At 49.6% G+C, this 206940-nt stretch overlaps 1 protein-coding gene and 2 long non-coding RNA genes across 6 annotated transcripts; 1 reads left to right on the top strand and 2 right to left on the bottom strand.

Moving 5' to 3' along the window:
• ZNF831 (zinc finger protein 831) lies at positions 31870–141111 on the bottom strand. 4 transcript variants are annotated; one of them, XM_005673065.3, is made up of 6 exons: positions 140708–141111; positions 102775–106464; positions 101542–101684; positions 85914–86065; positions 40478–40638; positions 31870–39541 (listed from the first exon to the last, which is right to left on the bottom strand). In XM_005673065.3, the coding sequence occupies exons 2-6, from the start codon at positions 106426–106428 to the stop codon at positions 38702–38704; spliced, it is 4950 nt and encodes a 1649-aa protein (XP_005673122.2). In that variant the 5' UTR covers positions 106429–106464; positions 140708–141111; the 3' UTR covers positions 31870–38701.
• On the bottom strand, positions 166139–185043 carry LOC102161214. The gene is made up of 3 exons (XR_002340032.1): positions 184497–185043; positions 169975–171082; positions 166139–167647 (listed from the first exon to the last, which is right to left on the bottom strand). It is a non-coding gene; the product is annotated as an uncharacterized LOC102161214 (long non-coding RNA).
• Positions 185070–204251, top strand: LOC102161087. The gene is made up of 3 exons (XR_002340033.1): positions 185070–185390; positions 201970–202224; positions 203853–204251. It is a non-coding gene; the product is annotated as an uncharacterized LOC102161087 (long non-coding RNA).

Genomic DNA, 206940 nt, shown 5'->3' with positions numbered 1-206940 from the left:
TCTTCACCTTTGAAATGGGGATAAGAGGAATAGCTACCTTGTAGGATTGCTCTGTGGATTTGATGAGGGAATATAGGTAAAGCTTTGGACCTAGGGCCTGGCACAAAATAAATAAGTATTTAATAGTCGTTATCCAAACATGGTAGTAGTTGTAATAATTACAGCTGTGTGCAGACTCTTCTTTCCTGACCAGTTGGAAGGGCGGTGTTTTCGTTGTCTAGTGACACTATAGTATGCATGACAAACATCCCCCAAGCTGTAAGAATGGTCGACAAAGCACTCAGCAGGGCAGCTCTGCAACCTTGCTGGGCGCACTCATCTATTCAGTGGGCAGCCAGGCTGACCTTGGCTAAGACAACAAAAATGACGCATCTCTGCTCCCATAAGTCTCATCCCCTAGCGGCCCAGCCCAGACAGGTCCTTCCTGTGGCGGTAGAAGGGGCTCCGAGAGAGAAAACCCAAAGCACAGACCCCTCTCAAGCCTCTGCTGATGCCACATCTGTGGGCATCTCATTGGCCAAAGCCACTCCCTTTGCCAAGCCCCAAGCTTGGAGTTGGGGAAGACATATCAAGGTTACAGGGTCAAGGGCGTGGTAAGGAAGGCATGAAGAAATGGGCCCATTTGCAACCTACCACAGGCAGGAACTTTTTTTAAATTTTTTGAAATTCGAACATTTTTTTTTACAGAATGATTTTTATTTTTTTCCATTATAGCTGGTTTACAGTGTTCTGTCAATTTTCCACTGTACAGCATGGTGACCCAACTACACATACATATAAACAGTCTTTTTTCTCACATGATCATGCTCCATCACAAGGGACCAGACTCAGTTCCCAGTGCTACAAAGCAAGATCTCATTGCTAATCCATTCCACAGGCAGGAACTTAAATCCTACAACACACCCAAGATGGTACGTAAAATTGACCCTGAGAAATGTGCAAATGTCGCCGGAGTTGACCATGAATTTGGGCTCCAACCTAAGCGGGCAACATTGCCAAACCTTAACCCCAGTGACTGAAAATAGAGGCATTTCCAGAACACAGGTGATTCATCGTTATTGAGGTTTGGATTCCCCCAAACAGCTAGCGTTATTTCCTTACATGGAAATCTTTCAACGTTTGCTCCCAGGGCCAGAGAAAAAAGATATATTACCCTGAGGTCTCCCTTGCACCCCTGGGAACCACGCAGACCTCGGAGAGAAGTAAGGAAGTGAAGGGTGAGGGGAATGGGAGAACAAACGGGAGGAAGAAAAAGAGATTGGGGGGAGGGAGGCAGGACAGAATTCTAAGGGGCTGCCTGATTCTGGAGCTTTCAAAAGTTAGCATGAGGAAAGGACTCCACAGAACTTCTCTGGTTACGGCGCGGGAGGCATTTTCTTCTGAAAGAAGTTTCACAATCGTGTTTTTAACGAGCTCCACATTTTCTCATATAAAAACGATTTCCTTCTAAAAGGCAAGAGACGTCGCCTCAGCAGGGTACCAGTTAAACAAAAGAGTAACACAGTCGAGTCTGGAAGTCGTAACTCACATTCAAAAATCCAGAGAGGCCAGGCTTTGACCTGCTACCTTCTCTGAGATTCGGCAAACGTTTCTCCTGGAACGTGGTGATGGATCAGGGGAGGAAATGGAAATAGTTTGACTTTTTTTAAACCTTAGGATTAAACTCTTAAAGTTTCCAGAGGAGTTCCCGTCGTGGCGCAGTGGAAACGAATCCGACTAGGAACCACGAGGTTGAAGTTCGATCCCTGGCCTTGCTCAGCGGGTTAAGGATCCGGCATTGCCGTGAGCTGTGGTGTAGGTCACAGATGTGGCTCGGATCCTGCATTGCTGTGGCTGTGGTGTAGGCCAGTGGCTACAGCTCCAATTAGATCCCTAGCCTGGGACCCTCCATAAGCCGTGGGTGTGGCCCTGAAAAGACAAAAAAGATAAAAAAAAAAAAAGTTTCCAGCGACATCCATGGGTGTCACCATGAAAACGCACTTAAAAGGGTTCTACGTGTGTTCCTTTATTCACTCAACAACCCTTTGTGAAGCGCAGGTCAGGAACCAGACTCTGATTTAGGTACTGACGTCAGGCTGGTGAAGAGACGGCTGTGTGCTGTGGGTGAGAAAGACAAAAACCGCTGAACATGCAGATGACTCATTTATACGATTCGGGGTTGGGAGAAGAGCTATGAAGAAACACAGAGACAGGGAAGTGAGCAAAGTGACTGAGGAGCAGGGGACACGGCAGCGTTTTGGGCGCAGTGGGGCAGGAAGGGGCTCTGAGGACGCGCCCTCTGAGCAGAGCCTCTGAGCGGGACAAAGACGTGGGAGAGCATCCAGACGCAGCCGCGCGGCCGGAATGCACTTGGCGAGACCCAACTGTCAGTTACTCTGCACGGAATCACCTGATCCGCCTCCAGATCCCAGTTGGAGGGCAGGTCACTCCGCCACCCTCAGGCTGGGTGCGGGCTCCCCGTACTGATGCTCCCGGGAAGACCCCAGATTTATCCTTCACAGTATCCTTCAGAGCTGTGACAAAACGCCCATTTCTGTGATGATCTGGTGGGCATCTGGGGCTCCCGGAGACACTGCCTGAAGGCACGGACCTCGTCTCCCTGTGGTCAGCTGGTGCCTGGATCCCGACACCAGGGCCTGACCCTCTGGATGGGCCCTGCGAACCTGCCTGAACCTTCTGTCCATTCTCTCCTGTCCCCTGATGATGACTGTCCCAAGCAGGCACCACTGTTGTCCCCATTTCACGGACACTCGAGGCAACACTTGCTGGGGTTTCTGGGAAAGGGGAGGCACCGCCACAGAAGTTAAGATGGGCAGCTGAGAGGCGCAGGTCCACGGTGACATCGTCTGAGGCCCCGGGTTAGCCTCACCTGAATCAGACCTGGACCTGGGCGGCCAAGGCTTCCTGTGCTAAGGCAGGTGTCTGTCTTTGCCTGCAACATCAATAAGTTCTTTTTTTTTCTTTTCTTTTCTTTTCTTTTTAGGGCCACACTTGTGGCTTATGGAAGTTCTCAGGCTAGGGGTGGAATCCGAGCTGCAGCTGCTGGCCTACACCATAGCCACAGCAACGATGGCTCTGAGCTGCATCTATGACCTACCCCACGGCTCATGGCAATGCCAGATCCTTAACCCAGGATCAAACACGCATCCTCACGGACACTATGTCAGGTTCTTAACCCGCCGAGCCACAGTGGGAACTCCAAGCTCAATACTTCCTAATCAGTGCAACATGCTGGCAGTGGTCATGGCCATCCCTAGTGGGCTGACTCTTCCAGAGAAGAACTCCAGATATAAACATGTACGTGTTTTACCAGAGCTGGTCACACATTGAGTTTTCTAGATAGTTGGCATTGCCTCCTGTGTTCTCTAACTTCTCAGCAGCTCAAATTTCCCCCTGGTAGGCCAGCCATCCCCACTCCCTGCTGTGGCCACCCCGGCCCCAGAAAGGATGAGATGCCTGGAGAGGCTGATGGTTAGAAAATTCTGAGCCCTGTCTGCCTTTTCCTCAACACCAACAATAAATGCTTCATCCGTGGCAAATGCCGAAGTCAGGTACCATCAAGTGGGAGCAGTTAAGCCCACAGGAGATGAACCCATCAATCACCCGTTGCTGAGGAGCATTGTGCTCGGGACCCAGGGGCAGGCAGAAGTGTGACACCGTCTGTGCACTTTAAAAGCCTGTGATTTGCCAGGGAGACAAGGAAAAGATGGGGCATTGTTCGAGCACAATGCAAGACAGATGCAATCAGGCTAAGTGGTGTCCCGTGGTCTGTGGGGTGACGGGCGTTCAGAGGGGGTGAGGCCAGTTCTCACCCTGCAGCAGGGCTGTCACATACACTCCATCGCCACGATTCTTGCCACAGCTGGGTGCTCCTACCATGATTCACTCAGTGTCTACCTTTCTCCCCGGAACTTCTTTCCCTCCACATTTTTGTTTTTCAGAGACATGGCAGCACTTATAAAGACACCAGTCCCATGGGCCATGGACAGAAAGGAGCTATAAAATTAAATCTAATGAAAGCACAAAACAGTATCATCAAATGTATAACCAGACAAGATCGTTTGCCAAAGATGTGTAGCTCTTGGCTGGCCGTCTATGCGAGAAGGGGAGGTGGGCATATTAGGGAGGCTAAGCAACCTGCAGAAAGATGCTGATTGTCCCAGAGGCAATCAGGACGGAACTAGAACCTGGGAGTGGCCTTATCATGCTGTGCTTAGTGTCAATGCCATGTTCTCGCCCTATCTCGTTGCTGCACTTGGGCACACCTGCAAGGCAGCTGCAGGCAGGGGCGTCAGCATCCCACTGGATGCCTGAGCGCTAGACCCGCGTCTTCCTGGGGAAAAATGGAGACAAGAACAACCCTAACTGGCTCTCGGGAGGGCAGGAGGACCTTCAGTGAGACACCCTGTGTGCAATGCTCTGCACATCACAACGCAGCACCTCCAAGCTGCTGTCATTCTGCGGCGATGACGACGATGACAGTGGCCATGCTGACACCTGCAGCCCACCTGCAGTGCTTCAGTCCAGGGTTATTTATCTGGCACTCACTTCGAGTGCCCCCTTGTCTCAGACACTGCCCCTTCCCTCCGGGAGCTGGGACTTCCGCAGGGCAGGAAGTGTGAGTGTGACAAAAGGAAGATGACACCTTTAGCGATGGCCACCAGGATGCGCCTCGGGTGCCAGAACAGGACAAGCCAACCTGGGCCGGGGAAGCAGAGAGGGCCTCCTGAGAAGGGGCCCCATGCTGGTGAGGGGAGAACAGGTGAGCGGCAACATCCCTGCCATGCAAGTGAGCAGGTCTGGGCAGCCAATGGGAGAGCAGCTCCAAGCACCTGGCGGAGAGAGGTCAGGGCTGGGGATTTCCAGCCGGCAGCGTCCCTCCGGGTGAAGGCCAGGGGGGCCCCATCGGGAGCTGATTGATCGTGGGTGAGGGTGTGGCCAGGGAGGCACTTGCTGTGTTCATTCCAAAGGGCTGCCTGGGTGCCTGGGTGTTGCCTGGCTATTGCTGGGGTGAAGTGCTGCCCCCACCCTCCTCCGTTCCCATTGCCCAGCGAACCTTGCTTCCCGGCCTGCTCCCCGCTGCCGCCGACCACAGAGCCACCCAGCCTGAGCCAGGCACACCCGGACACTGGCAAAGGAGCACCCCCAGAGTCCCTCCTTGCCAAGTGTAGAAACTAGTAATGAAGTGGCAAATTTTGAGGTATCATTCCTGCTTCTGCAGTCAGTTCCAGACGGTCCATCTCAAAACCAAATTCTTTGCTTTGCAAATGCATCTCTCCAGAGATACTGAGTGTGACACAGACAGGGGAGGGGATACGGTCCCTCCCTTGTGTGGCCAGGAGTAAAACCCACGAGGCGAGCTTCTGCGAGGTTGCACACAAATCTACAAATCGTAACTTCTCATTAGGGTGGAAGCCATCGCTCTGAGTCTCCGCTATGTGAGCTGAGCTCTTCCCACAGCCTGTCTCAACGTTCATGTCAGCCCTGGGGCAGGTGTCCTTATGGTCCCTTTTTCACCATCTGAGAACCTGAGGCACTGAGAAATGGAGTAGATGGCCCTAGGTTAGCGAGCTAAAAAAAGCGGTGGCAGCGGGGCCGGAATTCGGGTCTGTCTGACATGAAATCCAGGCTTTTCATCACATTCTCAGGCCCCCTCCCCCTGCGGTCCGGCCCTTGCCCCGGCACATCCCCTGAACCATATCATCGTTACCTTCGTAGCCTCAGCATCTCACAGAACCTGGCAGGTGTTGGCGCTCCACTGAAACTCATCAGGCAAGTTTGCAGAGTGCAGCTGACACCACAGACATGCCAGCGAGGAAGGGCGGGTGTGAGGGTGCGCTCTCACATCTGGGGTTTGTGTTGTGATGAGTGAACCCAGCCCCTCCCCTGGAGGAGAAGGCAGGAGTCCCCTGGCTTTGGGGACCTGTGTGCACGTCTCCACCATGGACGCCATCTGGGGATCAGAGGCTGGGAACAGGCGAGGTGGGGCCAATAGGACCCCACCGCAATGTCACCAGACCTGATGAAGGTACCACCTGTCCCTCAGTGTCCCGGGTCCATTTGCTCAGAAGCAAAGTAGATAGATACACAAAGGCCGGCAAGGGTGGAGTCAAGCCTGGCATGCGAACAACAGTGGGAAGGGCAGAAAGGCCAAGGGCAGTGCATTTGTGCTCTGTAGCTGCTGTAACCAACTGCCATAAAGTCGGTGGCGGAAAACAGCAGGAATGAGCCTCTCACAGCTACAAGTCGGAAATCAAGGTGTGAGCAGGGCCACCGGGAAGGCTCTGGGTCCTTCCTGCCTCTTCCAGCTCTTGGTGGTTCCAGGTTTGGGGCAGCATAACTCCAATCTCAGGGCAGCCCTCTCCTCCCTGTCCTCTCATAAGGACACTTGTCATTGGGCTTAGGGCCCACCCCCTCCAGAAGAGGCCCATCTCTCTCTTTTTCCTTTGGCCACGCCCACGGCCTGTGGACGTTCCCAGGCCAGGGATCTAACCCACACCACAGCAGCGACTCGAGCCACAGCAGTGACAACACCAGATTCTTAATGCTGCCCTACCAGGGAACTCCCGGAATAAGCTCATCTCTTAATTTGATTATATCTACAAAGCACCTTCCAAAATAGGGCCACACCCACGGGTTCCATGGGGACACGCCTTTCGGGAAGGGTCACCATTCAACACTCTACCTTCTGGTCTCTGCCTTCTCAAAGTCACATCTAGCCGACATGCAAAACGCATTCACCCCAACCCCAGGTGCCCCCAGCTCTCAACCCACTGCGGCAACAACTCTCTGTCCCAAATCTCATCGTCTACATCCACTATGGATGAGACACTGGTTATGACCCATCCTGGGATAAAATTATTTTCCACCTTTGCCCTGGGAAACACGTTATCTGCTTCCAGAATACAGTGAAGATAGACAGGTATAGGATAGACACTGCCATTGCAAAAGGAAGGAACTGAAAAACAGAAGAGGAATCCAACGCAGCAAATTTCACTAGGTTTTGAGGCTGAGAATAATCCTCCGTGGCTCTTCGCTCCACCCTCTTGGCCCAGGCTCTGCCCTCTGTGGCTCTTGGCCCCGGCTCTGCCCTCTGTGGCTCTTGGCCCCGCCCCCTGTACAGTGGGCCCGCCCCTGTACCTGCGGACCTGTCCACTAAGGAACCCTCTATGGTTCTTGGCCCCACCCCTGTACCCGTGGCCCCGCCCCTATAGCTCTTGGCCCTGCCTCTGCACTTGTTTCCCGCCCCCAGCCCCACAACCGCTATCCACTCACCCACTGCGGCTGGGGGCTCTGCCCCCGGGGCCTCTAACAGCAAGTAATGAATGGACTGTTGATTTCCAGCACAGAAGCAGCTTGTAGAGCCCAAACAGGAGATGCTGGTGGCTTAATCTGGGATCATGGTGATGGAAATAAGGAACCGTGGTCAGATCAGATTCAGAAAGCGTTCCGGGGGCAGAGCCAACTGGATATTGTGATATTGAATTCGGGAGGCAGGAGAAGAGTGATGGCAAGAACTCAAAATGCCTTCCAGGATTTTGGCCTGAAACTTGGTAAGAGGGAATGGAAGTGGAAATGTTTTGGAAGGTGGAGAATTCTGAGGGGAGAGAATATTTGGCAGCCTTCCCGAAGCTGAGACTAGGAGGTGGACAGCCCCCAGTCCCCCCAGATCAGAGGGTCACACCCCAAAGGGCTTTTCCTTGGGGCTTGACTAGTTTCTTTCTTTTATTCCAACCCTCATCTCTACGTCAAACTCAAAGCATATTTCCCAGGAAGAGCTTGAGGGGAGAGAGAGAAAAGGAGGCTATACTGGAGGCCGACCCCTAAGCCAGAGGCTGCAAGGGCCTCCTTCCAGCTCTGGGCCCCTACCCACCCTTCCTCACACCCACTGCTGGGGACACTGCTCTTGGCTGGCCACCTGGCCCGCCTCTGTCAGTCCACCCGACAAACCCCACTCACTCTCACCAAACCACCCCTCTCTCAATGCCAGGGTCACCTGCAGCTCAAAATCGTCTTGGTATCCATCTCTCACCAACCCTGCTCTGAACTGACTGAAGACAAAAGGAAGTGACAAATGAAAACATTCTGGAAAAACAGATTAATACAAAAAAGAACAAAGAGGACACACGCATCACACGTTGAAGCAGTCAGGCTAGCTGTGAGCTGCCCGCCCTGCGCGCAGATTTTAAGAACAGCTGGGGGATGCTAGGATCTGCGGTATTTTAATTCTTGCTTTCATTTCTCCCCAGATAGTCTGTATTGAGGAGTGTCTGATGCTATAAGTGATCTTGGGGTTTCCTACAGCTGGACTTATTAAGAGAAACCAAGATAATGCCAACTACTTGCTGGGCATCTGCTGGGTGCCGAATATTGACACAAAATTTGTGTCATACTCAGCAGAAAGGAAGGTCATTTTCGCCCTGTTTTACAGATGAGGAAATTGAGGCCCAGAAAGGCTCAGAGAGTCAACCACAGTCTTACAACGAAGAGGTGGGTTCTGGAGATGTGGACATGGGAGTTGTCAGCAGGTGGAGGCACTGAAAGTTTTCGGGATGAACTCACCTTGGAAATAAATGTGGATCAAGAAGACATCTCAAGGAGTTCCCGTCGTGGCTCAGCGGTAACGAACCCAGCTAGTATCCATGAGGATGCAGGTTCAATCCCTGGCCTCGCTTAGTGGGTTAAGGATCTGGCATTGCTTTGAGCTGTGATGTGGGTTGCAGATGCAGCTTGAATCCCACTTTGCTGTGGCTGTGGTGTAAGCCAGAGGCTACAGCTCTGATCAACCCCTAGTCCGGGAACCTCCATGTGCCTCAGGTATCGCCTAAAAAGATAAAAAAGAAGAAGAAGAAGAAGAAGAAGAAGAAGAAGACAAAGAAGAAGGCATCTAGAGGTTGAGACCTGGAGAAATCCAATGTTTAGAGCTGGAATTTTGGGACAGAAAAAGAATTCAACTGTGATTCAACCCAACTGGGCCACTGCTTCCTACTGATGATAGGGAGAGGGTACAGAGCCAGACACCGCTGGTCACTCCCATGGTGCCAATGCCATTTATCCACTGGCTCGTCTGCTTGTTCAAGAAAACTTCTTGAGACATGAACAATGGGCAGGGTGCTGCCAAGGTGCTTCCTGGCTGGAGGAAGAGGCTGGCATTACAGAATCATCAGGAATAAGTTCCGTACAAAATGCCGGGGGGCACATTTCAAACCAGCCAAGTAGACCCACCCACAAGGTCACTTAGGTCAAGACATGCATCGGACTCCATTGATCAGATGAATCCCACAAATAAAAAAGAAAGCCATTAGGTGACACCAAGATACAAAGTAATGAGAGAATCTAGGCATCATTCTTAAAAAGTTCGTAATCCAGTGGAAAAACTGCATAGAAACCAGGATCACATAGATGCTGTGAGAACATGACAAATTCAAATAATGAGTCCGGGGAGTTCCCGTCGTGGCGCAGTGGTTGACGAATCCGACAAGGAGCCATGAGGTTGCAACTTCGATCCCTGGCCTCACTCGGTGGGTTAAGGATCCAGCATTGCCATGAGCTGTGGTGTAGGTCACAGACTCAGCTCGGATCCTGCGTTGCTGTGGCTCTGGCGTAGGCTGGCAGCTGCAGCTCTGATTCAACCCCTAGCCTGGGAAACTCCTTGTGCTGCGGGTGCGCCCCAAAAAGAAAAGAATGTATATATGTGTATGACTAAATCACTTTGCTGTACGCAGAAATTCACACAACACTGTAAATCAACTACACTTCAATTTAAAAAATAAAAAACTGGAGTTCCCATCATGGCGCAGAGGAAACAAATCCGATTAGGAACTATGAGGTTCTGGGTTCAATCCCTGGACTTGCTCAGTGGGTTAAGGATCCAGTGTTACCATGAGCTATGGTGGTAGACCGCAGACGCAGCTCGGATCTGGTGTTGCTGTGGCTGTGGCTGTGGTGTAGGCTGTAGCTCTGATTCGACCCCTAGCTTGGGAACCCCCATATGCCGTGGGTGTGGCTCTAGAAAAAGCCAAAAAAAACAAAACAAATAATGAGTCAGGACAGTAAACCTTACAAATGCAAGCACAGAAGAAAACCCTTGGCGTACACATGCAAATGACCTTCACCAAGGGTGCCAAGGCCATTCAATGGGGAAGAGGGGGTCTCTTCAACCAAAGGTAGGAAAACTGGAATTCCACACACAAAAAATAAGGTTGGATCCTTATGTAACAGCATATAAAAAATTTAACTCAAAATGGTCAAAGGCCCAAACCTAAGAACTAAAACTATGCAACTCTTAGAAGGAAACTAGCAGAACAGTTTTAGGCAACAAAAGGAAAAAGAAAAAGGAAAAATTGTGTTTTCCATCGCAGCTACAATGATTTACATTCCCACCAATAGTGCAGGAGGGTTTACTTTTCTCCACATTGTCATCAACACTTGTTTCCTGTCTTTTTCGATAATTGCCATCCTGACAGGTGTGAGGTGCTGTCCAATTGTGGTTTGGATTTGCATTTCAAAGCCAAAAAACAGAACTACCATATGATCCAGCAATTCTACTTCTGGGTATTTATTTGAAGAAAACAAAAACACTATTTTTTTTTTTTTTTTTTTTGTCTTTTTGCCATTTCTTGGGCCGCTCCCGTGGCATATGGAGGTTCCCAGGCTAGGGGTCGAATCGGAGCTGTAGCTGCCACCCCACGCCAGAGCCACAGCAACGCGGGATCTGAGCCTCGTCTGCGACCTACACCACAGCTCATGGCAACACCGAATCCTCAATCCACTGAGAAAGGCCAGGGATCAAACCTGCAATCTCATGGTTCCTAGTCAGATTCGTTAACCACTGAGCCATGATGGGAACTCCAAAAAACACTAATTTAAAAATATAGTGTTAATTTAAAAATCCATTGCAGCACTATTTACAAGAGCCCAGCTATGGAAGCAACCTAAGTGTCCATCCACAGACAAATGGATAAATATGTACAATGGAATATTACTCAGCCATAAAAAGTGAAATCTTGCCATTTGTGACAACATGAATGGATCTGGAGGGAGTTAGCTAAAAGGAGTAGGTCAGACAGAGAAAAAACAAATACTGTGTGATTGCATGTGAAATCTAAAAAACAAAAGAAATGAACAAATAAAACAGAAAGAGATTCATAATACAGAGAGCAAACTGGTGGTTGCCAGAGGGGAAGGGGGTGTGGAACGGGGAAAACAGGTAAGTGGGGTTAAGAGGTACAAACTTCCCTCTATAAAATAAATGAGTGTGTAATGTGAAAAAAAATACGGGGGTGTAATGTACACATAGGAAATACAGTCAATAATAGTCTAACAGCTTTGCATGGTGATAGAGGGTAACTGGTCTTACTGCAGTGATCATTTCATGATGTATAAAACTATCGAATCACCATGCTGTATACCTGAAACATAATGTAATATTGCATGTTAAAAAAAACAAACAATTTGGGTTTCATCAAAATTAAAAGGGCACCATCAAAAGAGTAAAAAGGCAACACACAGAATGGGAGAATATATTGGCAAAGCATGTATCTGGATGTAATGGATTAATATCCAAAATATGTAGAAAATCCTAAAACTCAACAACCAACAAGCCAATTCAAAAATGGCAAAGGACTTGAACAGACATTTCTCCAAAGAAAATGTACACGTGATCAATAAGCACAGGACAAGATGCTCAGCATTACTAAGCGTTAGAGAAATGCACATCAAAACCACAATGAGATATCAACTCCCACCTAATGAGAAGGCGCCTATTAAAAACAGAAACTAAAAATTGAAAGCAGGGACACAGATATTCATACACCCATGCTTTTAGCAGCATTATTCACAACAGCCAAAATGTGGAAGCAACTCAAATGTCCATTGATGGTGGAATGGATAAACAAAAATGGGTGAACAAAATTCATACCCCATTCAATGTAATATTATTCAGCCTGTAAAAGGGGGGAAATGCTGACACAGGCTACAACAGGAATGAAGCTTGAAAACATTATGCGAAGGGAAATAAGCCAGTCACAAAAAGGGAATCCTGCATGGTTCTATTTATATGAAGAGCTTATAGGAGTCAAATTCCTAGAGACAGGAAGTAAAGTGGTGGTGCCAGGGGCTGCGGGGGAGAGGAAAGGGGAATTAGTGTGTAATAGGCACAGAATTTCAGTGTTGCAAGAGGAAAAACGTTCCAACAGTGTATGACCCGGCAATCCCATTCCTGGGCATATACCCTGAGAAAACCATAACTCGAAAGATACATGCACCCCAGTGTTCACTGCAGCACTGTTTACAATTGCCAAGACATGGAATCAAGCTAAATAAATGTCCATAGACAGATGAATAGATAAAGAAGACCTCATACATATACACAATGGAATATTACTCAGCCATGAAAAAGAATGAAATGATACCATTGTGGCAACAGAGATGGACCTAGAGATAATCATACTAAGTGAAGTAAATCAGAGAAAGACAAATATCGTAGGCGATCACGTGTATGTGGAATCTAAAATACGATACAAATGAACTTATTTACAAACAGGAACAGACTCATAGACCTAGAAAACGAACTTATGGTTAGCGAAGGGGAAAGAGGGGAGGAGGGATAAATTAGGAATCTGAGATTGACAGAGATACACTACTGTATCTAAAATAGATAAACAACACACATCTACTGTATAGCCTGGGGCACAATATTATATTGTAATAACCTACATATAAAAGAATCTAAAAAAGAAGAGATACATATTATATATACACACACACACGGATATGTCTGAGTCACTTTGCTGTGCACCAGAAACAAACACAACATTGTAAACCAACTATACTTCAATTAAAAAAAATTCCCATCGTCGCTCAGTGGTTGGCAAATTCGACTGGGAACCACGAGGTTGCGGGTTTGATCCCTGGCTTTGCTCAGTGGGTTGAGGATCCGGCGTTGCCGTGAGCTGTGGTGTGGGTCACAGACGCAGCTCGGATCTGGCATTGCTGTGGCTCTGGCTCAGGCTGGCAGCTACAGCTCCGATTCGACCCCTAGCCTGGGAACCTCCATATGCCACGGGAGTGGCCCTAGAAAAGGCAGAAAGACAAAAAAAAAAAAAATTCCATTGGTGGATGGTAGAGATAGTTGAACAACAATATGAGGGGTACTTAAAGACACGGAACTAACTGTACACTAAAAATGATTAAATAGAAAATTTTATGTTATATGTATTTTATCACCATTACAAATTTTTGAAAAAGGGGGGAAACGTCTCTCCCACTCACAAAAAATGTTACTGATGGCAAACTGCCCAAATAAATTGTTTTTGTTGTTGTCGTTGTTGTTCAGAGCCCTTTAGTCCAAGGACGGGGAGTGTGGAGAGAAACCTTATGAGTCTTTGAAAGAGAAATTAAGGCAGATCTTTGCTACCTTACAAAGCATAACTGGGCTGCAGTGACCCACTCAGAGTCTCTGTCCCACCACCTCCTGAAAGAGGAGGTGAAGTCAGCCAGGTGACCCGGGATGGGGGCTGAAATCTGATCCCCGTCCTGCGGCCCCACAATGCCAGGCACTAGGAATGGGATGGGTCCCCTCCGAGGTGCAGACTCAGGCAGCTTCTCCAATGGCAGTTTCAGGAAGGGCGGAGGCAGGGCGGTTTAGAGGTAATCCGAGTTTCAAGGCAAAGCCGTGTTCCGAATCTCGTGTCAGAAGGAACGTCAGGAGCTGGGCAGGGGAGGAACGGTGAGACGGTAACGAAGGAGAAGGGCACGGGTCTCGGGGCGGCTTTCGCTTTTTGTTTAAATCCAGGGTGCCTCGCTGGCTTCGGCTCGCCAGGAATGAAAAGCAGAGAGCTGCCCAGATGTGGCTGCGGTCCTGGCCCTCGGACCACAAGACACTGCTACTGAACACACTTCTCTATAGAAATGTATAGACCAGGTTTCAACAGGTGCACGAAGGCTGGTTTCCCAGGAGGCAGGGTCTCTGTCTGGAGGCTGGAGAACTGTGCCATTTGCGTCCCCTGCCCTTAGAAGCAGAAAAAGCCTCTCTGCCAATTTGCGACCCCGATTCCCCGGGTAGGCGTCATTGCCTTGGCCTTGGGAGTCACCTGAATCATAATTTTTGAACTTGCCTGGCCTTTGGACACAAACAAGCTCTCTTTGAGCAGTTTCTCTCTCTGGAGGAGAATTTTAATTTTAAATACCACTCGGTATATAAACGAAGGCTCTTCCGTGCCAGCCTGGGCTTTGTTTGTCAGAGAAACGCTATTTCATGACATTTCGGAAAATATTTCAAATTAATGGATTCCTTTGATGTTCAGACAAATTAAAGGGTAAATCACTCCATGGAGCTCTCAGTGACAGGAAACAAGAGTATTTGCTACGTGCATGGCTTTTGTGTTTGCCTTAAATATTTATTCTGTATCACTCTCTTAGATTTCCTTGAAAAATCCGTTTTTAAATGGATGTTTACATGGGTTCATCCAGGCAGGACCTCTGGATCATCGATTTGATCAAATCCGTTTAAAAACCTAGCGTCCTGGTCAATTGGTCTCGCTGGGGTTCTCCTGTTTTTGTTTCCCTGCATGGGCTAACTAAATTAATTTAAATTCACCCTTTTCATGTGTCACTGAAGAATATCCGCTGTCTCCTCTGATTGCCTGCCTGACCTATGCTCTGCTCCGCCCTCCCCAGAGCGGGGTGTGGGTTTGAGAGGGGACAAGGTGAGCATGTCACTGAAAAGTTGTGTCCGGGGATTTAGGGGAAAAAAAAAAAAAAATTCCAGGCAAAGCAGGAGAAATGAAATTAGACGCTAACAGATGAAAGAGTGCAGTCGGCACTAAGATTTTTCGATTTGGTTTTTGCCGTGGGTGCCTTTCCGCAACAGAGTCAGAAACGCTGGACTTTTCCTGGGAAACAGAGGAGACTTTCAGGGAAAGGCGGGGTCAGGGTAGTGCTGTTTGGACTTCGGCGGAGGTTCTGTGGCCGGTGACTTTATCCGAGGTCACAGTGGTGTTCTGAATAGGATTTCATGGTTAGAAGCAGCCTTAGGCACCAGGGCAGCCAGGCAGGGGCCGCCTGAGAAAACCCGGACATAAACCACAAGGGAGGCCAGAGGTTGTCTAAATAAGCTTCGAGAAATAACAATTCTGAAATAAGCAGAGCCCGGTTCTGGGGCGTAATGCATGCTCAGCGCGCTGCAGGTGCCGCAGAGGAGAGGGCTGTGTGCAAAGGGAAGCCCACCCGACGTCCAGAGCCAATTAGACGATGAAGGGGCTGCAGGACTGGCCTCCGAGGTCTGGTCCTCGCAGGCTAGACTGAGTGGATGCCTCATCGGGCGAGGCCTGTCCTGGGACTTTTCACACCTGCAAGCCCAAGAGAAGCAAAGCCTGCCTGCTGGTGACAGGGTCCAATTAATTACAGGATCCGTTATAAACATGTAGCTGCAGCACTTTGGCGGCAGGCAGACGTGTCATCTCGGGAGGGATTCGACATTCTAAATAAATAAGTGCCACTAGGATGATAAGCAAACTTCTACCTACTTGAAACCCTTCGTGATTAAGGGAGGGAAAGACAGGGACAGACAGGGTGCAAATTCGAGCAAGACAGGAAGTGATCAGCAAGAAACGAAATGGCTCGACCGGCAGGTGAACGGTGATGGGCAGCATCAGAGGACGCAACCAGGCATCTCCCAGAAGGCCCTGGAACGTGAATGACCTAGGTCAGCCTCCACGGGGGCCTCCGAAGCTGGCAAACCTCTTCTCAACTCCAAGTAACTCAAGAAATGAGGTCTTGATCTTTAAGTTTTCTTTTACCTTCTCTTGTTTTAGTTTATTCTTTGATGCTCTCATCCAGTCTTGGTGGCACTTTTCACAGGAGATGTTCAAACGTTCCTTGCAGGTTTGTTTGTGTCGGTGGTTCTCGATGGGGGTGACTGGCCCCTCCCCCACCCCCACAGGTGACACTAGGTAATGTCTGGAGACATTTCTGATGGTCACAACTTACGGAGGGAGGTGGGCTGCTGGCATCTAGTAGGCAAAGGCTGGGGGGGGGGGCTGCTAAACATCCTACCGGTGCCCATGACACCCCTGCAAGGAAGCATCTGGCCCCAGATGTCCATGAGCCAAGTCTGGGCACCCTGGTGCACAGGTCTGTGCATTTTAAAGCTTTCAGTCATTCAGACAAGGACACTTATTCAGCATCACTCTATAGAGGGGGCTTTGTGTTGAGAAACCACAGAGGACTCTTTTAATAAGACACAAGACCCAACTCCAATAAGCTCAGGCAGAACAGGGAACCCAGCGGCTCTAGTAACTAAAATCTATGACTGGAACCTTTGATGGGTTGAGTAGCCCTGGCACCCTGACGGCAACTCTATATACACAACCAGCATGTCTGCAAACAGAATTCAGGTATGCATTCATTTCCTGGGCTTTGTCGTACTGAGGCCCACTGGCCCCTGGGGAAGAACTTTGTTTCTCGTCAATGGAGCATGGGAGGGAAAAAGGAGGCAGGAGCCCTTTGATTTTCTATTGTCTTCTGGACTGACTCTAGGACTGGTTGCTAGTCCTCTGGGGTTTGAATTTTTCCTGGAAAATAGTGGTGAAAATGAATGCAATTAACACACAGCATAAATTTAAAACTCCAGGAACTTATGCATGTATGTTGTGCAATATTCTGCCGCCTGGAAATGTTTCCTGCAGCCTAGCCCATCGGCACTGGGCTAAGAGGGTATTTGATGAGCCTTGAAGCATTGCTTTTTTTTTTTTTTTACTTTTTTCTTTTTAGGGCTGCACCTGCAGCATATGGAGGTTCCTGGGCTAGGGGTCAAATCAGAGCTACCACGGCCACAGAAATGAGGGGTCTGAGCCACATCTTTGACCTACACCACAGCTCATGGCAACGCTGGATCTTATCCCACTGAGCAGGGCCAGGGATCAAACCCATGTCCTCAGGGATACTAGTCAGGTTCATTACCACTGAGCCATGACAGTACCTCCTGGAGCATTTCTAAGTCCTAAGAGATTGGGCTGAGCATAGTGCTAAGCAAGCATCTTTCCCTGGCCCTCAAAAATAAAAAATCATTGGTTTCCTCTAGTATCCATTTTTCACCCGTGATCCCACATGGGCTGTGAGCTCTTTACTGATTGGGAAGATAGGATTAAATGTTCCAGTCACTGCAAAGAACAGATGGATTCCACACCCACCCACCCCTGCTGCTTCCCCAGCCCCCAAATTAAAAACTCATTTGGATTCAGTGAAACATTCATTGCAGCTAAAGGATCCTCCCCAAACCAGTGCTGGGAACCTTCTAGAGGTTCTTCTTAAAACCATAGTTTGCTGAATTAAAGCAAGTTGCCAATTTGTTTCCTCCAAGATTTTCAGCAGGAACAAGATGATGGACTTGAGCGTCAGGAACCGTGCTGTGTCTTGGTTGAAAGCTGGTGGTTTAAAAATTGCCTATTTCTTGTAAGAGCTGGAGATGTTCCCCTCATTCTGGCCGCTCAGAGGCAGCAGCACTTCCACGGCAGCGTGTCCTATGTTCCAAGAGGATGCAGGGGGTGGTGTCACCAGGCTGGTGAGAAAAAGTGACTGGAAAGACAGCCTAAGCCATTTCACCCCTTTATTCAGAAATCTCATGTTTCTATCACACGTTTTCTCTTAAAGCCCTTTTTGCACGTGTTGTACCTTCTGAGTCTCACCGTATTCTAAAACCGAGCTTTCGGGGGACTGCGGCTTTTTTGTCTCTGCATCTACATCCACACCCGAGAGCTCATCAACTTAAATTGGAGAGGACCTGGGGAGAAAAGCCACGCAACTCTGACGGCCTCTGCTTTGCATCCTGTGAAAGCAGCAATGCCCGTTTGGAGGCACGCTTCCAAGGTTACGTGGAAAACCAATGCGAGAGCCCCTGCAGGTGTTCCTTCTGGTCCAGAAGCTCTGTCCCTTTGTCTGCTGGGCTGTTCGTCCCTGGCCAGAAATTGGTGTGTTGATCTATGTCCTGGTTTCCCAGCCGGCCCAGTGGCCAGCAGCTAGAGCCCTATCTCAGAGGCAAGTGAACACAGCATCATGAACGAAGTGGCACAGTTAGAGGTGGAGGTGTCTGTCTATACCCTGTCCTGAAGGGTCTTAGAGTGTAGGAATGGGGGCTGAGCTGTCTTTGTCTGAAACACACAAACTGTCCAAGTGAAAATCCTCAGTAACCACTTGCTCAATTATTAATCCATTTGTCCAGTCATCAAGGGGCCAGGAGCCCTGCCCAGCATCTTACAAGCATGATGTCGCTGAATCCTCAAAATGATATCACACACCACGCCTGGCACGATGGGATGAGAAAGGCATTTCACCTATTCTAGGCATTTCACCTATTTCAACATCCAACAAACCCAAACGCAGGCACATTTTGCAAATCACCCAGCCAGGCCCCCTTGGAACTGTCTAGGTCATCAAAACCAAGGAGAGTCCGAGAAACTGTCCCAGCCCAGAGAGTAGCCCAGGGAGACGCAATAACCAAATGCAATGTGGTGTCTTAGACCTGCAAAGGGACATTAGGAGAAAACTAGCGAAGTCTGAATAAACTGCAGACTTGAGCTCATCATAATGTGCCCATGTCGGCTTTGCCCTCACAACATACCATGGAAATGCAAGATGTCAGAAATAGGGGGCCCTGGTTTATGAGGACTCTCTGTGCTGTCTTTGCAACTTCTCTGTAAATCTCAAACTATTTTAAAATAAAAGATTTAGAAACTTTGGTGATGGAGTTCCAGTTGTGGCTCAGTGGGTTAAGGACCGGACGCTGTCTCCAGGAGGATGCAGTTTCAGTCCCTGGGCTCGTTCAGTGGGTTAAGGATACAGTGTTGCTGCAAGCTGCGGCACAGGTCACAGATGTGGCCCGGATCTGGCATTGCTGTGGCTGTGGCATAGGTACCAGCTACAGCTCCAATTCGACCCCTAGCCTGGGAACTTCCATACGCTGCGGGTGTGGCCATTAAAAAAAAGAAGGAAGGAAAGAAAGAAGGAAGGAAGGAAGGAAGGAAGGAAGGAAAGATGGTAAAACAAAACAAAAAAAAAAAGACACTACTAAAGAATAAAATCCTTCAAGCTAGGCACTATTAATTGCCCCAATCTGAAGGTGAGGCGACCACCCAGAGGAGTTAAAACTTGTTGTCTCCTAACCTGCTTATCATTTTAGCAACTTCTCAGACCCTGCTCTGAGGCTTACACCGCAGAAACCCTTCCGGGGCTCCTAAGAATTAGATCGTGAGAGGAGATCTCAAAAGGACAACTTCTCTGCTTGGCAGCTCGTGGGACCCAAGTTGCTCCGAGGGGCAGATGGTAATTGAGTCGACAGGGACGAGGAGCTCGGGGCTCCCGCGGTGATGGAACTGCCGGAGGCCTTCCAGGGAAAACATCTCCGGCTTGATTTAGAGAGACGATCGGAGACCACCCCGGCGACCCCGCGCGCCTGGGCTGTCTGCGGAGGTGGAAGAAAGGCTCCAATTCCGTGGGGCCTGGGTGGCAGGAAATCTCCCGGAGCAACCTCCCACACCATCCAGACGCCGAACTTTCTGCTTCTCTGCGAGTCCGAGACCCACAGCTGCTTCCGGTCAGGGGCAGCCAGCTTCCCTTTGGGAGCTCCTCGCTCCCACTGAGCCCGGCGCTGGCTCTTCAGAGCTTAGCCCCCTCGCCCCGGGGCAAGGAAGACAAACACCTCCTTTCCAGATCTTCGACCTGGGACCCACTGGGGCCCGTGTTCCCTTCCTCCTCTCTCCTCACCGCTCGCTTTTCTGAGTGCTCAGCAGCCTCCAGCCTCACCTGTGGGGATTTCTCGGATGGTGCCCTTGCTTCTGGTATGTGCACCCTCCCTCCAAATTTCCCCCCAGCAACGTTCAGGGTGATAAACTCCCAGTGCTGCTGAACTATGCCCTGGACCATAGTGGAGCCTGTGGCTTTTGCCTCCCCACATCTAAATTCTCTTCTCCCACAGCAGCTCGGGCCAAGCTCTGCCCCTGCCAGCCAGCTGTCAACCCTGAGAGTCTGGTGGAAGAGGCCCCACCTCCCTGGTCCAGGCCTGGCTTCATCACAGTCCCAGAGCATGAGCAGCAGGGGGAAGGGGCATGTGGACCAAGCGGATTTGCCTGGGATTCTGTCACCAGCAAGTGAGAGACCCGAGTGCTCTTGGATGCCAAGGAAAGTCCCCTCTGATGTGCCCCAGGTGGCTTCGGTGGCTTCAGACCAGCACCTGTTATGCAGGTTTAGAAAAGTGTCCTGTCCCACCTCTTTGATTCTCGAAAGTGCCCCCATTGGCCAGTGAATTATAAGACCAGCCACTCACCATACCACCTTCCCCCAGGAAAGTCAACCTCAATTGTTGTGTGATATATACATCTCTGTTTTCCACTCTTTTCTTCTAGGCTCTAGACCAACACATTATTGCTTCTTGCTTATCTTACTTAAGAAGAAAAAAAAAAAGTGGCCCTTCTTTTTCCTGAAACTAACACAACGTTGTAAATCAACTATAGTCCACTAGCATTTTTTTCATTTTTATTATTATTTTTTTAGTGGCTGCATCTACGGCACATGGAAGTTCCCAGGCTAGGGGCCGAATCGGAGCTGCAGCTGAAGCCTACACCACAGCCACAGCAACACCACATCTGAGCTGCATCTGTGACCTATGCCACAGCTTGTGGCAAAGCCAGATCTTTAACCCACCAAGCAAAGCTAGGGAATCAAACCCACATCTTCACAGAGACAACATCGGGTTCTTAAGCTACTGAGCCACAACAGGAACTCCTAATTTTTTTTTTTTAAGTAGGCATCCTTATTCCTGAAACTAACAGAACATTGTAAAGCAACTATACTCCAATAAATTTTTTAAAAGTGGGTGTCCTACAAAAACTCTTACAGAAAGCTCAGTCATCCTTCCCTGTGATAATTTTCAATCTACTCATTCTTTTGAATGCTGCAGCATACGTCATGAATGGATGTACAGTGGTTTACCGCACTTTTATTTGTTGGTGGGCATTTATGCTGCTTGCTCCTTCAAAAAAAGTCTTGTTGCATGTGTCCACATGTTTTTGTAGGACAAAGCTATAGAAGTGGATGTGTTACTTGGAAGGGAAAACGGACAATGACCCCAACGTGGATGAACCGCAGGGATTACTACGGCTCCGCCTGGCTCTCTGTGGCCACCACCTGACGGGACCTGTGAAAACTGAGCTGAGAGCTCATTGTGTCAGGTTCTAATATGCCTCTCAGCGTTTTAGAACTCTCAGCATTCAACCCTGTGAAGCAGGAAAAATGACTACACCCATTTTACAGAGGAGAAAGCCGAAGCTCAGGAGAAATCTGTAATTTGCCCCAAATCACAGATCCGACACATGGAAAAAAAAAAAGGAATTTGGCTCCAGTCTTGCCTGACTGTGGGGTGTATGCTCGGCACCCCAATCTTCCCTCCCCCTCTTGGTGGCTGCTGATGAATGGAGAGATGGGTAGATGGGTGGGCGATGGATGGATTACTCCCACAGTAATCAATCAGAAATCAGAGCAGCCGGTGGGGGTTTGGATATGAAGGTCTCTTCATCTGGTTTGAATTATTATGAAGTCAGAATTATGTTGATATTTTTCATGCTACTTCCTGGAGGACAGTGATTATTTTCTTTCATTCATTTATTTTCTTTTTCTATCAGCTTTAGCTACTAAATCCTCCTCAGTATAACCTTCCAGATTTTCCCAAAATTGCACAGGAAGAGAAGGCTTTACTGTCTTCCAAGCTGTCGGCTTCATAGGGTGAGTCAAACGGCCTCCCAGGCAGACCTGCACTCCAAGGTCTTTGCCTTCGGGGCTATTTTGTCCACTAACTTGTGTGGCTTCTCAGGGAAGACATGTTTCTAGATGTGGCTAAGAGGGAATCTTCGTACACTGTTGGTGGGAATATAAATTGGTGCAGCCACTATGGAGAACAGTATGAAGGTTTCTCAAAAAACTAAAAATGGTACTATCCTATGACCCAGCAATTCCACTCCTGGGTATATACCAGAAAAACACAAAAACACTAATTCGAAAGACACACGCACCCCAATGTTCATAGCAGCACTGTTTACAATAGCCAAGATATGGAAGCAACCTAAGTGTCCATCAGCAGATGAAAGGATAAAGAAAAAAATATATACGATGGAATATTACTTGGCTATAAAAAAAAGAACAAAATTATGCCATTTGCAGCAACGTAGCTGGACTTGGAGGATATTATGCTTAGTGAAATAAGTTGGACAGAGAAAGAGAAATACTATATGCTATCACCTATATGTAGAATCTAAAAATTACAACAGACCAGTGACTATAACAAAAAAGAAGATGACTCACAGATACAGATATAGAAAACAAATTAGTTGTTACTAGTGGGGAGAGAGAAGGAGCAGGGGTAAGATGGGGGATGGGAGTGGGAGGTACAAACTACTGGGTATAAAATAAGCTACAAGGATAAATATTCCAACATGGACACTATAGCCAATATTTTATAGTAACTATAAATGAAATATAACCTTAAAAAATTGCAAATCACTAGATTGTCCATCTGTAAGTTATATAAGTTGTGCAGCAATTATCTTTCCATCAAAAAATTAAACATAAAAAAATAAATGCTTGCAATGGCCGCCATGTCCCTTGGCTGCTGGTCGCATGCTAACACACAGTGGGAAACATTGAAAGGCAATATGGACGAACCTGGCTTTACTATCCTCTCACTCTTGCTTGCCTCCCCATGACTTCCTCCTGGGACTTCTCTTAGGATTTCTGGGCTGCTGCATGGCCAGGTGGGTGGGCCTCCCAGATGTGGCTGAGCTCACTGCAATCACTAGTGTCATCCTAGCCCAGTTAACAGGAGGAGGTGAGTCAAATCAGGGGGGTGAGGAGGGGAGAGTTCTACATCTGAGAAGAGTGGCCACTTCTTCAACTTGTCTGATGAATTTAACAAAAGCATCAAGGACATGACATGTATAAAAAGTTCACCTGATAACCATCCATTCTCCACCCCCTGGGTTTAAAGTTTGACCTGTCAGATAATCCAGAAGATTCCCAATGCACAAACACACTGGAGATGTTCATAATGTCACCACCAAGAGTTGAGACAACCAGGAAACCAGTCAGGCATAAGCAGGTATTAACTATTAGACACGAGTTAGAAGTAATAAGGGCTACGAACACTTAGCAACGTGGATGGGTCCTAGCAACATATGGGACCTGGTGAAAAAATGAAGAAACAGAATAAGATATATAGTAAGGCCCTTATGTAAACTGAAAATAGAGGGACAACATTTATCTATGGTGATGGAAGAGTGGTTACCTTGGGGTAAGTAACTGACTTATGTGAGGCAGTAATTGGCTGAAAGGGGCATGAGAGAGGCTTCTGCGTGCAGATCTTCTGTATCTTGATCTCAGTGATGGCTCTGAGTATAGACAAATGTGAGTTCCATCAAGCTATACCCTTAAGATTTGTATGTATCTGTGGATGTGCATAGAAAGCAATAATACATATTTTGCAAAAATACAAACAAAATGATTAGTACATTGGTATGGTGGTCAGTGGGACCAAGGGAAAAAGGAGTGGAGTAGGGGGTAAAAAAGCATGGATAACTGGCTGACTGGCTAGATGGCTGAATGGATGGATGGATGGATGGATGGATGAGTGGACGGAAGGATGAAAAGATAAATGGATGGAAGGATTGATGGGCAGATGGATGAATGATGGATGGATGGATAATGGATGGACGGAAGGGCAGATTGAGAGATAAAGGAATGAATGGATGGATGGACAGATGAATGAATGAATAGATTGATAGACAAAGCTAGTTGATAGGGAGGGATAATATTCTTGACCCATCATAGTAAGCATGTTCCAATTTGCAGACATCAAAAACTGATGCCAGCCAGCTTAAGCATTGTAGAAATTGATCAAAGGACACTGTTAGCTCACAGCACTGGCAGCAGTGTTGGTGAATCGGGCTTAAAAAGCAGGCCAGTCCACAGGGAGCTGAGAAGCCGCTGAGGTCTTGTCCACAGAGACTATGATCCAGATGCTGCCACTGGCCTTGCCCCCTGTATACAACTCTAGTGGGTGTTGAGCCATCTCTCACAGTCCGAAGTCTTTGTGCATCTCCCTGAAGAGTCTGTCCTGGGAGAGGGCATATGACTGGCCACGTGTGGGCACATGCCTGAGCCAGGGTCACAGGGGATGGGAAAAGGAGGAGCATCTCCACTGGCCTGGGCTCCTGGGTGATGGAAGGACCTCTCAGAGGATCCCCTCTGCCAGAGACCGGCCGTTCCCACACTGGGCACCCACTGCTGCCCCACGGCTCCGACAGAGCGATGGAGGGGAGAGAGGAGAGGGGCAGGTCTGTGATTAGCCTGCGAGGCCAGTCCTGCCAGCCAGGCCAAGGGCGCTTATGAGACATGAAGTTCCAAGCCAGTGGCAGCCAGAAGGGAAACTGCAGGAGTGCAGGAAACAGGAGAGTGGGGCTCAAAGTGTGGGGTGTTCTCAGAGGGTTTGCCTAACTGATGGTTGGTAGGGGTACCAACCACCCCAGTTTGCCCAGGACAGAGGACTCCCGGGAGGCTGGGCTTTCAGTCCTACAACTGGGAAAAGCCCAGGCAAACTGGGACAAGCTGGTCACTGTTGCAAACATCTCTGTCCTGGAAGACGGAGAAGAACGGAGCTCGCGGGGACGCAGACGGGATGGACCCCCCCCAAAGGCTGGCCCGTGTCCCTTGATTCTCAAAGGCACATTCTGAAAAAGTGTGATTGAGTTTGGGAAGGCAATATAAATGCTAAATATTAATGTCTTCTCCCCCCAGGCGCTTCTGATTGAATCTAGATTATTTATCCCTGATTTGGGGCTTGATGGTAATGAAGTCGAATCCCCACGCCGTCCTGCCAGTTCCAGCCAGGGCAAAACCCCACTCGACACAGCTATCAGAGCTCAACCCACGGAGATGTGGCAGGGCCTTGGAAACTGCAAGGCATTATGCAAATATAAGTAAAGATGTTATTATCATCCCAGTTTGTAAAGGTCCCTTGTGATATTGATGATTTTTTATAGGACAAAGATCGATGCTTTTTCTGGGCTGAATTAATAATTCACTTATGCTAATAAAACAAAGAAATCCAATTGCCAGTGTCTCAGAAACAATCTCATTTCTGCCCCATGAATTCTAATGCAGCTGGGTTTTTTTCCTCTTCCGTTTTCCTTTTGAACTGGCAAATGGGAACAGGTGACTTGCAAAGTCTTGGCATATTTTGAGCCCCAAAGAGTAAGCAGCCCCTGGATTTTTTTTAATGTGTTAGAATATTCCTCTGCTTCCGCTTGGCCTCAGAATGTACCCCCAGCTGCAAGTCATTTGAATCAACTACCCACATTTTTGGTCAAAGCGTGAGAAACCTGTGCCGAAGTGACGTTTTCACCCCTTGGCCTTAAATGTGTGTGTCTTGTTTGTTCTCCACAAATGTGCATGGTGCGTTGGCCCCATCACAACATAAGCCAAGGTTTGGGGGTGGGGGGGAGCTGCTCTGGTGGCTGGGAGATTTCTAAAGCTTTCCAGGTGATCCGAGAGACAGAGCCCTCTTTGTGAGTGACTTCTAGTCCCTGGAGATGCTTGAGCATGAGGATTCAGTCATTAAAGAATGTTCAGCTTCGTAACAACTGATTTCCAAAGCTTTGAATCCTGATTCCAATGGATTCTCTTGGTCCATCCGTCCCTCCTTCCACTTCTCTGAGCGCAAAGATGGACTGGCCCTTGGGGGAGGGGGCGGGGTCAGCTCCATAACAGAAGGATGCCACGTGACGTCACGGCACGCCCACCTGCTCTCATCTACCAAGGGCTTCCTCTTCTGCCCCTGTTCAGGGTTCTCTGTGTGAGAGGTAGACGTGGGAACACAGAACCTAGGGGCCGAAGGCAGCTGGCTCTGTTGTTCTTGTGGCCGCAGGCAAGCTTCTCCACCTCGCTGTGCCTCAGCTTCCTCCTCTGCAAAATGGGAATGAAAATAGTACTTACCTGGAGGGTTGCAGTGAAGCCCAAATGACTTGTCGCAGGGGAGCTCATGGTGGGAGCTCTCCAGGGTCCCCAGATCCTTTCAAGGGGTTTGACACCATTTTCACAGAAATACTAAGATGTGATTGGCCTCTTAGACTCAGATTCTCTGAGCACCCAGTGGAATGTTCCAGAGACTGCATGGAACGTGATATTGCAACATTCAAAAAGATGTGCAAAAAGGGCAAACCATGCCTCTCTTTTCACTAAATGCTCAGTTTGGAAGGCATTGCTCTTTTTCTATAGCAAGGTATGTAGTGGGTTTATTACTGCTATTTTTAAATGAATAAATAGTTTTAAGTATTTTCCGTGTTAATTTATGATAAATCTTGATCACCATTTTATAATTGGGAATTTTGTAACAGAAGCTCTTTAGGGTTGTCATCTTTAAGGGTGTCGAGAAGTTCTGAGGCCAGAGCTGCTGCATAATAGATGAAAGGCCCTCATTTAATGCAAGAAAACCGAGAGCTGCTTCTCGCTGTCCCATTTTGCAGAAGCAGAAACTGAAATTGACAAGCCAGACAGACTCAGAGCAGCAGCAGACTCAAGCCCAGGCTTGTCTGGGTCCAGCGCCTGTACATGCAGCATTGAACTTATTCTCCTGTAATCATCTGTTTCATCCAGGGACTAGTCACCTATGACAGTGCATATACGAGGCGCTCTGGAAAGGCTTGATGAAGGAATAACTCATTGAATATTCCAGCACACACGATTTACTTGAACGCATCTTATTTCGAGCCTATCACGTGGCAGGAACAGGTCTCTTTGGTCTCGGAATCTCCTGGATGTGGAGTCTCCCAGGTGTCCAGCAGCGGCTGGACCCGCAGTCACTGCTTATGTGCAAACCAACAATCCGCAGTGAGCTTAGCAGGGGGTAGTCTCCTCCCCATTAAAGCCAAAGACTTTCTTGTCCAAGGACACCATCAACCATGCCTATAATCAACCCCATCAGTGTTTGGATATCAGAGCAAAGCTCTGGAAGCTTACCAGAGGAGGGGCTTTCAAACTTGGATGCCAAAGAATTCCTGTTAATTCGGAAGAGCCTAGCCGCGCTGTTCTTCGTCTTATCTTGACATCCAGTGACCCCCTGAAAGATTATTTCAATACAGACACAATCTGCCTTTTGTCTCCCTGACTTTCAGGGTCGAAAATGGCTGAATGCATCCAGAGGTATTTCATAGTCAAGGCAGATGTGAAGTCTATTCAGGCCAGGGCTCCTACAAGGGCTTTGCAGGAAGGAGCACAGCACCCATTTCGAGAGCTGACAAGGGGGGCCCTTACAGACTGGGAGCTTTCCACGCCACTGTGCCCACCGCCCACACCCTCTGACCGCACCATTTTATCGGGGTGATGAGGTTCTGCTCAAGGGCACCCAGAGGTGGGTTGCAACTCCTCACCCACAGGACTCCTTTCCTCTGGTCAGCAGGTGTCATTTGAAATTCATGTGTATGTAATTGAAAGCTGCGTCGCCCGCCCTGCAGGAACCACCGAGCGGTGACCTCAGGGGTGATTAACAATGCAGCTCCTCGGCCCCCAGCTCTTAGGTTTAGGGTAGAAGTCAATTAGATTTTCACCGCTAAGCTCCCTGCTGCTCCGAAGCATAGTATTTTATTCACTCTGTCAGGCATTTCCCACAATCTGGTTATAAAATCAAAGCACAATCTGTAGGGTTCTTGGTTTTTTCCCTCCATCCTTTCTCCTACAGGCTCTTTCTCCCTCCGATGAAACTGTGATGAAATCTGCATGGTGAGTTTCCGACGGGAGCTTCCTCCGCCGTCGCGCCGGGTGGCCCCGCGTCTCCCGGCCTCTCCTGGTGCAGAGCTCTGACTTCCCCGGCTGCGTTGATGTTTTGCGGCCGTGTCCCGCAGGAGGGGACGGCGGTGGCTTAGCTTGCTTTGCCACTTGTGAAAATTGAGTTGTCACAGCATGAGGAGTTGACAGTCATTTCTAATCACCTCCCCCGACCCCACCCTACGGGAAGCATTTAGCTTTGGGTCAGCTGCACAGGTACCAGGACAGCTGGGGCCACAACCCATCCTTGCCACCCAGCCGCGTCACCTCACCGTGAAGCCACCAGTGGTTTAAGACGTTAAATGCTCCTCACTGGCAACCGTTTCCTTAATTAAAGACCACAAGCACCTCCTGCTCCCAGGCCCCCAGCCCTGAAGGGTTCCCTTCTGACACTTTGAAGGCAGCACATTTTGAAGTGCCTTTTCCTGATGCCTTCCTCCTCGGATGTGGCCCACTTTTCTAAGCATCAAATCAAAGACAACGCATCTACACTGACCCAGGAATTGGTTTTTTAATTGGCTGATCTCTTGGGGGGTGAGCTCAGCTACTAATTGAAAAGGTTAAGCTTTTCAAACTTTGAAATCTATGTGAAATAAGAACCGAGACAGCCGAACGAAATAAACCAGCCCTGGCGGGTGCGGTGTCCTAAACAAAGCCTGAGTGAGACCACACATCAGTGCAGCCTGTTCCTTTTCAAGACAAAAATAGGCTTGTTTTTCAAATGCCCCCCCCCCCCCGCCCTGCCCCACACCCATTCTCTCTCAATGAAGAGAATGAGAGAGAGAGATGGAGAGAGAAAGGAAAGGAAGATTCGAAACGTGGATCGCAGCGTCTGGCACTTGATCAGATGCCAACTCGCCTCCATTCTATTCCTACGTAAGTCAGAAGAGCAACGCCTCACTCCATGAATCTTAAAAGATGCAACACTGGACCGCAGACATCTGGAATCTTCTGGATGTTACAGTGACTTTCTGCTTTGGTCTTTTCATCTAGGTGATGGGAAAACCTGCAAGCCATCTACACCTTCATTAGAGGGTTTATGGAATGCAGTTCTTACATCGTGTGGTCAATTGACCCTTTAAGTATTTCATTTTAGGCTTAGGTTATCTCACTGAGATGAGTGTTGTGAAAATGACAACAGTCAGGTTAAACTGGATGCTGAGACAAAACCCAAAATGGGTCTGTATGGAATTTTGGGCAACTCTGCACAGCTCCGCCTTGAGCCCTTGAAAGATGCTATTAGGTACCCTCCATTCACAAGAACAGTATGAACTTTGCAGACAGGGCTGTGCATGGACATTTGAAGCCAATTTCCAGCTTTCCAGACCCAGAAGAACCACCTGACTAAATCCCCAAGCATGGTGTGGGTTTCTCGGTCATAGCATCTGCGTGAACCATACTCCTTAATTCCGTCCTTAAAATCCCTCAGATTTGGCCCTTGCCTTCTGCAGTCTCACTTCCTCCTCCCCAGCCCGCACGTCTGTCCCACACTGTACCCGGGTCTACCTGCTGTCCTTTCAGTTCCTGCAGCTCAAAGTTCCCTCCACCTGCAATATCCATCTTCCTCTCATTCTAATTCATCCTTCAGCATTCAGGCTAGAGGTACCCCGATTCTGTTGGATCCCTCCATTCTGTGTGGTCCCTTCTTAGCATTTGAGAAATTCTAAGTAAATAACATGTACCATTTTTTGAATAACATCTTCTCTACCAGGCTGTTCCTGGCAGCTGGCAGGTGCTGGATATGTATTTGTTGGGTCCATGGAAGTAAGAGTGGATGGAAGAGAGGGAGGGTGGATGGAAGGGAGGAAGGACAAGAGTGAGGGGCAGGGGGGAGAGAGGAAGGGGGGAGGGAAGGATGGAAGATGGATGTGCCCGCAGCGGAACCTCGCTGTAGTGGATACTGTGAGTGCCATCAGATCCTCTCCAGTGAAGGACTGTCACCCCAGCTGTGAGAAGTGCTATTGGCACTGATGGTACTTTTGGTGACTGTCTCAGCTGCAAAGAGCTGCCTCCCCAAGGTCACACCCCTTCTCCAAAGCATCCGATGGGTTGGCCAAGGCTGTCATTGTCTATATAAGAGTTCAGCCTCTCCCTCTGCCCGAGCTGCCCCCCTCTTCTTCTTTGCACAGATGTGGACCTCGAAGGCACTCCTTGACAGACCTCGAGCACACACCAAACTCTGGTCCAGAGTCTGCTCCCAGGAAAAGCCAGCCTGAGACTCCTATCAACCTCTCCTTGCAAATGGATGCCCCCTACAGCCTAGGATGCACCAACCCCTAAGACTCAGGTTCCTGGGGGTGGGACACCAGGTGATGGTCCCAGATGCATCTCTAAAGTTGAACCATTGCTGTTCCGAAAGAAAAAAAGAAAAAAGAAAAAATAGAAGAATGGCCTTTCTGGAACCTCTGTTGGAATCAGCATGAGGCATCTAGAAGTTCTTGATTGAAAGTAATTTCGAAAGTAGAAAAAGTCACAGAAAGTGTAGCCTGGTGCCTGGCAACATACTAACTATCCAATAAATGTTTGCTGAAACAATGAAAGCTGCTTTTTTCTCTTGTTCTCTGTTTCTCCCCTAAGTATTTAAAACCAGAAAAAGATAATAAGACTAACACATTCAGCCCCATGCAGTTATTTTCTCCAAATCACTTGTTTTTAGCACAAAAGGGGTAACTACTTGTGATGTATTTTTCCATTATTTTCTTTGTGCAGAAGGTTTTTAAATTAATTTATGCTCTCTCTGCATCAGGTTGTCTTATAATTGAAGATGTGAAGTGTTTGTCTCCCGAAAGCTTTTTGGTGATGTCTTTTTTGCTGTTAACATCTTCTTTGTCTATGCTGTGATCCCTGCCAAATCGCCCAAAGAACAGTAACTCAGGTACTTAAATTATGGAACCACATAGGCACCACTCACATCTATTTAAGTCCAAGTGTCTTAGGAGAGAAGTTTTCTTTTTGCAAAACCAACACAATCCAACCTTGATTAACGAGAAAACTTGGGGAATGGGTTAGTCTGGATAATTAAATTTTTCCGGGTGATTCCCAGTTAACCAGAACCCGTTGGTATTTTCCAACCTTGATGCAGAAAATGTTTATGAAACGTATTGTTCTTCTCGACACTCTTAGCAGGCTCAGCAGGACATAATGGAAGATTTCAGAGGTGAGATCCGGCCATGCCATGGCAATCATGTTGGATTTTGGTGTCATTTACAGCCTGGCCTCTGACTCAAGCCAGGACAAAATCCTCTGGTTCTCAGGTTCACTACAAAGAAGGAGGTACACCCAGTGAACTGGATCATCCCAACCGAATCTGAAGACGCCCCAGTTTCCAGCAGCAATTTTCATCCTTTTCCGTCCCATTTGGCTATAGAGGTCAGTGAAGACTGCACGGAAGTTTGGGTTGCACTCGCAATAAAATCTGCCCTCTTTGCTCAACATCACCAGTTATCAGAGAAATGCAAATCAAACAGTGAGGCAGCACCTCACACCAGTCAGAATGGCAATCGCTAAAAATCTACCAATATCAAATGCTGGAGAGGATGTGGAGAAAAGGGGACCCTCCAGCCCTGTTGTTGGGAATGTAGGTTGGTGCGGCCATGATGGAAAACACTAAGAAGCTTCCTCAAAGAACTAAAGTTAGAGTTGTCATGTGATCCAGCAGTCCCACTCCTGGGCATACATCCAGACAAAACTAATTCAAAATGATACATGCACCCCTATGGTCATAGAAGCACTATTCACAATAGCCAAGACATGGAAGCAAACTAAATGTCCATTGAGAGATGAATGGATAAAGACGTGGTATTACTCAGCCATAAACCAGAATGAAAGATGCCATTTGCAGCAACATGGACGGACCTAGAGACGATCATACTAAGTGAAGTGCGTTGGAAAGAGAAAGACAAACACCGTATGATATCACCTACATGCAGAATCTAAAATATGACACAAGTGGAATTTATCTACAAAACAGAGAGACTCGCAGATATAGAGAACAAATTTGTGGTTGCCAGGGGTGGGGGGTGTAGGGGAGGGAGGGATTGAGAGTTCAGGATTAGCAGACGTAAATGATTATACATAGGATGGGTAAACAACAAGGGCCTCCTGTGTAGCAGAGGGAACTATAGTCCATATTCTGTGATAAACCATAATGGAAAAGAATATGAAAAAGAATGTATATATGTATGTTTAACTGAATCACTTTTCTATACCCCAGAATCTAACACAACCTTATAAATCAATTATACTTTGATAAAAGAGATCTTTAAAATCTTATCTTTTGATCTACTTTACTGAATGTCTAGTCAATACCCAAACATCTGTTCACATGGACTTCACTTCCGATGTCCTGTTCTTTCTTCTCAAGGTGGAATGAAGAGTGAAAAAAAAAACCGAAGTTAATTGGACCATAGCCCCTCAATAGCCTACAGTGTGTAGACTCAAGAAGCATGTCCTAACACAGATGGGAAGGTTCCAGATGTGATGCTGTGGAAAGCATTCCGGACCAGGATACGGAGCCCAGGCTTGCTTCTGGTCCTGCCAAGGCTAGTCTTTCTCCCCACTCCAGTCTCATCATCAGCCTGAGGCCTGAGCTATTCTAGGGTCTCTAATAGACTCTAACCTCATCTTCTCAGACCAGGGTTTCTCAGCTTTAGCGCTGTTGGCCCTGCCTCTAAGGAAATCTCTTTGGGGCCATTTGTGTGGCTGTTGTACTTCCTTCCACGTTGGCCCCACTCTACCCAGCTCTTTATTTTAACAGGAAGAGGACTTTACGAGGAGGACCTCTTGTGAGGCTTGTGTGTGTCTGCTGGGGGCGGGGGGGAGCTTAGGGCAAACATGTCTGATGGGAACACCAACAGGGAAAAAACAAGCCTGCATATCTGGCCTTTCATTTACGACGGAGTCAGGTCTCTCTCTCTGAATTTCTGCTAAACTGCTACGGAATCCTGCTGAGTTCTACCGCATTGCACACAATGTACAGATAGGAGACAACCAGATCACCTCCGTGGCCAGAGACAGGGCTGGATCCTGTCCCAGGTGCTGCGCACACAAAACTGCCAGCTCCCTATAGGGATCACGCTTACATTTATGCAGAAAACAATTCACCGCCTACTGGGCGAAAATCGCACGGACCAGTGCCGGGATGCTCTACTGTAAAGGGTGTTGAATTTGCCTCTAGCCAAAGCTGAGGGAGACTGAAAGCAGACGTCTGTCACAGCTGGAGACAAATGTCCTAGATGCCACCAAGCACATCCCCTGCGTCTGCGGCCCAGAGATCAACAGGCTGTCATCAAGCAGGAGATCAGAGAGCTATTCTCTGGGGCTGTTAGTCCAGCCAAATCCATTTGCTTCAAGTTCAAAAGTATGGACACAGATCTTTGGGCAGAACTGAGGGTAGTGCTGGTGGTTCAGCATGAGTCCTTAATTGTGCTTTCCTGACATCAATCTGTACGCATTAACCAACCAACCAACCAACCAATCAAACACCAAAACAGAAAATATGTACATTTATGCAACCAGACACTACATGATTGTTCCTTTGAGGCTAAAAGATGTGAGAATCCTTTGACTTGGAAGGTTAACTACTCAACAGTAAAGTTTGACTAAAGACAATTATCCGACAAGCCCACAATTCAACTTGCCATGGATAGTTCTCTTGCCTTGGAGAGAGAGCTGAGCTTAACAAAAACTGGAAAAACTCAAGAAACTAACAGCACATGTACTTTTCGGATTAGCTCCATGTTCCCTGGAGTGCGGGGGGTGTACCAGGGAGTAGAAATGATACTGAACTGGTACATGGATGACAAATTTTAGCAAGTTTACTTTAATGCATATCAGAAAATACATGTAATTACCAAATTAAGGCTGAGAGCTCACAGATTCTATTACTTAGGAAAATAATAGCTTAAGACAGAGAGGATTTAAATAAAAGTATTAAGTAAATAATGTACCTATGTGTGGACACGTGTGGCGAGAAGCAGTAAGATGGCTCTCAAATGACGGAAGTTTGGAAACAATGGATTATCACTATTCGAGTCTGATGAGTTAGCAAAAATGCTGTGGAGATCCATCAGCTAGTATATCAGTTCCTCTGTGTACCCATTCCCGCTTTTTCTCCCAACGCATCGCATCTCCGTTGACTTCAAGTGGCTTCAGAACGTATAGACATAGCAAGATATGGTGTTGGTCTGTGAAACAAGTCTATGTATTCTTGCCAAGAGTATATGACTTATCCTTATAAGGAGGTATGTTTTGAATTAAGGATGTTTTCTCTGTTAATGAATAATGTCAAATATCCAAGCAACGTCAATTCTAAGCGGAAAAGTTGGGGATTATTGCACTGTGGATAGTGCCCTCGTGTGGCTTCAGCGTTTAGCTACATTGAAGGATTTAAAAACACATTTCTAAGTTATGGACCATAAACATGGCAGACGATGACAGAAGAGACACACGGGGAAAGGAAACAGCATAAGAAAATGAGATGGTTTGCCATTACCTAGCTCTTCGGTTGAGCAGAATGAGACACCAATATGGCGGACAGAGTGTCTGGTCAACTATGTAGGAATAAGCAGACATACAAACTATCTAGCACAGTATTTGTGGTAGTTTTGGTTAGAAATGTTAACAAATCACACAAGACCTTTTCGTTTCCAGTTTTATTTTTATCAAAACAGAATAATTTAACCATACAAAGAAGGAAATACATTTAAACAAACAACTAAGAAGCCAATGGCTTCGTAATTGTGAACAATCCATGGTGTAGTAAGTTCTGAGGGGCTGACTGCATATAGAAGGTAATGAGTCTTTCCCTAGGGTTCCAAGTGATAGAAGCTGATCATTTTCCTTGGCTCCTTTCCTTCCAATGGTGAAGGAATATGCGCAATGTCTCTATGTTTCTTCAGATTGATTTATGTGTATTCCCACACAAGGAGAAAGCAGGGTAAAAAGAATTGTACAGTACCCAAATCTAGCACATGGGATTTGGGGGGGGGGGCTGACACCTATATTTAAGGAGTATCTGAAAGACAGGGATGAGAAAGTGTGCTTACATATTGAGAAATGTAGTGTTTCAAAAGCCAAAAGAGTCCCCCTCACAAGAGTTATGAGACTCACACCTGAAGTGAGAAAATACGCCAGCCTTGTTTCCTGCAGTTGTAGAAATATGTTCGCCATAGAGCCAGGCAGACCATTTTTCTCCTCGCCATATTAAATTATGTCTGGGCATTTGAGCAACAGCACATTCCGATAATGATGACAGTTTCCATAACTATAAAAATCTGCTGCACCAGGCAAATTTTGTGCAAAATGCAAATTTCTATGCTGGGGAAAAAAAATGAATAATGTGATCATTCTAAGTAATGAATGTAAATGCAAGGAAATACGTTTTGGCATGAGGCTGCAAATCGCTCATCTGTCATGCCAAGAGTTGTGGTCACAATGCATTTTTCCAAGGCTCCTCTTCCCATCTGAGATTCAGAGGAGGGATTTTAGGAAGTGGAGCCTTAACTTGCCCTCAGTTACCCACCATGCTATTGACAGGTTTTGATCTGAATCCAGAAGCACCAATCCCCTGTCTTTTTTCAGTCTCTTGGCAAATGAACCCTAGGTTCTCCAGGTTGTGAAATAAAGGGATGCTAGCTTCAGCCAGACTCTCAAAGGTCATATGTAGCAAGAGGCATGCGTTGTTTCCACCATGCTTTAGAACATGGAGGATTCAGGCTGCCCATCAGAAACACGTGACATTAAGTACCCCTTATCAGTTATGGGGGCCAATGGGGGACATGACACCTCCTTGCTCTCTGCTTCTTCAACAAGTGAGATCTGGCCAGGTGTAGGTATAGCTGGGGAGAGAAACCTAAGCATCATGGTTTGTGGCATTTGTATACCTTGCCCTGAGAGAACAGCAAAGAATTTGAAGTGGACCGTTTCTTGGTCCTGTCAGCATCCTCTTTAGAAGAAGCTGAGCTACCCATCAGCCAAGACCCTCGCCTGAAGGTACAGTGAAGTTGACAGCACTGGGGAGAACGGGGAATCCCTTATCTTTAAACTCTAATTTACCCTGTTCTAAAATAAATTTGTTTTCCCTTAATAGTGGCATGGTACACACTTACGGAGTAACTGCAGCAATTGATCATGGATAATACTGAATTAAAATTTCATTTTAAATAACCTAAACTTGGTTATAGATCACTGATATTATCCTTAAAAGGTACCCCTATAGTTGTGGTCCACTTTAAGAAAACCCATAGGAAAATTAAGATTTCTATAATCCGAGATCGCTTGTTGCTTTATAAAAATTTTTTTCATTTAAAAAAATATGTGTACTTTGGGATGGTTTTCAATAGCCAAGTACGCTATGGTCATTCAAAATACAATTTTAATTTGTTTAATCCACTGAAATATAGCTTTTCACACATTCACATTGCTATAAAGTAAGGTACACTTGTAAACATTGCTACCACCCATGACCGGCTGAGACAGGAAAATGTGGGAAGCTGCTCACCTTTATGTGGGAGACACAGGGAGTTAGAGATGGCATCACTGTTCTGCCATGTTTAGTCCAGGGTGGGATGTGGCAGCCAGCAAGGGTGGCTCGTAGAAGGACAGAACTTCCACCTGACTCAACTATCCTGAGGTCAGTGTCATTGGGAGTTTGACATACGGACTTTGGTCCAGTGACCCAGCCAGCAGCTCAGCAGCCACCCGGGAGAGAAGCATCTGGACAATGCCCCCCCCCCCCATGACCGCTGCCTCCCAGGACTTAGCCCACAGACATGCCATCTTCCGCTCACTCAGCTGTGCTCTGCTCTCGCTTCTCATTTTTTACTTGCGAGCCACTGTTTATGAACTGGATACCTGCACCCCCAAATCTGGAACTCTGGGGGGAAAATGAGAAAGATCTTTCCCCTGAGCTCACATTCTTCAAAGAACAATTGGCTTTATTTCCCCAAGGCCCCCACTGGAACTTCCTGGGTGCAGGACCCCTCCCCATGGGGGCCACCTCCCAGCCACTTGTGTGATCAGAAGGAGCAGGGCTTCGAGTCACATTCAGCTCATTTCCCCTGACTCGGTCCTTCTACGTGGGACACTGTGGTGCTGAGCGGGCGGGAGTCTTAACCAAGATTTCCCAGCCAGCTCAGGACAAAGTCCGCCAGGTCTCAGACCACCTTCCCAGACCTCCTCTCTTGCGACAATCCCAGGGCTAGAAGCTCCAGCACGCTGGTTTGGGGTCGAAAGTACATGGATCCTTAACACTCTTCACCTCCCTCCTCCTTTTCTCTTGGCTGGGTTCGAAATCACTCGGGTGATTCTGAATGCACCTCGCCGTACACAAATGCCATGTCACCAGGGGAAGCTCGTCTCACTTTCAGGTTTCTCAAGGAATTGCCCTCAGATTGAAACATCACTTGCAGATACTTGAAATCTGACCATCCTTAGTCACAGGCAAGCATGTGGTCAAGCATCTTCGTACATGTGAGACATTCTGCACCGTGGCCTCGCCTTTAAAGTACAGGGGGTCATCTGAACCTCATGACATCAAAGTTAAGCCACAGGAGCTCAGCTATAAATTTCAAATTGTACAAAATCATACCAGAAGCAAGTATAAAATTTTACTGAAATGCAGCAGTGTGAACCTCTGAGTTTTTCCGCTCCCACTTAAGGAGAAAGAGTGCAGGAAATGTGAGGGTTTGCTCACTGAGGCGGCTGCCGGAGATCAGCTATTCTGCACAGGGCGCGCTGGCTTGGAGTACTGGGGAATTTTATCTGTGCTGTTCTGACTTGCACAATACAGAGGCTGATTTAATTTGACAGCAAAGTAACACCAAGCCCCCAAAATAAAATTACTGAGATGTAAAACAGCGTCAAAACTCCAATTAGTTTTGTATCCTCGAAGCTTCTGGAGGAAAAATCTAAAAGGCTCCCGTCACGAGGAGCAGGCATCAATTTAAGCTGGAGAGATTACTAAAATGTAACCCTCTAATTGAAATTGCTCAGAGCACAATATGACAGAAGGAATCAGAGGAAAATAAGTGAATTTTTCCCCCTCAAAAATGACTCATTACAGAGACTATTCTATTAACTTTCAACACAACGTTCCTTTTGCAAGAGCTGGAAAAACCAAGGGTGTCAGAGGTCTCCACAGAAAAGGCACCAGCAACGAGAGCTGTGTACATGCTTCTATCACAGATCATACATAAGCACTGACCATTTGTGCAACATGGAAAGAATCTCAGTATTTCACCCAATCATAGGCATTTTGAAGTATATTTACAACTTCCACTAAGGAGGCAAATTATTCTGACCAAACTTCAGTTTTGCAGAGCATCTGGGTTTTGTCTCCAGCGTGAACAGAAACACCTCGAGGCCCAAGGGCCTGTCTCCTTTGCAAGGTACCCCAACTTTCCCACGCATGCTTGCCACCCTTGAAGCAAACCCAAGCTCAACCATGGGGGACCCTGCCACCTTGACTCTGCGGGGTTCACTTGCTGGTAAACAGGTCAGTTGTGGTTTCTGGGCCTAATGCCACTCCCTGGATGAGACAGAGGGAGGATGCGATGCAGAGGGTACGGCTGGGAGTCAAGCCATGGGCACCACGTCGGTCCAGCCTTCTTAGACCTTGCTTCACTGCCACCTTGGCCTGCCGGGCACCGTGCGGGTGGGGCATCTGGGCATGGAGTGGCTGAGTCTGGGTTCCAGAGGTGGTTGGGGGCGCTCAGAAAGAACCCCGCAGGGCTTCCCCATCTGCGCGTGCTCCGTGAATCCAGTTTCCTTCTCCCGCCCGCTCGACGGCGTTCACCGTGAGGCACCGGTGGTCTTGGGCCAGTGGACTTTCTCTGGAAGCTCATATTTCTATGACCAACCGATCTTCGTCATCGCTGCTGGTGTCGCTAAACTCCACCCGCGTTTGCTTTCTCATTCCTTCCAAGCTTCTCTTCCTGAGGGCTTTCAAAGGGGCTGCAGGGACCTCCGGGGGCTGCCCTGGGCTAGAAGGAACCGCAGCAGCCTTTGGAGTGATGAATCCGGACCCCTGACACCCCCCGCTGTCGCTTCCTAAGGGAGGACAGGGGACCAGCCCTTTCCCACACCCATGGCACCCCCCGGAAGGAAAGCGTGTCTTCAGTTTCCCTTCCTCTGGGGGTGAACTAGCTGCACCCGGTCCTGAAGCTGCTGTTTCAAGATGAGTTTCTCCAGGGGACCCCGGTGGAACGGAGCCTGAAAGTCTCTGCCCAGGAGAGGGTTTCTCTGGCGATGCGGACAGGCCCTCTGGCATCATTTTTCTGTCTGGGGAGTTTTGTGCCAGAGTCTGCCCTGCAGCCCCGCTGTGGTCTTGTGGGTCCACGCTGTGAAGTCCCAGTGCTGCGCAGCCTGCCCTCGCCTCTGGAGAAGGACGGAGGGCAGCTGCCGAGGTAGCAAGGTCGTGGCGGAGAGGGGTTCCTTTGGACTCAGCGGAAGAAAGCGCCAGAGCATCCGAGAAAGTGCCTGGGGTGGAATCCGCAGAGACTCCCTCCTGGGAGGGCAGCCGGTGCAGCTCAAGCAGCCCCGAGTCAAGAGCTTTGCCACCGGCTAGCAGGCTGTCCTTCGCCACAGCCACCAAGGAGTCGGCCTGCAGAGATGATTCTGACCCGACAGCCGTGTCCGGAGGACAACTGTCCCGGGGCTCGCAGGCAGGTGGAGAAATTTCCTGCAGCAAAGTGCAAAGGAAAATAAATAGGGGGGAAAAAGGTTAATTGGCACCAAAATCTTGTGGTCGGAAACGCGGTCCTCAATGAAAATAAGGTCTGGAGGTTTGAGGATTCTTCCCCGAGCGTGAACGCCGCTATGATGCTCTCCATCCGTTTCCATTAGTAACTAATTGATGCAGTAACTCCAGCAATGGTCCCTGCTGGCGTCCAACAGGATCCTGAGACCACTATGTATTTTTATCTGGCCCTGGTGAAAACCCAGCCCCTCAACCATCCCTCGTTCTGAGTGTCCCGTGTTAGGTCCCGCGGTGGCTGTGCTACTTTACAGTTAACATGTGTGTAGGTTTTTTCCAGGTTGGTGTTTTTCAAGGTACGGTCTGGATTAGCCACCTTTACGGTTTTCCAGGCGTGGCCCCTCAGTTGGCCTGGCCATGATGTCACGTGGCAGTGACAAGCATCTCCAGCCTGTTAGGTATGAATCAACAAGGGATTTGGGGGAGACTGGCATTTGCACACTGAGGTCTAAGGAATGACTGGCCGACAGGGACCTGCCGTGGAGCACAGGGAACTCTCTCCGACAGTCTGTGATCATCTATGTGGGAGAGACTCGGAAAGAGAAGGATGCATACACATGCATAACTGAATCGCTTGGTTGGACAGCAGCAATGATCACAACCGTCAATAAACCTTTTTCTAAAAAAGAAAAGGGATGTTTGATCAACTGTGAGCTCATCCCACTGGTTCACAGCCCCAGTCGCCTGGCTATTCGGCACAAGGTTTGGAGGTGTCTGTCCACTTCGAGAGTTCTCTGAGTCCGGAAACTCCTATGGGCAGCCCAAGTGAGTTTTGCCACAGTGGACACCAACGAGACAAAAAGACTCGTAAATCCTTTTGATAAGAGCTAGGTAGAGGCAGCTGAAAACCATAACTCCCACCTTCACAGTTGCTGTGGCCGTTTCCCTGACAGCACTTGCACCTGTGTTAGGACAGCAGCGTCTCGAGCTGTGCCTGCCGCCTTCCTCCTCTTTTTCTCCGTTCCCACCGCAAAGAGAGGACTCTGAGGTGACACAAGCTGGCTCCCCCGATGGACTTGGACCTAAAAGGGGGGAGGCACATGGATATACACCTGAAATGATCAAATCAGCATAGAGCAATGTCTGAGGAGTTTATCTGCGTCTTCACGACCAGCTCTGAGCTCATCAACCTCATCTCACATGGTATGGACGGAAACCCCATGGACCTTGAAACCATTCACTTGGTTCAGATCAAATGTCTCCACTTTTGCTAAGGAAAGAAAGGCAAATTCGATGCCTTGCAGGGAAAAAAAAATCCCTTAATTACATATATTTTTAATAAGATTCCATGTGGCTCTTTTTCTCATTACATTCATCTCCTCTGGCCACTCAACAGGGTCAAGAGTAAAGATTTTCCTCTCCTTCATGTGAGATGTCTTAGCCCTGATCTGAGCACTGACAATAGGAGGGAAGGTCGGATTTTGCGCTGCTGTTGTTTTGTGGGGGTTACTGAGCCGTGGGGTGGGGTCGGAGAGGGACGACAATGATGTGGCTTTGATGGGAGAGCCTCTGCCTTTCCGTCGCCCCACAGCCTTAGTCTCTCCTCCGTTTTATCATATTGTCCTGGGCGACAAGTCAGAAGGACCACAGAGTTTCAGAGCAGGTGGGTCCCACAGTGAGAGAAGGTCAGCAAAACATTCTAGAAGGGCTGTGTCAATGAAGCCTGCAACCCGCTTTTAAAACTGCTCTTATCTTGATTCCCGTTACACAGGCGCAGCGTTTTAAATCTTTCTACGTATTAAGAAAACCAGCCCACCTGCTCATCTTCTCCCACTTTGGACTCTTCCACGTTTACGGCCTCCTCTCCTAAGAGCGAGTGGAGAGCATTACTTCTTGGTTCCTCTATTCCAGTTTGGAGGATGGCCTATGTCTTCTTGAAGGGAGAGCATCGTTTAGGACCACCCCCCGCCCCACGCATGTGCACACTTCCCAGAGGAGGTGCACACCCCCCTGCACGGTCACCCGACTCTGACGTCATCGTTCCGTTTCGTGCACCCAGCAGTGACGACAGCATCACGCGTTCTCCCGCTGAGCCGGGTCGTGTGCTATCACTGCATTGCCTTTCTCGCCAACACTGTTTTCCCTGCTTACTCTGTCTTTTTACTGTGCTTAGTTCTTTGGTGTGGACTTACTTCTAAAACCACCCTCCAGCTTCCTTCCCAGTTACCTTTTGTGTCATCTATTGGGTTTCATTTCATTTCCTGGGAAATATCACTCTCAAAACTTTCTGACCTTTTCCCAATAAACTGCTGATCCCTGGGCCAAACAGGGGCTGAGTCCCTGCATCCCCCTGGCCCCCCATCCTGGAGGCTTTCTTCACCATCTTGGTTGGTTCCTGGACCCCGACACTTCTTTTTCCTGGCTTTACCCTTTCCTTTCTTGTTTGCATTGGTTCCTAATGCAAAACGTCCGGAAGCTTCGTGAGAAAAGGTGAAACAAAATTGTTTAGACGTTAATTGGCCGCTTGTCTGGATGTAGGTATCTGAATTACAATTCGCTTTCCTTCAGAATGGAAGATGCAGCCCTACTGAGCTCTAGCTGTTGAGGAGTCTGGAGCCAGCACGATTTACAGGTCATGCGCCTTTGTAGGAAACCTTTCGGTTTCTCTCCCTGGAAACCCCTGGGCTCCCTTTCGCGCCCCAGGGTCACCGTGTTCCTGGGTCTATTTCCATTCACTGTCTAGGTGCCCAAGGGGCCCTTTCCATCCGAATCCTTTTTGTTTTAGAAAAATATGTTATTTCTTGGATTTTTTTTTCCTTATGTTCTGTCTTTTCCTCTTTCTAGAACTGCTCTTAGTAGGTGACTGGACCTCTTGAGCTCAGCCTCAATTTTTATCTTTCCTCTCCTATTTTCTATTTCTTTGTCTTTTACATTGGGGAAAATTCCTTCAACTACCTCTATCAACTCTTAAGTGTCTAGGTCTGCTATCATGTTTTTATTCCCAAGAGCCCACTCTTAGTATGAATTTTGTGATTCTTATTCCTTCTTTACAGCATCCTGTCACTCTTTCATGGCTTCAATATCTCCTGTCTCAGGCAAGATTAATAATGATCTGTTGTTACTGCTGTTATAGCTGAAGTTTTCCCTTCCCTATGTTCACTCCCTTTCTTCCAAGTTCCTTGGTCTCTCTTTGCTTTTCTCTCTCCCTTTCATATTAAATGCGTCACTGGGATATCCAGCAGTCTTGACTGCCTGCCCACGTTTAGGAAATAGGTGCTGAGAAGCTGGTTAGAACTCCTTATATGTGAGATGGGGTTAAGACGGCAGAATAGACGGCCTGGAGCTCAACTTTTCTCATAAAAACTACAAAATTACAACTAAATGCTGAGCAACCTTCAACCGAATGGACTGGAAACTTTCAAAAAGATATCCTACTCCACAAGACAGAGAGGCCACATCAGAAGGTAGGAGGGGTGATTATGTGATATAAGCAACCCCATACCTTCCGGGTGGGAAGCCCCACAGACTGGAAACTAATTGGTTCACAGAGACTCACCTACAGGAGTGAAAGTGCTGAGCCCCATGTCAAGTCCCCACGCCTGGGGACCTGGTACCGGAAGAAAGAGCCCCCGGAGCATCTGGCACTGGGGGCCAGTGGGGCTTGTACACAGGAGCTCCAGGGGACTGTGGGAAACTGAGACCCCATGCTTGAAAGGCGCACACAGACTTTCACATGCACTGGGTCCCAGGGCAAAGCAGAGGCTCCACAGGAATCTGGGTTGGACCTGACTGCAGTTCTTGGAGGACCTCCTGGGAAAACAAGGGGTGACTGTGGCTCATTGTGCGGGAAGGACATTGCAGGCAAAGCTCTCAGAATATCAGCGAGTGCTCCTCTAAAGGTGGCCCATTTTGGGAAAATTTGGCCCCACCCATCAGCGCTGAGAAGCCCCAGGCCCAACAATAATCCAGGTGGGATCACAGCCCTATCCATTAGTAAACAGGCTGCCTAAAGACCCCCCAGACACACAGCAGCCTCTAAGCTCACCCAGAGACAAAGCTCCACCCACCAGAGGGATAGGAATCAGCCCCACCTACCAATGGGCAGGCACCAGTCCCTCCCATCAGGAAGCCTACAGCAAGCCCTGGTACCAACTTCCGCCACAAACGGGGCAGACAGGAGTAAGTAAGAGAGGCTACGACTCTATTGTCTGCAAAAAGGTCACTACACCAAAAACCTTTAAAAATGAAAAGACAGAAAACTATAACTCAGATAAGAGAGAAAGAAAAAACCCCAGAAAAACAGCTAAGTGGTCAGGAGATTATCAGCCTCCAGGAAAAAGACTTTAGACTGTTGATGCTAAAGATGATGCAAGACATTGGAAATAAACTGGAAGCAAAGATGGATAGTTTACAGGAAACACTGAGCAAAGAAATACAAGATGTAAAACTTAAGCAAGAAGAGATGCAACATCCAATACCTGAAACAGAACTCCTTATATGTGTCACGTGTCGACCATGGGCCTCCCTGCAGGGTTCGCTGGTTGCCCTGCTGATGTGGGAAACCCTGAAGTAAGTGGCTTTGGGTCTTCCACCTGGGCTGGCTGGCTTCTCCGTGAGGAGTCCCTGATCTCCTGCCTGGGACACCTAAGGCGCCACCACCCTGCGGGCAGCACTGGGATGGAGAGTGGCGGTGGGGCTCGACGTGCAGCGCTAACTTTTGGGTAAACCCTCTGGTTTCCATACCGACCCCTTGCTCCCAGCATTCTGTACAATCCCCAGAGGCCAAGCCCCACATATCCTGCAGGGATGGCAGTGAGGGAGGTGGCCAGGCTCTGAGAAGCAGGGGTGGGGTGGAGATCGGGGATTGAGTGTTGCTGAGTCTTTCAACCCGCATTCCTGTTTCCAGCCCCACCGGGTACCATGCATTTCTGAATTTCTAGGGCTTGACCGCTGTTAAAGCGGGATTGAGCTCTGGCTCTGCAGCTCAGTGAGCCCTCAGCCTCTGCATTCCAGCCCCCACGGCTACATGGCACCACCTCTTCTCTGCTCACTTTGTCCCCTCGGGTCTGTGTCTTCCAAACACATTCCTTCACCCATGTCTGGGTCTTTAGAGGGAAGTGAATATGCTCGGTCCTCCACCTTGAACCGTAAAGAACAGACCTACTTCTTACACCCCAGGGGCATTTTACTAGATAATCAAGTGCACTCATCTTGAGCAAATCAACTTGAAAAATCTATAGACGAGGGGAAAGGAAGCAACGGCCTTCCTCTAGTGCCGTCTTCACTCGAGCACTTGCACAGGGCTTTGCCTAAAGACACAGCACGGGGATCCTGGTACGTCATTCATCTACTCCACAGACACGCCCCAGGACCCAGGGGCCGTGTTCAAGCCCGAGCAATCAGAGAGCAAGACCCAGGGGCTCTGGTCTCCCCTGAGCGCCTCCTCTCCAACAGGGAAGCGAAACAGGGACAGGGAAGATGACCGAGGTTGTGAGGGGGTCATGAAGGAGATGAGCCGGGCGGGTGCACCCCAGAGAGTAACGGGATGTAGGAGGCGGTGACAGAGGCTGGCAGTAAACGGGGAGGGGACAGTATTCCCGAGAGCAACTATATGCAGGGGGACAGCATCTCAGAGAGTAACGGAGGGTGACTGGCTTGCCCAACAGAGGAGGGTCTCTCTGAAAAGGTGACACTTGACCTGAGAGCTTCACGATGAGAAAGAACCTGCCCTCAAAGGCCGGGCCAGACAGAGGAGGACCAAGTGCAGGGGCCCTGGGGTGGGATGGAGTTTGAGGATTAAGGAACCTGAGAGGCCATGGTGGGGAGCAGGGGCCAAAAGGAAGGTGGGGGAGCCACCAGTGGCTCAGATCTCGCTTGTAGGGTGCAGGCAGTCATGGGAAGGGGTCTAGATTTTACTTTTTTTTTTTTTGCTGCACCCACGGCATACAGAAGTTCCCAGGCCAGGGATTGAACCCTCACCACAGCAGTGACAACGCTGGATCCTTAACCTGCTGAGCCACCAGGAAACTCCGAGAAGTCTACATCTTCTAAAGGTGCACGTTGCTGGAGACTAAACTGGGGGTCGGGGGTGGGGGGAGAACCAATGACAAGGTTACCAGGGCCGTCTTGGGGCCAGGTGAGCCCGCCCCGCTAGGACAGGGGCAATAAAATGGAGAAAATGGAAGGATTTGAGATGTATTTTCATTCTCACCTGCGAAAAATCACCAAGGTAGTAAGGATGAAAAACACGTCTGTAGCTGCATAGTTTACTAAACACGAACGCCTCGCTCTAAGTGGATTAAGCTGTGTCCCCACCGTGACAAAACAACCAGGCAATTCATTCAATTCAATGAAGAAGTAAAACCAATTAGTATAGAGAAAATAATCAGATTGGCCAAATGTCTTCTCAGCGGGTCATTTGGGTTTTTAAGCGGAAAGTCTGCGTGTGCGCATTTGACCAATAACTTCTGACTCATCCAAGAAGGCAGGGGAAGAAAATCCATTGATTTAATTTGCTTTTGACCTACAGTCTACAGAGAAAAGTGAGTTATCTTTCATAATTGTGAAAAATGCCCAAATCATGTCACTGAAGTGTGTTAAACTAATTTGGATTATTGAAGAAAGACAGCATCCTTGCTTTGAGATAAATGGCCCTTTTCCAAAAATAAGCAGCAGTCCAATGCTGAAGCCCAGAATGTGACCCTGTTTACGTTTCAGCATCACTATGTGAGTCACTTCCTACATCTTCAGAAATTCCGGATTCCACCGTCCCATTGCAGCCTTTGGAGATTCGGCCAGCGCTTACGTCATCAAGAGAAGCTCAGAGAAACCTCGCTTATCACAGCTCTGTGCACTGTTCTCTTCTCCCCCTGATGAAAGTCTGCGTTTTTAATAATTTCCCTCAGAAACAATTGCCAAACCGCGGTTAGAGAGGAAGAGATTGCTTCAAGTGCGGTAGCAAATTTAAATTTAGCCATCTTAAAAAGGCCACAGGAAACGGTAAAATCATTAGGAGGAAAATGGAGTAGAGAAACAACGCGACGAAACTTGAAGCTTAACTGTCGACATCTTTCATGCCAAGGCTCCCGCTGGCTGCCTCATTTGTTCCTGAGCCTTATTAAAATGCAAATCGATTACTCAAATATCATTATCTGAAAATGTAAGTCATTTGATGCATTTCCTTCAGTGACCCCAACACACCAAAAAAACTCTGTGAGTTTGGAGTCCAAAGATGTCAAATCCCAAGGAAGGGATAAAAATGACGCCAGGCTGGCCTTGGAAGTCAGCTATATAAGCATCGACGAGACCACAGGGGTAACGGCCCAGACCGATTCATCTGAGATGAAATTGTTAATAAGCATCCTTGCCATCAAAGGATGGACAGTGTGCTTGCACTTGAAATTTGCAAAGACTTCAGGAAAGGGGAAAGGCGGGGCGGACCTCTCAAAGGAATCACCACATGGGCAGTTATTTGCCTGTTTTTCTCTTTTCTTTCTGCTTTTTAGGGCCACACCTGTGGCAGATGGAAGTCCCCAGGCTAGGGGTCACACTGGAGCTACAGCTGCCAGTCTGGACCGCAGCCACAGCCACACCGGATCCTTAACCCACTGATGGAGGCCAGGGATTGAACCCACATCGTTACGAATCCTAGTCAGGTTCGTTACCACTGAGCCACAACAGACACTCCTGGCTTGTTTTTCAAATACTAGTTGAGCCTTTTTTCTTTCTTTCTTTTTTTTTGCGAGTCCATGATTTTCGAGCCCATATGACAAAGCCTAAATGTTTACTGGGTATTGAGCACAGTCAACACTCTGTGCCAAGAAATGTGCCGAGTCCAGGCCATTTACCCAGTGGCCAGTGAGGCGGGCAGCCTCCTGGAAATCACAGTCTAGCATGGGAGAGAAATCCAGCTAGCAAATAATGACACACACACAAATCACCAGGCAGATGTTGCAAATGCTGTGAAGAAAAGGCGGAGGGTTCCGAGAGCTATATAAGCATCGACGAGACCACAGGGGTAACGACCCAGGTAGAATGGCGCCTGACCCCACCCGCATCCACGGTCGGCCGTGAAACCCTGCTGTAAAGTCGTTCCCACCTTGCACCTGTTTCAGGCTGGTTTTTCTCTCTACTGAGTCTGACTCATTCAATCGCATCATGATTCAACCAATATTTTTTAAGGCTCGAGTGCACACCAGACATGGTGCTAAATTTTTTTGCAAGTGAATTTGTCTCTTGCCGCAATCCTCTGACAATTTCTGTTTATAAAGCCTTTAAAGAAGATAAAAAAAAATAATAATAAATGGCTAGGAATGATGGAAGGAAGAAGCTTTCTGTCTTGCAGGCGGAGGCTGGGGACGTTCTTTCCAATCAGAAAATGATCAGAAGTGGGTGGGCCGTGGGCGGTAAGGATCTCTGATCTCAGTTCCGTCGGCAGAGAGGGACTCGAGAGAAAGGACCAGAAAAACAGACTTATCAAGTACAGCCTCGGGCGTTTCTGCGCTATCCTAATGCACTCCTTGGAAAGTTTGCCTCTCGGTGATCACAGACGAGTCTTCTGTTTCAGAAACCACTTTTCCTGGAGGTGCCCCTCTCGCTCCCATTCCTTTGATGAAAGGCGGTCAAGACAAGGACTCTTCCAACACCGAGATTCTTCCCCCAAACGACGCTTCGCGCAAAGTGGTGTTTAAAATCTTGCTTTCCGTTAAAAGTTGCCTCGTGTCCAGACAACAAGAGAGTGACTTTCAAATACAGAGCAAAAAGGGGGATGATGAAATCCCATCAGGAGACGAGACCAGCGAAGAAATGCCATTTGAAACGTTCAATGCGAAGACGGCACACAGCCCGTCTACGCGTTCCATGCGCCAGTATTTTTCAAGCGTCTTGTTGCTAAAGGAAAACTCCCTGAGGTCCCTTCCGTGGGACCTAATTGATACACTCATGGGGTCTCCTCCTCCTGCCTCAAGATTTACTCCTTGGAACGAAGGAGAGAGTATTCTGATTCAGCCGTCCCAGCGCTCCCTGACTTTCATAGCTGTAGAGAAAGAATCAATCCTTCTCTATTAATTCTAATGAGAAAGAATGGAGGCAAAGTCGTTAACTCCCGTCGGGGGGCGGGGGGGAGCGAAGGCCGGGGGGCGGTGGGGGGAGTGGAGCCCCAGAGAGACCTCTTCCCACCTTCCCGATTCTTCCCGATGCTCAGGAACATTCTGAGGAGGATGCTTGTGAGAACAGGGAAGGGAGACGCGCCCTGGGCCAAGGCCCTACGTCACAAGAGGAAACCACTGCAGAAAAGCACCACGCAGGGAACAAAGACGTACGTCTGCCTTCATTCCAGGGTCTTCGCGGAGCCTCTTCACCGAGTACTCAGAAACTGCCCCTTCTTGCGTGCGCGTGTAATGAGGCAAAGCTCTGACTCGAGAAACCCCCCGTGATCGCAGCTGTCTTGGCACTTCTCTGGCTGAGATGCAAGCAACATGTTTTGATCACTTTCTCCGAAATTTTTCTCCAGATTTAGTGACCGGGGCTGGTTTGCAACATTTTGGGACTTCAGAGCTGGGTCGTGCACAGAACTCGACAATGTTCCTCCGGAAAGCAAAACGGGGTCCACAGGAGAGACCCCCCGCTCCTGGAACAGCTGACCTCCACATCTGCCCGAGCAAACGGGGCTGGTGTTGAAACCAGCGGTTTGCAGCCAGGGGTGAAGTCTGGGGGCTTTTTCGAACGTCTTGATTGATTGATTGATTGATTGATTGGGCTGCTCCTGGCCTTCCAGCCTGTCGTGCACAGGACAGACCCCACAGGAGACCTGTCCCCAGAGAGCTGTGGAGATGAAAGGCAGATCCAGCTTCCAGGGTGAGGCTGCCTCTCAGCTCCCGCCATCCCACCCCACCCCCCAGACCTCAAAGGAAGCGTCCTGTTTGCCAGACTGTCCCTTTTCCAAGAGAAACCAGAAATTGGGATGCCACAATTCCATCAGACACATTGATAACAAATCGATTTTCGAACAACAGCCCAACATAACCAACACATCTGCGGCCTGAACGTGGCCTAGAGTGAGGCCAGCGCGTGACCTCTGGTGGGTTAAGAGGCTCAGAGGCACCAACTCTGAAGGCAAGATTTTAGCCTCCACCAGGGCTCTGCCCTTTTGCAGAAGCAAAGTTTCTTTTCACAAATACTGCTGAAAACATGTCTATGGGTTCAAAACCCCTGTTTTTGACAAGCAATTTAGTAGTATCTTGTAAAATAAAATGTGTAATTATAAAACGTGCATTGATTGCCGTGACCCGGCAACTGCTCTTTGGAGACTGAGCAAGAATGTTCCCTGCAGCAATGGCTGTGGTGGGAAAACCAGTGACAATCCAGAGGAATCTCCGGCAACATAGGAAGAGTGGATTAAACACATTACGGTCCAGTTATACTGTTGAATCTGGTGCCATGATTAAAATGACCTATCAATCTGTAAGATAGGCCTAGAGTTGTGAACAAGGTATATTAAAGAAGAATATTAAATTGTAGGTGACTACATCTGGTATGATCTATTTGTGTAAAATGAAATTGTGTCCATATTTGTATGTCCATGGAGAAAGGTGTGAAGGCACGTCAACCTAACACTGGCAGCCTCAGGGGGCCATGAGGCTGGGGCTTGTCAAAGGTTTCCTTGCATATGGCGATGTTGCTTTCTTTGTTGCAACAGGTAGGGTATTGCTTCATTAGTTTGAAAGAAAAATCAGAGGCAAATAAGGATGTTGGCTCTGAAATTCAGACTGAAAGTCCTGAGGAAAGGCCCCCGGGGCGGGGGTGGGGGAGGGGAGTCAGTTCAGTCAGAAGACACGACAGACAGAGAGGGAGATGGACCCCGACGCCCTCATAATAAAAGCTCAGTTTCTTAGGTAGAGAAGTTGAGAGACTCACAAAAGGAAGAGGGAAAAAAAAATGTATTTTTCCATCTCTAACTGAATCTGAAGTATTTCTGTTCTATCCTCATTTTTTTAAATTTTGCCTCTTCTCAGTAATCATTTTCCAATCTCTTTTTTCCCAGAAACCACTTTTCTCTATGGTTTGAATTTCTCTTCTCTTTCTCTGATGAAAGGCAATCAGTTTGAGAACCACTTCACTTACCATTTTCTCCAAAAAAGCATATTTAGTGGGAAAGTATGCTTAAAATCTTTCGGTAAGTTGAAACTTTAATCATCCTCAGACAATAAGAGAATGCTTCAAAATAAAGAGAGGACGAAATGCGGGGAAGAAGGAAAAATGAAATGAAGAACAGGAGAAAAATGGCTAATATTGTTTGAATTATTTAGTGCCAAAATTGAATCAAGAGAATTGTCTTTATGGATCATTACTTTCGAACTTTCTTAACTCTAAATGAAAATTGGAGAAGAAAAAAGTTCAGGCTTTGGAATATAATTGATGTATTTAAGCAATTGCCTCATCATTTCTTAAGATTTACACCCTGAGAAGGAGGTGTTACCCTGTTTTAGCAATTCTGTAAGCAATATTACTTAACTAATGGCTTTAGGAAAAGAATATCTCTCCATTAATTCTGACAGGAAAAATAATGGTACAGAGCCATTAGCTCTCGTCAGGGGCGGAGAGGGAGTTGGATGAGGGAAGCCCGGAGTTCAGGCTGCCATTTTGTTTCTCTTAGGAAAACACTTTGAGGTGATTTGTGACAGAGAAAGCCGGCAAGAGTGACACCAAGTAAACCTCCCCCGCCCGCCTCTCCCAGTGCACTTGTGACTAACACAAGTTTAAAGGGTGAAGAAAAAGAAAAGAACAAACTCGACTCTACTTAAGGTTCGGAAAATTACATCAGCATCCTGACAGAAAATTGAGCTCTTCTACCTTTTCAACAGGATGAGGTAAACCTTTTATCTCAGGAAGTACCTGTCAGAGAAGTTCCTACCTCTCCGTTTTTTTTTTTCAATGAAAGACAGCTGCTTTGATAGCATTGGCCTCAGAGGAATTTTCCCTAAACTAGACTCATGAAAAAAAAAAAAAAAAAATCCAGTTAAAATCCCTCAGTCACTGAACAGCTTGGGTACGTACAGAAAAATCCAAGAGAAGAGATTCCGGTGAGAACGTTAAGGAGACAAGGAGAAAAAACAGGCGCCTCGTTCCCCCTGACACCAGATACGGGCTCGCTGGTCACGACGGGAGACGCTCGCTTCTGCTCGCGGACGTCGTGCCCACGACGCCCAAGAGAAGAGAACGCGGACCCAGTTCTCTAACGACTGGTACTGAGCTCAGGGCCGCGGAGGAGACGGATGGTGAATCTGACCCCAGGGACGCCGCCTCGGGCTTGAGGGAGTGACCGGCCTGAGAGCTCCCTGAAATGTCACCCGCAAGACCACCTCAGGAAGAGGACAAGCCCCCACGCGGGTCTTCGGAGGAAAGGTGGTCAAAGGGCCGCCCCAGGGACAGAGGTACACCGTCCCCGAGAAGTCACGTCACACCAGAGTAGTTCTCACTCCCCATGCGACTTCCTGAGCAATCGTGTGGTTTCTTTCAGAAACGACTCTTCTAGGGGTCCGTCCTCCTCTTCTTGGAGGAAAGGCAATCAATGTAAGATGTTCCTCTCAGAGACTTTTTTTTTTCCAGGTCTTTAAAATTTTTAACATAGTAACAATAGTATGTGAAGAGGCTTTAAGAAAGCTCAACATATTTCAGGAATGCAAAAGGAAACAGCATCATAGACCTCAGTGTCACCCAAGAGGATACAGAAGAATATTATGAGCAACTTTATACTTATAACATAGAACTTAAATAAAATGGACAAACCACCCCAAAAAATGTAAAAAATTATCTAAATAAACACAAGAAGAAATGTATCCCTAAATGGTCCTAAATCATTATTTTAAGTGAACTCCATGGGTAAATATTGTGATAAAATAATACCAGACCTCGAATATATTGATGAGTGTATTCCAGTAACACTTGAGGAAGAATACTAGTATTACATAAAACTCTCCAGAGAATATATAAAAAGGAAATATTTTCCAACTTGTCTTCTAAACCCAACACAAATTTGATAGCAAAATCAGTAAAAAGGAAATTATAGGCCAAAATTACTCATGAACACAGACGTAATATTCAAAGATTTTTCTAAGCTTGTGTTTAAAATTAATCCTGAGGTGAAAAGTTGGCTCCCAGACCACAGGCGCATGCCTAAAATTTAGCCTGCACACTGTGGGCGTGAGGTGAAGGAGGAAAACACAGCCACTGAGAGTACTCATCCCAGCAAGACGGAAACCCAGCGTATCTACTCTTGGGAGTACGATTTTCAATGTTTCTCATTCCCCAACGCGACGGTAAAAGATCGTCCAACGGAGAAGGTTGAGAGGGTCCATTGCCCTCAGACTTTGCGTCCTTAAAAAGAAGACACCGACCCATTTTGATGCTAATAGTGGAGAAGAAAGATCTTCCCTTTTCTCCTTCATTAACCCTGAGAAGGGGGCTTGGGAAAGGGACGAATGTTAAACTGGAAACAGAGACAAGGAAGAAAATACGGGAGGTGGCCTCATCAGTGTTGGTTCTGCAGTCACCTTAGGGAAGAAAACATCCAAGTTCAGTCTCTGTGAAAAGATCACCGGTCCGGGAGAACCGAGGCCCCCTCTCAAATCCCATCGGCAGACACACGAGGAAGACCGAATTAGACCAGAAAACCAGGACGCAGAATGGGAGAAAGCGTCTCTATTTTCGCAGTGTTTCCATGTGCCATCTCGAGTGGTACTTGGGTATTTTTTTGTTTTCTTTCTTCGGAACACTTGCCATTACCATTCTCTTTACTTTTTTAAAATTTTTTTTTGGAGGAAAGACAAGTGTTTGGAAAGCTGAAAACTTTCTCCCACTCAGGTGCTTCTTCCCAACAACTTTGGTGGAGGAGCCCGTTGAAACTATTTCAGTCCTGTGCCATCACGTACATGCCCAGGATTCAACAGCATTTCTTACATACTGTTGAGGAGCCAGGGGACTGAGATAAAGGGAAAAGAAGAAAAGCAGCTCAAAAGACGCTTTACAAACTTCTCACACCAAAACTGACTCAAGAATGTATGCTTTCGGCCCGATTTTCTAAGTGAGGTTTTCTTAATAATGAAAGAAACTCAACTGGGTGGACTCGGCCATAATTGAAGGACTTTCAACGTGGCTTCGTCTTTTCTCAAGATTTCCACCTCAAAAGAAAAAGTCCTCCTGTAGCTGCGGTTCTGCAGCAATGCGGCTCAAGCAGGGTGTCTCAGCAAAGGCCTCTATGTGGTTTCTATGGATCCTGACAGAAAATAAAGGGGGACAGTCCCAAGTCCTTTCAGCCGAAGCAGGAAATAAAATATCAAGGGCTGGCTCTGCGCCGCGATGAAGAGGCTGCAACCTCGAGGTCACCTGTAACGCGAAAGCTGAGATGCGGGTAGCACAGCAGGAAAGCGGGATCACAGCAAGAGACGGGCCGACGCCTTTCAGAACTCCCCAAGTCACGCTTCTGTCTCCCCACCCGCTTCGGAAAGTCTACCTTTTATGATGGGAAACTTGAATTACGGGATTTTTTTTTTTTTTTTTTTTTTGATTTCTGAAACTATCTTCTAGACTCAGTCTTGTGCCCGTTATCTTCTTCTAAATGTAATCAGTCTGGTTGAAAACGCACTGGAAATGGAAAAGCTCAGTTACACGACCAAAAGCTTTCCCGGAAAAACACGGAGGACTCCCAGTGCCACATTAAGGAAAAAGAGAGACTAAAAAAGAAAGACTACTGCCCCCAAAATACATTTTAATCCCACCAAACTAAATAAGAAATCGGATTTCTAGGGTTTTTTTTTTTTCTTTTTAAGACCAGGGATTGGCATATTAGAACCATCTAGAAAGTCCAGCTTGGAGGCGTTTAAAAAAGCTTCACACCCTTCCTGAAGATTTCTACACCGTCCCCCACCAAGGGGGCCTGTCTGGAGAGTCTAAAGAACTCTAGGAAGGGGGCGCAGATCTCTCGAAGACGGTGGGAGCAGCCCCTTAACGCTTGTCTGGACAAGACTGTAAATAACGTCATGCACCCAGAAAATTGCACCTGGGGCGGGGCTGGAGAATGGAGAAGCCAATACACCATGCCGCACCAGTGAGATGGGGAAACTACGGGGAGCGAAGAACAGAATTTAAAATATGCAAACCTTGCTGGAGGGAGAAGAGACAGTCGTCACAAACCCCTGCCTTCCAGTAGGTCCTGGAATCTTCCCTGGGGGGTGGTCCCGGTGGAGGGGGGCCCCACACAGCTGGCCACTGTTATTTTCTTGAATCAAAGACAGCTGGGTGGATAAAGTCCCCCCAGAAATTTCCTCCTACTATAAGTCACAGGGGCAGCTTAACACGTGGGGAAAGAAATGAGAACCTGACCACATATTTAAAACGAAGGTCCAGGGAGTTCCCGTCGTGGCGCAGTGGTTAACGAACCCGACTAGGAGCCAAGAGGTTGCGGGTTCAGTCCCTGGCCTCGCTCAGTGGGTTAAGGATCTGGCGTTGCTGTGGCTGTGGTGGAGGCCGGTGGCTATAGCTCCGATTCGACCCCTAGCCTGGGACCCTCCATATGCTGTGGGTGTGGCCTTAGAAAAGACAAAAGACAAAAATAATAATAATAATAATAAACAAAAAAAATGAAGGTCCAATGAAAAGAGATTACAGAAGCGGGGGAAAAAATACCAACAGAAGCTTCTGCAGTTGTCATCGAAAATTTCGTTAGGAAATCTCCTTGATTTCCCTTTAAAAAAATATGTTATTACTAAATTCAAATCAGAAAAAGAATACACAGCTTCAATTATCATGGAGTAAACGAACATAATGGTTTGGAGAGAAAGTAGCTTACCCGGTTTCTGTGAATGCTGACAGAAAAATAATGAGAAAATTGCATGAACATCCATCAGAGAACGAGGGCTGGAAGCCCCGGAGAGCAGGCTCGGGTAGGCTGTTTCAGTCAGACCCCTCAGGAAAATCCCAAAAAACGTCCGTGTGGGGAGAGCAGAGGGAAGTGTCCACTGGGCCTGGACCCCAGAAGCTGCAGGTGCCCAGACCAGCCGGCGGGGCACCAGCACCCCCACGCTTTCTACCACTTGCAGGAATGCTCAACTTCTCCCTGAAGAAGCAGCCTCCAAAACTCCTAGTCCAGACATGATGACACTGTTTCATCTGAACTATTTCTCTCCAACAGAGGAAAACAAGCCCACCCAACACCCTCCCGCCCCAATCCTGGGCATTCACTGTGGGCGCCGGCCGAGTGCACTTCGCGATTGTGAAAGTTCTCAGGGACAGAAATCCACACCCGGCCACACGAAAGTACGCCGGGGGGCGGGGGGGCGCGAGAGGAGATGAACCAGCCTGAGGAAGGGGAGAACATTTAAAATGGGATGTGGCGGCCGGGGTGCCCTGTCTTCAAGGTCCCAGCTCGCCCCTGGTTACAGTTTCTGAGCCACATCAGGCACCTTTGGGGCTGTCTCCCTCAGGGATTTCAAAGTGAAGAGAAAATCGACCCCCTTCCCCCCAGGCCTGGGCTTGGGAAAGAAAGTGGAGGTGGTCTTGCGTCACTGGTGGCGTCGCGGGGCCTGGAGGACGCCCGCTCTCCTTGTCACCGGACTCACTGGGGGACCCTATGTCTGGCTGAGCAGCCTCGGGCCCCAGAAGGAAACACCTTCTCCAGGGCGAGCAACCCAGAAGGAGAAGCTGGGCAGAGACCCGAGGAGACGTGGAGAGGGGGTCAAAACGGACCCAGGGGAAAGAGGGGGCTCAGGGCCCAGGGGGCTGGAACCAGCCTCCCCCCCTTCTGGAGACGTACCCGGTTACGAGTTTGTGCTGCTGAAACCCCAGAAGTCAACCTGGCTGTAAGATGGGCCCCAGGCACACTGAGCAGGGGGTGACAGGGCCCCCCACACTGATCAGGGTTCAGAAGTGAAATCAGATTTGAAAGAAAGATCAGATCCATTTTTGAGCACATGGAGCCCCCCACCCCCAGGAAGCCTATGCCACAAAGGGTGGTCTGAGGGCCAGAGAGAAAGAGGGCCGGGTGAGGCGTGGAGCCCCGATAAATCTGCATGTCAGGTCCACAATGCATCGTGATTAGGAGTTCCCCAGTGGGGCAGTGGGTTAAGGATCTGGCATTGTACTGCTGCGGCTCAGGTCACAGCTGTGGTGTGGGTTTGATTCTTGCCTCTGCAACTCCCTTGTGCTGCAGACAGGACCAAAATAAAACAAAAGCAAAAAAAAAAAATGAATCGTTTTCTGCATAAGTAGGTCTCACTTATGTCTGGGGGCATACTTACGCTAAAAAAAGTATACTCACTCTTCATCTGAAATTCGGCATGAGTGGGGGCCTTAATTCTGGCCGCCCTGCTGAGGGGTGTGGGGAGAGGGGAGCAGGCTGGGGACTGGCTGAGCAGCCGCCTCTTCCCCACCAGCTCCAGGCCCTGCCGGCTGTCCCCCCACCCCACCCCAGCCTGGGGTGGACTTATCTGGGACAAGCCATTATTATCAATAAGGGTGTCTCCATGCAGAAGTGCCTCACGAGGGTCTTGAGGGGGGGAATTGGCCCCGCAGGCCTCAGTGAAGAAATGACGTATGGGGGCTCTAAACCCCCCAGGAGAGAAGCCCACCAACAAAAGATCGAGCAGAGAGAGAAGCAGCGTTCTGCAGCTCTTCCACTATTTTCACGAAAATGCGACCACCGCCACGAAGCAAGAACCTTCAAAAATCATTCATCTCTTCCATCCCAGGAGTGCTCCTCCCAGTCTGTGTGCCCAGAGACCCAAGGCTGTCCATGTTTGTCCCCAGCTGGTCCCCAAACCCATGTCCACTAGGAAAGGCTGTCAAGGAGAGCTCCCTGTCACCAAAGGTTTTTCTGGGTGGGAAAGCTTGGTGAGCCCGTAACCAGCGCAGGATGGGAAGGGTGAGGCCAAGGGAAACGGCCCGGCAGAGGCTACCAGTCACAGGGGCGTCAGCAGAAGCGCGTCCTGGGAGTGGGGGCCAGCGGCCACATTCCCATCATTGCAGGTCTGGACACAGTTTCTAGACAAGACTTTTGTTGTGCTCGCAGCCTCTCCTTCCAGAACGAGAAAGCGGGGGCAGGGGAGGGAAAGAGAATAAGCCCGTATTCTCCCCCTTTTAAGCCAGGAGGGTAAAGACAGTGCCAGCTTCGGCTTTGGGGGTAAGCTTGTCAATGGCGTGTGCTTCAGAGGAAGGCAAGGGGTGACCTGGCCCCACCAGGGACCTCTCCTTCCCACAGGCCAAGGGCTCAGGAGACAGGGGCGCCCACATCCAAAGAAAGACTCAGCCCTCAAGACAGGGCCCCCCCGGAGGGACAAAGCCACCCAGGAAGACACTGTGTGTTCACCTCCCCTGCTTGGCTGCAGAGGAGAAGAAAGCCAGAGGGCAAATGGCAGGTCTGGGCCAGTTGGTCCAGTGGGCCAGTTGGCCAGCCGGTCCAGTGGGCCAGTTGGCCCAGTTGGCCAGTCAGTCCACTGGGCCAGTTGGCCCAGTTGGCCAGTTGACCAGTTAGTCCAGTTGGTCCAGTGGGCCAGTTGGCCAGTTAGTCCAGTCGGGCCAGTTGGCCAGTTGGCCAATCGGTCCAGAGGGCCAGTTGGCCAATCGGTCCAGAGGGCCAGTTGGCCAGGCAGGGCACACACACAGCTCCTTTTGTGTCCAGCGTAAACAGACACAGGCACCTGAGGACACCACCTTGAGCGTGGAGGACCTCAGGCAGGCCCAGGTGGGGGCACGGACTTACAAGGGCGTCAGACAGCAGCACATGGACGGATGGTCAGGCTCTGAAACATCAGTACCCTCCCTACTTCCTGTCGAGTTCGAGACCTTTGTAGCTTCACTGTGTCAAAACAGCCCTCAAAAATTCTACTTCAAAGAATATCATTAGTCTGTTTACCTCAGAAATATTTCTCCCCCACCGATAAGGACCCAAGGTGATCCATTTCCCCTTGAACTTGGCCCACCGCTGCCACCTTGCCCTCACTGGCAGAGAACCGGATGTGTGTGTCATCATCACAAAGGTTCTGGGAGGAAAAGGAGGCTGTGCCCACCTGCTAAGACATCAGGGCGAGGAGATGGGAATCAATGAAACAGCACAGGGTAAATAATAAAATTCGAAATAGGTTTCAGTGTGGAAATGTACCCTACGGTTCTTTATTTTTTTTATAGGTAACATCTCTCCTCTGATTATAGGTTCCGGGTACATTTTCTCAGCGAGGATTCTAATGCACTTCATATCAAATATTTTCAAGGAAAAGAGAAGTAATTTGCTTTTCCGATAATGTTTTGGTGCGGTAAAGACTGCAGTGAACTTGGTCTCCGGGAAAGGCTTGGGGTTTTCTTTGTTCCAGAAACAATCACTACACCCAGCATCACAGGAGTCGGACTAGGGCATGTGGGGAGAACCTTCGGGGCAGCGTGCAACCCCAGGAAACCAGTGTTGGAACAGGGCTGTGGAGGCAGCCTGGACACTTCAGGTAGGAAGCAGCAGAACTCAGTGCGTAGAAGGATCTCACGGTGTGAGCTGGGTGGGGGACAGCTTTCCTAGGAGAGCAAGCACGGAGAGACCTCAGCCAGGTGGCCAAGGTCAGTACCAGCAGGGATGAGTGCCGGTGATGGTGTGTTTCTCAGCGGATGTGACGAGACGAGCTCTTCACCTCTGGGGTTTGCTCCCCAAGCCCATCACCTGAGTCTGACCACGAGGAAACCGTCAGACGGACTCTGGGAGCAGCGCATCCTACACCAGCCCTGACCAGGAATCCTCCCGAGGTCAAGATCATCGGAAACAAGAAAAGTTGCAGACACTGCCACAGACACGAGTCACTTAAAAGCCTTCTGGAAGTGCAAACTTTCTGCCTAACCCTTCAGGTCTTGTGCACACAGTACGTCTCTTCTTCTGAGACATATCATGAGAGTGTTTTTCCTTCCGTAATAGCTACATCTTTTTAAATTATTTTATGATTTTTATTTTTTCCATTATAGTTGATTTACAGTGTTCTGTCAATTTCTGCTGTGCAGCAAAGTGTCCCAGTCTCTCTCACACACACACACACACACGTGCACACACACATGCACGCACACACACACACACACACATATCCTTTTTCTCACATGATCCTCCATCCTGCTCCATCACAAGTGACTGGATATAGTTCCCTGTGCTGTACAGCAGGATCTCATGGCTTATCCACTCCAAAGGCAAGAGTTTGCATCTATTAAGCCCAGACTCCTAGTCCATCCCACTCTCTCCCTGATAGGTCTTGAAGTAAATATATATACATATACATTTTTTTTCCAGTTTTCCCATTTCCAACCACTTTTTCTAACAGTATCCGGGGTATTATGCTATCAGGACAAGCAACCTAATTTTCAAGGTACAGGGCAAGTGAAAATGTGGGGCCCTTGTTCAAAATGACTAAGAATTTCAGGTCATAAAATAGAAAAAATATGGACGCGTCAATAGAGGTGTGACAACTCAGACATTTAAAAAAAATGAAATAATGCCATTTACAGCAACATGGATGCAACCAGAGATTCTCATACTAAGTCAGCCAGAAAGAGAAAGACAAATACCATATGATATTATTTATATGTGGAATCTAAAATACTGCACAAATAAACCTATCTGCAGAACAGAAACAGACTCACAGACCTGGAGAGCAGACTTGGGGTTGCCAGGGGGCAGGGCGTGGGATGGACGGGGAGTTTGGATTAGGAGGTGTAAACTATTCCATTTGGCGTGGATAAGCAACAAGGTCCTGCTGTACAGCACAGGGAGCAAATCCAATCTCCTGGGATAGACTAAAGGGAAGCTAATATAAGAAAGGGAATGTGTATATATATATATATGTGTATATATATGTATACATATGTACGACTGGGTCACTCTGCTGTACAGCAGAAATTGCACAACACTTAAATCAATTATATGTTAATTTTTAAAGATAAATTTGAAAAAAAATTGACCAAAAAAAATAGAGGAATGGATAAGGTATCCATCTGTAGATGAATGGATAAAGCTGTGGTAGATGCAGGCAACGGAATATTACTCAGCCATAAAAAGAGTAAAATCTTACCATGTGCAACAGTATAGGTGGACTTAGAGGGCTTATGCTTAGTGAAATAAGTCAGAGAAAGACAAATACTGTATGATTTCACTTATACATGGAATCTAAAAAACAAAACAAAGGAACAAACATACCCAAACAGAAGCAAAGTCACAGAGAACAAGCAGGTAGTTGCCGGGTGAGGGCTGGGGGTGGCAATAGATGAAGGAGGTTAAGAGGCACAAACTTCCAGCTGCAAATCAGTGAGCCACGGTATGAAATGTACAGTGTGGCAGGAGGCGCTGGTCAATAGTGATGTGCTATCTCTGTAGGTGACAGATGGGAGCTGGACTTACCATGGAGATCGTTTGGGAATGTACAGAAGTACGGACACATTATATCGTGTACCAAGCACTAACTCAGTGGTGCAGGTCAATTCGAATTCAAAAACAAACAAATTCGTAGAAAAAGAGGTCCGCTTTGCGGTTACTGGAGGCGGGGCGTGGACAGAGGGAGATGCGGATACAGGCAGGCAAAAGGCACAGGCGTCCAGGTGTGAGACGACCAGGGACTGGGGATGTCACGCACAACGTGACAAATATTATTAACACCGACGTGTGTTCTACAGGAGAGGTTTAAAAGAGTAAATCCTGCGAGTTCTCATCACAAGGAGAAAGTAGGTCTTCTGTTTCTTGAATTTTGTAGGTGTGCGAGAGGACAGAGGCTCACTAAGCTCTTCAGGATGATGCTTTTGCCTAAGTTGCTGAGGCGCTGCAGGCCTTAAACCGGTAAAGTGCTGTGTGTCGATGACACCTCGATAAAACCAGACAGAAGACCTTGCAGTCAGCCCAGAAGGCCAGCAAGACCAAGTGCAGAGCCTTCTGAACTTGGCCCCACGTGCTGCGGGGTTCACACGCCCGCTGGGATGTCCCGAGAAGGTATTTATGGCTCACGATGGAGCGAAGCCGGTCTCAACACATGGACAATGACAAGAACGACAGGACAATTCTGGGGCAAGAGGAAGAGCCGGAGAATGAGCTCCTGTGAAAAGCATCCGGGGAGGGAGGCGAGGCAGCTGTTTCAAAGCTGTGCCTCCCCTGGTGGCAGTAACGCACCCCAAGCCCCTCGCGCTGCTGGCTGACCCTTCTTCTCCAGGAGGAGCCCAAAGCCCACAGTGGGGAGGCTGCTCATGGCCAGAGGGAGGGAGGCAATGAGAATGAGAGGCTCATCTGGGTTGTTTTCCCCTTTATTCTTTTCTAGAAGGTGCGGGGGTGGGGGTGGGGGTGGGGGGAGCATAGAGATTGATCGTCAGACAGACACACACACAGAAGGACTAACTCGTCAGCAGTGGACACACAAGGAGGGAAGTTGTGGGTTTGATCCTCAGGAAAATTGGAAAGGGCTTTGAGAGAACTCTGCAAGTTCCCTCCCCAATTCATGCCATGTGTTTGGGGTGAAGCAGAGGCGGGCTTTCGGTCTGATAAATAAAACTCATCCGACCACGGTCCCCGTGTTTACTGAGTTGGCAGTACTTGGAATGGCTAATTGTCTGAAATGATGGCTTTGAATTTCAATTCTTGGCTATTTCCTGATGCGACTGGGGTCTTCCATCTGTTTGTTTGGTTTGGTTGTGGGGGCCGTTGCATGGTCTGGCATGGATGCCAAGTTCCCCTTTGTCTCCAGAGGCTGCCTGCGTCTTTGCTACTTGAGTTCCCCCCACCACACCCAGAGGGGCTCCAAAGTGGCCTCGGGAGGCATGAGGCCAACTGTTTGGGGGCTTCCCTGAGCTGCTCCGTGCCCCAGCCCTCAGCGTTGTGAAGACACGGTCCCCTCTGCGCCTCCGTGTTCTCATCTGAGCAATGGGAGGGGCCGAGCACTCCCGCCAGGGTGGCGAGGCGTGGGGCCGTCCCAAGCACCACGCTCAGGATCTGGTACAAACGCTCCAAAATGGGGGGCTGTCATTCCTGCCAGCACAGCCTTTGTCATCACTGGATGGTACTGTCTTGGCCACATTCATTTGTGGTTTGCGGCCCGTCTCCCTCCACCCAGAATGTCCCGCCCGCCGGAAGGGGACCTGGCCTGTCTTGCTCATCCCCGCTTTCCCAGAACCTAAAGGGCTGTGCGTGAGCGGCACACACTGGGGGCTCAGCAAGTACCAGTGGCAGGAGCTTACGGAGAGAAACCCCCTCCATCTGACCCTAAAACTCGGCCCCCGCTGCTCCCCCCCCTCGTGTCTCACAATGGCAACTCTACGCCCGCACCCACATTTTCCCCCTCTGCTGTGACCCTGAGCTCCTCTCCAGGGGGAGGTTTGTCAAGGGTTAATAAGGGGCCAGCATCGCAGCCTCTCAGGCGGGGGGCCCAGGGCAGAGGCGGATCCCAGGGAAAATTCACAGTTGGTCAGGCTTCACAGAAAATCTCCTTTTCTGATTAATGCACACCAGCTCTCCCTTCCACCCCCACAAGCGAGATCAATAATGATTCGACTCTGCTGCACTGTTCCCACTGATTATAATCATATTTAAAACCCTGATCGTTTTTTTAAACTCCGTTTAATGTCAATTTGCATTCATCAAGGATTTCTTTTTTTTTTTCCTTAAAGGGGTAAGTTCTCTTTAAAGGCTAAACATGAATTTTGAAGGTAACAGGCTCTATGTCTGAAGGTAATTTGAAGAAGAGGAAAGGTGACCATGATTTTCAGCCCGGTCTTCCCGGGAAGGGAAGCAGAGCCTCGCAGGTTACAAAACAGCCCCCGCTTCCGTGTTGCATGCAGCTTTGGTCCTCTGCATTGCACCAATATGAATTCTCTTTTAGGGGACAGAGGTATATCTGTGTGCTCTGCCTGGGTGATCTGTGTGGGGTTCTGGGAAGAAACGGCAGCATACGTACGAATAATGGGACATTCTCTCGCAGTTATGACAGTCTCACAGCTCGTTCTGTGTAAATAATAGCAAGGTGTTTCCACTACTGTTATTACCGCAGCTCACCATATAATTTGAGATTGCTTCAGTGGGCGACAGAGGAAAAGCATCAGTGACTGAGCTGAAGTGACAGGATGTAACCAGCCACCATCAGGTGCAGGACCTGGAATTGTGGGGACAAAAGAGGCACCCTTGTGCCTTGTTTTACAACTGGGGGGGGCCGGGGAGCATGCCAAGGGGGTTCAAAGCAGAAGCATTTCAAAGGGGAAGAACTTAGGAAGGAAATGCACGTGCCGGAGCTTGTAAACATGAGCAGGGTTGTTGAGTACTAACAGGATGCTTGCAGTGGTATCACTTGCTTTCTGCAGATAAACAAACAAAAACATGTTTTTCTCCAACTAGAATTTCAAAGTTCTGGCCATAATATTTTCTAGCTTGGCTTTTTGCTCGGATGGGTACTAGGAGTAAGCCATGACTACTGCCCAGAGAGACTCACAGTCAAGGCACAGAGGGAAGTCTTAGCATGTAACTAGTATCTGGAAAATGGCATTACTGGCATTGATATTAAATGCATTTAAGGCCTGCACTTTCACCCTATGTTGCTAGCACTTGGGACAGAGCAGGAGAAGTGCCTCCCTATTTCTGATCCTTTTCCTTAGACGTGAGAACCCACTTTATAGATGGGGCATGTTGTCGCTCTGTTAAAAACTACATTTCCCCATTTTTCTTGCAGCCAAGTCTGACCAAGGAACTAAGTTCTGGCCAAAGAGATGTGAGAGGATGTGACAGATGCAATTTTCAAGACATGACCTTAAAGGAAGGGCCTGTCCCCTCTCATTCCTCTTTTCTTCTTTCTATTAGCTGGAGTGCAGATGTGATGGCAGGAGCTGGAGCAGCCATTTTAGACCATGAGAGAAGAAAACCTATGGTGAGGAGAGCAGAGCAACAAGACAACGGGAACTTGGGTCCCTGTCACACCATGGAGCCACCATCCTAGACCCCTCTACACCCCATGATAGTTATCTGTGAGGAAAATAAAGCTTGACATGGCTTTTTTATTTGTTATTTTTTTGCTGCGCCCATGGCCTGTGGAAGTTCCCAGACCAGAAGTCAAACCTGCACCGCAGCAGTGACCCAAGCCACTGCAATGACCACCCCATTGCACCACAAGAGACTCCTACATATTTTTTAAAATTCACTGTTATTTGCAGTTTTCAGAAGAGAAGCCAAAGCTTTATCATACTTAATACCAAAGTGATAAGAAACATTTTCATTTTAAGAGTCTAATAAACTTTAGCCTATTACATAAACTCTGGTTATCCCCATACAATCTTAATGAATTTGCCATGTCTGCGGACTCCCAAGTATTAAGCCTTCACCATTTTGTCATTTCTACAAATTATCTGGACCAGGGATCAGCAGACTAAAGTCTATAGGCCAAATGTGGCCCTCTGCCTATTTTTATAAATGAGGTTTTACTGGAACACAGCCATACCCACTCATTCACACATTGCTTGTGGTCGTGTGCTCCCTACAGCATCAGAGTTGAGTAGGAGCAACAGATACTATGTGGTTAGCAAAGTAAAAAAATAAAATAAAGTTCCCTGGTGGCCTAGTGGGTTAAGGATCTGGTATTGTCACTGCTCTGATGGAATCTGCCTCGCTTGAATCTGGGCTGGTCCTGTGACCCTCCTTGACCAGCAGAATGCAACAGATGTGCCAATTCCAAACCTAAGTCTTGAGAGGTCTATGAGAATCTCTTCCCTCTGAAACCGTGAGGGGTTGGAAGACAAATGCTTCATGCAGCCCCACTCCCTGGGGTGACAGCCAAGCAACTTCCGTGATGAAAGGGAGACCATCCTAGACCAGTCAGTCTCAGCCATTCCCCTGCTGATCCCAGACATGCAGGACCAAAGCCGGCAAGACCAGCCAAACCTAAGTGCCCTGCTAACCCAAAGACTCACAGGTAAGAATAAATACTCATTGTTAGGAACTGCTGAGCTTGGGGGTCTTTTGTTACACAGCACCAGCTAACTTATATCACAGGCAAACCTGTGTGTGATATCAGTTAGCTGCTGCTCTGTAGCAAATATATCTATGGTTACCTTTGATACGAGACACACGTATATATTTATGATGCCTAGTAGATATGTTTTAGGGTGATTAAGATTCTTTCAGAATATTTGTTTATAAATCATAGAGTTGAACAGACTACATTTGGGGGCTGCCAATGAGAATCAGTGAGATTTGGCAGGAGAAGCATAGCATTTCATGACCTGGTTCTGGGGTCAGAGTCCCCATGTTCTTAGCACGTGTTGGTTGTATAACCTCCAGTCCATCTGTTAACCCCTCTAGGCCTATTTCCCCATTTTTTAAATGAGTATAATTTTAGCACTCCTATTTCCATCAAAAGGTTTACAGGCGATGACAAAAGGGCTCAGAAGAGTGATGCGTCCAGGGTGAGTCTGCCATCGGTACCGGCTAAGATCATGCCTACTGTGAGTCTTGTTAGATACTGACACTGCAAATAAATGATGCCACAGCGGAGCAATGAATAGAACTGACGTTTGGGACTAGAGGTGTTTCTAATAAAGGAGGCTGGAATGAATGGCTTTTAAATAATGCATGGGGAGCCTGAGCCTCTCCCGAATATCCTGCTGCGATGGGATCACCATTTAGATACTGGGTCTTTTCCTACCTCTGTTTGTACTGAAACAACCCAGAAAGCATGCCTTCGCCACATGATACCACATTCCATGTTCCTCTCAGAATATCCCATCAGAGTCAAGTATGACCAACGGGTCCCTCAGTTCCCTTACTGACCAATCAAAGGATGTGAGACACCAAGGACCGTACACATCCAAGGGCAAGGGTGGTTCCCCCGTGAGACACCTCCCTCGGAAAAGAAGGTCGTCCAGCCTTCACCAAGTCCTCACAAAGCCTTCTGTGTTGCAGGCAGCACGCTCCATGACTTCATACAAAATTACAAAATCCTACTGAGGAAGACACACACATTAGCCAGAAACAATGCCAATCGATGCTGGTTTGGGTCCTTGAAGAGTGACAAAATTGGTTTCAAAAAGGTGACGGGAAGGGGGACCTTGACTCCAAATGCAGTCTTTTTTCCTGGGTGCCTGGGACACAATTATAAGCCTCGGGTAGAGCTGTAAACAAGTCCCTTTGAAGACTGCTCTACACCGTGAAATAGAATGTGTTTATTTGGTGGAAACTGCAAACGAACGGGCACCAACCTGAGAAATGAAAGTGACGGTCCCAGTGTTATGTAAATGGGTGCTCGTGGCTGTGGATAAATTTCTATGATGGCATTGTCCTCAGATTCTCAAAGTACTAAACCTCAAAGAGCTGGGATGAAAGTGAGGATGCAGTGCTCAGAAATCTCCATTAGATGACTCAAATCAGGGGCCCTGGCGATGACAAAAGCCATGGCAAAGATGCGCGCTCCAAGTTCAGCTCAAATGGCTCTGCGAAATGTGAACGGAAAGCACAATGCTGCTATGCTGACACCCTATGTCATGTGTGCTTTCAAGGGGGCCCTGCGACCAGCCCAACGAACTGCCTGCTGCCAGTGGAGGTCTGCCCACGTCCTCTACCTCTTGATGTCACAGGTCAGGCTGGTCCAGACACCCCTTGGGATCTTTATGTTGAGAATATAGGGGACAGTCTTTTGGAGGGCATGAGTGGTAAACAGCTGTGAGTCGCGATTTGCAGATAACTGGTATCTGGTATTTCGTGGGGGGGGGGCCCTCCTGGGAGAAACTTGCAAAGAGTGAGAGAAGCCAGAAGACAGGCCAGGATGGTTCCTGGAGGCCCCCACAGGGGGCTCTGGAGTGTGAACTGCAGCAGGAACTGCACTGTCCCACCTGGAGGTCATACCACCCCATCAATCTGTCAGGGGCCTGGGGACCACACCCCGGCGTCTGTGTGTGTGTTGGGGGCAGGCCGTCTCCATCAGTCAAGGGCCGAGCCTTTGCAGAAGGCTACAGATGAAGGAGGTGAGCAGCCAGGACGTGGGGAAAGGGCAATGCCTGGCCTGAAAAAGGGCTCTGGGCAGGGCACCAGTTGCATCTATTCCAGCTGTTGCCTTGTCAGACACAGGGCAGAGTGACCCTGCCCTGCTTTTTGCCCTCCTCTACCTGGGGAGCAAGAATGGCTTGTGATAAACATCCGCTGTTCTCTGAGTTCAGCAGCCATTCCTCCACCTTCAGGGACCTCCTCTCGCGGTATAAACTGGCTGCTTATGTTCAAGTCAAGCACCACCTCTCATCCCCAGGAGTGGGCATAATCCCCTCATTGGGACAAAGCGGGAGGTTCAGAGCGAGGTTCCAGACTCAGCCAGGCTACATGGATTGTCTTAGCTTAGATGCAGAAGCTCACTAAATCGGAGTCAGTATTGGACCTCACAGGACCTTCTCTCTGGCATTTGAAAGCTGGGGCCCCTGGGGGCCACCACATGCCAGGAAGGAAGAAGGGCAGCTCACATAGGAAGAGGGATAAACCCAGGCCTGGTGACGTTATTTGAGTCCCTGGGCTTCTCGTTTCAAGAGCAATCATGTGCTTAAACCACTCTGAGTTGGATTTCTGTCCCAAGCTGCTAAGTGCCAGAGCCCAGAGCCCAGAGCCCTGGCACCCTGTTCTCCTAACCCTTACAGACGTGCTGACTGTCCTTCTGTCCTGGAGAATGGACACCTGCTGATCCTCACCCGCCCCCTAACCACGTTCGAGGTGGGATGAAGGACTCCCCCAACATGGCACAGTCACGGACTTAAAATTCAAGCCCTGAGTCTCTGCTCCCAGTCCCTGGAAAACCACCAAACATGGAGACACACTCACAGCTCCGGGGAAAGGCGCCTGCCTCTTCTAGAAAGGGGCCCTTCCGACAGACAGTGATTAATCTAGTTTCCCATTCTTCTCTGCAAAATAATAGAGAAATCATCATTTTCTCCCTTATCTAACTACACAGATGACTGCTTCGTGACTCCTCAAATTTATTGAGTGGCAAAGCTGGAAGCAAAGAAGAAACATGCCCTCCGTCCTCAGCAGCACTGACAGCCTCAAGCTGTCAGAACCAAAGCAGGTCTTTCTAAGCCAGCTGTGGAAAATCCGAGGCGAGCTGGGGTAAGGTAAACAAAAGCAAACCCAACCAAAAAGAACCTCTTCCTCTTTGAGGAAACTTCCAGACTCAGCCAGGCTAAATGGATTGTCTTAGCTTAGATGCAGAATGACTTACAAGCCACTAAGAGATGGTCCCCCTTTTCTCGATTTGAAAAACATGCATTGATTCTTACTTTAAAAAACAGTGTGCATGCATTGAATCTATAATGAGATGTGACTTAAATGAACCCAAATTAATTGAAATTAAACACAATGAAACCCAACCTAGAATTTTCAAAGTAAAACAGATAGAGGTGAACGTGAAAGTAAAAAATGAAGAGCGTCCCCGCCTCCAACTTAGCAACAGGCAGGATCTGCTCTGCAGAATGAAAAGAGAAAGAAAAAAGAGTCCAGACCCAGGAAGCAGTTTTTAAAAGGAAAATAATTGCTTTCATATTAAAACATACAAAACCAATTTCTTTTGAACCACTAATGTGTGGATTTTTAAAAATCAATAACATATTCTACTTAATCCATTTGAACAAAGATAAATGGGAATGCATGCCTTTGGTTCTCAGAAGTCTCCTCTCTCAAGGCTTTTCGGAATCACTGTGGCACGTAATTTCTGTTGCTGTTTTCTCTACGACACTTGGAGAAGCTTTAAAGTCTCAACGTTTTAGGCGACCATGAGGCTCAGGGAAACCGGCTTGATGTGCCCTTCAAGGCACAGTGTCAAAGCCCAGCAGATGCTCAGGAAGTGCCCTTGGAGGGCACAGAGGGCGGAGCGAAGGAGGCCGCCTGGCCCAGGGCTGGGCCACCTGCAAAGAGCAGCCGGACCTTCAGAGCAGCAAGGAGATGGCAGTGAATCAGGAGGGGACCAGCCAGAGGGGTGCCCCCTGCCTCCGGGCCCAGGAACACACCAGAAGCCAGCCCGACAGAGTACATTGCCAAACCAAAGAGAGAAGCCAAGATGGGGTTCAAAGCACTGAGGTTGAAAGGCATCTGGGCAGGTGAAAAACACAGGCTTGACAGGGGAGGGGCGAGTGGGAGCTCCAGGGACAAGGAGGGACATCCCTCCCCCCTCCCCCCACAAGACTGTCCACGTGCCATACTGGCTTCTGAAGGACTCAAAGTGGGTCCCCTCCCACAGTCTGCCCAGGGAAGAGGGGTCATTTCCCCCAAATCCATTGGCCCCAAAGAAATGTGACCACACTGGTTTCAGCCTTTGGCTCAAGCGCAGGGGGATGTGGGGGTGGTAGATGACGGTGCGGGTGGCAGATGACAGTGGGGGTGGCAGCCAGCCCCCTCCTCCATCGTCCCTCCTCTCCCTCGCCCCCTGGCAGCCCACAAAGCAAAGCGCTCCAAGTACCCATCCAGGAGCTCAGACCAGTGTGTGAGTATGTGCTTGGTTTTTTAAAACGTCAATTCATTACCATCATGTAAAAATCGGGAGGTTTAACTTAATGGAAAATTCTGGGTCTCTGGCTCCTCTATAGACCTAAATTAACAGTAATGAGCTGGCATGCTCACCGTGAAATATTGAAATTGTATGTGTAAGTGACATCTCAACAGCCTTACAAAACGCACGCTGTCCTTTACGGGCACCACGTTACAGAGGGGGAAACTGAGGTGGGGGGCACCTGGGCCTCCAACCCCCACCCCAGGTGCTGCCCCGCGGGTGCCCCTGCTGGGCGGCTACGGCTCCGGCTCCCTCCTCCCCAGCGTCTCTAGTTTAGAACACCGGCTTTTTAACCCTTTTACGTGTGCTCCTTCAAAACAAGGCCCTTTCCGAAGGTGCACCGGTGTGTTTCCAAGTTGGGGGGGATAGAAACAGCTCCCACCCTGGGCACAGAAAGATTTAAAAGTCCTGTTCGGTATGCGAAGACCCGGCAGCCTGGGTTTTGGGGCAGAATCTCGGATTCTGCATCATATGCCTGGGGAAAGCCCGGGAAAGGGTGGGCAGCCCCGGACCCGTTTCGTCCTTGATTTTTCACCCGCATCTCAACACCCGTCTCTTTTTTCCCCCTCTCCTGCCCTCCTTTCTCCGCTGGGGCTTCTGCCTCTTGGTATTCGTTTTTATTCTTGCACATCTGGGCGGCATTTATAGGAGAGCAACGAAACGACATGTAGAAAGCCAGGGTCGCCTGCGTGCTGAGACGGGGGCGAGAGCCGCTTCCTCAGCGGGGGTCCAGCCTATTTCAAAAGGCGCTGGGGTCTCTATCGAAACCCTCCTCTCCCTTCCTCGGGCTGCAAGCAGACTCGGGCACGGTAGAATCAGCCACCCGAACTCCAAAGAACAGAAAATAAATTCGTGCCAAGGGGTCCCCTGGTATCAGAGCAGACTCCCCCCAAGTCATAGCTTCCCCCTCCAAGTGGAGCGAGGTCCTGTCCACACCGGACACACACCTGGGCAAGGTCACGGCCGCCCCAGACAGAGTCCCCAAAGCTGGGTTTTTGCCGGACTCGGAGGGAGCCGAGCCGCCTGCTCCTCGCAGACAGGCGCTAGGGGGCGCCGTTGAAGCTTGGAAGACGATTTCCCATCAAATAAAAAGTCATGCTTCGTTTTTTTTTTCTTTTTTTCTTTTTTTTTCTTTCTGGGTAATAAATTCACAGGGCTTGTTTTTTAACCCCCACCAGAGGTTAGAATAGTTTCATTAAAAAAGTTTTGGTAAATTCATGGGCAACTTTTGAGGTTATGCGAGGTTGTTGTCAAAAAAAAAAAAAAAAGAGAGAAAGAGAAAAACAGCCTTTCTCTCTGCTCCTGTAAGACTCAGAATCACGGGGCGTGAGGGCGGACAGGAGGGGGGCTTGGGGCTCCTGTATTTTTCCAGAAGCGTCCACTCAGAGATGGGGCTCCCAAGGGTCTCTGACGCCAATCAGCGGGGGGTGGGGGCGGCAGAGGCCCCCGAGGCAGGAGCCCCACCGCATCCTGTGCCAGCTCGGCTGCTGCAAAGCCCGCAGCCCGCTGTCCATCAAAGGCTGCGTTCTCGATTTTTCCATCGCTCTCACCTACAGTCTGCGCGGGCGCTGGTCACGGCTTTTGCCCTCATCTCTTCCTGGCTGGAAGTCAGGAACAAAGCCAAAAAGTTTCAGCCCCTGAGTAGGGGTTAAAAAAGAATAAGAACTTTATCGGATTAATAAGACAAGAGGAGGCAGAAGAAAAACAGCGCGGTTAAGGGAGGGGGCGTCGCACATTAACTATGATTCAGAGACTCAAATGCACTGAGTTCATTTTTCAATCTGCCTTTAGCTAAGGGGGAAAAAAAAGGAAATTATAGAAAATTGAGAAACAAACATCTCCGAGAGTGCTTTGCACCCGGGGGTGCTTAATGAACACTTAATAATTTCAAACGCGAGTACTTAGAAAAATGGCTTTTGTCCATTCCCGGCATGCCAGGTGCCTCGTAGCAAAGAGGGAGAGCTGAAAATGACGGAAAATGATCCCTAATGTCTATGTGGAGGGGGGCACGAAAATTACTTTTTCGTGTCTCTGGAAGTTAGGGAAATAAACAAGCCAAAATTGAAAGAGTTTTAGCAAAAGAAAAAACCTTGGAATTGAACTTGCATTTCCTTTCCTCCAGGTCTGAACTTGGGCAAGACTCCTAATTAGGATGGAGAGAATGGCCACAACATCCCCTCCTGACCCCACGGGGCCATACTGAAAATTAGATGAAGAAAAACATTTGGAGGAAGCTCTCCAAATGCTCCAGCAGGAAGCAGTGCTTGTTGCTGGAGCAGTTTCTCCCCACTCCCTGCCAGCACCCAACGTGGGGTAAAGGCCGCAGCAAATGCATTTGTTTAGAGGGAGGCAGCAGCCCTAAGAGCTCCTGGTTGCCAGGGAGGCCAGAGAGGAGATGGGGCTGGAGCCTGGAGGATTATTCAAATCCCTTTGTCTTCTCTATCCCCGGGGGGCCATCTCACCCCAGCAGGAAGGGCACCATCTGTATCCATGCACATAAATTCATGTGCCCCCAAGAATCCTCCCAATACCACCCAGCTCCCCATCTGAATTTCACTGTTCCTGACTCACTCCTTTGACTTGCAGATGTCTCCTCCAGACCTCAGTGGAACTTTAGCCCACCATCCCCTCCCCCAGACCCCCCATCAGCAGGACGACCACCACATCTACAAAATCCTATTGAGGTGACACAGCATCTTTCCAACTCACTGGCTTATGCAGCTTGAGTGTTTCCCCCGGCCCCTGGGCAAACAAGGGGGCTCTTCCTAGACTGGCTGCACAGGGTTTTCAAGGACCAGGCTAAGTGAGTCGGTGTAGGTGAATGTTTCTGATGCCTGTGGACTCAGAAACGGCCCCATTTTACAGATGAGGGTCAGAGGGAAAGAAGGAATGACCTTGCCCAAGGAGGTAGTAAGAAGTCAGGACTCAAAGGAGTTCTTCCGACTCCAAACCCAAAGTGGCCTTCCCCGCGTCCCTTCTGGCCTAAGGGAGGCCCGGAGGCGAGCCTGCTTGGCTTTCCAAGGTCTGCTGTAGGAGGAGCTGGACAGGGTGAGGGATCCGGCCTAAGAAGTTACCGGTAAAAGTACCAATAATAAAAACAGAACTGCGCTGTCAAATTCTAGCTCAGTGTTGAAACCCAGCCTCCTTGGGTCTATTCAAAGGGAGATTAGGAAAGACTTAGGCAAGTGTTAAAGGCGCGTTATCATCAAAACAAGACATCCTTGCTGATGTAATCAAGAGGTTTAAAAGGGAATTGAGAATGACTTTCTCATTAGGATTTCTCAATAGATTTTATTTTAATTAATTAATTGATTTTTTGGCTGTGCCTGCAGCACGCAGAAGCTCCCCAGCCAGGGACTGAACCTGAGCCACAGCAGTGGCAATGCCAGATCCTTAACCTGCTGAGCCACCAGGGAACTTCTATGTATTTTAACATTGGTCTGTATATCACTTAAGTTTATTTCCCTTGTAGGCTCACCTGTAGACACCATTCTGCCTCTAATGCCTTCGTTAGAATCACCCCTCAAGGCCCACCTGTCTCCAAAACCAAGAGACCTTTCCCTCCCAAAGACCAGGTCACAGGTGGTGAGAGAGGACAGACTCAACAGGGTGGACCCTGGCCCCTTCCTCATTTTGTCTGCCAAGTGTAGGCCTGTTGAAGTCATCACTGCTCTTGCTTCATCCCCTGATTCCATGTGTCTACCAGCCCTTTGACATAGAAAGTTCTAGAACAAGACTCCTTTTGTGGGTTCTGCTGAGAAGGGGCTCTCCCAAAGCAAAGGGGAAGACGCTTTCAGAAAGTCCTTCCAAAGCAGAACAGTCTCCATTTTGCAGGTCTGCAGTTTGCAAGTATTATGCCTCTTTTATTCAAACTTTTGAACATGATACAATTTATCTTTCAACTATCTTTCGGATTTCAAAATCTCATGAAAGGATGGCCGCCTACCTTCCTAGCCTCCCACCTCCCCAGGGGAACCAGCCCTCAGCACGCTGGCCATTTTTGCCCTCCCACCTTCTGTTGGCGTGGCAATCAGAATTAAGGACCTGTCGCTCGTTTCTGCAGGAATCTATTAGCAATTGCCAAGGGAGACACTTAGCATTTTAGATAAATAAGTAAATAGTAGTTAAGTGCTGTGCGCCTCCGTTTCCAGCAGTTTCGGGCGGGCGGCAAAAAATTCTTCAGGATCCAAGGAGAGAAAGGGATGAGAGAGTGACGCCTGGGGGGTCTCCACAACCCCCCACCCCACCCCCGCGCGGGCCGGATAGAGGGGGCCGTCGTGGGAGGGGCCTCGGAAGCACGGCCCCCTCCTGTTCTGTTCCTGTTTCTCTAGCCCAGGCTCCCTGCCCCGCTCCAGCCGGCCTTGTCAGGATCCCTCATTTGGAAGCTTAATCATATCAGCGAGCTTACCGCATTGCATGTGTAATGACTTGTTTACCAGTCTGTGCCGGCTCCCTCTGCCAGACTGGGCTCTCCCTAAGGACAAGGGCCGTGTCGTGTTCTTGTTTGCCTCTCTTCCTGCTCCCACACACTGCCTGGCACAGAACGGGCCTCGCTAATTGCATGTGAACTCTCATCTATTCACACACAGGTGCTGAATTCCATTAACCCACGACGAGGAAGAGGCGGTGTGGACATCTGTGCCACCCACCTGCCCGGCCCCTCTTCTATTGGGAAACTGTCTCCCCTCTACTCTTAAGGGCAACAGCAAAGGTGACCGCAACCCAACCCCCCACACAAGGACAGGTGCATGACCCAGACCTGGCCACTCAAATCCCCAGTGACTGGTTCTGGAGAGACACCTGCCCTGAGCAGGCCAACCAGATTCAGTCTGGGGACTTGGGTTGCAAAGAGGAGTCAAGCATAGACAGGCAGGGTAGGTCCCAGAGGGGCTGGTGGTGATGACCCAGAAGAGGAGCCAAGAGGTGGAGAGAAACTGAGTCCCAGTGACGTCCTCAGTACCTCTGGATCCAGCCAAGCCTGAAGCCCTTGTCTCTGTCGCATGAGATAATGAGTTTTTTGTTTGTTTTTTGTCTAGGCCAATTTAAATAGAGTCTCTTTTCCTCACAACCCAAAGAGTCCTTTCTGATACAAGCACACAGAGTTTAAAATTCTACCTCCGGTAGCAACATTTCAGAAGAAGATAAGCAGGGTGTCTGTTTGGGGACAATAAAAGCTTGTGATGAGAAACACTGCTATCATACTGGCAGCCGCAGCTCTGTGAGCCTTGTCATCTCATTCTGGGAGTCTGGACTGTGGCCCCAAATCCCACATTAAACCAGAAAGGGCTGAGAAATTCATCTCTCTGGCTTCTGTTTATAATGAGAGATGAAGACTCTCCCAGCCTTTGACTAAAGTCTCACATATTACTGTTTGCTCTCTGGAGCTCCCGGGCGGCCTGAGCTTTCTGGGAGGTAGCTGAGTAACGCTTAGGGCTCAGCAGCCTGCAAATCAATTAATCTCCTCTGCAAATTGCTACCCAAGTCTAATGAATTGGCGAGGCACAGAGGAAGTTCTGCGTGGTGCTGTGTCCTTTGCAGTGACGGAGCTGTCTCGGAGCAGACCGAGACAGCGTGCCTCGGCCGAGGAACAAATCTATTAATATTTGGAGAGAACATCAAATTGTACCCAGTGGACTCAAAGTTTGGTCAAGAGCAGCTCACCGCTCTGTGATTTAAAAACAAAATAGTCTGTTCATCCGTCCACGTGTTTTTCCATTGGATAACAGCAGCCTTCCTTACGGTGTGTCTGGGCAGTGGACCACCCTGCCCCCCGCAGTGGGTGGGGTGCCAGGCCCTCCTTGCCACGGGTGTTCAAGGTAGCATCTGTCACTGTCTTGGGGATTTTTTTTTCCCCAAGTTTGAGGGGGTCGAGGAAAGAAGAGGTACTCTCACATGCCACCAAAGGGAAGGGAAATGGACAGCAACTTGGAAAGATTAAAAAGGTGCCACAGAACATTCAAAGTCCATGCTCGGAACTCCTCCTCTCGGGTCTTCCCTAGAGAAACCCTCTGCTGGGGCCACGGAGCCAGGGACAGCGGATCCAAGGTGCACCATGCAAGAGGAAGAACCGGCTGTGATGAACCATCCGTCCTTAGGAAAATCAGCACCTCACCCCACAGTAGCTCCAGCCAGGGGGATGGTCCCCGTTTATAAGGTTGAGATGGGTCCGTAAGCAGCGCCCGTGTTGGGGGACCATGGCGTGGTGTCAACACACAAAAGGCAAGTGGCACAGGGAGATGGGCAGTGCCGAACCGCGCATGCTGGACGCACACGCCCACATGCACGCACACAAACACGTGCAGAAATAATGACCTGGCCAGTGCCCTCCTCGTTCCAAACTGTAGTTTTATCTGAGGGGGGCGTGGGGAATGGGGGTGGCGGTCAAAGCGAACATTAGCCTTATTACCACATTTGAATGTATTACAAGAAGTATCAGTCATGATTACACACATAATTAAAAACAAATAATTAACTTGGGGGGGGGGGTGCTGCACTTGCATCATGCAGAAGATCCTGGGCCAGGGATTGAACCTGTGCCACAGCAGCAACCCAAGCTGCTGCAGTGACAACACCAGATCCTTAACTACGGAGCCACCAAGCAACTCCAATAATTACCTTTTTTATCCCTCCAGGTGGAGCATCCCTCTTCCCAAGTCCTCTTCATCTATTTATGTATTGGCTGCACCTGCAGCATGCAGATGTTCCTAGGCCAGGGATTGAACCTGTGCCACGGCAGTGACAACACCTAATCCTTAACCCACTAGGCCACCAGGGAGCTCCCTCCAAATCCTTTTAAAACCCAACCATGTCCAACTCATTCCAAGAACTTTGGCATCAGCCTCCTGGTATCCACGCCACCTACCCCAATCCTTGCCTCTACTTGGAGTGAACTTCTAAAACCCTGTACTGGCTGGTCTCCCTCTGCCCTCCTCTCCTGCCCACAGAGCCTCCACTGGCTCCCACTGTTCTCAGAAGGATGTACCTCCCGCCCACCCAAGGTCTTGGATGTGCCCGGTCCCTCCCGCCTCCTCTCTCTCACCCTCAGCGTTTCCCACCATCCCTCCTTCAGCCAAGGCAGCACGCCCACTGCGGGCCCCCGGGTCAGCGTCTCAGACTCTCACACATGCAGAGTCTGAACCTGCCCAGGAGGCCCCCCCACAGCCTCCTCCCCCTCGCCCCCTGCCGAGAGGCAGAGGAGGGAGGGTCTGCGAGGAGGGTGTTTGCAGAGTGCTGCTCTGCTCTGTCCAAGAGAGAGTTAAATTGATGCAGCTGAAGGCCTTGCAAGCACTGAGGAAATACTCGATAAGACAACAGAAGCCAAGGGGATCTTTTGGACAGAGAAAAAGCGGATGTGACAGCCCAGCAGAGGCCCAGGGAGGGGCTCAGACCCCCAGTCGGGGATGAGTCACAAGCCAGAGGAAGCTGTTTTCCCTAAATCCCTCTGATTAAGAAGAAAGTCTCAACCGGATGCTAATGGACCTCTAACGCCTCCCAAAGTCTTCCAAATCCTCTCTGAGCACCAGGAGTACACACAGGCTTATGATCTTCTGCCCACAACGGAGCCCAGTGAGAATTTATTTACCAAGGAGACATTGTTCATAGGCTTTCCTTTCTGTAACCTCCTCTTGATGGCTTCCCACTTCCAATGTTGCTCAACCCTTTCTCTTTCAAATAAATGTATTTTATGCTTTTTTGGTAAGTGAGCTTAATGGTGAGTAAATCATCGCATAGGTGGCATGCAGACGGGGCAGTTCGGAGAGTGGCACATGCATTATCTGCGTTTAGGAGACACCGGGGGCCCCAGATTCACCATCTGGGTGGGTCCCTGGACACCTCTGAGTCTGTTTCTCCCTCTGCAAAATGGGAATTTTGCAGGTTTGTTGGGGGGATTTGAGGTGTGGCTGAAACTCCAAAATTGCAAGTGCCTTCTGAAGTTAAGGGGAGATTTTTCTAAAAAATCTCACTTTGAAATGTCGTCCTGAACCTCATCGTGTTTACTGCTAGAAGCCATGCCAGCTGCAGGAAATTGCAAAATGAGAAACTCGGTGGAGTTCTTATCGGTCAATAAAACATCCCCCTCAATCGATAGGACTTGAGATGTGTCATCCGGCACAGGGCCACGCTGGGCTCCTCTTCAGAGTCCAGTTTTAGTCCGTGCGCTGGCAGAAGCAGCACGGCTTCCAGGGAGCCCAGCAAAAGCCCAAATAATTAACCCCAACCCCATCAATGCTCTCCATTCAGTTCTGCAAAATGCGTTTCTATGGGAATCTACATGAGCATTCTCTACACCACGGAACGTTTTAATGCATCTCCGCATCGAGCAAGGAGAATAGGTCTCCGTTAATGGAGAGGGTCCTTTTAGCACAAAGAATTTCCATAATAAATTTTAAAAAAGCTGCCATGGCATCAGCTAGAGAGAAAGAAATGTACACATAAACACAAAAACAGGGCAAACCTAATTATGAGATTCTTGTTTGCAGCCCAGGGTCAACAACTGTGATATTAGGGAAAGGGTAATAGGGCCGTGTGCTGATGGGTTTACAGGCTCCCAGAACCTAGAACATCTCACTTGAAAGGCAAACAGACATGAATGACGTGCGTCCTCCCCCGCCAGGCCTCACATTCTGAAAAGAAGAGTATTCATGTCAGGGCAGTGACCGCGTCAGGAGGGCTGCATCAAGGACTGTGTGGCCACAACAAAAGAGAATCAGGTGGTGTCACCCACTCTGCATGGACCTGTGAGTTTTTCGATTGCTTTTTCCAATGGAAAAAGAACACAATAACAAGAAGAAAAAATGGCACTCAAACGTGAGCACACAAATACACGTGCGCGTACACACACACACACACACATTTGCAACCCTTCCTCTCCTACATCCCTGAGACCCTCACTTGGGAAGCAAACAGTGGCCAGATCATCTTCATAACAAGTGGCGAAGTTCCCTTTAAGCTACAAAAGATGGCCTTTCACTGACCACTCACCACATGGAATCACTGTCAAGTGGCCATCGGCTCCCCCAAGTCGGTACTGGGGGAGACAGGTGCTCAGGTCAGATGAGACACCACCCCCGCAGGGTCCCATCCCACCTTCAACCTAAGCCCCGACTCCGGAAACTCACTCCCTCCCACCCAGAAGACACAACTCCAATATCTTAGTTAATTCTCACAACAAACCAATCCATTAAGACAGCATCGCAGTTTCAGAAGCTTAGTGCCAAAAACAGACACTGCACAGCCAGGTGGGCAGGTCTGAGAATTCCTCACTAGAAATTGCTCTTTGTTGTTAAAACAGCCCGAAAGAACCAAGTACCTCTCTTTCTCTCCTGCCTTTCCCTCGGTGGTCCTTAAACGCGTTGTGTGAGCATTTCTGCTCGGGGCTCTGGACCCCACTCACACGCTTATGATTGATTTGGAGAATTTTTAACGCAACAATTAATAATGTTGACGTCCAGTGGTTTTGACGAAAGTGCTGGCTTGGGAAACACGTCCTCCACTCAAGATCTGATAGTGTGAGAGAGGACCCTGGTCAAAACCATCCGAGTTAAGGTGTGCGGGTTCAAAGTCACCCTCTCTAGCTCACAGGCTAGAGCAAGGAGAATAGGTCTCCGTTAATGGAGAGGGTCCTTTTAACACAAGGAATTTCCATAATAAATTTTAAAAAAGCTGCCATGGCATCAGCTAGAGAGAAAGAAATGTACACATAAACACAAAAACAGGGCACAGTCTCTGGCGGCACGAGCCAGAGACTCCTCAAGGTTGAAGACGGCCATTCTGCCAATTTGAATCTCTTCAAAGGGGGAGGGGGTGGGGGAGCTGGAACTTTCTCTAGATTAAAAAAAGTTTCTTTCGTGAGGAAAAGAAGGATGGAGTTTCCTTTATGCTGGTTATAGGCCTCTGCCACCCCAACGCAATGCCCACTGGCTTCTCCCATTGCCAACGCATCTCCAAAACACAATCAAGAACACAAGCTCCAGAGGGCGTATGCCCCTTCTTTCCTTCCTAAAGACCTGGGGCTGGTTTGGGATGTCCTTTCAACAGAAGCTGAACTCCAAGGAAGCGTATGATAAGGAGACTTAGTTCTGCTTGTTCAGTTATTCATTCAACAAACACCAAGGACCTGCTAGGCCCCTGGTGAGGAGAAGATGACCTATCAGCTGGGTAAACAGGGTGTTTATCAACTGAGGTCCTTGCCACCGAGGAAAGGCCGCCCAAAATGAATTCACAGTAAATTCACAGTAATGAGCCAAAATTTCACAGTAACGAGCGGAAAATTAAGGACTTTGAGAACTTATCTAGAAAAACAATGAAACCAAAAGTGGCGAAAATACACAGGTGAACCTGCAAAAAAAAAAAAGTAAAACAAACTTCCAGTTTGTGGCTTATGATGGCAAACTCGAAGCTGCTTGTTAACACCAGCAAAGGTTAATCATGTGTTGATGGGGGCAGAGTGCATTTTTACCCAAAATTACAGGGCGGAACAATGGGCTCTTGTTCAGTTTCACAGGTACTTGCAGAGCGAGGTCGTCCAGAGGGACCTCTTCCCAGCCCCCAAACACGCTGGCGTTTTCTTGGTTTTTCTGAGGACTTCTCTTAGCCGCTCTCTTGGAATTGGCCTCAGCAGGCTTCCCTGTTCATTAGCTGCCTCGTCTGATTCTGCCAATGGGTATGAATCAACTCACGGTCGCTTCCTTCCATCTCATGAAATCCTATGTCTTGAGCACAGTTTGTGGTTTCCCTTGACAGCTGGTTTACATGACGTTGTGAAAATTCATCTGCGGGCGGGTGGGGTGGTAAGAATTGGGGGAGAGGGAGGGAGAAAGAGAGAGGGGGAGAGCAAGAGGAAGGGGGGGAGACAGAAGGAGGGGAGAGGGAGAGAGGAGAGAGAGAGACGGGGGGAGAGAACAAGAGCGAGAGGGAGCGAGGAGGTGTCTGTCTGGGGTCTCCATTTGTCAGCGGTCAGGGGACGGGCACCGTCATTACCTCCCCGGCGCCCAGACTGGGAGCTTCCATAAAGAGCGTTCAGACTATAAGGACTCGCCTCAAGGAGATGTTTGCTGCCCTGGGGATAAGCAGTGGCTTGATACCTAAGAGTCATCTTTTGACCAATCTCTTCAGTGGAGAAGCTCCCGTTTCTGAGTCAGTCTGCCCACCTTCGCGCCTGGGCCCTGATCCCGAAACCACCGCGGGTGAGGAAGGACCTTCTCCGACCTAGCAGCATCCCTGCCCGGCAGAGTCGCATTTAGCCTGGGGCTTGGGCTGCGTTGGTGTCTAAAAGGAAACTTCCAGCTCCCCCACCCCTCTGCTGGGAACTGGGATGGGGGGAGGGCGAATTGAGGTTTTAAAGACGTTCAGTTCTCAGGAGAGGCTCCGAGACTCCCATCACTGAGAAATCTTACAAATTAGGTCCCTACCCTCTCTCGCTCCTCTGGCCTTCTGCTAGCGGATGACTTCATTGCCAAGCCATCTGTTAATCTGAATGATTAGTACCAAGCTATTGGAATAGTTTAAAGGAGAGGGAAATTAAGCATCCTTTTAAAAAATATTTTTCAAAAACATCCTCTCTCTCATCTTCATAAATTATTGACAGGAAGGTTCTCCAAAAATACGGAGAAGAAAGAATCCGTTACAATATCTTATTTCAGCCCCTGGATACAAGCAGTCCTGACTACTTATTTTAAAATGTTTCGCTGATTCTAACCGGCCTTCAAGGATCAGGGCCAAAGGTTGGCCCTACCTTTTAATTAGGAAATGCCCCCTCCCCAAAGGTTATTTTCAGTCTCATTGTTGGAGTTCGCCAAGTCCTCCCAGTGTACAGCCCCTCCGGTCACCCATAACAGATCACCCTATTTTGTCCTGTTGTGGAAGACAGGTCCACCTCCCACGAAAATATACACACTTGCACGTGTGCACACACACACACACACACACACACACCACGGCGAGGTCACCCCCCTCATCAAGAAGCCAGCTCTCATCTCTTCAACCAGGACCTGCCCGGTCAAAGGAGACAAGAAAGCTGTTTGTCAATAGTGGACGGCCAAGGTCCATCTTTGGGTTCCTTTGAAGTCACAGCACTTTGTCTTCTAACACCCAACAATCTTGGAGTGCCTGTCACTCTGCTGTGAGATATTGGCTCTGGGAAGTGGTGGCAATAAACTCCCAGGCTCCTTTGATTTCCAGATGGTATTTATTTTAATGCACCCACTGCCCTCCGACTCAACGGCGTCCATCACGTCCTGCCCACCTGGGACTTGCTGGTTTACCTGACCCGCCATCCTTGCCTCCACTCTGACCCTTCAGTAAGGACCGGGGGCGATGAACAGTCGGGGCAGTGCCTGGACCACACCCCGCAGGCCCACCCTTAGTGGACATACTCCCTGTGCTTCCTAACTGGGGGTGGGAGGGGCCCTTTGAAAATGGGCACCAGGGACCCAGACCCCGGGCTGTTCCGATTTTAAGCATGAAAGTGCAGATGTCGTCACCACCCATGTCGGGGCCCACCCCCCCCGGGGGACCTGAACCATACTTGGCTTCGCATTTGGACTCTCCGAGCCCCACGTTTTTATTTCCCTTCAGATTAATTTTTTTCTGTGTGGGGCTGGTGTTACCTGCCCCCCCCTTCATTGGCACCCCCTATTTTGCTCTTAGGAGTTTGGTATGAAAGACGGACGTTGAGATCAGAGGCTAGAAAAGCAGGATTCCACCCGCATGGGGTGAGGAGGGCCATTCCCGGGGGCTGAGAGAAGTCTCTCAAGGGCGGGGGGGGGGAAGGGGGGTGAAGAGGACGGGAAAGGTCAGGGGCATTCCAGTGGGCCCCTCCCGCCAGGGTCACCGTGAGCACGCTGGGTACACGTACAGATTAGGAAGAGTAGTCACTTCCGCAGGAGGCTGTGTGCAAAGACCCCCCTGCCCAGCCCATGGGAGGAGAGAGGAGCCCCTGGTTTGGGCTGGCAGCCCCGTAGCCCATTCCCAAGCAGCGCCGGGTGGGGTGGGGTGGGGGGTGGAGAGCTGAATTTCAGCCCCTATTGACACAACCACATAACCACACGTGGAGCCCTGCCCACCCCAACCCATCCTGCCCCAGGCCCTCCTCCCAAGGAAGAGCTAATGGGTCCCCACCCGCCACATGCATCTCAGGATGGAAACCACCTGGGGTCACTTGGACGCCCCCCCCCCCCAAGTGTGAACATGTCCTGCTGGGTGCTGGGCGATTCCATTTTAACGAGTACACATCCATTTAGGTTTACAGTAGAACCTTCCTGCCAAAACTTTGCACACAGAAGTGCACGGGTGATACGCATGCCTGTCCACTGGATGTCCATGGGCGCTGCTGCCTTTTTCACTTAGAAACACCTTTTTTTAAAAAAGGAAAGAAAAGAAAGCTCTTTTTAAGGTCCCTCCTGTTGGTTCAGACAGGGGAATAGTTACGGAAGCGGTTAGTGGCTGAAATGTGCCCCCCCCCCAAAGGTATGTCCAAGTCCAAACCCACAGAGCCTGTGGCTATGACTTTACTTGGAAAAAGGGCCCTGCACATGAAATGGAATTGGGCATCTCAAAATAAGACCATCCTGGATTTAGGGTGGGCCCTAAGCCCCATGGCAAGTGTCCTTATAAGAGAAAGATGGGAGATTTGACCCAGCGAAGCGCAGGCGAGAAGCCACAGGATGATGGAGGCAGAGGCTGGAGGGGTGTGGCCACAAGCCCAGGACGCCGGGAGCATCCCCTACGGAGCCTCTGGAGGGACCGTGAGCTTCCTGGTCTCCAGGACTGAGAGACAATACATTTGGGTTGTTTTAAACCACCAAGTTTGGGGCAATGTCTTCAGCAGCCCCGGGAAACCAGCGCAGGCGCAACTCAAATGGAAACACCGGCCTCAGCGGCGATCCCTGGCTGGCACGGGTCCCAGGGCACGCCGGCCCACCTGGCCTCAGACAGACTCCCAGCTCACGGCCGTGCCTCTGCTCAGCGCCCCCCGGGTCCAGAAAGCCTCTGTCCTCCTCTCCCTGCGTCTGAGTTTCAGGAGCAGCCCTCTCTCTCCCAAGAAAAGGACGCCTTAGGGTTCGTCCCCCAACACAGACCGTGTCCCCCACCGAACAACAGAGACACTGGCTCCCACGGCTGCCTGCTCCCGCGGCGCTCGGCCTATGCCAGGTTTCACGCAGTACGTGAATAACCATCAACACCGCCAGCCGCTTTAGGGCCTGCGAACTGCTGGCCGCACATCAGCTCGCCGGACCCTCCCACGGAGCCGCTGGCTGGGTGAGACCATGGCAGCCCGCCTGTCTGGACAGAAGCTTCCAAGGAGGAAGCTCACTGACCTGCCAGCAACATCCTCAATGTATCTGAGCAAACGGTGGACTGCGAGTCGGTCTGTATCTAGCTGGGACCACATTTATCCAGAGCAGGGATTTCTTCCTCCTTGTAGCTCCGAGCTTGGAGCTCAGGATGAGAAACCTGAAAACCGACAGAGCTTCCAGGAGCAGCTGGATTCGGTCCTCTCTGAGGTGCTGGGGAGAGAGCTGGCGCGCACGTTCTGCCGTTTGGGACCCTGGTACAGTTCTGGTTGGTTCTGCCGGGTGCTGTTGGAGGCAGTATCACCCAAGCACACCCAGTGGGTGGTTCCATGGGCTTCTCTGCTCAAGAAGCGGGAAAGTGGCGGAGAGGAGGGTGAGGAGCCTCAGAAAATGGAGAAAGAGCAACGCCCGGTTCCCTGACTGCATTTTCCTCGACCCCCACTGGCCCGTCCCATGAGCTCTCAACCCTCAACACACCACAAAAGACGACGGCTCTTCCCTCCATGAATGGCCATCCAGTGGGGCAGATGCCTATGTGATTCAAAGTCCACTGAGAAAACTAATCCTTGCCTCATCAGAGAGGGCTTGGGGGTTGGGGGTTGGAGGTCAAGGGGAAGCACAGAAGTGCCCCCTGCCCGCAGGGAGCGGGGTGGGGAGGTGCTGAAGCTGCGCGAAGGTGGAGGAGTCGGTGCCCCGGCCAACCCTCCCTGGGACCAAACCCCCAGACATCAGACAGAGCCCAGGGCCTGCCCTTGAGCCAGAGAGACAGGAATCAGCCACCAAAGGATTCGGTGGCCAATGGCCAGATGCCCCCCCTCCGCCCCCTCCCAGATGGTTTTCACCTTCCCCAGTCAACACACTGCAAACAGGGCTAAGGCTGGGCTCCCCACTGCCAGCCAGAGGGGGGAAGGTGGGGGGAGGGGGGAAGCGGGAGGGGTGAGAGGAGAGACGGTGGTCCACAGACATTAAGCGATTTGCCCTGGTGGCCCAGTGACTGTGACTTAAAATAGCCCTCTTCCAGGAAGCAGTCTCCCCGGGCCTGTCCTTTATTTCCGAGCACGAGGAAGCCTGCCCCTCGACCGCCTCGCGTGTAAGAATGTTCCCCGCGGCTCACACCTAACAAGCCCTCTGCAGACTTGTATTCCACACTCTCTCGCAAGTCCGTCCACAGACCCGCGGGAGCCTCCCGACGGCCCTGTAGAAAGAATCGGGCCAACTTCCTCCTTAAAGATGGGGAGGCGATGGGGGCGCCAAGAGTTCAGAGTCAGGCTTTCCAGGTCCTGGACAGGCCCAGCACACACGGCTGGTACTCGAGCAGGCCTGCCGCCTTCTCAACACCGGGCTCTCAACATCAGCACCCAGTACCCTCTGCACTCGTGTAGGGTCTTGGCGACTGTCCCACAGATGTCACGCCTTTGTCATCATCACACACGCACCTGTCCCCCCACTGCCTCCAGCCCCTTCCACACCCCAGCAGCCTGGTGCTCAGTGTGGATTCACCTCCAAGGATGGCCTTACCTGCCACTTCCGAAGAAGCCTGCCCACGGGTTCCGCATGGATCCGGTCCCTTAAGCGGGGGCGGGGGGCAATCTTTTCTCAGTACCCAGCGTGGCTTCCGCAGTCTGCTGGCTCTCAGCTGGACGCGACTGTGTAAGAAAATCCCTTTGTACCTGGGGGACAAAAAGCACACGTGCAGTGACCGGCCTTAAGAGCGTGTGCCCAGGAGCTCATAGGCACCGAAACGTGATGCTCAGAGAATAAAATCCACGGGGGGTGCTTGGGCGGTCGCGGGATCCTGAGGCCCAGGCAGCGTATGGCATCTCGGGAAGCCCTCCTCCCTCTAAGACTTGTTCTCCTGCCAGGACATGGGGGTAACACCAGGACCCAGCTCCCTCATGCAGCTGTTACAGGGACGAGGTGAGACTGGGCTTGGAAAAATGCATCCCACACTGGCTAGCATACAGCAGGTGCTTAATAAAGGCCAAGTGCTGTAATTAAACACTTAATTACACAGTCTTGACTGCTTCCTAAACAGACTGTCCAGAGAGATCTCTGCAGAGACGGAAGAGTCCTACGACCTGCCTTGACCGATACAGTAGCCACTAACCACGGGCAGCTGTGGAGCAACTGAAATGTAGTTTATGTGACTGAGGACCTGAGCTTCACATTCAATTTCAGTTTAATGAGTTTAAAGAGCCACATGTGGCTAGTGGCTACCCTTACTGGACAGGTCAGCTCTAGAGGGTCTCCTAGGAAAAATGGGCATCACAGATGGACAAAGCAGTCTTCACATTTCAGAGGGAGGACACGACACGGGGCGAGAAGGAAAACACTGAGCTTCTACTCACAGTTATCTTTAGCTAGACTTTCCTCTATCTACCCTGGCTCGCCCTTTATAACGGACAGAAGACGTGAGGCGAGCAGAGCATACGTACAACTTGTAAATGAACAGTTACGCATTTCTTAGGGTGCAGGTTTTACCGATAGGAATGTGCAACCAAACCAAGACCAACGAGCTAGTCTAGCGCCCCCACCTGGCAGGTGTGGCCACTTTTGCTGTGTGGCCAAGCGGGAGCCATTAGCTTGACTCAGGTCCCCGTGCCATTTTGCTGGAGGCCACCGGCGGCGGTCAGCTCTTTGAAGGAGATCTTGGCACTGCTTCTAGCTGTCTGGTTGAGCCACAGAACCCCTCCTCTTTAAAAGCCTCAGCTTATGAGCATTTAACTCCCACAGTGATGCTCTTTAGAACTACCCAACTGGGGAGGAAGTGAGGCAACCTGTTTGGCCATTTTTCTGTCTCCTTTGCCTGAGCTGCTGCCAACATCCAGCTGCAGTCCCCTAATCGCCAGGGCTGCTCGCAGAATTTGAAATGAGGTCTGCAGAGCACAGTATCCTCTTGGGCGCTGATTTTTATGGCAGCAACAAGGAGAAAGTGACTTTTCCTTCATCTTTTTCATGTCTGGGAGAGGCTCCACGGGCAGACACTGTTGCCTCCCTGGCCTTGGGCAGGAGCTGTCACTCGCCAGGGGGCCTGCCTGTTTCTTTGAAACAGTCCATCCCTGCTTGTCAAGACCACAGGCCCCTGAAGGAACTATCTGAGCCAAGGTGGGGAGCAACAGGGCTGCCGTTCTGCTAATGACAAAGCCCTGAGCCAGTCAGGGTCCTGCTGGCCTGGGCAGAGTGACTTCCAAGCCTGGAGACAAAGGGAGGAAGGAAGGTGGGGGGGCAGGGCTTGGCAGGGCTATCGTCTCTTGTGTGCTGCGGGTCACCTTTGCCCCCCCCGTCGGTGGGGAACTGCCACGAGCTTGCAGGTGCTAAGAATGGCACAGTTTGAACTGCAGGGAGGTACGCTTTTGGGAAAACGGACAAGAGCAGCAGGGAACTGCACTCAATGAAAACAGCTAGGAGACTGCAGGCAGAGGCCAGCCACTGGATGCAGGCCTCGTTAAGGTGGAATCTGGACCCTCTCGGCCTTGGGGGAGCCCAAGTGGATCTTGGCATTGTCTTCAAAGCACTTTTTGTTCAGTCATGGGCCGGGTCTCTTTCTCCCCTGGGTTGTCCAGAACCTTCTGTGTGCAGCCCCTCTTCCAGCAGCGTCACCCTGGGAATGAACAGCCAGGGCGGGGCAGGGACTGTAAGCTCGACCTTACCATCACGCACGGCCTCGCACAGTTCTGCAGACGCCACCTTCACCGGGCTGCTCGTCCGGCCCGGCCTCGGGGGTGTCGGCTCCTGGGAACCATACCTACAGCCTTCTCAAGAGGGCCGCCCTTGGCCAATGGGAGCCGGCGTGCCTGGAAGGCCTGGGGAGTGTGCGCACTCCCCTGGAAAGACCCTTAGCCACTGACCAACTGTCCCCAGGTGTGAGAGCTCAGTCCCTTTGCCTCTGACCAGGACAACCTCTACGATGCACATCACGCCCCAGAGCTCCCGGTGGGATCGGGCAGGACTGGACACCCCAGCATCTTGCCTGGCTCTTCCCCTTGCCCTTGTCTGCTCCCCTCAGCCCTTGTGAGCCACCTGAGAGCCCTCCCTCTGCAAATCACCTGCACAAGAAGCCCCTCCTTGGGTTCTGCTTCTTGGGAACCCAACCTCAGATGCAAGACTCCGGCATTGCCCTCAGCCTCTCTCCTCTTCACCCCCACCCACCTACTTCCCCCAGCGGCACTCGCTGTGTTTGCCAGACCCCTGGAATATACCTGTATCCTTGTGAACAGATCATGTCCCTTCTGCGCGTGACATTGTCCCACTGAGCCATTCTTATTCTCACTTTCTTTTCACTCAAGGCTGTTTTGATGATCAATCTCAGTTTTTGTATTTACATCTAATTTTCTGCTTTTAGGTGGCCAGCAGACTGCTTGACATTTAAAATACATAAATAAATAAGCTGCTGTTTAAGAGCCATATTTTAAATCCCACTCTTCTCGACTCATCCTCTGCCTCTTGGTCTCCCTGCAGGTGTTCTCTTATAAAGGAGGATGAGCCCAACATCTCTGTGTGTAGGCCTCGTGGCGGACCAATCAGAAAAAAGCTTTCTTGCCCATGTCAGCTCCAGCAGGTGACTGGTTGGCCAAGGTCAAGAGCTCAGGGGACAACAGTTTGGACAGGAGTCCAGTGGGAAGCTCACGAAAAGAGGCAGGGTGGGGTCTGCCACGTATCTTGATACCTGAAAGCCACCGACCGCCCTGCCTGCTCCATCCTCACCGTGACCCCCATGCCCGCTGCCCCTTTTATCAGCCAAGTCTTGGGAGACTTGAGGGTTTGCGGCACCCATGCTCCCCTGGGGAGGGATCACGTGGTCTGTCATGTGATCCCCCTCGCTCTCCTCTCCTGACCCCACTGGGGGTAAAGCAAAGAGAAGCAGGGGTTGGGTAGGGCGGACCCTCAGCCTCCCGCCAAGCAGGACCGGGGCTGGGGCCGGGCGGGGGAGGAGGGTCAAAGCACTGGCACGGGGCGGGGTGGGGGGGCTGTGACAGAGGGTCTCAGCCGCGCGCAGCGGCAGCGACCGCATCCCCAGGGCTGCGTCTCCATCTCACTTTAGAGACTGGCTTCCTCTCATGGACTGAGTAAACTGTATCAGGCTAAGGGAGCAGACACACCCTGCGCCGCACGGCGTCCCATCCCCTAAGGGAAACGCCGCCGGCGAGAGATCACGGCCGTGTTTCCGCCTCTGCGCTCCGCTCCCAGCACTGCTGGGTGTTGGCGGGTTCACAGAGCGCCTTCGCCCACACAACCTCCGATCTCCTCCCCACTCCTTCCGATTCACTTGGGGCTTCAAAGTCCTCTGTCCCATCTGTCAGACGCTTCCCAGAACAAGTCTCCGTGCGTTGCATGCTTCAGACAGCACTGTTCACAGTTACAAATTCATCAGTAAAATCCAATTCCATGGTCCAGTGCCCGCTTTGGGCAGAGCCGAGACATTTTCTGTGAAGGCGCTGGGTCTCTGTGCCTCCGGTAAATGTCAGGGCAATTAGATGCCCAAGCGCGATTTTCTACATTTCCCATTTCCACTTGGAAAACGGACCCTGCCTTTGCGACTCCCTCTCCTTTAACTCGTGTACCTTCGTGAATGAAAACAGCCATTTTCACTACAGTTTGTGTTTGGAGCTGGCAACAGAGACAAATGAAACCGAATGGGGGGCCCTGAAATAAACCCAGTGTAAACCGGACGTTCACGTAGAGCAAATAAGTGAAAAAAAGCAGATTAGGCCAGGCGTCTACAAGCTTGTTGTACAACGACCCGGATAATAACTGTATTAGGCTTGGTAAGCCACATAAATCTCTGTCATGTAGTTTTACTTTTAAAAGGCAAAACCTATGCCTACTTCATAAGGGCATACAGAAACACATCAAAAGCCAAATCGACCCAAGGTCCCTTATCTTCTATGTAAACGAAGATAAATCCTTCTTTACATTAATAGAAAGACGGGAGGAGAATATATTTTTGTACTTGTGACATGGGGAGAGCAAAAGTCAGGAGAGATTTCTTAGACAAGATCAAAAACTAATCATCCTAATGGGAAAGTAGCTCCCTTTGACTGCTCAAAGTATGCAACTTCTTGACGACAAAAGAGTCATAAACAGGGTTAAGACGTAAGTCCACTTCCAGCAGTGCAGTGAGCTCATTGATCTGAACGGCCACCACCGCATTTGCCTGTACACCGAAAGCAACTCAAGAGGAAGAGGCAAGCATCAGAGTGTCTACAACTTCTACTTAAACGTACCGGTGTTCTGATTAGAAGGCAAGAGGGACCTAACAGTTACAAACCAAGTGCAAACAGAAAGCTGAAGAAGCAAAAGTGCTTTCTTTCATTTGGAGGGAGGGCATTTGCCAGACCAGGGGAGCCTGCTCTTCCATTTTCACGGTCTGCTGGGGTGCAAGGTATGGAATTCACACCCAGCATCCAACCTGTGGCAGAGTTGTGTGGAAGATCCAAGCTTTATTCCTACAGAAAGCTGAGACCTCAGAGGTTATACCCTCACTATATGGGTGAATTAGGAATAATTCATCTGACCCCCACCACCTGTCCAGGGGCATTAAAAAAAATCTCAAGCTTATCACTGAGTGAAGGGGGCAAAAGTCTCTTCTATTGGGAGCTCCCTTGTGGTGTAGCAGGTTAAGGATCTGCTGTTGCCACTGCACCTGCTATGGTGCAGGTTTGATCCCTGGAACTTCTATATGCTGCAGGCATGGCCAAAAAAAAAGGTCTCCCCTGTTAATTTCATAAGAATAAGACAGTTTTTGCAGGAGTTTTCCAATCCGACTTCGCACTCCACTCTGACAGGGAAAAACCTACAACCAAGAATTTTATTTAAAATAAATAGTGCCCCCAGCCATCTAGCAGAAGCAAAACAAATCATTATTGGAGAAACCTACCACAAAGTTCCAAAAATTACAACTCACCATCGAAAATCTGAAAACAAGTTACCAGAAGTGAGAGCTAGTACATAAAAACAGAGTCAGACATGCCAAGACTTCCTATGTTGGCGTTATGAGATGCAAAATATTTAGTGTTTTTTTTTTTTTTTAAAGATTGGAAATAGGAGTAAAGATTACACAAATAGAAAAAACAATCTGAAAATGCATATGGAGCCACAAGAGACTCCAAATAACCAAAGCAATCTTAAGCAAGAAGAACAAAGTAGGAGGCAGGGCACTTCCTGATCTTAATATGCATCAGAAAGCTACATATGCTGGCATAAAAACAGACATATTAGCCAATGGAACAGAACAGAGAGCCCAGAAACAAAGCCCCACATTTACGGTAAAGCAATCTTCAAGAGGAGGTGGGGGTGGGGAGAGGCACACGAACACACGATGGGGAAAAGAGAGTCTCTTCAATAAAGGCTGCTGGGAGAACGGGTATGCATAAGCAAAACAATGGCACTGGACCTTCGTCTTATACCACACACACAAATCAACTTCCGATGGCCCAAAGACTTGAACCTAAGACCTGAAATTATAAACGCTTGGTGAGAAAAGATAGAGGAAACCTTCTTATGTTGGCTTGGGCAATGATTTCTTGGGTATGACACCCAAAGCACAGGCCACAAAAGCAAACATAAACACGTGGGACCACATCAAACCAAAAAGTTTCTACCCAGCAAAGGAAACCATCAACAAAAAGTAATGGCAACCTACGGAATGGGAGAAAATATTTGTAAACCGCACATCTGATAAGAAACTAACATCCAAAACATACAAGGAACTGAACACAACTCAGTAGCAAAACGAACGGGGGGGGGGGGGGAATGCAGTAACTCAATCATAAAATGGGCAAAGGACCTTGACAGACACGTCTCAAAGGAAGACATACAACAGTTATAGGAAAAGGTGACCCATAGCACTCATCTCAGGGAGCTACAAATCAAGCCACAGGGAGGTATCACCGCACACCTGTGAGGATGGCTGTTATCAAAAAGCCAAAGATAAATGTTGGCGAGGATGTGGAGATGAGGGAACCCGTGCACCTCCTTGCTGGGAATGTAAATTGCTACAGCCATTAAGGAAGATAGGGCGGAGGTTCCTCAAAGGCTTAAAAATAGAACCTCCATGACCCAGCAAGCCCACCTCTTGGCATACACCCAAACAAAGCCAAGTCAGGACCTGGAAGAGACAAGTGCACCCTCATGTTCACGGCAGCTTTATTTCTAACAGCCAAGGTACGGCAACCACCCAAACGTCCACCGGCGGAAGGATGAAGGAAATGTGGTGAATCCGTACAATGGGCTATTACCCACCTCAAAAAGGCAGGAAGTACTGCCATTTGCTACTGCGTGGATTGACCGCAGGACACTGTGCTACATAAAATAAGCAGAACAAACCACACGATCCCCTACACAGGACCTAACACAGTCAAACCCAGAAAAGTAGGGAGTAGAATGGTGGTTACTAGGGGCTGGAGGGAGGGAGAATCGAGATGGTGTTGCCCACAGGGGACGAAACTTCACTTCTGCAAAAATGAATAAACGCCAGGTTGCTACCAGCCACCAACGTGCATCTACAGTTAACAATACTGCATTACACAGTTAACATTTTACCAGGGTAAATCTTACATCAAATACTCTTGTTAAAAAAAAAAAGCAGAAGGGAAGAAACTTCTAGAGACGATAGATAACTTTAAGACATTGTAGTGAGGGTTTTGTTTTTTCTTCTTCTTTTCTTTTCTTTTCTTTTAGGGCCGAACCTGTGGCATATGGAAGTCCCCAGGCTGGGGGTCTAATCCGAGCTGCAGCCACCAGCCACAGCCACAGCCACTCCAGATCTGAGCCACATGTGTGACCTATACCACAGCTCTCGGCAACACTAGATCCTTAACCCACTGAGCGAGGCCAGGGATCGAACCCTCGTGGATACTGGTCGGGTTCTTAACCCACTGAGCCACAACGGGAACTCCTGTGGTGAGGGCTTCATGGGTGGATACTTGCTGTCAAGGTCCTCAGGGTGTAGATACTGAATATGGACAGGTTTGTGTTTGTCAAGCATGCCTCCATTTAAAAAAAAAAAAAAGAACAAGACCATGAAAATGACCAGGCAGATGAGAAAAATAACTAAATGGAACTTTAAAAAGACTAAACATACACCATACATGAAACATACGTTAGTAATTAAATTTAAAACTCAGCTTGGAAAAAAGCAGGGGGACCAATTAAGAGGCCACTGCGGGAGTCCAGGGATAACTTCTGACCAAGATGCAGAGACGTGACCCGATTTTCCCAACTAAGAAACTGGGCTCCTACTGTACAGCGCAGGGAACCACACCCAGACTCTTGGGAGAGACCAGGATGGAAGCTAATATAAGAAAGGGAACGTATATATGTATGACTGGGTCACTTTGCTGCACAGCAGAAGCTGGCACAACATTGTAAATCAACTCTACTTTAATAAAAAATTTTTAAAATTTTTAAATATTAAAAAAAAAACTGGGCAGATGTCTGAAACAATGCTTTTCAGGAGGCGACCATCAGGCAGTGGGAGCAGGGGTCCCTGAGAGGAGAGGACCAGTGACGGGTCCTCTCTCGACTGCTTCAGCCTCCTGGTGGGGAAACCTTCCCGGTCCTGTACCTTTGGCTGAAAAGCCTATCCTGTCTCCTTCGAATTTCCTTTGAACCTTTGGCAAAAAATGCATTGACCACAGACGTATGGTCTATTTCTGTGTGCTTTATTCTGTTTCATTGATCTGTCTGTCTGTCTTGATGTAAATGCCACGTTGCCTTGAATGCTCTGGCTTTACAGTAAGTCTCCAGGTCAGGCAGGGTCAGCAAGACAGGGTGGTGTTTGCATCAAAACAGACAAACAGATGAATACATCGTGCTGGAACAATTAAGTATCTGCCGGCAGAAATAAGAACTTTGATTTATGTATCACGGCACACTCAAAAAATTGATTCTAGGCCTGAAGGTTAAACTAAAGGGATAAAACCTTAGAAGAAAACTTCAGAGAAAAACCTTTGTGGCTGTGATTTAGGCCAAGATTTTTTAGTTATGACATCAGAAGCACCACTCAAAGAAAGAATGATAATCAGAATTTATCAGAATTTAAAATGTCTGCTTTTTTTTTTTTTTTTTCGCTTTTTTAGGGCCACACTTGTGGCATATAGAAGTTCCCAGGCTAGGAGTCGAATTGGAGCTACAGCTACCAGCCACAGCCACAGCCACACCAGATCCAAGTCCCATGTTTGACCTATGCTGCAGCTCACAGCAACCCAGATCCTTAACCCACTGAGAGAAGCCAGGGATCAGACCTGCATCCTCGTGGATACTAGTCGGGTTCGTTTCTGCTGAGCCATGGTGGGAACTCCTAAAATGTCTGCCCTTTAAAAGACTGTTAAGAGAATAAAAAAAGAACAAGGCACAGACTGGAAGGAAATAGTTACAAACTGTATATCTATAAAGGACTTATAACCAGAATATATAAAGAACACTCAAAATTCAATCATAAGAAAACAAACAACCCATTTTTAGTGGGCAAAAGAGCTGAACGGATACTTCATCAAAAAAAGATACAGAAATAACAAATGAGCCCATGAAAAGAGGCTCAATATCATTGGTTATTAGGGAAATGTACATGCAAAAAGAATGATATTCCAACGCATCAGAAGGACTACCATTTAAAAGAAAGGCCATCTTAAGAGTTGGAAGGATGTGGAGAGAGGACGCCCTGGTAGACTGCTGGTGGACACTCTGGGAAACAGCTCAGCAGCAACTTACACAATCAGCTCTGCAGCTACCCTGGGATCCGGACATTCCACCCATAGGTCTCTGCTCAAGAGAATTTAAGGCTCATGTTGGAGGACCTGTACATGAATATTTTCGGTAATTTTTACTTATAACAGCCCAACCGAAACAAGCCAAATGTCTATCAACAGGTGGTGGCATAAACACGCTGTGACATATCCACACGATGGCGCACTGCTTAGCGAGGACAAGCAATGGAGGATTGAGACGCACAAAGAAATGGATAAGCCTCAAAATAATCATACTGAGTGAAAAAATCCAGGCCACAAAAAGGGGGGAAGGCAAGATATGTTGTCTGCTTCCATTTCTATAAAATTCTAGGAAAAGCGAAGTACTCTACAGTCACAGGAAATACATCAGTGGTTACCTGGAGATGGGAGGGTGGTAAGGTGGGCAAGAGGAAGGAATTACTGGGAGTTCCCATCACGGCTCAGTGGTTAACAAATCTGACCAGGAACCATGAGGTTGTGGGTTCGATCTCTGGCCTCGCTCCGTGGGTTAAGGATCCGGTGTTGCTGTGAGCTGTGGTGCAGGTCTCAGATGTGGCTTGGATCCCGAGTTGCTGTGGCTCTGGCGTAGGCCAGCAGCTACAGCTCCGATTAGACCCTCAGCCTGGGAACCTCCATAAGTCACGGGAGCAGCCCTAGAAAAGGCAAAAAGGCAAAAAAATAAGGAATTACAAAGGGATGCAGGGCAACCTGGGGGACTGTGTGTACATCCGGTACCTTGATGGTGTTGCCAATTCTGCAGGTGTGAACATATGCCCAGACTTATTAAACCATGCACGTTAAACAAGCACGATATGAGAATTCAATATATGTCAAAAGAGCTTTTAAAAAAACCTCAATGGATTAAGAAACGTAGTACCATTTTGAAGAGAGATATGTACAATGTATCTAGATTATAGCAGAGAAACAAAAAACGTCTTGAAAATAGAGGTTAAGAGACATGAAAGACAGAAAATGTAAGAGATGTTATTTCTGTGTTCCAGAAAGAGAGACAATGTTTGCAGAATGATGGCTGAGAATTTTCTAAGTAGATATCCATCCAGAAATTACAGAAGCCCAGTGGATTCCTAATGGAATAAATTAAAGTGACATGTCCCTGTATACATCAAAGTAAAAGGATGGACACCAAAGATGAAAGAAGATCTTAAAAGTAGCCAGAGATAACAGACTTCCAAAAGACAGAGGGGCTGACTTCTTACCACAAAATGAAGCCGAGTGATGATGCAATAACCGCTTTGATGGCCAAGAGGCAAAAACTGCCTGTCTAAGAATGGATCCCCAGCAAAAATACCATTCAACAAGGATGAGATAAGTGCATTTGCAGATAAATAAAAGAGGATTTTTTTTCTTCTCTACAGGAGATTCAAAAGAATATGCTTCATACAGAAGAAAACAACCCCAAAGGAAGATCTAAAATGCCAAAAGGAATGAAGAGGCATGATACTTGCAGTCCATGAATATAAATGAATGGGTTTAAGAAGACAGATAACAGGCTTGGAAAAATAGCTGCAGTATATATAACAGGCAAAGAGTATGTGCGAGTCTAGGAATATATTCAATCCTACAAGTTCTGGATGGGTAAAACATGAACAATCTGCTTAGAACAAACATTAGTAAGAATACGGGAGCAGGGCAAACAGTCCCTAATAACTAGAGGACACCAAAATGACACAACCACTCTGGGCAGTGACTCGGGAATAGCTTGCAAAGCTGAAGATGTGGATTATTTTATAATCCAGTAACTCCACTTTTAGGTATATTTCTTAGAAAATCTCTTACATGGGGCTTGAGGAGGTAGGCATGTGTAAGTGTGTTCATTGTGAAGTTAGCAAAGAAAAAAAAATTGGCAACAATTTAAATGTACATAAACAGGGGATGGAAAATTAAATATGTTATTCTTACAGGATGGAATTAAGACGGCTGAATTTGATCTGTATGTACCAACATGGCTAGATCTTCAAAAACGCAATCTTGCGTTTAAAAATCAAACTGGGGAGTTCCCGTCGTGGCTCAGTAGTTAACGAATCCGACTAGGAACCATGAGTTTTCGGGTTCGATCCCTGGCCTTGCTCAGTGGGTTGAGGATCTGGCGTTGCCGTGAGCTGCGGTGTAGGTCGCAGACGCGGCTCGGATCCCGCATTGCTGTGGCTGTGGTGTAGGCTGGCAGCAACAGCTCCAATTCGACCCCTAGCCTGGGAACCTCCATATGCCGCGGGAGCGGCCCTAGAAAAAGGCCAAAAAAAAAAAAAAAAAAAAAACCAAACTGAAGGATGATAAATTCAGTGATATATATATATATATATACACACACACACACATACATATATAAGCATATATATATATATATACACACACATACACACTAGAGATACCAAACAATAGCGTGTATTAGTGGATATGCTGGTTTATGAGAGATAAACATATGGGTAGAAATAATTAATGGCAAATGCATTATACCACATAATTATATTTTTGTTGTGTTGATTTTATTTTACATAATATATATCACATATAAGGTAATATTTTATTTTTTAATGCTCAGAAGCGAATAGGATAAAATGCTAACATCTGCGAGTTCTGGATCACCAGCCAGGGATCTGTTATAGGCTTTCTTTTTTTTTTTTTTTTTTTTGTCTTTTTTTGCTATTTCTTGGGCCGCTCCTGCGGCATATGGAAGTTCCCAAGCTAGGGGTCTAATCGGAGCTGTAGCCACTGACCTACGCCAGGCCACAGCAACACGGGATTCGAGCCGCGTCTGCAACCTACATCACAGCTCACGGCAACGCCAGATCGTTAACCCACTGAGCAAGGGCAGGGACCGAACCCGCAACCTCATGGTTCCTAGTCGGATTCGTTAACCACTGCGCCACGACGGGAACTCCTGTTATAGGCTTTCTAAACTTTTACGTTGTTTCTTTTTTTTTTTTCCAAAAAAAAAGAAAGAGAACAGATACTCTGACACATGAATTTTACCTTCTTTGTGAGCTGAGGCCCAGAGGGAATCTCTGCTACGGTATTTCATTTTTGGTAGAAAGTTAAGACAACGGAAGTTAAAGAGGCAGAAATGAATTAAAAAATAAGCTTCTTTCTTGAGGAGAGAATACACGGGTTGGTAGAGAACAGACAGAGACGATAGAGAGAGAGATACAGACGATAGATACGGATGATAGGCAGGTGTGCACACACACCTATGCAAGTGGACAGATGGAGACACAAATCGATGCGCATGTCATTTACACAGTGATATACACTTGGGTGGGTGGACGGGTGGTGTGGAGGGCAGAAGAAGATCCCTAAGCCCCTGCCCCCGTCAGAGCGTCCACATCCTAATTCCCAGAACCTGTGACCATCTTCCCGTCTGTGGTTAAAGCGACCTTGCAAATGTGACCGAGGGGACAGGCCTCTTAAATGATGACATTATCCTGATTACCCACGTGAGCCCAACCTAACTATCTGTGTCCTTAAAAATGAAAGAGGCAGCCAAAGACTGAGTCAGAGAAAGGAGACCGAATAAGAAGAGGGTGTGTCGCAGGGACCCAACCCCTCCTTGCTGGCTTGGGATGCAGAGGGCGGGGACTACCGGCCAAGGAATGGGATTCCACCAACAACCCACAGGAAGAGGAAACTGCTTCTCCCCTAGAGCCTCCGGGACGGAGCACAGCCTATGACACCGCAACTGTGGTCCAGTGAGACCTGCCCTGGACTTCTGACCTACAGAGCTGTAAAGCAGTGAGTGTGTGCTGTTCCAGAAATGCCCTAGGCTGTGATCTGTTACAGCAGCAACGCGAAGCTAATACAGACAGAGAACACAGATAGTGGAGAGAGGACAGGTCCCTTTCTTCATCAAGTAGACGTTTTTCCGTATGATGATCGGCAAAGTCAATATATGTGAAACAAATCCAACACTACAGCTGACCTCTGCTATAAATTGGCCGTAAGTTCCTATGTGAAAAATGGATGGAATTCAAGATAGAGAATTGAAAACTTTTGACGGGGGAAAATGCGCTCTATATACAGTTTCCTGAACGGGGCATCCTGAAGCGTCATTTTTCAGAAGCACTTTTGGACTAGACAGCACCTCCCAGGATCTTTCCCCCACTGCTGCTCAGAACCGGATGGTGATGGCCTGTCTCTGAGGATGAGCCAGATACGGAAGAGAAAGAGAGAGAACGTCTCCCCAGCAGCTGGATCACCTAACCACGCCACTCCACAGCCAGAAACCTAATTAAATGTGAGACCTCATGCAGGTCAAACACACGCCTAGTCTCCCTATCAAACCTTCACAGGCCACAAACTACAGAACCAGTGGCCTACTCAGAAATTTGCCTCGAAAGGGAACCCTGTCCTTGTAAACACAGCGTCATATTCCCTTAGACACCAGCCTTGCTTGGGGACGTTTCTCCAGTGACCTCCACGTGTGGACACCTGGCACCTGGAAGGTGCACGATGACTGCTGTAACAGTCAAGCTCAAGGGCTGGGAAAGAGGGGGCTGGAAACGAGGCTCCCCACCTTTGTCCCCCTCCACACCTCTCCTGGGGCCCTGACTGATGCCTGGAGACAGCAGACTTGTCGCCTGTCACACAGATGTGGTCTAGTGCTTCCTCCATGCCAGTCATGGGTGAGAAGACATGTGGGAGCAAAGCCACAGGCCAATGTCCCAGGGCTCCCAGAGTCCCACGGGCCGCCAGTCTTTGGTCTGGCTGGCATCCGTTCCCTCACTCTGAGTACAGTGCCCAAGTTTCCCAGCGTTCCCGTTGTGGTGCGGCAGAAACGAACCCGACTAGTATCCATGGGGATGTGAGTTCAATCCCTGGTCTGGTTCAGTGGGTTACGGACCCGGCATTGCTGTGAGCTGTGGTGTAGGTTGCAGACATGGATTGGATCTGCTATTGCTGTGGCTGTGGTGTAGGCTGGCAGCTGCAGCTCCCATTCAACCCCTAGCCTGGGAACTTCCATGGGCCATGGGTGCGGCCCTAAAAAGACAAACAAACAAAAAATTGGGCATCTGTCACAAGAGCCCAGAAAAATCTATGAAATAAAGCACATGCCAAAAAGACACTGGGTGTCAGAAAGGATAGGATGTGGCCTCGGGCAGTGCCAGACATCATTCTCCAAGCAGCTCCCTGGCCCAGCATCCTCAGCATCGGCAGGGAATGTGTTGGGTATACAGAATCTCCAACCTCACCGCAGACCCAGCATCAGCAAAAACCTCCAGAAATCCCTAGGCGGCCCCCCCAACAGGCGAGGCAAGCTGCTATTTGGTACATGGGCTCGGCAGGAAGATGTGTGGGTTCAGATCTGGGTCCTTGGAGAGGCTGCCTGACCTCTCTGGGTCTCAGTTCCCTCATGAGAAAACGGGGAGTCAGTGTACAGCGCCGGGTGCTTGGCAAGCCCTCGGTGATGCGAGCTCTGCACACGTGGTCCTGGCAGAGAAGTGAAACGGGGCAGGGGCCTCAGAAGACCGTATGGAGAGTCTGAGCAGCTGCGGGCAGGCGTTGGGAAGCTGCGCTGCCTCTTGACACGAACCTAGGCACGGGGTCAGACACTGGCAATGTGGAGGGAGGCCGAGCGTTCCAGAAAGGGAAGCGTGTGGGGAAGGGCTGCAGGAGGCCTTGGGCACCTGGGTTCAGAGTGTCGGACAGAGAATGGGTGAGGGCTGGGGCCCCACGACGTCACACGGTGTGGGAGGGGGGCCACCATGGGAAAATGGGACCAAAAAGCCTCTGGCGAGGGGGGCGAGGAGGCTGGTTAAAGGATTTGCTTTGTAACTTGTAGGCAGTGGGCAACCTGGAAGGTTTGGAGCAAAGGAGAAAGAAAGAATGGCATGATGAACGAGGGGTATGAAAGTCCTTCAGTCCCCCTTTGGCAGCTGGGAGATCATGTGCGGGCACAGAGCACAGAGAGGAGACTAGAAGGGCACACGTCTAAATGTCAGCGGCAGTTGTCTCCGAGTGGTGAGATTACTAGGATGCTTTATTGCCTTCTCGCTCATCTACATTTTGTCATTTTTCTGCAAAGGACATGCATCATTTGCATAATTTAAAAAGCCATAAAAGCTGTAAATAATTAACACGGTCTCTCGTCAGGACGTAAACGGAATGGATGTGTTTTTGACTCCGTTATTTCCACTATTTGCTGGATTCCTGGCCTTTTAAAACAGGCACCACTGAAAAACCCACAACCAGGGGAAGGACGGGGACCCGATGGTGTCTTTAGCCTCACGAAAGGCTAGACCCCGGTTCTGCCCTGGTCTGCCTGTCTGTCTGTCTCTCTCACACCTGTTGAGATGCCTTTTGAATCCCTCGTGAGGTCTTCCTTTCAGGGGTAACTGAAAGCATAGTTCGAAGTTCCTGACACGGTGGCCCCACAGGGAACCGACAGAGGTGGCCCCATGTCCTACCTTCTGGAGCGGCTGTGCGCTTTCCTCTGCTTGCTGCTCCCGCGAGACATCTTCACCCTCCTCCGAGGCCGGCCCTTCCTCACTTCCAGCTCCAACGACGGGCGGTCCTGGGGCGGCAGCCCCGGGGCTGCTGGGTGGGGGAGCTGAAAATACCAGGCATGCTGGCGTCACCCTGCTCACAGCCCTCCCGGTGAGGACAACACAGAAGGGTCCTCTCTCTGCAGACAGGAGGCCTGTCTGGGGAAATCAGGCACTGAAGTGCGGCGCTGCCAAGCGGTCCATGCATTCCTGGGCAGAACCTTCTGGAAGGCTGCCTGGGCTGGATCCACAGAGGGAAAGCCCGGACCGTGGCTGACAGGGAGGGAACACTGCGGCGGGCCGCCTCTCCCCCGACCCCCCAGCTCTGTCTCCCGGGAACCCCCGTGCCCAGTACCTGAGGGTTCTGCACGTTGTTTCTTAAGGGCCCCCACCCCCTCAGCCTCCACCCGGGAAAGCAGCCCGCGAGGCTCTGGGGTCCAGGCCCTGGCGTTCCTCACAGTTAAATCAGAACTGAGGCTGCAGGACCCGCTTCAGTCGCCCTGGCCCGGGACATCCCGGAGCAGGAAAAGACCCTTCACGAGATAAGCCAGCTGCTTGGAGTCGCTCTCAGGATGGGACGATAAGCTCATCACTTAATCACCAGGTGACCCTCTTCTAGAGCACCTAGCTCCTTTCCCTTTTTGCCACTGCTCCCAGGAAACTCAGGGGTAAAGTCGAATCTGATCATAGCAATTATTTCTCTAGAGTCCTTGGTCTAGTCACTCTCTCCTCTTGCGAGTTTTTGCCTGGAGTCTCGCCCTCTCTCTCTCCGTAAGGGATTCTGGTTTATAATCTTAGATCATCTGGAGAGCTCCCCTGGGCAGTGTTTCATTTTTACTTTTTGCCTCTGCGACCAGGAAACTTAAAGTTTTACGTCTAGTTATGAAAAATATCTCACCCGGAGTCTTGGGCACAAGAATTCTTTCCTTAGAAACTTTTTTTTTTTCATTATTTTTCTTCTGCCTTATTTTATGTGGTTGGCCTTTATTCTCCCTACCCTAACTGTGGTAACCCTGACTTCCCTTGAAAAGGGCTGAGAAGATGTTATAATGGACAGCAGATGCTGTAAGGGACAGCCGCACACTTTCTCTCCATCGTTGCCTGCTTAGTGAGCTCCCTCTGCCCCCAGGGCCCTGGGGCAAAGCTGGGTGTTACCTTCAGTGTCTGCGTCTGGCCTCCTTCTCCAGGGCTTGTCCTGGTCCACCCTCCAGGCACTGCTCTGCTCGTGGGCCAGGCGTCCGGACCCCCGTCTGAGATGCTGCTGCTGGGGAAGTGCAGGGCCAGGTACACGGAGGCGTCCTTCTCCTTCTGCTCCACCGGCAGAGGGAGGCTGCGGCTCAAGCAACACCATGTGAGCCGGGGCTCGGCCCTGAGTGAGGGGAAAGGTCCCTGTGCCCCGCCACTCCCAGGTGTCTCTGAGTGGGTACCCGAGGCCAGCTCAGGCCAGCCCAGGGGCGTGAGGGCTGAGAGGAAGGCTCTGGGCTGGTGGGAGCAGCAGGGACCGAGCCCTGCTGGCGGCCCTGAAGGAAGGCCTTCTGGGGTACACTCAGAAGGGCCCCCCAGCTCCCTCCTAGGTTCCCAGGGGTTCAGGACACACCCCGAGGACCTGGCCCTCACCAAGGCGCTACTTCTGCACAGCTGTTGTGTGTCACGGGCCTCGCTCCTCCAGAAGTCACACGCCGGGGTGGGCAGGAAAGACACTGTCCCCCTGGGTATCCCGGCTTCCGGGGTGCCAGTGTCCAAGGCTCCTTTGTCTTCTCCCTGCACCCCCTTTCTCCTGTCCCAGGGCCTGGACCGAACGGGGCCCCCCCCACAGCTGTCGGCTCCACCTGGGGCCTGGCCTGAGCTTGGGCCAGGGGTCAGGAGGGCCCCCAGCCCTGACTCGACAAAGGATGCTGATCCCTCGGGCCATCCTGCCTTGCAGAGAGGGTCCTGGCCTTGGGCTGGCTTCTGGGGGGCGGGGGGTGGGAGCTGGCTCTCTCCCTGGGGTAACCTGAGGAGGTACTGGGGAGGAAAGGTGGGGTCCACTGGGCCAGCGAGGATGCAGGGAGCCAGAGGCTGGGAGGCGGCTGCTGAACGAAGCAGAGGCTCCGTGTCCCAAACTCCTGCCAGCCTTGGGGCCCCAGAAGCAGCAGCAGACAAGGCCCCAGAGGCCTCTCTGGGCTCAGCCAGCTGCCCAGCCCGGCGCTTCACCATGCAGTCACCACTTCCAGGCAGCCCCTCTGGCTTTTCTGCAGGGTCACCATCCTGCTTCTGAGGTGGCGGGGAGGCGGCCTGCCTGGGACCCCCGAGGGTCTCTCCTCCAGCTCCCGGGGACTCCGGGAAGCTTAACTCCTCCACTTTCGGCTTCTTCCTCTCTGAGGGGATCCTGTCCTCTGTAGCCTGGGGCTCCTGAGAGCCCCCACCTGGCCGTCTCAGAACCACATGGGCCTGTGGACAGGCCTCTGAACCCCCCCCACCACAGGTGCTGCCTTCCAGCTTCGGGGTGGGCACACCTGGCCTGGGAGCCTCTGGGTCACCTCCCTTGGGGGAAGCAGGTGCTGGGAGCAGCTGACACCCCAGCTCCAGCCTCCCACTGGGAGGAGGCAGGGGGCTCTTGCTGCCCAGGGAGAGGGCTTCTCTGCACCGGAGGGTGGGGGGTGAGGCGGCCCTGGTCAGGCAGGGCTGGTCACTGCCTCCTGCTCTCCCCACTGTCTCTCTCTGTCTGATGGGCTCTGCCGCCAAGAAGCCCTCCAGGGCTGGAGAACTTGCCCTGGGCGCTGGCTTGGCTCCCATGGAACTGTCCCCACCGACAGGGGCTCCCCTCTCCTCCTGGGAGGGGGCCGCACCCTGGCACTCTGCTGCCTCTTCCCGAAGCGGACAGGCCGGTTGGGTCGCACCGCCCCCTGTCACCTCCGCGGCCTTCTTGCCTGCGTGGTGGCTGGCTTTCATCTTCTGGTAGATTCTCTTGAACGTCTCGTTCCCGTACACCTGCCACTTGTCTTGGGAGAACATCCTTAGCTTCTTCTGGCCACGTCTCTTCCCGGCCGCCGGACCTTTGTTGGCCGCCTCCTCCCCCACGGCGGGTCTGTTTCCATCCGGGTCCTCCACAGAGGCGGCGGTGTCTCCCGTCGGGGGACACAGGAGGTCCTCCACCGCAACCTGTCTGACCAGGGCCCGGGGGTGACCGCTGGGGACATCGGCCAGTCGGGCGGGGGCGGGCCTGGGGCTCAGAGGCTTCTGCCTCCGGGGCCAGGCGTCCCGGGGGTCCGGTGGCTCCTGCCACGTCGTCCCGGTGCCCTCGACGAAGGGCAGCGAGTTGCTCCGGGTGACAGGCACGCATTCGGCGCTGGTGGAGAGCTGCGTGGGCACCGAGTGGAAGACGACGGGCCGCGCCCTGCCCGGGGCCGTGCAGGTGGAGCGCGCGGCGCGCAGGGCGGCCGGCAGCCTCCGGCCGGGCTCCGGCGGCCGCAGGTCGAAGTGGAAGGAGTCCTTGTAGGTGTAGGGCATGGGCAGGTCGATGCTGCCCTGCTTGGACAGCACGGTCTTGCGGGGCCGCACGTGGTCCAGCTGCGGGTCGTCCACCACCGCCTGGTTGTGCGAGATGAGCCTGGCGATGCGCTCCTCCAGCCGCCTCTTCTCCAGCTCCAGGCCTGCCGCCCGCTCCGCGCGCCCGGGCCCCGGGCCGCCCTCACCCTCGGACTCGGCGCTGTGCTCCGACAGGCTGTGCAGGGGGCTGCCGGCGGCCGGCGGCTGCTCCGCGCTGTCCGAGCGGGACAGGTAGCCCGAGTCGGTGCTCTCGCACTTCCGCAGCCGGCCCTCCGCGGCCTTGGCGTCCCCGGGCTTCTCCGCCGACGTTGCCGGCTGCGCCTGCTGGGAGCTCGGCCTCCCGGCCGTCGGCGTCCGCGGCTCGGGCAGCTTCCGTCTTGGCAGCGAGCTGGCGGGCTGGAGGTGGGGGGCCGAGTCTAAAGGCGCCTCTCTGACATCAGACGTGGACCCCGAGCAAGGAACAGCTTCCAGCTTCGGTTCCAGGTTCTTGGCAACCGGGGGCAGATGCTCGGAGGGCACAGGGCAGTGCCCAGAGGCCGGGGCGCCTGGTGAAAGGGGTCTCTCTGATGGTGCCCCCTGGGCTCCGGGGGGCTCTCCAGCCCTGCCCCCCTCCTCCAGGAGACTGCCGCCGCTGCCGCCGCCACCACCAGCGCCGCCGCCACCATCGGACTCCGAGGACTGCCGGGAGTTGTTGAGGTGTGTCTGGGTGCGCCTGTGCTTGTACAAGTTGCTCTGAGTCTTAAAGGCGATGCCGCAGGTGGCACAGGGGAAGGGCCTCTCACCCGTGTGGGACCGGATGTGCTTCTCCAAAACACTGGGCTTCAGGCAGTCCCGGCCGCAGTGTGGACACAGGTACTTGCCAGCATTCCGCACCTTGCCCGGGCTGCCCAGCGTGGGACCCAGGCCAGGCGACAGGACAGGCAGGGTGCCTACAATGTTCACAGTGAGCGCTGGGGCCGCCGACTTCCCCACCGCGGTGGGACCAGGTCCTTCAGGCTGCAGCAGGGGGCTGAGAATGAAGGGCACGCTGGCCCCGTCCAGGCTGCCTGTCACGAGGGGGGCCCGCGGCTGGAAGCCCCCCGGAGGCACTGTGTGGTACAGGGGGATGGGCAGGGCCTTCAGGAGCACAGTGGGGGCCAGGCCCTGCTCTGGCGGCAGGATGATGGGGCCCAGTGGCAGGCGGGGTGAGGCCTGCCCACCTGGGGCCCCTGGGGTGGCGGAAGCAGGAGCTGGCTGGTCCCTGGCAGGCGAGGCAGGGCGGGTGAGTTCTGGCACCTCCATTCCACATCATCTGGGTGGCCCAAGATGCCAGGCAACCTGCAAGCAACAACCAAACTTTACAAAGCGGGCCTCTCTTCTCTTGTCGTACAATAAACTCTCCCCTACCCCCTCCTGAAGCTGCAACAATCCTCTCCTAAAAATACCCTTATCCCCATGTAAGGAAAGGGGAAACCAAGGCTCAGAGAGTGGAAGTGACTTGTCATGCAGCTGACACAAGGCAGAGCAGGGTTCGGACCTAGGTCTGTCTGAATCCTGTCTCTCATTTAATACGGCCAAAGGGAACTCGATTCTTGCCCTGTACACAGGTCCATGGCAGGCTTGCCACTGTTGTCTCCTGACACCCAGCACAGTTCCCCATGTCTCTGAGAGGAGATGTTCAGAAAAGGTGCTGAGTTCATGAAAAACAAGAGCTGTGCAGCTCGGCGAGGTCCTCACAGCGCAGAGTGAGTCCATGCTCTGCGGCAACTCCCTTCCTCACTTGGGGCTGTTTCCACATCTGTAAAATGGGCAGAGACTCAGCACATTCCCCAGGGCCCTTCGCACTCTGGCGTTCTGAGCCTCTGCTCTTGGGCGAGGACAACAAGGAGGAAAACTGACCTGCAGGGATGCTTATTAGATTGAGCAGTTGAAAATACAAGACTCTCGGCCAAATGTGAGTTTCAGATAAACAGTGCATAATTCTCAAGTATGAGTGTGCTCCACTTCTTGCATGGGTCTGGCTTACGCTAAAAAGTTACACGTTATTTACCTGAAATCAAAATGGAAGTGAGCATCCTACATTTTATCTGGCTACTCCAGCAGGAAAAGGAGCCCTTCTTTAGCCTCAGGATCAGCTTGGGTTTCTGCTCAAAGGTGAGGTTCCCTCTCAGCCAGACTAGCTGGGCAAATGCCAGGCAAGGAAGCAAGAGAGACCCAGCCCTGCTCTTCCAACCATGGGCGGGGAAGCCAGGTTCAATGAGAAAATGCCAAACAGGCCAATGGCTACAGAATCGGGGGTCTCCAGACCCTTCATTCTCAGGTACCCATCCCCCAGGAGCTCCATAAGCACATTGCAGCCAATCCCCAGCTGAGCTTCTCAAGAAAAACAAATGCAAATTCCAGCCTCAGCAGCAAGATGGTTCAAACAGGGCAAGGGAGAAGGAGAAGTAGCAGCAGTTCATACTAGCTCACAGTGGCTCACAAAAGCTGATTGTTAAATTTTCAGAAATTGTACAAGCCAGTTGTTGAATGTGGCCACAATTAAAAGTTAAACTATAGGAGTTCCCATCATGGCACAGCGGAAACAAATCCAACTTGGAACCATGAGGTCGCAGGTTCGATCCCTGGCCTCACTCTGTGGGTTAAGGATTCAGTGTTGTTGTGAGCTGTAGGTCACAGATGTGGCTCGGATCTAATGTTGCTGTGGCTGTGGCATAGCCCAGCAGCTGTAGCTCTGATTCGACCCCTAGCCTGGGAGCTTCCATATGCTGCGGGTGCAACCCTAAAAAAAAAGTTAAACTATAGTAACTTACGATTCAATAAATTACATTAAAAACAAAGTCACTGCAACTGTACATTCACATTTAAAGAATGAGGTTGAATCCCTACCTCACAACCACAGAAATTGACTCAAAATTGATCAAAAACCTAAATATAAGAGCTAAAGCTACAAAACTCTCAGAAAAAACAAACCCCCCCCAAAAAAATAGGAGTGAATTTTCATGACCTTAGATTTGACAATGAACTCCTAGATAGGACACCAAAAGCACAAGCGATTAAAAGAAAAAGATAAATTTTTCTTCTTCAAAATTAAAAACTTTTGTGCATCAAAGGACACCATTAAGAAAGTGAAAAAGGAGTTCCCATTGCAGCTCAGTGGGTTAAGGACCTGACATTGTCTCTAAGAGTATGCAGGTTTGATCCCTGGCCTCACTCAGTGGGTTAAGGACCTGGCATTGCCACAAGCTATGACGTAGGTCGAAGATGTGGCTTGGATCCTGTGTTGCCGTGGCTGTGGTGTAGGCCAGCAGTTTCAGCTCCAAGTCAACCCCTAGCCTGGGAACTCCCACATGCCACAGGTGCAGCCCTTAAAAAAAAAGAAAGAAAGAAAGCAAAAAGAAAAAGAAAAGAAGTAGTCAAATAAAGACTTGTACATGAATGTTGATAAAAGCACAACTTGAAAGCACCAAAAGACGGAAACAACCAAATGTCCATCAGCTGACGAATGGATAAACAAAATGCAGGCCACGGACGTTATTCAGCCACAGAAGGAATGAAGAACTGAGAGAGGCCACAACGTAGATGAACCCTGAAAACAGGATGCTAAGTGAAAGAAGTCTGTCTCAAAAGGCCACGCCGTATGATTCTTTCTACATGAAAAATCCAGAAGAGGCAACTTCGTAGACACAGAAAACAGAGTATAGTGGTTGCCAGGGGTGGAGAAGGAGAAGGAGGCGTTACTGCCTAACTGGGTACAGGGCTTCCCTTTGGCTGATGAAAACGTTCTGGAACCAGATGGAGTTGGTAATTGCACGGCATCGTGAATGTGCTAAATGCCACCAAACTGTATACTTTAAATTTCACATTATGCGGATTTTACCTCAGTGGTGAAAAAGAAACGAAATACTCAGAGCTCATCTCTTACTACTTGTTTTACTACGTCTCACCATCATCAGTGCTCTGGAGGCCGTTCAGTGGGTCACGCCAGGTTGGTGGAGATTTCATACGATGGGCTGATGCGCCCTGGCTCCATGTCTTCTCAACTGCAGGTTCACTCATGCACTGGGGTTGGCCACGCTGGGAGTATTTACACCACAGAAGTTGGCACATGCTACACTCCATCCTTTTTCCTTTTTTATCCTAAGACGACCTCTCCCTTTCCGTTCCTCCTAAATCTGTCTAACATTATAGGTCTCATGGCACCATGCTACCTGCCTCCAAAAGTTATAATTTTTTAAGGAAAGATTTAAAGACAGAAATCCTTTGAGATGGGGCATTGCTACTAGGATTCCTAAGCCAGTATGGAAATGGAAGACAAGTCTCCCCTCAAGGTCTACCTGTGTTCCTTTTTTTTCTTTTCTTCTTTTTTGGAGGTTTGTACGTGTGGCAAACAGAAGTTCCCAGGCTAGGGGTGGAATTGGAGCTGTAGCTGCCGACCTACACCACAGCCACAGCAATTTGGGGTCTGAGCCGTGTCTTCGATCTACACCACAGCTCACGGCAACAGTGGATCCTTAACCCACTGATGGAAGCCAGGGATTGAACCCGCAGCCTCAAGGGTATTAGTTGGTTTTGTTTCTGCCACATCACAACATGATCTCCTGCATCCTTTCTACTAGCTGAGGAGTGTTGAGATGCTTCCCAGGGGAACATCAGACCCGGCTCCCAGGCCACTCGGCAGCCCTACCGGGAGGATCACGTGAAGTAATGTGTATGCAAATGCAGAAGGTGATGCCTGGGCTCGTTTGCGCTTCCAGTGACGCGCCACAGCATGTTGAACTGCTAGCTGGTGGATCCTGCCCCTCCTCGCTCCTGCCCCTCGTCTCTTCCCATCAGTCAGTGCAGCAAGCTGGGAAAGGATGCCTCTGGGAAGGGATGCTGTTTCAGGTGCAGTTCCCAAAGAAAGCAGGTCATTACAGGGATTATAATAGGGAGGTGATTCCAGACAACGCTCACTGAGAGTGGGAAAGCCAGGGTGAAGGAAGCTATAAAGACTGTCTCACCAAGCAAGTCCTCCTCCAGGGCAGCCTAACCTGGCTGGGGAACAGTGAGAGACCACAGCGAACAGTTACCCAGCCCTGTGGGCTCAGGGGGCAGGACTGTGCTTGCGAATTCCAGAAGCCTACATCCTAAAAGGCATCTGATAGGGACGAGGTGGTGTGTTCCCCATCCTGGGGTTGGGGGGAGGTGGGAGTGGAGAGAGTCAGAGGGGAGGCAGTGAGACCCTCCAGCTTTGACTACAGCAGGGACTTGGTGGAGAGGTGACCTGGGACCCCAGTCCTCGGGGCGGTCAGGAGAGGCCCCCGGACAGAGGAGCAACAGCCCAAGGCATGTGTCCAGGTGGGAGGAATGGACAAAGCTCCCAGGGTTCCAGGCCCGGGGCGGTGCAGCCCGGGATGAATCCCAGAGCATCAGGGAGGGAGCCGGGAGTGACCGGTAAAATGGGTCAGCCCAAGGGTGATGCCGCTGGAGAAGTGACTCAGCAGGGGGAGGGGTGCTTGGGGAGCTGGGGGCTGAGCATCACCTGTCCCCTAAACAAGCCCCTCCTCAGGGGAAAGAGAGAAGCAGCCCAGAACTGACTGCCGCGGGGTGGGAGGAGCGGGGCTTCAAAATAGAAATTCCAGAAAAAGAGTGCTACATTTCTGACACACCTGCCACGATCATTATTTTGCTCTCTCTGCAGCCTGTTCCGTGATCACAGCAAAAGCGACGCCTTTTAGTAGCAGCCCATTGCTGCCGGGGAGGTAACAAAACCACCAGCATCTTCCTGGGGGAGATGGCACTTTTCCCAGGAAAACCTGCAAGGGCTGCAAGGGTGATTCTCACTCTGAACCGAGGAGGTGCTTGGCTCTGCGTCCTCACTGGGCCGACGGGGAACGCGAGGGCAGGTGTGTCAGGGAAGGTCCTGGGAGGACCGCCCGTCCAGCTAGACCCATTGCCAAGTGCTCCTCCCACCCTGAGGGCCCACCCCTCGGAGAGCCTGTCAGACCCCTTGCCTCCTCCATCTGCCATGTGGGCTGCTCCGCACTCCCCAACACCCTGAAACAAGCAATGTTCTTCTGTGCGAGTGTTCGGCCCCGCGGGGAGGTGAAAAGAGAGGTGGGAGGAAGGAAAGAAGTGACTATTTCCAAAGCCCCCTTTCTTCAAAGCAACCCACAGGGGGCCTGGGCAAAGAGTATGTGGGACTGCCACAAATAGGTTTGAAAAATTCATGTTTTTAATGAAACGTGAGAGAGAAGGCTATGGAGAAATGGATTAGACATATTTAGCAGATGGAGCTTTCCAGAAAGGACATGGGTGCCAAGACTATTGTTTTAGCTGCAAGTTTCCCAAAGTTCAGTTCATCCTGCATGCCTGTCACCTGCTGTATGTGTGTGGGGACTGCTTATTTCCTCCCCATCGTTGGGTCCCTGGGATTCATTTCTTTAAAAAGGAACTGTGTGCATAAGAATGCAAATGTACTTAGCACCGCTGAACTGCACTTGAAAATGGCTGAAATGACCAATTTTATGTTATGCATGTCTTACAACTTTGAAAAAGTAAAAAAAGAGGAGAGGCAGGAACTGTATCATTACCCAATAAGCCAAAAACTTGCTTTCATATAAAACCCTGCAAACATGTTTACAGCAGCTTTATTCATAATTGCTAAAGCTTAGAAGCTACCAAGATGTCCTTCAGTAGGTGGGTGAATAAATAAACTGTGGTACATCCAGACAGTGGAATGTTATTCAGCATTAAACAGAAATGAGTTTAATTAAAATTTAATTTTAATGACTTAAAAGACTTGAGCTATCAAGTCATGAAAAGACATGGAGGAAACTTAAATGCCTACTAAAGCGAAGAAGCTAACCTGAAAAAGCGACATATCATATGATTCCAACTACGTAACATTCTGGAAAAGGCAAAGCTATGGAAACATAAGAAAACCAGTGGTTTCCAGAAGTCTAAGAGAAGGGGAGGGTTGAAAAGATAGCGGATTTTTAGGGCAGTGAAACTATCCAGCATAATACTGTAATGTTGGGTACATGTCATTATGTGTTTGCCCAAACCCATAGAACATACAACACTAAGAGTGACTCTATGGACTTCAGTTAATAATAATGTATTAACATTGGCTCACTAGTTGCAATAAAAGTACCACACTAAGAGAAGGGAACCCTCCTATACCCTGTTGGTGGGAAGGTAAACGGGTGCAACTCCTATGGAAAACACTATGGAGGTTCCTTTAAAGACTAAAAATAGAGCTACCATATGATCCACCAATCCCACTCCTGGGCATATATCCAGAAAATACAAAAACTCTAATTTGAAAAGATACTTGCACCCCAATATTCATAGAAGCACTATTTACAATAACCAAGACATAGAAACAACCTAAATGCCCCTCAAAAGATGAATGGTAAAGAAGATGTGGTACATATATACAATGGAATACTACCCAGCCATAAAAAAAAAGAAATAATGCCAGTTGCAGCAATATATGAATGAACCTAGAGATTCTCATACTAAGTGAAGTAAGTCAGGAGAAAGACAAATATCTTATGATATCACTTACATGTGGGATCTAAAAGATGACACGAATGAACTTATCTACAAAAAAAGAAACAGACTCATAAAGAACAGACTTGTGGTTGCCAAGGGGGAAAGCGATGTGGGGGAGGCATGGACTGGGGGATTGGGATGAGCAGATGCAAACTATTATATATAGAATGGATCAACAAGTCCTCCTGTATCGCCAGGGAACTCTATTCAATATCCTGTAAGAAACCACCAGGGAAATGAAAATGAAAAAGAATATATACGTGTACCACTGAACCGCTTTGCTATACAGCAGAAATTAACACAAAACTGTGAATCAGCTCTACTTCCGTGCAATTGAGAAGCACACATAGCGCGATTATCCTCCACTGTTCCTCAGCGCCATCCAGCTCAAGCACTTGTCTCCCTTTGGACGACCACTTGAGGTCAAAGCTCTTTGTTGGGTGCTAACTAAACAGCCGGGAGAAAGAACACAGGACACACAGAAGATCTCTCATTGGCCAAGAGAGTCGGCAGCATGAAGCTCCAACCCCCCTTGGTGTAGAGAATACCGGGTAGTCGGCCATGCAGGGTCTCAGCAGTTAGGGTCCTGCAAGAGTGACCAGGACACCCATGAACAAAGCACTAGGCATACTCAGTAAAATGTTTCAAATGATACGTGGTAGAATGAACTCGCACTCTTCGGGATGGTGTAAAATGAGTCAGTGACTAGTCCAGTTTGGTCTCCACCTGTTGAAAAGTCATCTTTTCATCGATTCAAAGGTTAGTGGGGCACCCACTCTGTGCCTGGTGCCCTTATTCGCTGTCCTCCCTCAGGGTAGACCAGCAAACAAAAGAGCTTATCTTATGGAACCTACATTCTAAGTAGGGATACAGACAAGAAATGGATTTTTTTTTTTTTTTTGAGTTCTAGTTAATTTCCTATGTTGTGTTAGTTTCAAGCGTGTCCAGCAAAGTGATTCATTGCACATATATTCATCACCACCCATCAGCAATGAGACCACCCTTGTCCCTGGTGTCCATGGAAGCCACGTGGGGAGCAATAACAAGGATTCCTATTTCCCACAGAGATACCAGGGATGGCCTTTGAGGAAGAACCTACCACACGGACCAAGCAGTGGCAAGGCGCTCCCCCTCGAGTCAATAGAGACTGAGTGGGCTACCTGGACTTCTAGCCACCCTCTTCCCCTGCCGAGCAGCAGCAAAGGAAGCCAGCTAAAACAGAAATTTTGATCAATCCACACTCCCATAACATTGTACCCAAAGTGTCCAAGTTTCAACCCAAACTCACTTGTCATACCAAGAACCAGGAAAACGTCAAACTGAAGAAGATAATTCATTGATGCCAACACCAAGACGCAAGAGGCATTGGGATCACCTGACAAAGAGTTTAGGGAAGCCATTGTAGAACTGTCTCCATGAACACTTACAAATATGCTTGAAATAAATAAAAAATAATCTCAGCAGAGTAACAGAAAGTAAAAAAACCACCAAATGGAAACTTTAGAACTGAAAAAATACTATAACCAAAAAGTTTAAAACTCAGTATATGCACTCAACAGTAGAATAGAAGGGCCAAAAAAAAAAAAAAAAGAAGAAGAAAGAAGCAGCTGTGAATTTGCAATTAGGACAATAGAAATTCCCCAGTCTGTACTATCAAAATTAAAAATGCATAAGCCCTTTGAACAAGTAGGTCCACTTCTAAGACTATTCTATATCCTCATGTGTATGTAAAAAAAATTATTTTCGCTGCAGTTTTAAATTTTTTTAAGGAATCAGAACATGAAAAACAAACAAACAAACAAAAAAACCCACAAAACCCCAATACATCTATCTTGGAGGACTGGTTAAAACAAAATTATGTTCACCAATAGAACAGAATACTAGAAGCCATGAGAAAGAATTAGTTATATTTACATTTTAAGACACATGAAATATCAAGCCAAGATGCAGAATTTGTATTTTAAATATGGGCATATGTCCATATATGTGGTTCTGTGGATTTTTGGGGAAGGGTAAACAAAATGGCAATAAAATTTCTGGGGACAAACACTGGAGGGGGTGGTCAGGAATAAAACATGACATTTTCGTAGAAAAAAATTTTCCTAGTCTGAACAACTGAGAGAAACAGGCTGAAAAAAAATGAGCAGAGACTCAGGAACCTGTGAGGTTAACGAAAGCTGTAACGTTCACATCATGTAGGTCCCTGGGTCCCTGGAAGGAGAGGAGAAAGAGGATGGGGGTAAAATAATACTCAAGGAAATACAGCTGAAACCCTCAATTTGGCAAAGGACATAAACCCATGGAGTCAGGATGCTAGTGAATCCCAAAATGGATGAACCCAAAGAAATCCTCGTCAAAACACAACTTAGTCAAACTTCTGAACTCTTATGACAAAGAAAAAAATTCCTCGAAGCAGCAAAAGAGAAATGATACCTTTGCTACTGGCGGCGGTGGTGGGGGGAACCCTAATGCCGACATCTTTCCCATCAGACACTTGAGGCCAGGAGGAAGTGGCACATTTTTTTCCAGGGTTTCATGAAAAGAACTGTCAACTCAAAATTCTATATCCAGCAAAAAGATCTTCCTTCAATGAAGGGAAATTCAAGATATTCTCAAATTAAAGAAAACAGAGAATTTGCCACCAGCAGGAATGGCTAAAGGAAGTTCTCTTCACAGAAAGGAAATAATAAAAGAAGGACTCTTGGAAACTCAAGAAGGAGAAAGATCAATGGAAAGGGTAAAAATATAGGTAAATGCAGTATTTCCCTTTCTAAAGGATTTTTTTTTTTTTTTAATGACCACACTGGGCCAGGGAATGACTCTGAGCCACGTCTGTGGCAACATCAGATCCTTTACCCTCCATGCCAGGGATCAAACCCCTGCCTCTGCAGTGATCCAAGCCCCTGTAGTTCGATACTTAACCCACTGCACCACATGGGAACTCCTCTAAATGATGTTTTTAATGGTTGAAACAAAAAAAAATAATGTTGTCTAATGCATTTAGAAGGAGGATTTATGACAGTCATAGGTGGGAGAAGGTAAAGGGAGGTAAGGGCTCTACATTCCACTTCTGCTGGTAAAGCGGTGCCGCTGATAGACTGTGATGAGTCATTAGCCTATAATATCACACCAAGCACAACCACATAATCAACACGAGGACATCCAGCGCAGCCTGCCTGGACCACGGGCCCCAGATGTGACCTCCCTGCAACCATAGAATTGTGGGTTGGAGAGGACGTGGCTGCAAACCTTCTTGACAGTGAAACTAGGGCTATCTGTGACTGGGCGTCCACCCAGACCGGCCACTCCCTCTACAAGCCCTGCTTCTGTCCATGAAGCCATGACTTCACGGAAGGAATTATTTACATGTACAAATCTTTCTCTACTTTTTTCTCCTTCATGGTTTTAAACGTCCACATGAGCTACCGGAGTTAACTTTACAACTCCCGTCTTTAAGGAACAGAATATTCAGGGAGTCCTGGAGTCCACTTGAGGAGTCATCAGTGGAGCCCCGGCGGATGCAATGACTTGGGCTTCTCTTTGTGAGGAAGGGTAAGAACATCCTCGTTTGTAAGGGGGGAGATGTATCTGCTTGGGCAGAAACACGGAGTTGTTCTGTTGTTTTAAAGAAGTTCCAATGTGTATAAATGGTTTGCGCAGAAGCTGAGTTGCAAGGGAATAGACTCTGTCGGTTATTAATCTATTCCCTCTTAGCTCCAAAGTGCCTCTCACCCTTCAACAGACGCTGAGTGATGAACGATGTGATTGATTCCTTTAAGCTTCTCTCCTTCAGAGTGGGCACGGGCTCGGTTTTCCCAGTAGAGGATGCAGAGGGCTACTTCAGGAAGGAGAGGCTTCCTGCGATTTCCAGCAAAAGCCTGGAGAGGGTCAGCAGGATGAGTGTGAAGACATGTCCTGGAGCCCACCCCTGCCAGCGGCCCTGACACACGCTGCGTGCAACCTTGCAGGGCCCTCTTCACGGAAGCTGTTTAGCCTTCATGCAGCCTGCCTGCAGCCCCGAGGGTCCACAACCCCATGAAGCCTGAACACAGTCCACCAGGGGCCAGGTAGCCACAGAGAACCACTCCACCCGCCACTCCTGAAGTCCATGAGCTCCAAAGGTCTTTGTCCCCACTAGTGGTCAGAGTCCCACGCGCATGCACATCTGCTGTCAATTACACCCTTCCTGCCTGCACGCCACAGTGTGGCCTATTGTTTGCCCAGCAAGACCAGACAAAGTCCAGTCTAGCTAAACCAGCCAACTCTTCTGCTACCTGGTGGCCAAACCACAAGTGTTCCAATGAGGTCCGAACATCTTCCAAGTTTGCCCTTCCTTCAGCCCTAGAGTACCATGGAGAGTTCTTGGGTCTTACGGCTACTCTTTACAGAGAGTTCATAGTGCTTATTTTCAGCTTCTTTTGGTGAACCCACCACGTAGCTTCCACTCTCTGATTGGACCCAGACTGCTACCAAGACAGCTCATATCTCGGGCCATAAAACCAACCTCAGCAAATTTAAAGACATCATAGAGAGTGTATTCTCGGACCGAGATAGAACCCAACTGGAAATCAATCACAGACAACGGGAAAAGCCCCAAACACTTGGAAATCAAAGAGCAAACTACTAAATAACCCATGGGTCAAAGAGGAAGTTCCAAGGTAACCAAAAAACATCTAATGAATGAAAATGGAAACATAATATCTCAGAATGTGTGGGACAATAGCTAACGCTGTGCTAAGACGGAATCGGAAGCATTAAGTGCTAATTCTAGAAAAGACAGAGGGTCTCAAATCAATAACCCAAACTCCTACCTTGATAATCTAGCAAAAGAAAAGCGTAGCAAACCCAAAGGAAGCAGACGGAAGGAGATCAGAAAGAAAGGGGGACGAAATCCTTTAAGTTGGAACAGAAAAATAATAAAGTCAATGAAAGAAACAATTATTTATTGTTCTTTAATAATAGCAATCAGGTTGATCTTTAGAATCTTGGCAGAGATTTAGCAAGCGGAAAAAAGGAGAGGAAGCCCAAATTACCAACATCAGGAATGAAACAGAGACTGTTACGGCAAACTCTGCAGGTGTCAAAAGGACAGCCCAGGAATAGCACGAATAACCCTGTCCACATGCATTTGATAATTTTTTTAAAACATGAATGAAGCCCCAGATCCTGTTTTTGTTTGTTTGTTTTGGCCACAGTGTACAGCAGCTTGATGTGGGATCTCAGTTCCCACACCAGGGGTCGAACCCCGGTCGCAGCAGGGAGTCCTAAGCCCTAGACCACCAGGCAACTCCTGAGAGCTAATAACTTAAATGAAATGCACCAATTCCTCAAAAAGGATGCATTATCACAATTCACCAAGTTTGAATAGCACTACAACTATTAAGCAAACCGAATCCATAATTTAAAAACACTCCAAAAAGCAGTCTCCAGGTCCTATTTCTAACTGATGAACGCTACCTAATGTTTAAAGAAGAATGAACAATAATTCTACACAACTTCTTCCAGGGAATGGAAGAGGAAGGAGCATTTCCCATTAATTTCATGAGGCCAGCTATTACCCCGACACCAAAACCAGACAAAGACAGTCCAGGGAGAAAAAAAACAACCCTACAGAGCAATATCCCTTTGTGAATATAGATTCAAAATCCTTCACAAAATACTAGCAAATAGATTCTGCAAACATAGAAAGAATTACACACCATAACCCGGAGCCCCGGGGCTGCGTCAGTGTAATCCATTGTATTTACAGAGCAAAGAAGGAAAAGCACATGGTTATATGTCAATTGCTATAGAAAAAGCTTTTGACAAAAGTCCACACCTATTCACGATGAAATCTCTCAGAAAACAGAAATAGAGGGAAAGCCTCTCGGCTTGATGAAGTGCACCTAAGAAACATCTAGAGCTAACGTTACCCTTAATGGCAGAAACCTGACTACTTCCTCCCAAAAACCAGGCACAAGAGGGAGGTATCACTCATCACTTTTATGTAACATAGTGCTGGAAGTTCTGGCCGGTGCAACAAAGCAAGAAAGACAATAAAAGACATACAGACAGGAGAGCAGGAAATAAAACTGTCTGTATTTGCAGACCACGTAAGAATCTATGTAGAAAATCCCTAGAAATTAAAAAAAAAAAAAAATTTTTTTTTCTAGGAGTTTCCTGATAGCCTATTGGTTAAAGACTCTGTGTTGTCACTGCTGAGGCTCAGGTTCAATTCTTAGCCTGGGAACTTCTACCTGCTTCTACCCCCAAAAAAACATCTTTTGAGAACTAATAGGTAAGTTCAGCAAAGTCACAGGATACAAGATCAACACAAAAATCAATTCTATTCTATATACTAGCAAGGAACAGTTGGAAACCAAAATTTTAAATGCAATGCCATTTATAATCACTAAAAAAATTGAAATATTTAGGTGTAAAACTAACAAAACACACACAGGACCTATCTGCTGAACACTACCAAACACTGATGAAAAACTCAAAGAAAATCTAAATAAATAAAAAGACATATCGGAGTTCCCGTCGTGGTGCAGTAATTAACGAATCTGACTAGGAACCATGAGGTTGCGGGTTCAATCCCTGGCCTCGCTCGGTGGGTTAAGAATCCGGCACTGCCATGAGCTATGGTGTAGGTCACAGACATGGCTCAGATCCCGTGTGGCTGTGGCTCTGGCGTGGGCCGGTGGCTACAGCTCTGATTGGACCCCTAGTCTGGGAACCTCCATATGCTGCGGGAGCAGCCCTAGAAAAGGCAAAAAGACACACACACAAAAAAAAATGTTTTAAATAAAATAAAAAGACATATGGTGTTCATGGATTGGCAGATTGAACATAATAAAGATGTCAGTTCTTTCTGAATTGATATACAAGCTTAATTCAATTCCTATCAAACTCCCAGTAAGGTTTTTTGTTTGTTTTCGTGGGCATAGACCAGATTATGCTAAATTGTATATAGAAAGGTAAAGAACTAAAATAAAATAACTCAGTTCTGAAAAAGGATAATAAAATGGGAGGAATCAGTCTACCTTATTCGAAAATGCATCACAGAACATCAGTAATCAAGACGGTATCATGCTGGCAGAGGAACAGACCCACAGGTCAACTGAACAGCGTTCTTTAAAAGAAACAGAAATAGACGCCCACAAATAGCCACACCTGGTTCTTAGCAAAAGTTCAAAAGCAATTTGATGGAGGGAGTGTAACCTTTTCAAACATTGTGCTGGAGCAATTGGCACCCATAAACAAAAAAATAACCTCTACCAAACCTCACATCTTACTTATACAAACCTTAACTCAAAATATAAAACAGGCTTAAGTGTAAACTGCAAAACTATGAGGCCCTAGGGGAAAAAAAAAGAAACCTTAGGAGAAAATCTTCAGAATCCAGGGCACAGGATGGAGTCTGGGATCTCAGACTTGATACAAAAAGCATGAGCCATAAGAGGAAAACTTGACAAATTGGACCTCAACAAAGTTAAAAAATATTTGCTCAGTGAGAGCCCCTGCTCTGAAGAGAATGAAAACACCAGCTACAAACCAGAAGAAAATATTTGCAAACCCCCATAGCTGACAAAGGACTCGGATCTAGAATATGAAAATTTAACATTAAAAACAACAACAACAATCCAATCAGAAAATGAGCAAAAGACATGAAGAGACACATCACCAAAGATATACCGATGCAAACAAGCACATGAAAAGAGGTCCAGCACCATTAACCACCGGAGAAATGCAGACTGGAACCACAGCGAGATACCACTGCACATCCATCAGGATGGCAGAGACAAGAAACGGCGACAACGCCAAAGGCAGGTGAAGATGTGGAAATACGAGGTGAGCTGCTGGCGTGGATAGAAAGCGGTCAGCCGTTCTGGAAAAAAGTTTGGCAATTTCTTTTTTTAAAAAAATTAAACATGAAACTACCATTCAACCCAGGAATTACATGCCTGGCCTTTTATTCCAGAAAATGAGAACTTAACACAAGAGCCTGTACACAAATGCCCAGAGCAGCTTTATTTGTAATAGCTGAAAATGGAGATCAGTCGTGATGTCCTCAAACAGATGACTGTTTATACCAACTGGTACATCCACATCGTGGAATATTACTCAGTTGTGAAAAGGAGTGAACTATTAGATGGAACAACTTAGATGAATCTCCAGAGAATTGTGCTGAGTGAAAAAAATCAGTCCCAAAGGTCACACACACACTTTAATTTCTTTCTTTCTTACTTTTTGGTTTTTGTGTGTGTGTGTGTGTGTGTGCTTTTTACGGCCCCCATCAGCATATGCAAGCTCCCAGGCTAAGGGGTCAGATCAGAGCTACAGCTGCCGGCCTAAGCCACAGCCATAGCAACACGGGACCTGAGCCAAGTCTGCAACCTACACCCCAGTTCACGGCAACACCAGATCCTTAACCCACTGAGTGAGGCCAGGGATGGAACCTGCATTCTCATGGATCCTAGTCGTGTTCATTAACCACTGGGCCATGAAGGTAACTCTTATTTTTTCCATTTTTTATTGAAGTGCAGTTGATGTGTAATATTATGTAAACTACAGATTATGCAATACAGTATAATCGAGTGCAATACAGTGATTTACAATTTGTAAAGGGTGTAGTCCATTTGGGTGCTATACAATAGTAATTATATTCCCTGCATTGTACAATATATCCCTGTAGCTTATTTTTTTATTTTTTCATGATTTGTATTTTCCATCATGGCTGGTTGGCAGCGTCCTGTCACTTTTCTACTGCACAGCAAGGTGACCCAGCCACACACACATGCATACGTTCTTTTTTCTCACATGATCCTGCTCCAGCCTAAGGGACTAGACAGAGTTCCCAGTGCTGTCCAGCAGGACCTGTAGCTTATTTTATAACCGTTTGTTGTACGTTTTAATCCCCTCCCCCTTCCCTTTGCCCCACTGGTAACCACTAGTTTGCTCTCTCTCTGAGTCTGCTTCCTTTTTTGCTATATTCACTAGTTTCTTGTATTTTTTTAGGTTCCACATGAGTGACAGCATGTGCTACGTGTCTTTCTCTGTCTGACAGTTCACGTAGCATAATGCCCTCCATGCCTGCCCATGTGGCGGCAAAGGGCAAAATTTCATTCTTTTTTATGGCTGAGCAGTATTCCATTGTTATATGTACCAGATCTTCTTTATCCATTATCTGTCGATGGACACCTAGGCTGCTTCTGTATCTTCCCTGTTATAAATAATGCTGCTATGGACACGGAGGTGCATACATCTTTTCAGATGAGTGGTTTGGTGTGGTTTGGTTTACCCAGGAGGAGCAGTGCTGGGTCACATGGAGGTTCTGTTTTTTCATTTATTAACACTCTTGAAATGACAGATTGTAGAACCGGAGAACAGACGGATCGTTACCAGGGGTTGTTAAGAGGGGGAGAGTGGGACGGAGGTGGGTGTGGCCCCAAGAGATGCCTGTGGCGGTGGAAGGGCCTGCGGCGGAAACGAGGCGTCGGCTGTGATTTGGCAGATGTCGCCGCGGGGTGGGGCCGGGACTGGGTAACAGTACAGAGGGTCTCTGTGGATGAGTTCTCGCAGCTGCATGCAAACCTGCAGTGATCTCCACCCGAAGTGATAAATTGTAAATAACTACGTAAAAAGAGGGAGCACTGAGACAGGAGCAACCTTCGCAGTGTATGAGTCCATGTCATTTAACGCAGCATCTAGACTTTACCTAGACCCACACCCCTGGGTGCGGGTGCCACAAGGCTGCCCTTGGACAAACACGGACTCGGCCAACGCACATCGTCTTCCTTGGCAGAGGATCAACTCCCTTACCTTAGAGACCCTTATATTCAAATGGCATTTTCTAGCACTACCGTCCGAGGAGAGGCTTCGCCATTGCACGAGTGCAAAACGGTCACGGTGAAACCAGGACAAGCGCAATGAGGACGCGCACAGACCTCTCACTGGGTTGGAGGCCAGAGCTGGGAAAGGCTGGGGGGCAAGCCCAGGACGGCCCTGCAGAGACTCCTGAATGCCACAGTGGCACTCAGGCTAGTGTGCCCCTCCCGACCACGCCACACCCGGCGGGAGGAACTGCCCCGGGGCCTCAGGCAAGACCTGCCTTTGAACCTTTGCTCTGCTCCCTGCAAACCTCATGACTTTGACTAAGTCACCAGCTGGGTTTCCCTTGTCTAAAAGGGGCTCGGAGTTCCCGCTGCGACAGTGGGATCAGCAGCATCCTGGAGCGCTGGGACGCAGGTTCAGATGGCCTGCCGGGCACAGTGGGTTAAGGATCCAGTGGCGCCTCAGCTGCGGCCTAGGCCGCAACTATGGCTCAGATCCGACCCCTGGCCCGGGAACGCCATATGCCCGGGGCGGCCAAAAAAGAAAATAGACAGACAGATAGATAGATAGTGGGGCTCATGCCCACTCGTTCAAAGCACGGCCACCAGCGGGCATCCCACAGGGTGTCCCCCTTTGTCACACACTGATGCCCCACCTCCCTTCTCCCTTCGGGGCCTCGGCGTGCGTGTCTGTGGCTTCTACTGCGAGAAAGGCCTGGCTGGCACCCGTCTGCCCCCCGCCCCGGGGGCCTCCTTCCCCTCAGCAACGAGACAGTGATGATTCAGGTTGGGGGGGGCTCCCTCCCCCAACTTCCTGGTCAAAGTAAAACGCAGGAAGCCCATCTTCATCTCCCCGCTTCGCAGAGCCCTCCTGCCGCCCCCGAGCCTTCTCCGCAACCTCGACCGCGCTCTCCTTGCTGTCAGTCTCGTGGGCCCGCTGCTTGCCCTTAGCTGGGGCGATAGAATTAGGGTGAGTACAAGGCACATTATTTTAAACGGGCCCTGACATTTGGTCTGCTTTTCCCAGTCTGCTGATGTTATCGGGCCTCTGACTTGCATCCTGCCCCCTTGCATTCTGGCAGATAACATCTCTGGTTTCAGTCTCACAGAAAGATTTGCCACGGGAACGGGGAAGCATACCACCTCTCAGAACGCGGGCTCCAGGCCTTATCTGACAGACCCTCCAGCTCTCAGCTATTTTGGATACTGGGAACCCAAATATATGATTAAATACATGGTCCAGGGTCCGTGGCCCCTTGTAAATCTCATTGAAAAACGCTACCCTTGGGTGGCGGATCCGTAGAACCGCTATAAACAGGGTCTCTTAGCAAATACTTTGATATTTAGATTACACTATACGTTTTGTTTTTCAAACTCTCAGGCGATCAGGATGGAAGTTTCTAGCCAATTCACACCTCCAGTTTAATTAGGTCTATCGTGGAAAGAAGAACTGCTTACAAAGCAACAAATTTCCTCATAGGCTGTTTTCTGTTCCGCAGGACAGGGATGGTGGACTTGGACTCTGACAGTCATTATGAGTTGCTGTAAATATTTTGACAAAATAACAGTCGTGTTCAACACACAAGAGGATTACCGAACTGGGTCAGACCCAGTTTTACGTAGCACTTTCTTTTTTTAACTGTGTGCTTGAAGGTAAATATATCATTAAGAGCACAGGGTAAAAAAGAGTTGTTTTTAGAAGAAAACAGAAAAAAACCTGGCCTCTTCTACACGCTCATCTTGTAGAGTAGGGTACCTACCTTGATGGAGAGTGATGTGTTTGCAGTCAGTGTTGCTCCGATTCAAACACAAATGACCCGGGCCGACACTGAGGAGCCCTCCGGGGCCCCAGAAAAGACACCTGGGCAGGCCACCTGGAGCGGGGGGCCGCCGGCCTGGCCCTCCCTCCACTCTCTCTGCTGAGATGCCTCAGGCCTCCTTCCAGGCCCCGCTCCGCAAAAAGCAGCACCCCAGAGCACAGAGACACCCTCCCCGCGGGGCAGAAAAGCGGGCGGCCTCCCACGGTGTGGCCTCCGGGTCACCTCGGCGTTTCGCCCAGAAAAGCACCACTGTGAGCACCCTGGAGGAGACGTGAGCAGAGACGAAACTCGGGCCGGCTCAGAAATAGGAAGTCGATTATTTTCTATACATTACTTAATGTCACAGTAGCAACCCTCAGAAAACAGGAAGAGAAAGATGCGGGGGGTGCGGGGGGGGGCGGGGGGAGAAACAGAGCCGCAGCTGAGGCCTTTAGTCACGGTGACGGCGGCGCTCACCACCCGTGCACAGAGCCTGCTGCCTGGAAGTGGGGGCTGTCTATGCGGGCTGGTGAGAATGCCAGCCTGGGCGCTCCTCTTCCTGGATGTGGGGTTGGGGGGCCGTCTGCAGGGCCAGCCCGCGGATGCTGGAGGTCCCCCAGGGCCCAGGTGGAGCCTTGCCACGCAAGTGATGATGGCGACAGACCTCCAATGGTGCGCTCAACATCAAAAGGTTTGCATTAACTTTTGTTTTCAAGACATTGTACAACATCGTCTTGACGACAGCATTGGGGACGCCCCTAGAATCTGCAGCCACAGCGAGCCCTGCGTCTCCCCACCCTGGTTCCCCGCCCTCCTCTCTCTGACTCTGGGAGAAGCCAACACAGGCGGGATGGGGAGGGTGCGTGTGCCATGGACAATACATACAGTCCATGAATGTATAAAACACGACGTATAAAAGTTCAATATATATACATGAAAATAGGTATTCTCACTGGTGGAGGCTGAGAAGCAAAATGAGTGTCTAAGCCAGAAGAGGAGACGATTTGGGACACGGGACAGACCAGATACAGACTGGTGGCACATTAACTCGTCAAGGCTTTCCCGCTGCTTTGATATGTGCCTTTTTTCCCCACTGGGGAGAGGGAGGTTTCCCTACCCCACTTTGCCACCAGTAACGTCCAGCTGGTCTAAGCCGCACGTTGAGACAGGTTGCGTTTGGGAAGGAGTTTCATCTGGCTGAGTGAGCTCTCCTTTGGGAGAACAAAATCATACAGATTCTCATGTCTTCCCTCCATAGACTGCCAGCCTCAATGCCTAAGCACCTCTCTGGCTATGTGAGCCACCACCTATGCAAGAGGCCACAGGTAGCGGGCAGGCTAAGAACGGGAAAGAGGGTAGAGCTGCAGATGATGCTTCAACCATGTAGCAGCACCATCCCTCCAGCACCCCTTCCCCGGGACCCTCAGAACCCAGCACTGACACCGGCATCCATTTTCATTCACTGGTACCTGTTTGTTTGTTTGGTATGGATTTTTTTTTTTTCCTTTTAATGGCCACACCTGCGGCATATGGAAGTTCACAAGCCAATGACTGAATCAGAGCTACCACTATCAGCCTATACCACAGCCATAGCAACTTGGGATCCGAGCCACATCCGAAAACGACACCGAAGCTTGCAGCAACACCAAAGGCCAGGGATTGAACCTGCATCCTCATGGACCCTATGTCGGGTTCTTAACTGGCTGAGCCACAACAGGAACTCCTCTCCCATTGGTAAGTATCCTAGAACCTTCCCTGGCCACGACATAGAAGCAAAGCGCTATGGGGAGCCTTCCCGGAGGAAAGAGATGAGCTGGGTGTTGCAGGATGTGTAAGAATCTGATGGGCAGAAGCAGCAGCAAGGGGCAGGCTGGGGAGACCTGAAAACACACCAAGGTTGAAGGCTTGTGAGTGCACCCCTGTGCCTGAGAGGGAGAGAGGGCCAGGGGGCAGCTGTGGGCCAGGGGAGGGAGAAGAGGAGGAGGATGTACCATCAAAACGCCAGCCTCACATGCAGAAAGGATGGGCCTTCACCTGGAGTGCGGAGAACTGGAGCAGAGAGCCGTGGAAAGGGATGGAGAAAGGGCTGAGTGCGGCCGGCTGTCTCGGGGCCCAGGCCAGATGTCTCCCCAGGCCTAGCCAGGGAAGCTCACAGGGATGCAGGCATCTCTTCATGCTGAAAGGACTCAGGTTTACCTTTTTTTCTGCCAAGTTACAGTGTGAATGCGCATCATGAACATAAATTAATGGGGAAAGTTTCCTATACAAAAGCTACTTTTGTTTGTTTGTTTATTTATTTATGGCCACTCCTGCAGCATGTGGGAGTTCCGCTGGCCAAGGATCAAACCTGTACCACAGCAGCAACACAAGCTGCTGCAGTGACAATGCCAGATGCTTAACCTGCTGTGCCACGAAGGAACATTCCAACAGCTGCTTTAAAAAAAAAAAAACAAAACCAAATCCCCATACTCTTTTCCACAGAGGTTGTATCAATTTACCTTCCCGCCAACAGTGTAGGAGGGTTCCCTTTTCCCGTGGGGGGGGGGGGGAGAACAGGGACTGGTCACTCTGCTGTACAGCAGAAACTGACACAACAGTGCATATCAACTATACTCCGATAAAATTAAAAAACCCAAGTCCCTTTGGAGTTAACTAGAAATAAATACATCAGCGGATGATTAGGTAAACAAAGTGTGACCTATCCACGCCACGGATGTCCTCCGACAGTAAAAAGACAATGAAGTTCCAGCACCTGCTGGAACATGGGTGGACCCCAGGACTGATGCACTAAGGGAAAGAAGCCGGACACCAAGGCCCCATATCGACTGAGTTCATGTATGTGAAACGACCAGAATAGGCTAATCTGTAGACAGCAAGTAGATTTGTAGCTCCCTCGGGCTGGGGGGAGAGAGAGGAGTGAGTGCTCTGGGTACAGAGGTTATGGGGGGAGCGGAATAGTCTAGAATTAGGTCATAGTGACGAGTGCACAACTCTGAACGTACAAACTCACCAGCTAAAGTCAACAAGTAGACTTTATGGTATGTGAATTCTATCTCAATATAATAAATAATCCCTTGCCTTTCAATCTGCCTGAACACTGCCATGTACCTCAGGCCTCCAGAGCGTGCAGCCGATCACCAACCTGCAAAGCACGTGACAATAGTCACCCAAGAAAGACAAAAATCATTTCCCAATGACTGTGAACTCCCTTGCTTAGGCCTTTATCCCCCATAAGGAAACAAACAAAAAAGATGTATCACTCCCTTGCCAAGAGCAAGGCTCATTTGGCAAAACTGCCGTCTATAATGACTGTTCTTTAAAGCAAAGCTCTCAGGTGCAGCCACAAGAAAAGGCAGCAAAACCAGGACAGGACGTCGGCAGACACCCTGCGTGTCCGGGGGAGACAGGGGCGGGGGTGGGAAATAATGCACGCAAGGCCCCCCCACCCCCCACTGCCGTCCAGAATCTGGGGCCAGGGGAGCAGACTGACCCCCGCGTCTCCCGGGGTTCAGAGCCTTCCCTGACCCCACGTATGCAGTCACGTGGCAGAAAGCCACAGGGAGGGCGGCTGCACCTGGCCGCCTGCTCACTGCTCTGAGAGCAGCCACCTGGCTCAACCAGGACTCAGCATGAGGATGAGTCTGAGCAGGAAATCTGGGGCCTGGGGACCTGGCTCAGCTCACCAGCCAGCAGGGCTCTGAAGCGCTTCTCGGCGCTGCGGATGAGTCAAACCAGAAGTGATACAAGCCAAGACTCTCAGAGCTCGTCCCGGGTGCGTCCCTCACCCCACATCCTGCTGCCTGCCCTTCTCCCCCTGACCTCCAGTGGCCTATGCAAAGCAGCCCAACACAGCATCCAGCGCCCAAAAACCTGTGTTAAGTGAACGGAAACGGATGGAGGCATTTGCTTCCACACCTATACCTACAGTGGGACAATCTGTGACAAGCCAAGGCCATGCAAGACCACTCAGGACCAGGACGAGGGGTTCCCCGCTGGATCAGCAGGTTAGGGACCTGGCGCTGTTACTGCTGTGGTGCAGGTTTCACCCCCAGCCGGGGAGCTTCCGAATGCTCTGGGCGTGGCCAAAAGGCAAGACCAATCAGGAGAGACAACCACCCCTCTTCCCTGGGCTCTCCTGAGACAGACACCTCTTGTTCTTGCCGGGATCATCTATCCCACGTGTTCCCCTGAGTTACCTGACACCCTGCACAATGTCAGCCCTCAGTCAATGTCAGCTGATGGCAAACCCTATCAAATCCCTCAGGCCTGGAGCCTTGCACTGGGGGACTCAGAGGCCTAAGCCAGTGGGACCTGCCCAGCATGGAAAACTCAAGGGCTGCAAGCTCATCAAATGCAGAGGGCATCGTGCATCACGGCGGGCTTCACAGAGGAGGTGGGGGCATGAGCGTTACACGGCCCACCCTGGGGCCTACGACCAGTGTGTGGGAACACGTGCTCAGATTTTCATTTAAGCCCCTCCCTCTCTGGGCTCCATTCCCCTTCCTGTCCACGTTGTCAAAAGAGGTTGCCATCACCATCCATGTCTAATGCCAGCTGAGTTCAAACCTGCTGAGTCCCTTTCGGAAGCAGCACCCCATGGACACGTGACACGGTCCCGACGGCTGTTCTCATTTCTGGGCAGATGGAAAAGTGCCTCCCCCTCCCCTCGAAGTGTGACGGCATGAGTGGCCCGTGTAATTATCTGTGCGCGCGTCCTTAGTGCCACTTCAACACTGTTTTTATCTAAAACATGATGCACCCAGCCAGCTTTTGCTTCTCCACCCTAGTGGAGGTCAAGGTTCGGCTGCATAATTGAAATGGAAACGTTATTTCCCCCACCCACCCACCCGAGTTCCCTCACCTCCGCCTCCTCCTGCTGAGGAGGGAGGCGCTGTTGGACTGTGGAAGGGCCACTGGCCTTGGCTGGGACTCCAGGGCCGGCTTTCTGGGGGATGTGACCGGTGCCCCCGCTTCCAGTGGGGCGGGAAGGGAAAGGGCTGGACCCCAGCCTGCCGAGAACCCCTGCCCCAAGCGGCACAGCATCTTCTCTGTAGTTGCTTTTCATCATTTAATTGGTCGCAAGCTGTAATCACAGGTGCTGTGGTCAGGACGCACTTGGGTAACAACCACGACGAGAACTCCCCGGGCACTCGCTTTTTCTAAAGGTGTCGGCAAAGGCATCACTCAACTCTCATGCGGACGCTCAAACAGAAACCCAGCCTTCAGGGAAAGACCGCGAATGTCTAAGGAAGGCACCAGTGTCTGCCCCTCTGCTGTGAACGTGTGCCTGTGAGGCGCTCGAGATGGGCACCGTGGAATGTGGGAATGCTCTGTGCCAACTCTGCCATGTTCCCATAAACTGAAAAGTCTTCCCAAATAAAAAGGTTATTAAAAATTTTTAAGGGAGTGGGGTGGACTGGGAGTTTGGGATGAGTCGATGCAAACTGGTACCCTTAGACAAGCAATGAGGTCCTGCTGTACAGCACAGGGACCTATATCCAGTCTCTGTGGTGGAACGTGATGGAAGATACATGCGGAAAGGAGTGTGTACCCAGGTGTGACCGGGTCACTTTGCTGTGCAGCAGAAAGTGACAGAAGGTTGTAAATCAACTATGCTTTATTAAAAAAATTTTTGCTAGCCCCACCTAAAGTTACAGAAGGAAACTTTTTCTAAAGGAGACGGCACCCAGGGCCTGCGCGGCCGTCTTGGGAAACGGCAGGTCAGACAGGCTGTGTGTCGGCCCCAGGGGGCCGAGGGAGGAAGCAGAAAGATGCCCCTTGCCATGACGTGGGGCTCAAAGGGCAGAGGGCAGAAGTTTGCCAAGACGACGTCCTTCTGCCGCTCAAGACGGTTTCCCCACATTGTGTCCCTCCCTGTGCGGTGAAGGACGCCCCCCGCTTTCCAGAACAGCCCCCATCTCACTGGTGGAGATTCGCTGTCAAGCTGGCTCCTGCTCGCACCAGGCTGGGAAGGCAGTGCGTCCGGGGAAAGACTCACAGCCTCCCAGGCCCATCGCACACGATGCTCCCAGTGTTCTCCCACCGTAGCTCCCTGCCAAGTTCACCTCCCCAGACCATGGCCCTGACTGTGCCCTCGCGGAGCCACACAGGAGGAAAGTGGCTGAGGGACCCGCAGAGACGGGGGCATTCTGTTTCCCTGTAAACTGCAACCCTGTTTAGGAAGATGTGCTGGGGCTCTCGAGCCCTGGGCTATCAGACTTTTAATCATCAGGTGTAAAAACGAAATCATTTTCAGCACCTGCAGTGATTTTTGTGGGTGTCGCCCACTGTTTCTGTAGATTAATTTTTTAGACCAGAAAGAAAAAGCCTCACATCTCATCTATAACAAGAAAAACTGGTTTCCCTCTTCCCTCTCGCTCTCGAAAGTTTCTTACATAAGGAGTTTGTTTTCTTTTTTCTTCTTTCTTTCTTTTTTTTTTTTTAAGGGGAAGAGGTCACTGGTCCAGATGGGGAACAAAATGGAAAGCCTAAGTCCCCACCCCATCCCTTGGGAGACTAGCTATCAGTGTCTTTCCGATGTATTTACAAAAACAATATGTTTAAACATTTGAATAAACAGATTAAAACACAGATTTGTACATCAGCCTCTGCCAGCTGCTCCTCCCCAGCCAAGAATCCTTTTGTCCTTGTGAAACCGAATGAGGACAATTCCTCGAATCCAAGTCCGCGCCTGAGAGGGCCCAGGGATTTGATTTTCTCTTCCTCTGGGTGGCCTCTGGTCTCACATGCTGGCTTCATTCCCCACTGTCCCAGTCTCCGGTTGTGTTCCTACTGCAAGCCCCACCCCCACCCCCACCCCCCGCCCCCCAAGTCCTCTTTGGGAGAAAGCAGAGCTCAAATTGTAAGGCGCCCAGTTCCCCGAGTTCAGAATCCCACTGGTACCCGGAGGAAACAGCTGCCTGACCACAGGCCCCCTCTCCCCGGGGGCACAGGGACCACTGTCCCAGCTCCCTGCAGGACTTGTTTCTAAGCACTAAGGACCTCAGGGTCTTTGGTGGCACACCAGGGAAACACACGGCTCATCCATACTTTCTTTTTTTTTTTGGCTTTTTACAGCCGCACTTGCAGCATATGGAGGGTCCCAGGCGAGGGGTCGAATCAGAGCTGCAGCTGCTGGCCTAAACCATAGCCATAGCCACACCAGATCCAAGCTGCGTCTGTGACCTACATCACAACTTGCAGCAATGGCAGATCCTTAAACTGCTGAGGCCAGAGATCAAACCCACATCCTCATGGACACTAGGCAGGTCTTTAACCCTCTGAGCCACAACAGGACTCCTCACCCATAGCTTCTCTATGGCAACCCTGGCTCCACGCCCTCCAGCACACCTCTCAAGGCTGACGATGAGGTTTCCTAGCGGAGGAGAGAGATCATTCCCAGTAGGATTCAGCCCCGGACCTACAGCCATTCTTCCACCCCTTCATTTTAAAGATCACAGAGGTGGACCAGAAGCCACCTCACCGGAGCCCAGGCCATTACCCACACCACCAGACCGTGGCTGTTCACGATGGTGTCAAGTGCACATCCCTGCAAAGGTGGGCACCGTGCAGGCACATGCAGGTGGAAAGGGCGATGCATGCACGCGCCCAGCCTGGCCTGTCTTCCTGTCCACGAAGAGCCGTCCAAGCTGTGCCTTCACTTCCCGCTGCCTGGAGAAGGTTTTATCTTCACTAGACTGTTCTTTAGTCTTTTCAGTGACCCGACCCGTGAGCAAGACGACTGAGGGGGAACAAGCACAAAACTCAACCCCAAAATGCAATGAAGACAGAAAACCTCACCCTCCAAGGCGACAGGGAAATCACCTTCGCCAAACACTTAATAGCAATCAGGTCCCAAGACCTATTCTAGGTCAAAGGAACAGGGGACTAGACAGAGAGGTCCCTGTCCTCAGTAGACTGACATCTTGCAGCAGGAGATAATCACGAAGAAGACAAATGCGTCGATGCGCGAGGTCACTTCAGACAGAGGAAGTGCGACGGAGAGAGAAAAACGGCGTGGAAGGACACGGGTGAAAAGACCTGAACTAGAAGAAAGATTCGGCCATGGGGAAATCTGCGCACAAGCAGTTCTAGACCAAAGGAATGTGACATGCAAAGGTCCTGGGGCAAGCGCTCACTTGGCAAGTTAAAACAGCAGAGGCTGATGGGAGTGCAGAATAACAGCAAAGAGAAGAATGCTAGACATGAGGCCAGAGTTTGTGCAGAGGACAAGGGATGTAGAGCTTTTGAGGCCACAGGAGAAATTTCATTCTAAGTAGTTGAGGACACAGCACAGATCAAGAGAGTAGTTGAGAGAAATAGGGTCAGGACAGAAGAAGGAACTTTTCAGAGTCCGGGGTGGGACACTGGATGAGGGAAAGTGGATGGAAAAAGAAAGAAGATAAACGTCGCACGTTTTGCTGGGGACCACGTGTCTCCTTCCTTCTGCCGCAGACACCTGAGCAAAGAGCCCTGCCGTGTGCTGCTCTGCGACGGGGCCACACAGGTCCCCCAAAGCGTCGTGTGTGCGTTCTGTGCGGCTGACCCACGTGCACGTCCTTGTGCTGGAGGCGGGTTTCTCTATCCCACAGTGGGAGAAACGGATCCAGACTGTCCGAGTGGCGCATCCTCCACAAGGCGTGGCCCGGCTTTCCAGGCATCGGGGGTCTCTGCGTCGGCCAGGGCCCCACGCAGCCTCCACCTCGTGGCTCACGCGGCAGGACAGCACATTGACTGTAGTGACCGCTTATCCGTCAGCTTCTGTCACTGTTCTGGGCCCTCCTTGGAGATGAGGCAGATTTTAACTTTCTTAGCCCAGCTCCAAGTAGGACTGGGTAAGGCAAGTGTGGGACAAAGCTGCTCAGCCGTGACGGGCCAGCAGAGGCGGCCTGCGGCTCCTGTCGAGGAAAGGGCTTCCTCCAGCACAAAATGCCAGGGCGGCAGTTCCCTCTCCCAGGCTGGGCTGCCAAAGCCACTTCCTAGCGGGTCCTTGTCCCTCTAGAGCCTAGCATGGCAGGGCCATCTGACCTAGGACCCTCCCTTCCGAGGCTGGGCCGGGGGGCCCTGAGGCCATCGGGCAGGTTCGTCCAGCCTCCCAATCAGGTCTTGGCAGCCGGGAGACCCAGGCCGCCCCAGCAGCATCCTGCACAATTAAGCACTTCACCCTGTGGGCCTTGGAGCACAGTCTCTGGGGGAAGCAATCTGCCTGCTGCTGTGTGGGAAGCCCAGCCTGTGAAGATGCCCGCCCAGGGAGGGGAGCCGAACAGAAAGCAGGCCCTGACCCTCCCAAAAGTCAGGCAGCGGGCTCAGGCGTGCTTCGTGTCCTGCTGACTCCTTCCTGTACTCCTGGGGTCAGTTGTGCAGAATGCGGCCCCGGGGGCAGTGCTCGGAGAGTACCGGCTGGGAGCCAGCGCATGTGTTCTCTGACGGAAGCGGGACAGGAGCCAAGTGAGCCGAGCTCGGGAGCAGGGTCTGCGGGCGCCGCTGGGCTTGGTGGGCTGGGGACGGTGGAGGCAGCTGAGCGGGCTTTTAGCTGAGTGTAAGGCCCACTGCCAGCCCAAGGCCAGGGCCTACCTTCACCCTGAGGGCCTTTGCAAACCAAAGGGCGGCTTATCCTTTTTTTTTTTTTTTTTCCTTTTGGTCATTTTAGGGCCACACCCAGGGCTTAAGGAAGTCCCCAGGCTAGGGATCGAATCAGAGCTGAAGCTGCTGGCCTACACCACAGCCACAGCCATACAGGATCTGCATCTGTGACCCACCCCACAGCTCACGGGAATGCCAGATCCTTAACCCACTGAGCGAGGCCAGGGATCAAACTCACAACCTCATGGTTACTAATGCAGTTCTTAACCCACTGAAGCACAATGGGAACTCAAACCCCACTTGTTCTGCATCCCAGCCAGGCCGGGCCTTTTAGCTCCTTCACTCCTGCCCAAGTGTCCCAGTGTCCCTCCCTTTCCTCTGCACGTCATCACCTTACACCAAACCTGCACGTCTCACTCAGTTCTGAGGGCCTCCAGGAAGCCCAAGAAGATGCCAGCTCCCTGACCAGGTCAGACCTGCCCACACTCGCCACAGCTACAATTCAACAATTAGCCTGTCCTCACTGGCTGAGCCTCGAAACCCCACAGCACAGGGACCGTTCTCCCTTGTCACCAGCTCCAGGCTGGTGGCCTGGCCCGGGGGGGGGGATGGACACCCCTCCCCCGACAACGGGCTGCTCCCAGATCCCTCTCCACGCTTTGCTTCTGCTGTCCCCCTCAGCCTGGAGCTCCTTTCCGGCCCACGTCCACATGGACAGCACCTACCGTCCATCGAGGCAGATCCAAATGCCACCTCCTTAGTGGTCTCGCCGGCTAGAGGGGGCCACCCCGTCCTGCACGTCAGTGGCATGGTCTCCGCAGCCCTTTCTGGGTGCAGCTCTACCAGCCTCTCACTGTAATGGATTTAGCCTGGTTTCCTGCAGTCTGAGCTCTCCGAGGCTGAGAGCACGCTGCTTGCATTGCTGTGGTTCCTGCAGCACCTAAGATGGTGCCAGGCGCCCAGCAAGGACAAATCATCGCCCAACTGATCGGGTGCTAAGCCAGCAACACCTGTGAACCATGATGGGTGGGGTCAGTCATTACAGGCCTCGCCAATGAAAAGGAGGCTGGCACAGGTGAGGCCAGTTTGGACCCAGGTAGCCCTGCCCCATGTCACCACACTTAGCCATTAAACCAAGCTCCTTCCTTCAGCAGGCAGATGGGAGGGGCTGGGGCAGCCCCCTCCCCACCACGGTTGCTTGGACTCCGCTCCTCTCTCGGAGAACATCTCCCAACATACAGGCTTCAGCAGGCACCAAACATTTGAGGCCAACCCACCCTGTTAATTCGAAAATCACAAAACATCTCAGTTCAAACTGCTGTAAATCTCCACTGAGAGCTTCTTCACAAAATGCTCCCTCTTTGAAAAGCCCATGCCCAGGATCCAGGTTTTAATACCATCTTTGATTCGCCAGGTCAGGCATCCCCCTGGCCAAATGGCAGAGCGGGAACACTGGGAGCAGCTGGGGTTGAACCTTGGCTGTGTTCTCACTAGTTGTGGGCAAGTTCCTTTGCCTTCCAAAGCCTGGTGCATGCCTGTCTGGCAGCGGCAGTAGTAACACCAGGCAGTTGCGGGAATGAGGTTCGAGGTGCTCCACCGGGAGGCAGCTCTCCAACATCCTGTCCCTGTTAACGGTGGGAGCACCTCTGCTCTGACTCCCTTCAGTAGCCTCCAGTCCTGGGCCGCATAGGCTGGAGGTGCCCAGAGTAAGGGCTGCCTCTTCCTCTCCAGAGAGATGGTGGAGGGGCCCCAGGCGAGGGTGTGCACAGATCAGGGAGGCAGGTCACGCCCACAGCAGTGGATCCCACCCCCACTCCCCTTACGCCTCCACCTCCGCACCAGCCCCCGCATCCTCATCCACGCCCCAGAGCACTGCGTGGTGTGCTCTTGCTCACGCACACAGGCCTGCGGCCCCAGACCCCGTGCACCTGGGAACGTGGACCTTCCCGGGTCCCAGCGGTGCTCAGTCTGGAACACCGGCCCTAACCGGGAGCCCAGGGCGGCAGGGCCGGGCTCCTGGCCTCCCTTCCACGAATACACTGGCAGGCCAGCTGAGTGTATTTGCATATAATTTGCATGTGTTGACACAGCCGTTCCCATCTCAGCACAGAGCACTTCCAAGCTAACCTGTTATTACCGCTCCTCCGAAGCCTAGTTTTCCTTAGTGCTCCCACTGCTTACCCACCCCCTGCCAGAAAGCGCTGAGAGACAGGCCAGGGGCTGACTCTGCGGGCCTGGCGGTTCCCCCAGCATCCCTGGGCCTCGGCTTTTCCCCTGGACCACCACAAATTGCATCATGCTCCCAGGGGGCAGACCCAAGGAGACCTCCCGGCACAGAAAGGTTAGCATGTGCCAGGAGCTGGGTGCCCTGGAGCACGGCAGGCTGCCTTATGCTCACCAGAGGCCAGGACCCAAGTCTGATGGAGAACTTGGCCCCTACTCTCCCCAGATGAGGTTTCTGAGTCTTGCGTCGGGGGTCCCCTGTGCTGTGGATTCTAGTTCTAACAAATACATAAAAATACCTGGTTAAATTTGAGCTTTGAAGAAACAACAGATAATCCTGCTCGGTGAGGAGGCCCCGTGGGTACGGGAAACACGCTTATACTGCAGGAGGGCCACCGTGTACCTGAAATCCAATCTCCACTAGGCCTCCTGTTTCCTTCCTGAGAGCCCTACCTGGGCCCTGGGCCCATGGGTTTCTGTTATCACGAATGTCCTGTTTTCTCCCAGCTTTCAGCTAAGCCCAGAGGAGCAGGGCTTTATTTCCTAAGACTCCAGGTTCCCAGTGTAGGGTACGAAAGAGGGCAATGACTACTTGTGAGGTAGGCTGAGAATCGCTGCGGGGAGAGGTGGGGAGAGAGAACACGTGTTTCCTAATTTAGTTAAAAATCTCAAACCTGCTCCTCTTTGGTTTCTATGAGGAACCTGGCGTTATCCGTGCAAGTGTGAGGCCACATTTCCTGTGGCGAGGGGCCCGTTTGTTTGCATCAGCAGGGCCCGTTTCTAGGGCTCTCTCGGGATGCGAGGCCTGCAGCGGTCACAGGGGAAGAGGCGGTGGTAGGGAGGGCCTGTGGCTGGGCTTCTTGGGAGTGAGGGTCCCTGAAGAGCCCTCAGCCCACGTGGAACAAAAGCCTCCTCCCCAGACCTTTGTCCGGCTTCCCCACAGCACTGCTGACACCAGGACCCCACACGCAACCGGAGCCCATCATCCGCCCAATTGCTGAGCTTCACGCGCGCATCCTCTGGGGGGCGGCACTCAGGGGGCTCCGCCCTTCACTCACTGTCACTGGCAAGTGCAGAAGGTGCTAAGCAGGCAGGGGGGCCTAGCTCAGAGCCCTGCAGCCCGCCCCTCGGATAGGCTGAGCTCGGGCTATCCCAGCTGGGACACCTGCACTTGCCGAATGGGCGGAGTCCATGCCACAGGGGAACCACCTTGCGACACTGAGTGTAAACACGTGTTTCACCCAGGAGTGCAAGCCTTTTTTAGGGAGAAAGTGCTATTTTATAGTGAGATCAATGGGTATACTACAGAGGGCAAGGCAAAATTTTTGTGTTCTGAAAATAAAATGCATGGAGTTCCCACTGTGGCTCAACAGGTTATGAACCCAACTAGCATTCACGAGGATGTGGGTTGGATCACTGGCCTCGCTCAGTGGGTTAAGGATCCAGCATGGCTGTGAGCTGTGGTGAAGGTTGCAGACACGGCTCCCATCCTGAGTTGCTGTGGCTGTGGTGTAGGCTGGCAGCTGCAGCTCCAACTCAATCCCTAGCCTGGGAGCTTCCATGTGCCATGGTTGCAACCATAAGAAAAAGAAGAGAAAACACAAAAGATAAGGCTCCGTCTCCTCCTCCATCAAGATGCCATAAGGGGAGTTTCCTGGTGGCTCAGAGGGTTAGGGATCCAGCATTGTTACTGCTGTGGCATGAGTTCGATCCCTGGCCCCAGAAACTTCTGAATGCCATGGGTGTGGTCAAAATTTTCTAATTTAACGTTTTTTCTATTTTCTTTTTAGGGCCATACCTGTGGCATAACCAAACCATGTCTGCACCCTACACCACAGCTCATGGCAATGCTAGACCCCAGCCGTACCTGCAACCTATGCTGCAGCTTGTGGCAACACCAGATCCTTAACCCACTACTGAGGCCAGGGATCAAACCCACATCCTCATGGATACAAGTCAGGTTCTTAATCTGCTGAGCCACAACGGAAACTCCCTACATTTTTTTTTAAATTAAAATTAAACTTAAAAAAAAAGAGAGAGAGAGGTTGTCGGGACAGCAGCAGCAGCCTTGTAGAGTGTTGCCGGCATTAAGGGAGAGCAGGCAAAGCCCGCTTCCCAGCACAGCACTGGGCAGTAAGAGCAAGGCATTCTCGAATCATAACTTTGGGATTAAGATCCCTTCACCTGCTCTCTGGCCTCCAACCTCCCTGTGCGTAAAGAAATTACAAAGCAGCAAAGGGACGCCAGGTTCTTGGCACCAGGGGAAGCTTTCTCTTGATTTTCTAGTGGCAGCCCCTGGTGGGGTCTCAGACACACTGACCTGGAAGGGGCCAGAGATTCTCGTTCCCAACAGAGAGCCCACCCACTGGCTCATCCATCACCTCTTCTGGCCGAAAACAGCTGTTTGCCACCCAGATCCACCCAACGCTGGCTGCTGAAGAGGCCCCGCAAGAGGCTGTGACCAGCCATGCTCAGGGAGTGTGGTGTGGTCGAGGGCGGCACTCGCCCAGACACACGCAGCAGAGATGGGTGGGCCCGGGACCCCTGAGTCGGCGGTCAGGGAAGAAGGATCGACCCCAACCTCTTGGCAAAACGCCCAAGGTCAGGGCCCCGCTGGCTTACACACTCTCGGGGGCCTGACCTTCTTCCCTGAGAACTTGGGAAATCCAAAGATGGCAATGCTTCCAGAGGACCTGAAGAGTGGCTTGGCCAGGGGTCATCAGAGACCGCCTCTGTGTCTCTCTGGTCAGCAGAGAGGCCAGCCACGTGTCCTGGGGACTCAATGGGTTGTCCATGCTCCTGCGTTGGACGGACCCACCATGAATGAACTTGACAAGGACCACACATAGGTCTCAACACATGGCTCTGGAAGCCAAGTTGTCAGTGGCTGGGTCTGACTACAGGATCGGGGTGGGGGGGCGGATATTCTGATTAACTTAAGGGAGTATGAGGGGTGTCCTTCCAGTTAGGGGCCGTGATGTCATCACACTTTCTCTCCGACCTAATAACTGTCGCCAATGTCCAGAAGCAGCCATCCCACCGCTCAGCTGCCGCGTGGCCTTCCGTTCCTCACTCCCGCTTGGCGCCCCAGCTGGCTGTTACCCTGCTATTGCCTGGGAGACCGCGGCACCGTGCTCATAACATCTCCTGCGTTTACACCGCTCTTCCGATGCACAGCCCGGGCCGTGAAGGATGAACAGGCGTGATCGGGGTAATGAACCCCAGACACGATTCCAGCCGACATCTGATCAACCCCAGCCCCGTAACTAGTTCCTGCTAGACTATCGCACTTTGTCCAAACCTGTTTCGGAAATATGCTTTGTCAACATCCCCCACTCGGGGAGTCAGCAGCCCCGTTCTTGTTCTTGTTCGTGGTGGTAGAGTGGGCCCCCAAACCCTGATCCAACCTCTTTTTTCCCAATTTCAGCTTTGCACAGCCTTTCCTTTTTGGAAAACAAAGCGCAACAATGGCAGCTCTCCCTTGGCCAGTGGCCAGCCAGCCAAGGGCTGGAGCCAGGAGATTAACGGATACACCCGGAGAGGGCCAGGTCAGAGAGCAGAACATTCTGGACACACGTTTGTGTTGGAGACCAGACCCTGAGGCCCGCGAGCCCCGCACGTGAAGGTCAACACCTCCTGGTTTGAAGGACAGGCTGAGGCCCTTCAGAACCTGTGGATGAAACACGCCTATGACATTAATTAATGCCAGGCAAAATGTAACAGCAGATCTTGGCAACTAAAAATAGACCTGTGCCATCTGATTCATCCCCTGACTGCACAGAACTCGGAGCTCCTTCACCGGCCTCTCTGCTCCCCGCGCGCCGCTTCCCGGCCTCGCCCTCGGCCTCCATCTTTGATCCTCTCCTCCCGCCCAGCCAGCGCCTTGAACCTGCCGGCGGCAGCGGCGGCGGCGGCGGCGGCGGCCCGGCTCGGCTCCCCTCCGACCACGGGCAGGCTTCATGGGCCGGGGGAGCGTTTCTTTTCCTGGCTCACATGGTGGCGAGCCACGCAGTCTGGCCTCAGTCCTGCCCGTGCGGGCGTCTCTGCCGTTGCATCACACACACAGCTCCACGGCTTCGGGGCCGTTCCAGCCCCTTCTATTTTAAACTTTGTTGATTTCTCCTGGGAAGGAAGCCTATTTCATACAGATTAGCTGGACAGCTGGGTCGGACTGCTTCTGATTACCGGGCTTGGGGCCACTGGGGAAGCAGGTTTCCCAAAGCCCCTTGGACGGAGACGCGTTCCATAGGGTCCCCAAGGACGCGGTGCGGGGTCAGCGCTCGCTCGAGGGAGGAAGGTCAGCGGCCCCAGTTGGAAATCAACAGGTCAAGCCCAAGGCAGGGTCAGACCTCCGTCTGCATGGCAGGCTCGGGAGGAAGGCTGTGCGGAGCGGTGGAGGAGGGGGCACGGGAAGCCCCCTGCTTCCAGAGCTCGCGCGGGGCCCTAAGTGGGGGCTTGTGTCAGAAACCAGGGCGTGTGCTGGGGAGGAAGCATCCATCATGCTTGCCTGAGATAATCACTCGGGAGGCGACAGACAAGGCTCAATGATTCAGGTCCCTTCATCTGGCCTTGCCTCCCAGACCTCCAGGAGCACAAAGACATCACAAAGACCGCTCTCACCTTGACGTGGTCAGTCCACAGGCAGGTGGGGGCTGCCGCGCTCTCCTGCAAACCGGTGGCTCCGACGAGGCAGGAGCTCTCTCCCTGCACGTCCCATCTCTGCCTTTGCTGCTCTCTATGCTTCTCTAGAGGAAACCGAGGGCTGGCATTTGTTTTAATTGTGTGAGTGGAGGGTGGGGGGTGTCGGGGGTGCCCAGGCGGTGTGGGGCGGTGAAGGGACACGGGGGGAGTGTGCAGCCTGCCCTGGTGTGGGTTCGGGTTGAATGGCCGACGCCCGGGAGATGGTTTGCCTGCTGGAGCTCCGTGTGCTGCAGCTCTGTGTGTGGGCGGCGGCAGCTACACGGCTGGGTTTCAAACCATTACATTGAACATTTGCAAACAGATAAAAAAACAAAACCATCCGGTACGAATGGAAACTTGTTTGCCTCTCTCTCTCTCTCTCTCTGCGCTCTCTCCCTTCCACCCCCCACTTGGGTTTCGGAGGAGGTGGGTGAGGGTGGGCATCGCCTGCTTGGCGCTCCCCCAGCCCCATCTCTTCCAGCCATGCCACCCAGCCCCACGGCCACGAGCACGGACAGGTGGGTCAGGTCCTGGACATCAACCCCCTCGGCGTGGGGGATCCCCAGACATTTGAGAAGGATTTTTCTCTTCCCCGGGGTCTTGCCCAAATTCCAGCCAGAGCGCCATTACGCCCAAGGAGGACCTGGGTGTCCACACCTGGCCATCTCTTATCCTTCCTAGTTTCGAAGCTACCTTAGACCTGGCCAGCGAAGAGGGGTGAAGCACACTCTCATACCTGACGAGACTTCCCAAGGCATTCTTTCCGAATGGTTGCGTGAGATACTCCATAAAAAGGGAGGGGAAAAAAGTCCTCTGGTCAAATTTCTTTGGGAACTGTTGCATCCTGTATTGCTCTGGGATAGTTCAGTGTTCAGGCGAAGGCTCTGAGAAGTTCTGCAAAAGAGGATCCTACTAAACTTTGTTTAATCCAACATTTCCAAAATGTGTAGATTTTAGGTGAAAGAATCCTCTCTGCGCACCAGTGACATCACCCACACACATTCATACCTGCCTCCTTTCCCTCCCCCACCCCCCCCCACCCCCAGCGGTGGCCTGACCCACATCTACATTTTCAGGCAGAGAGCAGGAGGGGACAGGCAAAGAGAGATACTGGGAGCCAGGTAGGTCAAAGGTCGCCATCTTAGGCTACACTGGACTTGTTATTAACTCAGGAGCCCCAGGTGGTTAGCAGTGAACTTGAGACTGTGGTTCTGGCTGGACAGGGAACATGAGGGAAGCAGATGATCCCTCAGGGCCCCGGGGTGGAGGGGAGGGGGGGTTGTCAGTGCACCTTCTCTTCCACCCCAAGGGGGTCCCTGGTCACCTCTGCAGCCCACGGAGGGGAGCAGCCTGTGGCTGGGTGCTGACCCAGGCTGGTGCAAGAGTCCTCTGTTGCCCTGTCCAGACCTCCACTGGGCACTGTACAGATCAGGTGACAGGTCTGATCCTGGACAGCATGAGACAGCAGGCAGAGGAATGGAAGCATGAAACATGTGAACTCTGAGAGAGGCATCCGTGTCAGAAAGGGCCTTTGTACAACTATAAATGTAATAAAATTCATTGAGTAATTTAAAAAAAAAATGAAAACAAATCTATTTCTCCAACATCTCTCTCATAAACTCAAAATGGATTAAAAAAAAGAAAGAAAGAAAAAGAAAAGAAAGAGCCATGATGGAAGGGCACGCAGGAGGTTGGGCTGGGTTGGGGGTGCGCTCTGCTAGATTTGGGGGCCACTCTGGCTCATCAGAGTCCGCAGACCCCAGCACTACAGCTCACCACCAGTGGAGTCTTGGCCCAGCTCTGTGAGCCTTAGCCACCTCATCTGAAAAGGTTCTCAACCAAGGGTGACCTCTGCCCCCCAGGGGGCATCTGGCAAAGTCCGGGGACAATTTTGGTTGTCACAACTAGGGGAGAGTACCCCTGGCATCCAGGGGTAGAGTCCAGGGATGCTGTTAAACAGCCTATGATGGCCGGGGTGGCCCCGAGACAGAGGATACTCCAGCCCAAGGTCAACAGGGCACAGAAACAGGACGCATCTGGGTAGGTCTCCAGCGCCGCTCTGAGCGGTTCACAGGAGCCTTCTGAGTAAACCGGAAGGCAGTTCTGTTGTTCCACTTGGTAAGGAAGAGACTCCCTATCATTTAGATGGTATTTCACTTCTGATTGGGTGGCAAGACAGAAACAGATGGAAAGCAGCGTAAGAGCTCTCTGCTGCAGGCCAAGAAGAGAGAAAGCCCGCCTGCCTTATAAACACTCCAAAGTACATGATTTAAAAAAAAAAAAAAAGTAAGAAAAAGCAAGAAAAGAAATGCCTCCTCTTGCTTAAGAACTTGAACTCTGTGTGAACAAAGTGAAATGGGTGTAGAAAAGCTTTAAAAAGCTTGCAAGCACTTTGAGGGATAATCACTGGTAATTAGAGCATTTTACCGACGCCGTTAAAGAGGCTTTAAACAAAGCTGGAATTGTTCGTTGGCCTTTCCCTGGAGGAGGGTGATGGTGGCGCTGACAACACTCATGTGTCCGGCCTGGTCAGGGGTTTTCTTTTTGAGAAATCCGCAGCCAGGCTTGCAACACGAGCCTCAGCACATGGCAGATGCTCTGAGGCCGACAAAAAGGGAACGTGAAATTCAGGTCCAGGCTCCTGTTCCCGCTGACTGCCCGGCCCCGAGGAGGAAAAGCTGGCTGAGTCGCTCCCCGCGGCACCTCCGGCAGCACCCCCGGAGAGGGACTCGAGTCCATCCAGGCCCTGGAAGTGGATGCCCCTGGACAGTGGGCGGGAGCCGCGGAGAGGCAGGTCGGGTCGGGCCTGTCGTGACTGGAGAAGGGGAGGGAAGGCCGGTCCCGAGAGGGAAGGAGGGGGGGGGGCGTGTGCAGGGGAGTCTGTGCTGAGACCAGCGCCCACGCACAGGCTTTCGAGGAAAAGGCCACCAGCCAAGTTTCTGACGTGGACACTGGACGAGACCCACACTTGCCAGTTCCATCGGCTTCCTCCGGGAGCCAGCCCAGAGCCAGGCCAGCCCGAGAGTCCCCCCCGCTCCCCTGCCACCCCAAAGCCACCTCTCCACTTGCGACCAGCACAGCTGACGGCCGTGTAGCTGAGAACGTTCCTGTGCCTGCGTTTTGTTTGGCTCTAGGAGCACACGGTAAAGGAAAAACAAAAGCAGAGTCCCTGCTTTCATGGGGTGCATAGCCGGCTGAGGTAAAAAGACAAAAATCAAAAAATAAAGAAAAAGACAGCGTTACCATATGATCCAACGACTCCACTCCTGGGCATATATCCAGAGAAAACTCTAATTCAAAAAGATACATGCACCCCAATGTTCGTAGCAGCACTATTGACAAGAGCCAAGACATGGATGCAACCTAAACATCCATCGACAGATAAATGGTCCATATACACAATGGAATAGTACTCAGCCATTAAAATAGGGTGAAATAATGCCCTTTGCAGCAACATGGATGGACCTAGAGATTCTCATACCAAATGAAGAAAATCAGACAGAGAAGGGCAAATACCGTAAGGTATCACTCATGTATGGAATTTAAAGTAGGACACAAATGAACCAATCTCCAAAACAGAAACAGACCCATGGACAAGAAGAACAAATTTGTGGTTACTAAAGGGGAAAGGGGGGACAAGGAGAAATTAGGAGTCTGGGACTAACATATACACACTACTATATGTGAAATAGATAACCAACAAAGACCTACTGCTTAGCACAGGAAACTATACTCAACATTTTGTAATAACCTCTAATGGAAAAGAATCTAAAAGAACGTGTGTGTGTGTGTGTGTGTGTGTGTGTGTGTGTGTGTGTTATAAAATTGAATCACTTTGCTATACACTGAACCTAACACAACATTGTACATCAACTACACTTCAATTTTAAAAATTAAATTTAAAAAATCCAGTTCATTCAATCAGTCATTGGCTGAGAATTTGAACCTCTACTTATTCCAGGCACAATTAGAAGAGGAAAAAAATTATGTAAGCAAATTACTACCAAAAACCACAATGAAAAGAGTACAACGTTGTGAAACTGCCTGGAGAGTACTGCTCCTCAAAAGCTCTCTGTTAAAAGGCGCTGGAGGGGCTGGCGTGAGGGACCGATCGATCCAGGCTGAGATGGCTGGAAAGGGAGCGGATTTCCCTTCCTCAGTCTGCCACTTTTTGTTTGTTTGTTTTTTGCTTTTTGTTTTGCTTTTTAGGGGCACACCTGTGGCATATGGAAGTTCCCAGGCTAGGGGTGGAATCGGAGCTGCAGCTGCTGGCCTACCTCACAGTCATAGCAACCTACACCACAGTTCACAACAAGGCCGGATCCCTGACCCACTGAGCAAGGCCGGAGATCGAACCCGCATCCTCATGGATACAAGTCAGATTCACTTCCGCTGAGCCACAACAGGAACTCCAATGCATTATTCAACGCACCTGGCGTTGTCTTGAACCCCCACAATTGCTATGAACCCCAAACTGTGGAAGCACTAACTTAAATGTGCCAGCAGGGGCCTGAGAGCTCTTGGAGGGAAGCGGCCGTTCAGAACCTGGGACAGCTCTCATGTGCCTGGCCACAGGCTCTCTAGCTGCCTGCCCTTCCTGCAGGCCGGGCCAGAGGAGGTCCAGGGCGCCCCTGCCCAGGCGCTGCCCACCTCGCCAAAGCCGCTACTCCTCACGGAAGTGGCTGCTGCTTTCCGCCCGCCCACGCTCCCACCCCGTCTCGCAGCCTCCGTGGCTTCTACTCCACTTCCATGTCACCCCCGACTCTTCTCCTGAGACTCGAAGGTGCCAAGGGAGGGTCTCCTTGGCTCACCTGGTCCACGTGAACTGCAACGCTGGGCAGATTCTGCCCTTGGGACCCATCCGTAAGCTCCTGGCCTTCGCATAGCTGACTACTGGGGTGGGACAGCCCCAGGCAGGCAGCCGAGGCCTGTGAGCGCCCCGAGGGGCACCCCCAGCTCCCACAGGGGGCCCTCTTCCCCACATGCGGATGCTCTCAGGTGGGGGTCGGGGCCAAGCTGGTGGCTCATGAGAACCACCATTTCACACACTTTACAAATATGTTTTTAAATTGTAGTCGTTATATTTTTATTTAAATGTGACTGTACACAGCACGAAGAATTCTACCCAAAATGTTGTGATCCTCTGTGTGGGAAAAGAATCTGAAAGAGAGTGGCTGAGGGCACATCCTCACAGAACCACCTCGCTGTACAGCCGAACCCTGTACGTGAATCAGCCATACTCCAGTAAAGCTCCAGAAAGTGAAGGAATCAATCAATTCAAAGAAGTATTGTGGTTGCCGAGGGGGTGGGGGAGAGAGTGGGAGGGACTCAGAGTTTGGGGTTGGCAGCCGCAAACCATTCCATTTAGAACGGATAAGCAACGGGTCCTACTGTACCGCACAGGAAACTCTATCCAGTCTCCAGGGACAGACCAGGACGCCAGACAAGACAAGACAAGGAGTGTGTGCATGTGTGGGACAGGGCCACTGTGCTGTACAGCAGAAACTGGCACAACACTGTAAAGCAACTATACTTTAAAAAAAAAGAAAAAGAAAGAAAGAAAGAAAAATCAATACATACAATTGTTATTGCTCTAGCTAGCAGAGTCAACTGGTGTGTATCCCTCTTAAATACATTTTAATAGCCAATTTAAACAAAATATTAATTTTAGGAGTTCTCTTATGGTGCAGCGGGTTACGGCTTGGGTTGCTGCTGTGGCGTGGGTTCGATCCTTGCCTCGGGGACTTCGGCATGCCATAGGCATGGGCAAAAAAAATTTTAATTTTATTCTAAGACATATGGAAATCCAAACAAAATGTAATAGCTAAAATGATGTGGGAGTGGTGCGGTGGTAATGAATCCAACTAGCATCCATGAAGATGCAGGTTCGATACTTGGCCTCGCTCAGTGGGTTAAGGATCCAGCGTTGCCCTGAGCTGTGGTGTAGGTCGCAGACAAGGCTTGGATCCTGTTTTGCTGTGGCTGTGGCATAGGCTGACAGCTGTAGCTCCTATTTGACCCCTAGCCTGGGAACTTCCATATGCTACAGGTATGGCCCTAAAGAGCCAAAAAAAAAAAAAAAATGTGGAAAAAACGGAAAAGGTGGAGGAATCACATTACCTAATTTTAAGAGTTAGTCTACACCTGGAGTCATCAAGACAGTACTGATGGAAATAAACTCATAGATCAATAAAACTGAATAAAGAACCAGAAATAGAGCCACACAAATATGCGTGCCTGATGTTGACAAAAGCACAAAAGCAATTTAATAGAGGAAGGATAATCTTTTCCACCAATGATGTTGGAGCAGTTAGATGTCTTAAGCAGAAAAGAAAGAAAAATCTATGCTAAACCTCTCACTTTATGTAAAAAGTACCTCGAAATGGATTGCAGATTTAAACATGAGATGTGAAACTGTACAACTTTCCAAAGAAAACATAAAAGAAAAGCTGTGGGGCCTAAGGTTAAGGCAAAAAAATTCTAAGACATGACACCAAAATTACAAGCCATAAAAGAAAAAAGTCAAATCAGACTCCATTAAAATTAAACCTTGTCCCCAGCAAAAGATGCTATTAAGAGGATGAAAAACAAGCTTTATTGAACAGCTGGTGCTGGAACAACTGGACATCCACAAGCCAAAAAAAAAAAAAAAGAATCTAGATAGCAAACTTTACACACGTCACAAAAATTAACTCAAAATGCACCACAGACCAAAATGCAAAATGCAAAACCACACAACTCCTGGAAGATAACATGGGAGAGAACGCAGACAACATTCTGGAAAGGGCAAAACTATCGAGACAGTAACAAAGATTAGTGGTTGCAAAGAGTGAGAGCAGGAGTTCCCGTTGTGCATCGGAAGTGAATCCAACGAGTATCCATCAGGATGAGGCTTCGATCCCTGGCCTTGCTCAGTGGGTCCAAGGATCTGGCGTTGCCGTGAGCTGTGGTGTAGATCACAGATGAGGCTCAGATCCCGTGCTGCTATGGCTGTGGTGCAGGTTGGCAGCTGCAGCTCTGATTCAACCCCTAGCCTGGGAACCTCCATATGCCTCGAGTGCAGCCCTAAAAAAAAGAAAAAAAAAAAGTGAGAGGGGAAGAGGGAGGGATGAATAGGCAGAATGCAGAGGGTCTGGGGCGAGTATGTATGATGGCGTTATATGAATACGCATCTTCATATGTGCTTCCAAATTCGTAGACAGTGCAGCATCGAGAACAAACCCTGATGAAAACTGCAGTCTTTGAGTTATGATGATGTGTCCCTGTGGGTTCATCAGCTGTAATGTACCACCTGCTGGGGGTGTTGACAGCAGTGTGTGGGGCCAGGGGCATAGGGGGACCCACCGTACTTTCTGCTCACTTTTGATGGGAACTTAAAATTGCCCCCTCCCACCTGTGAAATGAAGTCTTTATTTTAAAAAAAACAGGAAGAAGACATTTCTAAACCACATATCTGGCAAAAGTCTAGTGTTCAGAATATATCAAGAATTCTCACCACTCAACAGTGAAAGTAACAATCCGGTTAGAAAATGGGCAACAGACACGAGCAGACACTCGTCCAAGAGGACAACCAGATGGCCAGGAAGGACGTGAGAAGATGCCCAGTACATTAGCCACTGGGGATGCAAACCAAAACCATGATGAGATGTCACCACACACCTGTCTGAACTGCTAAGGTGAAAAACACCAGCAATACCAATGCTGGCATAGATGTGGATAAACTGGGATCACTCGCCGGTGGATGGTGTGAGGGAAAAATGGGACAGTCTCTGAAAAAATGTTTGGCAATTTCTCATGAACTTAGACACCTCAACAACTGCACTCCCAGAGTCATACAAACCTGTATGTTTATAAGTGCTTTATTTGTAATAGCCAAATAACTGGAAACAACCCAAATGTCCTTCAACAGTTCCATGATTAAGTAAACTGCAGGCATCAACATCATGGAATACAATTAAGCAATTAAAAAAAATCTGTTGAGGAGTTCCCTGGTGGCTCGGTGGGTTAAAGACCTGGTGTTGTCACCACCATGGCTCTAGTCACTGCTGTGGCTCAGGTTCAGTCCCTGGCCTGGGAACTTCCGCATGCCGTAGGCACAGCCAAGAAAAAAAAATCTGTTGATATACACAACAGCTTGGATGGTATGACACCACTTATATGTGGGGTCTAAAACATGGTACAATTGAGCCCATCTGCCGAACAGAGACAGATCATGGACAGGAGGGCAGACTTGCATCTGCCGGCAGGGAGGGTGGGGAGAGGGGACTGAGAGGGAGTTTGGGGTGGGGAGATGCAGACTGTCACCTTTGGAAGGATAGGTGTTTCCGTCCTGCTGTGCAGCGCAGGCAACTGTGTCCAGTCTTCCGGGTGAGAACCCGATGGAAAATTTAAAAAAGGCGGGGCGTACAGGTGTCTGGGTCACTTTGCTGTATGGCAAAGGTTGAAGGAACATTGTCAATCAACTATAGTTTAATAATAAATAAATTAATTAATTAATTTAAAAAACAACTTGGATGAATGTCAAGGGCCTTGTGCGGGTGGAAAGAAAAAGCAATTGTACATCCTGCATGATTCAATTTAAAATGACAAAATTACAGAGGTGGCAGGCAGATTAGCGATGGCCAGGGCCGCAGGGGTGGAGAGTGCAGTGTGACCGTGAAGGGGCAGCCCAGGGAGCTCCTTTGTGGTGACTGACAGTTTTGCAACTTGACAGTGTCTACACATGATCCAACTGCATAGACTATTCCCCCCCCCCACCCCCGCCACACACACAAGTGCATATGCAAAACCTGGTGAAATCTGAATAAGGTCTGCGGCATAATTAACTGACTTGTACCCAGATCAGTTTCTTGCTTCCAATACAGTATTCTAGTTATTAAGATATTACCGATGAAATGGGGTGAAGGACCTCTCTCTACTATTTTTGAGCTTATAATTATTGAAGAATAAGTGTTTCTAAAGAGAAAGGTATTAATTAAATGAGAATACAGGTGATTCAAGAATTCAGCAGAAAAAGTGTGATGGCGACACAAGATGTGCCCAAGGTCCAGGGATGGATGTGCCTGTGTGGTGGGAGGGCCCCCGTCCCACCCAAGGGCAGCGCCAGTGAGCATCCACGCCTTGGACACCCAGTGGACATCAGACGCTAACTTCAGCCCTTCTCCAATTCAGAGGGGGTCAAATTGAAAATCACATTGCCTGTAAGTCCCAACGAGCCAACTCTGTAAATGGCCAGGGGCCTTGCTTAAACTCAACTGAAACTGAATGACACAGCAGATGCGTTTGGGATAAGAGCAGCCTCAGACAGAAATACCACATTTCATCAACGCCAAGACACACAATTGCAAGAGGCACCATTATTTTTTGTTCCACTATGAAAGAAAAACACGCTGCCAATTAAACCATGACACAATGCTTTCTTATCACGTTGAATTTTTAATTTTACTTATTGAAAGGCTTCTTTGAGACTTAATTAGACAGATCTTTATCACATATTACTATTGTGCATACATAAAAATGAAAATACAAGTGAAATAAATTGGTTGTTATTCCTCAAACTTCTTTATACTGAGTCCAACTCTTCTGAATCACTTTTCAACTCAGACTCATCAATGTCTGGGTTTTTTCCCACCCTCTCTCATCCTCTGTGCATTCATCCACAGCATTGATGATGTGGCATTTCTTTAAAGGAGCCACAAAAGCATTAAAAGCCGTGAGTCCTGGACTCTGAAGCACACTTTAGAATTATGTGTGGTGCAGCAGCATGGACGCAACTAGCGATTATCCCAGTGAATGAAGTAAAGCAGGAAGAGAAAGACAAGCACCGGATGACGTCACTTGGATGGGAGTCTGAAATACGGCGCAGACGAACCTCTCTACACAGGAGAGACAGACTCACAGACATGGAGCACAGACTCCATGTGGTTGCTAAGAGGAGGGACTGGGATGGACTGGGAGTCTGGGGTTAGCAGATGCAAACTACTGTATATAGAATGGATACACAGCAAAGACCTACTGTACCGCACAGGGAACTCTATCCAGTCTCCTGGGATAGAACATGATGGAAAAGACTATTAAAACTGACTCACTTTGCTGTACAGCAGAAACTGGCACAGTATTGTAAATCAACTATAGTACTTCTTTTTTTTTTTTTTTTTGGTCTTTTGTCTTTTTTTTGTCTTTTGTTGTTGTTGTTGTTGTTGTTGTTGCTATTTCTTGGGCCGCTCCCGCGGCCTATGGAGGTTCCCAGGCTAGGGGTTGAATCGGAGCTGTAGCCACCGGCCTACACCAGAGCCACAGCAACGCGGGATCCGAGCCGCGTCTGCAACCTGCACCACAGCTCACGGCAACGCGGGATCGTTAACCCACTGAGCAAGGGCAGGGACCGAACCCGCAACCTCACGGTTCCTAGTCGGATTCGTTAACCACTGCGCCACGACAGGAACTCCGTAAATCAACTATAATTTAATTTAAATTTTTTTATTTAAAAAAGGGATTATAGACGGTTTTTCTCCTGTGGTTCCCATTTCAGCAGTGTTGCTAAACACGGATGATTTGCTCAAGTCCTCCGCCCTGTCCTTGCACTCTTCACATTCCCAGAGGTCAAAGAGGGCTCCCTGACCAATCCAGGATCTGCTCCCGGCGTGAGGGCCCTGGTCAGCTGCATGCCAATGATCTGTCTGCTGCAGAAGGGAGCCTGAGATTTGGATGCTGGTCTTTTTTTTTTTTTTTTTTTTTTTTTTGTCTTTTTGCCTTTTCTAGGGCCGTTTCAAGCGGCATATGGAGGTTCCCAGGCTAGGGGCCTAATTGGAGCTGTAGCCGCCGGCCTACACCACAGCCACAGCTACACGGGATTCGAGCCACGTCTGTGATCTACACCACAGCTCACGGCAACAGTGGATCCTTAACCCACTGAGCAAGGCCAGGGATCAAACCAGCAACCTCATGACTCCTAATCAGGTTCATTAACCACGGTGCCACGACAGGATCTCCGGATGCTGGTCATTTCGATGTTCACACACACACCCACGGGCAATTTGACTCTGTCACAGCCTTCGGAACACACCCTGGACTATAAGATACACCCTGATTTCAGCAAGACAAGCATGTGAGAAGATGTCCATCTTCCAAGTAATGAAATGCAGTAAGTGGACAAGTAAACAAAACCCTGTCCGACAGCCACGCAGGCCATGAAGAAAATCAGGCGGAGAAGTGAGATCGAGATCGGCTGGGTACAAGCGGGCAAAGCAAGCCATTCTGAGGACAGGAGAGCTGGGGAAGGTCTGCAAAGGAAGAAGGCGTCCGGGAGAGAAAATCAGGGGCAGGGTCCCCACTACACCTGCAGGATTGAGGTTATGCTCAGAAGCAAACAACCTCCAAAGTTCAGGGTTGTAAAAAAGTAAAGACGTGTTTCTGACGTGTACGTGGTGTCCACGCGCAGGCAGCCTGCAGCCTGTCTTTCTCACTTCCGACTCAAGGCTGACGGAGGAGGCAGAGGGGAACATCCCCAGGCGCCACGGCAAAGGGACAGGAAAGGGGGAGACCCGGGCAGGCTCTGCCGGCCGCTGCCCAGAAACGACACGTGTCTCTCTGCCCACGGTGCGCTGCCAAGTTACTAGGGCTGCCTGACTTCCGGGGGTGGGGAGGGAGTGCAAGCCGGCGTGCACTTCCGAGAAGAACCCAACAGACACGGCCAATGGCAGCCGTGGTGGCCACACCACTAGAAGAGCCACCACAAACGCTGAGGGCTGCAGAGAGGCGTGGGGACAGGGAGAAGGGTGGTGGGGACACAGGGGGAGAAGACAGCACCTCACCATGAGGAAGAGCCCATCCGAAAGCCCAGCCATGCTCTAGAAACCACAATTTCATCCTAGCTATGACCTCAAATGCCTGTAGACAGAATTAAGCCATTAATTGAATAGTGAGGTGGTTGAATTACACCTAATTTCCACAAATGCTTTTGTTGAGCAAACACTGCAATGCCAGAGTGTGGTTTTCAATCATTTAATTAGTCTTCCAAAATGTTCCAAAATCAGTGTTAATCACAGTTTTAAAATAATACATTGAACGTGTCCTTAAATACTGTACCGTGTCTCAGCGTTAGTCCTGCCATTAAATACACTGTGTAACGGATACACAGTTAACACCTGGCACTTGGGGCTTTGAAAATAATGCGTTTCTGAAAGCAAGTCACCCATGGGTGAAGTCCAATGGGCATCAGTGACTTTCTCTGGGGTGGCCTGGGAGGGAGAGGCCTGCCTCTTGGAGGTGGTTAAAAAGAAGGGCTGGGGGTTCGAGGTAGGGTCAGAAGCACCTCATATTAGAATAACACAGCCATGTCCAAGGAAACCCATGGGCACTGCCAGGTTCCTCCACCCAGCTGGGTGGCGGTAAGCGCTCTGTTGGTGCTACCCCTCCCCCGCAAGCTCCCCCAAGACTCTGCTAGGATGTGATACAGCCAAGAACCAAAGACTGAAACCTGCAAGTGGCCTGTTTTCTCACAACCTCCACTTGACACAAGGATCTCTGTGCTGCCTCTGCTTAACTGCTAGGAAGCTAACGGAAACTTCCAGGGGACGCGAAGCGGGTCGGGACCCCAGCTCTGATAACCCCATAAAGTTTGAGCCACCAAGAGAACCTAAAAACTGACCACCTCTTGGGACCCACAGAGGTCAAGTCACATCTCTGCCCTCCCACTTCTTCATCCCGATATCCCCAGTGGACAAAAAAGGGATGGATCACATAGAATAGAACGAGATAGTGGAAATGCAAGATGCTTTTATCCTGAAAACTATGCTTCATTGATTCACTCCCAAGAAGGGTGTTTATCGAGATCACCTCAGAGGCATATTAGAATATACGGCCTGTCAACAACCTGGGTTTTGCTGTCTCAGCATAAAGGTTTTCACTCTCATAATAGAGACCCCAAGTAACAGTGGCTTAAGCAAGACGAATGATTATTTTTCTGCCTCATAACAGTCCCGACACTAGCAGTACAGAGGCGGGTGGCAGATCCACAGAAACCCAGGCTTCCTACGGGTTGGTCTGCTTCACGAAAACACGTGTGCCCTGCCTTCATGGCCCAAGACGGCGCCACCTCCTTCCCACCTGGGCAGAGGGATGAGCGGCAGGCACCCTGCTTCCCTGTGAGGCTTGCCTTGGAAAGTGTGTTCTCTTCACTGCCCTTCGGCCAGGTTTTAGCCAGAGGGCCACGTCTAGCTGCAAGAGAACATAAACGTGTTACCTGTACTCCGGGGGACCAGATGTCCAGGTCGAACCTGGGGGATCAGCTATGATGAGCTGAAATGTGATGCGGAGGCAGGGCCCTGCCAGGTTGCCTCCACATGGGAGTGTGGAGTCCACCGGGGAAGAAAAGCATGTGGCCAAACTCCAACCCTTCATCCTAGAATAAGCCAAAGGCCTATGAGAAGGAGGGGGGAGTTTGGGGATCGGCACCAAGAGGGAGCTACAGTATCTACCGCAATGGGTAGCCATGCTCTTAACATGAACTTGAGAGGACAGACACACTCTGGGTGACAGAAGGCAGCATGGGTTCCAGGGTCCCAGGCCAGAGCTTGAATCCTACGCCACCCCTTCCTTCCTGGGTGATTGTGGAAGGCAGGATTCGAAAGCAACAGCCTCCTACAAGATCCCTGACCCCTAGTTATCCAGTTAAACGTCAGTCTAGGAAGGCTGCAAAAGGGACTTTGCATAAGATTACCGATCAACAGGGCAGACCTTGGTGGCCTAGTTGGTTAAGGATCCTGCGTTGTCACTGCTCTGGCAAGGGTTCAGTCCCTGGCCTGGGTATTTTTGCATGCTGTGGGTGCAGCCCCCAAATTTGTAGTTAAAAAATAAAAGCATTCAGTTACCACACTTGTTAAAAAAAAAAAAAAAATTACTAGTCGACAGACTTCAAAGAGACAGTATTCTGGATTATCCAGGTGAGGCCAATGCAATCACTTAAAAAGCCCTTAAAAGCAAAAAGAGGACAGGAGAGAAAGGAGAAGGGGTGGGAAAGAGGCTGAGAGCATGAGCGGGCCTCAGCCACCTTAGAGGGGCATGAGCCAGGGGCTGTGGGTGACCTCAGCGAGACGGTCCTCAGCCCACAGCGCATAAGACAACAGGACCTCAGTGCCCCGAGGACAGGATTCCGCAACAGCCCAAATGAGCTTGGAAGCAGGACCGCCCCCAGAGCCTCTAGGCGAGAACCCAGCCCACCGGTGGCCATGGCCCTTGGCATGTGTGGCGGGTGGGGCAAGTCCCAGAGCAAATGCCAACAGATGATGCGATGACAAATGCGTGTAGCTTTCAGCTGCTAAACGTGTGGCAATTTGCCACAGCAGCAACGGAAAACAAATCCAGTGCCCTTGGGCAAGTCCCTTGGAGGGGGGGGCTCATCTTCCTCCTGGGTCAACAAGGAAAATAAGAGCAGTTACTCCTTAGGGCTGTTTCAAGGCTGAAAGAGGACAGTTCAGGAGGCTGAGGGACAGGAAAGTCCCCCGTGTTCCCATTACCAAAGGGGGGATGGTGTGTCCCCTGTTGGAGATGATAGGTCATCAAGACACAGATGGAGACAGATGCTCTTCACACATGGTCTTACTCAAGGCTCAGCACAGCCCAGGAAGGCAGGACTGCACTGAGCCCCGTTTGCAAAAGAGGAAACTGAGGCCCAGAGACATCGCCTGCTTTTCCTGAGGTTACACAGCTGGGATTCCACCCCAAGCTCTGACAGGAGGGCAGGCACAGGAGCCATCCCACGTGTGGCCCCATCTTGCAGACAAGCAGAAGGGCGGAGAGCCTAGGAGCAGCACAGGGAGTCTGCAGAGAGCCGGGGAGGTCGGGGGTTGAAACAGTGATGGATGTGCCTTCTGGCCACGGCCTGCAGCGGAGCTGGCGGTTTTCTCTCATCCTTCCAGGACTGCAGGGAAGCCCGGCATCCTGCCACTCAGCTTGCATGAGCAGGCGGCTCCAACAGAAAGGCCGCAAGAGAGAGCAGCAGACAAAGAACCCAGCAGAGATGCCCCCACGGACTCTGCAATCATCAGGCTCCTTCCAGATGCCTGGCACTGTCCCTGGTGCTGGGTGAGCAAGCAAGCTGGGCACGGTCCCTGCAAGGAGGTTAGGACAAGAAGCATGGAGATCAGATTGCTGGGAAGGATCGGAGTGCAGCAAGTGAACCAGACGAGGAAATCTGATCACATGGCTCAGGAGAGCCCTGCGGGGCCGGATCCTGCCACTCCCAGGCCTGCGAGGGCGGCTGGAGTGTGGGGGCTGTTGGCTGCTGCCACCGCTACATGCTCTGTGCAGTCTTTAGTGCAGTTCTGAGCATCACTGTCCATGTGAGAGGGATCTGGGGTGGTCCCCATGCCACTGGGGAGCTGGCACAGAGCTAAGACCCAAGACGTCCCCTGACACCAAGGAAGAGGGGCTGGGCCTAGTCTCATCCCCGAGTCAGGTGCCGGGCTTCCCCAGTGACCATCAGTGACCCAGACCTCATGGCAATGACACTCTGATCTCTGGAAGCTGAGAAGCAGCAGAACGGACGCTAAGCAGAAGGTGCGAGGTCTCCATCCAGGGCCACACTCTCTGGGCCTTTGTTTTCCAAGCTCTAGAATGAACGATGGAGAGAGATGGGCTCGCAGGTCCCCTCCTTGTCCCTGACTCTGACACACGCTTACTCCTCACTCGCTCAGCAGGTGGTGGTCCCCTGCCTGCTGTGTGCCCAGCCCTCCACTCACAGCTGTACCTGGACGCTTGGCATCCCCTCTTTCAAACGGAGCCACACACGGGCCCACCTGGCCCGCCCTTGGGCAGGCCTGTCTGGTTCTGCACAGAGGAGCCTGCCTGCAGATCTGCGTGGGCCTACTTCGCTTTAAGTCACCTCGAAAGCTGACTCTGGGTGAGAGCTTGACAGGTAAGGTGTGTTTTCCTACTGGAAAAACCAGCAGGGCAATAGCTCAAGGCAACCCTATAGAAGTTATGTAGGACCAGAGGTTGAATAGGCCCTAACAGATGGGTTGAGAAGCTTCCACATGCAGTTGGCAGCACAAGGGGCCCTGATGGGTCCTGAGAACCTCCGCAGAGCAGAACCTCAGCCCAGCAGGGTTCTGCCTGGCTCGCTGGGGCCAAGCAGCTGCAGAAGCAGCCCTCACCCCTAACTGACTCACCCTCTTCCAATCCACGCATGTGCAAGACAGGGTTGAAGGTGTGCAGCAGAGCTGAGTCCATTCACTGGTTTAGCAATCCAGTGGTTTAAGATAAGTATGAAAAGAACAAGGAGCTCAGAATGGGCAAAGAAATTTCCAGAAGGCAGGCAAATGCCTAGGAAGCACTTGAAAAGGGGCTTTACCTCTAGGATCATCAAGAGACCAACATGTGAAAACGAAGTCGGAACGCGGGGTATGGAGGGCAGGGGCAGACAGGCTTTCCCTGCCCCGCTGACAGGCCTCAAAAGGGGTCAGCTTTTTGGAGTCCAACCTGGTATTGCTGGCATGGCAGTTAATCACCCAGGAATTTGAGGGTGTTCCCCGGTGGCCATCCAGTGTTGCCACTGCAGCAGCTCGGGTCCCTGCTGGGGTACGGGTTCGACGCTTGGTCCAGGAACTTCTGCAGGCCAAGAGGGTGGCCAACAACATCATCTAGGAGTATTTTCCTGACATAAAAAATCCACAGTGTGTTTGCCTCAGGTGGGCTGTTGACACCAGAAAACGCCTCTTCCTCCCCAAAAGTTAAAGCCCCAACAAAGAGGCTCAGCCGGCTACATTCGAAGCCAGGCACTCAATGAAATGCGACGCAGTCCTGTGAAATGCTGGCATCGTCCACATTTTCTGACCGAGGAAGGCGTCTCTATTCCAGTACTGAGCGGAAAAATTACAGAGCAGCACACGACAAAGATCCCATTTACTCGAAATTGCTCCGACAAGGGGGTGTGAGGGGGCTGCGCACGTGAGACGCTGCAGAGGACGCGGCCGCGGACGCAGCCGCAGCGTTACCCTCTGCAGGGAGAACTGGGCGGATCTTCATTTTCTTCTTTATGCTTTCCTGAGTGGTTTGAATTCTTTACAATGATCATGTATCATTTTTATAATCAGAAAAAGTACAATAAAAATGGGTTCCATGTGAAGAAGAAAGTGAATTCAATAAGGCCCAAAGAATCAGGCCCTGGCGGTGCCTGGGAGGAAATGGGCGCCACGTCCTGCAGAGCAAGGACCTGGCGAGGGCGCTCATGCTCATGCCTGCCCCTGCAGCCTCAGAACTTCCACTGCTGCTCTGCAGCCCACTGATGCCCCGCGCTGCTGCCAGGGTGCCACCGGGCCCAGATGCAGGCCCCCTGCTCTCCCCCAGGGCCCCATGAGGACTCTGCCGCCCAGAGGGACACAGGCACGGGCCTTTGACATGGAGGATGAGTGGATAAGGGGCATTCCTGGAGGCATCACTTGGGGTAACCACAGAGTGAGCAGCCAGAAGCCCAACTCCAAGGCCAAGGCTTCTGGAGCCAAACCGTCCAGCCACACATCAGTAAGCAAGGAACTCCGCCTCCTCCGGCGCCAGGAGATCACGCTGAGGGACCCAAGAGTGAAGGCCGAGCATGGTATGTGGTCCGGGCCTGGACATCACGATCAGGGCGGATAGGATGGGCACTGTCATTATTAGGTGCGAGGTTCCTGCCCTTGAGGAAGTCAGGGCTCCATCTGGAGACAAACTCTAGCTTCCCGGGGCCCTGACATTGGCCATCAGGGAGCTGGACTGGGCTGGGCAGAGGCTTGGGATGCTGGCAGGTCAGCTGGGAGGGCAGCGTCACAGCAACTCCGCACACCCTCCCCTGAGCTTTCAAACAGAGGCAGAGGACCTACTATGTGCCGGACACTTTCGCACTCACCTCCCCTGGGCCTCGCCACAGCCTGGAATGGGATTGGCACCTTCCTTTCAGATGAGTGACAGCTGAAGTCACAGGCCAATAAGCACAGAGGCAGGAGCTCAACCCAGACAGACACCGGGTCCCAAGTCTCAGAGCAGACAGATGGGAGCCACCCTGAACCCCCAGGACGCCGACCCGAGAACCTTCACTCCCAGATGTTTCCCCACCCACAGTGAGCCTGGGACAGTTCGTCATTTCTGGGACACAGATTGGGTGAACTTGTCCCCCAGGGGCTCCCCAGGTTGCTGTCAAGTCCTGGGGGAGAGGACGCCTCGCATTTCGAAAGCACTCCCGACCTTTGGAGTTGCTGAGCTCGGAGCCACCAGGCACTCATTTTAAAGCCCGGCTAGTTCATGAGGATGAAGGGGCCAGAGGCCCCCGGGTGTCTTCCCTGGCGCTTGCCCGCCCGGCGCACGATGCAAGGAGGTACATCGGTAACGACCTGCTCCGGTGTGGGGGGCCAGGACCCCAGCAGAAGTTCACCAGTGGCCTAGTGATTAAGGACTTGGCACGGTCACTGCTGTGGCTCAGGTTCAGTCCCTGTCCCAGGAATTTCTGCGTGCAGCGGGCGAGGCCAGAAAAGAAAGAGTATTGTACACGCATCGATTTCCTGGCTCTGGTCATGCATTGTGGTTACCTAAAGGCCATCCCTGGGGAAGGCAGGACGAAGTTTCCAGAACTCTCTGTACTGTTTTCATAACTTCTTAGGAGTCTAAAGTTATTTCATAATGAAAGGTTTTAGAAAACACATGCAGCCTCTGAATGAGCAGCGTCATCTCTTATCTGGTCACCCTGCGACTCTCCCCATGGCCTCTGTCGCAGGGAGGACAGAGGCCCCAGGTGTTGAGAGCCAGCAGGCCCCTGCGACCCACCCACCTGCCATTCCCTTCTCCCCGCCACCTCATCCCATCCGCCCAGCCACACGCTGCCCCCCCCCCCCGCCCCGCCCGGGTCTTCCACCGTCAGGACACTCTCGCCTCCCTACTCTCCTGTTCCCACCACCTCAGCCTCCTCCTCCATCGGGCCGCAGAGGTCCCCTCCCCCAGCCCCTCCTCTACAGGGCCCCATCCAGGTCTGACCGGGGAGGGACCAAAGGGCCTTTCCAGAACGAGGGACACTGACGTTCTGCACCCTGGTGAGCAGGCTGGCGAGCTGGGCATACGCGCGGGCTAAAGCTCACCAAAGGAAACATGTTTGAGCTCTGTGTTCTACCCTGTGTAATTATGGCTGATTGAAAACATAACCACAGAATTCAGAACCCTCTGTTGTGACTAGTTCATCTTCCTGTTTGTTTTCTTCATGGCACTGGTCACAATGGGTAGTCATCTTTTCATTGTTGTGTTTATTGTCTGTTCTATCTCACGCACGCACGCGCGCGCACACACACACACACACACACACACACACGCAGGCACACGCGTGTGCACACGCACACACACACACACACACAGAGTTGTAAACCCACCACGGCAGCAGAGGCAGAGCCTCCAGGACAGCAAGAACCAGGTCTGGCCAGTTCACACTGAGTGCCCAACATCTAGCTGGGCGTCGGGCTGGATATCGTGAATAAAGTCTGCCAGCCTCGTCTCACTGCACAGTGAGCTGAGCAAGAAGGGTTTCTGGTCTTCTCCGCTCTGTGCCTTCCCCAAACCCTCTCCTTTTGTCTCATCCAGAAGATCAGTCCAAATTCAGAAAACTTCAACTGATAGATTGACTCGCTTGTCTGATGAATACTCAAAACTACGGCTGCACCTGCAGCATATGGAAGTTCCTGGGCTAGATACTGAATCAGAACTGCAGCTGCCAACCTTCACCACGGCCACAGCAACGCCAGATCAGAGCTGCATCTGTGAACTACGCCGCTGCTTGTGGCAATGCCGGATCCTTAACCCACTGAGCAAGGCCAGGGATTGAACCCGCATCCTCACAGACACTGTGTCAGGTCCTTAACCTGCTGAACCACAACGGGAACTCCAGTTTGATGTCTATGTACTGAGTATAGAGAGGCACCATGACCAGAACAGCTAAGGCCTTCATACCAGAGGGGTGACAGGTGCTAAACACGAGACCTCACTGGTCATGACGTGCAATCCAAGGCCCTTCTCAGTAGAATTTGCTGGAAAAGCAGAGCTATGAGGGTGGAGCTTCTCAAGCTTGGATGTGCCTGAATCACCTGGGACTCCCCTTAAAGAGCACAATCTGGGGGAGTTCCCTAGTGGTTCGGGGGTTAAGGACCTGGCATTATCGCTGCTGTGGCACAGGTCCAATCCCGGGCCCCGGAACATCCATGTGCCATGGACAGGGCTAAAAAAAAGCAGAGCCTGGGCAGAGTTGAGGTTGAGAATCCACCACTCTTGGCAGGACAGGCATTTAGGATGAACTCATCTGCAAGCAATGGCAGCCAGCACCTCAAAACGGCTGAACTGATAAGAACATTCTTTGTTCTCCTATTACAAGAGGTCCTACGGCAGGGCAGGGCCGGGGGTGGAATGTGGGGGTCCTAGTGGGGACCCAAGTCTGTTCCTTCTCTCTAATCTTGCATCCCTCAGTGCGAGCTCTGTCCTCAGGCTGTCACAGTCCCAGGATGGCCAACTCCAGCCCGGGCATTTCATCCAGTCCTGACCACATCTGGCCAAAGACAAGAGCCTGGATCCTCTCTTTTAGAGAAGACTCTTCTGGAAGCCCCCGGGGAGGTGTCTTCTAGCACCCACTGGCCGGACTGAGACGCTTGCTCCCCGCCCCACCTCCACCAAAGACAGCCCCGTCAGAGGTTTGGGACTGTCAGAGCTGAGGGGCTCTGATGAGAACATCAGCCCTGAGTGGGGACGGGGCCATCCTCCCTGAACACACCCCCGACCACGGGGGAGGGCGGGTGCCCACACCAAGGAGCAGGGCCTCCAAGGGCGCGGCGTACTGGCCGCAGTGGGGCTGGCCTCCTTCCTGGGGCAGGGGGAAGCTCGGGTCCGGAGAGAGGAAGCCTGACCCGTGCCCCGTCCTCTGACCCCAAGTCCAGCGTCACCCCCTCCTCCTTGCCCAGGGGCGGCGGCGGTGGGGGGGGGAGCCCAGGGAAAAAAGCGACAGTCGGGACATGCTGGACCCAGGGAGCTCTCCGACAGCATGGCTGCACTTTGGCCTGGGTGCCTCTGCCGCCCCAGCCAAGGTTTTAGAGTCAATAAAGCCAGATCAACTGCTACTCGTGAGGGTGGAGGCTGAGTTATCGCAGAACTTGGATTGCTAGCCCCGAGACAGACGGCAAGTTGGGGACACAAAAACAAACCCTACTGGGGGACATTGCCAAGGGACAAAAGAGGCGATAGCTTTATTCAAAAATGGGATCTGTACCCAGCTGTGCTTCCCGCCCACCTATCTTAACAGGAGGCCAGATGAGGCCACCAACACAGCAGCTATTTTTCTTTGCCAAAGGGGCCTGAGCAATGGCCCTGGGGGCTGACGTTAGAGAACACGCGCAGACAGCCCTGTGTCTGCCTCCTCCTCAGAACTTCATGAAAAGAAACAGCCATAGGAAGAAAGCATATTGCCCCTGAGCTGTGGGCTGATCACTGGACGCTGCCACCAACACGACTCACTCGGCACCACACGCCCGCTCTCACACCTGCCCCTGAGCCCATGCTACTGACCGGCACCAGGGAAAGGACAAAGCTCTTTGTGCCCTGGCCAAGCCAGTGCGACCTCCACACCCCCCTGGGCACCCACTTCAAAGATGCTTTGCAGAGGAGTTCCCTGGTGGCTCAGCGGGCTAAGGACCTGGTGTTGTCACTGGAGCAGCTCAGATCACTGCTGTGGCATAGGCTCGATCCTTGGTCCAGGAACTGCCTCGTGCCAGAGGCGTGGCCAAAAAAAAAGACGCTTTGCAGAATTTCTTAACCTGGTTTCTGTTCTGTGAATGAGAAGCCTGGTCAGAACCCAGAGGTGCTGTGTTGAACAAATGCCCAGATCAGAGACACACAGGGAAAACAAGCCCCTCTGCTGCTTGCTGACACCAGCACACATGGGAAGACCACAGACCACCGCCCACTGCCCCCCAGGAACCAATGGTAGCCCACCTGGTCCTTGTGTTGGCCCTGTTACTGAACCCCTTCACACGACTGCCTTGTAGCCTGTCCCCTCCCTGCTGGAGCTTGTCAAACCCAAGGGCTGCTGACTGGCTCTGCATACCCCACTTCCCCAGACACTGTCAGCTCTTCCTCTCCATCACCCAGGCCGTGCACCCCACCCCAAAGTTCTTAGCTGGAGTTGTTTAGGAAAGGCAGGCTGTTCTGGTCTGAAATCCACCTCTGAATGTGCGAGTGGTATTTACCCAACAATTAGCTGCTATGCAAAAGATTTCCACACACGGCTGGCGATTTTCTCTTGGAAACAGATGCCCCAAACGTCCCCCCCGCCATACTCTGTGTTAGACCCCACATCTGGGCCATCTGTGTGATGCACCCCCTGGGAGGGAAGGCCCCTGTGGGGGAAGGAGATGCAGGCTAGGGACGGGGGCGGGGGGGGGGGGTGTTCAGCCCCAGAGCAGGAGGAAATTCCTGGGGACTTGGGGCAATTTCCCCCTTGACAAAGTCAAACAAAATGAAGCTCGGTGACCCTTCCTGTCGCCTGGCTAGGCTGCTATGAGAGGAAGCGAAAGCTGTGGCTGCCCTGAAAACTGTGAGGTGTGACATCCAACTGTCAGTTACAGAAAATGATAGTAGGTGTCTTCCAAGTCACCATCAAGCCTCCCTGAGAAAATTCTGGACCCAGCTGGGCCTCCCCAGCATTACTTTGATGACTCTGAAGAGAAGAGGCAGAGCGACATGATAATAGCAAAAATAACAGCCAGCACATTTGGGAGGATGCTGGGCTAAGTGCCCCTCATGCATTAGCTCCCTGAGTTCTCGCCACTTCTGAGGTGGATGCGATTCCAGTTCCCACCTTGCAGGGCAGCTCTGGGAGGTCGGCTGGCTGGTGCAGTGTCACGCAGCTGGCCAACAGCACCAGGGCGTGCCCCAGGGCTGGCTGACTCCAGGGCCAGCCACTTAGCCGCGACACGAGACCAAATTTCCAACATCACGGGGACCTTCAGGTTTCCCTCGGTGCGGGAGAGGATGAGGAAGGGGCCAGATGCTCTAAGACCCCCTCCTGCCTGGGCAAAGCGCTCATTCTGGGAATGAAACTCAGTTGAGAGCAAATCACAAACTCTTCAAGGCAGCACTTAGTGGCTGGGCTTCACGCTGCTACCTGGCTGTGCAATTTCCCTCTGCTGCGGGGACAGGCCATGGAAAGAGAAGTTTCCTTCTGCTCACTCTACAGCCCCCAATTCAGGCAATGCTTGCTCCTAACAGCCTAAGACTACATGGGGGCAAGCTGTTGCTGGGGTGGGGGGAAGCATTTTTACGCTAATTTCTCCCCTTCCTCCTGATTCTTCTATTTTTTAATAGCCTTGCACCTCACCAGACTCGATATTCAAACCCGTTGTCAAGGCAACCCTAGGTTTCTCTCTTTGCACTCTCACGTCTCAATGGAGGTATCCATAGCAACAGGAATACCTTACATTTTCAAAGTCAGTGACCTCCCAAAGCTTTGTGGGACTGGTGGAGATAAATTACGTTTAGACAACTTTTTAAGCACTGCAACCCATTTAGTACCTAACAAGCCTAACCAACGGCATCTGTAACAGTCAGCTTTTGCTGAGTAACAAAGAGCTCCCAAATTTAGTATCTTAAAACACAAAGCATTTATGATGTCTCTAAAAGTCAGCTGGGTGGATCTTTCAGTCCCAGCCAGGCACACTCAAACACCTATCATAAGCTACAGGTGGGGATACAGCCCAGCTCACCTTGACTGAACATTTCCACATATATGAGGGTCATCTGGCCATAGACTGGAACAAGACATGACCTTAACTGGGAAAGTCAGTCTCTCATCCTTCAGAAGCCCAGGCTTTTTCATGTGGGGGCAGCAGGCTTCTGGGTGGAGAAAGTGAGACACTGAGAGGGAGAGAGACACAGAGAGAGAAAGAATATGAACGACAAGGGGGAGGGGAAGGCTGGAGAATTGTGGCCATTTTTGCAAACAATCCACCACATTTCCCCACACTTCCTATGGAAAACTTCAGGCACGACGTACATGCAAACCACGTTTCTATGGCCAAGAAGGGGTCTTAGCACAGAGGGAACTGAACCCTCGGGATCCTCAAATCTCCCCAGCTCCGTCTAGAGAGAGTCCTGGACTCCCTCGCTCCCACGATGGTTCAGATTCCAGCTATACCACTGCTTCCATCTGTGCATGTGAACCAGCTCTCTTGACCCACAGGGGCAGAGAACACAGAAGGTCTCCAGCAGGAGAGAGAGATGCTGTCTGCAGAAAAAGGACCATGCGTGTTGCACAGCCCAAGTCAACAGATGACTAGGGAAGCTCTCACTCAACTATCAGCCAAGAAGCAGGAATAGAGTGGGTTCTTATCAGGTGAACCCTCCCCTACCTGTGAACGTGGGGCAGGTCTCAGAATACGCACACGGAGGTATATGGAAGGACTGGCCAACAGGAACCTGCCGTGCAGCATAGGGAACGCTACCCAATGTTCTGAGATCATCTACACGGGAAAAGAATCTGAAAGAGAATGGGTGTCTGTCCATGTGCCACTGAATCACTCTGCTGTGCAGCCGAAATGATCACAACTTGTACATCAACTACGCTTCAATAACACTTTTAAAAACGAAAACCAAAACCAACAAACAAAAAACACCAGTCTTAAAAACTAACTCAGAAAACTTAGCTGGCCTCATCTTAGAACGGGAAGGCAGGAGAAGCTGCTTCTCTCCTGAGGCTGATGCAGGTGTTTAGGAAAGGAAGTAGTAAAAAAAGACGGTGAAAAAGAAATTGTTTGGAACCCCTTGGGCAGCCTGATGTTTTCCACCGAGAGCATGAAAACTCTCCTCTCTGTCCGGGGCTCCGGCAGGGAAGAGGCAGTAAATGGCTGAGCCAGAAGCCCAGACAGACCCCCCTGTCCCGCATCCCCTCAGCAGCAAGGAGAGAATTAACCTGCTTCCCCGAAGAGGAATCTGCTGCCGCCTCTCCTGTCCATGCCCTGTCACCCAGCTCCCACTCCGTTTGTTCTCTGTGAGTCAGTGAAACAAATTATTCTCCACCATTTGGCTTTCAAAAAGCAGAAGAACAGTGTCTCGGTTCAGAATGAGCCGTGCCCTCTGCTGAAAGGTCCCCTCTCCAGCCACTCTTCTGCGTTAATTCCCTGGTGATTCATGTACTTTAAAATTCCCGCTTTCCTCCCACTCTTGGAAATGTCAGGAGCACCACGTCTCCACATAATCAATTCCCTTATCCCCAGGTTGAAAACCCATTTTTTAAAAAGGTGGTTGTTTCAAACAGCAGCCTAAAAGAATGTCGCCCTGTGAAGTCATGACAGTCTGGAAAGGGAAAAAGTCAAAGCCAAGAGATGATGGATGGAACTGACTGGGTATCTTCTTTTATTATTTTTTGAGGGCACTTGCAAAAGGCACCCCCGGGGGCAGTGACGGTTAATTTACATTCTCTCACTCAGGGTGGAAACCTGTGGCTGGAAATCATCACCCCAAATCACCCCTGTGCAGCCCTGCCTCTTACCCACGACATAAGAAGACAGAGCCGAGTCTGATCTTTCTTAATGAAGCAGCTCTTTACGAAACCATGCTTCAGCTCAGCAGCAAGTTCAGTGGCCACAAAGTCAACCAAAAAAGCACTCTGTCAAAGTTGATATATCTCCTGCGTTTTGAATGCTTTCAGATCATTTTCTAATTTACGAATTGTGCTGATTTTCAATGACAATGCTCCGTTTCGTCGAGATTTAACATGAGGAAATTGGGCTGATGAACAAAAAGAAGGGCCATGGCCTCGTGGGTCAGGGAACGAGGTACTGGAGAGTCAGTAAATGATTGCGTTGAGCCCCATTTCACCCTTTTTGTCTCCAGGGGCTTTGTGTGTTCTTGTTGGTCTATTTGTTTTGTGACTCAGGCGTAGTCTGCAGTTTGTAAGACATCTGTGAATTAGACCGCGGTAGAATTGCCCAGTAGAGGGATGTAGCTCCGGGCTCCTACAGTGGCCCTGGCTGTGTCCCCAGCAGTGTTTCCAGCACAGAGTAGGCTGAAGAGCCACTGGATGAATGAACTCCACTTTACAGGCTGCTTTGGTATCGTATCAAGTAGTCCTTGAATGGATAAGTCTGGGTAATCCAGAATTCTCCACCTTCAGTTTTTCTGAAGTACCAGAGGGGGCAGCCAGCTTTTCAGATTATGAAGAGAAGCCCCAGGGTTGGCTTGAGCTCAAAGACAAACCCTTGACACATTAAAAAAACTCTGCTTTGGTCACCTTCTCTCTGTTTCTCCCCGTGTGATTCTCAAGAGAACAATGAGCTATGTTAAAGTAGCTGTTGAGAGGCGTCCTTTTGAAGACAGGGCTGGGGTCAGGACAGGGTGGGTGGGGACCCTCTCCACGTGTCCTGCTCATCAGCCAAGTCAAAAACACGCTGGGGTGGGCTTCTCTGTCATTTTACCTCATGTTCTCTCGAGGGAAGGGGGGTGCCAAATCCCTCCCCATGACAAGGTGACGGTTTTCAAAGAGCCCGTCCTCCCGGCTTTCTCGCATGTGTAAAGTGCTGTCTTTCCCCAGGTGGAGAGCTGGCACTTGAGCATCCGGAAGATGCGATGCCACTGCCCTTTCAGTGAGAACAGGAAGTTGGCTCAAGGACACGCTCCACGCAGATTTCAGTTTCGTGCCACACTGAGGTCCCACATCCTCCGAGGATATCAAGGAAGAAAAAGACTCTCCCGGTGGCGCGTGGTCATTAAACCTACATGTGGCCCAGAGGGCCGAGTGTTCACAGGCACTTATCTGCAGGCTCCAGGGAGATCACGCCTGGGTGGCAGAAGCTGTGAGGTGGGTCCACTGGAAGTAACCTTGAGTGGTGGGATCTGGAAGGGAGGAAAGGGTGTTGGAGCATCTGTTCAGTAACAATGAGCTCCTGGCTCCCGGCAAAGGGCCAGTTCCCTCTCAGTCAGCTTGGAGACAGAAAACAGTACAGAAGCAGAGGTCACCAGCTTGAATGACCCATAAGGTGAAGGTACGAGGGCCTCCTGGGGCAGAGGACACCAGCCCTTTGTATGGACTCCGGGGACTATGCCTGCCATCAGAAGGCAGAATTGGACAGGCCGCCACTCGGCAAAGTAAACCTTGGAAAGATACCTCCCCCATCAAAGCTGTCAGGTATCAGCTGCTTCCGGAAGGCACTCAAGCCCACTCCAGCTTCTCCTTCCCACAAGGAAATGAATTTAAAAGATTGAAGGTGCACTATCTCTACTTCTAACAACAAAGACTTGGGTTTTTATCTGTCGTCAAGGCAACGCTAGCGATTTTCTCCCTGGCTTCTTAATGCCTAGATTTATGTTTCCATAGTTACAAGAAATCCCTAGGTCTTCAAGGTAATGCAAACTGGCCTCCCCAAACTTTCAGGGAGGGGATTGTGGCCCAGGATTACTGAAGACACCTGTGTCTGTCTGCACAACCTCCCTCCCCCGGCCACACACCCCCAGGGCTGGGACTCTGCACTTCTTCCTGCCCTCTGGGCCTCACTTCCACCCAGGAGTCTTAGTGACCCCTTGGGCCAATCCAGGAATCTGAGGCTAGGAAGTGAGAGCGAACACCCCAAAACCACCAGCCTGAACTTGCCAGACCGACTGCTGCCGGAGCCACCAAGAACTCTGACAAGTCAAGGTCACCTTTTGGGGCTCAGCATGACGACGATGTGAGAACAGGGCATTTGGAGAGACAGGGATGTCCCAGCTACCAAGGCACCTGGCACCTCAACCCCCAGCCCCAGGCTTTGCGAGGTCCATTTCTAGGGCCCAGAAACTAGGCTTTTCTCAGGATTAACTCACATGGAATAGACCTTCCAGACATTTGCATGGGCCTGCTGTGCTTTGTTTAGGCCAACTGATTGATAACTCATTGCTTTTATTTACTTTTTTTTTTTTTTTTTTTTTTTTTTTGTCTTTTGCTTTTTCTAGGGCCGTTTCAAGTGGCATATGGAGGGTCCCAGGCTAGGGGTCTAACTGGAGCTGTAGCCGCCGGCCTACACCACAGCCACAGCAACGCCAGATCCGAGCTGCATCTGCGACCTACACCACAGCTCCCGGCAACGCTGAATCCTTAACCTACTGAGCAAGGCCAGGGACTGAACCCGCAACCTCATGGCTCCTAGTTGGATTCATTAACCACTGCGCCACAACGGGAACTCCAATAACTCATTGCTTTTCATCTCTCTGTGGCCTCTTAGCCTTTCCCAGGGTTTTGTTACCTTGGGAGTATTCTGGAAAATAGTTGGATACTACAGCTCAGAATATTAGAAGCAAAAATGTGTGTATGCGTGTGTGAGTGTGTGTGCGAGCGCACAACGGGGTGTGGGCGGGGTCTGATCTCCTGAGTCGGAAATTCTGTCAGAGTGAGGGGAAGTGGCCCAGGTGAGAAACCCGGGGGGAGCCCTGGCCCGGGCCTGGAGCCCAGCGTGGAAGAGTCTCCTCGTCACCAACAACCCCGACCTCCTCAGCAACGCCCGCGGACCCCGTGGAGATCCAGAGAGGAAATCGGGCAGGCGAGGCAGGGATGCAAACCCAGGGACCCTGACTGCCTTAGTCTGCTGAGGTGGCCGTGTAACAAACACCGCCAACAGGGCAGCTTAAAGCAGCAGAGTGACTCTGTCACAGTCTGGAGGCCAGGAGCCCAGAACCACGTGGTGGCTGGCCCTGCCCCATGCTTCTCCCCTCCCTTCCAGGAGCTGCTGGGGATCCTCGGTGTCTTTGGCTTGGGGCCACGTCACTCCTCTCCCTGCCCCATCATCACGTGGCCTCTTCCTCTGGGGCCTTAGTGTCTCCCTCCTCTTCCTACAAGGACACAGCCCCTTGGATGTGGGGTCCCTACTCCAGCATGGCCCCAGCTGCTGATGACCCTACTTCCAAACAAGGTCACAGTCCGTGGTCCAGGGTGGGACGGGAGGTGTGGAGGGACTCTGTCCAACCAAGTACGGGAATGGGCCCCTGCCTAGGGACCGGGCGTCTCTCCCCGAGGCTTCTCCCAGGAAACTGCCTCTGACCTCCTGGAACCCAAGTTGGCCACCCCTCTGTGAGCCCTGAGGGCATGCTGCCCTCCCCTGACTGGCAGCTGTATCAGGACTGCTGCGGACTTGCCCGAACCCCTCCCTAGCCAGAGGCCAGGGAGCTCTGTCTGGTCCTCGCTGGACCCTCACCTGGGAGGGGACCTCCAAGGATGCAGCTTGGCTCTGACTTTAAGGGGCAGAAAAGCAAGACTCAGAAGCTGGCTGGAAGCTAAGGGAATTCATTTTCTGGCTCAGCAGGAAGTCCAGGGGTGGGTGCCCTCTGGGCTCAGGACGTCCAGGCTCTGGCTTTGCTCGCAGCCCCTCAGGGGTTAGCTTCAGCCTCAGGTGAGGAGCAAGGCAGCGGCCTCCATTCCAGATGCGCTTTTCCGGGGGACGCCGCCCGGGGTGCCCTGCTCTCAGGATAGCTCCCTTGCCTGTGGCTGGCCAGTCGCTGGCCAGGCTGCCTTGGGGTGGGTGGATGCTGGGGATTCAGCCAACACGAGCGCGTCTCTGTGGGAACAAACACGCTGTGCACTGTGGTGGCCTTGCTGTCCCCGCGTTGGGCCTCGGACAGGGCCCCGCCTGCAGCGGCCTTCTGAGGTCAGGGTGACTCTGAAAACTCCAAAGGGCCCGCTTAAACCCCTGGAGGCACTCTGCAGGATCCCAAGAACCCGTGGAAGCCTGTGTGCCCTGGCGCGGGCCGGCTTCTCCCGAGGAGCGCTCCCTCGTGCCAGCACGCGGAGGGCAGCTGAGGGAATGACTGGATGCTCTTTCTTGGCAGGAACCAACTTCTTTCTTGGAAAGTTACGTGTTCCTGAGCCAGAGCTCCCAGGCTGCACTGAGGTCGCGGTTGTGGGTAAAAGGCTCCACCGTGGGTCTGAATGAGCGTGGCCTGGCCCGGAAGCTGGTCAGGGGACGGACGCCCGCCCTCCTCACTCAGGACCCGGCACACACTGGCCGGCACAGAAGGGGGTGAGGGACTGGAGGTGACCGGTCACGTCTGAAAGCCAAGAAATCGCAGAGTGCGGTCCGTCTCTACACAGATGTGCTGCTGCGGAATCCAGGAGGTGCTGGCGCTTGTTTCGACGTCCAGAGTGAGGGCAGGAGGGACAGGTTCTCGCCCAGGGACGTTCACCTCCTCCTGAGCCCTCACCTGAGACCTCTCCGCCGGCGGAGGGGGAGGTGTGCCCAGCTCCATCTCACAAGCATGCCTGCCCTTCCCCTGCTAAGAACAACCTCCTTCTTCATTAGGCACCTCCTAGATTTGTGATAAAATATTGCAAAAACAGGAAAAAAGATGATAATCATATGTAAATTTGCCAAGCACTTACCATGTACTAAGGCTATACGTGCGATTGCTTTTTTTTTTTCTTACTTTTTAGGGCTGCATCTGCCCTATTGCAGATGGAAGTTCGTGGGCCAGGGGTCGAATCAGAGCTGCAGCTGCTGGCCTATCCCACAGCCACAGCAACACCAGATCTGAGCCGCATCCGTGACCTACACTGCAGCTTTTGGCAATGCCAGACCCTTAACCCACTGAGCGAGGCCAGGGATCAAACCCATATCCTCACAGACACTCCGTCAAGTTCTTAACCTGCTGAGCCACAACGGGAACTCCTGGGGTATCTCATTTAATGGAGACCGAAAACACAATACCCCCTTGAGGGGTTCAGGGCCATCATTCTCCATTTTACGTCTGCTGGAGGCTCAGAAAGCTAATGTCACCTGCTCAAAGTCCACTGCTGGGCCATGATGGGGTCAGGATCTGAACTCAGGCCTTCCTGACCCAAGCCTGAGCTCTGGGACTCCACCCTCGTTTGCCTTTCAAAACCAAGCAGCCACTCTCTGATCGCTTATCCAATCTGTCTGGATAGTTAACAGTTTAGCAGCAAACAAAACCTGGAATAGTCCTTCCCACTGGCATCCTTTAATTTAACCATCAGTGTAGATTAAAATGGACATGTTTCTCATGAGACACAACAATTTTTTGTCTTTTTTTTTTTTTTTTTTAAGGGCCGCACCTGAGGCACATGAAAGTTTCCAGGCTGGTAGGGGTTGAACTGAAGCTGCAGCTGCCGGCCTACACCACAGCCACAGGGACGCCAGATCCAAGCCGCATCTGCGACCCACACCACAGCTCATGGCAACGCTGAATCCTTAACCCACTGAGCAAGGCCAGGGACCGAACCCTGGTCCTCATGGATCCTAGTCAGGTTCGTTACCACTGAGCCATGTCAGGAACTCCATACGACACAACAATTTTTTTTTTTTGTCTTTTTGCCATTTCTTGGGCCGCTCCCACGGCATATGGAGGTTCCCAGGCTAGGGGTCCAATCGGAGCTGTAGCCACCGGCCTACGCCAGAGCCACAGCAACGCGGGATCCGAGCCGCGTCTGCAACCTACACCACAGCTCACGGCAACGCCAGATCCTTAACCCACTGAGCAAGGGCAGGGACCGAACCCGCAACCTCATGGTTCCTAGTCGGATTCGTCAACCACTGCGCCACGACGGGAACTCCTGACACAACAATTTTTAATGTAAAAATTTTTAACTAGTAAGAACAAAAGACGGGGAATAACCAAATGTCATCCATCTAGCTGGATAAACTCTAGCAAAGCCAAACAGTAAAGTACTACGCAGTTATTTTTAAAATAATGAGGTTCCTTCCATATTCACAGGAGTGACTTCCAGTACCTACTAAGTGAGGGGAAAAACCCAAGGTGCAAGACAGCGGTAGTGGAGTCTACTTTTTGTTTAGAAAAAAGGGAGACCATATAGGTATATGCCTACTTGCTTATACTTTCAAAAGGAACAAAAGAAAGGATGAAAGGACAGCCCAGCAACTTCCGAATGTGGGTACCTGGATGGTAAAGGCCTAGGCTGAAGGAGAGAGGAATGGAGAGGAGATCTGTGAGAGTGTCCTTTACTTTGCAAAACTGGCTTTGGAACCTTGTACATATCTTACATAATTAAAAATAAAAATTAAAAATCAACCCCTGGAGTTCCCGTCACGGCTCAGCGGTTAGCGAACCCCACTAGCATCCATGAGGTTGCAGGTTCGATCCCTGGCCTTGCTCAGTGGGTTAAGGACCCGGTGCTGCCGTGAGCTGTGGTACAGGCTGGCAGCTGTAGCTCCGATTCGACTCCTGGCCTGGGAACCTCTGGACTCTCTCTCCCTAAGGGAAAAGATCCTAAGGATAAAAGGAACTGTCAATAAATCTTAACTTTTATTCGAAAATCTTGTTTTCAGTAACAATATTGGTACTACTATTTTGAAACTATTATATGAATAATGCAGGTTAAAGCAAAGGGCAATTACATTAATATCTTAGGGAACTAGAATTTTCAGTTAAAAATCAAGATACATATATATATATAACCCAAAGAAGTGAAACTCTATAATCTTAAAATATGAATCAGTATGAACTTATGAGTTATTTTCCCATTAAAAAAAAAAAAAGCTTACAGCAGTTCCCTCAAGGCTCAGCAGGTTCAGGGTCTGGCTCTGGCAGTGCTGTGGCTTTGCTTACAGCTGTGGCATGGCTTTGATCGCTGGCCTGAGTATTTCCACATGCCCCAGGAGTGGCCAAAAAAAAAAAAAGGCTTACATTTTTCTTAATGATGTCCACTGAAAAGCCTCGAAATAGTGACTGAAGGGCGGCTTTGAGCACTGACTGCACAGACTGCGGTCCCCGTTTTCTACTTTCCACTAAAAAGACCGAGGCCCTCAGAGAAATGCCACTTCCAGGCCTGGGGCAGGAAATGCACATGCTGAACATGGAAGACTGCTCCACGGGAAGCAAGAAAGCTTCCAAACATCAATACGATTGTGTCAAAAGAAACAGGATAACACTGGGGCTTCCTCTGGCCAAAGACAGATCCCCCCGGACAACAAAAGCAGTAATGACTGCAACTGACTGAAACAAACCAATAAGGCAAAGCGATACTAAAAAATAAAATCTCATTAGTCACTCTTAAAGACTGATGGGGGACGACTTGCTCTGAAAAAATGACAAACAAGGAAAAGGAATGAGCATTTACGCTGTCTTTCTGGTGCCGCTGTGCTCGATGGGAACCAAAAGCAGATGAGGGAGAGCTCTTTAAAGAATTTTCGTTAATAAACGAAAAGGGAATGAGAGAATTCAAGTCTTGCTATTTTGCTATCTCTAATGAAGTCCGGATCTGGGACAAGCTTCCAAGCTCTCAAAACCATCAGGTGAAGGGCAGGGAAGCCCCATATGGGACAAGCCAGGCGGGCAGAATTTAGGACCGGTGATCAGTCACTGAAAGTAAGGTGTCTGAACCTGATGTGACACCATAGGAAGTCGGAGCACCACGTGGAATCTTGCCCCCCAAGTGAACCGGAGTCTAATAAGCTTCTAGAACATGCTGCCAGCCTTAGGAATACGAGGGAACAAGTAAACCACCACCACAAATAACCACCCACCCACCCAGAATGCGGGACTTTCTCAAGGACAAACAGCTCAGTTTCTGCAGCACAAACAAAGCAGGGGGAGGGGGGACACCGTGTCCAACCTGACTGTGATGCAGGATGGGACAGAGGCGCGAGCGGCTGACAAGGGCTGCACAGTGAGGGTGGCAGTGTCCCTCCCTGCACGTGGAGGGCTCAGTGCAGCCCAGCCCGCCCAGCATTTCCTAATCTGAGAGCTTCCTCGAGCCAGAAATGCTGGAGCACCAACACCCCTTAGAAGCACCCTCAGGCAATGATGGGAAGGGCCACTGACACCCCAGCTCCCGGGCCCCTGCGGCAGGACAGCTCCCAGGTGCGTGTCCCCAACTCCAACCGGGGGCTTCAAACAGGAGGAATGTATCCTCTCAGAGTTCTGGAGGCAGAAGCCCCAGTCAGCGCCCCTGGTTCATGGCCTCATCCCTCCAGCCTCTGGCTCCGTCCACACACAGCCCCCTCCTGACGACCCAGAGCATCAAATCACCCTCTTCTGTCTCTTATAAAGACATCACTCATTGGCTCTGGGGCCCAGCCTAAATCCAGGATGACCTCATCTCAAGAGCGTTAGCTCAATTACAGCTGCAGTCAATAATTAATTTGGAAATATGATCACGTTCCAAGGAACTGGGGTTAGGATGTGACGGGGCATTTGGGAGGCCACGATTCAGCCCCTCCCCAGACTCCCTCCCAGATAAACTCCTCACACCCGCCTCCTTATCTCAGGATTGGCTTCCAGGGGAGCCCAAGCCTAGACAAGAGGCTGGAGAGTCATGGGCACATGTCTATCCGCAGAGAAAGGATGTATCCACATAGGTGAAAAGACCTCCCGAGAACCACAAATTAAACACCATGAAAACCCACTACCTTCCATGTACGAAATTCACACGGCTTCTGGCTTCTATTTTTCAAGCCCACTCCATTGCCACCTTGTACTGGATACCGGGGTGTGTGTACGTGTGCGTGTGCGTGTTTGTGTGTGTACATGCCTTCCCAAAGTCACTGACTGGTTTACGGGACATTCTCACACACAGAACCTCATTAATCCTTATAGCAACCCTGAGAAACGTGACGACTATTTATATCAGCAGACTTGAGCTGATTTAGGATTAGAGGCACAGATACCATCAACCCATAAAACTGTGACGAGAAGCCCAAAAGAAGGTGGGGGGTGAGGGCAGCAGGTCAAGTGAGCAACCTCTCCGTGGAAAACCAGACCCTTCAGACACAAAAACTTTCTCCAAGCTTCCTGGAAACCAAGGCAAAAAAGAGAAACACTTCTAACTGTCACAGAGCCCTTGTTGTCTAAAGAAGAAAACAATATATACAAGTTTGCCAAGAAAAGCAAGCTTGTTCCGACCCGTAATTTTAAAGAGACTTCTGTCCCAAGGGCTCAGAATGAAGGGCAGAGAACCACCCTACGGCTGGTGTTTTGAGAACAACTTCTCAGCAAACCGCCGTGTCTCCTGCTGACCACAGGGGAAGCTCAGAGCATGATGGTGGACCACGTGCTCGAAGGCCGTTCTGCGGGGAGCCGGCTGGGTCTGCCAGTGCGGCGAGCCGGCGCGTCCAGGGCTGGAGCTCTGCAGATGGAGAGAACCAGCCGCCAGTCTGTCCTGGGGGGCTGACTCCCCCCAGATGGCAGCCAGCGTAGCAGGAGGTGGGGGCTCCACGTCCCGCCTCTGGGCTGTTTATCCAGCGTGAACCCGCATGTGCTGGACTGGGACGGGGCAGTCCTCAGACTTGACAGATTTACAAACTGGCTCCTTACTTCTACTTGGACATCGAAGTTCCCAGCTTCTATTTTGCCAAACACAGACCTCTCCTCCCCCACCCCGAAAATGCCCTATTGTCACTGTCCTCTCCTTAAAGCTGGGCAGCTTCAGACTGAAAGATTGGGTGTCTCTTGAAAGTGAATAAACCTATAGCTGCTGGACACACCCACTGCCTCGGGCCTACTTTCTCCCCGTTTCACCAGAAGGGGAACCGGGTCCTGGACCAACCTGCAGGAAGCCCAGCCACAGGCCCGGCTGAAGACGGTCAGGATCACACGAAGGCCTGACCGGGCTGTCCACTGGTGGGGAAGGCTGGCCCCGCTGACCCTCCCCAGAGCCCCCTTCGGAGCAACCCCTCCCCTTGAGACCTGAGATTTACTTCTAACCCAGGGCATGCGGCCACGGTGGCAGGAGGGGCACTGCGTAAGACGCCATCCCGGCTGAGCCAAGGACAGAGTCCGCTGACCCGCTTGACAGTTAGAAGCCTCGTAGAAGGCGCCCATGTGGCAGCTGTGAAGGTTTTCCAGGGTTACCTAGCACCTCACAGCAATGGTTTAAAGCCCAGAAATTGACTGATGTCTGTCTCTGTCCCAACTCCCCCTTTTCACAAGGACACCGGCATTGGATCAGGACCCACCCTAGGACCTGGTCTGAACTTGACTGTCTGCAATGACCCTATTTCCAAACAGGATCACATTTTCAGGTATTGGGGAGTCGGGATTTCAACATCTTTGGGGACATGATTCAACCCATAAGAGGGACCTGCAGGCATGATCTAGAGCAGCCTCCAGCCAACGGCCGGCAGAAAGCTGGAGCCCTGGGTTCTAGCACCACAAGGAACTGGATTCTGAATCTACCAACTAATCCACCAGCTGCTACGTGAGTGTGCAAGTTGACCCCTCCTTGCATACTCATTGTTCCTTGACCGCAGCCTTGTGAGACCCTGGGCAGGGACCCAGCTGAGCCATGCCCAGACCCCTGACCCACAGAAACGGTGAGATAATAAATGTGCATGTTGTATCAGGCCACAATGTGTGATCTTTTGCTTCCCAGCACAGAAAACTGACTCAGGAGGGACGTCCAGTCCCTCTGGGAGAAGGGCCTCCCTGTTGGATGCCCAGGGGCCGTCTGTCCTCAGGGAGGGGAGACTCTAGAAGCCAGATTTCATACTCAACCGCTGTGGCTTTGACCTCAATGACGAGTGTGGAAACTTTCAAGGCAGAGGTCTGGTCAGTGCCTGGGAGCCAAGCTGAGTTACGGTGCAGAGGGAGGTGGGCAGATTAGGGTCTGACGTGTGGACTCCAGGACAGCCTTCTCCCGTTACAATAAGGGAGGGAGGAAGCACTCATCCTCCAGGATGTCATCGCTGGAGCATCTTTTGGACCTACAATAAAAAGAGGCTGACTCTAGACAGAGGCAATCACACGGTGCTGCTCTTATGTGGATCTAAAAAAATGATTCAGGAGTTCCCTTCGTGGCTCAGCGGTTAATGAACACGACTAGGATCCATGAGGATTCGGGTTTGATCCCTGGCCTCACTCAGTGGGTTAAGATCCGGTGTTCCCATGAGCTGCAGTGTAGGTTGCAGACATGGCTGGGATCCCACGTTGCCGTGTCTGTGGTGTAGGCTGGAAGATACAGCTCTGATCAGACCCCTAGCCTGGGAACCTCCATGTGCTGCAGGTGCAGCCCTAGAAAGTTAAAAAAAAAAAAAAGATTCAAATGAACTTATTTACCAAACAGAAATAGACTCAGAGACATAGAAAACAAACTTACGGTTACCAAAGGGGAAGGGGGAGGGATAAATTAGGAGTTTGGATGAACAGATACACACCACTAGGTCTAAGGTAGATAACCAAAAAAGGACCTACTGTACAGCACAGGGAACTATAGTCAATATCTTGTAAGAAGCTATATTGGAAAAGAATCTACAAAAGAATACATGTATATACATAACATGAGGATGTATAACTGAATCACTTTACTGCATACCTGAAACTAATACAACACTGCAAATCAACTGTACTTCATTCACAAATAAATAGATAAATAAATAGAAAACTGGTCATAGGAAATAAAAGATCCCGACCCTAACTAGGGAAACTGAGGGTGAGCTAGTAGACCAGGACAGTGGCCATTTCAGGTCACAGCAAATTCGCCCCGGACATGAGATTCAATTTCCCTGCCTCTGAGGTTTCCAAGCTGTTTCTTAGCACCCTGATCCCCTCACGTTAAGCCTCAAAACCCAGGGAAATAAAAATAACCAAAAAGAAAACAAACAAACCAAAAAATGAAGCGGACAAGAAATCAAATGAAACCGTAGCGGAAGGTTTTCCGTAAGACCCAGAGAGATGCTGTGGCCAGGGTGAAGCTGAAACCCCTTGACTCATCAGAAAATGCCACCTCTTCTTGTTAAGCCAGCTGCTCAGGAACCCGTGTCCATCCACAGTTTAGAATTCTCAGCTTGCCTAAATTAAACCTCTGCATCAAGCCTGACCGCCCAGGGGCTGGGCCCAACCACCCTGACCTTCCCCCGTTGGACAGCAAAGTTAAGTCGGGAGGCCCGTCGAGGAAAAGGGCTCGGGGCGGGGGGGGGGAGGGGGAGGAGGGTGTGTGTGTGTCCAGAGCCAGGTGGTCTCAGGAGGAAGGACGGAAAACGCCATCACCTTCCAGGTGACAAAGTGCAAAGTGCCCAGGGAAGGGCGGCAGGGAGCTGGGAACAGACAAATGAACCGCCCTCCTGTACACTTTGTGAAACGCTGACAGCCCAGCCTGCTGTTTTACCCTGTCAACTTCACTGCCTTTTTATTTTATTACAATAGGCTCCCGAAGAAAACACAGACAAACACAACAGTCTCAGTGAGGACCGAGTCAGACATTATCTGGCAGAACATTATAACAAAGGCAGGGATTATTTATATGCCAAAGCAAACTTCAAAAAGGGTTCTGTTCACAGTCGTGGGCACCCTCAGGAGGGTGTGATTGACAGCTGGTTTTCACTTTTCATCAAGACAGAATGGAAGTTGCCAAAACGAGGAGGCTGATGCCAGAAAGCACCAAAGCATGGATCTGGAGCAGGAAGGATCTAGAAGCAGTTTCTCAGCTTCGGCTACGCTGACATCTGTTGCATGGGGCCAGTCTGTTGTGTGGGATGTTTAGTGATATTCCCTGGCTTCTACCCACCAGATGCCAGGAGTACCCTCCTCCGAGCTGTGACAGCCAAAAACGTCCCCAGACGTTTGCCAGATGTGTCCCGGAAGGCCAAATCCTCCTGGTGGAGGAGCAGCAGCTCTGTGATTTAATAGCAGTCTGACCTTTTCTCTCTGAGTCTCACTTTCCTTATTCATAAGAGCCTCACGGCTGCCCTGCTAGCTGTGAACTTTCCAGAAGGTCAAACGGGATCATGATTCAAAATCACTTTGAAAGCTCTGAAGTTCTACAGCCACAGAGGCCCTGGGAGTCCTATCACCTGCTACCTGAAAAGTTTCTAACATCTGGAGTTTTTTCATTTTTATCCTGGAAGCAAATGAATTCCTGGAAGGGAGGTCAGAGTTATTATGTACAGCAGTAGCTGCCCTGATACCCAAGCCCAGTGTCCCACAGGGACCCAGTGGGAACCAGATGTCGCTCTGCATGTGCATGAGTCTGAACTGCAGGAGAGGAACCCAAAATCATTAATCTGGGAGTTTATTCAGCTTAATGACCCCTCCTCTCTGAGACAACCTTTGCTTCCTAATGTCTCACAAACCTTTGCAATAGAAACAATTCCTTTAGGAAGAGGGAGAGGGAAGACCCTACCTCAAAATGCAAATATTTAGCTCTGAGGGAGGGGAGGGTTTTTTCCAGCTTTATTGAGATACAATTGCTATTTAACATCATGTAAGTCTAAGGTGTATGACATGATGATTTGATGCTGTGAAATGACTGCCAAAATAACGTTAACAGACCCATCACCTCACACAGCTACCTTTTTTTATGTGCAACTTTCAAGCACACAATACAGCATTAACTGTAGCCACTCTGCTCTAGTTAGATCCCCGGAGCTCACTCATCTTATAACTAGACGTCTGTACACCTGGACCAGCACCCCTTCATTTCCCCACCCTGAGCCCCTGGCAACCACCCATCCCCTTTGTTTCTCTCAGTTTTCCTTGTTTACATTTCACATATGGGTGAAATCCTACAGTATTGGTCTTTCTCAGATTTATTTCACTTAGCATCGTGCCCTCATTCCATCCATGTTGCAACAAATGGGAGGATGTCCTTTTTACGGCTGAGTAATACTCCACCGTGTGTCTGCGTGTGCGCACACATGTGCATGCACACACGTGCAAGCCACATACCCATTCACTCATCAGCATTTAGGTTGTTTCCACGTCTTGGAAATTGTGAATAATGCTGCAACAAATGCTGGGATTTATAAATGCATTTATCTCATGCCAGAGATAAACCCCACTTAATCTTGGTGGATAATCCTTTTAATATTCTGTCAAATTCAGTTTGCCAGTATTTTGTTGAAAATTTTGGCATCTATATTTGTCGGGGACGTTGTTTTTTCCTGTTCTTCCATGTCCTTACCCAGCTTTGTTTTCAGAGTAATGCTAGCTTCATAAAATGAGTTTAAGAGTGTTCCCTCTGCTCCAATTTTTGGATGAGTTTGAGAAGGACTGGCATTCATTCTTGTCTAAATGTTTAGGAGAATTCACCAGCAAAACCACTGGGCTCCGGGCTTTTCTTTGCTGGGAGGTTTTGATTACTGATTCAATATCCTTATTTGTTACCGGCCTGTTCAGAGTTTCGATTTCTTCGCGGTTCGGTCTCGGTAGGTTGTACGTTTCTAGGAATTTATCCCTATCTTCCAGGCCATTCTGGTTTTGGTCACCGATGTTCACAGCAGCGTCCCTTCTGATGCTCCTTCAGATGAGGGACTCCTCTGTGCGTGGGGACCCTTTTGCTAAGTTCTCCACCTCCTCCTTTACTACAACGGCCCCTGAAGAGAAGTCGTGCAAATAGTATGTATCACCACCTAAAGCCACCTCACAGCTGTCTGCATTTACTTGTTTATCAATGCTCTTCTCGACTGAGATATAAATGCTATGACAGCAGACACAGGTCTATTTTCACCACTGAATCTCCAGTACCTGGAAGAGTGCCTGGCATGAAACAGGCCCTCACGACATGTTGAATCCTCTTAAACCTGCAGTTCTCCAGCATTAGCGTGACAGCTGCAAGGCCATGTCCTTTGCCCAGAAAGCCCTTCCTTACTCGCTTGGGCAACTCGTACTCACCCCGAGATACTGTTCAGACATCACCTCCTCTGTGGAACCTCAGAGTTCAGTATCCCTCCATCTCCCACAGCACCTTGAATATACTGATAATAATAAAATCGACAGTCCAGATTTTCTGAGCAGTGATATGCACCAGGCATGGGGCTAAGTAGTTGATACAGAGTAACTCAGTTACTTCTCATGAAAAAAGTGAAACTATGAACACCCACCATTTTACAGATGAAGAAACTGAGACTCTGAGAGGTTAAGTTATATGCCCAAGACCAGAGGGGTATTAAGTGATACAACCAGGACCTGAGCCTGGTACCCACTGCTATCATGGACGTAACTGGTCTTCCCGCACCACCAACCATCACAGCCAGTACAGGACTGTGGGGTGATCACTGTTGTTCCTCCCCGAGCTCCTACCTTGCGGGCAGGTGGTCTTGTGTTCCCCCTCTTTGTAACCTTATTGCCAGGAGAGGGCCTGGTACAAATGGCGCTCAATTAATGTTCATGGAGCAACTGATTTTTAGGTTGCTGACTTCTCCTGGGGATTTCTTTTTTCATTTCCAAGCCAATATCAGCTCACAACTGAACCAAAACCCAAAATGGCCAACAAGCAAACATTTATAACCATAGGAGCACAAAGTTCTCAAAGTTGTTTGCCATTTCTGATCTCATCCAAGGACATCCTACACTGGGAATGGAAATTAACTCTAGACTGAAGTTAGAGGAGAATTCACTGGACTGAGAATGACAAACAAGTGAAAACAACAACAAGAATATAATCTGTCCCCAAGCACAGCATCCAAAATCAGACAGGAAAGGATTAAGTTTTACAGTTGACTTACCTGCCCAGAAATTCAGCCCCTAGCTGAACAGAAAGAAGAAGCCAGGTTATTTATTCCTAAATATTTTTTAAAGACCAGAATTTCATCCTATAAAGTATGGCAAGAAAAGATAACAAGTTGATTTTCCACTCTGGTAACTGAATTTGGAAGAAGAGAACCATTTATTTTTATCGTTTTCTCATTTGCCCGTGCTGCTGCTTTTGAAGTTGAGGGTCAGAGCTTATAGATACTCAGTCACGAGGCAGCAAACAGCCCTGGTCACCAACCAACACCACATGAAAATTACAATTACTCCGTTCTGCAGAATTGATATCACCTTGCCTCTGGAGAGCTCTAGGCAGTATTCAAATTACATTTAAACACCAAATTAAAATTTTAACTATAAAAAATAAGGGGATAAACGAGAATGAATCACATTATAAAATAATATTAGTAAAAGTACGGCTGGGAGAAGGAAGTGGATTTTCCATATTGCCATTATGCTAAATGCAACGTTACTTCCATTAGAGCCACAGGAAGCACATGGCCCATTTAACATCAATCTTCATCAGGCCCTGGCCGCTCGCTAACATTTACTAAGGACCCATGGATACCAGCCTCTCTCCAAGTCAAGTCACTTGGAGAGTACATTCCTGTACAAGTTTTCCTAATGGTGACTAACGCGGACCTACAATTTCCTATTTTCCAAGAGACATTTTCAATGAGAATAGAAAAAGGCCTCTGGCCAAGCGCTGATTAGGCCACCCGTGGACTTGATACTTGGGTTTTCACCCAGGAGTTCTGGCTCATGGGGCCAAAGCCTCGTTGGGCTGCGATGCTGGAAAGGGGTCTCCTCTTCGCCCTCAAGACCCTCCTCTGCGCGCCTTCCTCCAGCACCACCCTCCCTCCCCAAATGCAAAGGCCATAGAACTATTTCAAGCCACTGAGGCTTTTTAAGCAGTCCTGGAAAAGACTGAAGGACACAGTTAAAGGAGAATTTGGTCTCAGGACTGATTTATGTAAAATAATAAATGGTGCCACTTGGCTGTTTATAGAGTTAGAGATAAAATTAGATTCTAGACAGTCCTTCCTTGTGCACATGGGGTAACTCTGATGGATTACTGCCTTCATGTGACTTAGGGTAAGGCAGCTCATGGAAATTTACAAGGGGCGCCTTGAGAACACATTTCACAGCTCCATCCAATAATTCAGAAGGATATTTTGGGTCCCCCAAAATGACTCAAATTTAATTTGAGAACAATACTTGAAAAGAGTAAGCTGATAAAAAGTATCAAGTAGTTAACAATTTCGAAAAGTTACTTCTCTCTCCAGGGCTAAACAGAAATCATTTCTACCCGATTTCTCCCAAGGCTCATCTCTACTGACATACTCTTAGCCTGGCCACCTTTAAAAAAAAAAAAAAAAGGCAAAGGAGAAGCAAGTAACGACCCTGGGGATTGGAGAGAAGAATATTTCACCAACTGCCCAAGAAAGGAGTTTGAATTTGAGTGCGGTAATGCCCTTGACCTTGGCAGCTTAACTTTTTTTTTTTATGAGAGGTTGGAAATGAGGCCAACCTGAGTGTCTGAGTGTCAGTAGCCACATGGGCTTCAAAAACTTCTAGACCTGAATGTTAGCTGCCCTCTGGCCACAAAGTCAACCGTGTTGAATCCACTCGTTTATGTAACAAATACTTACGGGCAACTGCTATCTGCTAGGCACTTGGCTAACTGCGGAGATACAAACGGAGCTCAGCAGCAGACCGTGCTCACCAGCCTGTAAAGCAAGGTCCAAAGTGCCCCTGTTGGGGGTGGGGGGAGTGGATGAGAAGAAGGGACAGCTAAACACAGACCTAACAGAGAGCAAGCATGCCAGGCAAAATCCTCGGGGTGGAGGTGTGGGGGGGGGGGGTGCGGAAGTAGCACCGACAGAGGCGGCATTTGTGCAGAGAAGCAAGACTTGGCTGGCTGGACGATAAAGTGAGAGAGGGAGAAGCATGAGTACCGAGCCTCAAGAGTCGAGGAGGAGCCAGTGGATTAAAAGTTGGTCAGCCGGCCCCACGCAAGAGCTAGAACTTTATGGAAACCATACTGTGTGCTACCGTCAGGCGCAGGCTTTGGAAAGAAGCCCGACTCGTATCCACGAGGACTGGGGTGGGAGGCCTGACCGCGGTGACTGCGGTGCCGTGAACTGCGGCGCAGGTGCCCGCGCAGCTCTGATCTGCTGCGCCTGTGGCTCTGGTTCGACCCCTAGCCTGGGGGCCTCCATATGCCAGGGGTGCGGCCCTAAAAACACCAAAAAAAGGAAAAAAAGAAAGACAGACCACTCACAAGGGTGCAGACTTTGGAGGGATGCACGCAGGTTGACTGCATCGGGAAGATCCGTCCACTCTTTCGGGTGGCGACGACCGCGACGGGAGACGACGACTGGAGAGGCCCGGAGAGACCTCGACGGCAGAGCCACCGAGCCTGCCTGCGGCACGAGCCCCGGGAAGGCGACGGAGAAGCCAGGACCCCGCCCAGGCTCTGGTGGGAGGCGGAGGGGCCCATGCGGCCGCACAGAGAGGGGCCGGCCCGCGAGGGCTTCGGACGCCGGTCTTGGAGACGCGGCCTCAGAGGAGTGAGTCGACAGGGCCGAGCCAGGCGGAGGTGCGGCAGAAGGAGCCCCTGCAAGGGGTGGGCGCCCTCCCGCCCTGGAAGGGGAGGACCGCTGTCGGACAAGCAGGTGAATTCTGAGGCAATTCTTTCTCTGAAGACTCCAAGTGTCCTGGAAAATAACGGCTTCTGGGAAAAAAAAAAATCGATGGGCGGCAGCAGCTCCGCGTGCGCGGTGAAAGCCACGCGGGCCTCCCTCCCCGGGGAGGGGCGGGACTTCCGCTGGGGGCCGGAAGCAGCCAACTCCGTGCGAAGAGCCGCGGCGCCCTGTGGGCTCGCTCGCTTCCGTCCCTCTTTGATGGCGGCGGTGCGAGGCCCGTGTCTGCTCGCCCAGAATTTGAAGCACTTACCGTGGAAACAGAAAGATTCAGTGTAGAATCCTTTCTCTGGCAGAAGGAAGCGGTGTGTGCTAGTACTGGCCGTTGCGCGGGACCCCGGGGTCTCTCCCCCCAAAGCGGCCTCCCACGTTCCTGCTCACCCCGGGCTCAGTCCCGCAGCTCCAGGCGTTGAGCTTGCTTTCCAGTCCCTGGGTGGACACTGAGCGATAGAAATTCCGTGCAAGCCGCGGACGTAAGTTTAGATTTCCTAGTAAATACATTTGTAAGGGAAAATTTAAATGCGCAATTAAGGTTGATAATGTAATTTTAGATTTTCTAGTAAGTATGTTCTTAACATTTAAATGTGAAATTAATTTTAGGATGTAATTTTAGACTTTTTGGTAACTCCATTCTTAAGAGAAAATTTAAACGTGGATTTGAGCTTCTTGGTGGCTCAGCCGGTTAGGATCCGGCCTTGTCACTGCTGTGGCGTGAGTTCCATCCCTAGCCCTCGGACATTCTGCGTGCTGCAGGCGCTGCCCAAAAAACAAAGTAAATGTGAAATTAATTTTAGTAATGTGTTTATGCTACTGTGTCCAAAATATTTTTTAATTGTCAAGATAGTTTATAGTGAAGTTCCCGTTGGGGCTCTGAGTGAAGAACCCAGCATGGTGTCCATGAGGATGTGGGTTCAGTCCCTGGCCTCCATGATTGGTTAAGGATCTGGCATTGCCATGAGCTGTGGTGTAGGTCACAGATGCAGCTCAGATCTGGCATTGCTGTAGGCCTGCAGCTGTATCTCAGATTTGACCCCTAGGCTGGGAACTTCCATATGCCGTGGGTGTGGCGCTAAAAAGACAAAAAAAAAAGTTTATAGTCTGTATGTGTGTGACATCTTCAAACTGACATGTGTTAAACCACATCTCAGTTTGCACTGACCACATTTCATGTGCTCAGTAGCCACGTGTGGCTGAGGGATGGTTTTGGCCAGCAGAGCTGAGACCCTCTGGGCCAGAGAGCTAATAATAGCAATGATAGCTGATGGGTATTTCAGCACTGGCTGGTAGAGGGACCATGGTCAGCACATTATGTGGAGTATAGCGTGAATAAGTGCGCAGATTCCTAGGCTGGAGTCCTGGCACCAACACTGACTAAATTCGGCCAGTTGCTAATGCCTCTGTGCCTCCATTTCTGTAAAATGAGAATAATAATGTTATGGTCCAAATGTGTCCCTCCAAAATGCACATGTTGAAACGGAACCGTAAGACGATGGTATTAGGAGATGGGGCTTTTAGGCGTGATTAGGTCGTTAAGATAGTCTTCAGAAATGGGGAGAGGGAGTTGCCATCGAGGTACAGTGGAAACAGATCCCACTAGTGGCTCTGAGGATGCGGGTTCAATCCCTGGCCTCACTCAGTGGGTTAAGGATCCAGCGTTTCCATGAGCTGTGGTGTAGACTGCGGACAAGGCTCAGATCCCACGTTGCTGTGGCTGTGGTGTAGGCCGGCAGCTGTAGCTCTGGTTCGACCCACTAGCCTGGGAACTTCCATATGTTGTGGGTGTGGCCCTAAAAAAAAGCAAAAAAAAAAGCAAAAGATAAAAAGATGGAGTTAGCACCCTTATAAAGAGCCTCCAGAGGGGTCCTTGTCCCTTTCCACCATGTGAGGACACAGTGAGAAGCTGGCAACCCAAGAGAGGGCCTTCGGCATTCCCCAGCCGTACTGGTACCTTGATCTTGAACTTACCAGTCTCTCAAATTGTGAGAAATAAACTGTGGTTGTTTGTGAGCCACCCAGTTTGTGGTTCTTTGTTATAGTAGCCTGAATGGACCAAGATAATTAAATTAGCAGGTATCCCAAAAGTGCATAGCCTAGAGCCTGCCATAGTATACCCTGTATAAGGTTTTGCTATTAGTCTTACCCTAGACCCCACAGCTTCCAAAGAAGTCAACATGACAGGGTTTGAAACCGGTCCATTGGATTTTCAATTAGAAGTTCTTGGTGAGTCTACCAAGGGCAGTTGATTTGAATGGTAATAAAAAATGCAAACCGCTCTGCTCTGAGGGTGAGTAGACAGTGACATGAAGAGCTCCATATTCCTTTAGTGTCCATGGTTCCTTTAAAACCGGATCCAGAGCACCTTATGAGCACCCGTCTCATTACACTACCCTAAATTGAACATCTGCGAGCCTTCCAAACACCCTTCGCAACACTGTGAAGTGCTGGGCTTCAGTAGCACTGGGTGGATGCCACCCTCAAAGCCAGGAGCAAAGGAGGGGTCTCGGGGCGTGTCCCCACTTAGATAACAAAACCAAGTGCGAGGGGAGGAGAGCAGGGAGGAGGAGCTGCTAAGTCCTGGCTGGCTGTGGCTCATGCCTTTTATTCACCACCCTCTAAGCAAAGGTTTACTAATCTTAGTAATGACTACCTAAAAGTCGCAAGAACCGTAGAGAGTTCCGAATATCCTTTATTCAAATTTACCAGTTGCTAACATGATGCTGCATTTACTTTATCCTTCTCTCCCTGTCTGAACATTTTGAGATGAAGCTGCATATGTCATGTCCCTCTATCCCTAAATACTTGAGTGTGCATTTTCTAATGACAATACAGTTATCACATTCAAGAAATTTTACATGATATGATACTCTAATCTACAGTTAGAAGTGGGGCCGGGGGTGGGGGAGATAAAAGATGGAGCCAGGGAGCAGATGGGTAATGAGTGGTGGTGCTCCTGATTCCGGCCCCACCAACTCTCCCAATAATGTCTTTCAGAGCAACTTTTTTTCTGGCCCAGGATCCAGTCTGCATCATGCCTTGCCTCTAGAAATAATTATTTCTTTAGTAACCTGAACATTTTGGAGTTCAGCACTAAATATCCATTGGCCCAGGTCAACAATGGATGTTGGTTTAGCCAGGAATGTGTAGTTTATTTATTTTTTTATTTTTATTTTTAATTAATTAATTTATTCATTTTGTCTTTTCAGGGCTGCACCGGTGGCATATGGAGGTTCCCAGGCTAGGGGTCTAATCGGAGCTGTAGCCGCCAGCTTACACCACAGCCACAGCAATGCAGGATCCTTAACCCACTGAGCAAGGCCGTAAGCTGCAGGGCAGCCAAAAAAGGGGAAAAAAAGGAGAGGCATACCAAAGCATTGACAGGTGTCAAAGCAAGTTCATGCTAGTATGAAAATTCCAGTTATTTTTTAAATAAATGTCCCTTATCTCTTGAGAAACCAGAAAATTATGAGCCCTCTTTTGCTTTTAGAAAAGAACATTACTAAAGAAATATTTCAGCCTTTATCTTAGATCTTTTGAGATGGTGTGCTGCATGTATTTCATGGTGGAATTTACTTCTGCGTTCCTACCAGAGCGAGTCTTCTTGGCGAATCATCAGAAGGAAAGAAGCTGAGTTCTGATGCTTCCTGCTGGCACTCCAAGTCTACACCACGGGAGCAAGTGTTACCCTTGCAGCAGGGTGCCAGGGAAGAGAAAATTAAAAATATAAAATGTCAATGCTCCGCAAGTTAAATGGTGTCAGTACAAATAGCACAATCGTGCGTCGTTTATCTGACACTGTTCTGTGCGATGTTCCACAGTAATTTTTCAGGAAGCTAAAGTTTGTGGTGTAATATGACAAAACTTAACAAGTAATTTGCATCAGGAGGGAATTAACTCTGAAAGGGCACGAGAGGGACTTGCTGTGGGGGGTGAAAATGCTCCTTCTTGATTGTGGTGTTGGCTGTGAAGCTTTGTCAGGAGTCAGGGCACAGGACACTGCTAAAGGCTAAATTTTATTGTTGGTAAATTCTGCCTCAATAAACCTGACTCTTAAGGGGGGGGCAATAATTAGGACACCTTCAGAAAGTGAAAAGACAACCTATAGAATGAGGGAAATATTTGCATATCATATATCTGATAAAAGTCTAGTTTCCACAGTATATAAAGAAGAGCTCAGAGTTCCCATTGTGGTGCAGGAAACAATCCGACTAGGAACCATGAGGGTGCGGGTTTGATCCCTGGCCTCGCTCAGTGGGTTAAGGATCCAGCATTGCTGTGAGCTGTGGTATAGGCTGCCGACGTGGCTTGGATCCTGCATTGCTGTGGCTGTGGTGCAGGCCGGCGGCTACAACTCTAATTGGACCCCTAGCCTGAGAACTGCCCTATGCTGCGGGTGTGGCCCTAAAAAGAAAAAAGAAAAAAAAAAGAACAGCTGAGTAGCAAAAGGCATATCATTTAAAAATGGGTAAAAATTGGTGGTTCCTACAAAAGTTAAATACGGAATTACAGTATGACCCAGCAATTCCACTCCTAGGTATATTCTCAAGAGATTTGAAAACAAGTATTCAAACAAAAATTTGTACATGGATGTTCATATCAGCAGTATTCAAAGTAACCAAAATGTAGAACCAGCCCAAATGCCCATTAGTGGATGATAAACAAATCGTGGCGCATGTGTACAGTGGAATGTTTTCCATTCATTCATGGAATGTTATTCAGCCCCAAAAAGGAGTGAAGCACTGATACAGGCTACAATGTAGAAGGACCTCAAAAAAATGCCAGACGCAGGAGTCCCCTTGTGCAGAGAGAGAAGGATTCAGCATGGTCACAGCAGCGGCTCAGGTTGGAAACCCGGTTGGGGATCTCCTGCGTGGCACAGTTGTGGCCGGGAAGAAGAAGAAGAAGAAGAAGAAGGGGAGGAGGTGGAGGAGGAGAAGCAGCAGCTGTACGTAGCCCAGGAACGGGAAGAAACACTTATCCCTTGATAAACAAAACAAGCCAAGGTTCATAAGGGTTTTCACAGATGAAAGCTGGACCCATAATAAGAAGAAGTTGAATAGGAATGAATGCGAAGGTCTGAATTTCTCTTAAAAAAAAAATACAATTAACAAGTAGCAGGTTGGCAAATGGTGTGAAGTACCCATTGTGTGCTGGACATTTGACAGGCTTTGTCTCCGCTCACCCTCGCAACAGTCCCGCACAGGAGCAAATCGGAGGGCTAGGAACGTGCTCCAAGTCGCGCGCTGTTGATGCGCAGCAAGGCCAGTCTAGCCTAGACCCCCCCCCACACACACATCCCCCTGTTTGCCACACATGTCTGCTCGTAGAATGATCCTTAGTCTAGGCACAGTTCACATGAAAAAGGTCGGCGGCTCCACCTGACCATACATTTATGAAGTCTAGATTGAAGCCTACATCAGTTAAAACACGGGGTCCCTAATTTCAGGGCCATAACCATCCCTCTGTACCTCAGGGATCCGTTGGCCTATCTGACCCAGGCTTGAGAAGGAACTGAGTGCCTCAGAGCTGATGAATCACTTCTACTGTCTCTCTGAAGATGCCAAGCTGGGTCCTGGATCCAGGCATCTTAACCAGCTGGAACCACCCCTGGGGAAATCTTAGAAAGGAGGCGCCCCCTGGTGGTCCTCCTGACCAGGGACCATGGCCCGTTCCAATGTCTTCTATCACCTACTGGGATGGACCAAGCAGTTCAGTTTATCTCTGTATTTTAAATTGTTTTCATCATTGAGACTTTTTTCATCTTAACCCATGTGATCATTATTCTGTATTTTAGAAAATGTTTATTATATACTTATTTACAGTGGCATGCCAAGTTCAAAAGTTGGTAGAATGCACCTGTAGAATTAAAATTTCAGCTCTTTATCATGAGTTTCTCATAAAAAAACAACAGCACCAAAGCAAGAGAATCCAGGCCCATCTCCTACTCAATATAGAACTTTTCAAGCTTTATTGAAATTGACATTGTCATTACGCCTTTGATGGGGAATGTGTATTTCACAAAGAATAGGTGAATACATTGCAAGGGAGGTTAATAATTTTTGATAAGTAACTAACGTTATCTTAGCAGCCTTGGGGGGGTCTTCAGCTCTGAATTAGAATCTTATTCATGTTATCCATTGTGTGTCCTATTTATTCTCTGCCTCATTTATTTTTATGAAAATAACTCTTAGAGTTTTTAGTTCTGATGGATGATTTTGCTTATTTGTTTTTGCGCATTGATTAGCCACAGGTTCTAAAGTAAACACATAATTTATTTTGTGTGTAGAAAAGCAAAGAGAAGCAAAAATTAATTTGCCAATCTGCTGTCATTGGTGAATTTTGAAGTCCATATAAATCATCGCAATTCTGAATGATTCTGAGAGAGAGGCTGGCACACTTTTCTGCAAAGAGCCAGAGAGGAACTATTTTAGATCTTACAGGCCAGGAGGTCTCTGCCACAATTACAAGACTCTGCTGTTGCAGCACAAAAGCTTCTGGACAGTGTGTAAATGAACATATGTGCCCATGTTCCAATAAAGTTTTATTTACAAAACCAGGTGTCAGGTCAGGTTTGGCTTGCAGGCCGTAGTTTGCTGACCATTCTGTGGTGAATCCTTGTTCTCCATTGATGCCTTCCGTCTGGGAAAACAATTCTGGAATATACATCTAAGAATGTCTAATAATAATACAGAGACCAGAGTTCTGTTCCTACTATGCTAGTATTTACTTGGTGTTTTCTTGATTATATGTTAAAGAATATTTGTAAGGAAATGTATTAAATCTTAAATTTATGATTGCACTTGAATAAGTTACAGCAGTTACATACCTTGTTATGTGGTACATAAGTCATCTTTATAGTTCAGTTACAAAAATTTACCAACTCTTTTTTTTGTTATCATTATTTGGCCAGTCTCCTAACAGACGTTAAAGTGATGAAAACGTAACTCTCTTCTACTTGTAGGAATTCTTGCTCTCCCAAGTATACAGTCTGGTTATTTTCTCAGAGTTTTAGGCAAGTACATATTTTGTGTATTTTCATTCTAATGTCTGTCTTATTCTATATAAAACCTCCTAAAGAACTGCATGAATTTTATTAGAAGGGTTATAAGCTTTCTGGCTGACATATGCTTGCATTATTTGCATTTAATTTAATTAGACTTTTGAGGGGAATGCTGTAAAATCAGATTTAGTGTTGTTATGCCATTTGAAATTTGTTCCCTATCCATTTCACGACACCAGCAATCAAGGAATCTTATTTTTGAAAGCAGTTTATGTGGCTGTATTTTGATGTTTTAAAAACTATCTAGAGGATAAAACCAAACAAAAATAAGATTTGTGTCTTTTGAGTTTTTGATTGGTTAATGGATTTTTAGCTGAATCTTCATTTATATAGAAGACTTCCATTTTGAACCATAGTTTTCCCACATAGTAAGTTGAAATATCTTTATTTTGAACTTATATACTAGTGAGTGATCCAGTTTCTCTCTGAATCTTACAGATGGAGTATTGAAGTAATCTTGTGTATCAAACAGATTCATTTTTAATTTTCTTTCTATTATAGTTGATTTGCAATGTTCTGTCAATTTTTGCTGTACAGCAAAGAGAGCCAGTCATATATATATATGTGTATATGTGTATATATATACCCATCTTTTCCTCACATTATCCTCCATCACGGCCCATCACGAGTGACTAGATACAGTTCCCTGTGCTGAACAGCAGGATCGCATTGCTTATCCACTCCAAATGCAATAGTTTGCATCTACCAACCCCAGTCTCCCCGTCCATCCCATTCCGTCCCCCTCCCCCTTGGCAACCACAGGTCTGCTCTCCATGTCTGTGAGTTTGTTTCTTTTCTGTAGATAGGTTCATTTGTGCTGTATGTTAGATTGTAGATATAAGTGATACTGTGTGGTATTTGTCTTTTTCTGACCACTTAGTATGAGAGTCTCTAGCTCTGTCCATGTTGCTATAGATGACAGATGCCTTTTTAAAAGCAGTTATGCATTTCTTTCACTCCAGGAAACTTCCTTCCTCACTACTCTTTGACCAGACAGCTGTCAGCCTTAGTCTGTCAACAGCCGCTGGGGATCCAGAAGACACAGGTTAAATCATCTTATTCCTAGCTTTTTCTTTCTTCAACAGTTAATGATATTTTGCCAGAAGAAATTTGGAAATGAAGCGAATAGGATAAAAGGGTAATTTGGGAGTTCCCATTGTGGCATAGCAATAAGGAACCCAACTAGTAACCATGAGGATGAGGGTTCAATCCCTGACCTTGCTCAATGGGTTGCGGATCTGATGTTGCCGTGAGCTGTGGTGTAGGTCACAGACACAGCTCAGAGCTGGCATTGCTGTGGCTGTGGTGCAGGCCATTGACTACAGCTCCAATTAGACTCCTAGCCTGGGAACTTCCATACGCAATACCTGCTGCCCTAAAAAGACAAAAAAAGAAAAAAAAAAGGAAAGGGTAATTTGCCCCATCTGTAAATAAACCTGACAATAGAAGGCAAGTCCAGACTTTCCCTTTATGTTCGAATTTTATTTTCAGTCTGTGTGTATAATTTACAAAGTTGGTTGTGCACCCCATAAATATCCCAGTAGAAGAAAGGGGTTCTGGAACTTACCATCTTTTCATCTCTACATGGCAGGTTTTTTGGTTCTTTGGTTTTCTAGAGTTAAATGGGGATAATTGATGTCAACCCAGTATCCCAAGGGAAATCTAATCAGAAAGCTAAAACCTAATAAGAAGCCGGCATTTGTCTGAAGTTTCCTTTATGTCCCAATATCCAGAATCAGTTTCATAACCAGCAGGTCCTCTTGGATGTTACAAAGAGACCTAGCAACGTCTGCCACAGAAGACACAATTTGATTTAAAACAAACAAACAAACTCTTGAGAGTTTGTTCACTCTACTACTTAGCTGTTAGAGCAAAGCCTTTTTTTCCACTTTCTTTCAAAATGCTTTATAAATATAGAGTGAAATGAAGTGATATATGCCCAAGAAGGAACATTAAAAACTATTTTAATGGAGCACTGAAATAAGGGTAGCTATTTCATTAAAAAAAAAAAAAAAAAAAAAAAACCCTACCGCAGACCCTGTTGGATGCACAGCAGCAAATCCGTATGTTCCAGCTGGGCTGGACGGCTTCTTCAGGCCATGGTCTCTGCCAAGCCCAGTCTGGAAACCCTGCCAGGGACTCAGCCCCGTCTTGTCTCAGGGCGGGTGTTGGGTTTGGCTGAGATGTGGCGCCACCTAGCCAGGTGAAGCAATTAACAGTACATTTCATAAACATTAAATTCAAATGATTTTAACTGAGAAATAGACTCCTGAGTGCATCACCACCCAGCCTTCCCTCATCTGCACCCCGCCTTTACCATTTTTGACACACCCCTGTATTATCTATCCCGTTATTTACTTTACATTTTCCCTTAGTGGGCTTATTTATTTTATCTAAATAGGCTTACTTTAAAAGGGAGCTTTAGGAAATTACCGGGGATGGAAAAACCAGTATCACTACCTTGGAGCAGAAAGTCCCCATATGAAATGGCCAAGTAGCTATTAGGGTACATGCCCGTCACACCTGCTCTGAACCTTTTCGACTCTGCTCATCTCCTGTCTTGCTCCAGACCATATTCCCTGAAGTTTTACTAAAATGAAAGCGTCTTGTCTTGATGAGAAACCACACTCGAGTACTTCATTCTCTGGAGTCAGGATGGTCTGAACTGCAGGGCCAGCACCCTCTCCATGGCGCTCTGCTACCCTTGGCATGGGCCCTCAAAGTTCCTGCCTTCCACCTAATATTCTCAGAAGCCTTTTTCGCTTACCCCCGTAGGGGGAACAACCCCCCCCCCCCCCCCGCCTCGCTCTCCTCTGGCCTGTCCCCTGCTCTCTGCAGCCTAACTCTCTCCTGACCTTGTCCTGGCCTAAAATGATGCTTCCCTGAATTCTCTTCCCAGCCTGGGACATCCTTCCATGCTCATGCATGCCCTCCGCCCCACAGCTTTTGCAAAGAGGAGTTGGGCTTGGAGGCCCAGGGACTTTGCCCTGTCCTTCCATTGTGACCGAAGGTGCTCCCAGGAAGGCCCCAATTCCTAAATGCCACGTGTTTGTGGGCCTTCCCTCCCATCTCACCCCAGACCTCTCTTTAGCACTTGCCTCTGTGAGTCAGGGCTTCCTGAAGCATCTTCTGCATTCATTGAATGTCTAGGATGCCCCTCCTCTGCTCTTAATCCTGCCCTCCACCTGCTCCCCTTCCCCTTGAAGTGAGAGTCCCCAGGAACCCCAGCTCTGGACCTCGTCACTTTCCTCTCCCTTCTGCCCTTGGCAGGCAGACGCCACCTCCAGTTTTCACCACGTTTGGCCTCAACCAGGTTGTTTAAACCTCTTGGATCTCAACTTTCTTATCTACAAATTGTGGATAATAATGGTCCCTAGATCAGTGAACTGTTTCAAGGAGTGAATCTCTTGGTCCATATAAAGGGCTTTGGGAGTTCCCTTTGTGGCTCAGTGGGTTAGGAACCTGATCTTATTTCTGTGAGGATGTGGGTTTGCTCCCTGGCCTCGCTCAGTGCGTTAAGGATCTGGCGTTGCCCACAAGCTGCGGTGTAGGTTGCAGAGGCTGCTTGGATCTGGTTTTGCCCTGGTTGTTGTGTAGGCCTCAGCTGTAGTTTCCATTCACCCCTAGCCCAGGAACTTCCCTATGCTGCAGGTGTGGCCCTAAAAAATTTTTTAAGTGCTCGGAATGATGCCCAGAGCTTGGTAGATGTTCAGCAGACCTGAGCTCTGCCCACCTCCCACGTGTAACGTGTCTGCAGGGCCAGCACCTGACCCTGGGAGAGACTGTGTATTTCCACATGGGCTCAGACTCCTCCCAATGCCAGCATCCAGCCCATATTTACCAAGTGCTTGCTGTGTGCTCCTGCTCTGCCAGGCACCTAGGACCCGAGGGCGGGGCCGGTGGCCTTGAGCGAGGCTGCACGGAGGGCCTCGCCCGGAGTGTGGTAGATACGCACCTCCCTGCTGAAGGAGTCACAGCCTCTCTCTGCTCGCTCTGGCTCTGCCCGTAGAGAGAAGATCAGATGTGATTGGGGTGGGGGGCAGACGTCATGGTAACAGTTAGTGACATCTGACAAGTCATCGTAGGTGCAGATAGAAACTTAGAATTGCAGTAACTTTGTACAAGTAGAAAAACAAAATTTCAAAGTGCATTGAAAGAGCTCATTCTTTCATGAAATATCTTTGTCTTTCCTTTAGTAGTGCAGTTACTAGTCACGTAATCACCTTGTTTTTTGCATTTTTTTATCGTTTTCTTAAAGCATGAAAATTTTTCACTCAGGTAGATTTCTTTTAACAGCAATCTGAAATAGCAGTAGAAAAACAGTAAATAAAATATGTATTATTTCATTCTGGTTCAGTTGGTCTATTTTGATAAGCTTTATGAATAAAAGAAAGCTCTTATTAATAAGTAAATATATTTTTATTCAATTATGTTTTATTAAATGTAGTTTGTGAGTTTATTTTCTTGACATGGTATTTCTTATATTTCTTTTGAGCGCATTCAAAAGCCATATAACTTAATTGGGTTACTCTGATTGCTTCAATATTATCTCAGCTAAGCAGTTGAAGTCTTTGCTCAGAAGCATAGTGGAGTACTTTGGAAAGCTTGAGTGTGTATTCAGCACAATACATCCAGTTCTTCTGTGTACTAGTGTAGCTCACAAGGCAGAATTTGTCCAGTAATACAATAAGATCATGCAAAAGTTTTCCATTGGGTTCTTGGGAGACACTCTGAGTCATGGGACCTAATCCTGATGTTTTTATTACATGATCTACAGTTTTTTCTTAATACGAAGTTTTACATGCTAATTACAAGATATTTGGAAATAAGATAAGAAAATAATTCAGTTAGAACCTCACCACATAATCCCCTAAATCCCCCTACCCAGAAATCACCACTGTTGACGTTTTTGGTGTGATTACATATATATATAATTTTTTAGCAAGTACAACAATACATTCCTATATCCACTATTTTTTGGCCACTTTAAAACTTTTTTCCCACAAAATACATAGTAAATATTTATTTCCCTTTTCATGAAATATTCTTCTCCATCATCATTTTTATATTGAGGAAAAAAAATCACATAATGTAGAGCTAACCATTAACCACTTACCTTTTTTTATGGCTGCACCTGCAGCATAGGGAAGTTCCTGGCCTAGGCCCCAGCCACAGCAATGTGGGATCTGAGCCACATCTACAACTTAACACCGCAGTTTGAGGCAACACCAGATCCTTAATCCACTGAGCGAGGCCAGGGATCGAACCCTCATCCTCATGGATACTAGACAAGTTCTTAACCAGCTGAGCCGCAGAAGGAACTCCAAACCACTTACCATTTTATAGAAATCGGTTCAGTTGCATTTAGTGCACTTCCAGTGTTGGGCACCCATCACCTCTGTCTAGTTTCAGAATATTTTCATCACCCCTAGGGAACCCTGGCCTCTTTGAGCATTCTCTCCCCAGTTCCCTCCTCCTCCCACCCCTGCAACCCTCAGTCTGCATTCTGTCCCTATGCATTTACCCAGGCTGGACATTTCACATAAGCAGCGTCCTGCAGTATGTGGCCTTTTGTGTCTGGCTTCTTTCACTTAGCATAGTGTTCTCAGCGTTCATCCACGTTGCAGCATGTATCACTGCTTTACTCCTCTTTATGGCTGAAGAATATTCCATTGTATGGGTAAGACCACAGCTTGTTTATCCATATTCGTCTGTTGATAGACGTTTGGATTGTTCCCACCTTTGGGCTGTTGTGAAAAGTGCTGCCACGAACGCCCACGTCCTGGGGTTTGGGTCTGTGTTTGTACTTCATTTGGGTACGTTCCTAGGCGTGGGATTATTGGGTCGTACGGCAGTTCCATGTCTAACGCGTCCAAGGACTGCGCCGCCGTTCCCCGCAGTGGACGACCCATTCTGTATTCCCGCCAGCAGGTCTGGCGGTGCCAGTTTCTCCAGTCCTTACCAAGGTATTTTCCAGCTTTTTGATTATAGCCAACCAGAGGGTATGAAGTGATACCTCGTTTGATTTGCGCATCCTCTCCAGCCTTACCGCTGATGTCTGCGTAGCCTGCCATTGTGTAGGATTATTTTCTGAGTTGTTCTGATGGTGGACCTTTAATTAATAATAATCTGTTGGAGTTCCCGTCATGGCGCAGTGGTTAGCGAATCTGACTAGGAACCATGAGGTTGCGGGGTTCGATCCCTAGCCCCGCTCAGTGGGTGAAGGATCTGGCGTTGCCGTGAGCTGTGGTGTAGTTTGCAGATGCGAATCCTGCATTGCTGTGCCTGTGGTGTAGGCCGGCGGCTACAGCTCCAATTAGACCCCCAGCCTGGGAACCTCCGTGTGCCGCAGGTGTGGCCCTAGAAAAAAGACCAAGAAATAACAATGATAATCTTCTGTTTTATAAACAGCGCCGTAGTGAACATCTTCCTCACACTATCCTCATACAGATTCAGTATTACGTCTTTAATGCATATTTCTAGAAGTGGATTTTTTGATGGCCTAGCAAGTTAAGGATCCAGGGTTATCAGTGCTGTGGCTCGGGGCACTGCTGTGACACGAGTTTGATCCCTGGCCAGGGAACTTTCACATGCTTCAGATGTGGCCCAAAAAGAAAAAAAAAAAAAAAAAAAAGTGGACTTGTTGGAGCGAAAATAAAGCTAAGTTGAGAGTTCCCGTTATGGCTCAGGGGGTTGCAAACCCGACCAGTATCCGTGAGGATTCGAGGTTCATCCTCACCCAGTGGGTGAGGATCTGGCCTTGCCGCGGGCTGTGGTGAAGGTCATCAGCTGCAGCTCCCGTTGGGCCCCGAGCCTGGGGACTTCCCTGTGCCGCAGGTGCAGCCTTAAAAAGCAAGAAAATACAAAACTGAATAAATAGATAAAGCTAAGTCTTTGGAAATGTATTGACAAATTGCCTTCAAAAACGTTGATGCAGTTTATACTTCTTGTCATATCCTACATCTTTTTTGGTAAGTTAATCATTTCTGCCAGGATATGTAACAGGGTTTTTAAAAAAATGATCACCTGCCATAAAACCTGCTGGTACGAAGCCTATATAAATCTTTGTCACTGATTTGCACGTATGGATTTTCCCTATCTTTTTTGCTAAAAAGGACATCCAGTATTGTGCTTTAAAAGTATCTGGGGAGTTCCCGTCGTGACTCAGTGGTTAATGAATCTGACTAGCATCCGTCAGGATGCAGGTTCGATCCTTGGCCTCGCTCAGTGGGTTAAGGATCCGGCATTGCCATGAGCTGTGGTGTATGTCATAGATGTGGCTCGGATCCTGCATTGCTGTGGCTCTGGCGAAGGCCAGCAGCTACAGCTCCGATTGAACCCCTAGCTTGGGAACCTCCATATGCCGGGGGTGCAGCCCTAAAAAATACAAAAAAAAATTAAAATAAAAAATAAAAGTATCTGGGAGATATGACACTTTCTTCAAGGTATGTGGAAAACCCTTTATCAAGTCAGCACCATTTTTAAACAGTCAGATATAACGATTGGGTTGTTGACGTTCAGCAAGTTGGTTTGAGCAACAGCTCACTGCTTGGTTCATCCTAAAACTAGGTATTCCATTTGTACAGTCAGATGCCGCTTCTGAAAATCCATCACGTCTGTTCCTCAGAGGCAGTGTCTGCTCTTCCCTCTGCTGTGTGGTCATCATGATGTTGGACTTGAGCTTTTCGTTAAGGCGATGGTGGTTTATGTCCTGTCACCTTTAGGCTAGTGAAGCAGCGCTTTGGTGATGACCTAATTTCCCTTCATGGGAAATAAAGTAAAGTGGTGCCAAAGAAATGCCATCTCTTGCACCTTGCAAGTTCTGCATATAATTAGGAATAGAAGAAAACGAATATTCCGTGAACAAGATGAATAGCAATTTTAATCTTTATGGCTTTATTTTGTGTTACTTCTAGGATTTTATGAATAAATTACACAGTAGGAATTCGGATATACCCACTTGGAGTAGAACTTAATAATTGGTGAATTGGTGGGTTTTTTTACAGCATGCTACTTTATCATAACAGGAGTTTTTATCTTTTTTTTTTTTTTTTTTTTTTTTTCTTTCTAGGGCTGCACCTGCAGCATATGGAGGTTCCCAGGCCCAGGGGTCGAATTGGAGCTACAGCTGCCGGCCTACACCACAGCCACAGCCACACCAGGTCTGAGCTGCCTCTGCGACCTATACCACAGGTCATGGCAATGCCAGATCCTTAACCCACTGAGCAAGGCCACGGATCGAATCCAGAACCTCCCGGTTCCTAGTCAGATTCATTTCTGCTGTGCCATGCTCAGAACTCCAGGAGTTTCTGTCTTTTCAAAGCCTGACTTCATAAAGTCGATACTCCATAAGCAACGGCAGGCCCTGTTTCTAAAGGAAAGTGTTATTGTAGCTTGAGGAGTGTGCAGAGGTATAGAGTCAGCTGGACTATCTGGGGACATTAAAATAACTAATTCATGAAGACTGGGAGAAACTGGAAGATATTGAAGGGGCAATTTTTAGCCTAGATGCATGGCACAGGCCATCATTATGGTCATAAGGAACAAATCATTTCTGCCCCAGGAAGAACAGTTCTGATTTAGAGCGAGGCAGCGATTTCTGATTCACACTCCCAATATATTAGCATGCTTTGGGAACAGACCTGCTGCCTGGTGCCACGACTGGTCTTTTTCTCAGAATTGAGATACCCCAACTAGAGCTAAAATACAAAAATATTTATTACACAGTTCATTAGTTTCAACCACTGGGACCTAATTAATAACTCTCTAGTTAATAACTAATTTTCTGATTTCTATTCTAAAACAGTTCCTTCTTTATTAGTATTGAAATAATGAACAATTTTCATTCTCTGCATTTTGATTTTATTAAATGTTTAAAGTTTCTAGTCTTTTGTGTTAATATGGAGTTTGTCCCTTAGATTGTATAATTAAGCTATTTCTACTCACTAGACCATTTAGATTTTAGGTCACTTTATTCAGAAAAGGCTCATATGTTTTTGAAAAGAATTTGTTCAGTCTGCTTTAAAAGAGTGTCATTGGGGGGTTCCCTTCATGGCTCAGAGGTTAGCGAACCCGACTAGGATCCATGAGGATACAGGTTCAATCCCTGGCCTCGCTCAGTGGGTTGAGGATCCGGCATTGCCATGAGCTGTGGTCTAGGTCGGCAGCTGTAGCTCCAATTTGACCCCTAGCCTGGGAACCTCCACATGCCACGGGTGTGGCCCTAAAAAGCAAAACATTTAAAAAAGAAAGCCATTGGAAAAAAGCAAAATTTCTTCCCTAACCTAGTGGACATTGCCTACCCCTTCCTCCTCCTCCCCCTTCCTCTCTTCTTCCCACATTCTCTCTACTCCGATAATATCCTTCGCTCTTGGTGAAATTCTCCACCTTGAGGTCCCTGCCTGTCACTTGGGAGCCAAGGCAGGATGCAGATGTGCCCTCTCCCCAGTTCCCAGCAGCCAGGTTGTGGGCATGTACCTAGGCTCAGCCAGTTGTACACTCCTGCCCATGGCTTTAGAATTTTAGGGAGTGATCCTAAGAAACAGATGCACCTAAGCAGGGTGGCAGCAGAGTTGGCCCTGAGGAGTGGTGGTGGCCAGCGTGCAGACAGATGCCAGTGGGGGAGACCCGGCCGCACGCTCCTTAACAGGGGGTCTGGGTGCTCTGGGCTCCCTGATCCTGCACACCTCGCTCACGTCGCAAGATGCCCCAGCCTTCTCTTTGGTTCTGCGAACTGTCGATGTCCTTCCAGTAAAGTCCTGTCCTCTCAAGTTAATCAGGATCTATTTCTGTCGCTGGCAGTCAGAACCCTTGACTGATACAGTGTATGTCTCAGCTAAAACTTGAGACACAAATCTGCGGTTTGTCACTGATTGACTCTATTAATAGAGAATAAATTTGAAATTCAAATTCAATAAATATTTGTTGAGGAATGATCCTGCTTAAGGCTTTATTCTGAGGAGTGAAAAAAGGCTAAAGATGGTTTTCTTTTTCAGACCCACACGGCAGAGCCCATCACGCAAAGTCCTGCGGTTTGGTTAGGAACCAAAACTGGGGGCCTGTGAGGAGGTGGAGAATCACTTCACTTGACTGACCCAGGAAGACTCCCTGAAGGAGATGAGGCCTGAGTTGGCCTCAGCCCTCTAAGTTTGTCACAAAGGATCACCACATTCTCCATTCCTTGTTGAGGACAGTGATGTGCTGAGAGCTAATGGAGAGTGGTTTAAAAAAAAAAAAAAAATTCTGAAGAGGTAGGTCTTTTTTGAACTGAAATATAGTTGATTTGCAATGTTGTGTTAGTTTCAGGTATACAGCAAAGTGATGCACACGCACCCCATCTGCATATTCCTTTTCAGATTCTTTTCCGTTACCGAGTATTGTAAGATACTGAGCATAGCTCCCCATGCTGTGCAGCAGGTCCCTTGTAACTACAGTAGGTGCATCTGCTCATCCCAGACTCCTCGTTTGTTCGTCCCCACCCTTTCCCCCTTGGTAACCACAAGTTTGTTTTTTAGGTCTATTTCTGTTTTATAAATAAGCTCATTTGTATTTTTTTTTTTTTTTAGATTCCACATATAAGTAATATCATGTGATATTTGTCTGTCTTTGTATGACTTACTTCACTTGATGTGATAATCTCTAGGTCTGTCCATGTGACTGCAGATTGCGTTATTTCACTCTTTTTCATGGCTAATATTCTGTTGTGTGTGTATATATATATATCACCACATCTTTTTATCCATTCATCTGTTGATGTCATGTAGGTTGTTTCCATGTCTTGGCTGTTGTGAATAGTGCTGCTATGAACATAGGGGTGCATTATCTTTCCAAATTAGAGGTTTCTTCTTTTGGGGGGGTTGCTGGATCACATGGCAGCTCTATTTTCAGTTTCTTGAGGAACTTTCATGCTGTTCTCCATAGTGGCTGCACCAGCCTATGTTCCCACCAACACTGGAGGAGGGCTCGCTTTTCTCCACGTCCTCACCAGCATTTGTTATGTGTAGGCGTTTTGATGATGGCCTTTCTGACGGGTGTGAGGTGGTACCTTGTTGTGGTTTTGATTTGCATTTCTCCAATAATTAGCCATTAAGAAAATGGTTTCTTGAAATGGCAGAATAGTACATCAGGGAACTCTTGAGCTGAAACCCTGATCTCACTGGGAAGTCACTGGAAACGGGGCAGGATCAGCCACACGGTGGACACCACAGTCCTGCATCCCTGCTTCGTCAGGAAAGCGCCTCCTCCTGGTCCCTGCCTTCTCTGAGCTGAGGGCAGAAGTGCCCAGTGAGACGGGCTGTCCAGTGACATCCGGTGAAGACACCCTCTCTGTTGAGAGATGAACGGAGCGATGAGCACGTCAGTGGTTCCACTAAAAAAATATTTAGTTGGTTGAAATGCAGCTCTTTCTCACAGTGGGCTAAAGGCTGAGTGGATCGTTCTTGTGCCATTAACTCCTGTTTCCTGGCAACACTGACATTGTTTCCAGAGTTCCCCTCCCAAAAATCGAAGTACTCATCGTCATGCTTTGTCGGCTCCAAAAAAAAATTAAAGACATAAATGAAAGCATCAGAAAAATAGAACAGAAAAAGTTTGAGTTTCATTATGGCTACTCTCTACCCTCATCTCATTTCAGCTGACCATTCTACATTTGAACAAGGTAAAAAGCCATTTCTCAACTCTGATTTCCTATAGCAAAGGGTAGAAATATTTTGGAATAATTTGCAAATTGTTCCCGTATGTTATATGGACCAAGAGGAGGCATTTGAATAGTCTGTACTTTAAAATATTAGATATGCTGCATTTAAAATTCATTTACTTGGAAAATCTTAGACTTCTTTTGCAAAGATAAAAAAGTAAAATTTAAATGTTTTCTTTAAAGAAACGTCCTTCTGTCTGAGAACATGAGTCTGCAAATCTGGACACAGGCGACGTGGAAGTTCAAGGATAGGCCAAGAGCAAGCGGGTGCCTCGGACTCACAGAGACCTAGGTCCCAACCCAGGGGTCTTCTCTTGCTAGTGTGTGACCTTCCCACTCTGCAGATGGAAAAGTCAAGGCTCAGAAGGTTAAGGGACCCACTAGCTGGCCAGTAATGAGCCCAGCAGAAACCAAAGCAGCCTGCACGCAGACCTGTGGGCTCAGCCATTCTTATCCCCACGACAGCACTGGAGCTCACATTCTCTTGGGCTTGCTGTTGGGCTTCCAAGGTAAAGAGACGAATCAAGACTGCATGTCGCCCCTGTGACAGTCTACGTTATGCAACTGGAAAAAATTAGCCACATAGCAGAAGAAGGTACGCTCCCTCTGGTTCTTTGTCCTCTAGCTCTCCCTCCGGTTCCCTCTCTTCCCCTTCCACTGTGTCCTCTAGCTCACCCTCGCTTGCTAAGGGCACAAGCCAGACCCCGGCATTTAGCTGTGATGTCTCTTCACGCCCAGGGCAGCTGCGTATCAGTATCCAGGCTGTGCACTGTCCCAGATCTAAAGGGGTGCCATTCACATCACAGATTAACTTATATGAGGACACACAGGTGGCACAGAGATTGTGGGCATCCAGAACACGTCTTGGTACAGCCAGAGAGTGGGCACCCTGGGTAAGCCCATACTTGCATGCACGAAGGGGCTCGTGCCTGCATGTGTTCTCTGAAACACGGCCTCAGGGCTGCTCTCAGCCCTTCTGCATCATGTCCCCACTCCCTCACCGGACGGGAACCCGACTTGGCTCCCTCCTGAGAGTGAGGGTGATGGGGGGACAGGGTGAGAAGAAATGGAATGCTGCCCTCCTTCCCCTCCCTTCCGGCGTCCCCACACACCCCTCTCCCCACGACGCTGCCTCTTGCTGGGCAGGAGCTGCATCCCCCTCATCCTCAGAGCGGAGGTTAAGTGTCCCCGCTACCTCAGAACGGAGGTCGAGTGTCCCCGCTAAGGCGGGCAGACCCATCTTCCTCAGCGGCCACCTGCCTCTCCCTCTGTTTCCACAGGCATCCTCGGTGTTTTGATCATGCTCGGCTCTCATGCTCTCCCACACTTTGTAATGAAGAAGGTGTTTGCTTGTTAAGAATGATCTTTCTCCCCCACCAGAGCGTAAACTCTGTCAGGTCAGGAGCCATCTCATGTCTGCTCTGTTATCTAGTGGGTACATAACAGGTACCAGGTAAATACTGATTGAATGAGTAGATGATTAGAACACTAGAAAAATCTAAAAGAATCAACTCTTAAAAGATTCTCACTATTTCCTCAGAACTTTAAAATTCTTCCATAGAAATTTCCTTTGAGAGAAAAAAACTAGTGGGTGCCCCTTTCACATGGAAAAGGTGTTTGTAATGACAGTGAAGCCGAATGGTGTGAATATAGGCCTTGAATAAAAGCTAACCTGCTAACCTTCCTCGAATAAATCCATTAGTCTCTCTCCTCTTTTATAAACAAAGACAATGCAAGGAGCACCGGTCTGTTTCTTCTGTTCTCCCCTTTGAAGTTTGGCTTCTGAAGTAAAATCTCCGTCTTCCATGTTGGAACAGGAAACTGAAATGGAAGAGATCTGACCTTTCGTGGAGGCTGTAACTTAGTCACTTGAAGTCAGCAGAAGGTTGTGCACTGGTGAGTGTGAATCAGTCTTAATTACTTAGGGCTCCCTTTTTCTGTGCTGACACCCTGTCACTGGAAAGACACCAGAGTGAAAAGCCCATTGTATGATCTCTTCAGGCTCTGTCCCTGCAAAGGGAGATGAAACAAACAAAGCCACCCAAGTTCCTTCCTTCCCAGACACTGACATTTCTCACACCGTGTTTTTAAGAAATACAGTCTTCTTAAATTATCCAAAATGTCCTGAATGTTCTTGGAGAATAAATGAGGCCATTTTCAAAATTATAGGTGAATAAAGAGCCTTCCTTTCTCATTAGAGCTTGACAATAGAGACTGCGTTTAAGAAGACATTTAAATGTATCCCATTGCATTCTGTTCAAGTTCTGAAAGTGGTTCCTATGGAACTTCCAGATGGAGTTAGATAATTAAGTGCATTATCTTGGGGTGGTATTGCTTGTTTAAATGATTGATAGCCTGGTCATTCATGATTTGTTATGGTCAGGATAACTCTCTGCAACCCATACTTTGGGTCAACATTTTGTTATTAAAGAAACTCTTTTTGAAACTCCAGTGTCAGTGTTATTATGAGTCAGCCAAGTTGGATACTTTATTTCCACAAGTGCTATGAGTCATTTGAAATTATGTATCATTCATAAGCAGAAAACTTTTCAAATTCTGTTGTATCCCACCTACTTGTGACATTTTGATTCTTTATTGAGTGGGAAAAAAACAGTATACATTGTAATTTGGTGTCTATTCTTCAGGTAATTGACTTAATAAGTTGAAATGAAATCGTGTGCCACCCAGTTTGCATAAGAGATGTGGCATTAAGCACTAACTTTCTGAGAGTGGCATCAAAGTTCAGCATGGTAACTCTGAAAGTTGTTTTTCCCCCTTGTAAGAGCTGGGAGGAGAGCAGGCAAGTTTTTCTAGCTCAGAAGAGCTCCTGAGCTCATCAGAATAAAGGACATTTAATGCATTTCTACTGAATTTTAGGCATCAAAGTCCATATCTGGAGGCCTCACGCTAGATAAGATGCACACGGGGTGGGGTCCTGCTGCGCATTGAGCGGTGAAATGGGCATTTTCTGTGACCTTCTCTTAATGCATTTCAGTCTTCCTTACGTGATACAGTGGTGTACTGCCTCACTGAAACCGGCTGGATTTTGATTCTCATTTCTTAAGAATTCATAGGATCCAATAACAATGCCTTCTAGACAGAGGGCACAAGGGAAAGAAGTCCACACTTTGGGCAGAGTTTCTCCCTGCACCCATTTCTGAGAAGTAGGGAGGTGCATGTGTCACATTCATTTAGTCTCTGTGACCGAGTGACTTGTTTGGTTCGTGTGTCTGTGTATTTCTCATTGCTGCTACCAGTTCAGGAACCTCCC

Source organism: Sus scrofa, chromosome 17 (assembly GCF_000003025.6).
Source record: "Sus scrofa isolate TJ Tabasco breed Duroc chromosome 17, Sscrofa11.1, whole genome shotgun sequence".
In the NCBI taxonomy this organism is placed as follows: Eukaryota; Metazoa; Chordata; class Mammalia; order Artiodactyla; family Suidae; genus Sus; species Sus scrofa.
Note: the sequence above shows the minus strand (reverse complement) of the source record. Positions and strands in the feature narration are given on the sequence as shown.

What these genes read in the sequence shown, in the direction of transcription:
- ZNF831 (XM_005673065.3), bottom strand. Translation starts at nt 106,428, where the DNA reads ATGGAGGTGCCAGAACTCACCCGCCCTGCCTCGCCTGCCAGGGACCAG. An exon ending in GCCAGACGCAGACACTGAAG is followed by an intron (nt 101,685 to 102,774) that starts GTAACACCCAGC and finishes TGGTATTTTCAG; the next exon opens with CTCCCCCACCCAGCAGCCCC. An exon ending in GCGCACAGCCGCTCCAGAAG is followed by an intron (nt 86,066 to 101,541) that starts GTAGGACATGGG and finishes TTTGTCCCCCAG; the next exon opens with GTACAAAGGGATTTTCTTAC.